Source organism: Eretmochelys imbricata, chromosome 7 (genome assembly GCF_965152235.1).
Source record: "Eretmochelys imbricata isolate rEreImb1 chromosome 7, rEreImb1.hap1, whole genome shotgun sequence".
Classification (NCBI taxonomy): Eukaryota; Metazoa; Chordata; order Testudines; family Cheloniidae; genus Eretmochelys; species Eretmochelys imbricata.
The window spans coordinates 35,431,578-35,719,935 of record NC_135578.1 but is presented as its reverse complement, the minus strand read 5'-3'; the positions used below and the strand labels follow the sequence as shown (position 1 = coordinate 35,719,935).

Sequence of the window (288,358 nt, the reverse complement as noted above, 5' to 3'; positions counted from 1 at the left end):
GGTAGGGAATCTCTAGTTCTAAATCACAGTCATGTGGTATCAGACACTGAAGAAAAGCAATCCCACAATTATCTATTGGGTAGTTTTAAAACTAAGGCTTTTTTTAGGCATGCCCTATTAGTATGCCTGACAAGAACTTTTGAGTGATTTATCAATATACATGTGGATTTTTTTTTTGAGCTTGGAATACTTTAAATACAGAAGAAGTTGGCATTTGCTATTAAGATCTTCCTAACTGTTCTTGGAATTTTTCTTTGGATGAAGATTTTGGCACAGACAATAATTTATTTGAAATTATCCTGTATCTGGAGCTCACTCATCAAGGACATTCAAGAAAAATATTCATTTAATCTTTTGGAGGTTGTGATGCATTTTTTAATAAAATTAAACCTATAAGGAATATGCACATTATATAACCTTAAATAAAACATACAAAAATCTTATAATATCAGATTTACATGCCTTTTTTACTGAAAAGTGTTAATTTGAATGTATTAAAGACACTGTAGCATGTACCTCTGCTTACATTTGATTGGGTTTAAACAAGACAGTCACTGAATAAAGTCAAAGTTTTTGGTTTCCTTGGCTCAGTGGTTCTCAACCAGGGGTATATGTACCCCTGGGGGTATGCAGAGGTCTTCCAGGGGGTACAGCTCATCTAGATATTTGCCTAGCTTTACAACAGGCTACATAAAAAGCACTAGCAAAATCAGTGCAAACTAAAATTCCATACAGACATTGGCTTATTTATACTGCTCTATATACTATACACTGAAATGTAAGTACAATATTTATATTCCAATGGATTTATTTTATAATTATATGGTAAAATGTGAAAATAAGCAATTTTTCAGCAATAGTGTGTTGTAACACCTTTTGTATTTTTATATCTGATTTTGTAAGCAAGTTGTTTTCAAGTGAAGTGAAATTTGGGGGTAGGCAAGACAAATCAGACTCCTGAAAGGGGTACAGTAGTCCGGAAAGGTTGAAAGCCACTGGCTTGGATTATTTCTCCCCATCTTCAAAGTTCATGAATAGCAGGCAATGTCTTTTCAGGATACAGTAGTCAGATTTTTGTCATCTTGCATGTGTTTTCCCCACAGTGTTTGACATTTATTATTTGTATTATAGTAGCTCCAAGGAGCCTTAGTCAGGGACCGTGGCCCCACTGCGTTAGGCACTGTACAAATGCCTATCAAAAAGCCAATCCCTGCTCCAAAAATCTTACACTCAACTTGAAAAGGCACTAGAATAAGAATATACGCTGTAAGGAATAATCCTGCACTGGCAGGGAATAGATAAAGAGAAAATATCTAGTAGATCAATCTCTAATGTCTATGACTCCCAGTCCTGCAAAGACTTAGGCACAGACCTAACTTTATGAACTGCGACTTGTCTCCTTTGGCTACAATGCAGCAATTTACAGTGTGTAAAGTTAATCAGTTGCATACATCTATGCAGAACTGGGGCCTGTGACTAACTGGATACAAGCTTATATATTAGAGCTACTAGTTTTTCTCTAGGTTGATGCTGTGGTAGATAGTTGATGTTATGGTGGATGGTAAGTGGTTGGATAGTTAGCTCACACCCTTTTATTTTAAATACACTACCTCATATTGAAAAATCCCGGCAATGTTATCATGGAGCCCTGAGTGTTTTTTGGATTTATGTATGCTTTTGCCTCAGGCCTGACCTGGAGGTAAACATGTCACGATAAGAGGAGGGCTAAGCCTCCTCGCCATACATACTAAGTCCTTGGCTTCTGCTGAGAATTCCAACAAGAGAGCCAGAAGTGATGATCTATCTTTTGAGAGACTATGTTAAGTTATGTTTATTAATGACAGATCATAACAGTTGAGCCAAATCGTTATCAGCTCTTCTGCCAGACTCCAGACAAAAAGTTGACCATACTTCTGGCCTCTAGTAAAAGTTTTATGTGAAATGTGAATTTAATTTTGCAGTGAAATGCGTATTTAAACTAGGTTGAGCTGCAGAAAACTGGCAGCACTCCGTTGATAAAGTCAATGGAGCAACATTGATTTATATCAGCTCAGGACATGGCATTGTTTTCTTAAGGAGCATTAGTGGCAAGAGCTTTACCCCCCACTCTGGTCCTTTTACATGACATAAAAGGACCTACCCTTTGTTCTGACTGGGACAGGATTCTCCCCAGCCGGGAACTATGGAAGGAAGCCATAAGGCTGCCTTCTGAGGTTCCCTTCCCAAGCCCTGCCATAGGGAGACTGCCAGGGGTGAGGCTGGAGGGACACATGGGGTGGAGTCACAGCCAGAGGTGAATGTAAGCCGGTACGTCCCGGTACAGCGTACCGGCAAGAGCCCATGTGCCATACCGGGGTGGATCAGCTTCCCCAGGTGGCAATTTAAAGGGCCTGGGGCTCCCAGCAGTGCCCTGGGCCCTTTACATTGCTGCCAGAGCCCTGGGGAAGCAGCGGGGGGCTCAGACGGCGATTTAAAGGGCCCGGGTCTCCTGCCGCAGCTACCGACCCAGGCCCTTTAAATAGCCGCCGGAGCGGCAGCAGGGCTCCTGGGATGATTTAAAGAGTCCGGGGCTCCGGTAGCCGCTACCGCCCCGGGTCCTTCGCATTGTCCCCGGAGCCTGCCAGAGGCCAGGGGTAGCAGCGGCGGGGCTCTGGCGGCTATTTAAAGGGCCCGGGGCGGTAACCATGGCCTGAGCCCCGGGTCCTTTAAATCGCTGCTGGAGCCCCACCGCCGCCTCCGCAGGGCTCTGGCAGCAGGGCTCTGGGGATGATTTAAAGGGCCCGGGGCTCCGGCCACCGTTACCGCCCTAGGCCCTTTAAATAGCCACCAGAGCCCCTCCACCACTACCCCAGGGCTCCAGCAGGCTCCGGGGATGATTTAAAGGACCCGGGGTGGTAGCGGCAACCGGAGCCCCGTACCCTTTAAATCGCCGCCTGAGCCCTGCTGCTGGAGCCCCGGGGGTAGCGGCGGCAATTTAAAGGGCCCAGGGCTCCAGCCCCGGGGGTAGTGGCGGCTGGGAGCCCCGGGCCCTTTAAATCACTGCTGGAGCCCCCAGCTGCCACTGCTACCCCGGGGCTCCGGCAGCGGGGCTCGGGTGGCGATTTAAAGGGCCCGGGGCTCCCACTGCTGCTCCCCTCTGCAGCCCTTTAAATCACCACGCGAGCCCTGCTGCTGGAGCCCTGGGGTAGCGGCAGAGGGGCTCCGGTGGCGATTTAAAGGGCCAGGGGCTCCTGGCTGCTGCTACTGCAGCGGAGCCCCAGGCCCTTTAAAGCTCCACCAGAGCCCGGGGCCCCGGGGTAGCAGTGGCAGCCAGGAGCCCCTGGGGCTCCGATGGTGATTTAAAGGGCCTGGGGCTCAGCTGCCGTAGTGGCAGTTGGAGGCCCGGGCCCTTTAAATAACCCCCGAGCCCTGGGGCTCCCAGCCGCCTCTGCAGCTGGTAGCTCCGGGGTGATTTAAAGGGCCCAGGGCTCCCAGCTGCTGCTACCACAGTCCCAGCCCGGGGCCCTTTAAATCTTGATTTAAAGGGCCCGGGGCTGTAAAGGTCCCGCCTCTTCCAGTAGAGGCCACGCCTCTTCCGGTTGAGGCCCCTCCCCCTCCCAAGGACTCTGGAGTACTCCTAAATCCTTTAAGTTACTTTCACCCCTGGTCACAGCACAGTGCTGTAGGACATTCCAGGCAATGCTGTGCCTGACAGGGCTCCCCAGGAGACTGCCTGAGCAGTACCTATCTCCAGAAGGGCTCAAGATAGAGAGGGTGGACAGGTACCTTAAAGCTGCCTTTCCTCACCACCACCCTGGGCTGCAAGTTTCACCCTTTCTGTTTATCTTTCTAAAGACAAGATTCACATCACAGCTGACTTTTAATTTCCTCTCAAGAAGGCCATGCTTTATATTGTTAGGGGCCCGAAAAGGAATTCCCTAAGATTTTGAAAAGTCTAACCCTTCCTGACGTGCACACGATACAAAAGAGGTAAGTTTATACGTATGTTGCACAGGCCTTCACTCCTAGGGGCCTTGCGCTTAACTTAACCCAAAGTGCCGACACAGGTAGCATGAAGTGTTTGTAACTGATACGATGGCAACTCAGACAAAGTTATGGAGTGTGGCATGCATGCTATTTTGCTATCTTTAAAAAAAGTCTTTGGAAATACACTTTGCCATCTGCTCTTCATTACACAACAATATAGCTGTCTTTTTAGCAAGGGAGACGTTTTTCATGACTCATTTCAAAGTTACGTTTATTTTAAATGCCCACAGAAACTGTAGTGGATTAATTTTCAAGTAATTGTGGCCATGCCAACTACAATAGAAACCTAACAATGTTCCATTTCTCCTTTTAGCTCTATCAGAAGTGAAACTGGCCTTTTATCAGCGTGTTTTTGTTTTTGTTTTTTTGGGGGTATATCATAATATTTATTATATTTCTCTCTTTGAGTCCAGAAACTAAACCCCAGCCTGGGTCAGAAAGCACTTCACTGTGGCGGGGGGAAATTATGGTTTTCATCACAACAAGGTTGCAGTAACTGCTGCCGGATCCCCAAACTCCTGTGCTGAGCAATTATCACTTCAACCCCTTCATTTTTGTGTCTGTTACGACCCCCATATTTACACCACCTTCTTGGTTTTATCTCACTCATGTCTATGCTATGACTTGTGTGGGAATGCAAACAAAGTACCTGGGAGTCAGAGACGCAACCCTGAGAAAAGAGAATAGGTTTTGGGCCTGCTGCAAAGCACAATGAAGCCAACAGGAGTTTTTTCCATTGACTCCAATGAGTTTTGCATCAGGCCCTCTATCCCTAAGGGTCTGACTACACTGCAGTTAAAAGTCCACAGCAGGCCTGCAGCTGACTTTGGCTGTTTAATTGCAGTGTAGACATTTGGGTGTGGGCTGGCTGCTCAGCTCTAGGACCCTGAGGTGGGAGGGTCCCAGCGCTAAGACTGCAGCCAAAGCCCAAATGTCTACACTGCAACTAAAATGCACCTTAGCCAGAGCCCCATGAACCCAAGTCAGCTGGCCTGTGCCAGCCACGGGTGTCTAATTACAATGTAGACTTACAGTAAGAGAAGTGGTTTCTTACGGCGAACAGTCATACACAGTATACAATGGTGTGGGAGTGAGAGGGAGAGGGAAAGAGAGCCTGAAAGTACTTTCCTCACATACCTCAATGGTTAACCTCGTATTTTTAAATTTTCTTTTCCTTTCTTCATCTTTCCTTTCCAACTGAAAAAGAAAATTTCTTCAGCTTTTGGAAGTTTGGAGAAGATTTTAACTTATTTTAAGGGATGAGGCTCCCTTTTGCTGATTTTTACAGGTACATTTTTCAAAATATCATAAACTGAACTTTCAGTGGGCCTCAAAACAGCTGCCTAAGAGACATACTCATCCCAATTTGGATAAACAGCGACTTGAACTGTGCATTCCAGATGAGTGCACCCACAATTTGGAAGGTTCCAGTGCTTTTATATGCATCATTATAAGGGCAAGATTGTAGGTTTCTGCTGAAGATTTGAGCCCTTATGACTTTACAGATATTTAAACTTAACTGTGTATAATATAAATGGAATGCAGAGCCTGAATAGGTATGTTCAAGCATCTAATTACAACATTCATTAAATTGTAGCATATGAAGCAGCCTCTGCCCGTCACTTTTTCCAACCCTTACTACTCCATTGTTTTGGAAAGAAAGAAATCAAAGGAACAAGAAAGAGGAGTAAGAAAGCGGAGGGTTCACTGCAAGAATACACAGACAATGTTACTGAGAATACAAAAAAAAAAAAAAACCAACCAAAGAAAACAATCCAGCACCTCAGGCAAAAATATCACTCTTAGATTTGCAGTGTAGATCTCTATTCCACTATTCTGTTGGATATTCATCTAGAAAGTTCACACCTAATTCTGCATTCTGGATCCCAAAGCAGAGTGGTATACTTTATAATGTATCCATAATGCATCCATTCTGTTTCTCAGCTTTAATAGCATCCAAAAGTATAGCAGCCAGAGCAGTGGGTAAAGGTACCTTACCCACCACAGAAGTGGTGAAACTTGAGAACAGAAAATAAGCAGTGTCTTAAAGGTTAGAGCATTTGTTCTACCAACAGACACAATAACTTACACATAGTTCACTTCCCCCCAAATCTTTTTATTATATAGTTAAGAGCCTTTCAAGCAGGAGCATTTCAGTTAGTGTATCCAGCCTTCAAGGTAGAAGGTACTCCCAGAGGTAGAACAGGCTGCATCATAAAGGGTCTCAGTCTCCTCCCCTTCCCAGCATGCTTTGCTTAAAGGAGTTTGAGAGGCAGGCCTTCCTTGACGCCATGACCCAAACTGCTTTATAGGCAGTGCTTTGGGTTTATAATTCAGGTAAGGAGAAATGTTTGGAGACCAGCTTCCTCGTTTGTTTTTGTTTTGCTGGAATTGGACTACTGTACTCTGGTAAAACTGACTCACTTCTCAGGTTCCAGTTGCTTGGCCCCAACAAATATGAGTAGAATACACACAGCTTGTTATGAAATGTAATTTTTTTTCTATCCTTCCTTTGTCACATTTAATAAAAAGACAAGTTCTCTGGCCCAAAGAGTTTTAAGTGTGACTAGATGAGCAGGAGTAGTACAGTAGGGAGAGGATGGGAGAAGGCAGGACCTTGGCTTTAGCAATAAGAGATTACATGGTAGCTCAAGTTGGCCTGTTCTAAATGATTGAATTACAAGTTTGTTTGTTTATTAATTATAATTGACTCTCTGCTACAGATTTCAATATCTCTGTCAGCTCTTGGAGCAAACTGAATCTCTGTATTCATTAAAAAACAGAGCAGCTTCCAAATGTGGGGGACTCAGAAGAGATCCAGCCAGTCATTCTGGGTGGACCCTCTGATTTGAACTCTGCCCTAATACACTTGTGTGGAGGGAGGGACCTCCTAATTCAGCTTGAATGTGGACTCCTGGGATCTCTGTTGCCTTGTTTCCATCTTCATAATAATATAATCTTATTCCTGGCTAGAGTCCAAACCCAGTTCCATCTGTCAATTACCTGCAGTAATCTCTATGCTATGTTCTTCTCCTTCCCTGAAACAGTTGACTCTATCAGGTCTCCTGTGTTCTGACACTAGCATGCTCCGAATGTGGGTCAGATGAATGTATATGTTTAGCACTGGACAACATTATTAAAAATGAAATTATTTTGGCATGGCTTTAAGTTGATATTAGAATTATTTCCTCGGGGCTTAACAGTGTATATGAATCTAAAAGGTTTCTGGCAACGAGGTAGATAGTGGTTCCAAAGTGGGGTCCACAAAGGGTTATGCAAGGGTCATCCCTTGAACCAGGGCCAAAATGTGCCGGAATAGCATTCTGGTACTTTTGCTGCATGAAGGATGCCACGTTGTGTGAGAGGCAATGCTAGCGGGGGTGTTCTGGTAGTACCAGAAATGAAAAAGGGACAGATGCCAAAAGAGTCCTTGTGGGGGAAAAAGCTTGGGAATCACTGAGCTACTGTATGTCACTGCATAAAGTACACTGTATTCTGTACTTGAAACCCATTAGAGATATTTTATGAACTTTACAACAGGGGTCTTCTCAGTATAATATTTCATTTTCTTTTGCGTATTGGTGGCTGATTAAATTCTGCTTGCAATCCAAGCTAGAATACCATGAGAGAGGTTTTTTTTTTTAATAGTTCCAACTATACAATAACTCATAGGTTGAGATGAGTGTAAAAAAGCGTGCAGGTATCATGTTTGTCAGGTAACTCATTTTAGTGATTAGAGCACATGGTCAGTTGCTCTTTTCTTCAAGTAGAAGCGTATAGTTTTCTTCCTGAGGAAGGAAAATATGACAAGTCTGCTTTTCTTAAGTTATGGAGAGGAAGGCGGGAATAAGAGATTTGCCATTGACTAATTTAAGGAATACGCGAATTGGCTCCAATATTTAAACACACCTCTTTATATATATATATATATATATGGCCATTTTTCAGTAGAAATGCAATGCACTGAATGGTTTTCCACGCTTTATGCTGGCTGGACTGCTGTTGAAGTCAATGGGAGTTTGGCCTCTGTGAGGATCAGAGCATCAGTATTTTTGCCAGGTGAAATACATAATTCAACAAAAGCTACTTAAACTCGTATTTGGTGAATCCCACAAGATAATATAATCAAGGACACAAAACTGCTCAAAGCCTGCTGAGCTGTTTGTACAAGAGTAATGCCTTTTACAGCAGGAGCATAAATTCCACTGAAAAGAGAGTGGCTAGAACAATGTGGATGCTATACTATCCTTTAAAAAGCACTCAGAGGCCTGTCTATATAGACATCAGAAATAAGAATTATAGGACTATGACAATCCTGAAACAAAACAGAGAGACAGTGAGTTGAAAAAATTCCCCTCTGAGATTTTAGAGAAGCAGCAGGATGAGTTTACATAAAAGCAAAGTCATATTCACAACCTGAGCCTTACCAAGTGAAATGTTGACAGGGTAACCCCAGAAACAGCCCTGAGAATGTCAAACATTCATGATAAAGTAGAAATTAATGATGAACTATCCTTAGAACTTGGGCATTTGACTTGCTGATGGGATAGTGATGTGCTGGCTAGGACTCTTCATAAAGTTATGCCACCACCAACCTGACAAGCAGGTTGGAATGCTTTCTGATGGATTTAAAACCTCTTTCTGGATACTCATAAATCACCCTGTTGGAGATGACTTATCCCTGCTTCTCGAGCAGTTAAAAAACCCTGGGGCAGGGACCATCTGTTTTTTCTGTGCTTGTACAGCATTTAGCGCAATGGAATCCTAGTCCATGACTAGAGCGCCTAGGAGCTCTGGTAACACAAAGAATAAATGATAAGTTACTCGTGCTCTGGTATCTTCGTCCACCTCCAAATCCTAAGGAGTATACTGGTAGAGAAATATGATTCCTGTGAAAAAGCAGGTTGTAAAAAGTGGGAATTGTTAGCACAGTGCTGGCTGATTTCAGGACCAATACCTGCTTGATGCACTCCAAGTATCTCCTAATGTAAATGGAGGTGTTTCCTCTTTCTTTCTTACTCATCCTTACTGATATTTAGCCAGAGATCTATGTTTAGCCTACACATTGTCTGGGGACCAAAACAGTTCTCGTGATGAAAAACACCAAGTGACTTGCCAGCTAGGGAGTGCAGATTCCATACTTGTTCTAAGACTTAGCGAATGAAGAGACTGTCTCACACACTGTCACCTTTTCACTGTTTTAGCATTTCGGATGGACGCTATGGATTGCTTTTGCTGTTTCTTTTTGAGTGGATATTACTTTATGAAGGACCATTTGCCTTTTCTGCAGCCTCTCTCACCCCACTTCCTTGCTAATGCTGCAAAGGCCTTTAGGAGAGGACCTGGCTAGGAGAGAGAAAATTTGTGTCGCCTACTTCCTACCCTTCTCCAACCCTGTATTCTCCTCTTGCAAATGTTTCTCTCCAGATATTACATAGTTATTTGCAAATGGCTTCTTAGAGCAGATGTTACCATCAGTTTACTCTTCCTTCTCTGTACTGACATGTTTTTAAACATAAACAACACATTGCAATCCTGCTGGCCTTCTAATGGAAAGAAAATATCCAGCTCCAATCCTATTTGCTTTCTTTTAATGGTACTTGGCAGCAGTGGTGCGTGAGGGCTTGCAACTCGCTCCTGCTCCTGCTGGCAGATGCTTTCTCTGGCCATTATTCTGCAGTCTTTATTTCTCCATGTGCCTGCCTTGTTTCTCTTTCTTCACTATTACTTACTAATGCAAAGATGAGAAATGCAGCCTCCCTAAGGGATGAGGTGCACATATAGCAGTCAGAAGGATACGGCAGCAGCTATAATCTATCTGCTTACTGCTATATCTGCCTTGTGCTTTCCTGTTTCCTTTCCAGTGGTGATTTTAGGGAATTGTGACCCTAGGAACCCCTGTATTCACACCCTGCACACTACTGCAGCAATAGTTGTGTACAATATGTCTTGTAAAGTATCATCTGAAAGCTAATAACACACTGGTTATTAATACAATTGTAAAATGTATGTTAACCTTATATGTGAAGTTATGAATTTCCTGTGTACATTACTAGAACATGTATAAGACCAGCCACCCTAACCTAGATAAAGGTGATGAACAGGCCTGTCCTAGACAAAGGAATCTGGGTTTACCTCACTCTACATATTAGCCATAAACAAAGCTATCAAGCTAAATCAGCAGGGTTTATCCTGAGCCTGAATTTGAGAGACAGAATTAACTTGGCTCCTGTACCCCAGAGAGACACAGGAGACTGAATCCTCAGGAGGTCTTCTTGATCCTGACTTGGAAGACAGACATCCCTTTGGTCACATAAGGAGCATAGACATCTTATAGGTATCTTAGATGTCTGTATACTAATGAGAGAAGAATGGGGAATAAGCAGGAAGAACTCGAAATGCTAGTAAATAAACACAACCATGACATAGTTGGCATCACAGAGACTTGGTGGGATAATACGCATGACTGGAATATTGGTATAAAAAGGTACAGCTTGCTCAAGAAGGACAGGCAGGGAAAAAAGGAAGGGGGTATTGCCGTATACACTTGGACTGAGGTTGAGATGGAAATAGGAGACAGACTTCTTGAAAGTCTCTGGGTCAGAATAAAAGGAGTAAAATACAAGGGTGATGTCATGGAAGGGGTCTACTACAGATCGCCTAACCAGGAAGAAGAGGTGGATGAGGCTTTTTTGAAACAACTAATAAAATCATCCAAAGCACAGGACTTGGTGGTGATGGGAGACTTCAACTACCCAGACATCTGTTGGGAAAACAACACAGCAAGGCACAGATTATTCAACAAGTTCTTGAAATGTATTGTAGACATTTTTTTTATTTCAGAAGGTGGAGAAAGCTACTAGGGGAGAGGCTGTTCTAGATTTGATTTTGACAAATAGGGAGGAACTGGTTGAGAATTTCAAAGTGGAAGCAGCATGGGTGAAAGTGACCATAAAATGGTAGAATTCATTATTCTAAGGAATGGTAGGAGGGGGAACAGCAAAATAAAGACAACGGATTTCAAGGAGGCAGACTTTAGCAAACTCAGGGAGTTGGTAGTTAAGATCCCATGGGAAGTAAGTCTAAGGGGAAAAACAATTGAAGATAGTTGGCAGTTTTTCAAATAGACATTATTAAGGGCACAAGAGTAAACTATCCCACTGCGTAGGAAAGATAAGAAGTATGGCAGGAGACCACCCATGCTTAACTAGGAGATCTTCAATGTCTAAAAATCAAAAGAGTCCTACAAAAAGTGGAAACTAGGTCAAATTACAAAGGATGAATATAAACAAATAACACAAGTACGTAGGGAGAAAATTAGAAAGGCCAAGGCACAAAACAAGATCAAACTAGCTAGAGACGTAAAGGGTAACAAGAAAGCATTCTACAGATACATTAGAAGCAAGAGGAAGGCCAAGGACAGAGTAGGCCCGTTACTCAATGAGGGAGGGAAAATAATAACAGAAAATGTGGAAATGGCAGAGGTGCTTAATGACTTCTGTGTTTCGGTTTTCACCAAGAAGGTTGGTGGCTATTGGATGTCTAACATAGTGAATGTCAGGGAAAATGAGTTGGGATCAGAGGCTAAAATAGGAAAAGAACAAGTTAAAAATTACTTAGACAAGTTTGATGTCTTCAAGTCACCAGGGCCTGCTGAAATGCATCCTAAAATCCTCAAGGAGCTGATTGAGGAGATATCTGAGCCATTATCTTCGAAAGGTCATAGAAGACGGGAGACATACCAGAAGACTGGAAAAGGGCAAATATAGTGCCCATCTATAAAAAGGGAAATACGGACAATCCAGGAAATTACAGGTAACTTCTGTACCCGGAAAGATAATGGAGCAAATTATTAAGCAATCAATTTGCAAACATCCAGAAGATAATAAGGTGGTAAGTAACAGTCAGCCTGGATTTGTCAAGAACAAATAATGTCATACTAAACTGATAGCTTTCTTCGACAGGGTAACAAGCCTTGTGGATGCGGGGAAGTGGTAGACCTGGTAGATCTTTAGTAAAGCTTTTGATACTGTTTCGCATGACCTTCTCATAAACAAACTAGGGAAATGCAACCTAGATGGAGCTTCTATAAGGTGGGTGCAAAACTGGTTGGAATACTGTTCCCAAAGAGTAGTTATCAGTGGTTTACAGTCATACTGGAAGGGCATAACGAGTGGGGTCCCACAGGGATCAGTTCTGGGTCTGGTTCTGTTCAATATCTTCATCAATGATTTAGATAATGGTATAGAGAGTACACTTATAAAGTTTGCGGGCAATACCAAGCTGGGAAGGGTTGCAAGTGCTTTGGAGGATAGGATTATAATACAAAATGATCTGGACAAACTGGAGAAATGGTCTGAAGTAAATAGGATGAAATTCACTAAGGACAAATGCAAAGTACTCCATTTAGGAAGGAACAATCAGTTGCACACATACAAAATGGGAAATGACTGCCTTGGAAGGAGTACTGCAGAAAGGGATCCGGGGGTCATCGTGGATCACAAGCTAAATATGAGTTAACAGTGTGACACTGTTGCAAAAAATAGTGAACATCATTCTGGGATGTATTAGCAGGAGTGTTGTAAACAACACATGAGAAGTAATTCTTCCACTCTACTCCCACGCTAATTAGGCCTCAACTGGAGTACTGTGTCCAGTTGTAGGCACCACATTTGAAGAAAGATGTGGACAAATTGAAGAAAGTCCAGAGAATAGTAACAAAAATGATTAAAGGATTAGAAAACATGACCTATGAGGGAAGATTGAAAAAATTGGGTTTGTTTAGTCTGGAGAAGAGAAGACAGAGACAGGACATGATAACAGCTTTTTCAAGTACATAAAAGGTTGTTACAAGGAGGAGAGAGAAGAATTATTCTCCTTAACCTCTGAGGATAGGACAAGAAGCAATGGGCTTAAATTGCAGCAAGGGAGGTTTTGGTTGCAACAATGGAGGTTCCTAACTGTCAGAGTGGTTAAGCACAGGAATAAATTGCCTAGGGAGGTTGTGGAATCTCCATCATTGGAGATTTTTAAGAGCAGGTTAGACAAACACTTGTCAGGGATGGTCTAGATAATATAGTCCTGCCATGAGTGCAGGGGACTGGACAAGATGACTTCTTGAGGTCCCTTCCAGTCCTATGATTTTAGAGAGACTCCATCTTTATCCTTTACCTCAGGAGACAAAGAAACCAAGCAATTTGATCTCTGTGATGGATCCTGGCCCAGCTGGTCAGTAAAAAGCTGGAAAGGAGACTGTGGGTGAGAGACACCATCTTGAACAAAGACGTTATCTTGCCAGATTATATTTTAGACTTTTATGTACATTTTCACTGTTATGTGCTTGTAACCATCACTACCTTTAGTTCTCTTCCTTAGTATCACTTAATCCATGCTCTTTTGTTTAATATATTTGTTTTACTTTTACTATAAAGCAATTCAGTGCTGTGTTTGAAGGGGAGGGTTAAATTAATAAACTGTGGTGTACTGACGCTTTAACAGAGTGACAGACTTAATTCCCACTGTGAATGCACAGTGGTGGGGGCTGTGCATTGAGGAGAAACATCTCTGAGGAGCTCAGGGGTTGGAGTTCACTGATTGTTCTGTGCTAGGCGAGGTCTGAGTTGGGGGAGTCTTGAGGAGTTTGCTGGTACAGAATACAGTCTGGTATGGCAGGGAGCTGACATATAGTCCAATTACTAGCAAAACTCACTTTTGCTGAGGCAGAAAGATAATACAGTGGCTCACAGCAGTCTGGGTATTCCCAGCAATGTGTTATGGGAAGCAATTTTTCATTCCTCTCCTCCTTGCAGATGTCTCTCAAGATGAGAGTAGAGTGCCTGGAACATGTTAAAACAACTTGCATATCATGGCTTCAGAAATTCGTAATGGACCTGAAGAGAGAACATGAACCCTGGGGTGGGGAGATGCTGCTGCATTAGTTACATTGATTGGTGGATGTTATCACACTCCCTGAGGCACTATGTTGATCTGAATATTTTTGTGTCATGCTGCACAGTTTAGTAGGTTAGGAATCCCACAGCAAGCTCATGTCCAGGGCTGACACCCAGGAAGCTGGAATTTAGATAGAAATATTCTCCTTTAAGGGTGCCTGAAACTGGGAGAGGGGTGGGCTAATCTTTTTAGCAAACGCTCTTCAATTTTGTGTGATAAAAATAAAACACAGAATTCCATAGCGGCCATAATGATGCGTAAGTGACAGAATATTGGTGCTTGATCATGGGCTAGTGAAATGTTAATGTGGCTGTGGAGATTTTGTTTAGCAGTATGTGAGTTTTTTGGGTTTCCTTGTGAGGAACATCAGAATGTTTGGCTAATTGTGTCATGGTCCTGGCTGAATTCCCCCTGGTGGATGCTCACCAAGCACCTTTATTGGGATCTATGCACTGGATCCATGTGCTTTTAAGTTCCCCTGGGTCTGGATAGGCTCTAGCCACAAGTCCTGGCTTTGGGCTCTTGGGCATACTTCCCAGGCACAGACTGTCCGTGCCATGTCTAGGGAATGGGACCCTGCACTTTTGTAGCATTTGTAAAACTGTTTTACATGACAGTTATACCCTGTTTGCACTGGCATTTGAAAAGATGGAAGTGCCTTTATAGCAAGCTTATGCAGGGTTCTCTAGAAAGGTCAATTGATCTAATTTAGATAGATACTGGCATTTATATAGTGCTTACCACTGTAGGTGCTTTTGAAAAATTCCACCCGAAGTGGCACAGGGGCACAAGTCCCATTGACTCACTGAGGTGCTTTGGAAAAATTCCGCCTGTATTGTCAAAGAGGGCATCACCCTGCACCAGTTAAGTCAATGGGATTTTTGCCACTGACTTCAGTGGGAGAAGGTGACAGTCCTAAGGCTTCCACTGCTAACACAGGTTCAAATCTGAGCATAAACACAGAGCTGAACATGGACACGAGAGCAAAAAAAAAAAAAAAAAAGGAGCCTTGAAGTAAACAAATAGAGCCCAGGAGCAGCATCTGGGCTTTTGGGGGGCCTGGAGCACGTCTTTGTGTTTGTACCAATGCCATGTAAATTTACATCTCCAGATAAATGTATTGTAATATTAATATTTCATCTAGCTCCCAGTGCTGTTCTATTTCTCCTACAAGAAGTCAACTGATATATATTCTTAGGGGGAAAAGCACACTTTTAAACTTGATTAATAATCCATGAAAAAACAATGTTTTCCTAAGGTTTTAAAATGTTTCATGCTCCATCTAGAAGTAGCTTGAAAAGTCTATATCCCACTCTCCGTATTCATGAATAAGTTGTGGAAATTTATGGTTTACATTATGTTTCATATAGAATTATTGCCAGATTCTTTGCTATCCCATTGCTGAATAAGGAAACCATACTCTTTTTTACAGATAATAATGCATGCAGATTAAAAAATGACTCTTTAAGTCTTAATTAGATCAATACCTTTCTCAATTCCAGCTATCACAAATCTTGTTATGAATTTGCTCCCCTTTCTTCCTGCAGGCTTCACTACTTAGAGCGTGTGTGCCTGATTCTTTATTAAAACATAGAGATGTGAAAAACTGGCTTCACTTTTGTGACTTCAAAGTCTCTATGTCTTACTGCCCTTTTCCTGAGCAGAAGCAGATTTCAGGGCTTTGCAGTGGGTTAGTTCCCTGATGGGAGAACAACTGGTGACATAGATTCAGGATATTTTCTAATGTAATTTATTAATCAAACATCTACAGTCCTTACTACTTTGGAAAGATGTGGTCAAGCAGCAACAGAATGGCGCACACGCAGTTCCACTAGCTGAAACCCCAGCTAATATCTAAATAGGACAACATCTGTATGCAAGAATCAGTTCCCTTTTTCTGTCTCTGCTTTCCTGGGTCCTGCCTGTGCCCTTTGTTTACCTGGGAAACCTTCAGCCCAAAGTCACTAGCCCTTTGCTTCATAGAGTTGTTTTCTTCATATATTCTCCATAAGCATGAATGAGCTGAGTGGCCTGGACATTGACCTTTCTTTTGGCCAACTGCTCTGACAGAGGGGGATTTTTCTCAGATATGTTTGGCTAAGCCCAATGCACACTGTAGCTTTTGGCCTGCTAATTTCCTTCTAGGCAAATGCCATTAGCAGGGTTTGAACTGGGGACCCAAAAGACCAAAGCACAAATATCTCTCTCTTGAGTAAAAGGAGTGATTCTATTCACCAGCACCAGTAGCAGGCTGTTGTCCACTGTGGACTAGCTAGTGGAGAGGGATGCAACACATTCAGTACAAACATGTTACAAGTGCTTAAACTACATATCCCCCACAATGACCGTTTTGGTAACGGTGAGTGTAGACAGTCCTCAGGGGGTCTCTTGAGCAAGACACTCTGCATTCAGCCTTATAGAGTTTCATATCAAATATTATATTGTGATCGCTTTTCCATAGCATCATGATTGTGTGAGTGAATGTGCTTTCTGTCTGAGTCAGCACAGTCTGTCTGATAGAGGTTCCACTGATGGTGTTAATTCATCAATATACATTTTTTTCAATGCTCATTAAAGGGGCACCAGCCTGGGGAGCTGGCTGGCCTGGCAGGGGGCGCATGCTGCACCTTCTTTAGTAGGTGCACCAATGACTGCCTTTGTCTGTATACCTGTGGCGCTGTGGCTTCCTGAGCTCCCAGTGCACAACTGCCTTGCCCTAAATGCAGGCCAACACCGTAGACCAGGGGTTCTCAACCTTTTTCTTTCTGAGCCCCCCCCCCATACGCTATAAAAACTCCACGGCCCACTTGTGCCACAGTAACTGATTTTCTGCATATAAAAGCCAGGGCTGATGTTAGGGGGTAGCAAACAGGGCAGTTGCCTGGGGTCTCATGCCACAGGTGCTCCCATGAAGGTACATTGATCAGGCTTCAGCTTCAGTCCTGGGTGGCGGGGCTCAGGGCCCTGGGTTTCAGCTCCATGCGATGGGGCTTCAGCTTTCTATCCTTTGCCCCAGTGAGTCTACCGCTGGCCCTGCTTGGCGGCCCCCCTGAGGTCTGCTCGCAGCCCCCCAGGGTGCCCTGGGCCCCTGGTTGGGAACCGCTGCCGTAGAGTATGTCTACACTGCAATCTGAGAGGTGATTACATCACGCGTATATGTGAATTCTAGAAATGGTGGGCTGGAAGAGACCTTGAGAGATCATCTAGTCCATCCCACTGTGCTAAGACAGGAAGACGTATACTTAGACTATCCCTGAGAAGTTATTGACTAACCTGTTCTTAAAAACCTTCAATTACAGGGTTTCAAAACCCTATTCCAGAGCTTCTCTACCCTTATAGTTAGAAATATTGTCCTAATATCTTCTTTAAATCTCCCTGGCTGCCAATTAAACTGATTATGTCTTGTCCTACCTTCAGTGGACATGAAGAACAGTTGATCATGGTCCTCTTTATAACAGCCCTTATTGTATTTAAAGCCTGCTATCAGGTCCCCTTTCAGTCTTCTTTTCTCAGGATTAATTATGCTCAGTTTTTTTAATCTTTCCACATAGATGAGGTTTTCAAAACTTTTTTTTATTTTTGTTGCTCTCCTCTGGACCCTCTCCAAAGTATCCATCTCTTTCTTAAAGTATGTTGCCCAAAGCTGGACCCGGTTCCAGCTGAGGACTCCGCAGTGCTGAGTAGAGAATGACAGTTACCTCTCAGGTCTTACATATGATACACCTGCTAACGCACCCCAGAATACTAGCCTTTTTTTGCAGCAGCATTATACTGTTGGCTTATATACAGTTTGTGATCTACTATAACCCCCAGATCCTTTTCAGCAATACTACAGAGGCCAGTTATTCCCCATTTTGTAGTTGTGCATTTGATTTTTCCTTCCTCAGTGCAGTACTTTGCCTTTGTCTTTATTGACCTTCCTATTGTAGATTTCAGACCAGTTCTCCAATTTGTCAGGGTCTTTTTGAATTCCTATCCTTGTCCTCCAAAGTGCTTGCAATCCCTCCCAGCTTGGTGCCATCTGCACATTTTATAAGCAACTCCATTATTTAACTCATGAATAAAAATATTGAATACTACTGGACGCTGGACAGACCCCTTGCGGGAACCCACCAGATATATCCCCCCAATTTGACAGTGAACCATTGATAAATACATTTTGATGATGGTCTTTCAACCAGTTGTGCACCCACCTCGTAGTAATTTCATTTAGACCACATTTCCTTAGATTGCTTATAAGAATGTCATTTGCAATTGTGTCTCAAAATATATCACTTCTGTTGCATCCCCCCACCCCATCCACTAGGCTAGTAATCCTGTCAAAGAAAGAAATTAGGCTGGCTTGACATGATTTCTTCTTGATAAATCCATGTTTGCTATTACTTACCACGAAGGTCATGATTTTGGTGTGGAGGTCACAGTGTTCACGATAACCTTGAATTTAATAAAATCTGTGACCCCCCAAAGCAGTGACTCCTTTTCCCTCTTGGTATTGCAATCTGGTCCATGTGGTCGCACCACCACTCAGATATGGTGCATCCATTTTTCTGGAGATGGAGGGGCAGGTGTGCCAAACCTGCTTTGAGCAATGACCCCATGCATTGGTCACAACCCCAATCACATTTGGCCCTCTGCCCCCGTCTATGGAAGGGCTTGCCAAACCTGAGTGGCATTGCAAACATGTGGGCAAAGTTGCAATGCCTAGACTGGGGAGCCCAGCCCCACAGGACAGGACCTGCCATTGTGACATGATTGCAAGGTGGGCTAGCTGTCCAAGTCCCACCACTGGGCCCCTTTCCCCAATTTCCATGACATATCTTTGTTTTCCCACATCTCTGCTGTGAAATTTATTGAGATTTTCCATGAAAAAATCATATTCTTACTTATCACTCTATTATCCTTAGGTGCTTATAAACTGATTGTTTAATAATTTGTTCCAGTGTCTTTCCAGGTATCAAAGTTAGGCTGACAAGTATATAATTCCCTGGGTCCTCTTTGTTCCCCTTTTTAAAGATAGGTACTATGTTTGCCTTTCTCTGGACCTCAGGGACCTCACCATGAGTTCTCAAAGATATTTGCTGATGTTTCTGAGATTGCTCCAGCTAGTTCCTTAAGTATGCGAGGGTGAATTTTGTCAGCCACTGCTGACTGGAAATACAGCTAACTTATCTAAATATTCTTTAACCTGTTCTTTCCTTATTCATACTTCTGCTCCTTCCCCCTTGTTGTTAATATAGATAATAAATAACAAAATAAATACTGTTCAAAATTTGTCAATGTTCCAGTGTATGAGATAAAATGGTGATTTCCTAGAGTCCACCTACCTGTTATTAGTGTTCTCTAAGCTGCTGAAGGGTGCGTGGCCTGTTTAGCTTGAGGGGTGTAGAGAGAGGTAATAAACAACAGAGGTGCAAAGGCAGAAGGAGAATGAGACACTTCAGAGATGAGGCAATTGTGGTGAGTAATAGTGCAAGTCATGAAGTAATTGATGCCTAAGCCTCATGTCTTCTTGTTGACAAAATGATTCATTGCAGAGGGTTTTAAACCAGATTTTCACAGACTTTAACTGTGTAGTTTGGTATTTATAAGATGTGGAAGATTAAATAAAAAACAGAGTCAGGATTTAAAAAGTATATCCTTTCCATAGCATATGTATTTGAAAAAAAGTATGTGAATATTTTATAAACACAAAGGTTTCCTGCTCCACTCCAGGGCAGCGTCAACTCAATGTACCAAAATGGATCTGGTTGGGACACTGCTGATGTTCTCATGCTGCCATTCATCAGCAGACATGGGCTAACCTAATGCCTTAGTGTTTGCATTTGATTTTTGTTTGGAGGTAGTAGGAGAAAGCATGTGCTGATTGTGAACATTTGGTTCACACAGGTCTGCGTACTTAAGCTGTGACAGTAGCAAAATGAATTCACAGCAACTTTCCCAGATTAAAACAGGTACTTGCATCTACAGAACTTAAACGTGGAACCCATGCCCTTTTTAGAGAGATGCATAGTGTTGCACTGCAGAACTTTTCTTTTGGACTTTTATGGCTACAGTAAAAGGGCACCCATGATGTTGATGCTGGTCACCTCAATTTCGAGGACGATGTTGACAATCATAGTTTGTACTAGTGGGTCTTCGCATTACTCCATAGACCAATTTGAGAAAAATATTTACCGCACTGGCCACAGAGCCATACACTTAGTTGTGTCGATTTCAGCTGTGTGTTGTTTTTGTGCCCAGTGCTGAGCTTCCAGCTGCTTTACGTGATTTTTCTCAAAGTCACGGACACCCTCCCTTATGGTACAGTGCCATGCAATGCGATCAATCACCAGTTGGTCAAAGGTCGAGTCACAGGTTTGTGTTTGCAGATTTTGTTTCGGAGTGTCTTTTTGAAGCATTTTATCTGCCCACCATGCTTACAATTGCCAGACTGAATCCCCAGGAAGCCTTCCTGATCCTGATTTGGAAGACAAAGGGAACAGAGAGAGAGAGTCCATCATTAGCCTTCACTTCAGTAGGATCTCTGTGATGGGTCCTGGCCAGGCTGGCCAGTAAAAGCTGGAAAGGAGACTGTGGATGAGAAACCATCTTGAACAAAGACCGTAGCTTGCTAGATTAAGTTTTAGACTTTAAGACTTCACTTTTATTTCCTTGTAACCATGTGATGTTACTGACATAACCTGTGACTGTATAAAGCATGGTTGCAACCACTGTTATATATTTGCAGCAAATATTGTACAAAGGTTGTCATGTAAGGTGTCTATGGAAAGATTATGATTTGCTGATTATGATTATGCTGTCTGTATGTGTTTTTGTAGCTTTTGTAGTTAAAGGTATGAATATTGGCTATGTACTTGTATATCAATGTGTTTTGATTCTAAGAAGCCTTAGTAAAGCATTTGGTCAGCTTCTTGAGAAAGGAATTTGCAAGTTAAGTGCCCAATCAAGAAACACGTAATGGACAATGGACCTTGGGAGACTCCAATCCACATAAGAAGTCTTCCTGGGAATGTTCAAGATAGCATGTGAGCAATGGCTGCCGCCTGTAAAGAACTGAGTCATGCGTGGACATGTGACTTGCCCATGTGACTCCAAACTCCATTTTGCTGTAATTTTCCCCAGTAAGAACAAAGAGGTGTCCTTACACCTGGAAAAGACTATAAAAGGCAGCTGCCTCATCTCCATCTGGTCTTCATTCCTGCTTCTTGCCTCTGGAGGAACTTTGCTACAAACTGAAGTTTTGAACAAAGGACTGAACGACCCATTCCAGCAGTGGATGTACTCCAAAGACTTGATTTGAACCTGCAGTTCATTCTATCACTGCTTCAAGCCTGAATCGAGAACTTTGCCATTACTGTATGTAATTGATTCCATTAAACCAATTCTAGCTCTCATCTATATCTTTTTTCCTTTTATGAATAAACCTTTAGATTTTAGATTCTAAAGGATTGGCAACAGTGTGATTTGTGGTAAGATCTGATTTGTTTATTGGCCTGGGTCTGGGGCTTGCACCTTTAGGATCGGGAGCACCTTTTTTCTTTTACTGGGGTATTGGTTTTCATAACCTTTCATTCCCATAACGAGTGGCACTGGTGGTGTTACTGGGAAACTGGAGTGTCTAAGGGAATTGCTTGTGTGACTTATGGTTAGCCAGTGGGATAAAACCACAGTTTTGTCCATTTGGTTGGTTTGGTTTGCCTTGGTGTGCAAAAGAACCCCAGCCTTGGGCTGTAAGTGCCCTGCTTTAAGTAATTTGTCCTGAATTGGCATGCTCATTTGGGTCCCACCAAAGCTAGCATCGTTACAAATCATCACTACCTTTATCTGTTTTCATTGGCATCAACTTAATCCATGCTCTTTTGTAATAAACTTGTTTTATTTTTCCTATAAACTAACTCATTGCTGTGTTTGAAGAGAAGGGCGTATTTACCCCAGTTAAATTAATAAACTGTGATAAACCGACTCTTTAAAATAGCAGTGAACTTAATCCCTCCTGTGACTGCACAGTGGGAGGGGCTATGCATTGTAGGGAGACATCTCTTAGGAGCTTGGGGGCTGGAGTTCACTGAGTGTTATCTGCTAGGCAAGGTCGGGGCCAGGAGAGCCTTGAGGAGTTTGGTGGTGAGGATAGACTGGTGTGGCAGGGAGCTGAAACAAAATCTAATTGCCAGCAAAACTTGGTCTCTCTAAGACAAAGAGGTAACACGCTGGCTCACAGCTCTGGGTCTCCCCGGCAGCGTATTACACAAGTTGTGCATTGTAGCTTTGGATCTGGTAGTCACCCCTGTTTACATTTTCTCCCTTTAAGCAAAGTGCTCACCTGGCTACATATACCAACACTAATAATTAGGCACAACTGACTGTCCTTCGAGGGATTTGGGGTATAGGCATTTTTGACCTTTCTCACTGCTGTGCAGGGTGCACCAGACAGGACAATTGGGTCCAAGATGTAGCAAATCGGGGATGTCAAGCATTTTTAAAATTATTATTAAGAAATGAGACGACATCATCCCTGATTTGTCTACAGTGCCTAGCACAATGGGGCATCAATCTCTGACTGTGGCCTCCAGGTGCTACTGCAATTTAAAAGGAGTTCTCACATGTGCTGGGAAAGACTTTTTGACCTTTCTAGCAGTGCAAATTGAATATGTCCCTTTATTTTTTTTGCATCATAACTTGAGGAGTCCTCCCACTCAGAAGGTCCCACCGGTCCCACTGCTACTGCTGGAGCATGAGGGATACAGTGTTACACAGCTGATTGCTGTGACAGTACACTCATATTGACAGGTTTCAGAGTAGCAGCCGTGTTAGTCTGTATCCGCAATAAGAACAGGAGGACTTGTGGCACCTTAGGGACTAACCAATTTATTTGAGCATAAGCTTTTAAATTTGTTAGTCTCTAAGGTGCCACAAGTTCTCCTGTTCTTTTTACATTCATATTGGCTCCTAAGCATTGAAAATGGAGAGATCTATTTCAAAGAGCTGAACAGCTTTGCTGAAACTACAGCACTGAGCTGCCAAATTTGTGGTGTTCTACCACAGAAATGCATGATTTCCCCACAACAAAGAATTTTCTTCACATCAGTAGTGCAACTCCAGGGGTGCGTGTGGTTATTGTGAGTTCATGTCTTTTGAGACTGTGAAATGTCAGGCTATGCTTGGTGTCTCTGCAGATGTGTGACGATTATCTCATGATTGATAATCACACAAGTCCCTCTTGTAATGTCATTCTTAATAATTTATTCTTCAGGATAATTTTAGGTAGGGATCACATTGTTTTAAGAGGACCTTGGAGACGGTTGAGGCTGTAAGTGAGATTATTAGTTGCCAAGATTCTAGTGCTGTATATACCATTAAAGGAAGTAGTTGTGATCAGTTCCTGAACTCAGACGAAGTGTGTAACCAGAGACTCAAATAATTTCCAGTTTCATCCTTGGCTGTTAATGTGTAAACCACTAATTTCATTAAGTAGGGTCCTGAGAGATTGAGTAAGAATACCCCTATTATCAACCATATCTCGAAATAAATAAACAAAAAGGAATGATATGAATATAGTTATCTGTAAATATTCCTCCCTTAAATACGTGCAACTGGAGGCAGGAAAGGTTGCAGCTGCAGCAGGAGTGGAAGTGTATGGGGAAATGACTCACCTCCCATGGGCTAGCACTGGATTTTCAACCAACCGAGCCACAGGAAGTACGACATTAGTGACGGCATTGTGTTATTTTGGGGATGCATAGCACAAAAACAAAATGTCATGTCAAAGGGTTGCAGCAGGTTGGGTCTAATTTATTAATAATTTTGCAGACTGTGAAGTAGGTGTTAATAAGGAGACACACTTACTGTGTCATTATAAAAGGTCAAGTGTACTAAACATCTGAAAATGCATATCTAATGTGTACTGCAGCTAAAATTAATGTAGGCTCTCTATTCCTTTCAGGTAGGTAGACAGATCTAACTGCAATGAAGAGCTGAGTGAAATACAAAAGAAACTACCAGGATCGCCATTTCCATTATACTTATTAGAGTGGATAGGACCTTGAAGTGTCTATGTTGAAACCATGCCACCCACTACCATGGTGACACATGTTTGCTGCTAGCATGGTTTCATGGGCTAATGTGGACCAGGATCTTATTTTTCTATAGTAGCCTCTGCATTGCAGCAAGCCCTTTTTTATGGTAAAGATCTGTTTAAACAGTTATTAGTATTGTTGAAACCATAATGTGGACAAAGCCCCCTCTTACATAAGACTGTCAGACTGAACGTGAAAGACATTGATCGTCCTACTGAGAAAGCACACACACCACAAGGTAAGCAAGAAAAAAAAAATCAGCTAAAACCTCCCTATTTCCTCCCGTTTCCTCAGCTCCTACAGCTGGGAGTTAAGAAGCTGGGGGCTGGGAGTAACATGGAAGATTCCATGCAGGTCATTATTCTCCAGTAGGTCCCCACCCCCGCTCATGACCCTTCAATAACTCTGTGGCTTCTGCTCTACTTTCATAACAGCAGACCAAAAAATCCCAGATACTCGCACATAATTCACAAAATAATGCAAGAGTTCTGACCAGTTCTCACCATTCCTGAAATCACTCTGTGTTTGCCCCAAGTTTCAGCCCAAAGTGAATTTTTACACCTGACTTATAGGCAGCTGAAATGGGGTTTTATTACGGAAGCGTGACATAACTTTTATAGCAATGCAAATACACCACTAGAGTACAACTGCTTTAAAGCTTTTTTTATGAGGTGTGTGTGCGTGTGTGTGTATATATATATGATGTGACATCTACATGCAAGCGGAACCTAAGGTAAATCACTTGTACATTTCCAGTGGGACAGCCAGCTCACCACAAACTGCGCCGAATGGCAGAAGAATTGCATTGAGCTTATTCTTAAATAATAGACTTGTGATGTGCTGTCCTAGAAGGGAAATGAAGTGTACTGAAATAGATTAATAGAATCAGTGATCAAATTCTGCGTGTGGTGTGAAGGGGGAGCTCCTAGGGAATTCAATGGTATGCACGTGCATCTGAGAACAGAATTTGACCCAAAAAGTCAATTTTTCCCTCTTCAGCACTGAAATTTAAAAATGGCAGAACCATTCCATAGATGCCTCTGTTGCCTGGAACTCAACCTCTAAAAAAGCTCAAAAGCTACAGAACTTGTTCTAAAAAGAAAAGGAGTACTTGTGGCACCTTAGAGACTAACCAATTTATCTGAGCATAAGCTTTCGTGAGCTACAGCTCACTTCATCGGATGCATACTGTGGAAAATACAGAAGATGTTTGTTTTTATACACACAAATCATGAAAAAATGGGTGTTTATCACTACAAACTTTTTCTAATTTCTTTTAGAAGAAAAACAGCCTACTGCATAAAATGGATGAGCCTCTTATTTCTCAGACAGCTGAATTTTAAATCACACAGTTTGGCAAAGAAGGGGCATGAAAGAAAAATCTGACCTGTTTGCCAGCCTGGAATTTCAGCTTTGTATAAAGTCCAAAGAAATACTAGAATTCCTATGACCATCAGTCATTTTACAAAATGTTCCTGAGCTGGTTCATTCATGTTCAGCGAAACCTATTTAAATAATCAGATAGCTGTGGGATGTCTCCTGTGATCCTTGGGCTATGCTGAGAAAGTGAAAATGGTACATTTGTTGTTAATTCTGGGTCATTGCTACTAAGAGAGAAAAATCTTTGTGTCACATGCCCCGAGAGATAGCTAAAGTGAGATTGGAGGCGAGGAAGCGGTTCATTGTAGGCTAATACTGTGGTTGCAATGAGTCATAAGTCGTCTGGTATAGAGCTGTTTAGTTGGCATATCAGAAAACATAAAAATAAAGTGGCCATATTTTCAAAATGAAAAAATGGAATATCTTGTGGTAACACTTTTTTTTGTCATGCATTGTCATAAAGACATGCTTTCTTTAAAAACAAGCATGTGCTATTGTCATTAGTGCCAGCTTCTGACACTATGGTGACATGAGCCTGTTTCTCAGAGTGAGAGGTTTTTTTCTAGTTACTCGGTGTTCTTGAGGAATTTATCCTGAAACACTTAAGAGTCATTCACTTTGAGTAAAAATAGTTTCAATAGCATCTATGGTCATTTAACTTTTCTCTTCACTCCAAATACAGGTCATCACATTGAACACTCATTCCACTGGATTGTTTGTTCCTAGTGAACATGCAGAGAATGCTACTCAATATAGCAGGACATCTGGAATGAACATTTTCTAAATTATATATATATAAAAAGAATGAGACTGATGAAATGGAAAGAAAAAACACAAAAAGCAAAAAAACAAAACAAAACAAAACAAAAAAACCAGGTGTCCCAAAACAAATTCCTGAGCAGATGAGCTATCTTGTGGGGAAAAAAAACAACAACACTGTCCTGGGAAAACCAGAATACATGGTCACTTTAGACAGACACATAATACAGCATGTATGGAAAAAATAGAGAAGAGGGTCCAGTTTCCAAACTTGTGTCCAACTCAGCATTTGGGTGCTAAAATGAGAATTTAAGTACTTAAAATGGATATTCTGTCTTGTCTACATTAGCTATTCTAATGGTCTTACTTTATTCTGATGGTAAAGACTGATAACAAAACCTACAGACTTTGTATTATAGTTACGTTTTTCCTGGACAGGCATGGCACACTGTACTAATACAATTTGTTGGGGTTTTTTAGTATGCATTTTTAATTAGAGTGGCAAGGTGTAAAAATTCCTGACTAAATTCATGAATGATTTATTGCTTTCTTTTAACGTCAATAAACTTATTTTCATGAGGAAAGGTTGCCAAGGGAATACAAAGCTGCTAATTATACAAAGGTGCCTGCAACAGCAAACATTCTGATTGGTCTTTTAAAAAGATACACCTGTTTTCATGCTTAATAGTTCCTTTATGTGTGGAACTGAATTTTGAATAGGGATCATGATGGGGGCACTTGTTAGCCAAGGATGATCAATCAAGAATGATTAATCCGAGTACTCCTACGAGTTTTTTTTCTTATTAGTATTCACAGTACAGTCCTGGCAAGTTGGTAGAACTTGTGCATAGAGTAGGTGAGCAGAACTTTATCCTACACTGTAAAATCATTTTAGATTCACTGGTATGCTCTGGCTGCTATGTTTTGCTTTGGCAATGCAGGGTAGCTGTGAACTTGCTGAACCAGTCATTTAGTTAGTGGTTAAGTCTGGCTGTCTTGTATTGCAAAAACAGCAAAAAGAGTCAGATCTGTACATATTATCTAAAAGACAGAGAAAATTTGTGGCAAGTAATTTAACCTAAGAAAGGAGAATGTTTTTCTTTTGAAGACCATCCAAATAAAATAAATATAAACATTGGTTAAGGAGCAAGAAAACATTTTAGACAAATGGTGTGAAAAATCTTTTGGGAAGAATTCATGCTTATCTCACAACTCCTAAGGCTTGCAATCAGAATTCAGAGGCCAGTGGTACAGCTGTGAGGGATTAAAAGTGAAAACAGCCCTCTTGTAGAGTTCTCGTATTCTATAACAGAGCCATAGAAAGGTTGAAAGGAAACATGGTTAGCAACCCCATATGTCTCTTTTAAATGCTTTACAGTCTCTCAACGTGACTAGAAGAACATTGCTAAACACAGCTTTAATTTTTTAGGGGTACAGATAGTGATGAGCTGCCAAAATCTTAACAATGGGTTCCCTCCTCACCCCACAAGGGAGTCGTTCCCCACCCCCACCCCCACCCTCCAGGACTCCTGCCCCAACCAACCCCCCTGCGTTCCTTGATGCCCCCTCCCCTGTCCCCGACTGCCCCCAGAACCGGGCAGGAGGGTCTCGTGGGCCACCGTAGTGGGTACCCACCCCTAAGAGCCAAAGGCACCTTCTAGGGGGCAAGGTAGGAAGTCCCAGAGGTGCTTACCTGGGGCAGCTCCCAGGAAGCATCCGGCGGGTCCCTCTGGCTCCTAGGGGTGGGGGAGCGTAGCTGGGGGGGAAGCAGGGGGAGTGGCCGCTCCCCCACTGATCACATCAAAAGTGGCGCCTTAGGTGCCAACTCCCTGGGTGCTCCGGGGCTGGAACACCCACGGGGAAAATTTGGTGGGTGCAGAGCTCCCACTGGCAGCTCCCCGCCCCGTGCCCGGCCCCAGCTCACCTCTGCTCCGCCTCCTCTGCTGAACGCGCTGCTTCTCCGCCCCCTCCCCCGGCTTCCTGCGAATCAGCTGTTCGGCGGGAAGCTGGGGAGGGCTGAGAAGCAGGTGGCAGCTTCCCACTCAGGCGGAGGGTGGCAGAGGTGAGCTGGGGCAGGGAGCGGTTCCCCTGTGCCCCCGGGTTACCTGCTGTGGCGCGGGTGGCCCTCCTTGCGCCCCCCCGGCCCCAGCTCACCTCCGCCTCCCTGGGCCTGAGCGGGAAGCCGAGGCCTGCTTCTCAGCCTGCCCCAGCTTCCCACGCGAACAGCTGATTCGCGGGAAGCCTGGGGGGCCGGAGAAGCAGAGCGGTGCGTTCAGGGGAGGAGGCGGAGCGGAGGTGAGCTGGGGCCGGGGGTAGGCCAGGGAGCTGCCGATGGGTGCTCTGCACCCACCAAATTTTCCCCTTGGGTGCTCCAGGGGTGGAGCACCAATGGAGTCGGTGCCACTTTTGGCCAGTTAAATTTAGAAGCCCTTTTAGAACCGGTTTCCCTCGCGGAACAACCGGTTCTAAATTTAACAACCAGTTCTAGCGAAGCGGTGAGAACCGGCTCCAGCTCACCACTGGGTACAGACCATTCTTTGGAAGAAGTTGTTTAAAGTGAACATGTGTTTCTGTATTCCATAGGGACAATAGAACTGCTAGCAGGTTGTGTCACAAATAAAAATCTGGCAGTTTGGATCTTTTGGGAGGAGTTTGTAGCTCTGCACTCAAACATATGTATCCACTGCTAAATCAAGGGCTTCTGTTTGCTTGGAAAATCCAAGTTCCCAATAAACAATCCAAAAGATACTTTTTGTGATGGATTTCTCCTGACAATGACTCCAGCTCCTATTTTCGTGCTGTATCTCCACTGTCATGAATGAGAACACAGACTTTGATTTGGGAAAAGCTCTTTGGCTAGTGAGCTTTCAATAAAGCCTTTGAAGAAAATGAATGTTTTTACAGCATCTGGTTGCATGACATAATTCAATTAAAGTGACTAGAGGAGATCAGCTTTCTAAAAAGTTTAAGAAAAATCTCATGTCACTAGTGAAAATGGCCCTTTTTAAACAAAAGTTTTATTTATCCTTTTAATACAAGAAATAAGAAAAACACTTACCATAACGTTTAACACAGAAATGTGAAATTGTGAAGCGAAGACCGAATGATATTTTCAACTGAGGTCCATGGGCCAGGGTATAAAGTTCAGGGAAGATCCCTGGGCAATCTAACCAGATGTTGCTCTGCAATCCCTTTCCTTATAGGAAGCGCTTGTGTTTCATGCATAGAAGTCATTTCAAATAGTCGTTTTCCCACTGCATCGAGTTCTTTTCATCCAGAAATGACTAAAAAGTAAAAAATACTGAGGCATCCTGGGCAAAATCTTGGCCCCACTGAAGAAAATAGGAGCTTTGCCAGTGACTCCAGTAGGGCCAGGATTTCACCCAGGGTGTTAGTTTTGCTTGGCAGACAGTATCAGGTGACAGGCACTTTTTTGCTGCAGCCTTTTTTATGATGGCAATGTGCCTGACTAAAAGGTAGTCGTAAATGAACACAGAGAGCAGATCCCTACATCATTAGGGCTACATCAAGCCCACAGGATTCACATCTGACTCCCTTTGGCTAGTAGAATAAGACCAATGACTAATTATTCATGTACAAAAAAATGTCTGACTGAATATCACAGAGAAGGTCCGTTACCTTGTGACAAATCCCTTGGTGCTACTCCAAGTAAAACAGAGAGATTGTTGCTCCTGAGATTAACTGATCAATAATAGACAATAATAGTTTGTACTTATTTAGGGCCTTTCATTGGAGGAGCTACAGCACTTTTTAAAGGTGGGTAAGTAATATTATCCCCATTTTATAATGGAGATGCTGCGGCACAGAGATGAAGTGTCTTGCCAAGGTCATATCTACAGAATCAGGCAGAGTGGGGAATAGCACCTAAGGGTCCTGTCTATTGCACTAATTCATTGATAGCACTGCTTCCCTTTACAATAGCCCTCACCTCTTCTGTAATATTACTATAAATTTGAATGCCCATGAATTACTGAGTTCTGAGATTTAAGCAGACTTTAAAATAGTGTGTTCAGAGGATTCAAAAATTATATGCAGCCCTGATGTGAACTGGATAAAATATGCAAGGATTGCTTCTCAAACAAAGACTCATAAATCAGGTGCGCTGTACAGCCAGGAATAATATGTAGTAGAAAGCTACTGTCTAAAATTTGGAAGAAATCAAATGTATGCCCTGTATATGGTTTTTCACCTAGAATTGTGTGTTTTTTAGTAAAGATACAGAGTTTTCTAAGATATTTGCTTTGCTATAGAAAATCTATAAGCCATGTAAATTGCTATAACTTGGTTTGAACCATGTTTTCACACATGTATTGGCGCAAAGCACTGTAATTAAAAGCTCTTATATTTGAAACAAGCTTTGCCCCTTTTACTTCAGATCCTAGGATTTTGTTTACTTAAATCTCACCATACGGGTAAAGCAAAATACTGTACATATCCGCTGGGGTGTTACAAATAATTGTATTTCTCTCAGGAGTCTGTCTCACTATGGTGTTAAAGGCTCAAACATTTTCATTGAAATGATGTTCAGACACTCTTCTAATACGTTTTTTTATTTAAAAAAAAAAAAAGAAGACCAGAATGTCTGAAGAAGGTGCAGTATATGAATCTGGTAGCTTTAGTTCTGGTATTTCTTGGATTCATTTCTGTCAGAAAAAATGAATTTGATATTATGGAAGCAGAGGAAAGGTAGGAGGAGAACAGAAGTGAGAATGAGCATTGTTGTGTGTCTGATAATCCATAAATACTTACAAATTGTAATATGCTTGTATAAATATTTATATTACAATGATGCCATAAGTCCTCCTAAACCTAAACTCACTTCAGCAGAATATTTTTTCCAGGTCAGATACAGATGCAGAAGGTGACAAGCACCATTGCCTCACTACTTTCCTTTGCTGTGTCTTTCTATGGTGTAGGCTGATAGAGTGGTCCCCGAACACCAGGCAATAATCTAAGGTATCCCTAGCATTTAAGTGCCGTGAAAACTTGAATAACATTCTCCACACGCTATAAAACAATCACACCAGAGACGGGCTGCTAACAGGGAGCTGGTTAAAGCTCCCTGATTTTCTGCCCCAGCCTGGTCCCAGGACAGACTATCTATAACCAAATCCTGTTGATTTTTCATATCATCTCTATGTTCCATCCTTTCCTCTCTGTCCCCATGGTTAAATTACCTATCTATAATCCTTCCCCTCCTTGACTCTTGCAATCTCCTCTTCTTTGGTCTCTTGACATTCATCTTGCCCCTATCTGGTCTGTCCAAAATGACACTGAGGCCAGTTTCACCAAACATGATGACTCATGCTACCATCTCTTAGATTCCACTCACAATTCCAACCTGGTCTTTTAAGTTCCTTCCTCCACTCCCTTCATCTTCTTCTCAAGGTTTGTCTACACGTCAGTCAGAGGTGTGATCGCAGCATGGGTAGACACATGGGAGCTTGCTTTGATCTTGCCAGCTGGAATAGCATAGCAGTGAAACTGCAGCAGCCGAGGCTGCATCAGGGACACTGGATATGTACCTGAGTAGCTAGCCCATGCTGCCAGGACTTCACTGCTATTGTTATTCGAGCTGCCTACATCAAAGCAAGTTAGGAGTATGTCTACACATACTGCAGACACACCTCTGACTGCAGAGTAGACATACCTCAGCTCTGTACCACTTTCTATGCCACTCTGTAGGTCTGAAATATTCTTCCAGAGCCTATCAACTCAACCACCACTCTCACCTCCTTCAAATCCAGGCTAGACTCACCTCTTCCACAAAGCTTCCCAGCAGTGAGCTATCTGCAAAATAAAACTTGAACTTTAAAATAGAGAGGGAGAAACAAAACTTCACTAAAGGCTGCACAAGAGCCAACTGGGTCTCCACATCATCATACTAATGTATCCTTGACCTTCCTATAGCTTGTGCTCCCCCCACACGTTAGATAGACCCCTCATCCTGCAGAACCTATTGCATGTGAGTAACTTTATGCATGTGATTTAGGCTCATTCAACACTATGGTATTACTCATGTACATGCATCTTTATGGGTTTTCAACTCCAGATTATAAAGTCTTCAGGGCAGGGAACTTAGCATCGATATACTTAGCAGTTTTTTGGCAATGGTATAAAAATAGTATAATAGAGAATGTTCTACAGATGCCAGGTTCTGACTGGTTATTTACATTAGGGCTAAAAGTTAGATAAATCAAAATATTCAGGAATTATTTTGTTTCCAAAATAGGGAATACTTTTCTCATTAGATATGATTCCTTTATAAAAATCTAGCTCAATTAATTATACTTACATAGCAAATCTTTCCCCAGAAGGTTATTTAACTAGATAACTATGCAAACCAACAATTATAACATAATTTCTTCTGTTTTTCATAATAAGTTTGACTGTGTTCTAAAGCTTTGCCTAATCATGTTTTATGCAACAACTAAACTCACAAGACAGAAAAAGTGTTTAACAAAATAATGATGCAGTAACTCACCCTGGATGAAATCCTGGCCCCATTTGAAGTCAATAGGCATTTTGCCACTGATTTCAGTAGGGCCAAGATTTCACCCCCAAAAGTGGGTTCTAATATTTCCATTATTTGCCCCTCCCACTCTTTTTGCCAATGGATTAATGACATTCAAAGGATCCACCATCCGGCTTGTGTACTGTTTTAGACTCTCTCAGACTCATATCAATAATAAATTAGTAAACAATCTTCTTAAAGTAAAAATTAACATGAAACTAGTCTCCAGTGTTTTTCTAGCCTTTCATTTTCCCTGACAATAAGCTGTGGGTGGCCTGATTATTTGAGATGTGAACAGAAAGACTTACACTGTTAGTAATTTCTTATCTAACTAACTAAATGTCAAGTGATCTTTTTCTGACTTTAAGGCACAAAGAACAATACTTCTCTTACTTGTTCACATACTGCTCTAAGGTCACATATTCCAGCATCTTAATTCATAAGCTGTAACACACTGTAACAAGGAGAATGCAGCCTCCTTGCATTAATTTGACTGAATAGAATGTAATTGTTTTGCACAGGCCCTTACTCCAATTTCATCCCGATAGTTGGAGCAGGCACTGTAATTGTTTCCAGTGCTGCTACCTGAGTGGACGCCAGGCTCGGTGTGTGTAGGGAAGCTGTAACAGTTCATTACGCTGAATCTTAATGGCAAATGTATTGGAGCCTACAACAGGAATGAAGTTTTCATAAACTTTCAGGGCAATTGGCTAGTCTGTCATCTTGTTCTCCATTTCTGTCTTTTACTGGCTCAACATCTGTAATAGCTTTATCCCATAAAACACGGTGTGTATCCACTCCAAGTCTTATATCCAAGTTACTGATTGGACTTGCACACCTAGGCTGTGACCATATAAATTTGTAGTCCTCCTTTAATCCATTTCATGGTGGATTTATATTATATTTTTCTTCAGTGCTTCCTCTGTTGCATTTTACGCCCCTATAGTTAACTACTTCAAGGTAGAAGATCTATTTTCATTGTACACAACTCAAGAAATCAATCTGTGTTTCTGTGTCTTAACACCAATGCTGACTTTACCCCGCATCCATCCCTAATACAGTCACAAACTAGAGAAAGTTTGCTATGTATTTGGATAATGCTAGGTCATGCTAATGTTATAGGGGTTGATCTTTTGATGTATTAAGTACCCTCTCAAAAGTGACTACCCAGAACCCTGGTGGATTGCCCCATTAACTGATCACAGCTGAACACAACAACAAAGCAAAAATAAGATCCCTACTTCCAGTGTTTTAATCTTGACCCTTATACAACTAAATGGCAAATTACCCAATATAAACATCCTTCCTTTAAGTCTTTAAGGGCAAACCAGAAGTGTGAAAACAGGATAATCTTCATTCATCTGTCCTCATATCTTATTTTTACAGGTGTTTGGAATGCAAGGGTAAATCATGAATTATTTTTATGGGAATGCTGGCAACTCTTGCATAGTGTTGTTTCTGTTTCATGATAAAGCCTGATTTCAATTAAGAGGTACTGTTTACTGTGAAAATGATCACAGCAAAGGATTCTGCAGTCCCAAGGACCATAAGCCCCAGTCCTGCAAACACTCATGCACATGCCTAACTTTCAGTCACTGAACTCAGTGTGAGCACTTGCTTGCTAAAAATTAACCTTGTGCGTAAGAGTTGGCAGGATTAAGAACTCAAACTGTAAATTCCTCCTGGCAAAGGCCAGTCCTCTCTTTGTGACTTGTACAAGAACTAAGAACTGTCCAAACTTAACAAATAAAGTCAGTAATAAACTATTAATTAATATAGCAGCCAGATACAACTGAATCGAATTAATTGGGGATACCAAAACACAAACTTTTAAAAAAAGACTTAGCTAGCAGTGCATGTGATATACCTGATCAACCTCCAAACCACTTGAGCTGAGCTTTGAGTTTTGTGTTTTACATATTTGAGAACCAAACACCTACAAAGAGCCATTCCTTTCTAACTGCACAAGCTCAGTGATATCTAAGGGGACAGGGGTGCCTCCTCTGGTATTCCAGATGGTCATGCTCAAAACTCCAAGTGAACCTGCCTGCAGAGGTTGCTTTGCTTATAACCCTGTGAACCAAACCCTAGGATTTGCATAGCACTAGACGTAACTGCCTCAACTCTGGTCATCCAAAGGGTGAATTGTAAGACTCTTTGAATATAATCAGGACAGAACACTGATGGCTCCCTTCGTGTATCTGCAACAGCAGACACCACTATCAATAGCATCCAATGCTTGGTGAAATATAGATTGTCTACCCAAGTCTAAATAATGTTATGTTGATTTCTTTTCCCTAGAGGGAATTTTGAAGTTTATTTCTCCAAAATGTTGTGTACACCTGTTCTTAGCTTTGACAGGATCCTGATGAGTACTGTACAGCCAGAATGGAGCACCATCAAAATATACCTAAAAAACCCCTAGTTAATGTTGCTGACAGTTCTGAGCTAGTCATTCAAGCTGCTTGGTGTTTTCTGAGTAGCTCCTTTGAAATTTAGTGTTAAATAGTTAAGGGAGGTCCGTGGAACTGCCATTTTTGGTGAGGTTTCAAAAGGCCTATTTTCGTGCTAAGACAGATTTTAATAATTGCTGTAAGTATGCTATTAGTCAAAATGAAGCCAAAAGAAACCCAATTATTGCAATAGACTGCTGTGATTGGAATCTATAGCTGATATATTAAAGCTCCACTGTCATGCTTAATAAGTGACTTAGCCCACAGGCAATTTTGGAAAGGAAAATGAACATTAATAATGAGTTAAACTGATCATTATTTCTTTTCTTTGTGCTATTAGAACAATATCCTGTAGTGTACCAATTAATCACTACAAGAATTGTATTACATATGCCATCTGTTTTTTCCCATGCTCCCCCACCTCCCTGGCACCCTTCTTATGTAATTAAGGGCAGATGCTTTTACCAAAGTCCCCATTTGCTGGGCTGGCAGGTGTGAGTGTGGAAGACCCAGGGAACTGTCAAGGTATGTTACTGTCGCTTGAGATATTTGAGTTTTCAAATGAACCAAAATGAAATACTCCAGGTTCAGATGGTCAAGTGCCCACAGGAAAATACAGTCCTGCCCTGATTTCTGATTGCTCTAATCCTTCTGATTGCTTGACCTGATAATGGCAGAATAGAAAGAATCTGAAGAAAGTGACCAGTGGGTTACAAAATACTTCAGTGAGAAGACCCTTTCTTATTATAACTCCCTCCTACCAGAAATAGGCTCATATCCCTCAGTAAAATCTCATTCTCCCCTGTTTTTGTAGGTGGGATGGCTATTGATAGGTTTAGTTCTTCTCCCAGTAGGCACCAGAGGAGCATGTGGGTGGCCAGCTGGCTTCCCACTGCAGGAAAGCATCAGTCCTGAAAAAGTGCCTTGGACAGGTTAGTTGAATCCCCACATTCTTCTCCGGTTCCTGTCCCTGACCCTATATATTTTAAGGGGGAATCTTTCTCTCTTACAGGAAGGAGAGATGGACTTGTGGTTAAGGTACAGGATTGGGAGTGGTTACCTGAAATTGGGCCAGCTAGTAAGCTTAGGGAGGATTAATGACCCACCAGAGTTTGGCAGAGAGCAGCACGTTTATTACACTGATATCTAAGCTCCAAAGAAGAAAAGGTGGGGGGGACGGGCGGGTCAGGTCACACGCACATCTGCATACTCACACTCCCAGGACAGGCACGGCACTGGAGATGTCAGGATCCTTCAGGGTAAGTGTCCCACAGCGCAGCAATGGATGGTGTGATGGAGGTAAGTCTTCCCGAGGCACGATGGAATGCAACTCAGCGAACCCCTGGCCAGGTGGTCTGGGCAAAGGGCCTTTTTTGGGTGGTACAAGCTTGTGAGTTCACTCTTGAGCACATGGCCCCTTCCCCTTTTAAGGACTGCTCCTCATGGCCTGTGACTAGAGATGACTTGGCCGCATCTGGTTGGTCACACTCCACCTCAAGCAGTGTCCATGCATTGGGTGCATGATCGCTGCCTAATTAGAGTCCCAGACACCTTGTCTACCTTGAAGCTCTTCTGAAGCAGCCCGTTCATCCCACAAGCATTCCAGGAGGGAGGAGGAGAGGGAAAGCCACTTCACAGGTATTCAAAGAGGGAGAGGAGGCAAAAGGGGGGAGTGTAACAGACCTTTTGAGCATAGAGGTTATACATAGCATAGTCATACAGATCACTGCTGCTCCTACAACAGGAGCCAAGAGATCTGGATTATACTTCCAGCTTCGTTACCGACTTCCTGTGTGACCTTGAGCAAGTCACTTAACTTGCATCTCAAGGTATGTCTACGCTGCACACTCCTTATGGCAGCATGTTGAGTACCTACGCTACACCCAGCACAGGTAGAAAAGGCAGTGTAGACAGTGAGTCACTGCTTAGGCGAGTATAATAAGGACACTGCCTGAAGCCTGTGGGTACCCATCCCTATTCACCCAAGCAGTGCTGCCTACACTGCTGGTTTGAGCATTATAGAGTCCCACTGCCCTTTCTCTGCTGCAGGGAGCTGCTGGGGTCTTCCCCCATTGCAGGGAAGGGCTCCAGCAGCAGGGAAAGACTCGGACAGGATGGAGGAGACAGGTGACAACTCCAGCAGCTCCCTGATTTTCCCTGACGTGTAGCTACATGCCGCAGTGTGGACACACCCTGCTTTTCCCTGCAGCATGTAGCTACTGTTGTGATTATCCGGCCTAAAAAATTACAGAATTTTACGATCAACTGTAAAAAGTATGTGAAAGTTCATAAGATGTCACAATGACCTATAACATTTCGCCTGCTTGCAGGGGTGAAAGTAAAATTGAAAACTTACCAGTAACCGGTACGGGGGCTGGCTCTGCCCCCCGGGAAAGGGCAGGGCCTCGGGCAGAAGGGGCGGGGCTGGGGGGGGCGGGTCAGTGTCCCCCAGACAGCCCTTCCACACTGCCTGGCCTGCACCACCTGGGGATTCAGTTGGAGCCCCGGGCCCTTTTAAATCACTGGCCCTGGAGCAGCTGCTCCTTTTGCCCCGCCCTGTTGGGGGGGCAGTGATGATAAAGGGACCGGCAGGGCTGCTGACGGGGGGCGCAAAAGCAGCTGCGATGTTAAAGTGCTGCCACAGCAGTGCTTTAAAGTAAGGCGGTCGGGGCTGGTACCGGTGGCCACTTTTTATTGGTATGCTGTACTGGCCTGTACCGCTATACTTGCACCCCTGCCTGCTTGGGAATTAAGCATGGAGAATAGGTCAGGTTGTTATTAATAATGAACAAGTGCAAGAAAATCAGAGGGGCTGAATTAATCCAAAAGACCTTCCCAAGAGGGAGGCCATCAGGTCTCGCTCCTGTTGAAAGAACTTTGGTTTTTTTACCTGTGAGTCCTGAAAGTCATCATTATGACACCCATTCCTCGGCCCTTTGTGGGGATGCCAGCACTGCAGAGGCATGTAAAATCGTGTTCTGTCTCCCTTCTTTTTTATGTTCCTTTCTGCCCCGCTAGTTCTTTCCTCCTATCCTCTCTCTCACTCTCTCAGCTCTTCATCAAATCCTGAAATCAGTTTCACTGCATCAGCACAGCGAGATGAGATGGCCACAACCCTGCCCTGTCTAAGGAGAAAGGACCCAACCAGATGATGTTCTGGACCGAATGTGAACCAGAGTCCAAGCATCCAGTCTTGTGGTCGACCTGCCAGCCAAAGTATTCATTCATAACCGACCAACCATCTAGTGCTCCAGAAACATCAACAAAAGCTGTATTTCCCCCACCTTTTCTATCCTCTCTCTCCTCCAGCTTGTGTCTGCCCATTTGTGACAAACAGGTGAAGTGAATACCCTACACACATCATCACTGAAAGTAAAATTAACCCTTTCCTCTTCATCAAAGAAAGGTTATTAATGAAAATAAGAGAGACTGATATTTTGCCTCCAAAAGGAGAGACATTCATAGATTCTGATTGCTTTGCATAATCATTCAATTTCAGTTTCAAAATACATGCTTGTTTTAGTTTCTTTTTCCTTCTTGTGTTTGATCAATAAACTTTCAACTTTAGAATGAATGCTTTTGAGCGTTTGCCAACAAATTGAGTAAACCAGGGCCTCTGTGAGAAAATAACCCAAACCCGTGTATCACTATGTTAATGTTTGGGCAGTGAAAGAGTTTATAATACCTTTAATTCTTTTGACCCTTGAGATCAACACAACATGACATACACGCTGCATATCGCCACCAGGGGTGTGCAGTGTAGACATAGCCTCCATTTCCTCATCTTATGTACATGACCCTGTCTCCCAGCACTATTGTATGCCTACACTGCTATCCCGGGGTGTGATTGCAGCTCAAGTAGATCTATCTGAGCTAGCTTTAATCTAGCTAGCTTGGGTACTGGAGCAGTGAAGCTGCAGCAGCACGCACGTCAGCATAGGCTGTACAAGCCCATCCTGAACCCTGGGTACTTACTTGTAGGGGTTGCCTATAATGAAGCATGTACTACCACAGCTTCACTACTCTGGTATCCAAGCTAACTAAATTAAACCTAGTTCAGGAATGCCTATGGAAGCTGCCGTTCCACCCCAGGATTGCAGTATAAATGTACCCTATGTTCATTAGTGTTTGTAAGGCACTTTGAGATGCACAATGGAACGCATCGTACAAGTGCAATGCATCATCTCAAACTGACTATCACTAAAGGAGCTAGTTCACCAGAATCCAAAGTCTGCATGCATCTATGGCAGATCCTGAACACAAATGTAAAAATTTGCTGAGCCAACTCCCCCAGATCTTTTGGGTGCCCCAAAATCTTTGGATAATCTAGATTCTTTGGTGCATTTCCCATTCGGTTGTTTTTGAAAGGAAAACAGTGTTAATCCAAATAGAGACGACTGATCTTTGTATTGTACAAATATCCATGTTCACATGCAAGCAAGGGTATTTGAACAAGAACATTAATTATTCGTTATTCACTATTTGCTATTACGATAATATTATTTAGCTCATCTGTAGCACGTTTCATCTATACATCTCAAAGCACTTTACAAAGGGGGTAAGAATCATTTATCCTCAAATTACTTGGTGGGGAAACTGAGGCACAGAGGTGCAGTGACTTGCCCAAGGTCACACGCCAGGTATGCCGACTCCTAGTCTGGTGTCCCCTCCACTTGACTGCTCTGCTTCCATTAATAGCTTCACTTAATATGTTACAATAATTCACAACTAAAAATGTAAGGAATTGTTATGGCAACTGTGATATGGACAAAGCTGCAACACGTCAAAGGGTTCTGGTGCTATCCAAATACACTGAGAGTGGCGTCTGCATGACTTGTAATGTATCAGAACCCTTAGATAGTGTAACCCTTGGTCTCAGTTTCATGTTTTTTCTTAGTACAATGCCCAGCAGTGCTCCCCTCTCGCCTCTCTTCCTGTTGTTTAAACGTTTTCCACTCCGCCCTTTCTCTGTGAGTCTGTTTATGTTCTGTTTACCCCCTCCCTGGCACAGTGACAGGCTTTAGCAGTACTGACCTGTGCTCCCTTTTACTTCTTAATTACAAAACAAAATCAAAACTGGAACTTCATAGCACTCCAATTAAGCTGTGGCAGGTGTGCTTCGCCCTGGATATAAGCAAGTGGGAGTGACCTTCTAGGTAAGAGGAATTAGGGTTTGACAACAGGAAGAGCCAAATCTTAGGTTGATATTTTTACTGTTTAAATTGTTAATACAGCCAAACCTCAGGAAAGGGGCATGAGTGGACTGCAGGTGGAGGGGTTCCTCTTTTTCCAAGCCAGGTGACAAATCCACCTGCTTACAGGCAAGTACTGTAAGTCTGTAATGCAGCTGGATGTTTTACAAAAAGCTAGTGTCGTAGGCCAGATCTCACTGCAAAATTTTGCCAATCTTGCTCTGTCAATCGGAGTGTGGAAAGGTATGATCTGTGACAGATATACCTAGTGCCAGTAAAAGCCCCAAGTATAACTACGATACCTGCAAAATGACTTCACTCAGGAGGGCTAGAGTAAACTCTGCCAGCAAAAGCGCAGCTTTGTGGCACAAGGTGTGTCCACACTAGGAGCATTTTGCTGGTACGGTATACTGGTATTGCTACACTGACATAGGCCTCCTAATGCACACCCAGCCTTATTCTCAGTAGAAAACCCAACAGCATGAGGAAGCAGTGGTAACCACCTCAGTTCTGAGGCAGAGTAGTGTGTGAGACAGAACAGGGATAATCCTTCAGTGGGAGAAGGGGAAGGGAGCCCAGAAAGATATAAAAGCATATATGAAATAAGAGCATATAGTATTTAGACCCTGATCTTGGAAAGACTTTTGCATGTGCTTAACTTTATGTGAGTGATAGCAGAGTGGGACTATTTGTAGAGTCAGATCCTCAATGGGTGAATTAACCTGGCTCCACTGAAGTCAATGGAGCGATGTTAATTTACACCAGCTGAGGATCTGTTCCACAGTACCATCAAATTAAGCATGCTTATGAATTAAGTCTTTGCAGGACTATGGCCTTGCTATTTCCTTATGTTGGAGTGAAAGGGAGTTTGCATGTGTGACTGTCGCAGGAGCAGTCTCTAATGGAGGATTTCATGACAAGCTAGCTGTCAGTAGAGACAGACTGGATCAGAAGGGCCTTATCTGAATGCTTTTTAATCTAAAATGTTTAGCAAAGAACAACTCTGAAATATACTGAAAAATACATGGTAAACACCCCCATTTATAATGTGAAAGAAATGCTGGGAGGGGTCTGGTAATCTATTTTTTGGTTTTGTTTTTTCTTGGCACTGAAAAACTTAGGACCTTAATTATAGGTCTAAATTGCCACTTGAGTGTACTGAGTCTGCTTAAGCTACTTGAATCATTGTATTGCTGTAAGTCCTCAGTGGGTTGGGCCCTGATCTTGCAAACACCTATGCCTGTGAGTAAAAACTAATTCCTGTGAGCTGTCCCATTGTGACAGTGCTTACATGAGTAAAATTATACACATGCATAAATATTTTCAGGATCAAGGCCCATATTACGAACTGCCCATGTGTTTTCTTGTGCCTTGTCTACACGACTGAATGTTTGCTATTTGCTATTAATGCTATTTGCTAATTCCTGCTGCAAGAGTTTCTTGGTTAGTCTCAGTAATTTGGACTATGCCCCATTGTCGTATGTGGATAGTGACATATACTATAGAGGCTGCCTTGATTGGGCCTATTGTTTTTAACAGTTTCCTTAATACAGCTTCCCTTATTGTGGCTTTAAAAACTACAAAGGTTGTTAAGATTCTTACCATATGTCCTATCCTGTGTAATAACTTATAGGAATTGCAATGGATCATATAAAACTTCTCTTAAATCCTTTACAGTTCATAGTCATTTTTGTACCTCTTTCTGTGGAAAGTCATTTGAAAATGATTTTGATTATTTAAGAAGGTCTCTTTGATTTGTATGGTGTATTTAAACCAGAATTCTTCTGTACCGTGGATTTAAGTATGTCTAATTCAAGCAGGTCTATAGTACAGTGTGTAAGAGTACAATCTACTTTGCAGCATATAGACCTTAGTTCTAGTGTGCAGCTAATCAGGGCATCTGCAGAGACCTGTGTGGGGAATAACTTCATATTTACAATAGGTAATAATTATCTTTAAGATGAAGCTCAAAATTCTTCCTTGATCAGATCTACAGACTTAACAACTTTTCATTTGCTACAAACTAAGATGGTAGTTTAAGGAGGATCTTTCACTCTGAAGCTTTTGTAAGAGTCAAAGTACTGAAAAGGTCAGAATTTATCAGAGCCCGACTAAAACTAACAGGGTTTTAGAAGAGTTAAGGAGACCTTCAGGGTCAGCTGAAGAGAAGTCAAATCTAACTATTGGTCCAGCCTGGTGGTGGAGCTCAGTGTTATGCGATCAGAAAAAGGGATCTGTTTGAAATGAACATTCCTGAAAACTGTAATGTCTAATATTATTGTATTTTAGTTTAATGGCTATTTACTGTATGCTTTGATTTTTCTAAAATGGAAAGTGCTTTGTTTATAGCTCATGAACACCCCAACCCACATACACACACCCCTCTTGTGAATATGTACATAGGTGGAGTATGCAATTACCCAAAGTTGGGTATCTGGAAGACTCCTGGTCATGTTTTCTCCTCTATGCTCTTTCCATTAAAATTTATGTTTGGCATTGTCTTCTTTCCATTTACAGTGAAGGTTTTTGTGTCTCAGCCATGTTTTTAATAATAGCTTCATACTATTTTAGCACATGCAATAATTGTTTAGAAAAATATTTATATGGACAAAACCTCACAAATACGCTAACTACACTTGTTTGGAAACCGAGTAATGTTTTGACATTGGCTGTTAATCAGAACTCCCTATTGAAATTCCAGTGCTTAACAAACGATGGCCCCAAGTGCCTCACTTGACATCAGTTAGGTAAACAAATAACAAAGCAATTTATCAATAACAAAATTATGCAAAGGAGCAGCATGATTAGGGGGCTGCATCAGAGCTACATGATTCTTATGCCCATAAATGTATGAAGGGAGTACACTGAAGATACTGGTGAAATTTTTCAAGGAAAAAGAACTTGACCAAATACATCACTGACTGACCATCTAACCTACCACTGCAAAGTAGCGTGGTTCCACTCTGAAAAGATGGTAAGTATCTACTCCCTGGGTGCAGACCTGTTGACTTTTCTGAAAGGACTTAGGCCCAGATCCTCAAAGGCATCTGGAGTTAGGCACCCAAATACCTCTGATTTGGGTCTTACTTTGGCTTTGCAGCTAGAGTAAAAACAAATGGAACCAAGAGCCAGTGAGCTGGATTCAGTTCCTCCTTGTATCTCCTTAATGGAGTTATGTATTAACACAGGTGTGAGTGATCAGAAAGTCATGCAAGAAATAGAACTGTACAGGTGTCACTGAGAGCATAATTTGGCCTAAAGAAGCTTTTTACTTGTGATGCTCCATATATAAGGGGACTGTTGCCCCCTTACTAACATTCAGTGGGGGTGTTTTGGTTGGCTAGCTCCCAGTACTAAAAGGGGAAAGGTCTATGGGAAATCAGGACCTTGAGACTGATAGTCCCCAGGAACAATAGGGAGAGGCCACTGCTCCAGGGCGGGCAGGCTAATCAGGGAGTCAGGAAGCCAGGGAGGTCCCGTCTTCCATGTGAGCTGGAATTGCCTGGGTCAGACAGAGTGGGACCGAGCTAAGGAGAAAGCAGGGGCCCAAGCTGAGCTGGGGAGCAGAGCTATGCCAGATCCAGAGGGTCCAGAAAAGCAGCCCAGAGAGAGCAGACTTGTCCTGGAAGGAGAGCTGTAGCAACCAGAGCCAGAGGGGCCAGAGAAGCAGCCTAGGGAGCTGAAGGCAGAGCAGCAGCCGTGCTGAGGCAGAGTGGAGCTGGAGCTCAGACAGAGTGGGGCTGGGGCTGGAGCAGTCTGGAGCCGGGTGTCGTGAGCAGCTGGGGAGAGCGAGGGGGGACCCTGGGCAGTGGGCCCAGCACAGGGAGACGCCTCAGCCATGAGGCTCTGCAGGCCAGACTCGAAGGGGGATTGGTAACCCCGAAAGGGCGGGGCAACGCTGGGAAGAAGGGCCCTGCCACCTAGAGCCTGTGGCCACCACCAGAGCGAGTGTCCAACCCACAGCATCCCTGTAGCACAGCCAGGGCCTGAGAAGAAGGAACAGCCTGTGAACTGCCCTGACATTCCAGAGACGCTGTGACGTTCCCTGACACAGAGCTGGTGTGATGTGTTTCCTTTAACCTTTCCCATTTCCCCTTATTCTTTTTAAAATTAATTGTTGATTAACTAACTTGCATTTGCTTCAAATTATATGTAATGGTCAGTGGGTCAGAGAAGTGCCCAGTGCAGAGAGAGTACCCGGAGTGGGGACACCCTAGCCCCTGTCCTAGGTGACCACAGTAGGGTTGGGGGTCGAGCCCCCCAAGAATCCTGGGCCCAGTCTTGTTGGGGTTACGAGGACTCTGCCAGACAGGAGAGTGGAAGGGGAGTCCTCAAGGGCAAGGAGGCCACTGGGTAAAGGAAGTGGGAGCGAGGACTCGGATCCTTTCGCTAGCCCACTTCACCGGGGTAGTTCAGAAGCCAGGAAAGTTCCCCACAGTAGCGGGACTATTCCCCCTCTTACACATATACGATAAGGAAAGAAATATGAGAAGGAAAGAAACCCAATGGGTGTCTCAGAGCTTAGGCTAATTCTGCAAAGTGAGCTGGCCATTTGACATAGTAAGCAGTGACTCACAATAAGCATGGAATTCTATCAGTTACTTTTCTGAAAGGAGTTATGCTTTTAGGGGTTTTACGTTATCAAGCCTCTCACAGAAACTAAATCTCCTCCCCTGAGACTGTCCTACAGTGTAGTCAACGTTAAACAGAAGTCCCACTGAAAACAAATGTCCAGAATGAGCATTCTACTCCGAAGGTGTAAAGCAAGAGATAAAATATAAGAAAAGTGCATAGGGAAGAAATCCATGTGACTACTTGAGGGGAAAAATGCCAGTGTTAAAAGATGGGCTTGAAATGTAATGTATTTCTATTACCATAGCACCTAGGAGCCCTACTCATGGATTGGGATCCCAGCGTATTAGGCACAAACACAGAACAAAGAGCTTACAATCTAAGTATAATTAACTGGTTTTACAAGCCATTTGGGGATAGTATTTTTATATGGGGGATGCTGTGAAACATTTATTAAAATGAATGTTACAATTGTTTAAAGCTTTTTTCCTAGCTATACTAGATGTTTGTTTTTTCCTGAGTGTTTAAAGCATGCAATGACTCATTGCTTTTGAGGATGTTTACTCTCTAAATGTCTCTAGCTAAATCCCCTGCTGTTTTATGTTTACCTGACTTTTTTTCATATTCATTGGCAACCAGTGAGAGCAGGTGTGTATCACAGGAAGTACCGCCAATTAGATTATTCATTTAATTCTAGATAATGAAAATATGCTTAGACAATCTAAAATCTCTGGTGGGAGTCAATGCATTAATTTCTTATTAGATTCCCACTGGCATTCTATGTAAATAGTATTCATAATTAATAAACCAAAATAATAACTAGAAAAGGGTAGAAGCCCCAAAGGGGACAATGCATTCCTTAGTTAATACGGGTTTTAATTGACTGACGCATCCATTGCCTTTGCAATCTGCTAAGAGTCCCAGTTTGAGTACTCGACGAATTAGTTCACTGTGCACTTTGTATAAAAGCTACAGCTAAAGGAAGATCTAGCTTTCTATTACATGAGGTGGAATAGTAAGTTCATATAATGTGTCCGATGAACTTTTTCCCCATCAAAGTTGAATAACTTAATTTTGAGTAAATGTCTTCATTAGTAGACAGCTTCATGGATTATAAATAGATGGTTTGGGATTTTTTTTCCTCGGTTTTTGTTTTTTGTTTTTTATTATTATTGAGCCAGCTCTATTCTGCCTGGATAAAGTGAAATATACAGCAGTCCAAGAAAAAAAATCTGTAACTCCTTTAAAATCCATGAGGGCTACTTCTTTCATAGCCAGTCATTTACAAATTTAGTCCCCTAACCTGTAAATCCTTTTGCATGTGTCTAATTTATTGAAGTCAATGGAGTTACTCACATGAGTGACAGGTTTCAGAGTAGCAGCCGTGTTAGTCTGTATCCGCAAAAAGAAAAGGCGTACTGTAGCTGTAGCTCACGAAAGCTTATGCTCAAATACATTTGTTAGTCTCTAAGGTGTCACAAGTCCTCCTGTTCTTTTCACATGAGTGAATTTGTCTGTTTGTCTGGATCCCAGTCCTGCAAGGTGCTTGAAGCACATGCCTGACTTTAAGGCTTTGAGTAGCCCTTTTGACATCAATGGGGCTACTAGTGCCTATAATTAGCCATGTGCTTGAGTGCCTTGGTGAACTGGGGCCATACTTGTGTTGGCTGGAACAGTGAAAGAGAGCCTGAGCCTGTATTCCTTCGACACCCAAGCTCCTAGGAGGTCAGAGGGAATTTCGGGTGCCCAAAGGATGGGGGTAGGGCCCATCTTCTAAGGAAGAATCTTGCACTGGCCACTTTGAGGTAAAATATTCAGTGACCTTGAATATTTTTAGCTATAATTTTTTGGCTCCAGTACAATGATCTCTGCTTTTTAGAAGCCAGGAGCAAAGGATGAACTGTATAAAATTAAGATTGCTGTTAAGTGTACAAGTGAATAACTTTTCTTCAGTAATGATTGAAACAATGCTAAATAGTTTCTCAAATCGGTGTCTGGGTAGAGATTGGTCTCGTCTAATAAATTGGCTAAATCTCATCAGAATGGCTTTTCGGAGGAGTGTTTGGTTGTGTCCAAATAGGCCCATTCTAATTTTGAATTTAACCCACAGCTATGGAATCAGCTTCAGATCTTGCAATTCAAATCTCTCTCCTATGTCTCCTGAAATTTTAAGGGAGTTTGTCCCATTGCTACTTTTGAACAGTTGGCCTCTGAGAGCCATTAGATTTTTAATTGTTGTTAATCCCATTTTTCTCTTAAGGATCATCCCCCTAATTGCTCCGTACTCCTAAATGTGCATCAGTTTCACACTAACAAGTCACTCAATGTAAGAAAAAAATCAAATGTTGATGGGTAGGATTAATGGAAACACACTGTAAATCAATGGCTTCCTGCCTGTTGCCTGCCTTTCTGATCCATCTGCTAGAAGGCAGTTCTTAAATGCAGTGTGTCAGGAGATGAGAATTTCTTTGTTCTGCATGCAGTCTGAGTGCCACGTGTACTTCAAAGCCGTATTTGGGGTAAACATGGATAGTATGCACAATTCATCTCCTACACCTCAGAATACCATTACAGTTGGCTAATCTAGAAGAGGAGATAGGCCATGCTGCAATAAGAAATTCCAGAGTGATTTCAACAGCTAAGTGAGAAGGAAAAGAGCCAAAGATTATAAAAAAGAAGTGAAACTCAAATGCCTCAAAGATATCTAAAGCTGTTTTGATTGTGTAACTTGATCAAAGACAGCAAATGAGGTAATACAACTGTGTGTTCAAAAGATTATGATCAGAGCAGTGTGCAAGGAAACTTTGAGGTAAAATACAAAATTTGAAAACTATTTTACAAAGATGCAAATCATTCTTAGAGTTCCCCTCTCGCTGGCCCCAATATCAGAATGAATGGTCCCAAGTTGAAATTGTATGGCTAATTCTGGTCTAAATTGTGCTTTCAATTACACAGGCATAAATTCAAAGAAACTAACTATTGAATTCAGTTGAGTAATTCCAAATACACACAGGTGTCACTGAGAATGGGACAGGGCCTTAGTTATGTGATGTTCAACTGAAGAATAACGCCTTGTGAATTTTGAACATGGGGTCGACCCTTTAGTGACAATAGGTAAGAAGAGCCAAACCTCACACCTAAAAATATATCCAATCTTCTCTCTGTACATGTAGCTTACATTTCCCTATTCATTGACTTTCTTCCACTGATGCCTGCAATGGAGTATTCTGTAATAAATAGGCCTTGATCACTCAGTCATTCTCCATGTAGGCACCAGGCTCTGCCTGTATGGAACCAATTGTGGGACTGGAGCCGCTGCTGGTTAATACAACAACCTGGCCATTTGGCGTAGCCAATGCTTCATTGTTTCACCTCCAGAAAATCTGTAACATATTTTTCCCACCTCATCTCCCAAATGTATAATTCACATCTTGCAGCTGCCTTTGGCATCTGACAGTCCGTGAAATCTTCATAGAGATTTTCATTTGATTCCTAACAGTAAGTCAAGTAGAACACTATGAGATATGCCTCGGAGGTCATGTAGTTACAAAGTATCTCTGTATTTGCATTATGGCAAATTTAAAATCATTTTATGATTTTTTTTTAAAAAAAGTGACCTGAGTGCTCATTTGGGTCTAACATATGTTCCTCTACTACTTGTATGCTGAATCTTTTAAAAAAAATATTGTCTGGGAACTGAACTTTTCAGACTCTCGAATGCCATTTCAAATGTGCCACGCTTGGTACCTGGAGGCCCAGGCCTGGATTTAGGGAATGTTGAGAAATACTTTCAACGAGTAACTGCATGATAAGACTTTTTCTTCCGATTGCTTTGCTTGAAGTACAAATGCTGTCCGCAGCATTCCATCAAAGAAACGGGGCTCTTATCAGCTGAATGGCATCCTGATTCACTGAGGGTCAGGTTTGCAGCTAGCTTTTTTTCTTTGCTTTTTAAATGACTGATAAAAAGAAACCCCCTAGTATCTTGAACCTGGGTAGCATACCAACATTTACACATCTTGAAAGAGAGTATTTTAGAATCATAGAATCATAGAAGCTTAGGGTTGGAAGGGACCTTTTGATTCTGTATCTGCCTCTAGAGTGCATACCTATGGGCATGAAACAGTTTCATGTCTTTGCTAGAGGTGGTGCTCCTGGGAATGCTGCAAGTGTGATGGGTAGCCTCCTTCCTGTTTGTAGATTAAAAACATGATTCATCTAATGTTTCATGTTCTTACAGAGCAGAGGTGCCTTCCTATTAGTAGGTAGCAACTCATTGGGCAGTGTTCCTAGTGGCCTTGTGAAGGAATTTATTTATAAAGCTAACTCCATGAACTTGATTTTTTTTTTTTTAAGAAAAGTCTGTAGTGCTCACTATTCTTTCCCATGGTCCCCTATATGTAAAGGTGGCTTGTGGATGAGACACTGTACAGATAATTGGGAGATGTGGATTCAGTCCCTGGCACTGCCCCAGACTTACCCGACATGCCCTTCCCAAGGTCCCACAGTATGTCTACATAGCAATTACATGTCTGCGGCTGGCTCCAGCCCAAGTCCAAATGTCTACACCCCAATTTTACAGCCCCACAGCCTGAGCCCTGTGAGCCTGGCTCAGCTGTTGGTGTTATAATTGCTGTGTAGACATACCCTTCGTCTTTGTGCCTCATCTGTCCAATGGGGATGATAATACTACTGTGATGGGGTACACAAACACCATAGTAGGCCCAAAAGGTTTAAAAGGCAATACTGGGTCCAGGTAGCTCTGCCCCTCTGGGCAGGTGCAGCATGTTCCGACTGGAGGAGCAGGTCAGAGGTTGCTCAGAAGCCCAGGCAAAGGGTGAGGGACAGGCTGCAGGACAGAGGAATCCTTCTCAAGCCAGAAGAGTGAGCCTGAAATGGGACCACAGAGTGGATAAATGCCTCAGGCAGAGCCTCCTCTAATCACCTCTCCATTTGAAAATTTGCAAGTCCAGCGGGGCCCTACTCTTTTGGTTGTAAAGTGATGGACGGTTTAGGCCATATGGGCCATGCCCCAAACTGCATGGATCTATAGGTCGGAAGTAGCTCAGGGAAGCAACTTAGACTCATTGCAGGAAGGACCCTGCCAGTGTTGCTTCCCACAGGGCCATAGGCTGGGACCACGTGGAAAGAGATGGCCCAGGTCCCTCTATCACACCCCCTTAAGGGCCTAGACCCAGATTTTGTGGAGGAGGGGCTGCTGAAGATCCTCAGCTTAAAGTCAGGAACAGGTACCTCCACTGCTGTCAGAGGCAAGGGGCTGGAAGTCGGGTGCTCTAACCACTAAGTCATCTGGCCCTCTGAGCCCCCTATCACAACAACTTTTTGCCCAATTTTTTCCTCTCTGGTCTATTGAGCTTGAAAGCTCTTCAGGGCAGGGACTGTCTCTTACTATGTGTGTGTGTTTTTCTGGTGGGGTGTGTGTGTGTGTGGTTTTTTTTTTGTGGGGGGGAATACTGTGCCTATCCCAATGGGTCCCAGATCCCATGGGTCCCTTTAAGCAGCTGTATACCAATGTATTGCTGGTGCGCATGCAAACTTGGCTGCTTGCGCAGTCACTGCATACTCACCAGGAGTGCTTGGGTCAGTGCAAAGGGCAGTGTACCAGTGTGGTATCCTTGTGTACCACATGCTGCAGTCTGGCTCGGTGCCGTCTTGGAAGTTTTTTGCAATGTGCTCTGGGAAAGAAATAGCTTGCCCGGGTATCTCTGGGAGCGAGGGGTCAAGTTCCCAGCATGCAACTTTCTACATCCCATAATACCATCCAGACCCCATTTTAAAAAAAATCATGGAATTTAAGATCCCATAGACCTGCGTGGCACTGTTGGCCCTCTCTGACAGAAGCATGGAGTCTACAAAGTTCTGTGCTGTTCTCATGAATGTTGTGAATGCAGAATATATGATTCTCTGGTACTGTCAGGGCTGGGGAAGAACTGCAACAATGGGGGTCATGATGATTTCTTTGAGGACAGTTTGTGAAGGACATAGCAGAAAACAAATCAAGGTGATTGGTGATCATGGAGCAGCTGCAGATGGTGAAGCACTGTTTGTGGGCCGGAGAAATGAGCACTGACTGGTGAGATTGCACCATAATGCAGGTTTGGGATGATGAGCAGTAGCTGCAGAACTTTCGGATGTGAAAGGCCACGTTCCTGAATCTGTGTGCTGAGCTCATGCCAGCCCTTCAGGGCATGCAGAGCAGAATGAGAGCTGCATGGATAGTGGAGAAGTGAGTGGCAATTACACCCTGGGAGCTTGTAACCCTGGATTGGTATGGGTCAGTGGGAAACTATATTTTGGAGTTGGAAAATCTACAGTGGGGGCCATCGTCATGCAAGTGTGTAGGGCCATTAATCCTGCCCTACTATGCAGGACTGTGACTCTCAGCAATGTACAGGATAGATTTGTAGCAATGGGATTCCTGAGTTGTAGTGGGATGATAGACATATCCCTATTTTGGCACCAGCCCACTTTGCCACAGAGTACATCAACTGAAAGGGCTACTTCTCTGTGATTATGCCAACTTTGGTGCATCATTAATCTGCGTGTGGGCTGGTCAGGGAAGGTTCTGAACAGGACTGTTCCGAAAGCTGCAAGCAGGGATCTACTTTCCTGACAGGCAGATTACAATTGGCAATGTTGAAATGTCAAAAGAGATCCTGGGAGACCCAGCCAATCCCTGGCTCACAAAGCTGTATGCTGGCCACCTGGACAGCATCAAGGAAAGGTTCAACTACCAGCTCAGCAGGTGCAGAATGACAGTTGAATGTGCTTTTGGTAGATTGAAGGGATGCTGGCATTGTTTACTACAAAAATTTGATCTCAGGGAGAACATATATCCCAATGGTTATAGCTGCCTGTTGTGTGCTGCATAATAAATGTGAAACAAAGGGGAAAAGTTATTGTGGGGCTGGAGGGCAGAGGTGAAGCAGCTGTTTGAGTTTGAAAAGCCAGACACAGAGGCCATTACAAGAGCCCAGCATGGAGCTATGTGGTTGCGGGAGGCTTTGAAAGAGCATTTTAATGGTCATCCACATTAATGTGCTGGGCTTGGCTTGCTCTGGCCCTGAAGGTTTGTAGTATACATTTATGCATTTAACACTCTTGTGCATGTAACACTCTTATAATGAACCTATGAATTATTGTGTTGCTATACACTTATAACTATTCCACTGTTTTTCATTGACACTATGCAGTACACTTAAACAAATGACTGGGTGTTATTCTTGAATCTTCGAGTTCTGTGGTGCTGTACACTTACAAATACTTTCAGTACAGCTATCCATTCTGCAGTATGTGTGGTGAACTAATACAGAAATTGAGAGGAACAAACATATAAGGAAGAAATGCCTGCAAGCTCCATGGAAACTTTTTTTAAAGGTACCATAATAAAGGCTCAAATTAAATGTATACCCCCCAATAAAATAAAAAAGTAATACCACCAAAAAATGCTGCCATGGCTAAACAGAGTAAAAAGTGGGTAGAGGCAAAAAAGCATCCTTTAAAAATTGGAATTCAAATCCTACTGATGAAATAGAATGAACCATAAACTCTGGCAAGTCAAGCGTAAAAGTATAACTAGGCAGTCCAAAAAATAATTTGAAGTGCAACTAGCAAAAAACTCAGAACAGACTTATCAGACACATACCCAATTTGTTGGGGAAAAGTCAACAAAGCTTTTGCAAAAGGAAATCATGCCTCACCACTCTATTAGAATTCTTTGAGCAGGTCAACAAACATGTAAACAAAGGTGATCTGATGGATATAGTGTATTTGTCAAAGGCTTTCTGAAAGTCTAATGTCCCTCACCAGAGGCTCTTAAGCAAACTAAGCAGTCATGGGTTCAGAGGGAAGATCCTCCTATGGATCAGTAATCAGTTTAAAGACCAAAAAGGAAGGGTAGGAATAAACAGGGGGAAACAAAAGGTAGGAATAAATGGGCAAGTATTAGAATGGAGAGAGATAATGTAGCCTGATCTTTAGACTATGTATTAATTTTATTGATTACGTAAAAATTCCCAGTTATCACTTTGAGGGTTGATAGTTCTTGTCTCAAGATCAGGCCCAGTATTATTAAAATTACTATATAATTGTGTACCCTGATGTGCACAGTTGCAACACTCTCACACTCTAGGAACTCTTCTATATTTATATATAGTTTATTAATATAGCTAGCAAAGTCAAACACTCTAACTCAGTAAGGTAGATAGAGATAATACAGACTGTACATCTGAACATCTATATACTCACACCATCCCTTGCAGGACAAACTGAAATGTTAGCCATCATCTTCCTCATCTCCATCTCCTTCATCATCACCAGTGGCCATCATTCTGGCTCCTCCCAAGGGCTACATCTCTGTCCTACTGCTCACAGGTTGGGATGTAACTTTTATATGTTATGCTGATGCCATTATATCTAATGCAGATTCAGTAGGGGTATTTCCTCTCTTCCTTATTTGTATTGCCTCAATTCACTAATGTTGAGGTGTCCTTCCTGTATATGTTAGTATATTAATACATGTAACTACCATTTCAGCTCATGATCATACCTGTCACCCCTTGCTCAAGTGGATTTGAATTTATGACTTCCATGTTCCTTGCGGTAGCGCATACAGGAACATTCTAACTCATACTAGTGTGCAAGCTCTTCTTAGTTCCCAAAATCTAAAGGTAACTGTTAATCTGTGCCAAGGGTTATGATCTACTTAACCACACTTTTATATTAGCTGAAGTGTAAGTTAGCATCTTACGGGATATAGGCCTGTAGATTTCTTTTGTTATGGCTGAATATAATGAAAGCAGCTAAATATAATGTATTCATCGGCTTGCCTTCAATAGGAAAGCTTGCCCTATGGGCTACAGTAAATAGCAGTGTTCCCCAGGGATCTGTACGGGGACCAGTGCTGTTCAACATATTCATAAAAGATCTGGAAAAAGGGGTAAACGGTGAGGTGGCAAAGTTTGCAGATGATACAAAATTACTCAAGCTAGTTAAATCCAAAGCTGACTGTGAAGAGTTACAAAGGGATCTCACAAAACTGGGTGACCAAGCAATAAAATGGCAGATGAAATTCAATGTTGATAAATTCAAAATAATGCATATTGGGAAAACCTCTCTACTATACATACAAAATGATGGGGTCTAAATTAGCTACTACCACTCAAGAAAGAGATCTTGGAGTCGTTGTGGAGAGTTCTCTGAAAACATCTGCTCAATGTGCAGTGGCAGTCAAAAAAAAAACAAACATGTCAGAAAGGTTCGGGAACCATTAGAAAAAGGATAGATAATAAGACAGTAAAAATCCTTACACCACTGTATAAATCCACACCTTGAATACAATGGGCAGTTCTTATCGTGCCATCTCAAACAAGGTATATTGGAATTGGAAAAGGTGCAGAAAAGGGCAACGAAAATGATGAGGGGGATGGAACAGCTTCCCTACGAGGAGAGATTAAAAAGACTGGGACTGTTCATCTTGGAAAAGAGACTTCTAAGGGGGGATAGGAGAGAGGTCTATGAAATCGTGAATGAGATTGAGAAAGCGAGTAAGGAAGTGTTATTTACCCCTTCCCATAACACACAAACCAGGGCTCACCCAATGAAATGCATAGGTAGCAGGTTTAAAACTAACAAAAGCAAGTACTTCTTTATACAACTCAGTCAACCTGTGGGAGTCATTACCAGAGAATGCTGAGAAGGCAAAAGCTATAACTAGATTAAAAAAAGAATTAGATAAATTCATGGAGCATAGGGCCATCTATGGTTATCAGCCAAGATGGTCAGGCATATAATCCCATGCTGTGGGTGTCCGTAAGCCTCTGAGTGCCAGAGGCTGGGAGTGGACAACAGGGAATAGATCACTTGATAACTGCCCTGTTCTGTTCATTCTTGTTGAAGCATCTGGCATTGGCCACTGTCAGAAGACAGGATACTGGCCTAGATGGACCACTGGTCTGAGCCAGTATGACCGTCTTATGTTCTAAGAGCTGACAAGATCTCACCCCTAATGCAATGGCTACAGATGACCCATGAACTACTCTTTATTTCGGTAGATTCAGGGTCAAGCTGGACAGCTGCTTATCTTTTTACTCCAGTTACCTGTAAGTTTGGTTGGGTACTAGGGAATTCTTGTGCTGTACTATAGTGTATATAATAATACAGACGGAGTTAAACTGGGGATATTGGACACAATCACTATCTAACTCCTTGAAATGTAATTCAATCCCATTTGGATTCTTTATATCACTATTTGAACATACGAATGAGATTCTCTTTATTGTAGTCTTGATAGGATTTATAGCCTTTACATTAATGAAGTGTTAGGATCTGTAAATAAGATTTAAAAAAAATCCTATCACTGTACAAAAATTATTAGTGGCAAAATCAGTGGAATTATAGTAAAAAGAAGGCTACAGTGTCAGCCTCCACAAATATCTCAGGAATATCAAATAACATTTTATTAAACGGAGAGCAGCCCCGATAACAAGTTTACCTTGGGTTGCTGCACTCCTAAGGAAAGTGTCAACAAACAAAAGTGAAGACCATGCTGCTACTCAGAAACAGCGGATCACTATCTCCTTTACTGCCCCAAAACTATTCTAGAGGGTATATTTTAATTGGCGATTGACGAAGGGCTGCTAGTATTAGATTATCAATTAGGATAGTTTATTATTAGTCAAGACTTAGCAAATTAAGATTGGCAAGTGTTTGTGTTGACTCTGATTTGCCAAATTAGTTGAGGCAAAATTTTAAAATCCGATTTTCTTGGGAGAAAGGAGACCCTGTTCTGAGTTATAGATGACCTTTGAGGGCATTAGCTACTGGGGTACAAGAAGAGAGTTTCTGAATGCTTGGGAAATGAGAGTTGAAAAAAACAACTAATAGTTGTGTGAAAATATATAGAAGATATTAAGAAAAACACCTGATTACAAGAGAATGAAAAATCACTTGAACTCTACTGGGTACAGGGACACTGAACAACCCTAAAATGGTAGAAAGTCTCTGAGAAGAGAGGGGGTCAGAACCCCTGCTGCATTGCCTTTTAGACTGGCTTAGCAGGTCACTTGAGGGTTCCACACCACACAGAGGAACTTGTGGGTGGTATAGAAACACCACAACCACTTCCTCATCCCTTGAAGCAGGGGCAGGGCCAAAGGAAAGGAAATATGGTCAGGGTTTGCTATGGCCCTTGGGCAGCCACTGAAAGACATAAAAGGCTACTCTAAATTGTGTTGTGGGACTGATCCAGCACTGCGTCAGCAGCTGTGCACCTCCTTCCCTTCTGAGTGCTCTTTGGACACAACTCAAAATGTGGACTCAAGCTTTCATATCTGATGTAAGAAAATATAACCTGTGGGCCTGCTCCATCAACGTCCGTTCATGCACGTAGTTCTTTCTCAGTGCGGCCACTTATGTGAATTAATGTTTTAGGAGCAGGCTATCCCTTCCCCCATGTAGGTTCTCGGCTACGCTCTTATTAGAGAAGGAAATTCACCCCTTTAGGAGTGGGATGAGCAGTTCTAGAAACTCTTCAAAGCATCATTTCTTCCTTTCTTCTCTGTGTAGCTTGAAAGCTTGTACCTTCCAACTGGTCCAATAAAAGAGATTATCTACCTTGTTGTTTCTATCCAGTGAGAGAGAGAGAGTCACTTGTCTCAGTTAGTCAGTAGAACCTATTTAACTCTTCTCAGACAATCAACATCTGCTAGCATGGTGGTGTGTTCTAGGCAAACACTGTTAGTCTGTTAAAATCCTCAACTAGTCTCAAGTAATGTCTAAAACTGGCCCTTGCTGACATGTTAATCTAGTGATCCCTCCTAGATGAGTTTCTCAGGCCACCAGTAATGCTGATTTTCCCACTCACCAAAAGTAACAAGATACTTCACTGAAACAGAAGTGGAACACACATTGCAGGTGTGCAAATACCAGAGAGAGAGCCTAACAGTGTAAAAAGGGGATGTAACGTGAAGCTAAGGAAGGGAAAATTTACATTTTTGTATCAAGAAAAAATGTCCCCATGGTGCTGTTGATTGGCCTGTGACAAGGGAAGTGGTGGAAACCCCATTGCTGGGTACACTTAAAACTGGGACTGGACAAATTAGTATCAATGTACAGTCAGGAACAACTGTGCATGGACAGGGAGATGGATGAGCTGGCATGCTGTGCCTTTTCCATCTCTAGAGCTATGATATCTAATCCAAGCTACCCAACTGAGATAATTTAGATCAGTGAAATGAGATATATATTGACTAAAGACCAGGTTAGGTTAATGATTTAATATGGAAGTGTTGCAACCAACGTATAAATCACAAGTCTATGCAGTTGCCTATGGTGCAACTATGAAAAGTTAGGGGGCACACAGGTAGTTCCGCTTTCACATAGTTAAACAGCAAGCCTTCCCCCACTATTCCTTAGGGAGAATCTTCTCCTGTTCTGCACAGACACTCAGTGCAGAGTGCTTAACTAACTTCCACCTCACTTCCCCTCTCCCCCCTGTTCTTTCAGTGTCACTAGGAAGCACTGAATGTAAGTAGACATTAAGTAAGTGGCTCTGTCAGAGAATAACTTTCACCAAGGCGAAGCACAGCCAATTTTCTTGTTCCTGGTGTAGTAAACACCCCTCCCTGGTATCTGTAGTCCTTCCATAAGAGAAATAATCTTTCACTGGTGCAGAGGAACAATAGATTTGATTGGACAATTATACCGCATACCTGAGTTGAAATGGTGAATTATTTGCCTGTCTGAGACATGGTTTTTGATTCGCTAAATTGTCTGTTAGATGATATTTTTAAAAAACAATGAATCTCATATCCTCTGTAGATTATACAGTGGATTAATCTTTGTATAGATGCCAACACTAGAAAACTATTAATAGGGACACTTGGAAGGGAAATTAGGGACAGAGTGTTAGCCCCTATTAAAACCTGCTGGAGAGAATGGATTCTTCATTCTCTCCCCCCTTCTTCCCCCCCCAAGATAAGTGGGCAGGGAAAATATCTTAAAAAGAGGATTCAGAGTAACAGCCGTGTTAGTCTGTATTCGCAAAAAGAAAAGGAGTACTTGTGGCACCTTAGAGACTAACCAATTTATTTGAGCATGAGCTTTCGTGAGCTACAGCTCACTTCATCAGAGGAAGAGCTGGTAATTCTGTGTCTTGCTCTTTGCAGAACTTAGATGCTGAGATGGACCAAACTATTTTTGGTGGGTTCATGAGGATCAGAGGGCTCATAGCACAAAATACAGGTCTGACCTCCAAGCTTTTGACTTGAGAGCTATGGAGCTACTGGGGAATTGTTTGATCTCTGAATGTGTTTGTGGATTGGCAGTTTCAGTGTCAAATATTCCTATTGTTAGTGCAGAAAGCACATATGATGGAGAACAATTTCAAGAGATTACCTCATGCTAAGTCTTGCAATTACCCCTCTACCCTGATATAATGCAACTGGATATAACATGAATTCGGCTATAACGCAGCAAAGCAGCGCTCTGGAGGGCGGGGCTGTGTGCTCCGGCGGATCAGCGCGTCAGCGTGTCTGACTCAGAAAGGGCAGTAATTGGGCCCCACTGCTGGGGTCACAAATGGATAAACTTGTAAGCAATTTATCCACTGATATCTTAAGGAAAATTGCCCGGTACTTATAGTAATGGCCAAACCACTGTAGCTGTTATAGCCTGTGGGTCCCAGGATATGAGAGAGAAAAGGTAGATGTGGTAACTTCTTTTATTGGGTCAACTTCTGTTGGTGCAAAATACAAGCTTTCGAACCACACAGAGCTCTCCTTCAGTCTGGGAAGGAACCCGAGTACATTACCAAGTAGTGGATTGTGCCTTTAAGACATAGGCCATGGCACGGGCTGTGCAGAGTTGCATTACTGCAGTGAGAGACAGGCAGAGAGCCTCCTGGGAAGTTTTGCTGCTTGCCACCCTTGGGCCGGGTGTAATGCCATGTATGGAGAGTTGATGTAAAGAGCAGTCAGAGGAAGCCATTTGCAGTGTGTAACCCACTTTGTCAGCCCTACAACCCCAGGGACTATACTACAGGTTCTTTGACCACCCTCTTGCAATGACAGGCTCTGTTTTCCCTGTATAAGGCTTCCTTGCCCCTCCTCTTTGGCTTTGGACAAGCTACCATCACTGTCAACACTGACCTGGAGCAGTCCTTGGACTCAGAAGAAATGCCATCTTTCCTTGCTCCATGCATAGCCACGAAGGCCTGTACCTATTGGTACGGCCGAATGCCATAGTATTTGTAACAGAGGCAATTATGAAGTCCAACAGGAAAAATATGTTTTTAAATCCATTTCCAAGTTTACACTTGGCTAGAAGCTCTTTCTGTGTTTCAGAGCCATGCACTGAACAAAAAGTGGGGCGGTTTCCCTTTTAACTACACAGGAATGGGCTGACACATGAATTTTTGACACTACATGAGGATTGGAAGGATATGTTGACATTGTCATTCAGTTCTTTTGTGATTAACAGCAGCCTCAACACCTTTCAGAAAAATCTCTTTAAAAGTCCATTTTAGGCTTCCTTTACAGGTTTGTCATCTTAGTTGATGTATTAGGAAGTTGATTTTATTTTCCACTTTTTTTAAGCATTCACATCTCTTCAAAGTTCATGGTTTTGAATATGTATGAAGATCTGCCTTGAAGAGATGGCCTGTCAGTGTAACCCTCATCCTATGGAAATGATGCGTCCAAGAGATCTATTGGTTTAATAGTTCTATGGTTTTCCTGGTTACTTTTTTCCTTAATAAGGTCAACAAACCGACTGAGAAGACTTTCCTAGCCACTTTATGTCGCATCACAGAAAAAAATTCATTCCTTCAGACATCAATTTGCAAAACACTGTCCCTATTGCAACCAATTCTGCCAAATAAAATGTTTGTCTATTTACTGATCTAGCAGTCTGGCAGTTGGAACAGACTCAATGGTTTCAGACCCACAGAGTTTATCTTTGGAAATACTAGGGATTTGAAAGAGCATTATAGATATTAAAAATGCTTCACAATCAGGCAGAGACAGATTGAATAGTTGCAAAGGGAGAGCAGGGGCTCAGGATGATAAATGGCTGAGAGATTTATTTGATGGAACTTGATTAGAAGTAAAGTGGATGCGGAAAGAGAGAGCAAAGAAAGAAAATCCAGAAAAGTGAGTGAAAAAAGGCATTTTGGGAGGCCAGAGTATAGGCTGGAAAATGAGGTATTTGGGAGGGAAACATGGTGGAAGATAGAGGAGAGGCAGGTGAAGCTTCTGGTTCTACCATGGGAAGTCTTTGTGCATTTTGCATTGCAAATTCATCTAATTTCAGAGAATTTGATAGCAATATACAAAATTTAGCAAAATCTTCTGATCTTGTGATCAGACATGGATTTTTCATTGCTGAAAGCTTCTTGTTTGTTTTTCTTTATTTATAGTGCTGCTTATTTTTCTATTGGTACATATACAGTGGGATTTCAAATTATGGTAAAATCCCAATCTTCACTTACTGCATTGTTTTTAAACTAAGTCAATACAGCTCTATTTCTAGAAAAAGCCAAACCTTGCTAGAAAATTGTTGAGGGTCTTCAAAACAACTCCAGTCTTCATAGATATAGTGTGTGTGTGTGTGTGTGTTTGCGTGTGCGTGTGTAAAATGCCTGCAAGGTCACATGGACATTTCAAATTCTCTCATCACTGATTTTTAGCTGCTGCCAATAATGGAAGTGTATGGAAACAGTACTGTGAGACAGGAAGAGTTTTGTTGCTGGAGACTGAGAACGTCTCTTCTGTTCTGTTACTTTTTTTTTTTTTACCCAGGAAAACTCAGTTTGGATGAAAAATCTGAGTTGTTTTTCAAAGAGGTTCTTTCCTTTACCCACTTTAACAATAAGATCGAGTAAGAATGCTCAAGAGTCAAATCCTACTCCCATTACCTTCAATGGGAGCTTTGACATTGATTTCACTAGGATCCGGATTTTGCCCTAGAGAAGTAGAAAGATTTGCCACGGATCAGAGAGTAGCACCATGAATCAATGGCTCCATTAGCTTGAGATCCATTCTTCTCCTCACTCCTATTCTTTCGCTGTAACTACTAGACCACATAAGCCTCCTTACTATGTTGTAACATTTTTTGCATGTGATTGAAGTCAGCAGGTGATTTCTATAAAATCTTTTAGCATGAGACAGACTGTGGTGTTACCACACAGGGCAGGTGGCTGGGGCAGTAAGTTATGTGTGAGGATCCACGGGTCTTGCACCCGGGTCCCTGGGTCTCCAGGTAACTCTTGTAGCCCAGCCACGAACCAGTAGCTGCTTGTGGTGGGTGGGCTGGGTGGCTAATGGAACCTTAGCCCCACCAGAGGCACTGCCTACGGGAGTCCTGACTGGAGGAGTATCCGCCCCCACCAAGTGGTCTGGCTGCACCAGTAAGCCAGAAAGAGGCACAGGTAGTTGTTTATGCAGCTAGGTAAGTTCCTGGCTAGCTGCTACGCTGGGCCCAATCTTCTCACCTGGCTCCTGAGCCCTGCTTCCCTGCCTTGTCCCTGGGTCCTGTCTTCCTGCCATGTTCCTAATTCATGCCATTGTTCTCTGACTCTGGTTTCAGCTCTAACCCTAGGCCCTAGCATTTGGCTTCTGAATCTGGTTCTGACTCTCAGCTCCATTTCCCAATGCCTGACTCCTGCTCTGACCACTAGACATGACTGCCCATGTCCCCATCCCTAACAGTGTGACTGTGTGGCATGGATAGAACCTTGCCCAAAAGAGTATGGAAAGAAACAGTTATTTACCACTGACGTAATGGAGACAGGATGTGAGATTTTTAAAATTCAGATTAAAGCACTTTGTTCCCATTCTGCAGGTAAGAAACATTATTGTAGAATCTGTATACTGTCTGATAAAATTAAATGTTGTGAAGTGGCTTTGCAGGAGTATATGAACAGGTATTGAGACAACAAATAATGGATGAGGAGAATAAGTCAAGTTAGTGAAGTGGTACAAAAAAAAAAAAGACAAAACATGCCACTCATTAAATGACTGTACACTGTCCCTTGAATTTTGAAAATGTTTTAAGCTAATAGAAAATAGAACCTGATGGGCAACATTTCATAGTTAAATACAGGAAGATATTGTTCATGGGGATGTAACTTCTTCAGCAAACACAGAGAAGGGAAAGTAGAAGACAAGGTTACAGGAGATAATTCAGAAATGCTGCCAACATGCTGATATGTTAGTTTAGATGATAGTGAATGACAGCTCTGGGCAAGTTACTTTATAACCTTCTATGCTGTGTTAAGCATGTGAAGTGTGTGTGTATGTGAGATACTTTAATACATTTTAGAATTATCTAAGTTTCAAAAGACGTAAGGCTGTGAATGATGGATGATGTCCAGACAAAATGAATTCACTCAATATTAGCTGGTGGGCCAAATTCATCCCTGGTGTAACTCCACTGATTTAGCAGTGATGAATTTTGATCAAGATCTAAGGCATGAAGGGTAAGTCTGATCATGTACTCAGCATTACTTCAGATGGCTAATATTCACTTCCAATATTCTGTGGATAGTTAGTGAAATTTAGATGTTTGGAAAAAATTAATTTGAAAGTATACTGGAACATTTCTTGGACCAGCCTACTCTATTACTCATGCATCACAAATCCCTTAAAGTATTAAGGGAACATTTCTTAACATGGGGCCCTATTCCTTAAAGAGACATTAAGCAAATTGGGTTGTTTTCCTCTTGTTTAAACCATGATTTAGCATGTGCATTTCAGGAATGTTTAGTAAAATGTTACTAATCTGCATATTAGTCAGCAGATTACCATGGCGCATTGGCGCAGAAAAGATTTATTTGGAATTGCAATAAAGTCTGAGCATTGGATTCTCTTTCATTTAGACTATATACAGTGTAGTGTATAACTCCATGATGTATTGGTCCCATAATTACATCTCCTAGTAAATACTAATACGTTTTAACACTTATATAGGGCTTTTCATCTTCACAGCACTCTATAAAGTTCAGGTTCCGTGCTGCATCCCTTGTGCACCTAAATCTCCCATTAACTTCAGTTGGACTATTGGGTATGCAAGGAAAGCAGAATCATGCTCATAAAGTAAGAGCTTGTCTACATGGTGCAGCAGTGTGCTCAATGGAGATGTGATTTCTTAAGTGTGCTAACCTATTGTGTAATTGGCCCATGCAAAATGCACTAGGAAACTTTTACTATGCACCAGCAGGGTCTACATGGGCCAGTTAGTGTGCAGCATGTTAGCATGCTTTAGAAATCACTCGCCCGTAGAGCATATTGCCGCACCTTGTAGACAAGCCCTACATGTACTGGGACCATAGCTACCTTATTGAACTTGTCTTAGTTTCTGATGGGTATATGTGTGTGTATATGTATGTGTGTATGTAGGGGTGTGTGTATATATATATATATATATATATATATATATATAATAAAATTTTGCAGTATTGATTTGCTTGTTTTGCAGGCCTGTCACTGTCTTGTCACTTTCATCATGTTCATTATTGTGAAGCAAGAAATGGGGAATTAAAACCAAACCCTGTTTTTCCACTTGATGTATACTGAAACGCACTTATTAGGGTTTATCTTGCCCTCTGCTTTAGATCCAATTGCAGCTCCTGTGAAACTGACTACTGTGTATAAGACACACTAGTTGGAATAAAGTTTGGAATGAAATAGACTTACTCTCAGGTGTTACACCAGCTGCTGATCAGCAACAAACTCCTTTAGTGAGTTATTTTTCTAGAGAGACAAATTTAAGGTGGATGCTGTCATCCCATACAGGAAGGTAACCTGTTAAAATAGAATGCTTAATTTATGGAAACCACACCGAATACTTAAACATAGAAACTGGGCATTTTTGTTTGTCTCAACATAAAGGCAAATAGCTGAAGTAGATGGAGACTGAATTTCTTTGGGCAAATGGTAACTATCCCTCTATGGCAAAGTTGATCCACATTGCTGCTGCCTGTGATAAACCTATCTAAAAATAAACAAAGGACTTCAGCCTCCCCGCTGTCAATGTGGATGTTGTCATGTACACTAAATGTACCTAATTCTTTGAAAACTATCAGTAGCCGATATTCCTTCTTATGTACTTAGTGACACATGTAATGTATTGCGAGGACAAGACTGGATCCCAGATCCTGAAAGGTATCTAGGCACCTAACTTCCATTGATTTCAGTGGGATAGAGACACCAAAATACCTTTGTACATCTAGGCCTGAGTCCTTAAGGTGCCGCATTTGGGAATCCGAAAAACTCAAAAGTAGCTGATCATTTCAGTCTCAGTCCTCTTGCATCAGTATCCTCATTATTATTCAAGTCAATCAACCCCACAGAATGGGCAATTTTACAACAAATGTAACCACATCAGTTAGCTCTTTCCCTCAGGCATCCCGTCCTTTGGAGATCACCCAGCTTATATAGGAAATAACTCTCTCCTTCCTTGTTTACATCTTGGGGCAAATCCTCAAGGTATCTTGGTGTAAATTGGCATAGCTCCATTGATGTCACAGAACTATGCTGATTAACACCAGCTGAAGATCTGTTCCCCTTTATGTACACTCTCTCTGTTTTACTAAGTATTTCTGACTTTGCCAATACCAATTTATATTTTTGGCATGTACTTTCTTCCCCTCCCCTATGTTGGGTCTCTATTTGCCAAGCCTTAATCATAAAAAAGGGCTTTATCCTGTATCACAAAAGTCAATGAGAGTTTTGATACTGATTTCAATTGCACAGGATCAACCTCAACAGCTGGTGTAAATCAGCATAGGTCTATTGAATTCACTAAGCAAAGAATCTGGCTTTAAATGGTCTGTTGTTCATTACATGGTCTAACATACAAGGATTATCTATACAAATCTTTTCGGCAATAATATTACTATTTTTATTAGATATTAACGAGAAAGATTACAATGTCAAATCCATTTTAGGTCTGATCTATCTAATGTGTAGGGCCCTACCAAATTCACGGTCCATTTTGGTCAATTTCACTATCAGGATTTTTAAAATTGTAAATGTCACGGTTTCAGATATTTACATCTGAAATTTCACGGGGTTGTAATCGTGGGGGTCCCAACCCAAAATGGGTCATGAGATGGGGGGGTCGCAAGGCTATTGTGGGAGGGCTGCAATATTGCCACCCTTACTTCTGTGCTGCTGCCTTCAGAGCTGGGTGGTTGGAGAGGGGCAGCTGCTGGCCAGGCACCCAGCTCCGAAGGCAGCGCCACCTGCCCCAGCAGGACAGAAATAAGGGTGGCAATACCATACCATGTCATGCCACACTCACTTCTGCGCTGCTGCTGATGGCAGCACTGCCTTCAGAGCCGGACTCCCAGCCAGCAGCTGTGGAGCTTCCTGCAGCCCAGGGAGGTTCCCAGAGATGGGTCTGAGCCAGCCTTGGGAGTGGCCCATGCAGAGGAAGAGGAAGTCCTGTCCCTCCCTAACCCCTCCAAGACTAGCAGCTGGAGCTCAGTGCTTGGGAGTTAAAGGGCTCTGTGTGTGTGTGTATGGGGGGGAAGCGGGACCACGGTGCCCCAGGCAGTCACCCACTCACCCACCCGTAAAGCCAGCCCTGCCCCCTCCCCAAAAATGACTACCCCCCCGCCCAATACCATGCCACCTCACTTCTGCGCTGCTCCTGGCAGTGCTGCTGCCTTCAGAGCTGGGCTCCCAACCAGCAGCTGCCACTCTCCGGCCACCCAACTCTGTGAAATCTGGTCCTCCCTACGATAGCCAGATTTCACAGGGGAGATCCGATTTCATGGTTTGTGGTGCGTTTTTCACAGCCGTGAATTTGGTAGGGCCCTACTAATGTGGAAAGACATTTGCTGTACTGTACTCTCCGCAGAAATCTAATGGCTATGGAAAACCCTTTTGAATATATATTCTTTTCTTTGTGCGTGCGTGCGCTATGGTAGAAATAAATAAACAACGCTAGTCTGAGAACCACATAGGAAAATTTCAGTAATGTACTTTCTACTCTTCCATAGCACTTGCATCTTGAATGGAGCATTCTCCTCTTTGAAGGTCATTTTAAGATGAAACTGACAATCTGTAGTGAAAAGCCAAAGGTCCTTTTAAAGAACACAGGCCAGATTTTGTCTCATTAGTTACCACTCAGCTTGGGCTACTCTGCAAGTAACCCATTGAGGAAACATAACTACTCAGAAGCTGGTCCTTTGTGTATCATTCTCTGCAAATACACTTAGCCGTGTGCACTCTGGGTGAAATCCTGACTCCATTGAAGTCAATGGGGCCAAGTTTTCGCCTTCTGTATTTAACATGCATGGGTAATTGAAGATGGCAATTGCTGCTTTGGACAAACCATGTAACTTCATGCTGTTCAAGAGTGAAATTCACCTCTCTAGAGGGCTAGAAGTGCCCTATTAATAGGATTTAAGCAGTAAATTTCATCCCAAGAGTTCAGTTGCTTCACTTACATTTGCCCAGAGAATTGAGAGGCTGACAGTGATTTAGAACAGCTGGAAACTCGTATTTTCCTCTGTCTTAGTGGAAAATGTTTAGATGTTTTCATTGGTTATACAGCTTCCTTTTTTTTTTTCTTTTGCAACTGGAAATATCTGCAATATATAACTGTTTGGTGGTTTATCATTCTCTTGTTCATGGTACTAAATGACTGATCATTTGTGGTCTACATAACGGGTTTCCCTCTTGTGCCTTTGCATAAATATGTCTCTTACAGAAATTGGGTGAGACTTTTTTCTATAGTAATAAAAAAGGATTTTTAAAGAGTGCACGGATAATACATAATATACAGTAGATAAATCTTCAGTGGAATTTGATGTGACTTCTAGAGACCTATTGATTTGAGCGGTGTATGTGTTCGGGGATGGGGGGGGAAATCAAACTGCTAATTAATGTTCGCAGGAAGCTTCTAGTCTATGATATGCCATGTGGGTATTAATTCCTTCAAGTTGTGACAACCCGATGGAGTCACTACTAAGGGAAGAAAATTATACGCAACATATTAACCACAGCAGGTACTTCTCAGCTGTGAGGGACCGCAGGTAGCAGTTGGTACAAGGATCTCTGTCATAAGGAAGCCTGGAATCTTGCAGCAGTCTATCACCACCAGTGGTGGCACAAAGGAAAGGGAGAAACACAAATAGACTAGGAGGCAATAAAGAAAGCACTTGACATCAGAGAGGTCAATACTGCATTATTTTTATCAACTGAATTAGGAGTGAAAACTCAGATATGCTTTGACTATATTTGCAGAAATACAGCAAGTCTGTAGCTGTGTAGTGCTAGTCTCCATGCAACTCGGATGGTTGATATATGGTAAGTATGCCCTGGCCTGAGCTTAGATCTTCAAATCACTTTCACAGAACCTGTTTAGTAAAGAAGGTAACTTCGATTTTTCTGCAACGTGGTTTTCAATTGGCATTCTCTTACTTTGACTCTCTATAGCCCTTTCTGTGTGAGGATCTCAAACGTTAATGAATTCAGTTTCACAACACTCTGTGAGGTAGATTAGTAATAGAATTTCTCTTTTAGAGAGGAGGAAACTGACAAAGAGAACCTCATTTAAATTGATGGCAAAGCTACTGTTGACTTCAGTAGAGCCAGAATTTCACTCAGAAATATTAGGGGAATGGCCCAAAGTCTCACTGTGTGAAGTGCTTATGATTGGCTTAAATGGGTGATGCAGAGTATTATGTGATGTAGCCATTCTCCACCCCTCCCTTACTTCCTGTTTTAGTTGGTGGCAGTCCCCCCCTCCCATGCTCTGTTTTGAAGTATTTAAATAAAGCAGCAAGTTTCCAGTCTGCAGCCCTATGAGCTTACTTTTCTTGCACGAGTGGTCCTTTATAAAATTGGCAATAAGGAAAAAACATAACATGGGAGAATTGAAGAGTTTAATACAGAAAATAAGAAGTGCAAGCAATATATTGAAAGATTGGGCCACTATTTTCTTGCAAATGGCAGAGCCTAGAATAGAGCCTGAGTCTTCCACCCCACAGGCCAATGTATGAACCATAAGGCCATCCTTTCTCTCTCTGCTGCCAAATGTGGAGGCTGTGAAATACTGCCTTGCCCTCTTCCCAAATAAGGCTTATTACATCAATGGGTGTCACTGTTCTGTTACTCTGTCACCTATAGAGCAGTGACCAGCTCATAGATTGTACACAAGGTCTGTCTCTCACCGCGGTACGTGCCAGGTTAGGGCAAGGTGGGGTTAGCTAGAAGGCCTGTTTCTCCACTGCCTGGCCTTTTGTCTAGTCACTTACACCTGTGCAGAGCCAATATAATCCATTAGATTGGAACAAGTGTTTTATACCTACTTTGCACTTGACCTCATGGTGCAGGATAGCTTCTGGGGTGCTGCTGGCTTGACTGCTATGGTTATTGAAACCACTTTCAGGAAACAATTCCGTCTACCGCACCCTAGATTCACATTCAACTTTTTTCCTAAATAAGGGTTTTTATTACTTCTTGCTTAAATCAAGAGTAAAACATATGGGTCAGATCATCAATTGACATATTCTTGATTATTTAAGCAGCATCAGTTACTCACAAAATCAGTAATTCTGGGTATGGACAATTTTGTATATGATTGCAATATATCTAGGCCCTTACTGCAATTAAAAGTTAGAAATCATTCTGCTAGCAATTTGATGAAGAATAAATAAGCACATCATTAAGCTAATGAGACCATATGCTCATATGGTAAAATAAAAGTGAGCTACATGCAATGAAAGCGCAAGAAGCAGATGAATGAGCCACTGCATACATCCTGAAATAATGCTTAAAAATGCAAATATTGATATTTGTCACACTTTTTTCTCATGTAAATCATTGCTAAATAAGGCATCTGGTGGAAGAAAACGTATTTCTGCCTTTAAGCTCACTCTCAAATTAATGAAACAAAACCAACTTGAGAGAGTACCTACAGGCTGCGACAATTACTCAAAATTGCTGGCAATTGGCTAGTTACAAACTAGTTTGTCATCATGACGGAAATTGAGCTGAAAAGCAATTTATACAAAAATCTGCACAAACTCATCTGTTAAACTTTCTCTTAAAGCCTAAGCAGCTGAATGTGGAATCACAAATCTAGATTTGGGAAGCTACAGAGCCCTCCTTTCACAAAAACATTTTGAAAAATAGTTGCAATCTGACAGAATTTTAATGCCACGGAAATGATATATTCCCCCCCCCTCTCTTTTTCTTCCCCCATTTCACTTTAAAAAAAACATACACGTATCTTGTTGCTTGTTTGGAGGGTTTGCATATGGGAAGAGATTTCCCTAGCTTTCGCCAAAGAGCTGGGTCACTTCTTGATGTCTTGAATTAGCTTTTCTGGTGCTGACAGTGACTGACTGTAGTCTGTCCATTACTAGACTAAGTGATTAGCACATCTTTCTTTACCAAAGATGTCATTTGGAAATGACTTGCAAATTTTTGTTTGCTGAGGACTAGCAGTATCAGGCTTTGCTCCAGGAACAGAAACACCAGCGGTACTCACATTCCCTCAGAAGGTGCCAGTTTGAGCTGTTCGCTCTACCTGCTTGGGTCAGGTTGACTGGGCTCCCTAACCCTTGCCCCAAATACATCCTCTTCTGGAAAGAATCTTCATAGACTACTGGCTCACGGCTACCTTGGATGAGGCACAGGTGTAGAAGAGGCGACTCTCTTGCTGACTGTAGTGGTTGTGCCCATAATAGCATAGGGCTGCTCATGAGCACTGAAGCATATGATTAAGGGCTGGATGGTTGGGTTACTGGGTTGGGTAACTGATTTGAGGCCTGTTCCAAAGGCAGCAAATATTTTCTGGTCTCTGTAGCTAGGGAAGGGAGATACAAGGAATTATTAGAGCTTCCTGTGAAGCTCAAATGCATCTCAGTCCAGAGCTGCATCTCCCCTACCCCCTCTGCCCTAGATCTCTTGAACCTAGCTTGGTTTTTAAATGATCTCTTTTGGTAACTGGGAAAACGCTGAATATTCATCATGCTTAGTTTAATTAATGTTGGCCTCCCGAATGGAAAATATAAATAGCTAGCAGATGGAAAAACTAATGTGTGTCTTTCCTTCAGGAATTTTCACTTTACAAATTAAAGCTCCCCGCTCCCCCAAATCAGTGAACAGCAGCATAAGATGTGTTTGGTTTGGAATCTCTGCTAATGGTTTTTAACAAATTGTAGACTGCCTCTGCATGCAGCCTCAAACTTGCCGCATAAAGCTTACAGGCATTTTCCCTTCCCCCCGGAGTGGAGAAAGTAAGTTTAAAAACTATTTTCCACCATATTTAGGATCCTAGAGATGCAGGTAAGTGCCAAATAGGATTTTTCAAAGGTCCCCAGGCACCTAACACCCATTGATTTCAGTGGGAATTAGGGACCTAGGTCCTCTTGAAAATCCCACTCTCTTGAAGAGACTAAAACCCTTGTATAAAGCTGACCCTACGATATTAAGAGAGTAAGGGCCACAGCTGGTGAAAATCAGTGTATCTCCACACACTTTAATGGAACTGGGCCAACTTACAACAGCTGAGGATCTGACCTTTAACTTCTAAACGTTACCTGATTACACACGTTTTACAACTCCAAATCAAAATTATCTTTGTCATACCAGCTGCAGTATGACAGCTTCATTTGAAAAGTTTGTAACCCTGTCAGTCAGCAGCTGACAAACTCTTCCTTTTGGAATGATTTTGTGTTCACTAGAAACACTAATGTACATCAATGGTATGCAAACCTCATACAGGACTAACAGCCAGCATGCTAGTTGAGAGACCATGCTAACCCTAGTGTAAACAAACAGCCAGTTATGTGAGAATTGCTTCTATCACAGTGAAGTGTGGAGCTGGGGGGGGTTGGGGGGAAGAGGGGTCGCTGTCTCAAGTGATAAACGGACCTATATGCATTTTACCACCGATTAAAAACAAGAATACGATTTGACTGAACTCAGATGAAAATCCCTAGTTCCCATTCCTAAATCATCATGACTTAAAGTGTACATTCACTTCATATTATTTGACCTTATAAAAATCTATATTGGTGTATTTCTCCCTAGACACCCTATGAAGCTTAAGTGCTTGGAAATCCTATTAAATGTTCTAATTATGTGAAACATGTTGGTTAATCTTTTTTAAAATTAGTGTAACCTTTCCAGTCTCAGCTGGCAAATAAAGGTGAAATGAAGGGTTAATTTGCAATGTGCATTGTTTTACAATTAATGCAAATCTCTCCTTCAGGTTCCACACGGTCTTTTTATCTCTTTCTGCTGGTTTATCTGAAGTGCAAAGGAGAATCATGAAAGAACATAACTATCTGAAGACAACAGCTCAGTTCAGATAATAAGCTTTTAAAACTATTATTATAGCAGGGTGTCTCTTATCCAATGCCATGTAAATACCACACAACTCCAGAGCATCCCTTTTATCTTTAAGCTTCTACACCAACTAAGGAAGATGCAAGCTATTTTGGGCAATTCTGATTCAGGTCCCCACATGTTATGAAGGTCCCAGTAGTAGAACTAAAACAAGAATTTGCATCTCAAATAGGCTTACAGCAAATAGCAAGGAACTCAAATACAACACTCTCCTGTCCCCAAACACGCACACACAAGTTGTACAAAATGCTTTGAACACAGCTAAATCTCTTGAGAAACCAGCTGGTAAATAATAGCTTGCAAGCCCAAATTTAACATCAATTCCAGCATCTAAGAATTGCATTGAAAGATTGAAGTTCTGAAAGATAACTCTAAAGGTGAAGAAGTTCACATTTATGCGAATTAAATTATTAGTTTGCACGTACACAGGGCCTTTCATTGTAGCATCCCAAAGCACGATATAAACACTAATTAAACATTACAGATCCCCCGAGAGATAAATAAGGGGTCACCCGCTTTTGAAATACAGCCACCCCTAAGGTGAAATTCAACAGTAGTCTGCATAGAAACATGACATAGCAATTTAGGACAGGATATTAACACTAATAGTGCATCAAGCAGAGACGGAAAGGAGACTTTAGGAAGCCAGAATGGAGTTATTTAAACTGGAATTAGATTAGGACACTGCTGGAAATGGCCCACCTTGATTAGCACTACAAAAGGTCCCCCCCCACCCCCCCACCCCCCGGCTCTCCTGCTGGTAATAGCTCATCTTAAGTGATCACTCTCCTTACAGTGTGTATGATAACACCCATTTTTTCATGATCTGTGTGTATATAAATCTCCCCACTGTATTTTCCACTGAATGCATCCGATGAAGTGAGCTGTAGCTCACGAAAGCTTATACTCAAATAAATTGGTTAGTCTCTGAGGTGCCACAAGTACTCCTTTTCTTTTTACAGTGAATATCTGGCACCAAGTGCCCTAGGTCCTTTATTTCTACACAGCAAGCAGGATCCCACAGCAGCAAGTCTCAGAGCACAGCTCTGCAACGGGAACTATAGGTTGTCTTAAGGAAGCTTTCAGTATTGCACTCTGTCAGGCTATTGGAGGACATTAAGTGAAAGTCTGAACTATGAATTCCCTTACTTCTCTCTTTAATGTGTGTGTCAGTACAACAGACTCAGCCTGGCTTTAGCAAAGGAAGAACCTTGGCTTAGAATTCCTAGACGAGCCCCACAGAATGAGCTCAATTGCAGGGCAAGTCATAGAACTGCCCCTCCCGCCGCAGGTTTGGGCTTTTCCACTGGCAAACCCCTGGTGATCAAACTGCCGGAGAAGCAAAGAAAGGGGTGGGTTCACACATGACTCATAAGAAACTAACGCCATGGAGCTGTTTCAGAAGTATTTTAAATGTGGAAAAGACTGATCTTGTTACTCAGTCCATCCCCTCCCCTTCCCCCATCACCCAGGGTCAGTGCAGAATTGCGCCCTGCTCTGCTTCCTATTGTTTTGTACAGCCTGGTTTGAAGTGTCTCTCACGTCTCTTGGGAGACTTGCCCAGCCTATACTTTCTCCTGGATAGAAAATGTAACCTTTACTCCCATTCTCAGCCCCTAGTACTGCCCTAGATTATTTCTCTCTTCCCTGCAGATATCTGTGTTCTGTAATTCTGCCCCCTTAACTTTTCCTTAACTAAACTAAATATTTTCAGCTCTTTTAATCTTCCACCATAAGGCAACCCCTCTAGCCTCCTATTTATTTTTGTTGCTCTTCTCTAAACCCCTTCCAAGTTATCAGTGTATTTAATGGGCACCTCATTATCAGACTGAACACAAATGTTCCCGGTGTTGTCCTATTAGAGGCCCATTCAGCGGGATTATTACCTCCCTCTCCATGATGTGCAGTCTCTCTATGTGTAGCCCAAAACATCCGAGCGAATACATGTCTCACTTGTTTTTCACTACCGCTCCAAGGCTCCTTTCAGCGTTACTGCTTTCCAGGTTCTCTGCTTCAGTTTAAGCCTATTTGCTTTCCAAGAAGTATTTGTGTTCCAGAGGATTTTTCTCCAGGGGTATTTTCTTGCATTTATTCCAAGTTTCATCTTTCTATCATTTTTTTCCCACATTTCTACTCTCTCTAGGTCCCTTTGTATTGTTGTTCTGTCTTCGTTGCTAGTGCTTGCTGTACCTCCCAGGTTTTATCATTGCAGGTTGCAGTGCAACTGCACAGACAAGGCAGCAGACTAAGTTGTTAGAACGCATCTAATGGCTAAAGAGGCTAAATTTTGGCATATAGCCACAGACCTATGTTAAAGATGTTGTGGAAGGGCACCCCCCAGCAGGAGTTCCTGGAGAAGGCTCTGTGCCTGAGATGAAACGCCTTCTGAGAAGTACATGCTCTTTACCACTGATATGGGTAAAGTCTTTACCACTGTTACGGGTAAAGTACTCCTCTCCATGGCTGGCTAACATGAGGGGGAAGGAGGTGTGGGGGAGACAGCGGGCAGTGCATCCTCCTTGCTCTCTTTCCAGAATCTAGAACAGATACAGATCCAAGAGGAAAAGGCTTATTCTCTCCCTCCCTTGTTCACCGATGTAGGGGCTGAGTACAATCTGGACTTAAAAATTCAGGGAAAAGCCAGAGGTTTAGTAGGCAGCATATGGTAAATGTAGCCTGTCTGCTGAGGCATTATGTCAGCACTGTAGTAATCCAGGGATTGATTTTTTTACAGATCACGTAAGAATGGCTATACTGGATCAGATCAATGGTCCACCCAGCCCAATATCCTGTCTGCTGACAGTGGTGGATGCCAGATGCTTCAATAGGAGTGAACAGAATAGGGTAACGTCTCAAGTGATCCATCCCTGTTGTCCCGTCCCAGGTTCTAGCAAAAGAAATATCTCAAAAGAAAGATCCCTTTGTGGCGCATCTCCTTTCCCAAATTCCCAATTTCCCCTCCCCCCCGAGCCCCCGGTATATTGTTTCTGCTCTAGACCACCAGAGAAAGCTACATGGATAATTGGTGATCCATAGGCCACAGTCTGAAAACTCCTGCTTTACATAAACACTTTTCCCAGAAACTGAAGTGCTGAGGGAAAAGGACCACATTGCTGCAGTTTAGCTCTTCATGGTAGGTTTTTTGTTTTTTAAATGACAGCTATAAAACTAAGGGCCACATTTCCCTTCTCTCTGGTGTTATTAAGAAATAAGAATAAAACCAAACAGTTCACATCCGTGTTCTGGATCTTAGGGAAAATATCCAGCCAGCTTTCAGAAAAAAATTGCCGACAGCTGGTAAGGGGGTGCGGCTCAAAGTCTATTTTGCAAGAGTCATCCACTCCCTTTGCTAGAAAAGTGAGAACTGCATCCAAGGCAATAGTATTTCGGCACAGTTGGCCTTTGAGTAGGAACGAGCCAAGGAACCATAATAGCTATAATCTTGTTACTTCCTTATACACTCAGGGTTTGTGAATGTCAGCAAAAGAGAATACATTGGAACAGGGATGCCAATTAAGCAGATTCATATCCAAAACTGTAATCTCAGCCAGGTTGGGGGGAAAAAGATGAAGGAAGCTGTTCACACTGTCTGTGCTGTGTAATAGCTAAAAACAGAATCACCTAGTTTGAACTCTCAAACTGTATTGTTCTGGCAGTGACAGATATCTCCAAGTACCCTGGGTGGAGTTTAAGAGAATGGATTTCTTGCTAGTGACTTGGCTAGCTGCAAATATGGGGCTCCCCAACAGGGATATTTCATCTCCATAGATGATGTAGTTGCTGTCAAAGTAGTTGCTGCCAAGCAGCACCCAGTGCCAACCCCCTCAATGCAATCTAGCAGCACCCCAGCTTCCCTGCAGGATTTGCCCTTCGGGTGCCCATGTTCACTTTGGCTATTCCTAACCCTATGCCTTATCAGCTGGGAAAGGACCCTGGCAGCAGCTCCTGTCTGGATCAGGGACTGTAAATCCTCCAGCATTACTCAGTACCCATCACCTATCTCTCCACAGCAGTGGCCCGTATTTTGTTTAAGAGATCTAGGCTGTTACATGCTGCTGTGAATCAGAATGTATTTTAAAGGAATTGGAAAGCAAATAGAAGGAGCTTAAGAATCCTCAGCAGGGCAGTTTCTAGTCAAAGACTGATCTAAAAACAAACAAACACACAAAAACTCAGTCTATTTTTCTTTTAAAAGCTGCCCTCCATCTGAAAAGTCCATTGCTGCTTTTTCTGCCAAAGAATATTTTTTGAAAAAGGTTGAGGGTCAGCACTCCCTTGGTGCCCTGGGCTGCTGGAAATAGTTTGGCCCTGGTGTAAACTAGAGCAGCATCAGGGCTGTTCTAATTTATGATGGCTTGTAATAGCCCAGTAGGTCTATCATGCCCCTGATGCTGAAAGGGGTGGCATGGAGCCAGCTAAACCAGCTTTATGTCACTGGAAGATTTCCCTCATGCTGGGACAATATCCAGCTGTCTATTTAGGGAATTTTTTATTTTAATATTATTTGTATTGTGGTGGGGCCTAGGACCCTCATTGTAGATCAGGACCCCATTGTGTGAGGGACTGTAGAAACACAGAACAAAGAGGCACTCCCTGCCCCAAAGAGCTTAGAAGCTTTATATCCCCTTTGTGTTGTTATGGTGATGCAAAGACCAAACCGTGTGGGACAGAGTCTGGCCCTTCCCACTTGTTTTACCTATTTATACTCAATGTAAAACAGTGCACAGGCCTACTTTTAGCTTTAGGGTTTTCTAATTCTTTAGTTATTTTTTACTGCTATTATAAACGCCATCTGATGTTTGTAATCTCCATGGTTACTGCTACATAATTTAAAGGCCCAGAAGTGCTGCCTGTAGACTTTTTAAAGCTCCCTGCTAGTTGCCACAGAGATGAAAATACCCAAAGTCACTGTCTGTGTCTGGTTGAGAGTCTTAGTTCCAGTGTGACTGCTACAGAGCCCAGAAGCCCCAGAGAGATGACTGTGGATTTCCTAAACTCTGGATGGACCACTATGACGTCTCTAAGTAATTTATCAGTCATTGTGTAACTTCTGTGATCTGTAAGGGTAACTCCAGGCCTTCTTTGCTCTGCAGTGGCTACTAGGGAACCATATGTTAATATTTCACAGTTGGGTTTTTTAAAATTAATACTGTCCATTTTAAAAATCTAAGGGCATTCACAGATGCCTTCCTTAGATAATTCAGCGTATAAATAACTATACATTATTCTCAAGCACATTATTAGAATGATTCAGTTATACACACAAGGTAAGGAGATATCTGTTAAGGTTTCTCTGCAAGCCTTAACTCTGACCCAGTCCTTTCTATCCTTTCTGTCCTTTGGGACAATGGCAATCTGTGGTATATATCAAAGGAAAACTTCATGTCCTGACTTTTGTAACAATGCTCCTGAATGGGCCATCTGTGGGGCCTGGAACTGGGACCTCAAGATCTAAAACAGGAGCATCTACATCCTGAAATGAAGGACTGAATCTATTAGCTTGGCCGCAGTAGCAGACTCCAGCCACTAGAAAGGCACGAAGACTCACACTGGGTTAATGAGGGTTCTCCCTTGCCATGGAAGCTCATCCTAAGCACCACAAAACTACAGCAGTTCCAATACCCTGGTCTGCAGGGATAGAATGTGGAGTATTGGGATCTAAAAGCATGGACTTTCACTGCTTCTGTTAGAAGATCAGGCGTCTTAGCATAAGCTGTGATCCAACCATATTATGACCACAGTGCCTGCATTTGTAACAGAGCTGTTTCTGCCTGCCTCCCAGGTTCCTTTAGCTTGAGCCTGTGTACTTGTTTTCCACTAGGGGCTATTGTGTGTGTGTGTGTGTGTGTGGTGGGGGCGAGAGGGCGGGGATCCTTTCCCGGGGCAGTTCAGCTGCGCAGACTATTTGGAGGCATTTCTCTAGAATTAGATCTGGTTCTCGCAATCTCTCGTTTGAGCTGGAACTGCATGTCTCACAAATGATCCCATCTCTATATAGTGAATCTTTTGTGTCTGCAGAGTTACACGTGGAAGCCAGAATTCTCAGTTCTGCAATGTAAGCATCTATGCCTTCTTCTGTTTTGTGGTTTTGGTTTTGGGTTGTTTTTTTTAAAAACCCAACATATCTTTCTATAGTCTCATTCTGTCTGCGCTCATCAAACACCTATCAGATGCTCCAGTGTTTTGTGTGTTGTTCTTGATAACAGTGCCTCTCTCATTTCTTGTCCTTTCCCCCCGGTGAGAAAGTGTTACCTTCATTTTTTCATCTTTATCTCCCTTTATCCAGGTACAGACTCAGTTCTTCTGTCCATACTTGTGCAAGGTTTTTTGTCTGGAAATCCAGCATTCCCAGTGGTCTGAGGCCCTCCATGCTGCTTGTTTGCGCTATCTCTAGGTGCTGCTTTGTTTGCCTGTTCATCACACTCTTCCTTGCCGTGTGTCTTACTAGCCTGACCGCTGCCACCCTGTTTCATGTACTAAGTTCTGGGTAGTAACATGAAAGAACTCAGTATTCGTACAACTAAACTGGCTCTTTAGAATCATAGAATATCAGGGTTGAAGGGACCTCAGGAGGTCATCTAGTCCAACCCCCTGCTCAAAGCAGGACCAATCCCCAACTAAATCATCCCAGCCAGGGCTTTATCAAGCCTGACCTTAAAAACCTCTAAGGAAGGAGATTCCACCACCTCCCTAGGTAATCCATTCCAGTGCTTCACCACCCTCCTAGTGAAAAAGTTTTTCCTAGTATCCAACCTAAACCTCCCCCACTGCAACTTGAGACCATTACTCCTTGTTCTATAATCTGGTACCACTGAGAACAGTCAAGATCCATCCTCTTTGGAACCCCCTTTCAGGTAGTAGAAAACAGCTATCAAATCCCCCCTCATTCTTCTCTTCTGCAGACTAAATAATCCCAGTTCCCTCAGCCTCTCCTCATAAGTCATGTGCTCCAGCCCCCTAATCATTTTTGTTGTCCTCTGCTGGACTCCTTCCAATTTTTCCACATCCTTCTTGTAGTGTGGGGCCCAAAACTGGACACAGTACTCCAGATGAGGCCTCACCAATGCCGAATAGAGGGGAATGATCATGTCCCTCGATCTGCTGGGAATGTTCCTACTTATACAGCCCAAAATGCTGTTAGCCTTTTTGGCAACAAGAGCACACTGTTGACTCATATCCAGCTTCTCGTCCACCGTAACCCCTAGGTCCTTTTCTGCAGAACTGCTGCCGAGCCACTTGGTCCCTAGTCTGCACCGGTGCATGGGATTCTTCCTTCCTAAGTGCAGGACTCTGCATTTGTCTTTGTTGGACCTCATCAGATTTCTTTTGCCCAATCCTCTAATTTGTCTAGGGCCCTCTGTATCCTATCCCTACCCTCCAGCGTATCTACCTCTCCTCCCAGTTTAGTGTCGTCTGCAAACTTGCTGAGGATGCAATCCACACCATCCTCCAGATCATTACCGAGAACTATTTACAGAGGTGACAGAACTGCGGCTAGCATTCAACCCATGTGCACACAGACAGGCTTCCTGTAGTGTCCTGCAACCTGTGCTGCTCCCTCTAAGTTCCATGTAGTTCATAGGTGCTGGAACTAGGGGCGCCAGGGTTGCTGCTTGAAGTGGTTTCCATTATATACAGGGTTTACAGTTCGGTTCAATGGCTCTCAGCACTCCTACTATAAAAATTGTTCCAGCTCCCCTGATGCAGTTTACTATGACTACTTACTATTTATTGATGCCCATGTCCCTTTTACTTAGGCCTAGATCCTGCAAGTTGCTCTGTGTTGGCTGACTCCCGTGCCCATAGAAAGCCCCACTGATTTCAGGGAGTGCAGAAGCACACTTGTTCAGAGCAACTTGCAGGATCAGGCCCTGAGCTGGTACTCCTTGGTATTTTTTTAATGATACAGCTGACATTTCAGTCATTTTTATTCATTTTAAATGAAAAGCATATTTGAGAATCTTAATGCAACTATTACTCAGAGCATAACTCAGTGCACTGAAGCATATCAATGGTCACTTTTATCTTGTGTGGATATATATGTATGTACTTTTGTTACAACCTGCATATAATTTGCTGCAGGAAACCTCAAGTGGAATTTAACAAGCTGTGTTACTCAACTCACTTCCAAAAGAGAGAGAGCTTTGTATGTTCTCTGCAAACTTGCAAGGTCAAGACTGGAACATTTGAAAAAAAATATATAGCTTAGATTGCCTTCATCCTTCTCCTCGCTCACGGCCATAATTCACAGATACAGGAGTTTCTGTGAGAGAAATTGTGATGATAAAGAGGCAAGAGGAAATTTCAATAGTGGATGGCTGGGAAAATGCAATGTCTGCAGGCTGAATGCTTGCCCTGATGTCAGATTTAAACCACTGTTCCATAATGACAGGTCCATTCTAGCTAAGGCGCATTTGACATGTTCCCCCATGCAGGCAAACTACTTCCTCGAAACTTGCTTCACAGATGCTAAATGTTAGGCAGCTGATCTGCAGGAGGGTCATGTAATATCAGCGGATGAGACTGGGGAAGTGAAAGGCAGATTGCAGACCATGTTAGAAGCATTACCTCAGAGGGATCGGCTGGCTGAAAGTTCACCGGATAATTAACTTTTCCTAACATCAAAAAGGTAATTTGACAGATGGAATTCTGCATTTTCTTGCTGTTGAATCATCGCTGAGATATTCCCTCTCCCACTCACAAAAAAAAAAAAGGGCACATTGGCTGCCCGAGTATCCTCACCATGCCAAAGTTCATCAGCCTTGTATTGCAGATTTACTTATTTTGAAAAAAACTCCAAAACAAAGAGCAGTCTCCAGTTAGTCTAATATCAGTATTATTTTCCTGCAATTTGTACACTAAAGCCTCTTGTTCTTGGTTTGATATTTTTGCCAGTCTTTCAGAAGTTCAAGGAACATAGATCACTATATATTGTTGTTTATAATTGGCCTTCCTTTGGCAATACATTAAATTAACAGGAGCTGCAAAATTGCTGTAGGGTGCACTCATTAGCTATACAATAGACTAACCTCTGCTCTGTTCATCTATGCAACCTCATTTCCTTTCAATGGATTGCAAGGGTGTAACAGACAAATTTGGCCCAGTACCTGTGGAAAAAGTGGCTTGCTGACAAAGGAAGGGCGGTGCTGTTTTCCTCTAAAATGTCCAAGTACATAATTCTCATATTGTACTCACTCAGCACAGTGGGAATCCTCTCTTGTAAGCTGTTTCTTTAACTCTCTGCTGTCAGAGTTCAACCATTTAGGTCACAGCAAATCTTAGCACGCACTGAGCTATCAGAAATTGGGAAACACCCACTTCCTAGCAGAACCTCCTTCTGCCGGGGTGCTTGGAATAGAGTTTTAAAATTGATTAGCGTGGGTGGGGGCGTTCATCTTTAGATCTTGTCATTTTCCTCCCATTTAAAATGTTAGAATAAAGACTGGCATTTCAAAGCAGGTGGTGTTGCTAGCATAACTTGGAACACCATCTAGAGGTCCCCCCCCCCATTTGTAATTCTGCAGCAACAAAATGCAGAATTCCATCTGTCAGATGATCTTTCTGAATATTTGTCCAAACAGACGTTTTGTTTGCTTTGCTTTGTGACTTCTCCCAAAGGCCTAAAGCTGCAGTCAGATGCAAAAATGTGAGACTAGATTTCATTCTGGGTCCACCCACATGTGACAAATGTTCAGCACTGCTCAGTGGTGAGTCAACAAAAGGAATGCTAGGAGAGCCTGGGAGTGAGCTATGTGGATCACACGCAATAGATGTGGCAGCACACCCAGCTTTACCAAGAATGTAGAGCTCAGAGACACAAAACAGCAGCAATGGGCACTTGATGGTAGAGCTACACATCATCCCTGTTTTGCAACTAGTGAATCCTTGATTATGAATTGTCTTGCTGCTTCTTGTACAAGGGCAGAGACTTTGCTAAATCGCTCTCTCCTCCTAGAAATTTTGTTTGGAAAACCTCCAGCTGCTTAGTAGCATAGGCCAGATCATACTTTCGAGGGTGATGCATGGAGAGCCCTCTTCTCCATGCAGATCTACTCCGGACCATGTGGAAGGGGAGGTCAAAGAATCTGTAGCCCTCTCTATGGGATCTGGGGATCTATAGCCCTGGAGGGCAGGGCAGGGGTCTGGAACTAGGGAGAGTCTGGGAATGCACATTCTTTTAATCTCCAAGCCCTGTGGGGAAGTTTAAAGTGCCGGATAACACAGCTTTTACTGTAATGAGGTGTTGGTAATGAGGGAGCAGGACTTCAGGGGGCTCAGGGGTTGCACAGAGCCCATGACTCAGAGTCCCAATAGAACATACTTGTTGACATATTTATCCTCTAGGAAATAGTCAAATATCCAAAGAATTGGCCTTTTGGGCCTCCAAAACCAGCTTCTTAACAGAGTAGGTAGTGATCCACACAAGAGACTAGTGCAGTTGCATATTCTGTGCAGAATCACATGATCTGTCTTGCCACTCAGTCCCAAATGGGCAATTTTTTTCTGTTTGTTTTGTTTCCCTTTTCAAGAATGACGGATATTTCCTTCTTTTTTGACTTTATAAAAGCCTAGTGCTGTACAATGCATTTTGGAATGAAAGCAAAATATTACAGCATGCACTTATACAATGTAGTCGACTGGAGACCTCTAGATGTACTCAAGTCCATTGGACCTTGAGATTTTTATTTTGGGGCCCCTTGTATCTTGTGCGCGCTCTCTTTCTCCCTCCCTCTCTCCTGTTGGATCAACTATTGCTGAGCCTGATTCTTATTCAGGCAAAAGTCCCACTAAGTGAGTGGAAGTACTGCAGGTCTGGATCCTCCATTTTTGAGAGTAGGCTTCCCATGGTTTGTCTGGCTCAATAGCATAGTCCTCTCCTAGGACATAGACAAGACAGTCCTTCATTAACAAATACTGTGTTGTGGTGCTATTCTGAAGACTTCATGTGCTTTACGAAAAGGCCTTGCTGAGGGAGCTATGTACTACTATGCATTTCATAGATGGGGAAACTGAGGCACCGAAAACTAAAGTGATGCCCACCCCCCCAAGGTCTTACAGGAAACTATTGGCAGAGCAGGGGACAGAACCAGGTTATCTGTATCTCTGCACTGTGCTTTAATGACAAGAACAGAAAAGTGGTTTAGAGAGGGGCAATATCCTGTTTGGTATGGGCCACTGGATGCAGACTGAGACTGTGAGACTTGGCTTACTATCTTCCAGAAGGGTTGTGTGCATTAATTTTTTTCCTCCCAGGACACAGGGCTACTGTCAAGGCTGAATCCCCATTCTGTCACTCCGAGTGCACAAGTGAGGGCCCGCAAGGATTTTAAAAATTAATACTTGCCACTCCAGGCTTGTATGACACTCCCAAGGTTACAGATTTTCTCTGACCTTGGCTTGGTAAACGCTGCCACCACCCAAATGCAAAAAAACCCAACCCTTTAAACCCAGGAAGGAACACTTGGGAATTCCTCCCTGTGGGGTACCCTTAATCCCTTTCACCCCCCACTCCCGGGAAAGAGCTGAGAAAGAAAACAAAGGAAATTAGCTGTGGCTACCAGCTAATCAAACAACATGCACAAACCTCTTAGGACTCCAAAAATCCAATCCTGTTCTTAAAAAAAGAAAAATTTATTGAAAACAAAAAGGAAAAAATTACATCTGGATCTTAGGCTTTTGCTAGATTTTAAAAGAGCAATTCCAAAAATCAAGCACCCAAAATAGCTTTCTTGCGGGATCAGCTTAAAGGTTACAAGCAAACAAAAGCATCTGGGGTTAGGACAGAGGAGATCCACAAGCCAAAATAAAAAATAAATCTGATTGTGTCTAGCTCAACATTCCCTATCCAAATAATGTCTTCTAGGTATGGAAGATGAATTTTCATACCTGGTTCAAGCCGTACACAGCATTGCTGCTCCATCCCTGCAGCCCAGCCTACAACAGACAAAGGGAAAGTTTCTTTCCCAAGTTCTACCTTCCCATTGGCTCTTTTGGTCAGGTGCCCACTCCTTTTCGTTTACCTGTGGGCTTGTTAGCCCTTTTCAGGTAAAGCAAGCAGAGAACAGACCAAGAGGGATTTTACCACTAACTGGTTGGCTGGGTGTCCATCAAAGGGAGCTACTGCCACCCCGCTTCATGTATCACAGCTCCCATCACTTCAGCTCTACCTTTAGTAGCCACAGTGGGCATGCTACTGTGCAAAAGGTGCAAGATACATTTTAACCACCTGCTTTAGAGCAGATCTAGATGGCATGAGAGTTAAAATTCTGGCAGCCGCTGGTATCTTGTCTACTGCACTAAAGTTCAAACCAGGGCTACCACTTGTGGAGGCAACTATAGAAAACTGTGCGGGGGGAGGTCGGGGGGGGGCAGGGGGAAGAGGGGAGAACCTATTGTAGGGAAAGCCTAATGTAGTCCAATATGCAACTGCTATCCTAGCTTAAGAGTACCATGGACCAGTTCTTTCTCAGCTGTGCTGCTAACCTATTGGGTGACCCTAGGAAAGGCATTTCAAGGCCTCTGTTTTTGCTCCTGTTTTTTGTCTCTTTATACTCAAAGGGCTTGTCTACACAGGGACACCCAGGAAAATTTAATCTGAATTAACTAAAGGTGTGAATTTAAAATGGATTTGATAAAGTGCACTAAACTCCTGTGTGGATTCTCTCATTTAGAATTAAAGTGGCCTTAATTCAGTTTAGCTTATGAGTTAAAATTCCCTGTTTATACAAGCCCTAAATTCTTCAGAGCAGGGACTGTTGCCTTCTATGTTGTTGTCGATTACCCAGCATGCAGGGCCCATGGTTTTGGCTGCGGTCTCCAGGTGCTACCATAATACAAACCAATAACAGAATGAGTTACACTCAAGCAACGGTCTCTGATCTCTGGAAATCATGGTCCAAGCTCTGCTTAGATCATAAGGAAAATTATTTTGGTGATTAGGTGAGACGACTCTCCCTGCTCCCCGGTGGGTGGGTCATTTATACATAATTAAATACAAACAAATCATTTTCCTGACAAGCTTGGCTCAGGACTGGAACAAAGAGGGTGCTGTGATCCAGCACTGAGGGATGGTGCATGGGATCTGTCTGTCTTCTCTAAGAGCAACAAATACACCAAAATATTACAAACCAGATAAGCAAATTTTGCCTAGAAAGCACTATTCTTAGTTTAAGTAAACTAAAGTGTGCGTAGTGTAGGTTAACACCTGAATATCAACATCAAAACAAGCATCAGTAACTTACATCCAGAGAATACTTCTACGCTATTAGCAGCAGCATGTGACTGAAGCATATGAGAATTACTATACTTTGAAACATATATTTATCAGATTTCAGAGTGGCAGCTGTGTTAGTCAGTATCCGCAAAAAGAACAGGAGGACTTGTGGCACCTTAGAGACGAACACAATTATGTGAGCATAAGCTTTCGTGAGCTACAGCTCACTTCATCGGATGCATGTATTTATCAGTTATTGTGCCTGCTGCTATTGAATTACAGCAGCGGGCCTGAGCCTGAGGTCTTCGGAACAAGACATCTGTTCCTGCTCAGGAACTAATTGGTCAATGGGAGTCTGGCCACTGATTTTAAAGGGAGCAGGATCAAGCAGGAGCCAGCCTTAGCACTGGCTCAAATCAACTTTCCATTGCACTAAATCCTGAACTACTTATTCAGACGTGACCTAGTCCAGGCAAATCTCCCAAAGAAGTAAATAAGACTTTGGGCTGAACAAGGACTTCAGAATTGGGCCCCCTATTAGCAAGATGCTATCACTATGATAAAATCTCCAGGTACATCTTGTGCTTTCTTGGACTTTGCATTTAATTTTGTTCCGATCTCTTTCTGCTAGGATTATACCATTGCCTCTCTTTTGTGTGCCCAAGAAGTTAGGTTTGTAATTGGTTGACAGCACTTGACATTTAGTGATGTATGTAAACCAGGGATTGGCGATAACATAAATGCTGTGCTCACTCCTGAAGTGCTTGAGGCACATCACTTTGTAGCTAGAAAGCAATCTGAGTCCTGAGGCCAACAATTCCCCTGCTCTTTTCTAAGTTCTGTCCTTTTCACCTAAGAAATGATCATTTGGGAAGGGTGCTTGATTGTTTCCTCACCTCAACAGGAATTTTTTGGGTTAAAGTTACACAATCATTTCATGTAATTACTCAAACCTCAAGGGTATAAAGTGATTACCAAGCAGGGTCAGAAAGCATCCAGGAGGGCGGGGCGGGAGGGGGGCAGTGTAATATTGCACAATAAGGCAGTTAAATGCCTTCCTCTCCCATTGGCCTGTCAGAGACAGGCATTATTCAGAGATGGAAACTCTTAGTCTTTTATAGTTGTGTACACATTTCCCATTCAGTTACGGTCAGATTGTTCAAAAGAGCTCAGCTCCCAGTTAGACACCAGGTTAAGTGGGCAGTTTTTGAAGAGCCCAGCATACTGCATGCTGTAAGTGTCAGCGTGGGAGTTGCAGGGCGCAGAATACATTGAAAATCTGGCACTTAGGTAGGTGCCTGCATGAGAACAGACCATTTTGAAAAGCGCATCCCATGTGGGGGGGGGGGCTGAGCACCTGAAAACTTGATTAGAAGGAATTTGTCTGGCCTGTAGTTTGTACTATCCGGGCAGTAGGAGCATAGCCTAACTGCCTGGTGGTCTGATCGGACGCTTGGGTCAGATCATCACACTGGAGACCGGGCTCATTCTATGTCTTTGTTCTGCCCATCACCTCCATAGTGGCGAATACCAGCAGGACCTTTATGGTCTGAAAGAGCCCAGCCACGCTGGTGTGCAGGTTTTTCTAGGGTGCTTATCATCAGAGCACCTCACAGGTATTAACACCCCTGTGAGGTAAGCCCAGAGGCCCAGAGCCACACAGGGATTTAAGCATTGCAGCACTCAGCCTTGCAGCACCTAGAGAATCACAGGAACAACACTGAGAGCCACAAAGGCTGAGTGAGGCACCTAGGCTCCCTATACAATGAATGGGGAGACACGGGTGACTTCGAATGGGATCCACAAAAGCCAGCACCTTAGGCAGGGAGTTGCCTCAGCTAGCCAGTGGGAGATGCTGTTGAGAGGAGGTTGTGCTAACCCCCTCAGAGACAGGCGCCCATCTCCGCACAGTGAGCCACAACTGGGGAACCAACTCCTGGAGTCGGACAGCTTAGGCACCTAAGCGGTTTCCTGCAGGAATGAATCGGGCACTTGCCTCACTCCCCACAAAAGGGCTGGAGAAGGAGGTGGCGGTGACACTATTTCATTTGCCAAGAGTGAAGCAGCATGCAAGTTAAGTTGAACAAGTGGAACTTTATTAAAGCCTGTGCACTGTTGTTCTGTCTACCTGGCTGAATTGCTTCCAGCTTAACTCCCCGTGTTCCCTGCTCCCCTGTCAAGAACAGCTCCCACAGGGCACAGGGGCCCTTTGACTCCATTTCCCCTGATCCTGACACATTCACCTTAAAACTTTAAATCCAGCCCTTAGATCACGCACCGGGGATGTGGTGGACCCAGCTGCAATCCCCCCTCTACCTGAGACAGAGAAAGTATTTGAAGAGGGGCCTCCCAGAGCTCAGGCAAGGGCGCTAACCCCCAAGCTCTGGGATATTCTGATGTAGGGCTCCCTCCGTCTCTCCTGTTGAAACAGTTCCACTGTGACTGAATAATGAAAGAACGATTAGAGCAGGAGGGACCGGCACAAGAGTCTCCCAGCTTCCATGTGGATGCCCGAACCACCAGGCTACACAAAAGTGAGACTGACTCTGTAATCCAATGGTTAGGGCCACCCACCTGGGAGGCAGGAGATCTAGGGCCCAGTCCCCTTCTCCAATCACTCTTCCATTGTTTAGAGGGGCAGGCAGTGGGGAGCTGCTGGAGTCTTTTCCTGCGGTGGGGAAAAGCTCTGGCAGCCTGGAAACAGTGGGACATTATGCTGCTAAAAATAGCAGTGTAGATGCAAGGAGCCCTGTTTGGGTGTGTAGGGTACATACCCTGGTGTTCTGGCATGTCTGCACTCTGCTTACCTAAGCAGTGCCTCACCGTCCAAACCGTTATTTATATTTGAGCTGGGGGCGTGCCATGTATGCACTCTACACCTCACCGTAAGGAGTGTGCAGTGTAGCTGTCCCCTTAGAGCGAGGGAACAGAGCACATGCTCAGAGGCAGAAGCTTAGTCGCAGAGGGAACTTTTACCCTGAAACCTTAAGCACCAAGTGAATTTAGGGACCTACTGGGTTTGGTGAGAGTTTTGTGGATCACAGTGGAGCCTAAAATGGGGATCAGGACCACAGAGATTACATTGATTTGGTCAAGGGGAGACAGGAAATGGCTATCAATTGAGTAGGGGAGCCAACAGCCAGCCTTCCCTGGATGCCTCTGGAAAGCTGGTTTTAGCTTGCAGGGAGAGAGGGGTGGCTGAGTTATCCTGCTTTTAAGGCTATCAGAGACATTTTCTTGATGGGACACAGCACTATAAGGATTTTGTTCTTTGCCTAAACCTTGTCTTTATAGCAGCATGCATTTCTCCAAACAGTCTGTATTTTCACATCAATATGCCAAGTGGAAGATCTGATGTTAAGGTCAAAATCATCCAATGCTGCAGTCATGAGTTACTGCAAGGAAAGCAAACAGCAGCCTGGATCTCTGCAGTCAGCAGTGGAAAATTAACAAATAAACATAATAAAATCAATCCTTAGCAGAACTTTTAAGCAGGCTTTGATGTAACTGACTAAGCTTCTAACCTCTGAAAACCAATACAGCCAGGCAGTTTTGCATGGCATGGCGACCAAGGTGGGGGACGGGGACATTGACGTTGCTTAACTTTCTTCTTTTTCCACCAGGAAATATGATGCAGATTTTCTCCTTCTCCAGGAGAATGTTATAAAACAGGCTGTTTCATTGTTTCAATATGTGCAGCTTTCCCCTGACTTTTTGAGTGGAGGGCGCTACAGGCAGAGGGTCCCGGGAGGCTGCTGGGGACCCACCTCGTTCCTATTAGAGAGTAAATATTTCCAGGTTTTCCCCTCCCCTCCTCCCCCCACTGGTATAAGAGAGGGGGAAATGCCCTGCTGTAGAAAATGGCCTAGTTGGTTCAATCTCCGGTTAGGTCTCAGTGGCTCTGCAAAGCACCTGTGGGGTCTACAAGCCCTTTCCCCACTAAAGACGTTTAACTGGCGAGGTGGAACTGAAGCTCGGCTTTATCCCCAGATAGTTCAACAGCAGGGCAGCCCGGCCCTCTCCTGCAGGGGGAAAGGGGGGGGGGTCTCAAGGGCCTGGTAATTAACAATGATTGATGGGCCATCGCCCCTGGGTTTCAGGTTAGACAAACACTTCGCGCAGTTGGTCAGTTTCACAGACACTTTTGGTCCCTCCCCTCGGGTGCTCCGGGATCCCCCCGGTATGAAACGGCTACAGCAGCAGCAGCGGCGCCCGCCGGCCCGGCAGAGGAGGGTAAGTGTGTCCGCCGGTGGGAGCGAGGGAGGGAGCCAGGCGAGCAGCAGCCCTCCGCAATTGACGGGAGTGTCAGTCAGTGCTGCGGGCCGGGGGATCGCCCCCCCCCCGTGGGAGTTCCGCCTCTGCAGGGAACTGCAAAACGTAGCTCTGGGCCAGGTCCCCGGGCCACTCGCCCCGCCGCTGCCTCCTGCTCACCTGGGAGTCCCCCCTCTCCCCAGCCACCGAGCTCCTGAGCGCAGCAGCAGCGCTCCCAGGCACGCCGCAGGCGGGGTCACCGGCCTGTGCACGGTCCCGCGGCTTCGCAAAAGCCCCGGCGCCCCTGGACCCTCCCCGTTTGCGCGGATGGTAGAGCCACCGCCTTGCGTGGACACTTCTGGCTCCCCTAATAAGTCAAAACAACCAGCAGGCATCGCGCTACGGCGTTCAGGAATCCTGTTTTCGGTCCGCTCCCCCGGGAACGCGCACGGAACAAACCCTAGCCCCCTTACAGAGGCTCAAGCGGCTGCAACGTTGAAGTAATTACACAGCGTGCGGTCCTCCTAAGCGTGCGCTGGAGGTGTAATGGAATAGAGAACTCTGCAGTCCGTCAGAATAAGCGATATGATCCAAAACCTGTTTCCTGCCCACCCGGACAAATATGCAAATATTTGCTTACCTGGTGGTGGTGGTTTGTTGTTCTGAAAGTGGCAAATTGCCCCCCCCCCCCAAAAAAAAATAATACTTGAAATGTTTCGAAACTATTGCTTTACTGAAAACAACTCTCGGGGTGGAGAGGAAGAACTGAGAACAGTGTGTGGAGTGGTGGGGGTTTGCAAATCAAATTACATGTAGAACACGGGGGGAATTGGCAGATAAACTCACTTTTTCATGAAATTGTTCTTCAAGTTGTGCAGACTTGCTAGCCCAGTGTGAGCTTAATGAGACCCAAGGAGGAGTTTAAAAGGAAGACTATGTGTATATATAAGACAGCTAGGGGAATACTATGGGTTTCTTAATTTTGCTGTGGACTTTCTTGGTAGAAATCTACTGTCTAAACAGTTTTCAGAGAAGCAGCTGTGTTAGTCTGTATCTGCAAAAAGAAAGGGAGTACTTGTGGCACCTTAGAGACGAACATATTTATTTGAGCATAAGCTTTCGTGAGCTACAGCTCAGCTCATGAAAGCTTATGCTCAAATAAATGTGTTCGTCTCTAAGGTGCCACAAGTACTCCCTTTCTTTTTGTCTAAACAGTGCTATCTGACATGCTCAGCAGATACACTGCAGTAGTGAAAAACATCCAGATTCTTGAGGAGGGAGATGTGTGACAGATATTTGTGGGGAGAGGAAGGGAAGAGGAATGGGGCAGTGGAGGGAGAGATTCAGTCCACTGACAGGAATAATATAAGACTCCTCCATGACATGCTCAGTACTTGAATCAGCCAATCGCTCCTTTTCTCCTGCCCACACCCCCTCCTCTCCTTCCCTCTTATCTCTTCCTCTTTACAACTCAGATACTTTGCTGGACTCCCCCTCTAGCCATGTCCAGAGTTGAGGAATCTGACAGGTGAGTGGAGGGTGTAATTAGACATGCACATTTGTACCACCTGCTGCAAGTTCTTTTGTTCTTTTTGGCTCTGTGATAGCAATTGGCCTTTCTCGAATTCTTCAGCGCAGAAGGAAAAGATGTTATTCAGTCACTCAGCAGCTAGTGAGATGGTATTTGAGAGTATATTTGTCAGTGTGGCTTCTGATAGATCAGCAGCATCTAACTTTTCTATGTTGTGAAATCTGCACTCTCCCTTTGGAGGGCTCAGTTAGATATTCTATATTCCCAAATGTCTTTCTGGGCTCCAGAGAAGGAGACAGATTCCAGGTATGATCGATTCTGGATCAGTATTATATCCAGTGTGTGATTTTGTTTTAACTGAAATAGTTATTCCAGTACAACCCATAATGTGGACACATTACTACAGGTATAAAGGTGCATTATACTAGTACAGCTTATTTCCTTTCTTGTATAAGACTAGTTGTAAGGCTAGAAAGCATACTTGGGCCACTGTATCTGCATCCTCGCTAAGGGCTAGTCTACACCAGAAACATTTTGTATTGCTTAATTATACTGTTATAGTTATACCATCAAACCCTCCTAGTGTAGGTGCAGTTGACACCTGCAAAAAAGTGCTGGACAAAATGAGCTAGACAGGCAAAAGCACTTTCATGTCATTATAAATGTTTCTACACTAGGGCTTTTGTTTGGTTAAAAAAAAAAACAAAAACACCTTACCACAAAACAACCCCCAAAATCCATATTGCACCCTGAACTGACATTGGTAGAATAGCAAACGTTTCTAGTGCAGACTTGGCTTCAGGTGGTTGCACAGTTTAATTATAGCAGTATATTTAAGCAGTCCAACTTTTGTATGTAAACAAGCCCTAGAATGTCTCTAGGGTTGCCGCAACAAGTACTACTGCAAACTTACCTGGCTGAAGTAGAGCAGAAATGGACACTGCAGTCTGGGAGCATGTCTAGATGATGGAGGAATGTGTTTGTGAGGTTTTTCTCTTTCAGGTTAGCGGAACCCTCCACTGCCTTAACACCCCTTTAGAAACAGGTTAACAGTTAAGACTCCCACCGAAGGAAGCTCAGACAGAGCTAAATGGATTGAAAAAAGCATTCGTTACCTAGACAGGGCATTTGTGTTCGTTCCATGGTGGCATTTGTCTTGGGTTGCTAACTTTGGCATATTGCAGCATGTTCACTGCTTTTAAGGGGTCACTAAAGTGATGTGAGTTCTAGACTTATCATAGTACATTCCTGGGTACATGCAGCCTAATTCAATTCTGTTTCGTGTGCACAGCCCTATTTTCCATCCATTATATGAGAAAATGTATGTGCCAGATGTATGTGGAGGGGAAGCTGAATTTTAACCTTGCTGCATATATGTCAGAGTAGAATTTGGCCTGTCACATTTAATGAATGTGTTGAGAAAGTTCTGCAAATGCACACATGAGTAGATGCACTGGACTAGTCATAAGCTTCTAGACATCTGATGTTGGCTTTTGACATTGCTAGGTAAAATCAGGGAGGAAGGAAGGAGACTCATTGATTCCAAGGCCAGAAGAGACCATTGTGATCATCTAGCACAGTGGTCCCCAAACTTTCACGTCATGCCCCCCTTTATTCCTGTCTATGCCCCCCCCAGGAGTTGGGGCTGTGGCTCTGAGGAGGGGGAGCGAGGACAGCAGTAAGGGGGCCAAGGCTGGGGCTGCAACTGGGGGCAGGTCTGGGGCCGGGAGCAGAGCTGTGGCTGGGGGCCAAGATTGGGGGTGGGGCTGGGAGCCGGGGCCGCTGCTGGGGGAAGGGCTGGGAGCAGAGCGGGGCTGGGTGGCCCACACTCCCTCTCTGCCCCCATGGAGGCTGATCTGGGCCCTGCCGTGCCCCCCTGAACATTCCTCCAGGGGACAATGGGGGGCGGTGTGCCACAGTTTGGGGACCACTGATCTAGCCTGACCTCCTGGATAACATAGGCCATTTAACTTCTCCAAAATAATTCCTAGAGCAGATCTTTTAGAAATACACCCTATCTTGATTTAAAAATGGTCAGTGATGGAGAATCCACCATCACCCTTGGTAAATGGTTCCAGTGGTTAATTACCTTCACTGTTAAAAATTTACACATTTATTTCCAGTTAGAATTTGTCTAGCTTCAACTTCCAGCCATTGGGTCATGTTAGACCTTTCTCTGCTAGATTGAACGGGCCATTATTAAATATTTGTTCCTCATGTAGATACTGATAGACTGTAACCAAGTCACTTGTTAACCTTCTCTTTGTTAAGCTAAATTGATTGAACTCATTGAGTCTATCACTGTAAGACAGATTTTCTAATCCTTTAATCATTCTCGTGACTCTTCTCTGAACCCTCTCCAATTTATCAGCATGCTTCTTGGATTGAGGGTGCTACAGCTGGACCCAAAATTCCAACAGCAGTTCCAACAGCAGTTCCAAATACAGAGGTAAAACAACCTCTCTGCTCCTATTCGAGATTCCCCTATTCATGCATCTTAGCATCATATTAGCTCTTTTCACCACAGTATTACACTGGGGGCTCATATTCAGCCACCACAATGCCCAAATCTTTTTCAGAGTCACCACTTCCCAGGATAGAGTCCCCAACTGTGTAAGTATAGTCTACATTTCTTTGTTCTCAGATGTATACATTTACATTTAGGTGTATTAAAACACACATGTTTGCGTGCACCCAGTTTACCAAGTGATCTAGATTGTTCTGCATCAGTGACCTGTGCTCTTCATTATTTACGTCTCCCACAATTTTTGTATCCTCTGCAAACTTTATCAATGATGATTTTATGTTTTCTTCCAAGTCATGGATAAGAATTTAAGTAGCCTAGGGCCAAGAATCTATCCCTATGCGATCCCATCGGAAACCCATCTACTTGATGATGATTCCCTGTTTACTGTTATATTTTGAGACCTATCAATTAGCCAGTTTTTCATCCATTTAACGTGTGCCATGTTAATTTTATTTTGTTCTAGTTTTTCAATCAAAATGTTGTACAGTACCAAGTCAAAAGCCATACAGAAGTTTAATATGGTCTGTCACTTGTTGTAGACTAGTTGTCATTCAGCACTGGAAGTATGCTTTTTTCAGAGTTCATTTTTGTTTTGCTGGACAGTTCCTTGGCAAGCGGAAGGGGGGGGCTTCCATCAGGTCTGGGGGATTGTGCTGTGGAACCAGCTTTTCCAGGCAGGATCCATGGATTTCAGCTCCCCTCTGTTTACACAGGAGGAAAAGAGCATTCAGTTCCTAGCTTGTGGGTATAAGCCACTTTGTCTCTCAAATCACTGACTCCTTTCCAGATTTACAGTTAAATGCATTTTGCATTTATTTTTCTGTTTGTTGAGGTGTTTATACAGTTCTCATCACGAGAGTATCTTCTCCCAGATTTTTAAAAGAAGTATCTAAGAAACGTATATGTGCATAGGAAGAATACACTTTTCCGCTCACTGTCTTTGTCTTGTGGATAATGAGTATTTAGCTTGGCTATACTGCTTTAATCAAAGCACTGACTGCCTGGTTAAGGGCCTTTCTGCTTCTTTGAAAATAATTAAATAAATAAACAAGTAAGCAATTGGGCGCTATCTTGTAGTTCTGAGTCGGGGCCTGATCTTGTAGTTCCTACACGGGGAATGCTCCGACGGAAGTCAAATGTATACCCAACTGTCCTTGATGTTTTATTTTAAGACCTTCTAACTGGACTAGTTTGGGACCAAAGGGCTGGTTCAGGGCCCCCTCTACATATCTCTAGTTTTCATGTCCAAAAAAAAAAAAACTGTAGCAGGGTGGCCTGCCTTTAAAGGCCAAGAGGCCTGGGGCTAGCCAGCCCTGTTCAATCAGCCTCACCTGTGCCGTAATTAGCTGCCTCCCAGCCTAAGGGGGCAGGGCTGTTTGGGGTCAGGGGACAGCCTGAGTATCACCTCGGCCTTATCCAAACAGTGGAGAGAACTCGGGTAGCAGGAGGAGAAGAGAATTGAGTCACAGGGAGTCTTGTGGAAGGCACTGAAGTAGGGTGTGGAAGAAGCTGGGGACTCCAGGGAAGCAGGCTGGGAGTCCCTGTCCTATCCCAGTATAGGGAAGGCTGAAAGGTAGTCTATAGGGGCTGAGGCTATGTGTGGGACTCTGGGGAAGCAGCCTGGAAGTCAGTGCTCTATCCAAGAATAGAGAGATTCAAAGGTAGCTTGGAAGAGGCGCCCGAGCGGGGTGGGAAAGCTGTGTGTGTGTATTTTAGTGTTGCCCTGGAAAGGGTTACGTTTTAGTGACTGACTTGGCTGGAGGACAAAGCTATGGCAACAGCTCCAGCCTGGGTGGGGAAGGCTGTAGGGACCCGCCCTTGGAGGAGGAAATGGAGGCAGGGAGCACCTGCAGTCTTTTTATTCCCCCAGCTGTTACAATTCTAGCAACTAGCCTCAGCTGATGAGACCAGGAATTTCCCTGTTAACTTTTTAGTGGCTGGAGTAGCCTGGGGTTTATACACCCCGGGACAATACTCTGCTAAAACTTGTCCTGGTGTGGCTGTTTTCTTTTTCTTTGTCTCTCTCTGGGGCTGTTTTGGGGATTGTGAGATAAAAATGCCTTTTGAACTTTCTCTGTGTCAAATCCTCTCTTGGGGATTTTCCTGTGCAGGGGAAAGAAGAGTTTCAGCTTGTGGAATGTCCATCTCCTTGGGGTGGGGGTGTGACTGGGGTTGAACTCTTCCCCAGGGAATAAGCAGGGTTTCACTCCCTTCAGTCAGTGGCTATCCCGAGCTTGTGGTGAATGTTGAGACCCATTGGGCCTGTGCTTCCAGGCTGTACTTCCAACCAAGGCCTTCTGGCAGCTTGGGTCCTGAAGGAGCCAAACTCCCATAGTTGATGCAGCGTAGTCATAAAGGTGGATTCATAGGTTTTGATGGTGAGTGTCCCAATGTCACATCTGCAGGGGCAGCAAGAGAGCATCCTAGGGAAAGGGCCAAGTCGCCCCTCTCTTGTTCTGGATGTCTTTTCCAATCAAGTACGGAGGCTTACCCACAGAGCTCAAGGGGAGACGTGTCTGTGAGATTCGCAAGAGCAAGGGTGGCTAACCTGTGACTCCGGAGCCACATGCAGCTCTTCAGAAGTCAATATGCGGCTCCTTGTATAGGGCTGTAACTACAGGTGCCAACTTTCCAATGTGCCAGGGGGATGCTCACTGCTCAACCCCTGGCTCTGCCACAGGCCCTGCCCCTACTCCAACCCTTCCTGCCCCCTCCCCTGACCCTGCCATGCCCTCGCTCCTCCCCCTCCCTCCCAGAACCTCCTGCACGCCACGAAATAGCTAATTGGGAGGTGTGGGGAGAGAGGGGGGAGCTGCTGATCGGCGGGGCTGCCGGTAGGGTGGGGGTGGAGCTGATGGGGGCTGCTGATGTATTACTGTGGCTCTTTGGCAATGTACATTGGTAAATTCTGGCTCCATCTCAGGCTCAGATTGGCCACCCCTGCCCAAGAGGCAGGCAGCGTGCTACATAGCTGACACTTTCCTCAATTCTTAGTTTACTTTGATACCTAAACTTCCTCATACCCCTCCCCTTCCACAGAGTGTATTCAACCCTCTGGGTGGGAATGTACTTCAGTAAGTTATGTGCATACAAGAAGAAGAGAAAAGAACCCTGAGTCTTATTTAGTCCAACTCTTATCTCATCTTGCACACACCAACAATCCATGTGTTTAGACCAAGGCCTTGATATAGTGATATGGTCTCCCCTGTTTGCTTTTGTGTCGTTCTTCCCCTAGTTCTCTTGCCCTTGCGGAAGTTTGGATTTCCTGCTAGCTCTGGGGCACAATGTTAAACTCATTTTTGGGCTCAAACCAGCCAAAAAAAAAAATAGTCAGGGGCTGGTCTGCCAGGGATTGAATTGTTTGCGCCTGATTACACCATTGTGTTCTCCATATAAGAAAGTGAACTGTTGAAACAAACAAATATAATGATGTCCTGCTAAGAATATGGTGTGATGATTTTTTGGGATGTATGTGGGGGAGGGCTGGGTCTGCATCTTCTCCCACCGCAGTCAATGAGCCATTAAGTTCTAATATCTTTTGAACTTGTGTGTTACAAACCTATCCTATTTATTATTCATCAGAATAAAGCTGTCCTAATTTAACTTCATCTTCCATTCTGCTTTAAGAGTTTTATACATTCCTATCTGACTGACTTGCTAATGAACTCTCTACATGGATTGCTTCCAAAATCAGACAGAAGTTTAAATATTGCCCTTGATCCATGTACACAACTCCCATTGACTTCAGAGTCCAGATGTGACCTTCGGGCTTTCCAAGTAGAGGCAATTTATGGAAGTATGTTTTTGACTGAGATATGACATTATTTCTGGGTGCACAAGAAGCTGTGGCTTTCAGCAGTGTGGTCACATTTTATGAATGGGTATAGGCAATGACAGCTGAGCTGTCCAAATCTGTGCCAAGAATACAGCATGCAAGGGATACGGGCTGAAATGTAAGCTTGAGAAACATTTCCATTATGGACAATAGAACAGTTGAATAGCAGACTACTATAACTCCCTGTGTGCCCGCTTACTCTGCTGTTCATACTTAAACAGATCTCAAAGGGTAAAGGGGTAGTAGGACGGTAAGGCTTTGTCTATGCTGGCAACTGAATGACAAAACTTTTGTTGTTCAGAGATGTTAAAACAGCATACACACCGAAAGACAAACGTTTTGCTGAGGAAAAGCGCCAGTGTGAACAGCGCTTTGTCAGCAGGAGCATTTTCCTGCCGACAAAGCTACCACCGATCATTGGGGGTGGAAGTTTCTTGTTGGCAGGAGAGCTCTCTCCTGCTGACAAACAGCGGCTACGCTGCCTGCCTTTTAGTGGCATGGCTGTAGCGGTACAGCCTGTCAAAGTTCCTTCCCCACTCTGAACTCTAGGGTACAGATGTGGGACCTGCATGAAAACCCCCCGAAGCTTATTTTTACCAGCTTAGGTTAAAACTTCCCCAAGGTACAAACTATTTTACATTTTGCTGTTGGACTTCATTGCTGCCACCACCAAACGTCTAACAGATATATATCTGGGAAAGAGCCTGCTTGGAAACACCTTTCCCCTCAGAATCCTCCCAAACCCTACACCCCCTTTCCTGGGCAAGGCTTGGTAAATATCCTCACCCATTTGCATAGGTGAACACAGACCCAAACCCCTGGATCTTAAGAACAATGAAAAAGCAATCGGGTCTCTTAAAGAAGAATTTTAATTGAAGAAAAAGTAAAAGAATCACCTCTGTAAAATCAGGATGGTAAATACCTTGCAGGGTAATCAGATTCAAAACCTAGAGAATCCCTCTAGGCAAAACCTTAAGTTACAAAAAGACACAAAAACTGGAATATACATTCCGTTCAGCACAACTGATTTTATCAGCCATTTAAACAAAACAGAATCTAACGCATATCTAACTAGATTGCTTATTAGCCCTTTACAGGAGTTCTGACCTGCATTCCTGCTCTAGTCCCAGCAAAAGCAACACCCAGACCAAGAGAACCTTTGTTTCTCCCCCCGTCCAGCTTTGAAAGTATCTTGTTTCCTCATTGGTCATTTTGGTCAGGTGCCAGCGAGGTTATCCTAGCTTCTTAACTCTTTACAGGTGAAAGGGTTTTTCCTTTGGCCAGGAGGGATTTAAAGGTGTTTACCCTTCCCTTTATGTTTGACATAGCCGTATTGCTAAAAGCTGCCTAGGGTAGTAGACATAGCCTAAATATTCCGAAAGTCATAAGCTGAAAATCTTTTGAGGTGTACTTCTTCTCTGCAAAGTGGCTAGGTAAAAATGTGTACCTTCTGACTTGAGACCTGTTCCCCGTGTGTACTCAGAGTCCTCTTTAGGTCATTAAAGTGAAACTTTTATTTCTTTTTTACACCTGTTAGCCCTTTGGAGCAACATAACTCAGATGGAACAAGCTGGATTCAATCCCTGTTTGTGCATCAACAGAAATATTTAGTAGGGCCTAACTGGTTACACTCAAGGAGACAGGGCTGCACTGGTGTCAGCCAGGGCCTAATTTGACAAATACCTGTATACCAGGGTGTGAGAAGGAAAAGAATGCTGCTTGACTCTTAGGTTTTGTCTACACTGGAGAACTGAAGCCTTAGTTATAGAACTGTTTGTCCTGTACCAATATCAGCTCAATTGTTTCAGTGCATCCATGTTCACTGAGCTGGATTGGTTTAAGATACACCTTGCATCCACATTGGTGCTGTGCTAAAGCATTTCAACCAGATACCTATCCCAGTATCCAAGCTGAGTTCTTGGCTCAGCTTTCATTCACCGTGCATTCTGGGAGATTTCAAAAGATCATTGGTATACTGTGGGCTGGGGGGTGGGACCAGTGAGTGCAATGCCCAGTAGCAATAAACCAATGCAGACTGAACTAGTTAGTGTTTAACTAGTTATGAAACCTGCTGAAAGGCAGTCCTGGCAGTTAGAAAAAACATCTTTTTGTTTTTTTGTCTGAGTACCTTTAATATGGAAATCGGCGAGATCCGATGAGTACAGAACCTTCACTGCTGTTATTACCCAGTACCTTTTTCGAGAAGAACCACACACTAAATATATGTCAGGGCCTGGAAAAAATGCATTCCTGTTACGCATACTGATTTAGGAAATTAAAAATAACCATATAATTCATTTGGCTTTGTTTAGAAAAGAATTGAATATTTTAAAAGTTTAAGAAGCTTGTCTGCTTACAGTGATATTACAAATGATTGCATTTTGTTTATTTAGTTTGTTTTAAGGTTTGCTTTTTACTGTATCATTAATTGTAATGGACTCGTTCCAGCTGACTTGCATGCATGCATAACGCCACTGAATTTTGCATGCAAAAGGAATACTAGATCTTAGTTTAGATACAAAAGCTTCCATTTATTTTCTTATTTATTTTTAAAGTTATTCTTTCAAAATTTCCTTTACAACATACACTATTGGCTTTGTTGGAGATGGGAGGCGACTAGTTCTAGTTATATTGTGTAGAGTCACATTCTGCCCTGGTTTTTATACCCTGTGCAATGCCATTGATTTGGGGGTTGCACAGGGTGTATGCGAGCACAGATAACTGCCCTTCTAGTGAAGTCACTAATCCAAGGCCCAAATCACACTTTCTGTATTGAGGAGAATTGCCACAATAACTGAGTTGGATTCAGCGGCTATAAAGAAGGCAAAGAGATTTGGCCTTAGGTGGCTCCCTCCTAAAAAACCCTTTGTAATCAACATGATCTACCAGCCCAAAAACTTTACAGAAATAGAAAACTAGGGGTAATGTGAGTCATATTTTAAACAATGCTGGAAACTTGAAAGGGAAATCACTTGAAACAGCAGTGGATTTTCCTATGCAGATAGCTTTGGGGATTACCTCTGGATCCTGCATTGATAAGTAAGTGTCAATGGATTCATTCTCTAATATGAATTGTAGTACGTTATAATATGCTGCAATTTGCCTTTAAACTTGGGAGGCAATGCTGTAAATACATTTTGCTTTCTGGCATGCTCTTGGGTTACTGGCATGACATTCTGCTTTGATGCTGGAAGAATTTGCCCTGAGGAAAAAGCATGTTTAATCTTTTGTTTTTTTTTGTAAAATGTCGAGATTAATATCTTGAGCACATCACGAGAGAGGGATACGTCCTTTTGGGATTCTACATTCATTTCATATTGTTTAGGATCACTTTGATTTCTTCCTCATAGTACAGCGCGACAGAGGATGAGCTGAGTGTTCGAAATCTCTATTCTGTTCAACAGGGAACTTTTAAGAGTCTCAAATATATAAGATGTGTTAAGGTACATGAGCAATTATATTTACAGCTTCTTTTCTTGGCTCTGGGCTGTCAGTTGCTTGTTTTGAAATTTAGGACTAAAACAGCACTGTCAAGTTAAACACAACTATATACCAATACGTTTCCTTAGCTATTTTACTGATAACAGCTTGAATTGTTGCAATGTGTTCTTTTAAAATATCTACTTTACTTTTCACTCTGTTTCCTACAGATCTTTCAACTTAGACCAGCCCCCCACCCAAAACAACAACAAAAGCCCAAGTCAGTTTCGCTTTTGTTTATAATTTCTGGTTACTTTGTTTCTTACTTAGATAACAAGTTCCCAGGGGCTGGGACTGTCATGTGTTTTGTGTAATGCCTAGCACACTGGGGTCTTGGACTATGATTGGGGTCCTTAGCTACTACTACAATCATCATCAACTTTGGCAGGTTCTTATGCACTAAAGTAATATTTCGGTGATTCGGTTGCAAACATTGCTGGGGAATATTTTTTCATTAAAAAGAAAATAGCGTCTACTGAAATTTTAAAATAAAATATTTCCATGGGTTTTAATTTGTCTTTTTAGTTCTGTCAAAACATGTTGATCTGAATCAAATATGCTGGTATCCATAACATCCTCATGATAGGAAACTGCTGGACTCCAGTCCTACAATTGATACAATGTAAGTGGACTGCCGTGCTTCAGTGGGGATGCCATTTTGGTCAATGAAATTCTGGTGAGTGCAGCAGTTTGCCCATGTTTTATCATTTGCAGGGCTGGAGCGTGGTGTATTAGGTTGTTCTTTTGTTTCTGTTGTCCCCTCTCGTTCCCCACCCAGGTCTCTATGCTCTGCTTCCTGATCACTAAATTCTTGACGCTTCCATTAAAGGGAACTGAGTTCTAGAAAAATGACTTCTCTAGGTGGACTCCTGTTTTATTCTCCTTTTTTATTATCTAGAATTTTAATTTGCAGGAGTGATTGTAATCAGCATAAAGCTACTTTTCCCCTTCCTATTGACATGGATATTAGAGCTGTGAGAACAGTCTCACTGCTGGCCACACAAGACTGGAAAATCAAAAGTTGGATGTTTTTTCTTGAACATTTTGTGGTTTCTCCTCAAATTCTGTTTTCTCCCTAAAACAAAGGTTATTCTTTGTTTTTCTTTAGCCCATTGTGAAATTCTGCCATGTCATCACAGATTGTTGCTTTTGTGCTGAAAAATGGCCCTTTTACCCGAGGCAAAGGAAGAACATTGCAAATTGTTCCACAGTGGAGTTGTGCCTACTTTGGCAATGAAATATCGTCTGCTGGCAGAACTGTGCACTCACAGGCAAAATGTCAGTTATTTTGAAATTTGTGAAAACTGATGATTTCCCACAGCTCTAGTTTGGAAGATGTCAAGGGTCTGACTTTTCATTCTTCAGCAAAGCTCCTGCTGAAGCAATGTTTGGGAAAGCAATATTATGCTTTCCTTTTTAAAATGCCATTGCATGGTGTTAAATACTGTCCTAAGGTTATCTATATATTTTATTTTACTGTGGTATATTTGGGGTCAGATGTAAAATGGATTTTTAATTGTTCCATTCAAGCTCCAATGGGTCTTTCCTTAAAGATTTATTTATTTGCATTGCAGTAGTGCCTGGAGGCCCCAGCCCAATTGTACCAGGCACTGAACAAACATCGAACACAAAAAGATGGTCCCTGTCCCAAAGATCTTATAAAGTGAGACAATGAGGGGATACAGCAAACAGAGTGGGGAGAACAAGATAAGAATGAGGCAATTAAGGTCAGTGTGATAAGCAGCGGTCACAGCACACTAGACACCAGACTGTTGTCAAGTCGTTGGGTCTAATGTAGGGATCAGATCAGAGGTGGGATTTGAAGGAGGACTATATAGTGGCTTTGTGGATTTTTATTGAGAACTCCTCTCAGGCATGAGGAATGGCATGAGATGGAGCCTTGAAGGTGTGTATTTGGGGAAATTTGACAAATAGGCAATGAAGACTGCCATCATTGGCAGGATGGAGGATGATAGTCAGTGTCCCCATTGGGTAATGGAAAATGGGTAGGTCCATGAAGGGCCTCACAAGTCGCTTGTTTGATGGTGTGTTAACTCCAATATGATGGCTAAGTTCCAAGTATGGGTCATAGTGTGTTGGCATGATATGGGCCAAGGCAATTACTTTCCAACTACATTTTTCTGGCACTTTCAGCTCATTGTGTTTTTGTTTTTTACTTCTGTGAAATTAGTTAAATAGCTGCTGATTTTCACCCAAGAACTGACTTCATTTTGGTGAATCCCTAAGTATCTTAGTTACTCACAGAGTTAATGTGAAAATTCATTAGTTGTTCATATACTGCTTTGAGGTTGTTAGATGAGAGGTACTACAGAAATACAAGGTATGAATCATAATTTCACCAAATTCTAGTTTGGCTCAAATGGCTAATAAAATTAAGCATTTTTGAATTCTTAAGTGTGAGTTTTCTAGATAGTCTGATCACCATCCTATCTCATGCTCAACAGCTTATTGATTTAAACTCTGTCCTGGAACTACAGCAAAAATGTAACCTAAGGTTAGCAGGGAACAAGCTGTAAGGTCTTCACCGTGTCTGAACTTGGCTCTTAATGCTGTAGGCCAGCAAAAGTCCCCAGGGAGTTGTACTCACAAATACCAAGTCTGAAATTGGCTCTAAGAATCTATTTAGACTTTCAGCCATTCAGAGCAGGGATTGCGTCTATTTCAGTTTGTCGAGTGCTTAGAATGGTGGGTCCTGATCCTGACTGGGGCCTTCAGGCAATATCAAGATGTATATAAATAATCATGATAAACGTATTTAATCCCCTCTGCTGCCAGAAGAGAAGTGTGCTCCAGCAACAGTATAATAGAGAACCGCTATGTAAATGAATGGTAAAGGAAGATGTACCTGGTATGTGCAACAGTGAAGGGGAGTATTGTGCCATTAACATTGTCTAGCACAGAAGAAATTAAATTCTTTCTGTGTCAGAGAGGATGTGGCTCTCCAAGTAAACCATGAACTCCTTGACACTGGGGCACTCCACAGTTTAGGTTATTGGTTACAAAATCTGGATCCTTCTAGAGCACTGGTTGAGACGCAGAGCAATCCAGTGGCTAAAAGTGATTATTGTGTGATGGCTGCTTGGCAATTTGAGACATATACTGGTGGCTTCAGTTAAGTTCTTAAACAAGCATTTACATCACAGAAACCATTGATTTCCTTGCGCCTTGCTGGTCTCTTCTAAGCAAGACTGAGGCATGTTGGTAGAGTAGCAAGTTGCTTTTCCTGAAATGTAGATTAAAAATGGACTTTTGTTTTTAGAGATGTCTATTTGTAATTATTCCTAAGCACTGAAATCCCTCTGTCTGCTCCTTTTTTTTGTTGTTGTTGTCGCTTTGTAGCGTATAATTATTATGACTGAGCAAGATAAGAATTCTTGAATGGTAATATAACTTTTAAATCCATTATGAAGGGTTTCTACAATTGAGGTTTTATTAAAAAAAAAAAAATGTTCCAGTTAAGCTCACACAACTGTTTCTGAACAGCACAAATAAGCTGGTTAATTAATCAACTGGAGGATCTCCAGTCACACAGAACTAGTGCCTTCACTTTAGAACAAATTGGTTTCTCCCAGTAGGCTATAGTACGTGGATCTGGGCAGAAGGGAAGTGAGTTCATATGTTACTTATATGGAGCTTCAAAATATCTTATAAAAAGCAGGTGTTACCACCAAGGTCCATTAAAAAATTAATGACAAAAAAATTAAAAGTAAGCAAATCCCTTGTCATAAATTGCTTTGCTTTGCACTTTTCTGACCAAGAGTTATTGTTCTCAGAGTGTTTGTATTTCCTGTTTGTTCTGTTGCCTTGATGTCTCAGATTCTCCTTCCTCCATGATTCCTAACTGTTGCTCTCCTTTAATCTTCTGTTGCAGCTGTTCCTTGGTGAGCATTTCAAAGATGATATAGCTTTCCCTCCATGTCTCATGATCTTAGCCTGGCTGGGAAGCAAATGGAAGCCTCCACCCCTTTGCTCATGAATTATTGCCAGATAGGGTTGTATCCTCTTTGCTTTGCTTGTGTAATTTACTTGAAAATGTATGAGCAATTGGGGAGTGGCAGGGTCCAAGTGATATTGACAGTGGATTACTTTACATGCTGTTTTCTTGCAAAAGTCTGTCTGGAGCAACGAGATCATCTGTTTCTAGTTCTTACTCTTTTCAGGAAATCTAGATTATGTATCTAAATGCACAGCGGCATCAAATGAGCATTTTTCTTAAAATTATATGGGCTTTAGGTGTGTGCTGATTATGACCATCGTTGTTGGTGGGATTAGATGGCAAGGAGGAGTTATCCTGGAGTACCAGTTTCACTGATCTGCTGTTCCTGCTTTGTGCCCCACGGGCAATGTGAAGCAGCCATCAATCCAGTTCATCTGACCAGTTAAATTGGGTTTAGGACTCCTTTTACATTGCTGGAGTGGAACAAAACTACTGGAACATAGCAGTGAATGTGGTCCCAGATTTTTAATGTAAAGAGACAAAAGGATGTCTTACGACTGTATCCTCCCACTCAGTGACAAAGTGGTAAGCAAATGCATCAACATGGAGTTTTCTAGAGACACTGAAGAGGGGTAAAGCTACTGCACAGCATGCTCCCACTTTCCCTCCTGCGTACTTGGTGGTGGTACCAGGGGATAAACAATGTGTGATTTGCAACATCTGTCATTTGTGGCTGGGATAGTCCCAGGCACCTTCTTCTTTGTGTAGATGGGGCTGATGAAGCAGGTTTTTTTCCTTGAGCCATTTCTCATGTAGTTCTTCCCTCCTCATCGTTGCCTATATACTGAGGTATGCTATCTTCCCAACGTATATAGGTGTACCTATATACCGAGGTACGGCCTCACCCTTAAAGAGGTACATGGTCAGAAAGAGCTACTTCCACCTCTCCGTAATGCTGCTCTACTGGCACTGAATCATTTATACTTGATTTTTGACTATTTTAATACAAAGAGAATCAAATACAAAAAAGAAATGTAATAGAAAAATGTCAACAGCCAGCAGAAGGTGACCCGATTTCTCAGCTAGAATGTTGCCAGCGTTTGAGGAGTCCATTGGCAGTATGGCTCCATTTTGCTTTTAATTCCAAAATGCACAGGCTTTTGGTCAACTGATGCAAAAGGAATTACAGTGTCACCGAAGGGCTAAGGGTGCTGTTGGAGTCAAAAGGCCAAAGATCACTATTGAGGGTGAAATTATCACTGTCTTTACGTTGGCAACCCGGCGGCTTGCACTCCAGGCATTCAGATAGTTCAAAAGCCTAAGATAGAACACTGGGTGGGGAGGCGGGAGGGGAGATGTGCTGTGCTTCCTCCCCTGCACACACCACTAAAGAGTGCTTTTGGGTGCACACTGCACTGGGCAGCACTGGGAAGAGCGCTGCTGCCTTGCTCAGCATGCTCCATCCAGCGTCCACAGGCATCACGCTTCCAGCACTGGGGCACTCCTGCTCTGGTGTAACCAACTTGTCAGTGTGTGTTGAATGTCTTCCTATCTGTCCCATACGCAATGGACGTGAGTCTGTTTAAGCTCCCTCCTATAGAGCCTAGATTTTTATCTCAAGCTGTAAAGGCTTGTGCTGGTAACTTAGGGTTCCCAGTTCAGTCCTTGGTGTTGGCCAAGTTGATAATTGTCACATTTACTCTCCCCTGGAGCAATAAGTTAGCTGCTAATAAGGGTTAGTTTCTTCCAGACTGATCCTGCAAGTCCCTGTATGTGGACCTCCTAGAGAAGTCAGTGGGAGTTTTGCATATGGCAGGATTGAAGAATCAGGCCCTGGGGAAGTTTTATATTCAAATGATTGTAGTTAGTCGTAATATCGGTTTCTGACTTCGAGATGCCAAATGAAAGTCTAAACTGCCAGATACAAAAGTCCTGCCTTTCATTATACCTGGATTGACAGGACAGAGAACAGTCCTTTGAAACTCTAAGCTGTTTCCTTACACATCACAGGGGGTAAGAAGTGAATTAACCATATCATAGGCACATGGTACTTCCCTGCTCAGATTACACCACAAAATCTGGGCAGTTCCTAGGACAGAGCTGGGAAAGGGAACTTGTGAGTGTAAGAAACACTTGGAAACAGAGCACTAGTAACATGACTGCAGACAAAAGGTTATAGGAAAATTTAACTGCATCTACAGTCCTGCACATCTACAGGTTAGCAGAAATCATGGTTAACTAGATGCTTGTAGTGAATTTATTGTGACTGGTATGAAATAACTTGGCTTTAAGCTTTAGTTTTGCTTTCTAATCTGTTTTGCTTGTAGTAGAGATTATACCTTTCTGTGTTATCCCTTAACTTTGTACTGACTTTGTTCTCCAAATTTACTTTCTAAATGTTAATCACAGTTTTAAAGCTCTTGTTAAATGTCCTCTGTTTGTTTGATACAGTAAAGACTTCAGCAGACTTAGAAGTGTTTACTATGTGTTCTTTTAGCAGTGTATTAACTACAAGCTATGGCTGCACTGCACATGAACAAAGCTCTTTGCAGTAGAGTTTTCTGCAAAATACTTCATAAACAAAATGTGTGTGGTTTGTATTTTAGTCAGAACTCAAGTGAGCTATTTTTTTCCGTTCCTCACAAGTGAATGTCTCAGAAAAACAATTATTTCTAACACTGCTTCTGGCCTTTTTGACTGTGAATTCTGAGAGGATTTTATCTCACATACTGAAGTGAAAATTAAGTTTGTTTTTGTTTAATGCAAGTCAAGAAGTAGTCATGATTCAGTGTGACAGGCTGAATGTAAGCCATATGAGCTGAGCTATATAAGCATAAAGGATGATTGTACTGCAGAATACCTCCAAGTAATTTTAGATTTTTGACACATTTACCACTTCACAAGTTGTGTTTTTCTCTCCTCCACGCTCCCCCCCACCCGCCCCCAGAACCAAGTATCTGATGTGATGAAAAATGTCTGTATTTTTTGTGGGAATAGTAAGTGTTTGGTTAAATTTTCTCTGCTACAATGAATTTCTCATAGGAACATGGAATTTTCTCTGAAATATAATGGGAATGGAGTAATCCAATAGTATATGTACTTAAAAATGACTTTATAGAAACCTTGAAGTGAATCAACCTCTGATACTAATAGTTATCACTAGATCAGGCTATTAGCTGGTGATCTGTCAGTAGTTTCCTTGACTAGCTTTTTTACATGCAGTGATATAATACATGGCAGTCTTTGGTTGTTGAGGATTACATTTTCACTGTGGCATGTGGAACGTAGCTCACTCCACTCTCATTAATGCCCCTAACTGGAGTTTGCACGTTCATCGAGATCACTGTTTGTCCCTAGGAATCCTGCAACATGAGTCAGATTTCCATAACTAAACTTACTTTTTGGTGGATGTGTTTTTTTGTTTTTGTTTTTGTTTTTTTTTAAAGGGTCATCTATTTTTTTCTTCTTTTGATATTTCTTCTGTATTTGTATAATGTATCACTGTTGTATAGATGGCAAATGAAAGGCAGTTTTAATTCTAACTCGAAATATTTGGGTTAGTAACAGAATTGCTGATTTAATCCTATTACTGGTAAATCTCTGTATCTCCTAACATTTGTGAAGGTAGCTGATCATTTTGCAACCTAAACAGTTCAGCAATGGATACAAGTTAAGGTCCATTTCTGAATTACAGGCTAGTGCTTTCTTTCAGATGTTGTGAATGGTGTGTTCTGATATTTAGTGTGTGTGTGTGTGTGTGTGTATAAAACGGGGTGTGTGAAATTAATATAACAAGTAGCGTACATTAGAATGTAGTAAAAAAAAAAAAATTGATCAGCTTAATCTACAGGGCCAAATTCTGCTCTGTTACAATAGGGTGACTTTGTCAGAGGAGTTACTCTAGATAAACACCAAGGTATATATGAGAGCTGAACTTGGCCCAATAAATCTATGCCAGTGGAGTGGGATAGTGTAAATCCCACTGGAGTTAGTGGAAAGCCTTTCCATTGACTTTGATGGCAACAGGGTCAAGCCCATTATGACGGAAGATGGTCCAGATCATGGTGTATTTTTGCTGCTTAACGTTGTGTGTTAATACATATTGGATACTATTTGTTTTTTAAGGAAAATGCCAGTAAAATGTCTATTGTTAGGCTCCAAATTATTCTTACTCCACTTTCACAATAAACTAGCCAATATATACTCTGAATATATGGAATGTTAAATAATTTCTGGCATTAGTGTGCCCTTGCAGGAAGAACAGATGGTACATTAAACAAGTTTTGCTATGGGATAAAATGTTCCAGGTCTCTGACAGATCGTATCCATCTGTAAGGAAGAAACAGGATTTGTGTAAAGTAAACAGGGTAGATTCAAACGATTTGAAATTCGCCTCAGAAGGCAAAACAGGTTTTGTGCACTGCTGTGGTGGAAGCACATTGCTGTATTTGACCAGGTGACACGTATTATTTGTGCTACCATAGCATCTAGGAGCCCTAACTATGGGCAAGGATCTCACTGTGCTAGGTCCTGTACAAACACAGAACAAAAAGATAGTCCCTGGTCCCAGGTGCTATTTATGTTCTTCAGAATGGGGTGTCGTCATTTTAAACGTAAGTGCATTTTTGTCAGGTGGATCCCAAATGGGTGTGTTTTTAAAGAAATGGAAGACTAGGACATGGAAGATGGTGCTCAGCCTGTAACAACATAGTTCCTAGAAAATAAGAACAGCTGTATTTATTATCAAATAGGTATTAAGGGGCCGTGGTCCTCTTTGGCTATAAAAGCATGTGGGAGAGGGAAGTATCAGTCCTCGCAGCCATGCAGCTATTTTTGACCAGAAGGTGGAACTAACATCAGAAGAGAGGGCTTGGGCAGTAGGTTGAGCGGAAGGAGGAGAGTTGCATAAATGAGGGCAGTTTCTGATGGTCTCAGTCTGTCCATGCTCCTACCGCTTGCCCCTGGGATAGTGCCCCTGGTCCTTCCTCCCCTGCAGTACGAGTATAGCTTTTTGTCACTGCCCCACCAACTACCTTCCACAGACCCCTCCACAGTTTGGGAAAAGCTTAGGATGGGGAACTAACATCGAGAGGCTGTTCTTCTATAACCCTTTTTGGTACCGTAACTTAAACGGCCTTCGGAGGGGCATGTACTTTGTAGGATGCCCTAGATTTCCCACCCTTCCCTCAACTTATGCCTCTCTGGCTGAACAGAACAGGTCATCTACATTGGAGCCACCGAAGGGCTAGATGGGGGCATAGTTGTAGGGCTGCTGTGTGGCTGCTTTTCCTCTCCTTGTACCCCAATTACATTCCATGTACATTGGTCTCCCTCTTACCTACTGAGCTGTGGGGAGCATAAGTCCCAGAAAAGAATACGGTGGTTCCTGATCTTATGGTTTCCATGACTGAAGTATCCTTATAATAACCCTGTGAAGTAGGGAAGTACTGCTGTCCCCATGTTGCATATGGGGACTGAGGTGCAGAAAGACCGAGTTGCTCAAGGTTACACAGAAAGTCTCTGGTGGCACAGGGAATTGAATCTTGGATCTCCTGAATCTTGAGCTATTGCCCTTCACTACTGGACCATCCTTCTTCCCTTTCTGATATCTCTACCCAATTCAGGACTGACCTGGATTTTCAGACGCACCTATGGGTATGTCTACACTGCAGCTGGGAGCATGCTTCCCAGCCCGGGTAGTACAAGATGCTCTATCTCTGCTTACGCTAGTGCACAAAAAGTAGCAGTGTGATGGTTGCAGGACAGGTAATGGAATGGGCTAGCCACCCAAGCGTGGACCCATGGGGTCTGGGCAGGCTGGTGCTGCGACATCCACACTGCTATTTTTAGCACACTAGCGTGAGCAAGCTCATGTAAGTCTTTCTACCTGGGCTGGGAGGCATGCTCCCAGCTGCAGGTTCAACAATCCACTTCACTGAGTGCTGATCTAGTAGACAGCCAACACTTCTTGGGTGGTTGAGGGCACTTGGTTTGGGGTTTATTCCTCAAATGGCGGGTAGGTACAATGGCACAACTTTGTCACCACAATTTTTCCCTTAAACCTGCTGTGTTTCCAGAGCCAGAGTGTGTTCTAGAATCACAGGACTGGAAGGGACCTGGAGAGGTCATCTAGTCCAGTCCCCTGCACTCATGGCAGGACTAAAGGTTATCTAGACCATCCCTGACAGGTGTTTGTCTAACCCCGCTCTTAAAAATCTCCAGTGATGGAGATTCCACAACTTCCCTGAGCATGTCTGTGTCCACAATTTGGTCCAGTGTATCATCCTCTCTGTACTTGGATTATTTAAGGTCACAATGTCTAAACTCTTGTCTCAGTTAGTTGTTTTTTAGATATGATTGTGGAAAGAATGTATGTTTCATGTTCATTTAAAATTTTGTAAACCTCCTTTCTCCCCTCCTCCCCCCTTGAACATTGTGCCCACTGGATCTGAACCTGTGGCTGCACTACATAAGTGTGAAAAATCTTGTGGGGTAGGGGAGGGAACCAGAGGGTGTGGCTCAGTAGCAGAAGGGTTGTGCACAGGGGTGTCCCTTCCTACTGGCAGATTTTAGGAGATCTTCCAGTTTAGCTGGCTGGAGGGCAAATCTTGCCTCTTCAGTGGGGAAAATTCCAGGGAAATTGCAAGCTGAAAAGGCAGGGGACACACAGAATTTAACTATAATGTCCTGAGGTGGCATTTCTGTGACATAATGAAAGATGCATTTTAGCCATAATCACTCAGGTTTATTTCTATCGAGATCTGACTCTGTTTCCCATCCAACTGCATTTTTCTTTTTTAATAGATAGGGCAATTTCTCTCTCCAGGGACTCCAGCACATAATTTATTTCTGTCATATTCGTTTTATTTCCTCTATAGTCTGGTTCAGCATCACTATGTGGAATTAGTGTGGATGCACTGTATATTAGTTCTTTCTCGTTTTCTTGTATTAATGGTTTATTTTCTCTTGCTTAATTCCTCTTATGTTTATAATTTTCTTTTACTGGAAAATAGAAGGAAAGCTACCTCTGATCAAAGGGAAAAAACACTGTCAAAAAGTTTGAACATTTTATATGGAGACTATCAAATTCAAACAATTTGCCTTCACTAGTCCATAGCACGCTTGGAGTATTGTTAATTTTAATGAAAATCAGCCTTAATTTACTATATGGCTTATTCGTTCAACAAAAACAAGATGTGGACAAAGAGAAAGGAGCATTCTCATTATTTAGCTACATATATTCCTCCATAAAGTAAAATATTTATTGAAATGATCTTTTTCATTTGAGGTTAGTGGGAGTCAGTCTTTATATATATTTACAGAAGGAGTAAAGCTTTGAAGTATCTAATTATCATGGCAAGATCTAAGATTCTGGCTCTGCACCAGCATCTGTATTTGGCCTAGTATAAAAAGAGAAGGTTTTTATTACACTTTTTCCAAAAAATTCCATAAAACCCAACTATTTTTATTTAGTTTATTTTAGGTCCGTTCCTTCACTCACCTTTCTTCTTCGAGTGATTGCTCATGCGTATTCCACAATCCCAGAGCACTGCACCGGTCTCCTCGCCCTGCCCGGAGGAAGTGTTTGCGGCCCCGACCTCTCTGCACCGGAGGACTTCAGGGCCCACCAAGAGCTCTTAAAGAGAGTGGCACCAAGCCTCCATCTCCAAGCAGAGGAGATGGAGGAGCCCTCAGACTCCCTGTTTAATGTGTTGTCCCCGTCAGCACTGGGCAGGGTGGCCTTGCCTCTCCATGAAGGGCTGGCTAACATTTGAAATGCCCTGTGGCAAACACCCGCCTTTATAGAGAAGGGGGCCAATGAGGCCGAACGCAAGTACTTTGTACCCACTGAAGAGTAGCTGTATACCCACCTGGTGCCCAACTCCCTGGTGGTCGAGTCGGTCAACCACAGGAAATGGCAGGGTCAGCCAGCCCTGACCCCAAAGAACAAAGACTTTCGGAGACTGGACTCTTTCGGAAGAAAAATTTATTCGTCTTCGATCTTCCAGTTGCAAGTGGCAAACCATCAGGCTCTCCTGGGCCGGTATGAATTCAATCTGTGGGGCTCCCTGCCCAAGTTTGAGGCCTCCCTCCAGGAGCATGATAGGAAGGAGTTCAGGGCACTAGTGAAGGAAGGGGCAGCGGCCGCTAGGGCATCCCTGCAGGCAGCATCGGATGCTGCAGACACAGCCGCATGATCAATGGCCTCCATGGTGTCCATGAGATGGGCGTCATGGCTCCTGCTCTCTGGGCTGTCCAGTGAGGTGCAGTCTTCCATGCAGGATCTCCCGTTTGGGAAGGCTCTGTTTGCGGAGGAAACAGATTCAAGGCTGCATGGCATGAAAGACTCCTGCACGACCCTCCAGACTCTGGGCCTCTATGTCCCTGCTCTGGCAAAACCTAAGTTCAAACCGCAGCAGACTCCCATTCAGGCCACCCTCCCGAAGTATGAGGTCGCCCGTAAGAAGCAGCTGGACTATAAGAGACGCCCTCAGAGGCAGTCTCAGCCTGCCCTCCAGTCTGGGTCCTCCAAGGGCAATCAGGCAGGGAAAAGGCATTTTTGACGGGATGCTTGGGGGCACCCTGCCAATCCTCACCAGGGATCCACCCCCAATAAAGCTACCCTTCTCCAACCGGTTGTGTGCTTTCCTCCTGGAATGGTCGCGGCTAACCTCGGACCGATGGGTCCTCAACACCATCTCCCGCGGTTACCCCACCCAGTTTACTTCCTCCCCACCTAACCATCCCCTACCCCCATCCTTCTTGGGGGACCTCTCACACAAAGCTCTGCTCGAGCAGGAGGTGGGGCGGCTCCCAGGACTAGGAGCGATAGAGGCGGTGCCCAAGGAGTTCATGGGCAAAAGGTATTACTCCCGTTATTTTCTTAGCCTGAAGGCCAAAGGGGGGCTCAGGCCCATCCTGGACCTGCAAGGTCTGAACCAGTACATGGTGAAACTCAAGTTCTGCATGGTCTCCCTGGCCTCCATCATCCCCTCCCTGGATCCTGGGGACTGGTACGCTGCCCTCGATCTACAGAACATCCACATATTTGAGGGGCACAGGCGCTTCCTCTGTTTTGTGGTGGGACAGAATCATTACCAATTCACGGTACTCCTGTTTGGTCTGTCCACTGCCCCCAGGGTGTTTACAAAATGCATGTAAGTGATAGCGGCCTACCTCAGATGGTGCAGGGTCCAGATATTTCCCTATCTGGATGATTGGCTTCTCAAGGGCACCTCCCAGTCGCAGGTGAGGGATCTCGTGGCGCTCCTCCTGTCCATGTGCACCATCTTGAGCCTGTTGGTAAACAACACCAAGTCCACGTTAGTCCGGGTCCAATGCATAGAATTTATTTGGGTGCTCCTGGATGCAGTGTTATCAGACAGATTCAAGATCCTGAAAGGTCTCATCGACTCGGTCACATGGTTCCTGGTGACAACAGCCAAGGTTTGCCTGCAACTCTTGGGTCACATGTCAGCGTGCACGTATGTGGTCCATCATGCCAGATCCAGGATGAGGCCCCTCAGTGGTTGGCCCTGAAGTTCTCCCAGGCCCTGGACAGGATGGACAAGGTCCTCACCATGCTGGACTCTGTGATCACCTCCCTACAGTGGTGGTCCGCCCAAACAACATGCTCCAAGGGGTCCCATTCAGGGACAGGGCCCCGTCATTGGACCTGGTGTCCGATGCATTGGACGTGCGTTGGGGGGCCCATGTGGGGAACTTTCAGACCCAAGGCCTGTGGTTGGCTCAAGATTTGACCCTACATATAAACGTCAAGGAGCTCAGGGCGGTGCAGTTGGCGTGCATGGCCTTCCGCTCGCACCTGGAGGGCAAGGTAGTCAGGGTCCTCATGGACAACACAGCCTCAATGTTCTATATCAACAGGCAAGGTGGGGCCCGATCCTCTACCATTTGCCACGAAGCCCTCAGGCTGTGGAATTTCTGTATCGCCCACAACATCCACCTGAAGGCCTTCCACCTGGAATGAGAGGGCAGATCACCCGAGCAGGGACTTTTCCTCGCAACATGAGTGGTTCCCTTAACTCGGAAGTGGCCCACCAGCTCTTCCGAAGGTGGGGAACTCCCCAGGTGGACCTATTCGCGACTCAGCAAAACCGGTGATACCCCCAGTTCTGCTCCAGGGGGGACCTGGGGAGGGGCGGTATCTCCGATGCCTTTCTCCTGTCCTGGTCAGGCTGGCTTTTCTACACCTTTCCCCATTATCTCTAATCAGCAGGGTCCTGGAGAAGATAAAGACGGACAAGGCCCGGGTCTTCCTGATTGCTCCGGCGTGGCCCAGGCAGCATTGGTATGGGACCCTCACAGGCCTGGCAGTAGCTCGGCTGTTGCCTCTCCGCCCAGACCTGTTCTCTCAGGACCAGGGCCGCCTCCTCCATCCCAACCTAGCAGCCTTTCACCTCACAGCGTGGCTGCTCAGTGGTTAGGCGGAGAGGAAAGGACGTGCTCAGAACAGGTTCAGCGCGTCCTCCTCAAAAGTAGACGGCCCTCCACTCGCCACGCTTATTTGGCGAAGTGGTCCCGGTTCTCTAGATGGGTGGTGGACCAGGATGTCTCCCTGGTGGCCACCCTGATCCAGCTTATCCTTGATTACCTCCTCCACCTGAGGGTTCAGGCGCCCTTATCAGTCAAGGTGCACCTGGCAGCCATATCAGCCTTCAATCCGCCGGTGCAAAGACACATGGTATTTTCCCATGCTATGACTGGCCGGTTCCTTAAAGGTTTGGACCGTCTTTCCATATTCTAGACCCCTGGTCCCACAGTGGGACCTAAGCCGCCTTTCATAAGGACAAGGTCCAGCTTCGCTCACACCCAGCGTTCCTCCCGAAGGTGGTCTCCGCCTACCACATGGGTCAGGACATTTTTCTACCGGTCCTCTGCCCCAAGCCTCACGTGTCCAGTGAGGAGTGCTGTCTCCACATGCTCAATGTGCGGCGGGCTCTGGCTCTCTACCTCAAGCGGACCAAGCCGTTCAGAAAGTCCTCGCAACTGTTCGCCGCCTTGGCTGAACACGCGAGGGACCAGCCGATTTCCACTCAGAGGCTTTCCAATCGGATCACTTTGTGCATCCGCTTCTGCCATGAGCTGGCGGGTGTCCCCCCGTCACCCATTGTGAGGGCACACTTGACTCGGGTGTAGGCCTCGTCGGCTGCCTTCGTGTCCCACATCCCCATCCAGGACATTTGTAGGGCTGCTACGTGGTCTTTGGTTCACACATTCACCTCGCACTATGCGATCGTCCCCTAAACCAGAGATGACGCCGGGTTCGGCATGGCTGTCCTCTGTCCTGGGAACTTGTGAACTCCTGCCCACCTCCAACAGATATAGCTTGGAATCACCTGTTGTGGAATACTCATGAGTAATCACTCGAAGAAGAAAAGACAGTTACCTTTCCGTAACTGGTGTTCTTCAAGATGTGTTGCTCGTGTCCATTCCACATCCTGCCCTCCTTCCCCTCTGTCGGAGTTGTCTGGCAAGAAGGCACTGAGGGTGGGGGGAGCACGCAGCATCCCTTATACTGTGCCAGGCAGGTGCCACTCCAGGGGTCGCAGGGGCGCTCCCCCCCTACGGGTACTGCTAGGGGAAAAACTTCGGGCACTGGTGCATGCGGCGAGCACGCACACCTATTGTGGAATAGACATGAGCAACACATCTCGAAGAACACCAGTTATGGGAAAGGTAACTGTCTTGTTCATACTGTGCTGGGAAACTCAGGCAGAATAGCATTATGCTAGTGTATAAGAACCAGAAAGTGAAAGTCAACAGTAAAAATAAGGTGGGGGGGAAAGGGTGGGAGAGAATCAAGTTTACTTGTGAAAGGCAAAAAGTAAATAGACCCTTCCTTTACTGTTCTCTAATTCTGACTTTTGATGATCTTGGTGTTATGTGAGCAATTTAAGAAAAAAGATAAAATAAATGGCTATCTTAACACTGCCTTTTGATTATGAATTTTAAGTTTGTTACAAACTTGGGGTCAGATCTGAGGACACTTACTACTTGGCATAAGATTCTGATTCAGGAAAATATCCCCATTCAGGACAGCCCTTATCCACATGTTTAAGGCCCACTGAAGTCAACGGGACTTAAGCATGTGCTTAAAGTTAAACATGTGCTGTGTGGTGTTCTGACTAGGGAAGGACATAAGCACGTGATAGATCTTGATTTTAGTAAGACTTTAGCACTGCCCCATGACATTCTCATAAGCAAAGTAACGAAATGTGGTCTAGAGGAAATTGCTGTAAGGTGGGTGTGACAGAATACAACCCTGTGTTCACACCCTAGACACTATTGTAATAATTTTTGTACAAGGCATGTCTTGTATGGTATAATTTGAAAACTCATAATTTGCTAGTCAGTATTATCCTGATAAAATATGTATGGCAACGTTGTATGTACAGTTATAAGAGTTCCCTGTATGATGTTATTAACACATGTTCCAAACTCCACAGCCCTGCCCAAATAGAAGCTAGGTCTGTCCTAAACAAAGGTATGCCTGCTCTGCTTAATTTGTATTTAAGCAGTAAACAGAGTCTTCAAGCAGGAAGGGAAGACAAAGGAAGTTCAAACAGGTGAAAAATCCAGCAGAAAATATCCTTCCACATAGACTCTTTGACACCTAGTGCCCAGCTGGAAATGGTTTTCAGGAGTGGGACTGAAACTATAAAAAGGAGGGAAAAACCCCACAAGGCACCCCCTCCCTCTCCCAGCCTGCTGCATTCACTGCCCTTGAAGAGAAAAAGGAAATAATCCTTGGGACTTTGAAGGAGGGGCCCTGACTGAGGGAGTTTGGTCAGTAGGACTGCTAAAAGCAGGTGGTGAAAAACTTGGCTTGAATCTGATATAGGTTGTTAAATTAGGCATTAGTAAATGTTTTTTATCTTCATTTTTCTTGTAACCATTTCTGAGTTTTATGCCTCCTTATTTGTACTCACTTAAAATCTATCTCTTGGTAGTTAAAACTTGTTTTACTATTTTATCTAATCCAGTGTGTTTAAATTGAAGTATCTGAATAACTATTTGAGATTATTCCCTTTAAGGGCTAATAGACTTAAAATATTTTGTATTGTTCAGGAGGGGGCTGGGCCATACAGGACATACATTTCTGGAGGAAAATCTCAGTGTGGGGGTGTGTTGGGTTACACTCTGGCTCTCACCAGCCTTGGTTATACTTGGTGACCCCAAGCGTGGCTGGCAGTCTGCAGTCACACACAGACATTCAGGGTGTGGCTGGCTTACATGCTGGAAGGCTGTTTGTTTGTGAGCAGCCCAGTTGGGAGTTACTTCAGCAAAGCATTGTAAGGCACCCAAAATTGTAGGGTGGGGTGACACAACTGCTCATTAGACTGGATTGTACCCTGGTATGTTACAGTGGGTGCACAACTGGTTGACAGGCCATACTCTAAGTGTAGTTATCAATGGCTCACTGTCAGACTGGAGGGATATATCTTTAGGGTTCCCACTGGTGTCTGTCCTAGGTCTGGTACTAGTGCATATTTTCATTAATAACTTGGATGGTGGAGTAGAGAGTATGCTTATAACACTTGCAGGTGACACCAAGCTGGGAGGGGTTGCAAGCACTTTGGAAGACAGGATTAGAATTCAAAATAATCTTGTTGATTTCAGATCAGTTCTCCAGTTTGTCACGATGAAATTCAATAAAGACAGGTACAAAGTGCTACACTTGTGCATTTGATTTTTCCTTCCTAACTATAAAATGGGGAAGAGCTGGCTAGGCAGTAGTACTGCTGAAGAAGATCTGGGGGTATAGTGGATTGCAAATTGAATATGAGCTAACAATTTCTATGCAGTTGCAAAAAATATAAACAGGAGTGTCATATGTAAGACACAGATCCTAATTGTCCTTGCTCTACTCAGCACTGTTGAGACCTCTGCTGGAGAGCTGTGTTCAGTTTGGGCACGATACTTTTAAGAAAGATGTGGACAAATTAGAGAATCCAGAGGAGAGCAACAAAAGTAATAAGACTTAGAAACCTGAGCTATGAGGAAAGGTTAAATAATGTGGGCATGTTTAGTCTTGAGAAAAGACTAACTATAAGGGTAGTTTAATCTCTGGAGCAGGCTTCCAAGGGAGGTTGTGCTGTACCCATCACGGGAGGTTTTTAAGAACAGGTTGGACAAACACCTGTCAGGGATGGTCTAGGTATGCTTGGTCCTATCTCAGAATGGGGGGATGGTCTAGATGATCTCTTGAGTCCCTTCTAGCCCTACATTTCTATCATTGTATATGCTTGCTTGCTGCCCTGGCCCTAATTCACCAAGGTGCTTAACAACATGACTAACTTTAAGCATTTGAACAGTCCCACTGAAGTCCAATGAGTTCACCTATGCTTGGTAATAGCTGTTAATGAGATCAGACTCTTAGCTTTGTTAGTGTGGTTCACTTGTACTTATTAATAAACAAACTTCAAAGCAAAATTCCATGCATGATTATAAATCGCATATTATTTATGAAAAAGACCACAACAGCTTCATGTGGTAATGAAAAAAATGTAATGTATAACCTGAAAAGGAAACGAGCCTAGATCTTCTAACACCATTCTGGTTTGTAGGGTAAACATGGTACGAAACCGCAAACTCATTATAAAACTTGGAGCCGCATGCATCCAAGGGCAGAATTTGTCCATAAATATTGAAGACGAGAACAAACCCTATATTTGTAATTACTGTGTGTTAGTAGCTGATGCTGAATAACAGACAGGAAAAGACACTGTCCTTGTCCAGAGGAATTAATCATCCAAATTGAGGATACATCTCAGACATTTTGGGCCTTGTCCAAAACCCACTGAGGTCAGTGGAAAGAGTCCAGGAGCCAGGCTTCCGTGCGTGTGAGAAGATGAAGGGGTCACAGATGGTAGTGGTCTTTTCATACATGGAGCAAACATTCCAGAGAGAGTAGAAGAAATGGAGGAGGGACAGGGGGGATAGATATGCGTCAGAGAGTCCAGTGGAACAAAGGTGGTGACAAGGAAGAGTGTGGGAGGTGGAAAGGGTGGGATAAAGGGAGAGCTGGAACTGGGGCAGATGTCACTGGAGATGAGAAGCAGGGAGAGTAGTGTGCATGTGGGTTATGGATTTGTGAGTGTGGGAGACTGAGAAGGGAAGGGGGAGAGGAAAAGACAGACGTGGTGGGAACAGAAGGGGAAGGTTCAAGGGAACAAGAGATGGTGCAAGAGGTTGAAGGAACAGACTATATGATGCAGAGAAGGGATGTGGTGAGAGCCATGGGTGATTAATGGCTGCCCATGATTAATAATGGTGATTCATTGGGGAACTCAGTGAGTTGGGCAGTGCAGTAGATTTGACTGAGATCAATTGGAATGGAACAAGCAGCTAGATTTATACAACTAAGAAGGTGAATGGTCGATAATACAAATCTACAATACATAGAGTAACCTAGACGTAAGGCATACAGCAGGATATTGAGTTCTGAGGGGGTGGGGTGGGAAATGGCTGTTTATCTCCAAATATTAGGGTCTGAGCTAAAGATAATTAGGATATAAATAACATGAAATATTTTCCCATATGAAGTATTTCCCATATGAAATATTTTCACCTAAAGATGTCAAAGCACTTCACAAAGATCAATGGCCAAGATTTTCAAAATGGACATGTAACTGTGGATGCCACAATTGTGGGTAACTAACTTGAGACATTTTAAAGGGGCCTGGTTTTCAGAGAACAGGTGCTCAGTGTTCTCTGAAAATCAGGACCTCTTAAAGCATTTCAAATCAAACAACTTGAAAATTGTTGCCACTAAAGATTCGTTCCTCCAGCTCTAAAATGGGGTTATTGAGACACAGAGAGGTTAGGGCCCAGATCCTCCAAGGCATTTAGGGAACTAACTGCCATTGATTGATTAAAATGGGAGTTAGGCACCTAAATGCCTTTTGAAGATTTGGGCCTAGATAACTTGCCCATCTTTACCCAACTGATCTATAGCACAGCAGGAAACAGAGAGAGAACTTGTCTCTTGGCCCCATGCTCAATCCATTAGCCCAAGAACAAATTAATTTCCAGCACAGCGAGCCATGTAGCAACTCTTTAACTTCTCTTTGACAGCTTTTGACAATCACTGCAGTTCACTGAAAAATAAATACCAGATAGAAGATGGGGAGGAACTGTGAGAGTAACTTCTAGTAGCTACATCTGGTAATATTGTTTGTGAATGATAGAAATTTAGACGAAATAGCAAGGCATGCATCTTCTCACATTTCTGTATCCAGCAAACAAAATTAATTCTATTGTCTTTTATGGAAAGCTTGTGTAGGAGCCGTTTTGATTGGTGGATTACATCTGCAGTTGGAGACTGAGTAAGGGGATGATAGATTCAGGCTTCAGTTACAGGGATTTCACTTTTCATTCATGAAGAAAACTGAAGATTTCTTTCCAGCATGTTTTATTTTGGCATTAGAACTTTTCAAAGCACTCCACAAATGGTGGGCTTTGATTTCCACTTGTTTAAAGTCAGTGGTAATTAACATTTCTTTGAGAACATTCTAACCAAATGTTCTAGTTTTGTCCTCCATTAAAATAATAATTTTTGCTCTTAGCTAAAAGATGTTAATTAGTGTTTATAATAATCCCATTGTGGAAGCATTATTGTCAGCAGTCTGAGAGGGGGAACAGGTTGTTTGGGTGCAATTGGAGACTCACGAAAGACATGGAAAACTTATAATTAACATAATACATCCTGATAGATCTGTTTCATCTGCTGTGGATAATGCTTTGTCTTCAGTCCTTGTGTACTTGTAGTTTGTTTTCTTGGATGGGGGGAGGGTTGTGCCTGGGAATAATGAAATAATTTCCTTCCCTCCCTGCCCAGTCTAGTAAACATATTTGGGAGAAGAGACGACAAACTGACTCCTAGATTAAGGAGGTTGTGGATGTTAGGTGGCAAGGCTGGGTCATCTTACCCTTTCCATGAGGAAGGGGTGGGTGTCAGGACTCTAGCCCATCTTGCCCTTCCTGGTCTGATGTGGATGGCCATGGAGATTTGAGGAGAGAGCTGGAGATGCAAGAGGGTGGAGCAAGGGAGGAGACTATCCAACTTCATCATCTGTGTTGTGCTCAGCTTTCCATGTGGAGAGCCAGAGATTACACAGCTAGGGAGCTCTATAACCTTTCTTTAGAGCCCATCCAGGGTTGCTCTGTGCGATCATAAGGAACAGTCCAGTCGAAGGGAAGGCAGCTCCTACAGAGTCTACACTATCAGTGGGGTCAATAGGCCTCTGATTCTTTGCTGAAGGGAGTCCCCTTTCCACACACAGAAACAGAGATGAGTGAGGTTGGAGAAGGCTCAGTCTGCAAATCTACATCCCCCCCCTGCTTTCTCTCACTAGGGGGAAGACCATGCAGAAAATTCTCCCAGAATGCTCCTCTTCTCCTCTTCTCTGATACCACTTCTGTGAGCTTTTCTACTGGAAGGCAATCTGGCCATGAGGCTGTTTCTTCCATAATGCCAGCTACTCTTCCCCCTTCCCTTGTAAGAAAAGCCTGTATTGAAATTAGATCACAAAAATCAACCCAGATTACTTCCAGGATCAAGAGAGTACCCGAATCCTAAGAAAATTGCAGTGACTGGCTCTTTTTTTTGAAACCAGTGGAAAAACCTGCCCCATGACGAGCGTGCATCCAGTATGTTGTGTGGAGCCAAGAATATCCAGAAAATGAAAACTGCTTAAAAATGCCCTGTAAATAAAGGAAAGACAGCAATCATAATGATTGAGAAGAGGGTGCTAGCCCAAACCAGGGAGATGAGGTGAAGAAGTTTGCAAGGCTGGATGGAGAAGTTTGCAAGGCTTTGGAAAACTGAACAATTTTGTATGCTATTGCAAATTTGCTCCTGTTAAATGTGCAGAGCTAAAAGTTTAAAATACCATTTATATTGGCACCTAACTTGTTCAGGCAATCGAATAGAGCCCTGCAGCAATCTCTGAAATCTGCATCTGAAAGCTTGGAAACATGCCTTACACCAAATGGAAAGACAGAATAAAGCAACAAGTAAGAGAGCAAGCCAATGTAAAGCACCTCTGGAAGACCCTGGAAAAAGCCAAACAGACAATCAGCTGCCATGTGCAATAGCCAGAAGAATTGGAAGGTGAATTACAACAGACTGTTGATTAGTGGGAAGATATAACAATGAGTGAGAGAGTGGTGAGCTATTAGCTGGTACACAAGTTTGGAATATGCTTCATTTGTCTACATTTATTAAGTCAATGGGAGCCTTGCCTGATAGGGACTGTAGGATTTGGCCTGATCTGTATTACCGGTGGTGGTGGTGGTTGTCATCCTCTTGCAAATTTGTACAGCATTAGATTCACTTTCGTGTGTGTGTGTGTGCTGCACTAGAGCAATTGTCTAAATTTGTTCATCGTATTTAGTTGTTTTTTCTACAGCCATGGTGCATAATTCTTTTTTTATTAATTAGACTGGGTAGAGGAGGTGGTATTTACAGCCTCCTGGCTCCCTTCCTTGTACATCCATGTGAAGGGGAAAAGATGTGCCAAATTCTGTTGGAGCAAGTAATGAACAATTGCACCATAGTCTACTCTTGACAGAACATATAGCATTTGGTTCCAAGTGGAGCAAGTAGCAGAGGAAGAAAGAGACAAGGGAAATGAAATAAGGCAGAAAAACCTATGGAAATCCTGTGTCCAGTCCATTCTCTGAGGGCCTGATGAACACGATGGGTCTTCAAAACATGTCTTTTAGAGGACTATCTTCATGGCTACCTTCACTGATGTGGCATGATCAGTTCACATGCTACCCTGTGCTTTTTACAGTTTCTGTTGTGTTCCTGTCACGTGCACTAGAAGTTACCAGTGCTATAAGAAGAATTAATGTGCGATAGTATTTATCCCATGTTGTTCAGATTGTTCCTAGGACATCCTCTGATGCCAGGCTCACGGTTGCTGATTCTCTTCTTCCACCTTGCTTCTGCCCCATATCACATCACCATGCAGTACTCATGTCATGTACTTTTGTCTCACTGTAGCAAATCTCCTGATCAGATCAAGCTGACTTTGACTCTGGTCCGGATTCTGATACCATGCTGAATGGTAACTCACTCAATGAATGGTCCCATGGAAGTCAATGAGAGCACTTGTAGAGTAAGGTGCCACTCAGCATGTGTAAGGATATCAGAATCTGGCCCCAAGCTTTATACCTAACACCCTCGCACACTGGGTGTGAGGCCTCTCTTCTTGTAGAGGCGATGGTGGTGGCTCACTATATACTGATGCTATGTCTGTGCCATGCAGGTGATTGGAGAATATGACTTTGGGGCAATAATAAGCAAATGATGGAACAAGAATTGCAGTAGATACTCAGGCAAACTTTCATTGACTTCAGTGGAAGTTTTCTTGAATGAGGACCCAGTCATCCTTTCTTGGGTATTACTCCTTGCAGAGATTCCCTTGAATTCTCCCAGCAGGGACAGAATCCATGCAGCCCCTTGAGAGCATGGCTCTCACAAAAGACTTCATACTAGGGTCTTGCTTGATTGCAGCTCCCTACCTGTCATAACCAACCTCTAAAGGGGGAAGGGTTCCACACTATGGAAAGGAAAGCAGCACAAATTACTGTGAACTCTGTTGCAGTAACTTACACTGTCTTGTCTCAGAAGCCAGCAAAGACCTGCCGGGCCACCTACTCCCAACCCCACAGTGGAAGGGAGATTAGGCTGTGAAGCTGGCTTTCCCCTCTTTCATTGTTCTCCCAGCCAATCCGCAGGCGTAGACTCCCCTCTACTTATGGAACTAAGAAGCTCATGATCCGGTCTGATATTTGTAAGTATGACATATTGCCATGCCCATGTTTTGGCTTTACGCATACAGAAGTTTGCTCCTGGGCATGGCATTCTTAACTCTTAGCCAAGCACGTTCTGGCAGCTGAGAGAGTAGAAAGTTGTCTTTCTTCAGCTGCACTCTCCTACATGTAGCAGAGAAAATATATCAGTTTGCTGCTACAGTTGATTCTTGAAAGCAGCATTTATTCTCTGGAGAACTAGGTTAGAATCCTGTTGAGAAACAGAGTTTTATCTTAGATTCTAGTGGGTGTTTGCTACATTACAAAACCACCATATAATATAGGAGAAAAACTTTTGTGATTGGCAGTGTATTCCCAGGAGAACCCAAGATTGCAGTCTGCAGGCACACATGTTGCAGATGGACATAGAGGTACATTCACAGAGTTCTGTGTACCTAGCTCTGTTTACTGGAATCTGTCTCTCTCGAAGTATGGAAAGTCATGGAGAAAACCCAAACAAGAAAGAGATTGATGTAGATAAAATAAAACTTACCATGCAGTTAACATGTTACAATGTATTGCAATGGAAATTCAACATTCATCATGAAAATGACAATGTCTAGACAAGTTTGACTGATTTATTTACCTCAATAAACATTAGACTATAGCGGCAAGATTTATTTTGACACAAATGACTCCTCACTCTTTAGGAGTCCATTGTCAGAATGAAACCAAATTGTGCTGGTTACTTTGGGGACCTAATGCTAATAGAATATACAAGACTCTGGATTCTAACTTGAAGATGAGATGAGCCAAGAGAGAGACCCACTACTGTAACTGACTTTGAAGCATTTTTGCTTGGGGAGCGGGGCATAAATCTGGGATAGAATACATAGCTGTTCTGCTTCCGTTTTTACCCAGTTGTTAATGATGTTGAAACACTTCCTATATAATCCATGAGGCAGGGGACCCCAGAACTCCGCTGAACAGTCACTTACTGTATTTTCCCCATTCACTTAGCTTATTTTCCCTCAATAAAGTAAAAACTGTTCCAGCAGGACTGCCCAATATAGCTAGAAAGTAACTAGACAGGTTTCCATCTGATGCTTATATTCAGTTTTAAAACATGTTCCCTAGTGAATGGAGGTGGTCTCCTGCATCATAGCTCCCCCCATGCTTAGGGTGGTTAGGTTCAAAGCGCCTTAGGAGTACTGTACTGTTGCCATTTTAAATGCTTTCATCTAAGTATTTTTCAAAGAGTAAGTTTTAATTAGCACTGTAGTAATTTAATTGCTACGGGGGAAATTCTGAAAACTTGCATGCCACAGTCCATGAGATCACTGCTGCTTTTTCTCTCAAATTTCTGATGGAGAGAGTGAATAGAAACTCTTTGTATGCCAGCTGAAGGAAGAGAGAGGGAAGGAGACAAAGACTTGAATGTATCAGAGGAAGTTTGGAGATTGAGAGGGGAGCAAAGGATGAGCACCACAAAGGACTTTAGAAGTGCAAAATCCCAAACCACTTCCTACATGAACAGGGGTACAAGCAGCTGTGTCCTGGCCAAATTGAATAATTTAATTTTGCCTACCAAAATTTTTTCCTATATTGTCCAATTCTTCTGCCATTCTTACTTAGGCAAAACTCTGGAAAATGTGGCTCATAGTTTCCTGAGCGTTCTAACCTGTTTTACTTAATCTATATGCATTTTTATACTACACTCATCACAGTGCTATGTGAGTATCATCTTGGTTGCATACACCCCTACGTGCATGGTGTTGAACTAATTTTGCATGCTTGTTATAGCATCTGTATAATAAGTGTTGCCAAATTTGCAGTGCCTACATATAGTAGAATATTCTGCACATGTGTTGTGCAGTCGGAGTCTGTGTGGTCAGGAGCTTCTCTTGCATTTCATGTGCACTGTGAAAGCACAGTAGTTATGTTTGCTTGTGGAAACTGTACTGGGACGTTGTGAGCACAGAGAAGTTTTTGTTGGCTGCATCTTGTCACACTGGTTTTTATTTCTTCCAGATTTTTGACTGTTGTGGAATTAGAGGGGTTTTTAGGTGCAAATAGGGTGGTCTTTAACTTTCTGGAGTGGATAATTTCTTTCTTATAAATTAAACCAATTTATTTTAATTTCAAAGATGAATAATGAAGCAGATTTCCTACATAACAGAGCTGACTAAGTACCTGGCCAGTTATGCAGTTATGTTCCAGGATATAATACAGTGGTCCCCAAACTTTTTACCTTGCACCCCTTCTTACCCCTGTCTCCCTCAGCTGTGGTTGGGGGCTGGGCTGGGAGTGGGGCGGGGGCTGGGCTGGGAGCCATTGGCTGAGGACGGCACTACAGCTGGGGGTGGGTCTGTGGCCCGGAGAGGGGTTGGGAGCAGAGCCACAGCCCGGCTGTGTTTGGGGCCTGAGGCTGGGGCACGGCTGGAGCTGGGGCCGAGGCTGGGGCTTCACCTGGTGGCAGGGCCAGAAGTGGAGCCATGGCTGGGAGCCAGGCCTGGGACCAGGACTGGAAGTGGAGCCATGGCAGGGAACTGTGGCTGGAGCAGAGCTGATGGCAGACCAGGACTGCGTGGTGCTTCCTCCCTTCCCCCAAATGTTTCTCCACACCCCACAGTTTGGGGACCACTGATATGACGTATACGGTGGGTTGTATTTGGGATGCATTTGTGGGAATTTGAATCTTGATCATCTTGTTAGGCACCTTGTGTTTCATTGGTTTTGTAAAGCACAATAGCCCCATTTCAGAAGGGCATGTGTTTTAGTGCTATCCGGAACAGGGAGGTTTTCCTGAGTCAAGGCTCATGTGCCTTTATGTGACTGAAGAAAATCCAGCCCCTCCTTTTCCCCCCAGTTGTTTTGTTGGAGAGGTCCCCATGGCATTGGAATTAGTGTGGTTCCGCAGCACCCATTAGCCCAACAACAACCCCTTCGCTGCCCCACAAATCCCCCTGATGTGCTGGGTGTCAGGGAGTTGAGGCAGAGTCCAGCTGCACTGGGGGTGGGGTGAACATTTGTCCCCCCATCCCCATCACACATGTACACACTCATATGCAGGTCTCTTTTTTTTTTTTTTTTTTTGCAGCTGCTCATCATCCCGTTGAGTCCCTTTTTGGATTTGCTGTGCTGGGGATTTTCCACAACCCTGTAGTGACAGGTGAATTTCTCCATATGTGAGGCAAATACAAGTTACGTTAATTTGGGTTGAACTGCAGAGAGGGGAGAGTACTGAATGAAACATTACACTTAAACTGTGGCTCACAACCCTGCCGCCTCCCCCACCCCACCCTCTCCTATGGTATATTTGGGGCTGGGCTGCTTTTTACTACGTGACTGCAAACACTGCTTCCAAAGCTGCACTTCCCGGAGAAGCATAACTGTATAGTTCAGCAATTGGTTGATTAGTTGTAATAGTTAGCTACAGGTTTCCAAAAACTTGGTTTGAGGGACCCACCTTCCTCTGAAATAATTTGGCCCACATTTGGTTGACAGGCAGATAGTAATGCTGACCTTACCACAAATTCCTCTGAGCATATCAAAGGACTTTAAAAACATTAATTAAGCACCATAACATCGGTACAAAGTGGGTAAATAATTACAGTAGATGGTGTGTTGTCTGATTGGTTCTCTTTCTTTGAATCTGCTATCATTTCTGCCTTGCATGTCTTGTGCCTTAGCTTTCCTCCCGCTTTTAATGTCTCCAGTGACCTAAGTTATGTCTACGCTTCAATCAGGAGGTGAGACTTCAGCATGTGTAGTTATATCCAAGCTAGCCTCAATCTGCCTGACTCAAGTACTAATAGCAGTGAAGTCATGGCAACACAGGCCCCGTCTTCCCAGGACCCTGGGTGCATACTGCTGTAACTTCACTGCTATTGTTACTCAGGCTAGCTTGGGTATATCTACACATGCCGCAGTCATACCTCCCAATTGCAGTATAAACATATCCTTATTCGAAGCTCCATAAGGCTCTCAAATGTTCTTTCTGTGTGGGTTAACTGCAGTACAATTTCAAGCTTTTCTCTGCAACCACCAGGGCTAGAAACATCTGTCTTTTTTTAAAAGAAATCTGAGCTTCTCACCTAATCACAGGTTCCCAGGAGATGGGGCTTTGAGAATAATGCCAAATATCACAAGACTTTTGTGATACACTGTCACCAATTCATGAGTTTAATTGTTAAGTACAAGACGTGTTATTTTTAATAAGAGACAGGACAAAGCTACAACAATTGGATTCAGGTTTTTGTTGGGGTTCATCAGGTCCATCTCAAGTTTCAGTAGTTCCAGAAGGAAAGGGCTAGTGTTTTTGTAGACTGTATTATATAAGAGAACTGCAACAAACATTTCTGCTGTCGTTCTTTCATGTTCTGAGTAGCCCTTCAGTTACACCTAGTGTGAGATGGGGTGGAGTAAGCCATGAATTCTCTCTTGCAGCTTTTGGTGAGATCACAAGTTTCTGGCGGGTGAGGGTGTGAAAGGAAGAACTAATCTATTAGCTGGCACCATCTACTCAGGAGCAACTGGGTTCAGGGTTGTTCTCCCCCAGCAAAAAAAAAAAAAAAAAAAAGAATAGAAAAGATTCCCCCCCCCCAAATTATTTTTTCATCCTCTCTTGCATTTAAGGGGTAGTGTTCTTAGACTGATCTTTCCTTCCTCATTTTCTCCTGCCGTTTGTGATTCTGACAGCTACCAATTTGACTGCCAGCAGTTGAAGTAAGAGGTATAAAAGTATATAGCATATAAAAACACATTTAAACTTCTTGTATAGTGTGTGCTTTCCAGATTACTGCACCTTTTTGAATGCTCTTCAAAAAATGTAATATCCTGGTTGGATGCTCTGTTTATTCACAGACCATGGGCCATGGCAGTACAAGTTTTTTTATATGCTGCCCAGTCAACAGAGCACATGAGGGAAGGACAATTATTTCTAAACCTGCTATAGATAATAGATAATTTTGTACGTTCCTTTAGGATGAAAAGGGCTGTCTGCCAATTAAACACCTCTTAAACCCTGAAAGTAGGGCTCAAGTGGGAATTAAGGGATGCATAAGCTTTGTGCTGGCCCAGGTGAATTTCACCTTTAGTGCATGTATATCATACAATTTTTTTATACTGTATCTATATGCTGGCTACACTTCTTTCCAATAAAAACATTTAAAAGCAAGCCCTTGATCCTGCAACACCATCTACACCCGAGTAATCCTTTTGTGTGTCGCCATATTGCAGTCCATGGGACTACAAGCATAAGTAAAATTTACTCGTATAAGGAAGCCTTGTAAGGAATGGGCCTCCTGTCATTTGTGGGCACCTGAAATAAACTGACGGGCTCAGGGTGACAACTGGAGCTGATCTACAAATTTTTGACAAGACATTTTCAACTTGTTTATATTATTGTCAGAATGAAACACTTTTGCCTTGTTGAAATGAAATATGTTTAGAATATTTAATGGAATGAAAAAGTTTGAGATTTTGACTTTTTGTCGTGATTCAGGAGGAAACATTTTGAACTCTCTGATCTCCCCACATGATGGAAATTCTGTGTTTTGACCAACTCTAGTTATAGTTTCTACTGCATACTGACAATAGCCTTGAATGTCCTATCTTGGAAATCTGTCCATCTCGTTTGCTAACTCAAAAGGCTCTTCTGTCCTTCTCTCCGTTGTCTAATGCCCATATATCCCACATGTGCACTTGCCTCCTTCCCACCCACCCCCATCCCAGTGTTCCATAGAATGTCATCTTTCTTCCTTTGTTATGAATTTGGGGAGAAAAAAATGTTACCAACATGAATAACATTCTCCTGCCAAAAAAAATATTTTCCTTAAGGTTGATTTTAAAATAATGGAAATGAATCTAAGTTATTCTTTTAGTGCTTAAATTGGTAATATACTTGAATGTCATTTTAAAATCAGAGACCTCATGAATAGTCCTTTGTTTTAGTTGGGATGGTGGGGGATTAGTCTCCGAGAGAGATTATATCCCTGCTGCTCGCATGAGCTCATTCTTTTTGCAAAAGTGGCCACCTTTGGAATGTTGGCTTATTGTGGGCATTATTATGAGGCTAGGCTGCTTTTGATGGGCAACTCAACACCTTGAGGTTTCATTCTGTCTCATAGTGGAGTTACTCCAGATTCTCACCAATGTAAGAGGAGAATCAGGCCTTTGGTGCCCGTATTAACTGGGACCTTCTTTATGTGGTACACTGTGCACATTAGCATGGCAACAGAGGTTCTGTTCTGCCTTTTGCCCAGTGCAATCCCATTGAAGCCAATGGGACTACATGGAATAAAAATCAGTGCAGAATTTGGATCTGTAAATTTAATAAATTTCACAAAAGATGTATTTAAACAAACAAACAACACCCAAACTTTCTGGGTAATGAAGTGGTGTACAAGCCTGTGGGTGAGATTTGGGTGGTTTTGCTGCAGAGTTGTGTGAAGCTCAGGTACAGTTGTTGGAGGGATTTTCGTTCATATGTGTGGGGTTCTATTTGTTGTGACATCCCATCCAAACTCTGAGCAGCAAATGTCAATGAAGTTAATAAGACGCAGTGAAAGATATAAATGGGCCTGATTCTCTCTCACTTACACTAAGGCCCCTCTCTAGTGCACTGGCTGCAAAAAGGGGCATTTAAGTGAATGTAAATACAATCACAGTTGTGGAGAATAAATTATTGAAATCATAAAGTAGTTGTAAAAATTCCAAAAGCCTCACACCCACTGAGATGATGCAACTTCTCCAGTCAGTCATGACACCCTTCTTCTACAATTAGAGTGACCAGATAGTAAGTGTGAAAAATCGGGGCGGGGTGCGGGGGAGAAGAGGCACCTATATAAGACAACCCTGCATATCGGGACTGTCCCTATAAAATCGGGACATCTGGTCACCTTATCTATAATAACATGAGTTGTATTTAAACTAGTTGGTGTCTCCACAACACAGTTTGTCTCCAGAAAGGGCTGAGTTCCCAAAGCAGTTATACACAAACTCCTTAGGACTATACAGGATATGCACCCATTCTTTGGAACAAGTGTAAGACACATTTTCCCCAGCTGAACAAAATAGACATGACTCTGTGTTTCATTCAATGCTTGGGTTTCACCATCCCCCCAACCCGGTGCAGAAGGAAGCTTAATTGGGGTGGGGGGAAACTGGTAGTCAACAAAGGGAAAATATAAAGAAGATTTAGCAGTTTAAAAGAGTGAAATGAGATATTTCATTTGAAAGCATTTTCTCCAGAAAGACACAGGCATCAAAGAGAGATTGGGCATGGGTGACTGAGAAGATAATGTGGTTACTAACAAAGGATTTCAAAGGGGTAGATAAATTTGGCTTTAACCAGCTTGATATGAGTGTGTTTGATGAGAAATCAGTTAGAGATGTGAAAGTGACTAGAGGGGGAGGAGTCAGAGTGATCATGGACAAAATGCTGTGATTGGATAAGAGATAAGAGGTTGGACTCGAGATAAGGTGTAAATGGAGAAGAGAACTAGGGACAGAACTCTGAGGGACCCACAGAGGGGGAAGAGGAATCGTTAATGGGAAGGGAAACTGAACTATCTTCTGAAGTGGCTGGAGAGTGAGGAAGAGAACCAAGAAAGCACTAAAGCCAGGAAAGACCAAGGCAAAGAGAGAACAGCTGTGTCACAGCAGATAGCAAAAGAGACAGAAGATCATCTTAGGCTAAAATAGGACCAGGTAGGATCAAAGGAGATTAAGGGGAAAGTAGACAGTAAAGGGAGGTTGGAGATGGAGACAAGTGGAGTTAAGAGGTTTTCTTTTCAGGGAAACTGGAGTGATTTTGAAAGCTATAGAAAGGAGCCAGGTAAGTAAAGATGACCATGCAGGAAGAGATAGAGAAGCTGCAGTTTCTAGATCCACTAATAGTTAATGCACCACTAAAGGATTTATTAGGCATGCTAGATATAAACTACAGCTAATTTTGTGGTGTTCACTTCAAAAAACAAACTTTGTGGCCTTTCGTTGAAACGTCAAGTTTTGCCTGAGAAGTGAGCCTGCTCATATGCTACATTTGAGAGGCAAGAAACAATGGACAGCATATGACGAACGTTATACTGCACTGACAAGTATCACTGTGTGATATTCACTGAACTATCCCGCTCCATTTGTCATGTTTAATATGTTGGTGCAACAACTATAAATATGTGGTTGCTACACAAGTATCATTAGTCATTTTAATATAAGACTGAAAATATGTAAGCACAATACATCTTTTAATGAGGGGTCCTTTATTGTGGAAGCTGGGGTGAATTTTAGTGCTGTGAAGGGTCAGACTGACAGCCTTAGTGAATAAACTGTTTTAGATACTCTGAAGGACAGATGATTGCAGGGTGTCTCTCTTGACACTGCTCTCACCAATCTGCTTCAACCCTGACTTGGAGAGACCAGCTTTAGGATTTAGTGCTTGATTGCTTTACTGAGATTATCAACAGAAGTGCTCGTTAGTGCTTATTGTTTTTATTGAGTTTGGAGGAAATAAGGAATGTAGGACACTCCCCCCGAAGGGAACTGGAAGGGGAAACCGTTCCAGTGGGAAGTGGAAATTCCAATTTCACGTAGGTCAGCGTAGATGGTAACAACTCTCGGTCACCACACAGCTGCACTGATTTTCAAACTGATAACCTAGAGGTGAGAGGCTCTCTATTCCCTTATTAACCTCCCGACTAACTGGCCTTACTGTAGCATGGTAGGACATCTCATGCTCACGTTGGTATCAATATGGGTACTATGGGGAGAAGGATAGCTCAGTGGTTTGAGCATTGGCCTACTAAACCCAGGGTTGTGAGTTCAATCCTTGAGGGGGCCATTTAGGGATCTGGGGCAAAAATTGGGGATTGGTCCCACTTTGAACAGGGGGTTGGACTAGATGACCTCCTGAGGTCCCTTCCAACCTGGCATTGCATGATTTGCCTTCTCTGGACCAAGAAACATTTGAACATAGTCACCCTGGTTTCAGTAGACTGGTTTAAGTTGAGAAGTTATGACTTGACTCCCAGCTGCTCCAAAGTTCAGCAGTGTGCTTGAGACCATCTGTAAAGTTAACCTTATGTTAGGGAGGGGAAAATGGACCATAGTGGAGTGAGTGTACTGGCCACAAGCAAAAAATTTGGCCTGATGATTTAAATGTGCTGAGGTGTTATAACCTGGATATTCCACTGTAAGAATCTGATAAAGTCCTGTCCTTAAAGCCTCTCAGTAGTGGCTTATCTTTAATTCTCCTTCCAAGTATTACTCCAGTCTAATCCAGATAATCAATTACAAATTCATATTACCTGAAAGCTGCTGAAAGAGCAGAGCAGGCTTTGTATATAAACAATGAAATGGTTAAATCTTATGAACCCATATTGAATTCATTCAGGAACTGCATAGTGAATACTCTACCCCTTATTCCTATGTGTCCAAAGTTGAATGTGGTTCTCAGTAAATGGATCTCTTATGACACAATGGTAAACTTCCTTTGTATTTTTATTTTTCATTGAATCATAGTAACATCCTTAGTACCATTACTGAATTCATATCATAGTACTGGAGTTTTCACTAATTTGACTCAGAATTATCATATTAATGAGTAATGTTGTCTAGCAATTCAAATTGTAACAGAATGACAGAAAACTCTAAATATAATAAAAGGTTCATATCTTATCAGGACAGGCCGTCTTTTCCCACATTTTGGCCAATTTCCAGTAGTACCTCTGAGCTGACTTGTTGGAAACCCAGTATAAGGGGAAGAAGTAATCTTTGGAATGGGTTTTTTGGCAAAATTCCTGTTTTCTGCTTAGTTTATTGTTCCTGGTGATGCTGTCAGTGAAAACTTTTCCCCTATCAGACAACTTTTAGAATTAGTGGTTCAAAATGTTTTTTTATTTTATTAAACTAAAGTCAGATTTATTCTGCATGTACATTTCCATGTTAACCATAAATAATTTGTGTGTTTTGTGACTTGACAGCAGTTGATTTGCTTTGACTTCGATATTAATCATTCCACAGTACACAGTGTCAAAATTATTAAAAATTTCCAATGCACAAATGTTTATTTTACTAATCATTAATAGGTATTAATGTCTTAGATTCAAATGCTTCACATGCGATTACTCTAGAATGTTTGGTTTTAAAGTCACAAGAGTCCAGATCCTCAAAAGTATTTCAGTAACTAACTCCCATTGATTTCAAACCATTGAGGAGCTGAGCCAAAGCCAGGTGGGCACTGTCACAAATAAATTACATTGCTACACATTGTAGCAGATCCTCAGCTTGTGTAAATTGCCATAGCTTCACTGAATTCAGTGGTGGATGGGTATTTACACCAGCTGAGGATTTGCGGTTGAGTCTTAGGCTTTCAGTGGAGCTATACCAATTTATACCAGCTGAGGATCTGGCCCCAATGTGGTAGTAGAACAGGGCTTCCTATATGCACAATTGATAATGTGATGTTTACGCATAACTGCAGTGACATGTAATGCAAGTTTTATGTCTTGAGTTTACAAGCATTACAGAGTCAAAAATATCGTTGTCAGCAAAATGTCATTGTATTTAGTTAATGGAAAAACCCTCCTCACATTAAGTGTTTACATATACAGGGACAAATCCAGAAGTCCCTAATCAGGCAAAGTTTTGCCTGAGTTACATCTCCAGGATTTGATCCTTTGTAATTAAAACATAACGAGTCAATATCTGAAACTGACATCTGCAAAGGAAGAGCTGTGTATTTGCTTATTATCTGCCAAAAGTATCTTGTCTTTGTTTAGCCAGAAGAAATTACTTGACTTAAAGCCCACTGAAGTATAAAGGGCTAATTTTTAATGTTACTCTGTTTTTTATGAATAGATACAAAAAAAAAAAAGCAATCTTGGATTTTTCTTAAATAAAAGAGAGAGAGAGAAAGAAAAACATGCAACTTGAAGCCTAGTGCCTGCAATGCTTGGAAGACATTATGATTAATTTTATACTTGGGTTTCCAGATGTTGGATTGTATCCCAACTTTTAAGGATTTCTAATGTTTAACAGGATATGTGCTGAGTATAGCATTTAACAGAGTTTTCTTTCATAAACCTAGGATCTAGGAGAAAAGGAGAATTCAGGAAAATATTGCAGACTGGGATACAGTTCTTCCAGAAAAAATAGGATGAGCAAAACTGGATTGGTGCCATATTTGTTTAGGAAGACTATGGATAGGCACAAAGTCCCTCATTTGAGCTGTTTGTGCACTGTCCTTTTGGTGCTCGTCTGGACTGGCATCTCACACGCCCAGAAGGATTGTACAGGAGTGGAGTGCCAGCAACTGGAGAACTGTATTGAAGAGGTGCTTGAGCCTGGTGAATGCTGTGCCTCTTGTTTGCAACATGGTTGTACTTGTGAAGGCTACCAGTACTATGACTGTGTCAATGTGGGATTTATGAATGGCAAAGTACCCGAAGGGCAATCTTATTTTGTGGACTTTGGAAGCACAGAATGCTCGTGTCCCAAGGGAGGAGGCAAGATCAGCTGCCAGTTTATGCTTTGCCCTGAGTTGCCCCCAAACTGTATTGATGCTGTGCTACCAGCTGATGGCTGCCCTCAGTGTGGAAGAATAGGCTGCCTCCATGAAGGTCAGAAGTATGTAGCAGGCCACACGTTCCATATTCCTCCGTGCAAGGTTTGCCATTGCCCAAATTCTGGAGGTGAACTGATGTGCTACCAGCTCCCAGACTGTGGGGCATCCACATTAAATCCTCAGAGCCCAATGGATACTGAAGAGAATGAACCAGAGAGGCACTACGACGATCCGTACAGCTATGACCAAGAGGCACCCGAAGGAGACTCCTCTCAGGTGGAACCTCCTAAAAAACACAGGACCTCTGCAGCCCATACAGAAGAAGACAGCATTGGCCAAGAACAAAGTGAGGATTATGAGTACCGTGGAATAAGCGTTACTTCCCCATCCTTGACTCAACCTGTTACACACACTAAAGAAGCTGCTGTAGCAGTCAGTGTGCACACTCCTACTTCCCACCCTGAGCTTAACAGTGCAATGGAACAAGAAGAGGAAAACCGAGACCTAAGCACCACAATGGCACCCACAGTGCAGGTTCTGAGTGAAAAAATAACTGTGACTAGCAGTGCTCCTGAGGAGCAAACAACAGTTATGACGGAGATGCCCACACAAGTGGTAGAACTGGAGAGAAAATCAAAGGGGAAACAAGGGGAGAGAGGGAGACATGAACAAGAAGGATATGCTCGCCCTAAACCAAGAAAACACATGAGAAAAGATTATAAAGAGCAGGGGAGCAGTATGTCTCCAGGTCTGAAAGAGATAAATGTAACAGTGTCACATGGTCACAGACCTTCCCATGAAAAGCATGGAGGAAATACTTTCCCCAAGGTCAAATTTAGTCCCACAACATCCCCTCCCATTGCTCTGAAAGAAGACCGTAGTCAGGCATCCCAAAAGCAGTCACAGACGCTTTATCATTACCAACCTGAAGAAGACAGAGACCCCAATTCTATTCATGCTGCTTCCAGGTTACCAGAAGGTAAGGCCTCTTTTTATTTACAGTATAGATGTTTTGTTGATATTGAATTATTATATAAAAATGGCCCAGAAACATTGTTCTGTCCTTCTCACTGATACACACGTGCATGAAATCAAATAAACCTCCAATCTTCTTTTGTCTTTCTAAAAGAAGCAAGGATTGTTACCTTTTTAATTTGGCGGAATAGGTAGACTTCTACTGTTGTTTGCCTTACTTTAATTTCAGAGACTGTGGACAATGTTTTCTGGTATTTCAACTGCATTTCAGATTAGGCATTGTTCATATACTAACCCTTTCCCTTACCCCACTCATTACTGATGTTGAAATGACTTACTATGCAGAGAAGGAATCAGACATAGCTGGCTATTTGCCTGATTTGATTATCCACCTAAACAAAATCTTAGCTTTGACCATATTGACAAAAATCAATTGTTCTAGTGTTCCTAAAAGACAAAGTAGGTATTAATACAAAGAAGTATTTACAGTAGTTGCTGTATGTGATGCTAAATTTTTAAATGTTGTCTAAACCTATTAATGCAAGAACTTGATAAATACTCTAGAATATATTGCCACGGAAGGAAGTAGTTAGAAGCAAAAGAAATACTGCATCTTTCTTGTCGTTTTTGGGCTAGAAGTTTTATATTTTTGATCAGGGCTGGCAAGAGCACGTATTTCCTCTTTGCCTCTGGGTTCCTTTTGACATCTGTAATAAACATTGATTATAAGCTTTATGCAGTGCTCATTACAGTAATGAATGCAGACTCCACTGCTGCAGATCAGTATGAGTGCATCTCACACTTCTGATTAATTTTTCATCAAATCAAACGTAACATCATTTTTTTTCATGGTGTGGCACCAAATATTCTCATGATGGTTTTTAATGTTTTTCTTTTAAAATATCTGCAGTTCATATAGAGAATGCTCATTAATGTGGGCCCTGGTTTTCTTCACATGTCATCCAGGTAACATGCTGAACCACCTGGTCCCACTCAGATAAGAGGGGAACTGAGTTCAGATCTAGATCCTGGTTGAAATAGACATTATGGCACCTGTCCAAAATAAACTATATACACGATACATGAATGGGCATGGTAGCCTCTCCCTTTCCTGCCAATCTGAGAACCCAAGTACTTGCATTTTTCCTTTGTTTTTATTGCAAATGCTGATTTAGTTGGCTTAATCAGAGTGGGACCTTGTGTTTTCAAACTTAGAATAATATCCTGAACAACAGCAGTAGGCCAAAGGTCTTGTTCTGTATAAAAATCTATACATTGACACCATGGATAAACACTTCAAATGGCTAAGTAAACATAACACCTACAGAAGTGAATGCTTAGTACATAGCAGCAGGGTAATATGCAAATTTTTAAAGGCACATCATTAACTTCTGACTTTAAAAAATGATTTTGAAAGTCACTTCAGGTACTGATCCTGTGCCTACCTCCCAGTGCTTTGGATTTACAATCTCATTGTCTTTTTTTCTTTTCTTTTAAACATTTTTCTGAAAGATCAGAACGCACATGGGAAACTAGATGTGACCCTCTGGGGGAAGCGAGAAACTGCCTGTACAAGAAGTACTGGCCACTTTGCAAATTAAAGATTGGGGAAGTGGAGCGCAAAGTGGAGAAAGAAAAAAACATTAATTATTTGTTAGTTTGGGATGAACTGTATAAGTCACTCCCAGCCAATGTAGCCATCCAAAAATTCATGCCAATAAAACTGACGCACCACCCCACACTATCATGTATTCTTTTGATAATGTTCATCAGTATAATACATTTTTTCCCCTCTTCCTCTCCGTCGTCTTGCCAACACATCCCAGATATTATGGGTCTGAATCTCCAATGTTCTTAGACCTGGCTACACAAGGTAGATCTTTGTAAAGTGGAGTAACACACTATCTGATCTCAATGGTAGCCTCTTTGAACAGATGAAAATGATCATACAAGGTGCAAGGCCATTAGAAATCAGACCCTACTGTTCAGAGATTTCTGATAATAAACAGGGGACATAATCCCAACTCCCGCTCAAGTTTCTTTGACAATTTAGTGTCATACTTTTGTACACAGCTACAGGATCTAGGTTTAAAACTGAGCCACTGCGTTTCTTCCATCTCACTCAAAGGAGTTGTAATGGATTGATGACTTTAGTATCAGGGTTATGCTTTATCCTTGGATCTGAATACAGATGCCCCATTTTTATGGTTCTGAATGAACATTGGAGCCATTTGATATTTTGTCCCTGGTACAAATCCTTTCTGAAGAAAACCTGAATGTGAATCCTAGTAATAAAACTTCATCTATTATCAAAGTTACTTGTAGCATAAGGCAGGCTCAAACTAAAACTTCAGCAGCAAGCCTTGCTCCACCACAAAGTGATGTTTTGCCAACCCCAAGCCCTGCCTTGAATCTTTCAAAGTCCCCGGAGAGCCAAGAGCCTTACAAATTTAGGTTTGAACCTCTCCACAACATTCCATAAAGAGTCTTGTGTCCACTCCCACCAGAACATCATTCTCCTTTCGTCCTTGTTGCTGTCTTGAGAGAAGTCTCAATGCACACACACACACACGTACGTACATATGTATGTATCTGATACCATAGCTGTATGGTTGTCAGCTGCCTGTGGAGGGGTTGTGGACCATAACTGTGGACCATAACTGCCTATGGACCATAACTCTCAGGAAGCCAGTGTGGCTAACTACTTCCTCAGGTGATTTTATTTAAACACGTTTCAATAGAATTGGCTGAATTTGAAGCCTGGATGTGGCTGATGGGGGAAATAGTTAATTTGCATGACATGGACAATATGGATATGTCAGCAGAGAATTTTCTAACCAAAGTAAGGAACATCCTAGTAGGCCTTGAATATTATGTTCAATGGGGAGGTGGATGGATACCTTGGCCCTTAAATAAATTAGTATTCCTGTCAAGATTTTGCAGTAGAAATATGAAAACCAGTAGTCTTTGTTAACAGCCCTTTTTGTTCAGATATAAATGATGCACCTTCATTGTGGTCAGCAGTACTGAATTTGGCTCATGGAGTTGAAGAAGTTGCACAGAGCCCATGTTTGCGTCAATAACCGAAGACATTTCCTAAGACCAGTGTTGGGCAAGGCACAGAAGGCCAGCTGTTTCATGTTTTCCCATGATACTAGGTGACAGTAACATATTTCTAAAGACCTATTATAAAGCTGACACTGTCCACAACTGGGAATGTCATTCGTCATGGTTAGGACCAATGTTATTGCCTGGGAACTGGGTTTTTTGTGTGTGTTTCTTTTGTTTCTGTTTTTTGTTTTAATTTGGATGGGTTGTGACTCATGAATATAGCAATGTGTTTTGAGTAATAAAATACATTAGTCCTATATTTCTGGTGATTCTTGAGCTAGACTGGTAAAGAACTTAGCCAGAGCTTGAAAGAAAATTGAATTTTGCATGTGGGTATAGAATGGAAACTTGAATTTGTTAGGTAGACTTCTAAATTGTAAATTTAGTATAATCTGCCAGAACTGTCAGCTAATCTTTGCCTTTTCCCAGAAATCAAAATATATTATGCTGACTGCACCAATCAGATAATCTTGTTTTGAAGGGTCAATTTAAAAACTAGGGAGACAGATTAGCTGATTCCAAATTAGCTGCCACTGAAATCCATGAATAAAGCAGTGCAACAAATACACTCACTTCTGGAGAGATTCTGATTCCCACGTGGATTTTTATGGAACCTGAGCCCTATATGGATTTCTCTGAAATTTCTAAGCCTCCCATAGATAGGGCCAGATTCTCAGCTGGTGTAAATTGGCCTAGTTCCACTGAGGTGAGGATGTGGCCCATAGACTCTTGAGGAGTTTAGAAATCACTGGATTTATTGATAGCAGAGTCCTTCCATATCTCTTTCAGCACATATGCAAACGTTTCACCAACACCACATCACAACTCTCTTCAGATATAATCCCTCCCCAAACCACACCACCTACAGAAAGCTATACTTCCTCCTGGGCATTTCTACACCCCACAGGGACTCTTCTGAAACATCTAACGCCCCAGTGGGAACTCCTTTTGAAATCCTTAGAATCACCTTAGTTAAAGAACTTTTTAAGGAGGCTTTGTCTTTGTAGACCTACTGGTAATAGGTCTGCTATTGGTTCAGAATAGGTCTGAATCTGCTGGGCTGAAAGATTTTAAGATGGCTGTCTGCTTTATCAAACACTGAAGAAATTGTGGTGTCCTATGAGAAGGAGATTGAGATATGCTGATTAACACAGCTGAGTTTACCCACTTTTCATTTGGGGAATTAGGTTAATTTATCCACTTCTTTTAATCACTACACCACTGGTGGAGAGTAAATGGTTCCATCTGGCAGGAATGCCAGTACTTTCCCTTGACATCACCTCAGAAACTAAGGAAATTCCTAGATGAGAAACTTGAGGGTCAAGTTAAAGTTTTTAAAATTTGTGTTAACCACTTAAAGAGAATTTTTTAAAAGAAGCAATAGACCTAGAAAACTCAGAAAGTTTATAGAATTTTTAACGAAAAAATAGAAAAATATGGAAATATTATTAAGGAAACACCAGATAAATTTAATCTTTAGTCTGCCACCTACAAAAGATAGAGTTATGTCTAGAACAAGTATTACACTAGTTGGCATCTTAAATACAACATATCTTAGTGGCTGGGAACATCTCAATTCTCTATATGGTTTGCCTATGTATTTAAAGACATTGTGAACATTGTTGCCAAAGTCCCAATCATTTTACGTAGCAAGTTACTCACAGTTCAAGATCTCCACCCGTCACAGGGAGCCCTGATGAACCAAATAACAAAATACTGCACTGACATATAAATACCCATTGTCTATCATGGGAGGAAAGAAAATCCTAAATTAGGAACGTGGGATGGAGACTGGATAGCAGAGGCCTGAATCACCAATACCCTATACTCGGGATATTTATTTACTCTGGAACAAAGTTAGTGTAAAATCCTATTATTCTGATTTTGTAATATTATATATCCACCTTGCACTGTGTAAACGCTTACCCAAAGTGAAGGTTAACGATGAATTGTGTCTTGTATTAAGACAGTGGGATAGAAGTTGGTCAGACTTGGGTGTATATATGAATGTGTAGTATGTATTTTTTTTTCAAGTTTGTTCTTAACTAAAAATATCCCATCTTCACAATCTACATGTTTGTTTGTTCAAAGGTGTAACCTTAATGTCAACTGATTTACCGTTTTTTCTGGGAATAATATTTATTTACTTACATCCCTGAGCCACCGAAGGATACATGAAAAAAAATTCTCATGCTTACAAGCAAGTCCTGATACAAATATATTCTTGGGGCTTTTTCCAAGAGCCCAGAAATTTAAAGGAGGCTTCACAGATACAAATGTTTCTATCAGTTGCAGGACAGTGTGTAAAGATGATGGAAATAAGTCTTCACAAGTTGAAAGCATTTGGTGATCTTTCTGTTCTTCCTATTAACAGGCTCCAAATAACAGAATTCAGTGATGGTTGGTTTCCTGATGCCTTTGGTTAAAATTTTGGCTTCACTACTTACATTTTTTAGGTCTCAGTTTGGTTTTATATGTCGTTTACTTTTCATGTCCTGAATCACTGCAGCCTCAAATGTAATCTCAGTAAGTACCATTGGTGGAAATAATGTGGCTTATCTTGTAATTTGCTGGTCAGAAACATTCTGTTTTTGGTTTGATGCGTGTTCTTTTTTCACACTTCAGTTGTTCATCTTTCTTTTAGTCTGAAATTTTGGTTTGAGAACACAGTGTCCCTTCTGCACGATGAATAGTATTTGGCCACAGGGTGGAAGTGCATGGTCCTAGCTCTCTGTAGCTTCATACTTGAGCCATTTTGTATCCTATTTCAAAAGCATTCCTGTCCTAATTTTTTGTGGTAAGACCACAGTGATATCGATTGGCCTAAAGTACTAACTGTAGCATGCAGACAAACCAACTGCAAACGTATATAATAATATAAGATGTAACATTGCATTACATCTGTGATTCGTTAGCCGGCATCTTTTAGGAGATGAGTTACTGCATGTAATTGATGGGATTTTTATCCATGTGGTTGTCCATTTAACTCTGCATGCTAATTTATTGGTATACTGGTTCCATGTTACTGGGAGATTTTGGTTAGTAAACTAAAGATCATTGTAAAGAACAAAGAGGTTTATTGAGTACCATACAGCATTAGTGAGACAAAGTGGGTGAGGTAATATCTTTTATTGGACCAACTTCTGTTGGTGAGAGAGACAAGCTTTCGAGCCTACACAGAGCTTTTCTTCAGTGGAAGGTCAAAAGTTTGTTTCTCTCACCAACAGAGGCTGGTCTAATAAAAGAGGTTATCTCACCCACCTTGTGTCTCTAATATCCTGGGACCAACATGGCTACAACAACACTGCATACATACAGCATTGCCAATTATCCACCAGGAAAGGTATCATAACTCTCAAAATATCCTGACACTGTATAATGCATCTGTGGACTCATTCATAGAGAACCACGTGGTTTTAGTGGAGAACCCAGAACCTTTGGTTCCATAAACACAGGCCTGGAATGCTTGAGCTAAATAAGGTCTTTTAGCTGTTGTAAGTCATAGGGTTTTTAATCCTTTGTAGCTCTTTTTGCTCACTAGAGGGCAGTAGTAGACATACACTTGTGTTTATAGGGGGATATCATGTGTGTGAAACCAAAATCCTAGACAGGAGATAATTCCAGGATATTATACTAGCCTCAACCAATGGAGAAGAAATGTGCTTTAGGAGTCTGGTAGTCAGGGGCCCTATTTCTAGCTCAGTCATTAACTTACTACGTGATCTTAGGCAATTCTCTGTACCTCAGTTTTCCCATTTGCAAAGCAATCATAATGACACCACGTTTGGAGTGGTGCAAATACTTCGATAGCCTGAGGTGAAAAACTTTCTGAAAGTGCAAAATATTATTACTGCTTGCCCACCTTCAAAGAGTCTGTTACTGTTTTGCTTTCTATCGTGTTGTTTCTTTAAATTCTTGTCTATGCTGCTGCCGCTTCTCTCCTGGATTTTTTTTTTACTCATCTCTGCGTACGTTGTGTCTCCTTAGTCTATATTCATAATCCATTCTTTCTTCAGCAGTCTGTTAGACCTTCTGAAGTTCCCACATCAAATGCTAATTAGTGCATTCCGGAAGGCTTTCTTGGGAACATTGAGACTAAAATACAAGTAACTACTCAGCTCAGAAACTATAAATTAATTACTCAATCACTTTTACAAATAGCGGGGAGGAGGAAAACAGATTTTCTTTAGCCTGTATCCTGCACAAAACATTTAACACTGATCTAGTGCTGTAAGTTACCGTGATAGTAACCCCCGCGCGCCCCCCCCCCAAAAGTGTTAACTGTCTCCTCTTCTTGCCACATTTCCTGTTTCCTCTTCCTTCAAAAGTTATGTATGTGGAAAAGAGGGATAAACCATCTTAAAAGCTATTGCTGTCAAGTTTTATTACTATTTTCCCAGTCATGTCCTTTTGCCTGCTTTCTGCCATTAGAGTGCTGGTTTTTGAATAAATGTAGCTCAGGTAGCAAACACCGTTGTTGTGAATGTTTTACAATAGTCTTTTTTGTTTTGACAGTCTGCATAGCAACTTTGCATCCAGCTGGAACCAGGATCTTTCAGACCATGTGCATGTCTGCATTTTAACCTCTCCCCACCTAATTATGGATGAATTTATTGTCATTCCTAAAAATGTAACGATCGAACATAAGAACGACCGTTCTAGGTCAGACCAATGTTCCATCTAGCCCAGTATCCTGTCTTCCAACAGTGGCCAATGCAGCGTGCTTCAGATGGAATGAACAGAATAGGTACTCATCAAGTGACCCATCATCTCCTGTCGCCCATTCCCAGCTTCTGGCAAACAGAGGCTAGGAACAAAAATAGTTGATGTCCATCTGTAGAAAACTGCACAAGGTAAATATTTGTAAGGCAAGATCTTGGGATGAAAACAGCATGCATTGTACACAAATTTTGGCCAGTTATGAAATACTAGCAAGTGCCTTCAGGATAATGCTGGGATAGAAAAGGTGGAAGAGAGGGGCTGGTGGAGAAGATGTTAAAAATCAAGAAGAAAGATGGATTAGGCCTTCATAGCTAGAGCCCTGCAAATCTGTGGCTAACCCGTGGATCATTTCTGCGGATCGGGGATTGAATGCAGATACAAATTTTGTATCTGTGCAGGGTTCTATTCATAGCTAAAGAGGGTGTGGTTGGGGGAGGAGAAGTAGATGATATAAAATAAAGTCTGCAACAAAACCTTCATGAAAGTTTTTTATAAATATAGAAACCTAACATTCATAGTGCTAATGCATAGAACTAGCAGTTAATAAGATTGAGCAGAAGTGAGTGAATACTACAGAAAAGGTTCTGCAAATATGAAATCTAATATTGTAACCAATTTGCTTCACTGAATACCAGATCATACTTAGGGAATGAAACTTTAGCATTTACATTAACTACTTTGGGCCTAACTCTACAATCTTTGATCACTCAAAATTCTCAGTGATTAGGAGGACTTCAAGGTTGAGCTCTTAATTATGAAAACTAAGGAACACAACTTCTTATAAAAAGAATCAAAATCTGCAGGCTAGATCTTCAACTGGTATAAATCAATATAACTCCATGGGGCTGTGATTTCAAACAGTTATTTCTCAGACTAGTTAGGATTTTGAGATGAGTTGCCAAGTAAGGTCATTGAAGAAAATATCATCAATGCGTTTAAGAGACAGGTCGACATATTTATAGAGAGGAAATTAGATTGAGATACTATAAAATTAGAGGAGGACTAAAAGGAGGGCAGACACGCTGGTCTAAGTGGTGGTCAAAAATGTATGCTGATGATTTAAGAGAGAACTGGATGCAGTTAGCAGGGGAAAAGGAAACACATTTTCCAATGCAAAAATGCCATATACTGTAACTATTAGCTGTTCCTATGGTTTCAGTTAGTGCATAGTTCTATTTTTCCTGCACCTCTCCTTAGAATCTTGCCTTAGTTCTTCTACTACAGATACCCCAATATAGAGGAGTGCCCAGGGAGTATAAAGTATAGCGAACTTCTACACAAACCCTCTCCACAGCACAGGAGTTGAGGTGGAGCAGATGATTTTAATTTCTTTTTGTTAGATGCTCTTTTGCCTTGTGACCCATGAGATGAACCAGTCTTTCCACCTCAATCTCTCTAATGCCACGTTTCCTGCTCTGTTATAGTCTGTTTCAATGACAGAGGGCTCTTTCTCAATGGTTTTTTAAATGTCATCTGTTGTCCTCCTCTTTTCCCTCTTCCACCAGGTAGTATCTAATCAAGAACTTGTCTAGGAATACAGTTTTTTGGCATCCATACAATGTGTCCAAACCAGTCTACTCTCTTGTCTCTACTGTCTGCTGGCCAGTCCTTTGTAACACAGCAGGGTCGGTTACCAATGGATACCAAGTGTTCTTTGCAAGCATCTCTGATGGAATGTATTTAGTTTCCTGTTGTGGGTTTATAGCATTTGCCAAGTTTCAGAAGCATATAACAATGTGGGTATCACAATAGCATTGTATAATCATAGAATCATAGGACTGGAAGGGACCTTGAGAGGTCATCTAGTTCAGTCCCCTGCACTCATGGCAGGACTAAGTATTATCTAGACCATTCCTGCCAGGTGTTTGTCTAACCTGCTCTTAAAAATCTCCAATGAAGAAGATTCCACAACCTTCCTAGGAAATTTATTCCAGCGCTTAACCACTCTGACAATTAGGAAGTTTTTTCCTAATGTCCAACTAAAACCTCCCTTGCTGCAATTTAAGCTCATTGCTTCTTGTCATATCCTCAGAGGTTTAGAAAGAACCATTTTCTCCCTCCCTGTAACAACCTTTTACATACTTGAAAACTATTATCATGTCCCCCCTCAGTCCTCTCTTTTCCAGACTAAACAAACCCATGTTTTTCAGTCTTCCCTCATAGGTCATGTTTTCTAGACCTTTAATCATTTTTGTTGTTCTTCTCCAATTTGTCCACATCCTTCCTGAAATGTGGCGCCCAGACCTGGACATAATACTCCAGTTGAGGCCTAATAAGTGCAGAGTAGAGCAGAAGAATTACTTCTCATGTCTTGCTTACAACACTCCTGCTAATACATCCCAGAATGATGTTTGCTTTTTTTGCAATAGTGTTATGCTCTTAACTCATATTTAGCTTGTGGTCCACGATGACCCCCCATATCCCTTTCCGCAGCACTCCATCCTCGGCAGTCATTTCTGATTTTGTATGTGTGCAACTATTGTTCCTTCCTAAATGGAGTACTTTGCATTTGTCTTTATTGAATTTCATACTATTTACTGCAGACCATTTCTCCAGTTTGTCCAAATCATTTAGAATTTTAATCCTATCCTCCAAAGCACTTGCAACCCCTCCAAGCTTGGTATCATCACTGGGGGAGGGATAGCTCAGTGGTTTGAGCATTGGCTTGCTAAACCCAGGGTTCTTCAATCCTTGAGAGGGCCATTTATGGATTGGGGCAAAAATTGGGGATTGGCCCTGATTTGAGCAGGGGGGTTGGACTAGATGACCTCTTGAGGTCCCTTCCAACCCTGATATTCTATGATCTGCTAACTTTATAGGTGTACTCTAAGCCATTATCTAAATCATTGATGAAGATATTGAACAGAGCTGGACCCAGAACTAATCCCTGTGGGACCCCACTCATTATGTCCTTCCAGCATGACTGTGAACCACTGATAATTACTCTTTAGGAATGGTTTTCTGACCAGTTTTGTACCCACCTTATAGTAGCTCCATCTAGGTTGCATTTCCCTAGTTTGTTTATGAGAAGGTCATGCAAGACCATATCAAAAGGTTTACTAAAGTCAAGATATACCAAGTCTATTGCTTCCCCTCCTTCGTCCCCATCCGTAAGACTTGTTACCCTGTCAAAGAAAGCTATCAGGATGGTTTGACATGATTTGTTCTTGACAGATCCAGGCTGACTGTTACTTATCACCTTATTATCTTCTGGATGTTTGCAAATTGATTGCTTAATTATTTGCTCCATTATCTTTCCGGGTTCAGAAGTTAAGCTGACTGGTCTGTAATTTTCTGGGTTGTCCTTATTTCCCTTTTTTATAGATGAGCACTATATTTGCCCTTTTCCAGTCTTCTGGAATCTCTCCTGTCTTCCATGACTTTTCAAAGATAATTGCTAATGGTTCAGATATCTCCTCAGACAGCTCCTTGAGTATTCTAGGATGCATTTGTAACTTTATCTTGGTTCTTGTGCAAATTTATTTTTCCAGCTATTCGCCAGTATAGTAAAAGCTCTACTTCCCTTCTCAATTCTTGCTTCCACCGCCTTATGGAGTTTGCCATTGGCACTAATTGTGCTTTCAGACTATACAAACTTATTACCCAGGCTGTATTTTTCACTTTTGGTCACATAAGCACCATCATTGCTGACTCCTCTTTGGACAGTCATGACTTTCATGAGGAGGAGGAGAAGCCAGAGCTCATTGTGCTCTGGCTACGTTCAATTGGCTGATGGTCATTTAGGGACTACTGCCAGGTGGCAAAATTAGAGCAATTCCCAGGCTGCTGTAGACTGTGCTAGGGCAGAGAATCAAGAAGCAGAGTACAACAGAGAATCTGACCCTGCTTCTTTGTAGTTTTGGAGGCCGTAAGACCTGGAATGCAAGTGTCACGATCACTTCTCCTCTTTCCCCTCACTTGCCTTCCCTGCCATATCTGAAAACCTTCGAAGAATGTGAGCAGGGGATGATGGTTGATAACTCTGCCAGTGGCAGGAGAGTAAAAGAAACGGCCTACCCTGGAATGAAACAACCCTCTGCATAGTGGCACACATTAATAAGCCAAGTATTTTAAAGTGTCTGTGCACATGAAAAGATGGCGTAGAATGAAAGCAAAGCAAAATATATCTAAAATGAAATGTGTAGTATTGAATTCATATATATATATATATATAGGAACTAAAACCTCCATTTCTTAAAGTGAATGTCCTCATTGGGAGAGGCACTGTGACAGCACAAAGAAGGATAAAGTTTCTCTACAGTCAATGGGCTAGATCTGCCACATACCACACCTGATTCTGGAGGGTGCTAGGAGCTGGGTAAACCCCTAGTGCAAGTGAGAAAAGCTTTAGGGCTGCTTTCAGTTGCAATGGCTTCGAACAGGTCACAAAGGCCCATTGTGCTGGCAGAACTCCAGTGCAGTGTGCGCCAGCCATGCTTTTGTCTGGGAAGCAGGGTGACCGAGCAAGCTTTATCCCACCTGTTGGTTCTGACACGGCAATCTCCAGCTGTACTTTTAGGGGTGGTGCAAAGCAGGCTTGGCCTATGCCAGGATCAGGCACGCTCTCTGAATAGCGATTGTGGAAGCTAAAACAGGCAGCACCAAAAGGCATGAAAGATGCTAAGGGTGGGATTTTTCAAAAGAGCTCACCATTGGCCTAACACTGCTCCCACTGAAGCGAATGGCTAAACTCCCACTGCTTTCAGTGGCTGTGGCTAGGCGCCTTTGACAACCCTGCTGTAGAACTTTAACCACCCAGTTCAGAGCAGGCAAAGTCTAATTTAAATGTGGGTGGAAACCTTTCCAGAGTACGTAGCCAGCCGCTGCAGACACTGCCATCCATTTAATGTAAGTATGCAGTGTTGTCAGCATCTTAAAAGACTCAATTCCTGCCAAAAAAAAGTGTTGCCCTTATCTTTGGCTGTCTGGATATCTCACTATGTCATTTGCTGCTAGGCTGGCTGTATTTTGGGTGACTGTAGCAGGCCAGGTGATTATCCAGCAGACTGTTTGCTTTCCAGCTGGCCTTGGTCAGACTTTCCCCTCAGTTACCTTCAACATGTATTTTAAAACAATAACATTCAATATATTTTGACACCTTCCTCCATCTTTGAATTCAATTTTTATGAATGTTCTCATCTGTTACTGGCTCTGTTCCATTCATCCCATGCTGCCCTTTTTCTGTTTTCTGAACCAGCGTCCCTGGCTCTGTATATAATATTTGAAATGACTAGGATGTATCATTCGCAGCTTTACCAAAATGCGCTTCGCCTACTGTGATGTGTATTACCCTCACCAGGGGTTGCTTACATTATCAGACACCCTCTGGTCTCCAGAGCAGTAACCTGTATGGAGAACATGCTGGAGGATTTCCTCCTGGAGATAAGGGTGGTCTAGTGGCTAGGGCCCTAGCCTGGGCGTCAGGAGACCGAGGTTCAACTTCCTGCTTTGCCACAGACTACTGGGTAATGTTGGGTGAATCACCTAGGGCGTATTTGCAAAGGTAGGTACCTAAAGATGCAGATAAGTGTCTAGTGGGATTTTCAAAAGCATTGCATTTCAGTAGGAGTTAGGCGCATCCCCTGCTTACGTGCTTTTGAAAATGCCATTAGGTACCTATCTGCATCTTTATGCACCTAAAAATCTGTGAAAATCTGGCCCTCAGTCTGTCAGTGTCCTCTGTAAAACAGGGATCATAGAACTTCCCTGCCTCACAGGGGCATTGAGGATAAAAACATTACAGACTGAGGCATTCAGATACCATGGCAATAGGATCCTACAAGTAACTAATTTGTAAATTAGAAGGTGGAACACACATGCTTGCTTTGTACCTTTTCAGATTCTTTGTAGCCTTACCTTGGTTAAATTTAGTCTCAAGAGCAACTTTTCTCTTAGCTGTCAAGAAAATATGATGTAGTCTGACTTGTCATCCATTGGTAGATGTGTACACATTTGTATAGAGTGTATTTTCCTCACTGCGGTTCAGGGAGTGAATATTATTCATTTGGCTAGAGTTTTCTTATAAGGAAACCCACTTTGTGGTATGTGTTTGGTATCCTAGGTAATAGCAGGGAATGTCTAAAGAAAAAGTGGATGAGACACAGAATGGAATATTCAGAAGGAACTGGGAAACTTTACTTCTGTGATACCAAAAACCTTCATTCTTCAGTGCAGACTGTCGATGTCATCTAAAAACGCTGCTGCTGATTGGAATTCACCCCTGTGCAAAGCACCCATCACATTTAGGTTCCTGAGAATGCACACAGGTAGCTAGTCGGATTTTCAGAAGTGCCTAAGCAATTCAGAGGCCTAACTTCCATCTCTTTAGGCACTTTGTAAATCTCATTAGGACCCTAAATAGCTCTTGAAATCTGGTCCCATGCCCCTATTTTGAGGGCTTAACTAGGCCTTCTGCATAGGAGCAGATTTCGTCCATAATGAATACACAGTCTGCAACAGGTGCATTCAGGTTCTAAAGAAAGAAGCATAATTTGAGCTGAAGGTAAAATGTGGATAGAAGTAAACTATGAAAATAATGAGAAAATGAAATTTTGTTGGAAGAGCAAAGTGGCCAATTAAAAAGAAAGTATTGGGCTTATCATGTTTCTAGTTTCCTTTTATTCTGCCTTTTTAATATCCATCTATAGTGTGTGTCTTGGAGAGACTTACCTTGATACATATATTTAATAGTATTTAAATATGATTTTCTGCAGTACAGTAGTATTAGGTGTGGTGTATTAAAATCAATCTCTGAGAGATTAAAAATGACCCTGAGAAGAATTCCTTACAAGAGAGACATTAATGTAACTGGTATTTTGTGATGTGAATTTTGTGAGACAATAACTCTTTTTGAACAGTTTCAGATATGTAGGCCAAATAAACCTAATATGTTTAATCATGAAAGGCGCTGTAATTCCATTACCCTGGGCCTGTCAGAGAGCAATATATCATACCTCTTAGGGATTCTTAAGTAACAAGCCAGCAGTAATTGGAATTTTACGAGGGTCCTCAAGTGTGTGCGGGTTTCATGTTTTATTGACTCTCCCCAATGTGTCTGTGTTCTCCCAGAGATGACCAGTTGCTTTCCAGAGCCACCTCGAGAAACCATTGGTGTCGTTCATGGCACTAAGCCAGAGCCCCTAGGGGAAAGAAAAAGTAATTGTTATCATTAGGAACAGCAAACCTCCACTGCACAGTATCCCCTTTCCTGCCTTTGTCTAGTGGTACTCGGAGCCATTGTTATAGGGCATTAATTCTCTCGGTGTGGAATACAGAGCAGTAGATGTTGGTGTTTGATTTACAGTATGTATTAAATGGCAGTGATTCAAAAAAGTTAAAAAAAATTGGCTGCATATTTTGCATGAGAGCAAATGAACTTGAAAATAGCGATGCCATAGAATCTCTGGGATTGGGGGTTATTCCCCCTAAACTTTAAATAAAATTCACTGGATGTTACTTTAGAATGTATAAGTGGGACACATTTTGTTCATTTCTTTAGTCCTACAGGAATAATTTCTTTCTTGAATGGCATCTTAAAAATCTTTACCCCTTGAGCAGTGCTTAATTTGTAATGAAAGGGGTGCCAGGGCTCAAGCAATTGGGTGCCGGGGCTCAAACAATTGTTTTTTACTTTCATAACTGATGCGGCAAGCCCAGAGGTGCTGGGGCTATGAACTGCCAAGCTTAGAGGTGCCGTGGCAAGCCCTGGCACAAATTAAGTACTGCCCTTGGGAAAAGAACCTTTCTGTAGTAAGGAAAATATATAAATGACAGTAGTCTTCCCCCTGCATTGTTATGTGAAGTGGTTGCTTCTTTTGACTATGTGTTGCAGACCAAAGTGATGCTGACTGTAAATCTAGGGATTCAGATTTTTTTTATCAACATGGTTTTGAATTACTGAGTGCTAAAAATAAATGTTTAGGGCTCCAATAACAATGGACTTAAAACATATAAACAGTTTCATAGGAGGGAAGGTTTTCCATCAATGCTTTTTTTTATAGAGATGTCATGAAAGTTGGTGGTGTTGCAAACACTGGGCCTGCAGGGTACCAAGCAGATTGAACTTCATTACTTGTGTCTACTTGAGCCACGGTGGGTGGGTAGTTTTAGCAAAGAAATGTGTATGTCTTTCTATTAAAATGATTTGAACTGGGGATATCAGTGTGCCCCAAAGATAACAGGTAAGTTAAAGATGCCCATAGCCAGCTTAATTTTGTAGGTAGCTTTTTTAAAAAAAAAGTTTTCAAGGAGATGAATGTGTGTAGCTTATTCATTTCAGATTGTGTTATATGGTTCCCCCCCACCGCCCCCCAGCCCCTATTTGCAGTTCCCTTTCCTCCACTGCTTATCTTATGTTTCAAGAGCATCAGGGGTTGGAGGAACGATTTTCTAAGGTTTTGAGTAGCGCTGGAATGAGCATTCCCTAAAGGTTAAAAAAAAACAAAACCAAAAAAACAGTGTAGCCTACACATTTCTCAGAATTCACTCTGAAGATGCAAGCTAACTATTCTCTCAATGTCAGGTAGCTCGCTTTCCACCTTCTGTTGCAGTTTCTATGACTGGTCCAGTGCACCATCTGCATGACCCCTGAACCTTAGATTTGATGTCAGTGACTGTCGGTAGCAAAAAAAAGAAAGAAAGAAAATGCCACTAGTAAGAAGACGACGGGGGTATATCAAAAGAGACAGTAAATGGTAATGTGCTGGTAAATGATAAGGCCATGATACAGAAATATACTTCTTTGTACAAGTCAGTGAGCACAAAGAGAAAGGAGGAAACTGATGCAGAGAGAAGTTTTAATATGTGATGGTAGGGAGTCCAAGAAAAAAGAATTGATTGGTACCAGATGGAAAGAATTGGCATCTTCTAGGAACCTCATGTACATTCTGAAATGTCTGACCTCTTTACCCAGTGTGTCATGACTTAATGCCTCACAAAGACACTTTTGATGTACTATCTGGGTTAGCAAACTGACAAGCACTGTCTGCCAAATGAAAGCCAGTCTGACACCCTTCCTGAGGCTAAGTAACACCTTACTCCACAAAAAGTCCCATTATTTGCCTTATTTGTGCATTAATAAGGTGCTACTTGCGATGAGTAAGGGTATTGGAATCTTGCCCTAGATGATTCACTGACGTGTGAATGTACACCACAGAAAGGAAAACGAATGAGTGCTCATTGTCATGGACTGGGTAGGAGCAGCTGGGCCTACTTGTTGGAGCAGGGGCAGTTAGGCCTAGTGGTTGGAGCCGGAGTCAGGCCCCAAGCAGGGCTAGGAACAAGGCCAGGAGCTGGTCTGAACAAGGCAGGCACAGGAGAGATCACAGCTGTAGGCATGAGTGTTCAGCAGCCTGCTGCTGCTGAACTTAAATGCAGATCTGTAGGCTCCTTGCAGCCAATTGGTCCAGCCACCCAATCAGGTGATTCTGTTGCAGCCCAGCTGGGCTCATTAACTGGCCTGAGGGCTGAGCCAGCTAGATGCAGGTTCAGCTGAGGGAACCCAGGCCCATAGTTCCTGACACTTGCAACTTTAACGTCTGGACATACCTCAGTTCCCTTTTCATCTCTCCTCTCACTAGTTCCATGTTAAATGGTTTCCTGCTTATAATATTAAAAATGTATATGCTCATTTGCTTGAACATCTCAAAAGCTGCTCCTTACTGCAGTTGCTTGCTGAGCACAAGTAAAGGTGGTGAATACTGTATATGGAGCCTCTTTTGTGTATTTACAGTATTTGTACTGGATTTGCGCAGTCTCACCGAGATGTAGACGATAATTCCAGCCTTGAGATCAGAATATATCCTCATCAGTATCAAACTCTTAAATGAAGAGTTGGGATTATCTATTTATACTGAACCCATTGTGCAGATAGTGCATGTGCACGTGAATTCCAGAAAACAATGAAAGCCAGGCCCCACACTTCACAAGACTTAACAGTGAGAAGCAAATACTGAAATGAAAAAGACTAATGGTATCCAGATCCCATCAGAAACAAATTTTTTTCCTGCAATTTTTTTTTACGTAAATGAGTTATGTTTGGCCTAAAATGTTTTAAAAACTTTTTTCAGCTTTACATAAAAAATTATAAATATTTGGGTTTAGAGGATCAAAAACCTGGAAATGTGGTTTGTTTTTTTTTTCATTTTGTGAAAAAAATCGGTTTTTATTGGAAAAATTAATTGAAAATCCATATTCCATTGGGAAAAAATATTTGGTGGAAAATTTTCATCCTGCTCTATTGTCATCTATGGAATCTCCTTATGACCTTGAGCAGCCTTTGGAAACAGTTTTTTCGGAGACCACTGTTAACTCAATCCATTATTTGATTGGTAACATTTCATGCAAGGCTTTCTATCTCTTCCAAACACTTTCAGTAGCTGGTAAACTGGGCTATCTATTTACAGAAGGTATTTCAACCTGTCTCTAATTTCCAGCTCGGCCTATTGCGGTGCTTCATTGTTAAGATGACACAGTGCATTGCAAATATTACTATTAATAGCCTACCTTAAGGCTAAAGATGCCACAGTTCTTCCTCCTTTCCCAGAGTTCTCCCTTGCAATATACATCCATTTTCAACCTCTTGGAATCATGTCTTGCACAACAAAACTATTAGGACTTTTCATTTTCTGATTCAGAACTGTAATACTGTGGATTAATGATTTTGTAAGATGTTTGTTATGAGTTATATAAGGAACTGTTTTCCACTGGAAATAATTTAAACTCTAGGTAACGCCTGATCTGTTGATAATAGTGTTGTGCTTTTATTGGTTCTGAATCAAAGCACGTAAACATTGGCTTAGTGCAATTCATGGCAGTTTAAATAAAAAGAGAAGCATGGCAGATGTGGGCTACTGCCAGGTTTTGAACTCATGAGTTACATAAAGGAGTACGTGCACAGTTATCAGCGTGGATTGACTAAAATCACTGGCAGATCTGAGAAATAATTTCACAATCTTATTGTCTCATTTAAGGACAACATTATTCAAGTTCATAATCAAGTCGTTTATCTTGGGAAATTTTCAGGGTGAAGGAGGTAGAAATCCCAGCATATGGCCAATAAATTGTGCCTAACAAACTTTATCACATTTTAAATAGCAATCTCAACAGGTTTCTTAATGTTACTTCAGTGTTTTATAATACAGAGTTTCCTCTTATCCATTGCAAAACATTGGTTGTGTTACCAACACTTTTTTGTTTTTCTTCGTATGCACATTTTAAATATCAAACTATTTTATTAATCATTTTCTGGATTAACTTTCTATTTCAGAAGATTTCTTTTAAGCATCCGTATTATCTAGTAGTCTTGGTGTCTGTGTGTAGAGCCAAATGGAACTCTGATACCTAAGAACAGAACTAATTTTTATCCCATTCTCTCTCACGAAAGCTTATGCTCAAATAAATTTTAGTCTCTAAGGTGCCACAAGTACTCCTTTTTCTTTTTGCGAATACAGACTAACACGGCTGCTACTCTGAAACCTGTCATTATATATGAGAGATTCCTCATGCTTTATAAGTAGTTGCTTTGAGGCTTCAAATAAAGAGCTGTAAGAATAAATCACAATGGTGGATGTTCTCTCTAGGATTTCTTCTTTTCTGTTAGACACATGGCTAATTCTTCAGAGGAGCCGTATTGATTGTGTTAAAGTATAGTGTATAAAAAGATACCTCACAAAAATATTGTATGTACAGCAGGGCTGTCATGCAGCAGTGGCCCTTTTAAAACTTGCCAATTGCCTGAAATACTTTGGATAAGGCAGTATTATTTAATTAGTAAATTTGGGGAAGAACAAAGGAGTACTGTAGATATCAAAAGATTTTATCTTTGGTTAAAAGTTACGTTTGTAAGGGACCTCATTATTGTATTTGAATTTTAATATATTTTTCAGACCTAAGAAATGTATACCAGAGATTTTTATTTTTCTTGATTCATTCACAAAGTAAATACTGTGCAGATGATGATGTGTCTCTCTCTCAGATGCCTCCACTGTCCACATTCATCTAAGAAATGCCAACATGAAGAAATGCTTGTTGCATCTGAGGAATTTGCACCTTATCCTCACCATAAACCCACGGTAATGCGCAAATGCTTGAGTCTCACATTGTTTATATATAAAATGAAGTTGGGGAGAGAAATCTAGAACATAAGAGCCTAAAGATCTATGCTATGCCCCTAGAGTTCTAGATCTATCAGCAGAGTGGGCAGTGCAAACAGGAAACAAAGAAAATAGCAAAAGAAGAAGAAGGAAAAAAAAGCTATAATCCAGGAATGAGTGTTAAAGACCGTTTTAGAGAGGGTCTTCCAGTTGTTAGGCTCAATTATACGTCTTTAAGGTAGGGGTGTCGTGTGTGTGTGTGCATGCATGTGTTCGACAGAGATCCTAAATTCTCTAATTAAGTAATTAATAGGGGTTAGTCTAAATTTTAAGCAGCTGATGAGGATGAATTTGAAAGGAAAGAAGTAGTGGCTACCATCAGCATTGAGGCTGGGTACATACACTGGAATTGTGCTGCTCTTTAAAAAGAAGTTACAGTTGTGTCAAGTACAGCTGTCTGTATATGCCAAGATGAAGCTTTGGGGGTTGATTTTGTCATGATGCAGCTGTCTGTGTCTAGTCTCAATGCTATGATATAATGGAGTTTTAATCTTGCCCACAAAACCAGTGCAGTTACTTACTAGGGCCCTCTACAGGCTTACTTCCCTGCCTTGAGCTGGTTCGCCTCATCAAGCTGGTGATGGTGTCTGAGCTACAGCTGTGTCCACGCCCTGCCCATTTGCTTCAGGTAGGGGCAGTAGGTGTGTGGTACCTGTTGTCCTCCCTGCACCTGGACTGGCAATTGGAACAGGTTACATGAGGGAGCGAGAGAGACCTTGTGGTCTCTGATTGCCCTCCCTGTCTGAGGGCTAAGTGGCAATTAAGCCCTAAGAATGTATGTAACAACCCATGTATGCATATCTTGTTTCAATGGATATCATCAACATTTCATAGAATCAGAGACTTTAAGATCAGAAGGGACCATTATGATCGTCTAGTCTGACCTCCTGCACAACGCAGGCCACAGAATCTCACCCACCCACTCCTGTAACAAACCTCTACCTATGTCTGAGCTATTGAAGTCCTCAAATAGTGGTTTGAAGACTTTGAGGTGCAGAAAATTCTCCAGCAAGTGACCCGTGCCCCATGCTGAAGAGGAAGGCGAAAAAACCCCAGGGTCTCTGCCAATCTGCCCTGGAGGAAAATTCCTTCCTGACCCCAAATATGGCGATCAGCTAAACCCTGAGCATGTGGGCAAGACTCACCAGTCGGACACCCAGGAAAGAATTCTCTGTAGTAACTCAGATCCCACCCCATCTAACATCCCATCACAGGCCATTGGGCATATCTACCACTAATAGTTGAAGATCAATTAATTGCCAAAATTAGGCTATCTCATCATATCATCCTTTCCATAAACTTATCAAGCTTAGTCTTGAAGCCAGATATGTCTTTTGCCCCCACTGCTGCCCTTGGAAGGCTGTTCCACAACTTCACTCCTCTGATGGTTAGAAACCTTCATCTAATTTCAAGTCTAAACTTCCTGATGGCCAGTTTATATCCATTTGTTCTTGTGTGCACATTGGTACTGAGCTTAAATAATTCTTCTCCCTCTGTGGTATTTATCTCTGATATATTTATAGAGAACAATCATATCGCCTCTCAGCCTTCTTTTGGTTAGGCTAAACAAGCCAAGTTCTTTGAGTCTCCTTTCATAAGACAGGTTTTCCATTCCTCAGATCATCCTAGTAGCCCTTCTCTGTACCTGTTCCAGTTTGAATTCATCTTTCTTAAACATGGGAGACCAGAACTGCACACACTATTCCAGATGAGGTATAACAGTACTAACACCTCCTTATATCTACTGGAAAGACCTCGCCTGATGCATCCCAAGACCGCATTAGCTTTTTTCACAGCCATATCACAGTGGCGGCTCATAGTCATCCTGCGATCAACCAATACTCCGAGGTCCTTCTCCTCGTCTGTTACTTCCACGTGATGTGTCCCCAGTTAATAACAAAAATTCTTGTTATTAATCCCTAAATGCATGACCTTGCACTTTTCACTATTAAATTTCATCCTATTACTATTATTCCAGTTTACAAATTCATCCAGATCTTCCTGTATGATATCCCGGTCCTTCTCTGTATTGGCAATACCTCCCAGCTTTGTGTCATCCGCAAACTTTATTAGCACATTCCTGCTTTTTGTGCCAAGGTCAGTAATGAAAAGATTAAATAAGATTGGTCCCAAAACTGATCTCCACCAGTAACCTCCTTCCAGCCTGACAGGTCACCTTTCAGTGTGACCCGTTGTAGTCTCCCCTTTAACCAGTTCCTTATCCACCTTTCAATTTTCATATTGATTCCCATCTTTTGTAATTTAGCTAATAATTCCCCATGTGGAACCGTATCAAATGCTTTACTGAAATCGAGGTAAATTAGATGCACTGCTTTTCCTTTGTCTAAAAAATCTGTTACCTTCTCAAAGAACGAGATCAGGTTGGTTTGACACGATCTACCTTTTGTAAAACCATATTGTATTTTTGTCCCAATTACCATTGACCTCAATGTCCTTAACTACTTTCTCCTTCAACATTTTTTCCAAGACTTTGCATACTACAGATGTCAAACTAACAGGCCTGTAGTTACCCAGATCACTTTTTTTTCCTTTCTTAAAAGTAGGAACTAAGTTAGCAATTCTCCAGTCATACAGTACAACCACTGAGTTTACAGATTCATTAAACATTTTTGCTAATTGGCTTGCCATTTCATGTGCCAGTTCCTTTAATATTCTTAGATGAAGATTATCTGGGCCCCCCGATTTAGTCCCATAAAGCTGTTCGAGTTTGGCTTCTACCTCAGATGTGGTAATATCTACCTCCATATCCTCCTTCCCATTTGTCGTCCTACCATCATTCCTAAGCTCCTCATTAGCCTCATTAAAGACTGAGGCAAAGTATTTATTTGTTTAGATATTGGGCCATGCCTAGGTTATCCTTAACCTCCACTCCATCCTCAGTGTTTAGCGGTCCCACTTCTTCTTTTTGTTTTTTCTTATTTATACGGCTATAGAACCTTTTACTATTGGTTTTAATTCCCTTTGCAAGGTCCAACTCTACATGGCTTTTGGCCTTTCTCACTTTATCCCTACATGTTCTGACCTCAATAAGGTAGTTTTCCTTGCTAATTCCTCCCATCTTCCACTCCTTGTAGGCTTTCTGCATTTTCTTAATCACCTCTCTAAGATGCTTGTTCATCCAGCTTGGTCTACAACTCCTGCCTATGGATTTTTTCCCCTTTCTTGGGATGCAGTCTTCTGATAGTTTCTGCAACTTTGACTTGAAGTAATTCCAGGCCTCCTCCACCTTTAGATCCACAAGTTCTTCAGTCCAATCCACTTCCCTAACTAATTTCCTTAATTTTTTAAAGTTAGCTCTTTTTGAAATCAAAAACCCTAGTCACAGATCTATTTTTGTTTATCCTTCCATTTAGTTTGAACTGAATTAGCTCATGATTGCTCGAACCAAGGCTGTCCCCTACAACCATTTCTTCTCTGAGGTCCTCACTACTCAACAAAACCAAATCTAAAATGGCATCCCTTCTTGTTGGTTCAGCAACTACCTGGTGAAGGAATCCATCAGCTATTGCATCCAGGAAAATCTGAGCCCTATTATTATTACTAGTACTTTTCACCAGTCTATATCTGGGAAGTTAAAGCCTCCCATGATCACACAATTCCTGTTAGTATTTACTTCATTAAAAACATTAAAGAGGTCTCTATCCATATCCAGATCGGATTCCAGTGCTCTATAGCATACCCCAACCACTCTCCCAGGGGAGGCTCCAGTAGCTTTCTTCCCCAATATGATTTTTGCCCAGACAGACTCTGGCTTATCCGTTCCATCACTTCTTATTTCTTTATGGTCTACCTCATCATTGATATACAATGCTACTCCACCACGTTTGCCTTTATTTCTGTCTTTCCCAAACAGCACATACTCTTCAATACCTGTAGTCCAGTCATGACTACTATTCCACCATGTTTCTGTTATCCTGAAAATATCTGGTTTCAATTCCTGCACCAGTAGCTCTAGTTCCTCTATTTTGTTACCTAGGCTCCTCGCATTAGTGTAAGAACATCTTAATTTTTGCTGTTTGGCCTCGCTCACATTCTTTACTCGATTAGACACAGATATTCTACCACCAGTGTCACCTATTAGACTGGTATGTATGGTACCCCTCCTCCTTATATTCATTCTTCTACCCATGGCTGTATCCTTTCTTACTTGGTTTTCTTCCCTCTCAATGTTAAAATCTGGCATGGAGATTACCTGGATGTCTCCCAACCATCTCCCCCAGATTCCTAGTTTAAAGCTCTCTTGATCAGTTGTGCCATCCTCCATCCTAGAGTTCTATTTCCCTCCTTACTCAGGTGAAGTCCATCCTGAAAGAACAGTCCTCTATTCATGAATGCTTCCCAGTGGCCATACATCCCAAAGCCTCCTTATAGCACCAGTGCTTGAGCCATTTGTTGAGCATCATAATCTTGTCACACCTTCGTTGCTGTTCTCTAGGAACAGGCAGAATCCCACTGAAGATCACCTGAGCCTCGATTTCCTTAAGCGTCTTCCCCAGCCTGGCATAGTCTCACTTGATACGTTCCAGCAAGAATCTAGCCATATCTTTTGTTCCCACATGAAGGACAATTAGTGGATTCTTTCCCGCTCCCGTTAGGATCCTCTTCAGCCTTAGGTCCACATCCCGTATCTTAGCACCCAACAGATGGGACACCCTTCTGTTCTCTGGATCAGCTCTTGTTACAGGCCTGTCTATCCTTCTCAGTAAGGAGTCCCCAATCACGTAGACCTGCCTTTTCCTGGTGATGGTGCGATTCTCCAGTCTATCCCCTGTTCCCTCTGGCTGCAAGTCCTCTCAATTCCTATTGTCCCTTGAAATCCTCTGCAACCCATCCCGTATCCTCCTGGGGCTCATATTTGGTGTTCTCTCCTGTCATAAATATAAAGGGAAGGGTAACCACCTTTCTGTATACAGTGCTATAAAATCCCTTCTGGCCAGAGGCAAAACCCTTTCACCTGTAAAGGGTTAAGAAGCTAAGATAACCTCACTGGCACCTGACCCAAAATGACCAATGAGGGGACAAGATACTTTCAAATCTGGGCGGGGGGGGGGGAAGACAAAGGGTCTGTCTGTCTGTGTGATGCTTTTGCTGGGAACAGATCAGGAATGCAGCCTTAGAACTCCTGTTAAGTTAGTAAGTAATCTAGCTAGAAATGCATTAGATTTCCTTTTGTTTAATGGCTGGTAAAATAAGCTGTGCTGGATGGAATGTATATTCCTGTTTTTGTGTCTTTTTGTAACTTAAGGTTTTGCCTAGAGGGATTCTCTGTTTTGAATCTGATTACCCTGTAAGGTATTTTCCATCCTGATTTTACAGAGGTGATTCTTTTACCTTTTCTTTAATTAAAATTCTTCTTTTAAGAACTTGATTGATTTTTCATTGTTCTTAAGATCCAAGGGTTTGGGTCTGTGTTCACCTATACAAATTGGTGAGAATTCTTATCAAGCCTTCCCCAGGAAAGGGGGTGTAGGGCTTGGGGGGGATATTTTGGGGGAAGACCTATCCAAGTGGGCTCTTTCCCTGTTGTTTGTTTAAAATGCTTGGTGGTGGCAGCATACAGTTCAAGGACAAGGCAAAGTTTGTACCTTGAGGAAGTTTTTAACCTAAGCTGGTAATAAGCTTAGGGGGGTTTTTATGCAGGTCCCCACATCTGTACCCTAGAGTTCAGAGTGGGGAAGGAACCTTGACATCTCCATTGACCCTTGCCATCTTCCTATAGGACTAGCTGCTCTTCTTCTCTTCTTCCTTGCCCTCTCACCTTCAGTGACCACCTGCAGTGCCCCTTCTTCATTTTCCAACTCCACAAACCTGTTCCTGAGCTCTTTCTCCTTCACTAGCCCATCTATTCCTCTGCCTGGTTCTCTTAGTCACATGCTTCCACTGTCCACTTTGCTCACCCAGCAGTATCCCCTCAGAGTTCTTTGGTCCTGCTTCCATCTGCAAGTCTGAGCTTTTCTCTTCAGCCTCCTCATGTCTTTGCTCCATCATCCGCTCGAACCTCCTTCTAAACTCAACCAGAGTTTCCACCTGCATCTCCAATCCTTGAATCTTCTCTTCCATCCACTCTATCAGGCGGCACTTCATGCAGACAAAACTCTTTTCAGGTACCCCCTCCAGGATCATGTACGTGCCACAGCTTCTACATCCAGTCATCTTCATTGTGTCCTCCACTGCTTGGGTCACTACCACTGCTGCCTCTGTATCTGTCATCGCCTTCTCACCTAAGTCCTGTTAGTCCAGAAAACACCACCACCCACAGCAAAACAAACCCCCAATGAGCACCAAAACACTGCCAGACCACCACACAACTCCCTTCACTTGCCTGTCTGTTCCTTTGCCTGGCTCTCTTAGTCTTCCACTCAAACTCCCCTGTTTACAGCTCTGTTTGCTGGTTCCTGTGCTGCTGCCTGACTGGCTGGCTACCTTTATAGGACCCCTAGTCAGGGAAGCCCCGCCCCCTAATCAGGGCTCAGCTTCTCTCCCAGCACACTGCCCCTACCAACCTCTATAAATACCAATACAAATAATAATACCTAGAAATACCTTCTCCTCCAACAGAACTTCCACTCAAACTCCCCTGTTTGCAGCTCTGTTTGCTGGCTCCTGTGCCGCGGCAGCTGTCTTAGTGACTTAGACCTGGGTGAATATTTACGTCTTGGGCCAATGGATCTTAAAATTCTCTCCAAAAAAAGCTGAAAACTGCTTTGTTACGAGGGTAAAAAGACAACTGCAGAGCAGTCTCTATAAATACACGAAAAGAACAGGAGGACTTGTGGCACCTTAGAGACTAACAAATTTATTTGAGCGTAAGCTTTCGTGAGCTACAGCTCACTTCATTGGATGCAACGGTAATTACAATGAATACACGGTAATTCATGTTAATTCTTTCTTGAAAACTGTGTAATTAGCTTGTGTCCCCACGCTCTGGGTAGTATCAAAAGACTTAGAAGTTAGGTTTTAAAAAATGAGGTGATGACAAGGAAGGTACAAGGGTTAGAATGTCAGTCCATCCTTTACGCTTCCTTGTGTCTCTAACGATTGCAGTGCTTATGGGAGAATCTTACGCTGATTTAAGACCCCGCATTTCTAAATCTTGTGACAGAGGTGGACTTGCAAAGTCTTTTTTTAAAAAAAACAAACACAACATACTGTAGAGCTGTTAACTCCTATGAAGTTAATGCATATTAAAGAATTACTAAAATATGGGTTATTGACTCAGTGGGCTGTTCTGTCCTTTGGAGTGATGATGGCCTGTCTTGTCAGTCCTTCTAAGCCACTGCACTCTGTGCTGTCAATGCAATTATAACCATATGCATTAGGGCCTGATCTATAGCTCATTGAAGGCAGTGGGAAAAACTCTTACTGGCTTCAGTGGACTTTGGGTTAGGCCCTACATGTAGATGGTGAAAAACCTATATGAAACTAAATGAAAGAAGTTACTGTACTTACTTAATGGATCCTTTAGCTGACAGTGTGCTGAGCACTGTACCGTACATATGGGGACACATTCACCACTGCATGTTTTATAGTGCTCCTAGTAATGCAAAGCTGCCATAAACCTGATTTAACCAGCCAGTTACAATGAGTTTAAGCCAATTTGCACTGTTGGAGTGTGCCAGTTAAATTTTCCCAATAATTTAGTTGTTTTGCACTACCCTCCTTTACAAAATTGTGGAAATTTTCATTTTAAATTCAAATATTTATTAGATTTTTAAAAACTCCTGAAACTATTAATTTCAAGAAGGGCTGTTTTTTTTTTTAAAAAAGTTTATTTTATTTGTTTAGCCTCTTCGCCAAAATTTAAAGAAATCTAGGTTGCGACTTTTTCATTCAAGTGTCAATTCAGAGAGCCATTGTCTTCAGTGGTTTGAGCTTTTTGAACTTAGATCACACCAGCATGTTGCAGAACTAACAAACAATGCCAGCACATGCTTAACTTTCAGCATGCGCATAGTCCCATTGACTTTGAGGGACGTTGGGACTTGAATCAATGGCACACCATGTGGTGGGGCACGGCATGGTGACAGGTGTCTGCCTGTGTGCATCTAATTGCAGGATTGGGACCTTACTGTGTAATTTGGGAAGATCACAGCTTGGTTCATTGAAGGAACTTGGTGTAAATTTGCACTTTGGCTCTGATGTTCCAAAGAGCCAGCACTCACCATTGTTCAAGGTTAAATAATGACACATAGCTTTCTTGAAATAAATCATGTAGGCTAAATTCTATCCACGTTTAATGCCCATGTGTCTAGAGCTGTCTGAATATTGGATTTTTCAGTTTGTTGGCCATTCCAAAAAAAACAAAAAATTGTTTTGGGTGAAACAATATTTGTCCAATTCTGAGCATTTAAAACGTTTTATTTGTTTATTAAAATAAAGTTAAAGCACATTTAGAAACAAAATCATTTCATTTAAAAAATGTCAAAAGGAAATGTAAGGGTTTTTAATGGATTTTTAAAAGGTTTTTAACTGAAATAATTTGGCAAAACCAACACAAATGTATGAAATGTTAGTGTCACAGAATCTACATTTTTGCCTGAAAGTTTTTTGTATAAAATTTTTTACTGAGCATCTCATGTAACCCACATGTGTATAATTGAAAAGTAGAATTTACACCTCTGTCTACATTTTTCTCCTATTTTATTATAAAATGCTAACTGGCACCTGCCATAGGCTTGGAATTATAAAAATTAAATACGATCTTTCAAAAGCAAAATATTAATAATCGGCATTTTATATTATTGGATGTAAAGCAATTTGTCTAATTTTTGACAGTATTCTTTTCAGCAATGAGTATCTCATTAGTATCTCTGTTCTCCCAGGCCTTATGTTTAATTTATAATAAATAAATAAAGATATGGAAATTCGGGGTAATTATGCAGAAATATTATTATAGCCATTTGTCTTGTGTTTGCGAATTGCAGATATGAAATGTCTGTTATAGGTAAAGCTAATTTACATGGAGAGGTAGAAGATAATATCGACTAAGTGTACAGTGAATTAATCCCAGGGTCATTTCTAGAGAGAACACATGAGCTGAACTTAATGAGTTGAGCTCCTTTTAGAATGAAAGAACTGAAGCATTTGATCCTTTATGGCTAGGCACAGTTAGCAGTATTTGCTCAGAAAGAAATGTGGTGTTTGTTAAATATACTTCCCTAGGCAAACAGTAGTTGGAAGTTTTGTGTTTCCCCTGCCTTGCATAGAAAAACCCTGATTCATCAAGATGATTATTATTATTATTATTTATTTGGATTATCATAGCATGTAGGAGCCCTACTCGTGGACCAGCACCCCACAGCACAAATAAATACTTAATCTCATGGTCAGTTTTTGCAAACTTAAGCAGTTTTGTCTTTTAAGGCATTAAAATGGCAGAGGGACATATTCTTCTCTATTACACTAGAGTAACTGCATTGATTTATTTCCCATAAAAGTTGCTGTCTCTGAGACCATCTCTGAGTTCAGATACTTTCAGTTCAGAGAGGAGCATGGACTTCTATGGGGCAGCTTATGACTTAAACCAGTGACTTAAACGGCAACCGGGGTCTGGTCTAGGGTTGCCAACTTTCTAATCGCACAAAACTGAATACCCTAGCCCCACCCCTTCCCTGAGGCCATGCCCCCTGCACTGCCCCTTCCCTGAGGCCCTGCCCCCGGCTCACTACATTTCCCCTCCCTCGTTGGCTCGCTTTCCCCCACCCTCACTTACTTTCACTGAGCTGGGGCAGGGGGTTGGGGTTTGGGAGGAGGTGAGGGCTTATCTCTGGTGGCTCCCGGTCAGCAGTGCATCTGGGGGGGCTAAGGTAGGCTTCCTGCCTGTTCTGACTCCACACTGCGCCTCTGAAGTGGCCAGCAGGTCCGACTCCTAGGCGGAGGCATGACAGGTGTCTCTGCGCACTGCTCTCACCCGCAGGCACTGCCCCCGCAGCTCCCATTGGCCATCGTTCCCGGCCAATGGGAGTGCAGAGCTGGTACTTGGGGCAGGAGCAGCGTGTGGAGCCCTGTGGCCTCCCCTGCCTAGGAGCCGGGCCTCCTGGCTGCTTCCGGGGCTCAGCCCGGAGCCAGGACAGGTAAGAACTAGTCTGTCTTAGCTCTGCAGCACTGCTGACTGGACTTTTAACAGCTTAACCTCCAGCATGCGAGTCACTCCCAGCTTACCCCTAACCCTTCTATAGAAATACACAGCATGGGCTCCATCTGCATATGCTCCCAGAAGTGAAGGGAGTAGCGCTGCCAACTCTTAACGATTTTATTGTGAGTCTCACAATATTTGATGTTTTTCAAAAAGCTTCATCTTTTGGAGTCATGTAACTGTGTTTGAATCTCAGCTTCTGTTGTAAAAGATTAAGCTTCTGGCACTTAGGGTTGCAGAGAGCCGTTTGAAAATGTGAACCCTAAAGGCTCAAAAACCAGAAGATGTAAATAAAAACACAATGAGTATTATTTTTGAAGGATCTCATGATGAGTTTTGAGCCTGACACGATTTTTGACTGGTTAGGTTGGCAATCCGGGGATGGGAAGAGGTAGTCGCCAATTAGCTCTGTGATATGTCAGGTTACACTCCAGACTAATAAGCAGCTGTCTCACCACTGCCCTCTAACCTGGGGTGCCCCTTAGCATCAAAATATTGCAGCAGTCTTTAGTCTGGACTGCTCACAAACTGCCTCCAGCATGCAAGTCACTCCCAGCTATGTCTGTCTGTGTGCTGCAGCCAGCCAGCCACACCTTGGCTCTTACCAGCCTTGGGTATACTGCAGGGTGACCCCAACACACTGCCTATCTTAGATCTCACCCCCTCCCCCGCCAGCAATGTGTGTCCTGTTCTTCCCAGCCCTTTCCTGCACCATACAAGTTTACATAAAGTCTGTTATTGCTTTAACAGAAATAATAGGCACACAACTTGCCACCCCAAATGGAGTTTTCCAGACACTTCCATTTAAACACACTGGATTAGATAAAACAAGTTTAACTACAAAGCGAGAGAGATTTTAAGTGAGTGGAAGTAATGAGGCATAAAAGTCAGAAATGTTTCCAAGAAAATAAAGTTAAAACACTCCTGGTGCCTAACTTGACAAACTACATCAGATTCAAGCAGTTTCTCACCAGATGCTTTCAGCAGTCTTACTTACTGAATTTCAGGTCAGGACCTCTTCTCCAGTTGAACAAATGATTCCTTTGTAGCTTCTGGAGCCATGAATGTGATGGGCAGGAAAAAAGAGGCGGTGCATCGGGGTGTTTGTCCCTCCTTGTTATAGTATCAGTCTCCCTTCTGAAAAACATTTCCAGCTGAGATTCAGGAGGCAGAGGCTATATAGAAGGATGTTCCCTACTGCTTTTTCCTCATCTGTTTGAGCAATCTTTGTTTCCTTTCCTGCTTGATAACTCTGTTTACCGTTTAAATGCAAATTAAGCAGAGCACACATTCCTTTGTTTGAGACAGACCTGTCTGCCAACCTCTGTTTGGAACAGGTGTTAATAACACCATACAGTGACATCTTGTAACTTCACGTACAATGTTGCCATACACACTTTATCAGGACAATAATTACCTGTAAATTTATGAGTTTTCAAATGATGCCTGACAAGGCATGCTCTGTTCAAAGATTATTACAACAGTGTGTAGGGTGTAGACACAAGGATACATTGTCACAAGCTCCCAATCCTGCTGGCCAGCCCCCTTTGGGTTATGAAGTACCCCTGAACATACTGTCAGTCCCACTGTCCTCAGCTTCCACTCAGTGGGCAGCAGGAATTCATTGTCTGGACCTGAGGCAGGTGTGTAAGGGATAAAGAGGGCCCCAGCACCTACACAAGGTGAAGCCGCATATAACCCGCTAGGGAAACAACAGGCATCAGCAAATGTGAGCCTTACCTTGTTTGGCTAGGATGCAGAGCTCTGATTCCTTACAAAGCTGGTCTGGTTGCCATCCAGATCTGGAACTGACCAGATTTCCAATGGCATGAGTTGGCATGAAAAATCCTGCCCCCAGGTCTCAGTCTGATCAATGATGGTCAGTCTTTACTTGCAACTTCCTGCCCCTTTCTCCCTCCTCATCTGTAGTGAGGTTCTCTTCCGCCCTCCCTAAGACTGTGCAGGCAGTAGGGGGTGCTTCAGCATGGGTGGGGTGCTGAGGCCTGCTCCCCTCCAAGGCCCAAGCCCAGTCTTTCTGTGCTCCTCTCTCTTTGGAATGCCCTGTTCCTGCTCGAGAGAACACAAAAATGAATCCCACAAATAGGAAGGTCACTGGAGTAAAAAGAGCCCAAAGGGAAATGGACAGGGAGCTCCAGGGAGAACCACTGAGGAAATTCCCTTGTCCCCAAGGGTAGAACTAATGGAGGGAGCGGAGTGGGGGAATCCCTCAGCCTTGTGACAAGAGTGGTTGTGGAAGAGACAAGGAAGCCAAGACCCATGTGGAAATATCCTGCTTCACAATGTATATGGTGAGTTGTAACAGGAGGGCTTTTTTCCCCCTTCTCCACCAATGTCATCATCTCCTAATTTTATGTGAAAGTGTCCCAGAACAGTATGCTTTAAAATATAATCTGGGTTGCCGTGGAAACGTGTCCATTGAAAATCCAAGTCCAAATTGAATCCGCAGTATACCTGCCAAAGCAAAACTTGGACCCGCTGGGTGAAACCTGACCAGGCTTGAAGAGTCCTGCTGAACGAAGCTTGTTTTGCCACAGTCAGTGACTCAGCTTTGCTGTGGTGACTGTGGCTGTATTTAGCTGATGTCACTATGCAGCCACTGCAAGAGTTCACGTTGGCAGAGAGTCTCTGGGAAAGGAAATGTCCTTCACTTTTCAAAAGTTTTCCTGCCTTCTGCCCCAGGGAGGTCTGTTGAGCTTGGAGAAACTCCATGGGGTGCTGCTTTCTTAGGGAATGGGTGAGAGTTTTTATTTTAAAATGGTATCGCTGCAAAAAGGCAGCAGGACATTAAAATTCCTTAAGTGGAGAAAAGCATTTTCTTGGATAATGTCTTCTATTCAGAATATGTGTCTATTATAATAAATATGCCAACTTTGCCTTCATCTTCTTCCAGCATAAAGAATATGAAAAGAAAGCACTGCATGAAAAGCTTTTAGCATGATGAGATGAGGCTACCCTGAAGGATTTGGTTAACGCAAACTTACCCCACTTTTGGGATCTGGAAACATATGGCTGCACCTTGTGTTTTGTAGGTGGGTGGTATTGTCTCATGACAAGTGCAATCAACTCCTGAAATGCTTCACTTTGAGATAACAATGCATGGCTCTGCCTGCAAGGGTTTCTAAGTGGAGTTGTCTTAAGGAGAGCAAATCTGTAAAATGTAGAGGTCTGGGACACAGCTCCTCAGCTGGTATAAATCAGCATGGCTCCTGTGAAGCCAGCAGAGCTACACAGAATTTACATTAGCTGAGCATCTGGCCCATGGAGTGTATAGTCTAGAGTCTTTATTTCCTCTCCAATTTCTTCCTTTGTAGGTGGTACAGAATTGCTGCTTAATTAATTGCAGGCCATGGACAACAACCAACCCCTTAAACTGTTTACATTTCTGGATAAGACTGTAGCTGAACATTCTTTGTGGTTAAATATTTCTCAAATTCCATCGATGACTTTATAGCTCTTGCTAAAGAGACAACAGCAGTTTTTTTAGACCATATTGAGAGAAAAAAAGTTTGTTTCCAAGAGACACATACACATGGGTGGGTTTTCTTGACAGACAGATCTTTCCGAACTGTGCCCTAATAAATTTTTTCTGTAGGATCCAACAGCCTGAGAGGTCAAAGGCCAGATTTTGCTCTCGGTTACACCCTTGCAACCTCATTGTTTTACTGAGCACAGAATTGGATTCAAAGTCTGAATGATAGAGCTGGAGTTTTAGACTTGCATAGATTCAAGAATAGAAAGCTAAATAATACAATTTGAATAAAATAAAATTTCCCTCTCAACAATATTATGTAGATGCGACACAGAAAATTCCTCTTCAAACAGGAACAATTATTTATGTCCTAGGTGATTCATTGGCACAGAGATCCTCTGCTCACTCCCCATCCGGCACATCTTAGCACAAGCCCTGCTTTTTCTCAGGCTGGCCTCATAAACCCCACTTCTCTGTGCCCCCAACATCCCTGCTTACTCCCATAGCTCCCTACAACTCCATATTCAATCAGATTTCCCCCATACCTCTCTCCCCTTTTCCCTCTACTGCAAACATCCAGCACTTGCTGGCTTCAGTTGAGAATTTAGCCCCAGTCCGGGGAAAGTCACATAGTTCTACATTTCTTTTGAATGTCCATTACTTTTGTCCACCTCCTATTGGGAGTGCCCCCCTTGAGAAATCTACACACCTCAAAACTCAGGTATCCAAAATTAATAGGCATTTTCAGACGCATAGGCCTTGCCTGTGCCTTCAGTCTCCCTGTCTGTAATGGAGATACTTCCCTTCTCAATGGCTTCTTATGAGATTATGACCCTCAGAGCCCCTCAGTGCCCACTGACACAGGGCCACTATACTGTAACTCATATCAGACCTGACACACTCACTACCCCTAACACTCTGTTGTCATAATATGTATCTAAAAGGTGTCTTGTCAGGTTTCATGTGTAAATTGGTGACACTCTGATCTGGAAAATCATTGCACAATAAGTGTATGGGTTGTGTACAAAAAGTTATAGATGTGTGCTACAAATATGTTCTTAAAATGTATTTGGGAGGCAGAGCATGAATCCAGCCTGCCCTAGACAAAGGAATGTGGATTCACCAGTCTGCCCAGCTTGATTACAGGCAGAGGACAATGAAAGTACATTTACATATAAGGTAAACAAAGCCATCAAGCTAGCAAATAACAGAGAAAAGAGCTTAGTGAGCTCACTAGGGGTCCCATGATGTCCTCCTGGCTCTTGAGTCAGAGACAATGAACTTTGGAAAATATAAGGGGTTAGCAAAAAAGACATTCTAGTTACCATCACTTATGGGACAAGAGGCCAGAGCTCTTGAAATCTGGGAAAGGTAGATCCTTCAGCCATGTGAACTGAAGTCTCTGGGAACTGACCGCAGATAAGAAATTGCCTGAGATCAAGACTGTAATCTATTAAGCTTTAAACACTAGAAAGAGTGTTTTATTTTGTTCTGTTTTAACCATACTTGTCTCTTTTTCTGTTGTTTAGTATCACTTAAATCTCTGTTAGTTTTGTAATAAAAGAATAAATTTATTAATATTATCTCAGGGCTGTGTCTTATGTGGGTCTGGGTCTTCACCTCACCTAGCACACTGGTGTATGCACTCTTTGGAGGCAGTGAATTTATTAATTTCTGTGAGTGTCCTAGTGAGATGGACTGGCCATTGCAGAGAGACGTCTTTGGGGAACTCCGGAACTGGGGTTCACTGATTGTTACCTCCATGGCCAGGTTTAGACTGACGGAGTCTTGAGGAGTTTGCTGGTGAGGTCGACAGACTGATGTGGCAGGGATCTGACATAGACTAATCTCCAGTAAAGCTCTCTCATGCTGAGGCAGAGGTGTAACACAGTGGCTTACAGATCTGAGCATCCTGAACAGAATGTCACAGAGGCTTACAGTAATTTGCCAGTAGGTGAACTTATTCTCTGAGCAATAAGACAGCATGTGGTCTGTCTATCATATAATTTCAGTTAAACCTTATTTTGTGGGATTAAATGGGATTTAAGTGATTCATAGGCCCCATGCTTGCTCTCTGCACAAGGGTGAATTTCATTCTAGTCTGTGTAACAGCTTAGAGATCCTTTTATCATAGATAATATGTAAGGGCAAAGTGTTGTTAATAATGCGAGTATTTTAGGAAAGGACCTGCCACTTAAAAACAAACAAGCTTTTTACTGCATTTTTTTAACAATTTATTTCTAGATCACAGAGTGGGGAGAGCAGATAAACAGCACGTTTATTCTGAGGAAAAGCTATTGTGTATCCAATGCCTTGCCAATTTTAAAGAAATGGCTTAATTGGCCTGCCTGGTTGTAGTGTGTAGGAAAAGGATATTATCCCTTTAAATACTTGAGCCCTCTGGCGGTGCTCACTGCCTTCTGTGTGTTACAAGCTGTTCCAAACCAACCAGAACAGCAAGGTTATTTGTCGATAGGCCTTGCATGTTTGTGTATCACTAGTAAACGTGGTTATTTGGGACCCAGCTGTGCCCATGTGGTATTTTCATGTTGTTGTTTAAAGAGTAAAAAACCCGAAATAACATTGTACTATAATACATAGGTAGAATGTTTTACCCTGTGTCACTTAACAGATAAATTTTTAAATGCTCACTCTGCATTTTTTGGGATGTAATTTTGGCCACTAGAAAAATAAATAAATTTCAGTATTGCTCATAATAGTTACTTGTCAAACTACTTGAATGTAAGTACAAATCTTTAAGACTTGCACCGGCAATTAATAGGAGGGTACTAATAAAAGTGTTTGGTCCTGCAGCAATGTAATCTAAAGAAGTTTTGACAGGAATTTTCTCTGGGTGGCAATGATGTCCATAAAAACGGGGAGCCAGGTTTCTACCCTACTGCATAATTCCCCAGCCCAATATTATTAGACTTGGGTTACCTGGTCAGGATGTTCATGATTCCAGGTTGATTAATAGCATAGAGTATGTTATTTATTTTGATCACCCTGATGCTCTTTTGATCACACTGGAAACTTGTACTGAATGTACAGATGCATAGCACTGCATATGCTCTGTTTTATTTTACTGACTCCTGATATTCAGGACATGCACCCTCTCAGTTGGTCTTTATAGGCCTTGATCCTGCTCCCATTGAAGTCAAAAGCAAAGCCCCCCTTGACATCAGTGGTGTAATACCAGTCCCATACTGCACGATATGCAATACATAACAGGAGGTCCTAATTTATTTAATCAGTTTTCCTATTGTTAATTATTATTTTATTGGTAGTTAAGCTTTCTAGATCAATTCAGGTTTCAGAGTAGCAGCCGTGTTAGTCTGTATTCGCAAAAAGAAAAAAAAGGAGTACTTGTGGCACTTTAGAGACTGACAAATTTATTTGAGCATAAGCTTTCGTGAGCTACAGCTCACTTCATCGGATGAATCCGATGTTATAAATTTGGTCGTCTATAAGTTGCCACAAGTACTCCTTTTCTTTTTCCGAATAGGAATGCATCTGATGAAGTGAGCTGTAGCTCACGAAAGCTTATGCTCAAATAAATTTTTTAGTCTCTAAGGTGCCACAAGTACTCCTTTTTTTTTTTTTTTTTTTTTTTTTTTTTTTTAGATCAATTCGGTTAGAGGTTTGGTTTCCATACTGAGAACTGAAGTAAAGACAGGTCTTAGAGTTGTTACGCGGAATCTGTTACCAGTGTGTCCTCTAATGAACGATGGTTTGCAGAAAAGTTTTGGGATCCTGCCATTCTTTATGTGGATTGTTCTCCGATAAATCTGTCATTTGAGGTGGTTACCTCAGCTGTCAGTCTCTTGGGAGGTATACAGCTTTTAAATTATCTCTCTTTCATGTGGCCAAAAAGTGATTCAGTCCCTTTAGTTATTGTATTACTTCAAGCTTCTGGTATTTATTAAACAGGCAGTCAAGAAATTAAGAGTCTGAGGTTCTCTAAAGATTTATTTGGGAATATTTAATACCTATCCACTTTGTGGCAACGTGGCTGGACAGAAAGAGAAATGACTGAAGAATTTCATCTGAACCTCCTTTAGTGTGTAGTTAAGTACTTTTCTATGTCACTCTTAAAAATGTTTGATTTGTCATTTCTTGTCAGCATTTTTACAAACATAATAGATCCTTTCTCCCCTTGATATGAGGCAGATTGTTGCAGGTAACTTCCATTAACTAAAATAGGAACTGGGTGTAAATTCACCCCATGAACTGAAAGGAGAATAAAACACCTTTTTGTAGAATGGGTATTGCTTTTGCTGAGTTTTTTAAATTTGCTTTATATTTGGCACTGCACTGTTACATATAGGTTAAAACTGAAAATAATTTCCAACTGTATAAAAGGCTGGATTTTTTTTTTTTGTTATTGATTTTAGGTGTCAGAGAGACCCATGTGGGAAAAATGTTTAACTGTCATTAGCACTTTATTTTCTAACGAGTTACTGCTACGGAGTCACTCCCTGTGTGGCTCTGAGGGGGCGAACAGGGAATGCTGCCTACAGTTTGTGGCCCCACATACCAGTCAGAGGTCAACAAGTTGCGGGGAATTCAGAGGGGAAAAAAACATAAAGGACAAGCGGGATGAGAAGAGTATAAAAGAAATAAATGCATACATTTTAGCTAAGCAAGACCCGCAATGTCAGGGAGAAAGAATTTCTTGGCCTCTCCAAAAACTTAAACCTACAACCATAGAGAAAAGGGCCACTCAAACTTCCCCCAAGACCCAGTACTGGTAGACATAGGGTGACGAAGGCCATCCAGCCTCTCCAGAGGATCCAAGGCCTTTATCTAGAATGGAAGTGTATGTGGTGGGGAGTGGGGGGAGATGACCCCTTGACCTCACACAGAGACCTGCAGTCAGAGGGAACACGCCATAAAACCTGTGTCTGAGAGGGTTAAGAGGGCTACCAAGCCACTTCCTTTATCTAAAGAATTCCTGCTACTACTGGACATGGAGAGTGGTGGTGGTGTGTCTGTGGGTAGAGCCTAACTGAATCTTCAGAAAGTTCTTGCTCAAGGGACTCGCTGGGGAAGGTTTGAGAGGCACCACGCAGGCAGGTGTGTGTTATTTTAATTGAACTAGTTCACCCCAGGCAAAATAATGGAATGGCTTAATAAAGAATTTAAGTAGGGTAGCATAATTAATGCCAATCAACAAGGGTTTATAAAAAAATTCTTGTCAAACTTACTTGAATATCTCTTTTCAATGAGATTACAAGTTTGGTAGATAAAGGTAATAGTGTCAAGTATCAGAGGGGTAGCCGTGTTAGTCTGGATCTGAAAAAGCGGCAAAGAGTCCTGTGCATCTTATAGACTAACAGACTTATTGGAGCATAAGCTTTTGTGGGTGAATGCCCACTTTGTCGGATGCGTGTCACGAAGTGGGCATTCACCCATGAAAGCTTATGCTCCAATACGTCTGTTAGTCTATAAGGTACCACAGGACTCTTTGCCGCTTTTAAAGGTAATAGTGTTGATATAACAGATTTCTATAAGGCTCTTGATTTGGTATTGCACAACCTTTTGATTTAAGAAACTAGAATGGTACAAATTTAACACACACATTAAGGAGGCTAAAAACTAGCTAACTGATAGCTTTCAAAATGTAATTGTAAACTGGGAATCATCATCAAGCAGGTGTTACTAGTCAGGTCCACAGAGATTGTTCTTGGCCCTACACAATTTAACCTTTTCATCAGTTACCTGGAAGAAAACATCATTTCATCACTGGAGAAATTGCAGATGATACAAAGATGGGGGAATGGTAAATAATGAAGTGGACAAGTCACTGATACAGAGCAATCAGGATTGTTTGGAAAACTGGACACAAGAAAACAATATGTTTTAATGCAGCCATAAATAAAATCATACATCTAGGGACAAAGAATGTAAGCCATACTTAGAGGGTGGAGGACTCTATCCTCAGAAGAAATGACTTGCAGGTCATAGTGGATAATCAGCTGAACATGAGCTCCCAATTCAATTCTGAGGCCAAAAGAGATAATGCGAACCTTGGGTGTATAAAGAGGGGAATCTTGAGTAGGAGTAGAGAGGTTGTATATTAACTTTGTATTTGGTATTGTTGAGACTGCTAGTGGTATATGTGCAGTTCTCTTGTCCATAATTCAAGAAAGTTGTTAATAAATTGGAGAGGGTTCAGAGAAGAGCCATGAGAAGGATTAAAGGATTGGAAAACCGATCTTATAGTGATGAATTCCAGGGGCTCAATCTATTTAGCTTTATCAAGGGTAAGGTTAAGGGGTGACTTGATCACAGTCTTTAAATACCTACATGGGTGATAGCAGGGCCATCCTTACCCATCTGCAAACTACGCAGCTGTGTAGGGTGCCAGGAAATTTGGTACCCCAAATTTCCTGGTGCCCTACACAGCTGCGTGCTGCTCCAGCGCCTAGCCCAATCCCCCGGCCTGCTGAGCCAGGTAGGAAAGCTGCTCCTGCTCCTGTCCCATGCCCACTCCATCCCTTCCTCATAACCCCCACCCCTGCTGCACCCACGCCCCACTCTTCTCATCCCAGCCCCGCCCCCACTTCACCCTTTCCCCTGAGTTCCCGGGGGACTGCAGCAGGGGTCGGGCATGCCCTGCACTCACCAGGTGGCAGGAAGTGGAGTCCGCTCCGGTCCCCTGGTGAGGGCTGGGGAGTGGTTCTCCCCTATCCCCCAAGTCTGAAAGCCAAGGGAGCAGAGTGGAGTGGGCTGGGGCTGGATCACTCCACTTCCCGCCACCCCGTGAGTGCGGGGTCGAGCCTGCCCTGCAATCACCAGGCGGCAGAAAGTGGAGCGACCCGGCCCCACCCCACTCTGCTCTGTCGTCTCGAGCTGGAGGGTGGTTCCTCCCTGCCCCCCAAGCTCCAAGCCTGCTCCTGCCCCCTACAGATCTTGGGCCCCCACCCCCGCGGTGGGGCTGCGTAGGGCTCCTCAATGTCTAGGGGCGGCCTGGGTGACAGAAATTTGAAAGAGGGCTCTTCGGTCTATCTCACAAAAGTATAAATAGGTCCAATGCCTGGAAGTTGAAGCTGGACAAGTTTAGATTTGAAATAAGGCAGAAATATTTAACAGTGAGAGCAATTAATCCCTGGAACAACTTACTAACGGTTGTGTTGGATTCTCCATCATTAGGACTTTTAAATCAAGATTGAATATTTTTCTAAAAGCTATGGTCTAGTTCAAACAGAAATTAATTCAGGCAAATCCCATGGCCTGTGTTTATGCAGGAGGTCAGAATAGATTATATCAGTGGCCTGTTCTGGCCTATATTGTATTAACCCATGGCTTGTAAATACAAAGTCCAATATCGACTTCAACTCTGGCAAAAGCACATGCTGCTGTGTAGCTCCAGGAGTCCTTTGTTGCTGGGATCTTTTATTGTCTTCACTGCAACAATATGAAAGGAGTCTGAATGATAAATCTGTTGTGTAAACTGTCATATTTGGAATTGCAATACAAATATCAGACTGTGTAGTATTCTGTATTATTTAGGTTCGACTGCCCATCCATTGCTGTGATAGCTGTGACAGAAACTCACCATGAGACTGATCCAAAGCCCACTGAATTCCAGTGGGAAGGCTGTGACTGACTTCAATAAGCTCTGGACTAGGCCTTATATGCATGACTATCGTACCTCACCTATAGTACGGATTGTGTTATAATTTAGTATTTTTCTTACAGCAGTGGCCAGAGGTTCCATAGTGCTATACACAGTACGTGCATAAAATAAGAGGTAGCCCCTGCCCTGCAGAGTTTATGATTGAGCTAATATGAGATGAAGTAATTGAGTGTAACAAATGAAGTGGGGGGGGGGCATGGGTGGAGGAGAAGAAGGGTAACAAGAACTTCTGGTTACATGGATTAGCGATGCATATTATTAATGCTTACTGGCCCTCCACCTAACCATTATCATTTGTCAGTTTACCCTAGGCATCTACCCAAGGTAGACAGGAAGGGCATTCCACAAGTCAGAGTGGTCTAGAAGAATATGCAATATACCTATGGCTTTATTTGGCATTGCAAAGGAAATTAATTCATAAGAAACTCCAAATACAGTTAAACAGCGAGAGGGTTTTTTTTCTCTGTAGTCTCCTCTTTCTATAAGTTCTGAGTCCATTCTTTGTATCCCCTATGCAGTTTGTGTTGGTCTCCTGGGGCAAAGCTGTCCTGAGACTAGTGGATCCAGACAGAGGATGATTACACCTGGCTTTGGGGAAATGATATCACTTTCCCTTCCTCCTGGCATAGTTGGTGTGGCTAGGAAACAAGGGTCAGCGGCAACTGATGGTTTGGAGGTCATAAACTCTGGGGAGTAGATGGGCAGGAGGAGGAACTATCTTAAAATGGCTTAATGGTACCCAAGAACAGTAGGGAAATAATGGCTAGTAAATCTTTATTTTACGGGTTTTGAAATATATCTTTCTAGTTTCTGCACTGTACTCTCGAACCAGGATGCACACAGAATAGTGAACAAGACTGAATGAAATATACTCCTGAGGGCATTCTGCACCAATAAAATAAAAATTCTGTGCACAATATTTTAAAATTCTGCAAAATGTGGAGGCTCCAGGATCGCACTGGGGAGCACAGGCCACTGGCTGCACAGAGGTGGGAGATTACTGTGCAGTTGCCTGAGGGACAGGGACTCAGTGGTGAGGCTGAACCCAACCTTGACACAGTGCAAGGGCCGGGCCTGCCCCAGAAACACCCCAGGGCCCTTCCCCTCTGTGCTAGGTGCACCAGGTATGGACAGGCAGGCTCAGCAAGGCAAAATCCAAGTGTGGAGGGGCTTAGCGTGTGGGGATCCAGGTGTGGGTTGAGAGGGTTCTGTATGGGGAAATTTGGGTGCTGGTAGCTCACTGGGGGATCTGGGTGTAGGAGGGATCTGGATGCACAGGGTTTTTTGGAGGGGTTCTGGGTGCAACAGTAATAGGACTCTGCAGGGGTGTCCAGGTGAAGGTGGTTGGAGTTTTGGGGGGGGAACTAGGTGTGGGGGGAGGATAGAGATCGGCGGGGGGTCTGGTTGTGGGGGGCTCACTGGCGCGGGGGCTTCAGATGCTGAGGGAGTGGGGCTCAGTGGGGTGGGGATCTAGGTGCAACTGGTTGGGACTGCATAGGGTGGGGACCTGGGTGTGGGAAACTCGTCAAGGGGGTCCGGGGCAGTGGGGCTCTTCGGGGGTGGATGGGTTCTGAGTGTGTGGGGGAGTGAGGCTTGGCAGGAGGGTCTGGGTATGAGGGGCTCTGGATGCATAGGGCTTGGGCGGATGGGGGAACAGTTCCCTGTACAGGGATCCCTCCCCCTGCAGCTGAGGAGCAATGGGTGCAGAAAGCAGGGGGGTGGGAGGCACGAATTTCCAGAGCTTCCTGCAGCTGGGGGAGAAATCTGAGGGTGGATCTGACCTAGTTCCAGATGCTGTGCAGGGCAAGAGGAAGTCCTATCCTCCCCAGCCCAGTGAGGACTAACAGCTGAACCTGGCACAGGGTAGGAGCCACTAACTGGGTCTTCCCCAGTCCTGCTCCCTGCCTCATAGTGATTTACCTCTCTGCCAGCTGCCCTGGGTACCTGAAACATACTCCTGGGGAGTGTCGCATGACCACTCCTGTGGCTTCCCTTTGCTTCCCTGTCAGAAAGTCAGTTTTCTGTGGGGAAGCAAAGAAATCTGCGGGGGACATAAATGTTGCACATGCACAGTGGCGCAGAATTGACCCAGGAGTAGACATTGTGGTTTATTGTATTTTGCATATAGTTTTAAGGAGACCAGGGTGAAGCTTCTTATTTCACAATTAGTCTGTCCTTTTGGTTTATTTCCAAACCATCCCTTTTTTCACATTTCAGTTTTCTCTAATTATAGTTTGAAGTTTACAAGTATATTTCTTGGGAATATTATTCATATGCTACATATTGTATGCAAAGATAGATATATGCCCTTATTTTTTTTGAAGTGAGGTTTATGCTATGGAAAGTGCATATTTTCTATATAATCGGACATATGGACATGTTCCATTGTACATAAAATATACTTTTTTTCCCCTACTGAAGTAAATCATAGCTAATTTAATCTTCATGCTTGTATGTTATGTGACAGGGTCGGGCCAGATGGCTATAGGAGAGTAATTTTTTTTTTTTTGAAGCAAAAAAAGTGTTTTTTTTTATTTGCATAACACACTTACAAAACAAAACAACAGCATATGCAATGTGTAACACAGCAACCAATCACAATTGTTTTCTCATTATGTTCAGGGGAGGGAAGTGTTCAAGCTTGCTTGGGTCGACTCTCGTGGTCTTCCACCCTTTCAAGTTACCTGGTGGTCCAGAGCGAGGGGGCTTCATCGACTCTCAAGGTCTGCCACCCCCTCGACTTACCTGGCGCCATGCCCGAGTGTCACCAACAATTCCCTACTCTGAAAGCACCCAACAAAAGGGGCAGGCTGTGGGGTGGACAACCCTGGGGGGGGGCACATGCACCCATGTGTGAAAGGACCCCTCTAAGGGGGTGGTGTCCGCAGCAGCAATGGCTGGGGCTGGGGCTGGGGTCCCTTATTCTCTCCCCCCAATCAAAGGGTCAAAACAAAGGGAGCCGGACGGGGACACCAAGCAGAGAGCCTCAGACAGCACCCACCGCTCCTCAAAAGCATTACGAGAGTCGGTGGACACCGCCCAGAGGAACTCCACCCGGATATGTGAACGGACCGAGGATCGGAAAATGGCCCCACAGTCACAGGAAACTCCATCGGCCAACCTCCTCTCTCTGGTTTTATAGATAGCCGTTTTAGCCAGGGCCAGGAGGAAGTTAACTAGGAGATCCCGTGACTTTGTGAGGCCACGGAGTGCATAAATAAAAAGGTGAGAGGAAAAATGCAACCAAAAACGTAATAAAAGATTTGTGAGGAGCCGGAACAGGGGCTGCAGCCTGGCGCACTCCAAATATATGTGCGCTAGGGTTTCCCTCACACCGCAAAAGGGACAAGTGTCTGGGATGGGGTTGAACCCCGCCTAGTACATGCCTGTGCTCACAGCTCCGTGAAGGAGCCGCCAACTGCTGTCCCCGACAGGCCTCGGAGCCCAGGTGGAATATAGGCTGGCCCACGGGGGCTGCTCACCCTCCAAAGGTGGCAGAAGGTTTCGCCACTTTGTGTCGGGGTGGGACACTAGGTGAGGGCGTGAAAGGTGTGGCGCACGAGCGTGTATAGATGTTTCCTTGGCGCGGTTTGGAAGCATACCATCTGCAGTTCATGCAGCCGGCTCGCCATAAAGGGGTGAGGGGGTCGATTGGGTCTATGGGGCAGGGGTCCAATTAAAAGGTCCGGCGGGTCTGGGGTAGAGGGTGGGTGGGGTGTGACCTCGAGCAGGACCCGATCGAGGTAAGCTCTAGCAGCGGGCGGCAAAACGGCCTTCTCTTCCTGAAGTACGCGCCAGGGGGTACAAGGTCTGGAGAGCCCTATGCACTGAGTGTTCTGAAGGAGGTGGATGCGGGATCGAACAAAGTCGCCCCGGGCCCGATGGTCCTCGAGGGCCCGGAGCTCCTCCCGCTTCTCCCGGCACACTCCGCAGAGGAGTGGGTCCTCGGGGCTGGTGGCCAGACGCCTCTCCAGCTCTAAGACCTCCTGTTCCAACTGCTCTATAGCCGCATTTCTCCATCGGCTGGTGCCCCGGTTGTAGTCATGGCAGAAAAGCCTGGCGCGCACCTTCCCCAGGTCCCACCATCGCCGCGCTGAGGGAAAGGCATGCCGCTGCCCTCGCCAGGCCAGCCAGAATTCCCGGAAGGACATCACGAAGCCCTCGTCCTCCAACAGGCTGTCATTAAAATGCCAGTAGGCCGGCCCCGGCCTCTCTGCACAGAGGGAGGCTGTCACGGTGGCTAGATGATGGTCAGAAAATGGGGCCAGCCGAATGCTGGAGGAGTGGGCTCGTGAGAGATGGAAGCGTGATAAATAAATGCGGTCCAACCGGGAGTGGCTCAACCGATGGGCTTCCACCCGGACAAAGGTGAAAGTGGAAGTGTCATCTGGGTGGTGGTCGTGCCAGATGTCCACTAGGGAGTGATGTTTGACTATCTCCTGGAGGGTGTCTGCGGCAGCCGGGCGGTGCTCGGTCCTCGAGCGGTCCTGTTCCTCGAGGGTGGTATTAAAGTCCCCTCCCAGGACCAGGCACTCGTGAGAATCTAAGGTGCCGAGGAAGGCAGACGCCCGCTGGTAGAATTGCAGCCGCTCCAGGCCCGATGTCGTGGCATAGACATTAACGAGGTTAACCATGAACCCCTCCATACGGACCCAGAGATGCAGTAGGTGACCCGGCACGGCCTCGGCGACCCCTAGCACCTCGGGCCGTAGGTCGGGGGAGAACAGGGTTGCCACTCCAGCCTGTCGAATTGTGGCATGGCTAAAGTAGACCCTGTCCCCCAACTCCAGCCATGTCGTCAGTGGTTGGGTCCGTATGGGTCTCCTGCAGGAAAACCACAAAGTACCCTCCCTCCCAAAGGAAGGAGAGCACCTGGGACCTGCGGAGAGCCATCCTACAACCCCGGGTGTTCAACGTTGCGATGGTGAGAGGTGTCATGGGGAGGGTCGGGGGGGTCCTCACTGGCAAGGATGCTCACATCTCCCAGCGGGCCGCGCAGCAGTCCATGACCCATCCCGTAGGTGAGTAATTGTTCACGGAAGACGCGGACCCGCCAGTAGGCCGCGGCATCCTGCTTCCACGTCCCTTTACCTTCCCCCATGAGGGTCCTTGTGGCCTGGAGGATTTGAGAAAAGTCCCCCCATCACTGGAGAGCAAGTTTTACCTTGCTGTGGGAACCACGGACATCCTCTAAAAACTTCTGCAGCTCTCCTTGCAGCTCATGGGGGGGTGGGGTTACGGTTTCCCGGTTGTTCCCCAGCGGGGCCCTTGGTGCAGCCCTGTGGTCCACTAAAATGGACAAGCAGGGTGCGGACCCCCGACGGGGTGCCTGATGGGCTGGAGCTTCTAGCCCCGCCTCAAGCTCTGGGGCGATAGGGGGCGGTGGAGGGAAAATAACAGCTCCTAATGGGTTGGGGCAGGAGAACACAAAGGCCGCTCCCTGGGGGTCATCAGTTGGGAAAGGGAAGGAGACAGCCCCAGGGGTGGCAATGACATTGCAGGAGGTAAATTGGATAGGGGTGGGAGCAGGGACAGGGGCGAGGTTCTGGGTTTCGGGAGGCAAGCAGCTGGATGGTGGCGCCTCCTGATCAGGCTCAAGGGTTAAGGGGGTGGAGAGGGAGCTCTCAGTGACACTGGGCGCACGCGCTATGGTGGATTTAGCGGCCACAGCATCAGGAGGTGGATTATCTTCTGTAGGGCCCCCGCCCGGGAAGAAAATCGACTGCTCCGCACCAACGGGGAGTGCCCCTGGCGACTCGTGCCCCGGTCGCATGGCGCCTGCTGTCACCTGAGCAGGCTCGGTGGTCGTCAGCGGGGTGCCATCAGTGGCTGGGTCGGTGGAGGAGTCCAGGGGCTCCTCGGAGGTGGGAGCGGAAGCAGCAGTTAAGGGGAGGGAGCATGGGGAAAAGAGAGGTGGAGTGAGGTCGCCCAGATCAAGATTTGGTGGCAAAAGGTCGTTCTCCCCCTGGGTGACCGGGGTCAGATCTAAGGCCTCGATCTCCTCGAACATGGAGGAGAGGACACTTTTCTCTGCCCCAGGGTTCTCCCTGCTGACACCCACCACGACGGTTGCCTCGGGGTTCACGGGGCTTTGGGTAGCATCAGGACAGCAGGGGCTTCCTCGAGGGTCTCGGAGGGGGGGTCTTCCGTGAAGGGGAGACACTACCCTCCGGTGCTGCCATGTCTTTCCCGGCTGACACCGGTGGATGGGACGCACTCGTGGGCAAAGCGGAAGGTTCGGCATCGGTGCCCCCCTTCCTGGTCTTCCGGGGGGCCTCCGCCTCGGGTAGATGCTTCCGCTTGCCTCGTTTCCCCTGGACTAGGACCCAGCTCTCCATGGCATCATCTGGGGGCTGGTTATCAGGGGTCATGTCAGGGGGTAAAGGTGATGGCTCAGGGACTTGGGTGGGGGGAATGGTGGGGCAGCATAAGGGAGGGAGGATTCTCCCAGGGGCAGGCTCTCTCCCATGCCTGGTGGTATCTCTGCCACACCTTCCTCGATAGGCCCCGCCAGATTGTCAGCAGTGAGGGCGGGGCTCTCCCGCTCGTCTGGGCGTTGTAGGGGAGGTGCCCCTTGGGCTTGAGCGGGAGTAGCGGTGGTCCAAAGAGGGGGCAGGGGCGGGTTCAGATAACGGGCAGCCGGGGGCGTCGGCAATGACGGGGCTGATGTCCTGCCGGGTCTCGGGGATCCCAGATGCCCCTCCTTGCCGGGCTAAGGGGCAGTCCCTCCGGCCATGCCCCGATGCCCGGCAGAGGTAGCACCGGGCCTCCCCTGTGGAAAAGTACACCTGGTAACAGGCCCCCTGGTGGGGAACTAGGAAGGACCCTTCGAGCGCCACTCCGTCACGCGCCACCGACGGCAGTAAAAGTTGCACTTGCCAGTGGAAGGAAAAAATGTGACGGAGGGTGGGGTCCTTGCAACCCAATGGGAGAGGGCTGATAACAGAAACAGGTTTCCCCAGGGTGGAAAGGGCGGGTAGCAGGGCAGCATTGGGGAGAAAAGGAGGGACAGAGGTCAGGACCAGGCGGACGCCCAAGTCCTCTAGCGGCTCTAGGGGGACAAACACCCCCCCCACCAGGCCCCTCTCCACCACTTCCTGGGCGGCAGCCTCCGACGCTAAGAAGAAAGCGACCTTCCCGTACATTTTGGAGGCCACCACAATGGCTGAGGGCCCCACCACCCTCGCCAATGCCTGCACGTAGGTCTCCATGTGGGGCAAGGCGGGCACCTGGAGGCATCGGACACCGTGCTTCCTTGTCATGGTGGGAAAGGGGCCCTGGCCTCTATTGATGGTGGCAGAGGCGGTGGGCGGGAGAGATGACGAGGCGGCAGGCGGGGGGGCTGCCACCGCCCAGGCATACGTCCTGGGGGCTGAGGGAGGGACATCCGCAGAGTTGGTGGAGGGGGCAGCGGGGGAGGATGCCATGGTCGGTGGCAGGGCTGCAGCAGTGGGGGTGGCCCCTGCCATGGAGGGCCCGGTGATTTTAGCGGGGCCCTTCCCCTTCTGCTTGCCCTGGCCTTTCCCGCCGGCTGGGGGGGCTTCCCTAGAGTCTGGGGAGGCGATGGGCATGGCAGCGGCAGAGGTCACCCCAGTGCCCTCCATTGCCTATGCCCCAGTGGGGGTGGTGGCAGGTGATTAATAGGAATTGGAGTCAGGTAGAAAGGGACAAGCTGTGGGGCGGACAATTCGGGGGGGGGGCACATGAACCACCGTACGCTTGTCCAGAGAGTCCCGTTTGGTTGGCTGGTGCTTCTGGCCCACACGGTGGAATCAGGGCGAGCAGCTGAGTCCAGAGGCAGATGTTGGACAGCCAGCAAAGATGGTGGAGTGGGGGGGGTGAAGATGGCAGTGTGGGGGTTGGGAGGACACAGATGGATCGGGGGGCAGCTCCGTGCCACACCCCCTGTGTCCCTACAAATACAGTTAAGACACAGTCAAGGCCTCCCCCCACATGAGAACACAGTTCGAAAGTTACTCAGTCTTAGGCCCCCTCCACGGCGATTTGTAGATTCCCTGGGCGGTGTTCATCCGGTGAACGGCTTTTTCTCTGCCTGTTCCGGGCTTTCTTTTTTGCATTCCAGAAATGCCGGAGCAAGTGATAAGAGTCCTCTCGACCAGAGACAGGTCCGCAGACAAACAGCAAGTGGCTGGGTCTGGGGTCTGGGTCCTTCCACTCCCCCCCCTCTGGGGAAGTGGGCCGGCAGGCCCCCTTCTTTTGTGGGGGGGGGGTTTCAGCTGGAGTGGCAGCAGTGTCCGAGGGCAGGCGGCAGGCAGGTGGGGGTGGGGGGGCACTAACAGCCTGCCGGCAGCCGGCCAGCACTCTAGCAACAGCAGAGAAAGAAAAAAAACAACAACAAAAGGAAAAGAAAGGGGGGAAAGCATCAGGCCCGGTTGCGGGGGAAGCCGAAAGCAGGGGCAAAAAGCAAGGAAAGCCCAGATCAGAGGGCAGCAGCAGAAGAGCAGGCTAAGTAGGTCCCTTTTCCCTGGGTAAGGGAACAGGGAAGGTTTCAGAACAATCAGGAACCTTCTGGAGACAATTAAGACAGGCTAATTAGAACACCTGCAGCCAACCAAGAAGCTGCTAGAATCCATTAAGGCAGGCTAATCAGGACACCTAAAAAGAAACTCACTTCAGTTTGTGGTGTGTGTGTGAGGAGCTGGGAGCAAGAGGCACTAGGAGCTGAGTGAGAATGTGGACTGTTGGAGGACTGAGGAGTACAAGCATTATCAGACGCCAGGAGGAAGGTCCTATGGTGAGGATAAAGAAGGTGTTGGGAGGAGGCCATGGGGAAGTAGCCCAGGGAGTTGTAGCTGTCGCACAGCTGTTCCAGGAGGCACTGTAGACAGCTGCATTCCACAGAGCCCTGGGCTGGAATCCGGAGTAGAGAGTGGGCCCGGGTTCCCCCCAAATCCTCCCAACTCCTGGTCAGACACGGGAGGAGTCGACCTGGACTGTGGGTTCAGAAAAATGGCCAAGCTGAGGGCTGCTGTGAAGCTCCAAGGCGAGCAAATCTGCCAATAAGCACAAGACCCACCAAGATAGAGCAGGAACTTTGTCACAGTTTGGTTTAGTTTAGTCAAAGTCTCTGAGAAGGAAAAAGTTTGAGAGTAATAGTGAGTCAAATAGGCAATGGAACTAGGTACAATCCATAAATTCTTTCTGTTTAGGAAAACCAGTGTTTTAAAAACTCTGCCAGAGAATTTCACAAAAACATGAAAACTTAAATGAACTCTTCACTTCAAAAATAAAAACAAAAACCAGGATTCTAGGAGTGATTTTTTTTTCTTGAGTGATAACATGTGTATGATTAAATATTGGGGCATTAATAATCCACGTCAAGAAAGCATTATCTTCCGATGACGTGGAAATTACTTTTTAACACTTTTAAAAACTCCATTTCTTCTACTGATTTGATGATATTCCTATAAAGCTGTGTGAGGAAGTGTTTCTAAATGCACAAAGCTGTTGTGCATATCTTAACCGTTTCAGTGCTGAATGAATTTTCTAATGTGGATGAAAATGCTTACCACTGTTGCCAAGCAGTAGGTAGAGTTTAGGACTTTGCAATAGCTCAGTTCGTCTTTCAATTCCAGATATTCCTTCGAGCCAGTTTGATTCAGAAGGTGTGAAATTCACTGCTGTCCAGAAGGCCAGTACAAGTCCACAGAAGCCTTACTGTGAAGACTTAGGTGGTGCGTAGACCTTGTTCTGCCCTTCTTCGCAGAGGAGAAATTCACCCAATATATACATGCATCCTGTTTGCCTTGGACAAAAGGCAGCAAATACAACAGCAAGGCTGCCCTCATGTCATTCCATTTGCACAATCTAAGATGACACTGCATTGTCCAGCTTCTTTTTGTGAGAAACTTCTCTCTCTAAATCTAAGCCCATGTATAGCCCTTTTGCTCCAACTTGTGCCTTCAGGACTCTGGCCCCTATATTGTCACATGAAAACCTCTCACCCGCAGCCCTATCTTCCTCACATTGCCTGGCCCCTGTTATTGTCAATACTGAACATAGTTTGGTATAGTCACATTACCTGATCTTTTTTTATGTCTATAAAAATATGTATATAGTGACTATACTTCAGTTCTTTCTTTTTAGAAATACTCCCAGTTCCACTGGTATTTGCCACTTTAAGTATAGGGAATAAATCTCCAAACTGATAGGGTCCTTTGAAATAGAATGAACTTAATCAGTTATACCAGTGTAGAATATATGACTTGTACCTACATTGTCACTGCCACACCCTTTGTATATTTTTGTCACTGGTGGGGTTGGGTAGAAGTGGGACTAACACACATGGCTGTCATCACACAGATAACTTTGCTTCTGTTGTGCATTTGGTTCCCCTTCCCTTTATCTGTTCCGTTTCCTTTTAGCTCATAAACTCTTTGGAGCAAGGTCTGTGGCTTCCTGGGGCCCTAGTTCTGACTGGGGCTTTTGGGTGCTATTTTAATCCAAATAATAAGACAAAACAGTGCTCAGACCCATCCTGAGTACCATTAATAATTGTGTTTGCGGATGAAGCAGCCAGCTCATATCAGACATGATGAGGTCCTTTGGCCAAGGTTCTCTATATTCAGCCCCTTACACAGAATTTCAGAACAATAATTCAGATACATACATTTCATTGTTCACTGCAACAAGAGGCAATAAAATACCTGCTGTTCTAACACCTGATCAGATGTTTCATATAAAACTACTCTGACACAAGCATGTAACATTAACAATTGAAGGTGATAAGCACCCTCTTATTGCTCTATATAAAAGCATGTGTCAATGTGTAGGAAACGTAGAACTACACGGTATTGTGATTGTTTTCTGTCCCATAATTACATCAGGGGTCTGGCAGTCAGTCACAGTAGAAGAAAAATGTATTCTACACAGACACACTAAAAGCAACATTGGATATCTAGGTTGTATTTGGGACATAAATTCAGTAATGGAAAACCTTCCTGGGGTTGGGCAAGGAGGGAAGATAGTAAAAACTGCTTTTGAAGAGGAAGTGAAAAATAAAATTGCTGGAGCTATGGAGCATTACTCAAAACCCTTGACTCCGACATCTTCGTCCAGTACTGTTGAGCTGCAGAATGTGTAGTCTTGCGGGAGACCTGGATTTGATAGCAATCTTGGAAGTCTTTGAGCCAATGTGTTGGGGAGATGATGCACTATGTAGTTTAAGAAGCGTTATGGGTGTTATGGCTTCACCACTAAATGAACTCCCCTTCATATGTGTTGATTGAAAAGGCAGCATCAACAGCAGTTCTGGTGGGAAGAAAGAGTGGTTTCCCCAGTGACTGGTCGTGAAGATCACTGCCAATGAGGGTGGGGGAGGAATCTTACCATAATGGTAGAAAAACTCTCATGCTAATTCTAGTTCCATTTTTAAAATTACCTTTACAAAGTATTGTTGGTAAGTAATGGGAATGTACACTATGCAAAAGACAAACTTCCAGCACTTGCGAGTTAGTGCATTTCCCTCTGGGGTGTCAAAGGAGGAAACGGTCATATGAGTGAGGGGCCTTTACCTATTCCATGGTCTTCTCTGAACAGAATATGATCTCAACAGTGATACATGCTGCTTTGTGTGTGAAACAATATAACTCCTTAGTAACCAGAACAACAGAGATTCTAAGGGCTGGTCAACACCAAAAACGTACGTGGGGATAGCTACATCTCTCCGGGCGAGGGGTGAAAAATCCACATCCTTGCGAGCGAGCGAGTGAGCTGCCATGACCTAATCCCCTGCATAGACCCATGCTAAATTGACTAGCTACTGACTCTCAGGGAAGTGGATTAACTACAGGAACAGGAGCACCCCTCCCATCACTGTACTGAGTGCCTTCAGTGAAGTGCTGCAGCTGTGCCGCGGTAGTGTTTTAAGTGTAGAGATAGCCTAAGCAATGTGATTTGTGGTCTCCAAAAGAAGAAAGTGTTCCAGGTTACATAGACAGAGAGATTATCACGAGTGATATGTTTGGAATGCAGTGCCCAGTGTTTTATGGCCAGATCCTCAGCATGAATTCTCTGCACTGATTTGCATCAGCTGAGGCTCTGGCCTTCAGAGTTATGAAAACCAGTAAGCTAAGAAATTCCTTCTCACAGAAAATAGGTATAATCATGTAGGAGCAAATCCTGAGCAGCATTGAGCAATCACAGACCTGCAACTATAATTGTAATCAATAGTTCTTGCTAGTACTCAGCAGCTCTCTGGATTTTTGCCCTTTGTCACCATCCAGATCATTTGCATGCCTGTGGCAGAATCTGATGTACGGCACAGTAGTTCATAAGTTCAGTGTTAGCCCTGTTTTCCCATGCTGGGTTGGTTTGTGAAAATATTACATCAACAATTACAAATGTTCAGGGTTTTTTTAACATATGTCACTGGAAGTCAAGTAAGCATATCAAATTTAATTGACTCTTTTTTGAAAGCATGAAGTAATTTGGAGCTGTTTCATGGAAATAGCATTAGAACAACTTACCTGTCGGTACTGTTTTTGTTCATGTTGGATCTCTGTTTTGTTGGCAAGACATAGGGCTGCTTTGACTCCAGCTTAGACTGGGTTTGTTTGACGCCAGATGCTGAGGAGCAGGAGTTAATCTGATCTCCCAAATTTAAACTCCAAAGTATTTTCTTCTTTTTGCAGTTGTTTGTTACGTGCCAATCCACTGTACACATGTTTGCAAAATGAATTCTTTATCATTGATGCCAGGAACGATGTAACTGCCGCCAACCTTTGGGAAGTTGGAAAATGCAAAATAGTTTGCCCAAACCCTAGGCTATCCAGAAATTAGGCAAATTAAAGTAGAAAAATATGTGGAGGGAAGAGGTATTTATGGGGAAGGAGGACAAAATAGAAATCAAGTTTTTGTTCTGACTGCAGTTTTTTTTCTTTTCCTGGTTTGTTTTGTTTTTGTGTTTAAGTTTACTTCCCCACCAGATTTCTTTAATGCACAAATAAAATGCATACAGCTGCACTAATTAACAGATGCTGGTGTGGAAGAATAATTAGTTTTGAATAACAAATTGTTATGCTACACAGGGCGGTTTTTTTGCTTTATACTTATATGCTGTAAATGGAAGTTGTCTTAATATCATTATGAATTCATGAAACCATTAACTCAGATTTCTACATTCTCTCAACTTTTTAAAATATTACTCATTCAACTACAGTGCCAATCAGTTCTTGTCCAGACAGTAGAAAATAAAAATCATATAAAAGTCAATTAACTGCTGCACAGAAATAAAATATCTTCCAACCGTATAGATACAGTACAAATATCATGTTACTTCCATTTTATCCCCTTTGTCTGATGGGTAATTTCAAAGCACAGTTGAGTGGTGTACTGAAGATATACTTTGCTGTAGTTGTTGCCAGCAGTGAATTGCATGGCTGTTCAGATTTTCTCTTCTCATATATTCAGAACCTCCTGAATAAAAAATCAATAGAAACTACTACATTATTATGATTTATTATTAATTTTTATTATTTGTATTAAGTTAGTGCTAAGGACCTTGGCTTTTTTCATACCTCTCCCTTCAATGTCCCCTCTCCTTTCCTTTCTCTGTCTTTTCATCTTCTCCCTTCCCAACAATACTAGCCCAATAAATAACAAAGCGCCACCAGCAAAAATTGTGGCACTAACATGACATTTGTTGAGCATCAGTCTGCTTGTAAGTTATATCACTTCCCTCCCAACCTTTGTTCTGTCTATTCAGACCTCTGAGTTTAGTCCTCTTATGGATACCTTGTAACAATAGATTTTATTTTGAAAATCTGCATTTTAAATGTATTTGCAATGCCCCTAGAGCTTGAGATAGGCATAACTGACAAATTTGAATCAATAAATGCAAAGCATACTTAAAAACTATAGCTATACCAATATTTTAAAACTGCCTAACAGGCCATGTATGATGCATCAGGAGCCCTTGTTCTGCAGGATAGTTTGTAAAATAAAAACAGTTGAGTTTGTTACCTTAATGTAGCTGAAAATGAAAGTAGATTGTCACTTACGGGACAGAATAGGACTCTGTATCCTGTAAGTGATACAATCATAGAGTCATTATCTGCTCTTTTATAGTTCTTGTTGCAAAGGAATTTTAAAATTTTGATTGCTGATATAGTCTGTGAAGTATGGTAATATATTAATATTGCCTTTTTCATTCTTCGTGATTGGATCATCTATTTGCAATTGTTAAGTCTGTAATCAGGGAAAGGGCAATATTGTTAGCCTCAAAGGCTTAGTGCCTTAGTCCAGACTTGCTGGGATGTAAAGTTTAATGTGTACCAGCATGTTGCATGCTCATGGCCTTCCCCGCCCCGAACTTTTAGTGTTAATTGTAGGGAACTTTGTGTGTACACCAGCAGAATCCACATAGGCCAGTTAGTGCGCAACATGCTGGTGTGTGTTGGAATTTACGCCCTTCTAGTGCAGAGTAACGCACAATGTAGACAAGCCCCAAAATATTTTTTTTCTTTTAGTGAAAGATAAGTTATGCATTTAAATATTTAAAACTTATTTTTAAATGGTAGAAATTTACTAAACACCAGTGCCCCACCTCGGTGCCTATCTTATGGTACGATAGCCCTTTAAGGGAGTTGGGCTTGGCACCCACCTATGACTACTCAACTGCATAGAATTGTGGGACTGGAAGGGACCTCAAGAGGTCATCTAGACCTGTCCCCTGCACGCATGGCAGGACTAAGTATTAGCTAGATCATCCCTGACAGATATTTGTCTAACCAGCTCTTAAAAATCTCCAGTGGTGGAGATTCCACAACCTCCCTGAGCAATTCATTCCAGTGCTTAACCATCCTGACAAGAAATTTTTCCTAAGATCCAACCTATACCTCCTTTGCTGCAATGTAAGCCCATTGCTTCTTGTCCTATCCTCAGAATGTAAAGAGAATAATTATTCTCCCACCTCCTTGTAACAACCTTTTTTCTACTTGAAAAATGCTATCACGTCCCCTCTGTCTTCTCTTCTCTTCTCCAGACTAAACAAGCCCATTTTTTTCAATCGTCCCTCATAGGGCATGTTTTCTAGACCTTTAATCATTTTTGTTGCTTTTCTCTGGACTTTCTCCAATTTGTCCACACCTTTCCTGAAATGTGGCGCATGCAACTGGACACAATACTCCAGTTCAGGTCTAATCAGCACGGAGTAGGGTGGAAGGATTAATTCTTGTGTCTTGCTTACAACGCTCTGTTGATCTTGTTCATCTATCTTATATAGCACCTATAGCCTTTTTATTTACTTATACAAAAGTCCTTAAAATTTTCCTTTTGAAATGTATTAGTAGAATAGCATGTGAAGCTTCTTTTTCCCAGTTATTTTCTTTTCTTGCCCCCAGCAATACTCCTGCAATGGTCTTTGTGGGAAATACACACAAACGTCACCACATTTCATCAGACTTTGTCTCTGTCTCCTATCACTATTCAAAATACTTTTAAGACATCTGTTTTTAAAGCTGTTACCAAATAAAAGTCTTTTCTTTCTCTCCCTCTCCATTTCTAAAGGAAAATACATACCTGGTCGTGAATTCTTTTAAAATTGGCTGTTTCTTGCTGTTTCCTATTCGAAAGTGCAGCCAGAATCCCTTTCAGGGAAACCAACTGCAGTTGGCAATTTACTTGCAAATGTCTCAGGTGTTAAATATCAGGCATTGTAATCTCCCCCAATACCAGCCAGGTCAGTGATTATTCCCTCACACCATTACTGAGAATCAGGAAGAGAGAAACTCTTTTAACTGCAATTTCAGTGCAAGGATAAACTGGGCCAAGACTATATGTGCCTTTTCTTTTCAAATAGTTGTCTCTGTTTATAACTCTATTGGTATAGGTACAGGAGATGGAGAGGGGAAGGATTTTTTAATGCTTGCCCAATTGACAGAATGGATCAAATACTGAAATCACTGAAGAAAGAAAATAGATCCTGAGAATGCATGTTTACTAATGAAAAATTAATCTAGTCACAATTAACTTTAGGATTGCATGTTTCCTGGGTTGGGTTTGTGTGTGTGTGTGTTTTTGTTTTTTCTGTGCAGTTTACAGAGAAGTTGGTAGATGGTGTCTTGGAGCGACAGTGTATTTTATGGTGCTATAAGCCAAGTATTTTAGCACATACTTAAGTTCATTTACTTCAATGGGAAGTAAGCACTTGTTTAAAGTTAAGCATGTTTTTACATATTCTTCTGAAAGGGGCTAGAGTGTAAGGTTGTCAATGAAGCAGCAGATTTTAGGGCCTGATCCAAAGCCCCTGGAAATCAAAGGGGGGAGTCCTTCTCTTGACTGCCATGGGCATTGGATCAGAACCATGAAATAAGGTATTTTGAATAGGTCAGTTTCTCTGGTTATAGTTTACCAGTGCACAAAAATGGCATTATTTGTAGTATTGTAAGTGTAAAATATTGCTATTTCCTATTGTGCCTGTTACCTTGGCAGCTGGACACCTTAGAATTTGGATTTGCCACATCAGGACACCAAAGTGAAGAAAAATAAATGTGTTTTGCACTGTGCTCGGAAAGTCACTGGACTTGGGTTCTGAGAGTCTTCTAGGGGGAGCGAATGCCAAAGACAGAGTCACACAAAGGCGAAAGCCTTGCAAGAGAAACTCAGCTGGTCTTAACTTCCTCAGTGGGGCTTGAAGTGAGAGGTGACTTCTCAGATAGCTGTTCTTTATGCATTGGTAACATACGTGCATTAGTAACCTCAGCTGCTTCTGTTTCTGGGAATGTAATTCTGGAATAAAACGGCAAATGATTTTTAATTCCTGGTATTCTTTGGTCCTACAGGACCCCTTCTAATGCTGGATGAAATTCACCCAGTACAGAGTGTGGAGAAGTGAGAAACCTCTGATTTATTTTTATGAAAGACTCCCTTTCCCCTCTCCCTTTGTATTGTTACCCACATTTCTGATAGGGAAGTGTGACAGGTGTGAGTCTTTAGAAGGATGAAAAACTTCAGGGACTGTTCTACTGAGATATGCCAGATGCTGTGGACACGAGGACATGATATAGTCAATATTACATGCATCTTTGTGTTCCTGGATCACGGGGTGGGTTTTCTGAGGAATCTAGAATCACTAGGAGGTAATTAACGTAAAGTCCCAGTGCTGGTTATGGAGATACCTTGCCTTTGAAGCTTTGCCCTCTGAGGAAAGGGACATGAATTAGTTTATCTGCTTCAGGAGGCGTGGGCAACAAAGTCTCCAAACTGGATGAAGTATCGGCCTGAACTGACTCAGGGGTTGTCCCTCATTTGATCCAAGAACTGACCATGAGACTTTAATGAAGAGGGCAAAACTCTGCTGGAAGGATTTGAAGGACTTTGAAACCTACTATGTTCTCAATTTGAAAGATGGGTGAAACCTAGTAAGCTTAGCATGCATTAAATTGTTCATTGTTTTATATGTTTTCTCTGTTGTAATACCTTTGTCCTAAATAAATGTATTATGCTTTGTGGAGTCTGGCTGGTCACTTGCAAATGCTGTCAGAGTTCCTGGGAAAAAACAAAACTGTAGGCATTGGATTAAAGTCAGAGCTGCTGGGATAAGCACAGTGAATTGCAAAAGGACTGCAACCCTAAGACTCTGGTCTATAGACAGAAGGTGTGCAGGTTCCTGCTCATAGAGAGGTGACAAGATAGAGGCCTGAGACCCAAAAGGGAGTCCTTGAGGAGACCATGAGGAGAGCAGATGTGCAGTTAACCCCAGAACTTTGCCACAGAGGGCCAGCACAAGGTCTAAGAAACATTTTAGTCCTACATAAGTCTTAAATTGTAGTTGAACTACGCATAAGGATTGTGTTGGCCCTCTGCAAACGATCTGCAGTTGCTAGTGACATGTGGGAAGAAGTTATTGACTGACACTTCCATGTAGAGGCTGAAATGTTACCACTTCTTTATGATGATGGTTACAACTGCCATACCATGGTTCTTTCCATTAACGTGGTAATTCCATTTGTTCTAAATGGAGATGAACATAAAGTTCAGCTATGAATTTGGGGTCTTAACCTTCCTTCCTAAAGGGTTTTTGGATTTGGGGGTTCAAGTTCTTAACCCATTACAGAGACATGAAAGCTGAACCTTGAGGTTTGGATATAGATTTAACTTTGAGTTTTCCAAAGTTGACGGCAGGTTCAGTTCAAACTTTAAACTTGTCAGTGTTTCAGAGGAATTCAGTTAGTCATGTGCATAAGTATTCTGCTGAATTAAGGCCTACATGAAAAAATTGATTCATTTTTAGATCAAATTGAGGAGATTTGTTAGTGCCTCAGAATATACTCTGACTAGGACTGGCTGAAAATTTCCCATCAAAACTGTTTTTTTATAGACAACTGGATTTTCAATTATAGATTTTTTTTTTTTTTTCACAAAAGTGTCTGCTGTCCACAAAAACTTGACTTTTCATTGAAAAACGGAACACCTGAAAACCAAAAAGTTTCAGGTTTTGGCTGAAAACCAAAAATATTTTATCCAGAAATGCCACCATTGTGCCTAATGAGAGCCGAGTTTGGGTGCTTCGTGTACCCATTCTCTCTTTTGGCCAGATTCCCCAGCCTCACAATTGTAATTCACTGCAAAACTAACATTTCTGACTAAGCTTTCTGGTAACTGCTTCAAATTCCCCTGAAGCATTCAGAACATCAGCAGCAAAACGATATTTCCCACTGGGCTTGTGAGAAACAAAAGGAAAAATATGGAAAGCTTATTTATTCATTATTTGTTGACTAAAAACATCCCAGTGAATTATAATAGCAGTAACAACTCCAGACCCAGGCATTTCCTGGAAAATTAAAACCTGCTTGGGGTTAATGGATCGAGGCAAAAACCATGGGCCATCAGCTTGTCCAGCCTATCATTAATCCAGGAAATGCCTTGAGCGGTAATCATTATTGTTGAAATTCTTGCACGAACACTGATTACAGAATTTATTAAAGTAAGTGAGGGAAAAGCCAAAGGAAATGACTGGGTTCACATGGACTTTTCACGTTTGTTCTCTTCAGAACATCATAAAAATAAACAACATAATTTATAATTACAAAACTGACAAGGACCAGTATGATCTGCAGTATGAAATCCAAATAGGGAATGCTGAAGTCCTAGAGTGTCTATTCTATGATACTTAAGCGTCTCTACACACTAATCAGAAACTAAATGGTTTCCTTCCTCTACTATTCAGTTCTGTTAATCAAATATCCTGTCAAAACAAGATCTGAGTGCAAATATTTATCTGGAATGTAGTGTGCTTCCATAGCACATTTTGGGTGGGCGTTGCTAACTGATGCTATCTTGTAGCCCCGTATTTTCTTGCCTTTGCTAGGTGCTGTGCAAGACTGCTGGGTACTGGTTGCTAGAGCCATGCAACTAATTATTCTGTTAGTTGTGAATTCTAAAAAACTGGAGGAGGGGAATAGTTTTGGGGCATAATGAAACATTTTGTTCAAAACAAAACATCTCATTTGGATGTCAAGCATTTTAAAATACTTTTATTGATTAAGATTGAAGAAAATTTCTAAGCAAAAATTTGATTCATTTTGACTTTTTGCGGGTTTTTTTCAACATGAACAATTCAGGAAGATTGACATGAATTCATAAAACATTTCAGTGGTGCTGAATCTGAATTTTTTGCTAAAACGTTTTGTCCAAGATATATTGCCTGGTGACTGCTTCTTTTGTAGTTTGTTGTAATGTATCTGGGTAAAGTAACTTGAAAAATTGTATTGGAAAATATACTATATGGAGCAAGCCAACGCTATCAGGGGTATGGACTGAATGATTCAGTACAGGGGTGGGCAAACTTTTTGGCCTGAGGGCCACATCGGCATTGCGAAACTGTATGGAGGGCTGGGTAGGGAAGGCTGTTTCTATTACAGGTATATCTAATTATTTCTTTTTGCAGTTTGCATGGCAAAGTGATGACAGTAGAATTCCAAAACACACAGAACTTCACCTGGTTTTGGTTGCCATTACTAGCTCAAAAACTTAGACCCTTTTCACTGATGGGTTCTTGACTATTTTGAGCAGAAACATGGCTTTCCAGTGTATTCATTTGAAATTTATGAGCTCAGATGGTTACCTAGCCACATCTACACCAGAAGTTAGGTCATCCTAACTACAGTGCTACAGTCACAAAATTTTAATAAATACACCTGGCACACCTGGCATTATGGCACACCTGGCATTATGGTGTGTATTCAACATTTAATTTTGAAAAGGGTTGGATAGGTATCTCTGGAGATGAAGACCTGATTAGCCACAGAATAGGCATATGTATATCTTTTAAACATTCAGGCTGGATTCTCATCTGCCATGGGTGTAACTTCTCTGGCTTCAGTGGAGTCACTCCAGATCAGAATTAGACCCTCCAAGTCTGAAACAATTTTTACAGTGTCATCAATATAAATATAATCTGTGAAGTAGGACGGGAAGGAAAGCCAAGTAGATAAATATGACTGAGAATGTGCTGAAGGACACTAAACATTATTCCTAGATGAGTTCTCATTGTAACTAATAGAAGTGTGATTGTGCAGGAACTGTTTCACTATATACTCGCTTGACAAAAGGATAGATTGACATGGGACAAATCTGTAGAAGTCAAGAAAAACTGCTTAGTTTTTAGTCAGTGATAAAGGTGAAATTCTTTATTGACTTAATTACTTTTGTTATTTTTTTCCATTCTAACCTGGAGCTAATAAATGGTGCTGTCATGAAAACAGAAAAGACCAAAGTTAGGCTAAATTAGTTGACCTCCGGCACAGGTAATGCAGGTTTTTACTTAAAATGATTATCCAGCACAAAGACCAGAGGGGATATTAGTTTGTTGTTCATTCACACTTAGAGCAAAATCTGCCAGACAATCCAGGCTTGGGGGCATGTTGATGTATGTCTGTATTGTACATGACAAAATGAGAACATCGTTTGTTTTATCCAGTGTTTCAGTGTGCCTTTGGGGAGGCATAAATGTTTTGTTTTTAATTTTTGCTAGGGAAACCAGCCTAAGGAATTTATGAAACAAAGAATAATCTGTGAAACAAACACAGCATTATCAGGTAGAAATAGGAAGCAGATGCCTAGCAAAGAGCATGGGGCAATATTGTAAGAACTCATACTTTTAAAAAATTAATTCATTTATCTATAGAGCATCAAATGCATTATAGGGAGCAGAAGAAAACAAAAGTTATTTGAAATATACATCCCCTTCTTCAGTGCTGTCAATGCCTTGCTTCTTTGTTGTTGGGTATGATGACAAAGAATATGTCACACCAATTACATGAGTGTTGTTGGTCCAGAAAGAATGGAAGAGAGGATATGTGGAGGAATTATGGCTTTGTGACTAAGGCACTGGACTGGAAATGTGGGTTCAGTCCCTAGCTCAGTTACAGACTTCTTGTGTGATCTGGGGCAAGACACTTAACCTACTTCATCCTCAGTTCCCCATCACTAAAATGAGGGAGGGGGAGAAACTTCCTCACCTGACAGGGAAATACTTAAAATAATAGAATCATAGAATGTGGGACTGGAAGGGACCTTGATAGGTCATCTAGTCCATTCCCATGTACTGAGGAAGACTAAATTTATCTAGACCATCCTGACAGTTTGTCTAACCTGCTCTTAAAAACCCAGATTTCACAACCTCCATAGGTAATTTTGTTCCAGTGCTTAACTACCCTTACGGTTAGGAAACTCCCGCTAGTACATCCTAGAATGATGTTCGCTTTTTTTGCAACGGTATGAATATATGAGAAGTAAACCATGGTCAGTCCACAAACAATGTGCTAACTAAAGCATTGATTCAGGAAGTGCTTAAGGACAATCTTAACTTCAGTTGGGTTTAAAGTTAAGCACATGAGACACTTCCAGAATTATGCAGTAGTCTCCACTATGATTTCCTTGCCCACACACACACACTGTACAAAATAAATATTTTGCTGTGTATCCATTTATGCTTATTCCTTGGGATGGCACCTCACGAAAAAATGTCAGAAGAGTTGCTCGTATGTAGGTGTAAATTCAATTTTAAGGTGAAGGTATCTAGTTTCTGTGTCAGATCATCACTTTCACCTCCCTTTCCTTTATCTATGCCAATTAAACTATGTTCCTTGCCTTTTGAGATAAAGTAAAGAACATGTTATTCCACATGTCCAAGTAGTGCTATGCCATGAGTGAATTTAATGAAATCTCACCAACTACTGATAAGAAATGACAAATAGTTTACTATGGGGAAGAGCTACAATATTCAAAGTATCCTGTTTATTTACACTTTAAATGGGGACGGGAATAGAGCAGATCAACAAACCTTATTGAAAATAGGCCTTTTCAATACCTTAAGGACTCCACCAAGGTAAATGTCATCATTTTGTTCAATATTTTTTTTATTGTTATTACTAATAAACCCTACAGAGCATGAAACCATACAATTTATTTCCTTATCAAATATATTTTTTCTCTGTAGTGTGCAAACTGTTCTTATTGTTTGGGGTGGGAGAGCACCTGACTTCTGAGCTGCACCCATGGCTGAATGTGCTTGTTTTAAAACAACTAGCCAGATAAAGAGTTTTTCTGCAAAACAGAACACATATAAAACTGTAAAATTTGCCAATAGATAAAAAAGGGGTAAAGAAAAAAAGAGCCCTCACTCTGCAGCCCTGCACCTGGCACACTTGGTGTAAATGTCTACCGTTCTTTGTGCTGGTCTAAATGGCTACACGAGGTGCAGGGCAATCTGGTTTCTAGGTCAGATATTTGTACTCAATTCTATCGAGTAACATCTTAAAAGTTATGAAAGGGAACTGGCCTAAGGCTGGTCCCTGTGGCTCAGAAGCCATGTTTTCTGTTATGCTACTTGGGAAACCCACTGTCTGTCCTGTCTTTGTCATTTGGGAGCTTCACTAAAACCCTTGAAGCTTGCTTTATTAGTCCTACCTAACCTATATTTTTACCTACATCTTGAGCAAGGGTAAAGTAATGTAGCTCCATTGAAGTGAATGAAGGTGATAATTTATGCTAACTGAGGATCTGGCTCCAGGTATAAAATTTCATTTCAGAAACTACTGATTGCACCTAATCAACTCTGGATTGACCTCTCTACCAATTTTTGGGTATGGCTAATGCCTACATTGACATAACTCAGAACAAAATAGGGTCTGACACAGAGTGCTAATTTTCTTAAAGGACCCAGATCAAAAGTAATTTTAACTCATAAACAGATTTACTTGCAAACTCTTAAATAATTGATTTAGTACTCAGAGTAAATGCTGTAATTTTGGGGAAAATAGAGTGTTCTTTACGTTAAGTATAAAGCTCAGCTCAGCCTTACCTACAGAACTGTGAACAGTGACTCCAAAATATGAATGAGTAAGTGAAGCATCAACATTTTACAGCATCATTAGAACGCTAAGATGCAGTTTCAGCCTTGCGGCTGGGATTTGACCATACATTGATTTATGTGAAATGTAAAGGCATCCTATGAAATCTGTCATTTATCTGTAGTAAAAAATTATTCCATATTATCTGTTCTCCTAAAGTTATTCACTTTTAAAAATAATGTTCTGTTGCCTTGTCATGGGGTTTCCACCCCACATAGGATTGGAAGGGGTTAAGATGGCCAGGCAGACCAATTAACCCCACAGGCTATACCTGGAGGAGGATCCAGGGAGCAGGGAACTAACTAAAAGCTAGCTTAGCTGTGCAGGAACAGGCCAGGCCTGTATAAAGGTAGCTGGCAACATGCAGGGGCTGCTGGGGAAGGCTGCAAGAAAACAGGAAGCAATCACTCCCTGGGAAGAGGGTTTGGGGGCTGGTACACCCACAGAGAGAGAAGGGAAACCAGGTATGATAGGAAACAGTCCAGGGAAAGAGCAGTGAGGGCTGAGAGAGGAAAGCCCAGGGTCCAAGGACTGGAACTCAGAATAGAGGATGGGCCTGGGTTCCAGTACCAGCCTCTGAGGGAGTGGCATTGAGTCAGTGAGAGGGAAGACTACTTAGGACTGCTAGGGAGAAGGGGGGAACGCTGAGTGACCTGGCTGAAGGGCTAAGACACAGAGAGGACACTGTGGTTCCTGGGAGGTGAGAGGAGCTGCAGACCAGAGGGAGAGACAGAGCGAGCAGGAGGAGGTGCCAGACCAGCGGTGAGTGGTGCACCCCATGACATGTACTTCCCAATTTTAAATTTGTGGGGTAAAAAAAATGGTTTCAAGTGTAATTATTAAGTGCCTGCTCCAATGTAGGTTGGTTTCACAAGTATAATGACCTGTAAAACTCTATCCAATGCATTTGGCCCAATTATAAAAAGCCCCTTTACAGTACTTGGGTCCTGTTCTGTGGATATAATTGGCCAGTATATATTTAAATTAATATTGACTCTTGTGGTAGAATTGGGGTTGCTCCAATGCATTATGAATGTGAATTTCCAAAAGGACTGGGCATAACGTAACACTTTATTGTATTGTTGTGCTAGGTGCTTTCCATTTAGAAGAACACACAGTCCCTGCTCCAAAGACTATACAATTGTAGAAGGCAAACACAGACAGTGGGAGTTGGGAAAGGGATACAATACATAAGCAAAGCAATTAAGGACATAGTCCTGTCAAGTGCTCAACACACTCTGTCAAGTATCTTTAATGGGCCTTGACAACACTAATCACCTCACAAGAGGCACTTATGTAATGCTGACAGACTTCAGTTATGGGCAGGTGGCATCGAACCTGGGACCTCTGAAGTGTAGTGTATGAGCTAAAAGGCACATATTACTTAGTGAACGCGGTAGCAGACTTATCAGTCTCTAGGTGGTCTGCGTGCCACTAGACAGGAAAAGAGTGCCACACCCAAGCAGGTATGAGTTACCCTTACGCTAAGCCTTAACTATGTGCTAAGGCAACGGCATGCAAAATGGCTAACTACAGGACTTTCAAACTGGCAGCTTCTTCACTAGCTTTCATAGTAAGTAGATACACCAAATTATTCTTTGGGCATAATGTTATTTGTGATTTAGCCTGTTTTCTGATCATATTGTCACTATGTATGGGGCTGATTCTCATGTATATCAAGGCCCCTTTATACCACTCTGGCAGTGCACGGGGGCCTTTAAAGTGGGTATAAATTACATTCACACCTACTTCTAGACCTCTCTGTGTTGCCAGAATGGTGTAAAGGGACCTTAGTATATACAAAAATCAGGCCGTATATTAACTGGGTTTAAGTCCTGGCTGCATTGAAGTCAAAGGCCAGGATTTAATCCATTAGTCATAACTGATTGCTAGGACGGAACTTGAACAAACAAGTTTCAGCCTATGGGTTGTTCAGAGCTGTTCTGTTTCACTACTTGCTATTCATTATTCATGTTGTGTGATTAGTCATCAAAGTCACATGTTGTTTTCATAATTTAGGTGGCTGAAACATCTTAAACGAAAGAATTAACAAATAAAATATGGTTCATAGCAATGTGAGTACATGTATTTATGCAAATAACAGCCATTCAGTAAATACAGGTGTAAATTAAAAACCAACTTCATGAATATTTGCAGATTGCAAACAAAGACTAAATAAACTGATTGACTCAAACAGCATTTCAGTATTCAAATGAATGTTTGCAAGCACCGTTTTGCAGTATTTGACCAGGTGAAATAAATAATGTATGCACTTTACTGTAAAATCAAGGATATTAACCAGAACTCGTCAAAACTTTCTGAACATTGAGTTTGAAAAAAATTTTCATCAAAAATTTAATTTCTGACAAAATATTTTGTCAATTTTTTAGGCTTTTGACCAACTCTAGAGCTTTCAACGACCAAAATATTTTTTTTTTAAAAAATACACTTAAATTTTTTTGAAAAATTCCCTGAAAAATTTTGGCTGGTTTCATGACCAGGGTCTAGTTTTTATTTGAACAAATCAGAATATTCAACAATGCAAAAAATTGATTAAGACTTTACCTTAGTTTTTTTGTTTTGTTTTGTTTTTTGTTTGTAATATTTGAGTTGTAACTTAACTGTTCTAAAAGATGTACAACTTACAAAAAGATAAGAGTTCATGTCAGAAAGACCAATCTTATTTGGTGGTAGTAAATAAATAATGTTTGAGAAAAAGGACTTGGGATCTGATCCAAAGCCTGTTCAAATTAATGCAAGGATTCCTGTAGAATTCAATGCATTTGGCTCAGACTGTTAGCTGTAACAACTTTTGAGATGGGAGTCACATTCGAGTACTTGTCAAAATTCTCAGGAAGGAAACAAGTGTTTCTCTAGACATTTTAATCAGGTTCTAAGTGCATCTAAATTACAATACATGAAATTTTGAGAGCTGGCCAAAATATAGGCCAGTTCCTGACTTCAGGTTGATGTAGATTGATAATTGCAAGACATAAATTACTAAATTGAAAACAAGTTAGGAGACATGTTAACATTTCATAGTATAGGCTGAGCGAACGACTCAGCTGTTACTGTATGTCAGAGTGCTCCATGAAAGATGAGGTGCGCAAAGGATAATAAATACGATACATGCATGTTAGCATTCATATTGCATAGCAATAAATACTTACATAACTGTTTTTTAATCAGCCATTTAATGTTATGAAAGACAAAAGGAGGCAAGGCCTGCTGGAAATTAGAAGAATTTCAGATGTCTTCTATCACATGCCACACACTCTTTCCATCCATCCAGTTTATAGTTCAGCTTTGCTATCTTCATTTATTAATCTCGGGTTGGGGTGGTGTGTGTGTGAGTGAGTGAGAGAGAGAGAGATAAAAATGTATGTCAGCATCTCACAAGTTTGCACAAATGACTGGGGGAGCTATTGTGAATTATTCAGTTCTGCAAATTTCTGATTAAGAGATCAAACGCAACATTAAAAAACAAGGATAATGCACTGGAAAATGTTCATTTATTCTGATACCTGAAATTTACTTTTAATTATTCATGTCATAATTAAGTCTAATGTATTTTGTAAATATGACAGCTTAATAACACAGCACCTCAGTACAGCACATTTGATATTGAGTGTTTGCTGAGCTATGGGTGTGGACTACTAATTTTTGTGTTTATAATTACACATTTTGTAGATTGAAGTATAGGTTAGTGAGTTCTACTGTATTCTTATATATTGAAACTAGAAATACCATGCTAACCAACAATGTGTTTCCATGGTTGGTAATAGAAACTCCATATATATATATAATATATATATCAGGGAGTAAAGAAAAAGTAGACTTAAAAATGTGTATTACGTCAATGTCAAATAATCATCTGGTGCTAACTTTAATCTGCTGTGTCCTTTAACTGCTGTGCATACAATCCTTCTCATGTCTTATAATAACTCATATACATAATAAAGCTATCAAAACTCAAGTATATTTTAACATAGTTAACATAATGCATACATTGCAGATATAATGTAGACTATGCAATTTGGTGTAGTTTTTCAGGATCCGATGCTCTTTTGTGTCTACAGAAATATGGGAGCCTGGGCCCATGCAAGTTGGGAAGTTCTACCTCAATATCTTCTCTTCACCCTGACCCCATGTCAGCCCCACATGCGGGTCAGGATGGGGTCAGGCAGGGCAGGAAGCCAGCTAGTGTCCTCTGGAGTCTCACCCTCCCAAGCCTTGCAAGGGAACAAACCATAATTAAATACAGTTTGAGGAATTTCCCTCCCACTTTCTTTTTCTGCATAGTAGTGATAGGGGTTACAATAGAACTGAACATTATATACTGTACCAGGGTCTTCTGCAATCATTACTGTGGTGAAAATTGCTAAGGAAATCGTATAGTAAGGGCCAAATTCATTCCTTATGTAAATACATTTAAATCACATCAGTGTGAGATTCCATTGAAGCTGATGAGGTTACACCCAGGAGGAATTTGGCCCTTAGAGCCTGATTCCCCTTTTATTTACATCAGTATAAAATTGGTATGACTTCACTGGAGTTACTCACAGGCGCAGTAAGTGGAAGATCTGGCCCTGTCTAACTGATCCACAGGATAGTTTAGACATTCATGCTATTAAAACAGGTTATCAGCTGAAACAAAAAGTTCTGGCAGATTTCAGTTGCCTGTTGAATGGTTGTAGGAAGCTCTCTGCCCCAGCCCACAAGATTAGTCTTATTCTTGGCACACACCGCTGTAGTAAGAAAGTCATATCACATGTCACTCTAAAGAATTCCTCTTCTTCCTTGGCATTTATTGGAGCTTTCTGGAAAATGGGGTATTTTTCTACAAAACATTTCAACTTTTGGGTGAAAAGTCAAACGCCAAAAAAATTTGGGCTGAAAACCAAAATAATTCAATTTGGAATTGTCATTGTGTTGCCTTGTGAGAGTCCCTAAAACTCCCATTCTTCTCTGTAGGCTGGTTTAGTGCATGGTTGAACTAAATCTCCCAGGATATACCACCCCTTTTGCTCATGGTGCAGCATGTGAGATGAAGTCTGCCTGGGAAGCCTGGCCCATAGTGGAGAATTGGAACTTCATGCAACCAGACTACAACTCTCATAAAGCACTGTAGCAGTATAACAGTTAGAAAGAACTTCGAGCTAAATCAGAATGAACCACTCATACTAAAGTATGAGTGCCCTCTTTGCCTTCTGCACCAGTTTTACTGTCTCAATTTAAGACCAAATTTTAACAAGTGCAACTTTCTTGGAGCTGAAGCAGGTTTCTAGGAATTGTTTCATGCGCTGCTGTGCTTTGGACTTTCACATGAACACAAGCCTTCTTCTCAATTTACCATCTCATGAATTATACATATTGCTTGATTATTATGAAATCATGTTTCAGCTGGCAACCTGACTTGCAAACATTGCTCAGCCAAATCAAACTTATGTCTGTTAACCAGGATCCTCTATTAGATCCCACTAAAAAGTACATAGCTGGTCACTTTCTTACCTAGGTAGGTCCCATAGCCAGTGCAAGAACGGAAGTGGTACTTGTTGCTGCAGGCTTGTTGGGGATCATTGAGTTGAGTAGGGAGGTGGGTACCTGCTTGCACCCATTGTTGTTGTTTTTAAGGTGGTATCCCACTAGCCAATGCAAGGACCTTCCTAATAGACGTGGGACGCCAGTTGCCAGCAGGTGCCTGGGGGTGGGGCCAGTCCTCAAGTTCCAAGCCCTGCAATCTAGTACCACTTTGATGGCCAGTATTAATATTGTTGTTTGTTATTTGCATTACAGTAACACAGCAAGACCCCAGACATGGGCTTGGTGCTGTACAGAGATAATGAAATACTGTGCCTGTCCTAAAGAGAGTCCTCCCTCTGTGTTTTATAAAATCATATGTTTGTTTGATATGTTGAAAATTTGCTAGCGTAAATGATGTTTCACTTATTCCTGAGCGTTTACTGTTTAAATGTTAATCCAGTAGGGAGAATGTATGAAATAGTACAATGTTCCACACTTCCATGTTTTTTACGACATCTTACACCTGGGTTTTGCATCAGCTAATCAGCTGATTCAGCGCTGTGTCTCTCAGGGCCTTTTTATTGTGGCTTAAACCAACTAAAGCATCAAATTCAGCCCTCGGATTATATTCCAGGCAAACGTCGTATGAACAAAACTTTAATCCACTTTATGGAAACAATTTCTTAGCACTTCATCTGTCAAAATCTACAGACCAAAACCCTTGCTAAATCCTGTTAGTTTCCAGGGACCATGACAAAGAACATTTGTTCACAGTTTGTTGTCCCTATGTCATTTTTACTGCTTGTATGTTAAATTTAGCAACACTGAGACATGCATGTGCAATAGATGGAGGAAATGCTCATGCATATCTGTTATGCAGTGTTTATGCACAAGTTGTAATGGATCTCCTCTCCCACACATTAGACAGCCCAACTACTGAAGGGGAAGTCCCCATTACATGCAAACAGTTTGGTAACAAACTAAACCCATTTGAGAACTGAATCAAATGTGATTTTTATTGTGGTCTTTGGATGTCTCAAAGATGGATTTATCTTCCAACAAATTATGGCTTTCCTCCCATTTAAATCTTCTAGTTGTCTCCATAAAAGAAAATTTAGCGTGCTCCAATATGTCCGACCATCCTGGATGATGGAATGTTTACCCCTTTCTTTGTCTCATCAGACCAGGAATAGAGGCTGTTACTACATAATTCTGCCTGTATTCCTGTTAGTATAATACAAAGAAAGGTATATTGAATTGGTATGGAGTAAATGATCTATTTATGGGTTACAAATCTCTGTCCTCCCAAAATGTCCATCACATAGTGTTTGTACATGCAGTGCACACAACCAGCTAGGAAACATAGTATACCAGTGGAGATGCATCTTTATATACATTTCAAATGGTTGAGGGCAAGTTTTGGTTTGAACTTTGTTTTGTGTACTGCTAAATATCTTTGGAATGATCACTCTGTAAAGATATTCATTTTCCAAAGATAGGTTTAAGTATAACCGTTGATTAAACTTTGGATGCTTTGCAGGCATTCATTGCAGATCTATGGAAACCATTTAAAGACAGACATAGGACCAACTGCTGCTCCCATTTAACTCAATAAACAAAGTCCCATTGACTTCAGTGGGAGAAGGATTGAGTCCAGAGAGATAAATTTGTAGTGTTTTTTTCAGAATGAAGATTGCGGTTTCTGTGTTGTCTTCCAAATGCTGAAAACCCAAATGCCAGCCTGCCCCCATCTCCCTGGGGAGGAAGATTGGTCAGAGTAGCAGCAGGATAGACAAGCCAGAAAGAAGAGGGAGAGTGCATGCTTGGGAATGTAGGGCTGGGCCCCTTCTCCAATCGTTCACCATCTCCTATTAGCCATGCAGAGGGGTGCTTGAGTACTGATTGGGCCCCCTTGCTCTCCCCCATTAATTTAAATTTATGGGGGGGGCTTTTGTCCCCTTCAGCTGCCCACCCTCCCTCCTTTCTTATAGTAGTAGTATGTACACTGTGTTCGGGATGCTGTGAGTCTGACTAATCGCTTACATTGGGATCAGGAAGGAATTTTTCCCATTGGGCCAAATTAGAGAGGGGGGGTGTGTGTGTCTCAGAGAGAGACAGACAGACAGACCATCATCACAGAATCATGGATGCATAGTTCACAGACCCTTTTGGTATCCTTTTACTCCCCTCATAGGAAAGAGGGTGAAAGAATTCAGAAGTTAGTTGAGTCCTAAGTCAGGGAGGGTCTACCTGCAGTATGGGTTATATGGTGGGAGCCGTTTAACCACACATTAGACCAATTTATATGCCTGGTACATGAGAGAGGGTGAAAGTTTGGGCATATAGCACCACTCCTGAGTGTTAAGTTGTTAAAATTTTAGCCTGCCACTTAAGTCCATCCCTATGTCTATCTTCATTCATCTGCGTGTCCCGATCAATGAATTTTCAAGCTGTGCATTTAGCCAACAGAAGTTTCAAATAAGAGGACTTTTAAAATCTTATTTTCAATTAAAAACAAAAACTCTCCTCACAAAACCATCCCATGTCTCTCTCTCTTTCAGTTTCCACAAAGGACTTAATTGAAACTTGCTGTGCAGCTGGACAACAGTGGGCTATAGACAATGGAGAATGCACAGAAATCCCAGTCAGTGGGACTGATGGTGATATTTGCAGGTATGTAAACCAAAAACAAAGCTATCCAGAGTCATTCAGTGAATACTGCTTTAGAGGAACCCTAATGATTGCATGAACGGGCTAATCTCCAGGGAGTTAGAACCAAGTCCATCCTCCAGATTATACTGCTGGCTGCCTGGCAATATGTCAGGGCGGAATGAGAAGAGTTTTCCCCAAGATCTAGAACCTAATGTAAACAGAAACTTTTAAAGTTTTTTGTTTCTGCTGCTCAAAAACAAAATCCAGTGTGTAGCTTCCCTGTTGTACCCAGATGGGTGGAGTTTTTAGATTTTTAGGACAATGCAACCAAATGTTCTTTACACTTTTGTTGATAAATATTAAATTAAATTATTTTCCTTACTTTTTATTAAATGGTAAATTTGACAACTAATCTGGTAGGTGGGAGAATATGTTCCAAAGGCTAGGTTCTGATGCTCTTGCTCACCTGTAATAGCACACCACTCATTGCATAATCCCACTGGAATCAAGGGAAGTGCTTGCCACATAAGGTACTGCTCTAGGTGAGTGAGGCTATCTGATCTCATCCCAATGTGGAGAAGAAAAGGATAGCAGTTGAGAAAAGAGCAGGGTAACATGGATAACATGTTAACTTAACTCCATTTCATACCCTCTCTCTTTCTAGTCTGAAAAAGAGACAGAAGCAGAAACAAAATAATTTGGTTGTCAAATATGAAAACCATGTGGATTCTTTAAAGTGATTTCAGCATTTTAAGGTGCTGATCTTATTTCTGAACTCATGCTGGTGGAAAGCAACAGTGTATCTGCTGAAGTCAGAGACGCTACACTGTTGAAAACCAATGTAAGTGAGATTAAAATCCGGTCCATTGGGTTGTAATATAACAGTATTTACACACAACAAATATATGAATTGGAAAACATAAGCTCTGCTTCTACACTTGCAAAATTACAACAGTTGCACTCGTACATGTGTTTTAAAGATTCAAAAACTTCACATAACAAATGCTAGAATTGATATCCTATAAGTCAGTCAAATGCCATGATGATAGGCACAGTATGAAAACCTGGACAGAAAACCCATTGTGCCACCTGCACCATATAGATACACACAGGTGTTCTATCTGTATGTCAAAATGCCGGTAAGTACCTATGGGCAACCATGTACCTGCAAAGAAGCAGCTAACTCAGTTCTGTTGGTATCCAGAAAAATACAGGACAACATAGACTCTACACGTTAACTACTATTGTGTCCAGGATAGCAAATTATTAACAACTAGACTTTTTTGCAAATGATCAAAAGTGCACCTGATCTTGGGTCACAGCTGAAAGATGAAAGGGCCAGATCTTCAACTGGGGCGAAAGAGCACAGCCCCATGGGGCTTGTAGCTATGTCAGTTTACACCAGTTGAGGAGAGGCTAGAGTGTCCCAACATGAGTGGCCCGTAGCACTATGCTGGTGCATTAGATCAGTACAGATTCAAAGCCTGTGGTGCTACTAGCTAAATCACCCACACCGGCTCTTGCAGCACCTGGGTTTTCCTTGGATGTTTTCTATTCATCTACCCACCAGGCCTAACTTTTGCTTGTTCCATGATGGAACAATTCCTCTAGGTGGGGAATGGAAAAAATATGCATTGAAATTATTTTTATTGATGTGAAGTTAAGGTTAGTATAAAGTATGCACAACTTTTGGGGGTTCATGCCACTCATTGGGAATGATGTGTGAAATAACATGCCCTGCCCTCTGTATAGATAATACAGGCATGGTATTTAGCTCGGCCTAGGTAATAAATGGACACTAATCAGACGTCAAGAATTATAACATTCAAAAACCAGTCAGAGAACACTTCAATCTCTTTGGTCACTCGATTACAGACCTAAAAGTGGCAATTCTTCAACAAAAAAACGTCAAAAACAGACCCCAATGAGAGGCTGCTGAATTGGAATTAATTTGCAAACTGGATACAATTAACTTAGGCTTGAATAAAGACTGGGAGTGGATGGGTCATTACACAAAGTAAAACTATTTCCCCATGTTTATTCCGCCCATATCTCTCTCCCGCACACCCCCCGCTCTCCTGCTGGTAATAGCTCACCTTAAGTGATCATTCTCGTTACAGTGTGTATGGTAAAACCCATTGTTTCATGTTCTCTGTGTATATAAATCTCCCCACTGTATTTTCCACTGCATGCATCCGATGAAGTGAGCTGTAGCTCACAAAAGCTTATGCTCAAATAAATTGGTTTGTCTCTATGGTGCCACAAGTACTCCTTTTTTTTTTTTTTTTTGCGGCTACAGACTAACAATGCTGCTACTCTGAAACCTGATTTTATAGGGACAGTCCCGATTTTGGGGTCTTTTTCTTATATAGGCTCTTATTACTCCCCACCCTCTCTCCTGATTTTTCACATTTGCTGTCTGGTCACCCTAGCTTGGCCAGACAGTGAGATTTTTCTTACTATGTCCAGGAGTCACAAGTTTGAAAACAACCCAAAACTATAATGGTGTACATTTTTTCTTCCTTTCCCCCTCCCCCCAGTCCTCCTCATTTTAAGCAATAAATCAACCCTTGTTTAAAATATGTAAGATATTTTTAGCTAGTTTTGACTTTTCTCATTGACATTATGGATATAGTGTTGAATATATCCCAATAATACGTGGGTCAAACTGGCTGCCAAGAAATGACAGCAATAAATTAACAAGGAGTGACTGCTAGAGCACAGAAAAGTTCTGCTGAAAACCTGTCAACATTAAGGAAATTTGCACTGGGATAACTACATCAATGCAGTCAAACCAATACAAACTCCTAATATAGACACGCTGCACTAGAATAAAGCTGCACTAGAATAAAGCTGCACTAGAATAAAGCAGGGCTTACACCCATCCCGTTTATATTGATAAGAACATAAAGAATGGCCATATTGAGTCAGAAAATGGTCCATCTAGCTCAGTAGCCAGTTTTCTAACAGTGGCTGGTGCCAGATACATCAGAGGAAATGAACAGATCAGGGCAATTGTTGAGTGTATCCATCCCCTGTCATCCAGTCCCAGCTTCTATTTGACAGAGGTTTAGGAACACCTAGTGCATGGGGTTGCATCCCTGACCATCTTGGCTAATAGCCATTGATGCACCTATCCTCCATGAACTTACCTAATTCTGTTTTGAACCCAGTTAGACTTTTGGTCTTCCCAGCATCTCCAGGTTGACTCTGCTTTGTGTGAAGAAGTTCTTCCTTATGTTTGCTTTAAACCTGATGTCCATTAATTTCATTGGGTGACCCCTGGTTCTTGTATTATTTGAAGGGGAAAATAACATTTCTTTATTCTCCCCATTCATAATTTTATAGACCTCTATCATATCCCCCCAGTCATCTCTTTTTTAAGCTGAACAGTCCCTTTTAAATCTCTCCTCATATGGAAGTTCTATACTCTTAATCATATTTGTTGCCCTTCGTGGAACTTTTTCCAATTCTAATGTATCATTTTTGAGATGGGACAACCAGAACTGCACTAAATATTCCAGGTGTGGGCATACCATAGACTTATATAGTGGTATTTATATTTTCTGTCTTAATATCTATCCCTTTGCTAATGGTTTCTAACATTCTGATAGGTTTCAGAGTAACAGCCGTGTTAGTCTGTATTCGCAAAAAGAAAAGGAGTACTTGTGGCACCTTAGAGACTAACCAATTTATTTGAGCATGAGCTTTCGTGAGCTACAGCTCACTTCATCAGATACATACCGTGGAAACTGCAGCAGACTTTATATATACACAGAGAATATGAAACAATACCTCCTCCCACCCCACTGTCCTGCTGGTAATAGCTTATCTAAAGTAATCGTCAGGTTAGGCCATTTCCAGCACAAATCCAGGTTTTCTCACCCTCCACCCCCCCACACAAATTCACTCTCCTGCTGGTGATAGCCCATCCAAGGTGACAACTCTTTACACAATGTGCATGATAATGAAGTTAGGCCATTTCCTGCACAAATCCAGGTTCTCTCACTCCCTCACCCCCCTCCAAAAACCCACCCCCATACACACACAGACTCACTCTCCTGCTGGTAATAGCTCGTCCAAACTGACCACTCTCCAAGTTTAAATCCAAGTTAAACATTGGTCAAACTGGACAGTCTCTACGTAAAAGAATAAATGGACACAAATCAGATGTCAAGAATTATAACATTCATAAACCAGTCGGAGAACACTTCAATCTCTCTGGTCACGCAATCACAGACATGAAGGTTGCTATCTTAAAACAAAAAAACTTCAAATCCAGACTCCAGCGAGAAACTGCTGAATTGGAATTCATTTGCAAATTGGATACTATTAATTTAGGCTTAAATAGAGACTGGGAGTGGCTAAGTCATTATGCAAGGTAGCCTATTTCCTCTTGTTTTTTCCTCCCCCCCCCCCAGATGTTCTGGTTTAACTTGGATTTAAACTTGGAGAGTGGTCAGTTTGGACGAGCTATTACCAGCAGGAGAGTGAGTCTGTGTGTGTATGGGGGTGGGTTTTTGGAGGGGGGTGAGGGAGTGAGAGAACCTGGATTTGTGCAGGAAATGGCCTAACTTCATTATCATGCACATTGTGTAAAGAGTTGTCACCTTAGATGGGCTATCACCAGCAGGAGAGTGAATTTGTGTGGGGGGGTGGAGGGTGAGAAAACCTGGATTTGTGCTGGAAATGGCCTAACCTGACGATTACTTTAGATAAGCTATTACCAGCAGGACAGTGGGGTGGGAGGAGGTATTGTTTCATATTCTCTGTGTATATATAAAGTCTGCTGCAGTTTCCACGGTATGTATCTGATGAAGTGAGCTGTAGCTCACGAAAGCTCATGCTCAAATAAATTGGTTAGTCTCTAAGGTGCCACAAGTACTCCTTTTCTTTTTGCGAACATTCTGATAGCTTTTTGACTGCTGCTGCACACTGAGCAGATGTTTTCAGAGAACTATCCATGATCACTCCAAGATCTTTCTTGAGTTTTAACGGCTAATTTAGTACCCATCATTTTGTATGCATAGTTGGGAGTATGTTTATCAATGTGCATTGCTTCGTACTTATCAGCATTGAATTTAATCTTTTTTGTTGCCCAGTCACCCAGTTGTGTGAGATCCCTTTGTAACTCTTCGCAATCAACTTTGGATTTAACTGTTTTGAGTAATTTTGTATCATCTGCAAACTTTGCAGCCATTTTGACCTAGGTATTATTGGGGTATATGCAATACTATATCCATAATGTCAATGAGAAAAGTCAAATCTAGCTAAAATGTCTTAAATACTTTAAACAAGGGTTAATTTACTGTATTAAAATTTTTTCCAGATCACTTATGAATATGTTGAACAGCACTGGTCCCAGAACAGGTCCTTGGAGGACCTTGCTATTTACCTCTCTCCACTGTGAAAACTGTCCATTTATTCCTACCCTTTGTTTCCTATCTTTTAGCCAGTTACAGATCGTCGAGGACCTTCTTTCTTACCCCATGACATATGTTACCGTGTTGAACTGCACTGGCACAAGCCTTGCTTTGTGTCAGTGGAGCATGTTTATATTGGAGGCTTGCATCAATTTAATACATTGATGTAGTTATACCAGCATGAATTTTTGAGAAGGGCTCCCAGAGTCCAGCAATCCACCTAAGCCATCTAAGAATGGGTTTGTGAATAGGAAATAAATATGAGTACATAAGGTAAAGCTTTTATCTGCTCAGCTAATGGTTCAGTGGTACAGTACCCAAAATTAAACCATCGTGAAATGTCTAAGGGCTTGTCTTCACTACTGGGGTAAGTCAACCTAAGGTATGCTACTCCAGCTACATGAATCATAGGAATGGAAGGGATCTTGAGAGATCATATAGTCCAGTCCCCTGCCTCATGGCAGGACTAAGTATTATCTAGACCATTCCTGACAGGTGTTTGTCTAACCTGCTCTTAAAAATCTCTAATGATGGAGATTCCACAACCTCCCTAGGCAATTTATTCCAGTTCTTAATCACCCTAACAGTTAGGAAGTTTTTTCTAATGTCCAATTTAAACCTCCCTTGCTGCAATTTAAGCCCATTGCTGCTTTCCTATCCTTAGAGGTTAAGAAAAAACATTTTTCTCCGTCCTCCTTGTAACAACCTTTTACATACTTGAAAACTGTTATCATGTCCCCTCTCAGTCTTCTCTTTTCCAGACTAAACAAACCAAATATTTTCAATCTTCCCTCATAGGTCATGTTTTCTAGACCTTTAATAATTTTTGTTGCTCTTTGTCCAATTTGTCCACATCCTTCCTGAAGTGTGGCCCCCAGAACTGGGTACAATACTCCAGTTGAGGGCTAATCAGCTGGAGTCGACATAGCTTAGGTCTGTTTACCCCAGTATCTTCACTGTGCTGCATTGGCAGGAGATGCTCTCTCATCGACTTACCGTAATCTTGTTGGGGAGCTGGAGTACCGCGGTCAACTGGAGAGCGCTCTGTGGTCAATTTAGCCGGTCTTCAGTAGACCCACTATATCGACCTCTGGTGTGTCGATTGCTGCAGCATCAATCTCCCCATAGTGAAGACCAGCCCTAAAGAAGTTACAAGTATAAAAATGACCAATTGCACTTCCTATAGCATTGGATCACCATTTTACTCTTTTTGTATTTGAAAGGAACTTTTCAAGGCAAAATGTTATATTTCTGAGGACCGTTAATCCATGCAGACTTCGGCCTTTTAACAGCAGCTAATGATTTTTGGATTGTAGGTGCTTTACATCCAAAAAACTAATTCATTCAGTGTTGGTCTTTTGGATGCTTTCAAAGAGCCATAATAGCCATCAATAAAATTTCAGATGTCCTGTGATGGCAGTAAAAAATTAGATTCAGTGCTCAAATATGTTTGGACATTAGCCACTAAAATTTCAAACAAAGCACTATGTTTTTTCTGGTTGGCAATTCACATGGGAACAAGAAGCAAACATTACTGGAAAAACAAGACACAAAGGGAAAAAAAGATCATCTTCCTTTATTCAACCAAAGGCCATTGATTAACTGATAACACTATTCATACATTGTCCAGCATGTAAATATTAACTTAAACCTGGTGCAGTTGGCCACTGACATTTTAAGTGTGAATGGCCAATGGCCAAGTTGCAGTCACAGGCTAGTTTGCACAGGAATATGAGACATCTCCTTCCAATTTTTTTTCCAAGCATCAGGGAAAAAAATTAATTGGAAATATTTTTTCTCAGGGGGGAAAAAAAGGAGGGGGGAGTTTGCTTCCAGAGAGACTTGTTTCTTTGTTGTAATAATCATACATATCTTATTGACAACCATTTTTGGCTTGGAACTTGCTGTCAGTAAAGGATAGCTAACTGGCTATTATCCATTGACTGTTAAAAAACAACATCCCTTACAACCAGTGCATGTTTGTGAGACTGTGGTTGGAGACGATTGAGTTTACGCCAGGGGTGGGCAAACTTTTTGGCCCGAGGGCCACATCAGGGTTGTGAAACTTTAGGGAAGGCCGGGTAGGGAAGGCTGTGCCTCCCCAAATAGCTTGGACCCCACCCCCTATCCACCCCCTTCCACTTCCTGCCCCTGAGAACCCCCAACCCATCCAATCCTCCCCCCCCCACTCCTTGTCCCCTGACCGCCCCCTCTTGGGATCCCTGCCTCTAACTGCCCCCTCGGACCCCGCCCCCTATCCAACCTCCCTGTCCCCTGACTGCCCCGACCCTTATCCACACCCCCGCCTCTAACTGCCCCCTGGGACCCCACCCCTATCCAACCCCCCTGCTCCCCATCCCTTGACTGCCCCCGCCCCGAACCTCCACCTCATTCAATCGCTCCCTGTCCCCTGACGGCCCCCCTGACTCCCTGCCCCTTACCCAACCCCTCCCCGCCCCCTTACCACACTGCTCAGAGTGGCTGGAGCTCGCAGCCATGCCGCTGCACTGCCAGGCAGGAGCAGCGGGCCAGAGCACCAGTGGAGCAGGGACAGCAGGGGAAGGGGCCAGGGGCTAGCCTCCCAGGCTGGGATCTCAGGGGCCGGGCAGGATGGGAACGCGGGTCGGATGTGGCCCATGGACCGTAGTTTGCCCACCTCTTGTTTACGCCCTTTGGGTGCACTTGGTAGCCAGAGATTACAAGGACGCCCCCTATTGGACAATTCTTGTACTTTGTGTTAGGCACTGGAACTGGCCGTCATAAGCAATAAAGGGTTCTGCCTGGAGAAAGTAAATCCTTTCCCTTCTTCCCCTGTATCACCTGAAAATGGGTCCACCACAAAAACATAAGGTTAAGAACATGAGTATAATACTAGATGTCAGTGGTGGGCAACCTATGGCATGTGTGGGGTAATCCACTGGTGGGCCGCAAGACAGTTTGTTTACATTGACCGCCCGCAGGCACAGCTGCCCACAGCTCCCAGTGGCCACGGTTTGCCGGTCCTGATCAATGGGAGCTGTGGGAAATGGCGGGGGCTCACTGCCACTTCCCACAGCTCCCATTGGCTGGGAATGGCGAACCACGGCCACTGGGAGCTGCAGGCGGCCGTGCTTTCGGACGGTCAATGTAAACAAACTGTCTCACGGCCGGCCAGCAGATTACCCTGAAAGTCCGCGTGCGACCTGCGAGCCTCAGGTTGCCCACCACTGCTATATGTTGAATGAGGTTTAATCCATTGGTCTGTAGTATTTATATAGTGCCCGGCATTATGTTATCTGAATGCTGATTGATAGATTATGAAGTCAGAAGAGACCACTGTGATCATCTAGTCTGACCTCCTGTGTAACACAGGCCACAGGACTTTCCTGAATTAATTCCTGTTTGAACTAGAGAGAGAGAGAGAGAGAGTAAGAGTGTGTGTGTGTGTGTGTGTATACAATCTTGATTTAAAAACGCCTAGTGATGGAGAACTCACCACAATATGGGAGTAGTCATTCTGATGATTATTTACCCTCAAGGTTAAATATTTGCACTTTATTTCGAGCCTGAATTTGTCTAGCTTCAACTTCCAGCCATTGGCTCTTGTTTATATCTTTGCAGGCTAGATTGAAGAACTTTCTACTATCAAATTTCTATTCTCCATGTCGGTACTTATAGACTGGGATCAAACCTTCTCTTTGTTAAGATAAACAGATTGAGCTCCTTAAGTCTTTCATTATAAGTCACGTTTTCCAATCTAAGACAGAATTTAACAGGTGAAATCCTGGCTCCAGTGAAGTCAGTGGCAAAACTCCCATTGACTTCAATGGCAACAAGATGTCGCCCATAATATACGTTTAAAAAAAAGGTGATGACATATTAGGAATGAATATATTTCTATGTCCAGTGATACAAATTCTTACTGTATAGTCTTGCAACCTGATGGCACTTCCTTTTGAATGCCAGTTAACACTTAACCCTGTTCCGTCTTTGCAGAATTGCTCAGAAGCAGTGTTGTGTCTCATACTTAAAAGAAAACAGCTGTGTTGCTGGCATGATCGCAGCCAAGGAAGGAGATTCGTGCGGACCTGATGAAAGCAATATCTGTGAAGGATCTTTTTACAAGGCAAGACCCGTTGGTACTTTTGCAAGTCCTATTCTGATGCAGATGTATTGAGTTTTGTGCAATTTTTTTAAAGGTGTTTTATATTTGTGTCATGGAGTTTAGTTATTTATAAAGTTGCATGGATAAGGCATGGAAATCATACTTAGCTAAATATTTTGGTAGTTTGCATTCAGGCTTAATTGTGCCTGAGATTTGTAAAACTTTGTAATGAGGTAATGTTTCTCTCTCATTGTTAAGATTAAACTTGCTGGGTTTTTTTAAAATTATTATTGCTTTCTCCATTTGGAAGAGGGTGGGAGAAGTTTACTTCAGTTTTTTTTTATCTGCGGTAATGGATTTTAGAAAATGATAGGGAAAAGCCTAATCAAAGATATAATTGGAAAGCCCCATTACTGAACAATTTATCAGCTTAGACACTTTATTGAATAGCAGTTTAATTTACCAGCTAAACAAAAAAATTGACAAGAAACAAATATTTAGATTACTATAGAGGCTTTTTCTCATAAATAAAAAAGGGCTATTAACTGGTGATTCGAGTAATGAACCATGTGCCAGAACCTCAGCCAATCTAAATCAGCCTAGCTCTACTGAAGTTAAAGGAGCTAAGCCAGTTTACACCCGCTAAGGATCTGGCCTCTTATTTATTATGCACGTTTCTCCAGTTTGGGCCTGAAGTGAAGGTTTCAGAATTCCTTAAACACTGATCAGAATTTATGTAGGTGTTTGTATGCCCAGATGTAATATTCCATTGTATCAGCAGGAAACTTATTAGCTCTGTCTGTTCTAATGCATCCGAGAGTCTTGCGAATAACTTGATTTGTTGGTAAGGAAAATATAAGGTCATCCACTGTGTAGTAAAGGGTTTAATTAGGTATGCAGGCTTATCATTTCTAGGGGATGATTAAGTCTTCAAAATAATATTTGTTTAGAGCCAAAATTCTGCCCTCAGAAACATGCAGAGAAATCAATGAAACTTTCACAACTCTATTTGTTGGTAGATTTTGGCCTTTAGTTATTTCAGAAATAAGGCAAATATGCTACTCTTAGATCTGTGGGGGTGTCATATATGCAGTGCAGAGCACTATTGCTGTACTGTGGTTGCTTCACACACAAGGAACTCTCAGTGAGTAAGGCCAGGTTGATGTTGACTTCTGCCAACATGGCTATGTCAGTCAGGTGTGATCCCTGACCAGCGTAGTCGTGTCAGCAGAAGCCCCTTGTGTTGACCCAATTACATGGCAAAGCTGTGCTTTTCCTGGTATTGCTTGTTTTGTTTGTGGTGGGGTGGTTTCACCACTTTGCCAGAATAGTATTCCCATGCCAGTGGAGCACTCCTAGTGTAGATGTAAGTGAAGAGGAGAATTTTGCCGATCGTTTGTATCTTAGCCCTGGTCTACACTACGAGTTTAGGTTGAATTTAGCAGCGTTAGATCGATTTAACCCTGCACTTGTCCACAAAGCAAGCCATTTTTGTCACCTTAAAGGGCTCTTAAAATTGATTTCTGTACTCCTCCCCGACAAGGGGATTAGCACTGAAATCGACATCACCAGGTCGAATTTGGGTTAGTTTGGACGCAATTCGACAGTATTGGCCTCCAGGAGCTATCCCACAGTGCTCCATTGTGACCGCTCTGGACAGCACTTTCAACTCAGATGCACTGGCCAGGTACACAGGAAAAGCACCAGGAACTTTTTAATTTCATTTCCTGTTTGGCCAGCGTGGCACGCTCATCAGCACAGGTGACCGTGCAGTCCCAGAATCGCAAAAGAGCTCCAGCATGGACCGAATGGGAGGTACGGGATCTGATCGCTGTGTGGGGAGACAAATCCGTGCTATCAGAACTACGTTCCAAAAGATGAAATGCCAAAATATTTGAAAAAATCTCCAACGGCATGATGGACAGAGGCTACAACAGGGATCTGCAGCAGTGCCGCATGAAAATTAAGGAGCTCAGGCAAGCCTACCAAAAAAGGCAAACTGCTGCTCCGGGTCAGAGCCCCAGACATGCTGCTTCTATGATGAGCTGCATGCAATTCTAGGGGGTGCCCCTACTACTACCCCGACCCCTGTCTGTGGACACCTGCAAGGCGGGAGTCTCACACAACAGGGATGAGGATTTTGGGGACGAAGAAGGTGAGGAGGAGGAGGAGGATAGCACACAACAGGCAAGGGGAGAAACTGTTCTCCCCGACAGCCAGGAACTGTTTATCACCCTGGAGCCAGTACCCTCCCAAGGTGGGCTCCCGGACCATGAAGCTGGAGAAGGCACCTCTGGTGAGTGTACCTTTGTAAATATAATGCATGGCTTTAAAGCAAGCTTCTTTAATGATTAATTTGCCCTGAAGACATGGAATGCATTCGCGGCCAGTACAGCTACTAGAAAAGTCTGTTAACGTGCCTGGGGATGAAGCTGAAATCCTCCAGGGACATTCAGAGGTGGCCATTCCTGCTGGGCTGTTTACCTGTGGCTGAAAAGAAATCATCCTCGCTTTTAGCCACACGGGAGCGGGAGGGGGCGGCATTCACGCTGAGCTGTTCACGTTTGGCTGGCAGGAATCTTTCCTGATACTAATCACGTGGTGGGAGGAGGGGTGAAGCGATCATCCCAGAGAATTGTGGGGAGAGGGAGTAGTTAACCCGAAAACCGCAGCGCCTCATTTTAAATGGCCAACCCAATGGGTGCTTGGTATGGGAAAAGAGGGCACTGCTGTTTGAAACCATTCCCACATGTTATGAAGGTTGAGGAAGCCGAAAGACTGTGGCTTAACATGGCTTCCTGCAAGCCGAATTCTGTTGCCTGGCCCTGCATGTGTGATCTCTCACCAAACCTGCAAGCCCTCAATATAAGAGGCAAAATGCGACCTTGTACCGAAAGCACATGTGCTATGGAATGTTAACAGCTTGGTTCACCGTGAAAGAGTCTACCCATTGTTCTCTAGAATGTGTCTTTTTAAATACTACTCTCCCTTTTTTTCCTCCCGCAGCTGCAAATGTTTCAACATTCCCCCATCGTCTCCATCCCAGAGGCTAGCGCGCTGAAAGAGCTCCGTAGAATGGGTGGAGGCAAACAATGGCAGAGTCCAGGAAAGCAGAAAATGAATGCGAGGATAGGAGGGACGAACAAGATGAGAGGTTGCGGGAGCAAGAGGAGAGGTGGCAAAAGCATGATGAAAGGAGGCAGGATGCAATATTGAGGCTACTGGGGGATCAAACCGATATGCTCTGGTATCTGGTGGAGCTGCAGGAAAGGCAGCAGGAGCACAGACTACCCCTGCAGCCCCTGTGTAACCACCCGCCCTCCTCCCCAAGTTCCATAGCCTCCTCACCCAGATGCCCAAGAACGCAGGGGGGGGGCCTCCAGGCACCCAACCACTCCACCCCAGAGGACTGTCCAAGCAACAGAAGGCTGGCATTCAATAGTTTAGAAGTGTAGTATGGCCTTGTCCTTCCCTCCTCCCCTCATCCACCATCCCACCGGGTGCTTCCCTCTTCCCCCACCCCTCCCGGGCTACCTTGGCAGTTATCCCCCTATGTGTGTGATGAATTAATAAAGAATGCATGATTTTGAAACAACAATGACTTTATTGCTTCTGCAAGCAGTGATCGAAGGGGGAGGGCGGTTGGCTTACAGGGAAGTAGAGTGAACAAAGGGGGCGGGTTTTCATCAAGGAGAAACAAACAAGACTGTCACACTGTAGCCTGGCCAGTCATGAAACTGGTTTTCAAAGCTTCTCTGATGCGCAGGTTGCCCTGCTGTGCTCTTCTAATTGCCCTGGTGTCTGGCTGCGTGTAAATCAGTGGCCAGGATATTTGCCTCAACCTCCCACCCCGCCATAAACATCTCCCCCTTACTCTCACAGATATTGTGGAGCGCACAGCAAGCAGCGATAACAACGGGAATACTGGTTTCGCTGAGGTCTAACCGAGTCAGTAAACTGCGCCAGTGCCCTTTTAAATGTTCAAATGCACATTCTGCCACCATTCTGCACTTGCTCAGCCTATAGTTGAACAGCTCCTGACTACTGTCCAGGGTGCCTGTGTATGGCTTCGTGAGCCATGGCATTAAAGGGTAGGCTGGGTCCCCAAGGATAACTGTAGGCATTTCAACATCCCCAACTGTTATTTTCTGGTCTGGGAAGTAAATCCCTTGCTGCAGCCATTCCCACAGACCAGAGTTCCTAAAGATGCGAGCGCCCTGTACCTTTCCCAGCCATCCCACGTTGATGTTGGTGAAACGTCTCTTGTGATCCACCAGTGCTTGCAGCACTATTGAAAAGTACCCCTTGCGGTTTACATACTGGATGCCAAGGTGGTCCAGTCCCAAGATAGGGATATGCATTCCGCCTGTCGCCCCACCACAGTTAAGAAATCCCATTGCAACATAGCCATCCACTGTGACCTGCGCATTTCCCAGCGTCACTACCCTTGATAGCAGCAGCTCAGTGATTGCGTTGGCTACTTGGATCACAGCAGCCCCCACAGTAGATTTGCCCACTCCAAATTGATTCCCAGCTGACAGGTAGCTGTCTGGCATTGCAAGCTTCCAGAGGGCTATTGCCACTTCTTGTGAACTGTGAGGGCTGCTCTCATCTTGGTATTCTTGCGCTTCAGGACAGGGGAAAGTAAGTCACAAAGTTCAATGAAAGTGCCCTTACGCATGCAAAAGTTTCTCAGCCATTAGGAATCATCCCAGACCCGCAACACTATGCGGTCCCACCAGTCTGTGCTTATTTCCCAGGCCAGAATAAGCATTCCACGGCACGAGCCTGCCCCATTGCCATCAGGATGTGCAAACTGCCAGGGCCCGTACTTTGAGAGAAGTACGTCTGTGTCCATGTCCTCATCACTTTCGTCACTGCATTTCCGTCGCCTCCTCACCTGCTTTTGCAGGTTCTGGTTCTGCACATACTGCAGGATAATGCACGAGGTGTTTACAATGCTCATAACTGCTGCGGTGATCTGAGTGGGCTCCATGCTTGCCGTGGTATGGCGTCTGCAGGAGAGCAGAGTTGCAGCGGAAGTGGTGGCTTACGATGGATGCCACAAGAATAGATATTTATAGAGAACGACGAGAGGACCTGTGAGGTGGATTCATGAGAGCAGGAGAGCAGAGTTGCAGCAGAAGCGATGGAGGACGATGGTTAGCACCGCACACACTTCCCAAGGAAGAACACACATACCCGGGAGCCCATGACAGACAACATGGAGAAACTCGCTATTGAGACAATAGCAGCAGAGCAGAGTTGCAGTGGATGATGACAGTTAGCAGTCCTACTGCACCATCTGCTGAAAGCAGTATGGCATCTATACAGAAAAAAGACACAAAACTACTGTCTGCCGTTGCTTTCATGGTGGGAGGGGCGACTGATGACATGTACCCAAAACCACCCGCGACAATGTTTTTGCTCCATCAGGCACTGGGAGCTTAACCCAGAATTCCAATGGGCAGCGGAGACTGTGGGAACTGTGGGATAGCTTCCCACAGTGCACCGCTCCGTATGTCGATGCTAGCCACGGTAGTGAGGACGCACTCTGCAGACTTAATGCGCTTAGTGTGGACATATGCAATCAACTGTATAAAATTGATTTGTAAATATCGACTTCTATAATATCGACCTAATTTCATAGTGTAGACATACCCTTAGTTGTAGTAAAACTTGCAAACCTCAGCACTGTGATTCCATGCTATGCAGATGTTAATGTAATGCTTTCATTCAAATGAAGTGATTTTAAACTCTACTCTCTTCAAGGCAGGGAATTTGCCTTTCTATTCTGTCTGCGAAGCTCCTAGGATATAGTGGCTGCTACGAGAAAGAAAAATCAATAATAATGATACTGAATCACATCTCTTGAAAATTAAGAAAGATGTTTCAACAGTATTATAATCAAACACTTCTCCTTTCATTGGCGGTGTCATAGAAAATGCTAATGGGAAAACTATATACAGTAACTCCTCTATCCTTGTAACAAAGCCCGTTGCCAACTGTGTCCACATATCTATTCAGGGGACACCATCACAGGGCCTAATCACATCAGCCATGCTGTCAGAGGCTCGTTCACCTGCACATGCACCAATGTGATATATGCCATCATGTGCCAGCAATGCCCCCCTGCCATGTACATTGGCCAAGCTGGACAGTCTCTACGTAAAAGAATAAATGGACACAAATCAGACATCAAGAATTATAACATTCAAAAACCAGTTGGAGAACACTTCAATCTCTCTGGTCACCCAATTACAGACCTAAAAGTGGCAATTCTTTAACAAAAAAACTTCAAAAACAGACCCCAACGAGAGACTGCTGAATTGGAATTAATTTGCAAACTGGATACAATTAACTTAGGTTTGAAAAAGACTGGGAGTGGATGGGGTCATTACACAAAGTAAAACTATTTCCCCATGTTTATTTCTCCCCCTCCACCCCCCACTGTTCCTCAGACATTCTTGTCAACTGCTGGAAATGGCCCACCTTGATTATCACTACAAAAGGTTTTTTCACCCCTGCTCTCCTGCTGGTAATAGCTCACCTTAAGTGATCACTCTTGTTACAGTGTGTATGGTAACACCCATTGTTTCATGTTCTCTATGTATATAAATCTCCCCACTGTATTTTCCACTGAATGCATCCGATGAAGTGAGCTGTAGCTCACGAAAGCTTATGCTCAAATAAATTGGTTCGTCTCTAAGGGGCCACAAATACTCCTTTTCTTTTTGCAGATACAGACTAACACGGCTGCTACTCTGAAACCTCTCTTAACATTGTAGTTATGTTTCTGAAAAATGCGACTTTAAGCAAAATGATGTTAAGCTAATCCAATTTCCCCATAAGAATTAATGTAAATGGGGGGGTTAGGTTCCAAGGAAATTTTTCACACACACACACACAGTATAAGTTTTAAACAAACAGTTTAATATTGTACACAGTAATGATGATTGTGAAGCTTGGTTGAGGTGGTGAAGTCATAGGGTGGGATATTTCCCAGGAGATGTCTTACTGCTAAATGATGCACTAGCATTCGTCTGAGCCCTCAAGGGTTAACACATTGTTATTAATATAGCCTCACACTCTACAAGGCAGCACGAATGGAGGGAGGGGAGACAGACACACACACCCTGTGTGTGCGGGAGAGAGAGAGAGAGAGATGCACATTGCCCCTTTAAGTATGCTGACCCCACTCTAAGTACACTGCCTTTTTAAGTATATCAGCATGTTGAGACAGCAGCTAGGGCCAGCAAACTCTCTCCATCCTGAGCCCTGTTGTATCCCCACCCTGCCCTATATGGAGAAGGGATAAGCAGGAGGCAGGAGCAGGGGGGAGGGGGACACATTGACGTTAGCCTCCTTCTCCCCCACAGCAAGCAGGAGGCTCCAGGGAGCCACTCCAAGGCAGAGGGCAGGAGCAGCACATGTCAGTGGGGGGAGGGACAGCTGAACTGCCGGCAATTGGTAGCTGGCAATTGGTAGCTGGCTGGGCGGCTGCCGCACTGGGAACTTAGGAGAACGGGGAGCTGATGCGGGGCTGCCTGTCCACCCTGGTTCCAAGCCCCCACCAGCTAGCTCCAATGGGCTGCTCTTCCTGCAAGCAGTGGACAAAGCAGGCAGCTGCCAAACAACATTATAATGGAGCATTGCGCAACTTTAAACGAGCGTGTTCCCTAATTGATCATCAGCGTAACAACGAAACAACGTTAACCGGGACGACTTTAAGTGAGGAGTTACTGTAGTTATATCTCCCCCCTCCCCCCCCCCATTATGACCATTGCTTTTTTAGTGTTCTAAGTGTAAAGACTTTACAGGGAATATAAAAAAGAGCTTTGAAAGATCTTACAATCTAACCCAATTAACCAACATTTCAAGACACTATATTTCTGGAGAGGAGCAGAGTGTGAAGTGATGAATAGAGCTGGGTGACTTTTTTTCAGCAAATAGTTATTTGCCAACAAATGCAGTTTCTGTTAAGCCAAAACTACACCTCTACCCTGATGTACTGCGGTGCGATATAATGCGGTAAAGCAGCACTCCGGGGAGTGGGGCTGCTTTACCTCATTATATCTGAATTCGTGTTACCACAAGCGGTTCCTCTGCCCGCCCCCCGCCCCCTTACTTGCTGCGGCCCCCCCACCCCAGCTCACCTCCGCTCCGCCTCCTCCCACGAGCACACCACAATCAGCTGATTGGCACTGTAAGCCTGGGAGGGAGAGAAGCGGAGCTGTGGTGTGGTCCACCTCCTCCCCTGAGCACAGTGCTCTGCTTCTCCCCCCGCCTCCCTCCCTTCCTTTCAGGCTTCCTGCGCCAACGGCTGGTTGGTGCGGCATCCTGGAAGGAAGGAAGGGGGGAGAAGCGGAGCAGTGGCAGCACGCTCAGGGGAGGAGGCGGAGGCAGAGCGGAGGTGAGCTGGGGCGGGGAGTGGTTCCTCTCCCTACCCCAATATACCACGGTCTCACCTATAAGACGGTAAGATTTTTTGGCTTCCGAGGACCGCATTATATCGGGGTAGAGGTGTATTTGCAAATTCATACCAAGTTTGCCAAATAGTTTCAGCCAAACAAAAAATCAAAATGCTTTGTTTCAGCCTGACTCAAAATTTTTCGTGTTGATTTTGGCAGCTATGAAAAAAGCAAATGAGGACTAGATTTACTGAATGGTCCTGGGGAGAGGCTGCAACTTCAGTGGTTAGGGAATTCACCTCTGATGTGGAAGGTCCCGCCTGATGTAGAGAAGGGATTTGAACTTCGGTCTCCCACGTTGCCACTGGGCTATTCTGGTATGGGACTGTCTCAGTCACTACTGTTGAAGCGGTTCTACTGTTTGTAAATAATCAGTCATAGGAGCAGAGTTTTGGACTTGGGTCTCCCATGTCCTAGGTGCATGGCCTACCTACCTGGCAGTAGAGTCATTTCCACTCCCTCTCCCTGGCCCCATAACTATTCATCGTCATTCACAGTGGCCATTCAAAGTCATTAATAATGGTTTTGTTTGTTTTAAACAAAATGTAGAACATGGCTAACAAAATGAAAAGCCATTTTAGTTGAAAAGCCATTTTTGTTGGGAAGCCATTTTTGTTGGGAAGCAATGTTTTGACAAAACCTTCAAGCCGCTGTAGTACCAAAGGCTAGTTTGTCAATGGCAGGAGTAGGGCCTGCAATTATAGATTGGTGCCCACCCAAAAAAACCCAGTGTGAACAGACTTTGCTTTAGAAAAGGTGGCCCAATCTGTCTTTTTGGATTTTTCTCTGTGGCTGTTAAATGTGCAGCTGTGTACAGTGTTTGATCGTCTATTAAATTTCTGAAGCTCTTACAAATAGTAGTATAAGCCACATTAGGACATGTGGTGTGCTAGAGCAAAGGCTGAGAAGTCGAGGGAGTAAAGTGAGCAAGGAGGGGGAATAGTTTTGTGGCCTGAACGTCAGGTATGAAATATGTAGGCTCCCTGAAACTGCAGCTTTGAATCTTCACAGAGGCGACTCAGCCCTTCATTCTTCAGATGCAGAAAAACTGAGTTCCATGCACTGCCTTTTGTGGGTCTTTTGGAGGAAGCCCTTAAAGCCCAGATTCTCTGTTACAGCCCTGTCCATAGTGGGAGCAGTGCTGGTGAAAAATCCAAGTTTGACAGGGATGGTGTGTGAACGGGCACAGCATGACGCTGGGAGGAAACCAGCCTTTGATAGGAGACTGGTTTGGTACCACCAGCTCTGGAAGAGAGAGCTTAGTTCAGTTTTCACCTCATTTAGTTTTTGGGATTTCTGCTGACATTGTCAGCTGGTGCCAGTTTAAATGTGGCTTCTGTTTCATGCCACTGATTGCTGTCTGCAGCTGAACTACACTGAATTCCCTGGTCTTAGTTCATATGGGCAGTCTCAGTGGGGTTGCAGAGGTATGAATGAGAACTGGACACATTGACTCTCATCACTTATCTAGAGGAAGGGAGATTCTGAGTGCTGTCAAGCATTTTATAACCATTCACTGTGAATGTGGGCATCTAAATGTACTTATTAAGGTGTCAGGTCAGCTATTTAATATTCACATCATGGTGGGCATCTTCATTTACCTGTGATCTCCCTATGGTCTGTGTAGCAGGGAGAGTTAGCTTCTCCACTTCCTTGCTTGATTAGCTGCTAATTATGCTGAAACATGAGAAATGCTCAGAAAGGACTCTTAAACATGTAGAGGATTCTGTGTTTGTCTCATGCACTTTTATGGCCTGATTGTGGAAATTGCATATAGCCCTGAGTAAAGGTCAGTACAATCACCCCACCGCAAGGGAAACTCCAGGAGGGATGTGCCCCAGGACAGAACGAATCCTCCCTCATCTCCCCAGTGTGCAGGGAAAGCCCACAATCTGTGTTATGCCTTCTAAATGACCCATGGAAGGGGAGGACGGGTGCAATTCTTAGCAATGCATTCTGGTCTGTTTCCTAACCCCGTCTCTGCAGCTGTCAGCTATGTGGGCTCATGTTCAGGGGAGTCCGGGAATACAAAAGCCAGAGTCCATTTGCTGGACAATAGGTGTCTGGAGGGAGCAGTCTCTGTTCATCTGAGTATTCCTGGTGCTTATGCAGAGTGCTAAAGGAGGACAGCGTCCTATACCGTCTTCCCTTACTATAAACCGATGTAAGGGCCAGGGACAATCTAGCCCTCAGTTGTCTCCTACATTTGTGGACTTGGTAAATATAGTGCTCAGTGTGTCACAGTGAAGTTTAGGGTTTTGCAAAGGGATCATAAGTTGAATGCCATGGGGTAACTACCATCACCTCCTACGATAAATTAACAATCTTATTGTGAAAGAAAAAGTTGATTATATTAGCAGTGCTGTTCTAACCTCATCTCAAACTGGCTATTTGAGCCCTTATTAAGAGCTGGCTAACTTCTTGTGTAGGCTAGTGTGTAGGATTCATTGCAAAAGACTGGGTAGTATGTTGACAGAAATATTAATTATGTGATAATGGTAAATTCACTTAATTTGGGTGTTTGTGAAATGGTATTATATTTAGCGATCGAAGGCTAAACGTGCAGATTCCAATATGCATTCAGTCATTTTCCCTCCTATGTATTTAATTAGCCCAAGCTGTCAAAGGAGCACTATTTCATTTACTGTTGCTACTGCAGTTTTGTCAAAAATCCAACATAAAGACAAATCTAATGTGAGACCAATGAAACGGTAACTTGCTCTATGAAGCATGGTACTTATAAAAAGATATCTGACAATTTACTAGACAGTAACTGATTGCTGGCTAAGGTTCTGTATGTTCATTTGAGATTGTCTTAAAGAACCTACACATTTTCCACATCTAGTTTGTGGTGTATTAACATATATCCAAAACAATGACTAATGTATGCAACTGTTGTGAGCAGATGTTCCTACAGCATTTGCCTTCTGCTTCCATGTGAACAGTAACTGAAGTCCACATTGCAGCTAGATTTCAATATCCATCCAACTTCAGTTGCCCTCTTTGTACTAGACAGGCCAAATAAGCAGGGAGTGAGGATCCCATTTCTGTAATTGGCTAAATCCTAACCATTGATTCAGACATCCTTGCTCCTGGGGGAAGTTCAGATCGACTCAATTCTGGGGCTTGGGCCCACCTCTATTTATATATAACACAGGCACCAAAAAACTAGGCTGCTAATTGTCTCCTTTCTTTACAGCAATGTTGTGATTGCTGCACTCTGGGACTGAGGGTAAAAAGTGAGGGGCAAACCTGTGAGTCCAACCCAAATCTCGGCTATCCCTGCAACCACGTGATGCTGTCCTGCTGTGAAGGAGAAGATCATCTTATTCCTCCAGAAATAAAAAGGCATCCCGAACCTCTGCCAACAGTGACACCGGAGAGAAGTAGGTTCCCTGGTTTTAATTACAGGCAGTTGTACAGATGAGCAGTTTCTTCATTCAAGACCAAAAAAACCCCCAAACTGATACTGTGGAAGTACAATTGGTTTCACTTTCAGTCAAAAATAAAGCGCTTCCTTTGGACCAGAGATGGACTGAATTGGGTCAGAAATTTTAGATGCCTCTGAACTTGGGGTGCCCACCTATCTGCTGGTATTTCATTAGCTGCCAGGTTGGATGATGCAACCTACTAGATTGTCCAGAATGGTTACCCCCAACACTTTCACTGAGCCAAATAGGACTGACTGTTCCTTTCTGTGCAAAGGAAATATTTACTAATGCTTAGGGCTTGTCTACACGTGAAAGTTAATCTGGAATGAGGTAGGGTATGAATTTAAAGCAGATTAACTCCACTGTATTAGGCAAATCTGGAGTAAGGCACTCTTATTCTGTAATAAGAGCATCTACACAGAGTTCGTCAAGAGTTACTCTCCATGCCCACAAAGCCTTAACCAAGGTCTCAGTCCTCTTGTTTCCTTGTTGCTTGTCACAACACTGATGTAAAGCCAAGTAGTTTCTACAGGGTGTGCTGAATAGTTTCACTGAAAAAGCATTTGCCTCTTCAATGCAGACTTAGGGCATCACTAGTGACATTTTCTCCCCATCCTCTCCCTTGAGTCCACCTTCAGTGGAAGCAAGTAGCTCCCTACCAAATGGTGTTGAAGAGGCTGGGGGTTCCTGTCTGTCCGGCTCAGTAAACGTAATGGTAGCAGCAGGGCAATCTGTTTCCTGCCTTTTTGCTATAGGCAGATGGGCAGCTCTGAGCCCTCAAAAGATCCTTTTAAAATTGGCGGGTAGCAGCCATACCAAAATACCAAAGGAGATTGGTGGAGCTGCCTCTCAGTGCTCCCCAGAGTCACTGGTGCTGGAATAGGCTGGCTGAAAGGCAGTGGGTCATTCCCATGGAAGACTGCAAAGGTAAAGGTGGGAGTGGGTGCCTTTTTATAGGGGTAGCAACTCATAGGCCACGTTCTGATTGGCCTTTTGGACTCTGCTACCACATGCTGCAAGCTCCGTAGTGCAGTTTGACTGCAGTAGGTCAAAGCACACTACAGGACATTTAGTGCACAGTAGCAAGGTCCACACAGTGACTTAGCGTGCAGCAGGTTTGTGCACTGTAGCTATACCCTAGAGTCTCCTTGTGGCCAAGCCCTGAGTTTGCTCCAAACAATCTGGCCACTGGTTTATGGTGCAAACAAAACCTCTTGAATAAGGTTTGCAAACTGCAGATGAACCAAAATGGACACATATTGGCCTATCCTTGTTTTGCATTAAATACCACAACACTTGTCAGTCAGGGACTCAAGGTTTTTTACAAACATTAATGCAGCTCCTTAGTGTCCTTGCAAGCTGTGCAAATAGTGTTATATCCATTTTGAAAACGAATATACTGACACCAAGCAGTTAAGTGAATTTACCTAAGGTCACACAGTGAGAGAGTTGTGGAACCAGGGAACAGAATGGTAGAGTCAAGACTCGCGTCGTCCCTTTCTCTAACCACTAGATTATACTTTCTCCAGCATGAAGTACCAAACACCTGTTACACGTAACTAACAAGTAATTGTCCCTCTGGATAGCCATCTAGCATGCTGGATTCAAATCCTTGCCCATTCTCTTCTCCCAATTTGTACGTGGAATGATTCTGTTTTAAACCAGTGTAGGGACTGGTTAGTGCAGCTAGTGCTGTGTTACACACACATTTCTGACATTCGAAAGCTTTGGAACTTCAATAAGAAACAGAAATCTAGAACACACAGGCTTTTATGTGTTTTCTTTTTAAAGAGTGGAAAGCTTTTAAAGACATGATGTTTTAAAGATTTCTGGGGGAAATGACAACATTTGTGTACATTTTCACCGGGGGCAAAGGACAGGGGGTTATTTCTCCACTTGTTTTTTTCCAGAGTATTAGCATATAGTATGTAAAAAAAATACACTGCGCTTCTTTTTTTTTGTTTGTTTTTTAAAGGAAGGCGAAAGATGTACGTGGAAATTTAAAAAGTAAGACGGTATAAAATGTGACCCTGATGTTCTCAGTGCTTTCATGTGAAAGTTTTCAAAGCTCCTGGAAATTCCGACCCAAAAAATCTCCGAAAGTCTCTCCTAAAGAACCTTGTTTGCTGAACAGCATATCAGAAGTAGAGTGAAAAAGGAACTCTGCGTACCAATGTCTTTAATAATAATTTCATATTTTGTTAAGAATGCCCAGAACAGTCACACTGATGCAACAATAGTTTGATTCTTCAGATAGGTACAGCATGTGAAAAGTTGCAGAAATCCATTGCATATTTTTAAAGAATTTGGGTTTTGGCCAGATCCTCTTTTAGGATCAATGGAGCTACACTGATTTATAGCAGCTGAAGATCTTGGTCCTTACCTGTGCCATGCTGTCTAATCAGATCAGCTGTTTTCCCTTGAGGTGGTAGTAAGGTATCTCTAGCTAATAGAGATGTGCAATAGAGATGTGCAAAATATTTGTACTAGTTTTCTAAGTTTGTGCTTTGGTTTTCTTTGCATTTCACTTGGTACTCAAACTGAGCTGTTTTGAGGAGGAAAAGTCATTCTGGTGAACTCATCTTTTGGAGTGAAATTTGGCTGGGTATGGGTATATTTGAACAAGAAGGGGTCCCTTCCAAGTGAAGAGAGCTTCAAATCTTAAACCGCAAAGAAAATTAGTTTTTTTATATGGCAATAGCCATCCCCTACAGCAGGACTGGGCAAAACAAATATAACAAACCTTTGTGCACAAATAAGTTCCCCCAAATGAACACTTTTGAATTTTGCACACATCTAATTACCAGCCCATTTCTTTTAAAAGCTGTGGCTCTTGCAAGCAATAGACGGTTGGTAGAAGGATGAAGCTTTGGTTTGTTCTGTATCTGAAGCTCTTTACCTGACACAAAGTCCCCTGTTACTTGTAAACCCCTTAGCTTCACTTTGAGTTCTCAGGATTGTGTGATGTAGGGTGACCATATTTCCCTATGCTGAATACGGGACACCTGGTAAAATTATTCGTATTCAAGCAAGTTCAATGGTAATCAATCAGAACTATGTAGTACAAACGTTCAAATTAACATCAGGTTGACTGAGCCCCTGTTGAAAAGAAATATTGCAGAGTTGGATTCTTTTTATTTACCTTCTTATCTTCAAAGCTTTAGGGTTCACACAGGGAGTGGTGACACACACACACACACTCCCGTTCATCTCTCTCACATGGGAAGGTGACCAACCGACCCGACCCTCCCTGCCTGGTGCTCTGAGCCCTCCATGCCTGGCTGGGCCTCCGGGACAGACCCGCCTCTCCTGGTACCTGGTGCCAGGTCTTTCTGAGGCAACACATGGAGGGAGGGGCATGCATATTCACATTCACATTCACAACCCTCCCCAGATTTCTGCCAGGGTTCATACCAGAATGTGGCCAGCAGCAGCCTTTTGGCACTGTGTGGGAGGGACAGGTCAGGAGCTGCTTCCAGCCACAGAGGGGGAGGGGAAGGGGTGACCTGGCCTGTGTCTTTCTCCCCACCCACCGTGGCTTGAAGCAGCTCCCTTCCCTTCCTGCCTACAGCGTGAGAAGGCAGCTAACACCTCCTCCAGGCTGCTGCTGGCCACCGACATAACCCAGCCACCTCCTGTCCCCGCTCCACTCTGCTACAGTGCAGGCAGGAAGGGGTTAAGCCCAGGGAACCTGACTGCAGGAGCTTCAGCAAGCCCGGCCAGAGAGGTGGCTCAGCAGCAGAGGGTGCCTAGGGGACGGAGCAGCCCCATGCTCCCTGCGGGGTAGGACCTGGGTAGAGAGGGGAGTGAGTGAAGAGGGAGCTAAGCCCCTGCCCAGGGGGGCTGTTGTGGAGCCACTGGGTTGGGGCACGAACAGGCTGGAAATTGCTTCTCCCCCTGCCACTCCAGACAGGGCCGGCTCCAGGCACCAGCAAAACAAGCAGGTGCCTGGGGCGGTGGCACATTTCTAGGGGCAGCGTTCTGGCGCCGGCCATGCTGCCCCTAGAAATGTGCCGCCCCCCTCGAAATGTGTCCCCGCCGCCCCAGATTGCCTACACTCCGCCTCCGCCTGCTCCCGTGAGCACGCCGCTGCCACTCCACTTCTCCCCCTCCCTCCCAGGCTTCCCACACGCAAAACAGCTGTTTCGCACTGCAAGCCTGGGAGGGAGCGGGGAGAAGCGGAGCGGCAACACGCTCAGGGGAGGCGGCGGAGGTGAGCTGGGGTGAGGAGCAGTTCCTCTACCGGGGGGGGCATTACTTCCTGCGCTCCCCCCCACCCTCGCTGACCTCTGCTCCACCTGCTCCCCTGAACGCGCTGCCTCTCCCTCACCTGAGAGGGAGGGGGGACAAGCGGAGTGACGGTGTGTTCAGGGGAGCAGGCGGAGCGGAGGTAAGCTAGGGCGGGAGGTTGCGGGGGAGGAGCCGCGGGAAGCAATGTGGGGGGGAAATGCAGCATGCCCAGGGGAGGAGGCAGGGCCAGGGATTTGGGGAAGGAATTGGGAAGGGGGCGGAGTTGGGGCAGAGCCAGCGTCAGGGGGGCATGAAAAAAAAAGCGGGGGCAGCCCAAAATTTTTTTGCTTTGGGCAGCAAAAATCCTAGAACCGGCCCTGACTCCAGAGCTTAGCTGAGGGGTGGAGAGGCTTCTCTGTGCCAATGCTGTACGGGGCTTTGGCACATGCAGGTTTTGGCTCCTCCTTGCCAGCACTTGGGGCCAGAGGATTTTGGGCTTTCCTGGGGTGCTAGCCCAGCCAGAGGCAGTGTGGGAAGGAAGGAGCCTGCCGGCCAGGCTGTTGGCAAGCTGAGCATTCTGACCAGGTGCTGGTTCTCTGCACAGTGCTGGGAGTGAGACGCGCCCCGCTGGTGGGAGGGAGGGGGGGTAGTTATGGATGAGCACCAGGGCTGGGGCGTGAAGGGGCAAAGCAGTGAGAGGACAGCGAGAGGGAGAGCACATATAAGGCCAATGGGTGGGCAGCAGAGGTGACGCATAACCGGCCACTGCCCGGCACCCACACTCGCCAGCCACCACAGAGCGCAGTCAGTGCCGGCCAGAAACAGGACAAGGGGCGAGACCCGGCTGGCTGAGAGCTGACATGCAGTGGGGACTGCACTGACAGACCAGCAGAGGGAGTGGCCGGCCCACCACGCTGCAGCCTTGCCCCGCCACCAGGCTTGCACACCCACTCTCATTGTCAGTTACTGGACCCCCACGCTCACCAATGGTGGGTGGCTGGCTGGCGAGCAGGGATCTGGCCAGCAGCAGGACCCACCAGTACTGGTGGGGGGGAACAGAAAATATGGGACAATTTGTCCATTTTTTAAGAAAAATCGGGACACCTGCAGGAGGGCTTAAATACGGGACTGTCCCTTTAAAAATGGGACATCTGGTCACCCTAGTGTGATGCCAACTTCTGTCAACCCTTGTGTAGAGTAGAATTGACAAGACTTGGCATCTCTAGCTATGAGGGGGGAAAACTCTACTCCTTTGAGGCCTCTCTGCTGTAACTAGTCCAGTTTTAAATAGTTACATGTTGTTTGGCTTGTTACAATAAACTTCATGGGGGGGGGGGTGGAAATCACTTTTACTTTAGTGTAATTCACAGTTGCCCCAGCAGAGGTCACTGTATGGCTGAGGGGCGGGAGCAAGGAGCTTTCGCTTCCCAGCTTTGTCCCTAAGCATATGGATGTGGATTTGGCAAAGGCTTGCTATTGGCAGAGCAAAATACCCAGAGCCAGATGTTTGGAGGCATGACTATTGTCCCTGTCCAGCCTCTGCCAGGCACTGGACAGCATCTGTGCCCCAGTTCAGCACAGCACTTAAGCACATACTTAAATGTAAGTCCTGTTGATGTTAATGGGATTTAAGAATGGTGAAAGTTAAGGACCCGCTGAAGTGCTATGCTAAATAGGGATGGTTTGTTGAATCGGGGTCCTGGAAAGCTGCATTGGGATAACAGGTTACATCTTTTCAGAGGGGGTAGATGGGGTACTAGTGAGCATGCTGCCCCATCACTCCTAGACCCATTATGTCTGCACGTGTACTTGGTAGGCATAATGCTTCCACCCTCAGTCTGCTCAAGCTCTGTCTCTTCTTCCTCTCCTCTAAGGTCTTAATTTGGGCCTGACAAGTCCAACTGAAGAATTACTGTATTTTACTTTAATCCTTCCTAAATTACTCTTTTAAAATGCATAAAATAATTAACGTGGCATTCAATTTTTCTGACATTTAATTAACTTTTACATAATGGGAAGCATAGTAATGTATTTTAGTGGAACTGGCTTAAACAAATACTTGGTAAAGAAACAGACCTATTGAAAGGAAACTATTTTTCTAAGTACCAAACCAAAACTCATACAGAAATACAACAAAACCCCTTTAAATCCTTAGTAACGTTATACCCTACACCTATTAGAAAGAGAGGCACTTTCAGTCAACAAGTGGAAGTGGCCTGGTGAAAGAAAACATCGGCTAGGTAAATATTTTGTCTGTGTAATAAATTAAAATATCTTCCACAAGCAGAACGCTCATAAACAGTTCCCCTTTAAAGGGACACACCTGTTAAAATAGTAGTTTTGATGCATTAGGGTTATCTGTTCAAACTATCTGCAGGATTTCAGAAAATTCTCTTCTGCTCGTGCTTCTTAGCAGGGCCCTTTTTTAAAACTCTGGCTCTGCACATATACCGTTATATAAGGCACTGGTGAGACCTCACCTGGAGTACTGTGTGCAGTTCTGGTCTCCCATGTTTAAGAAGGATGAATTCAAACTGGAACAGGTACAGAGAAGGGCTACTAGGATGATCCGAGGAATGGAAAACTTGTCTTATGAAAGGAGACTCAGGGAGCTTGGCTTGTTTAGCCTAACTAAAAGAAGGCTGAGGGGAGATATGATTGCCCTCTATAAATATATCAGAGGGATAAATACCAGAGAGGGAGAGGAATTATTTAAACTCAGTACCAATGTGGACACAAGAACAAATGGATATAAACTGGCCACTAGGAAATTTAGATTAGAAATTAGACGAAGGTTTCTAACCATCAGAGGAGTGAAGTTTTGGAATAGCCTTCCGAGGGAAGTAGTGGGGGCAAAAGATCTATCTTGCTTTAAGATTAAACTCGATAAGTTTATGGAGGAGATGGTATGATGGGATAACATGGTTTTGGTAATTAAATATTCACGGTAAATAGGCCCAATGGCCTGTGATGGGTTTTAGATGGGGTAAGATGCAAGTTACCTGGGAAAGAATTTTCTGGGCAAGAATTTTCTGTAGTATCTGGCTGATGAATCTTGCCCATATGCTCAGGGTTTAGCTGATCGCCATATTTGGGGTCGGGAAGGAATTTTCCTCCAGGGCAGATTGGAAGAGGCCCTGGAGGTTTTTCGCCTTCCTCTGTAGCATGGGGCACGGGTCACTTGCTGGAGGATTCTCTGCTCCTTGAGGTCTTTAAACTACAATTTGAGGACTTCAATAGCACAGATATAGGTGTGAGGTTTTTTTGTAGGAGTGGTGGGTGAAATTCTGTGGCCTGCGTTGTGCAGGAGGTCAGACTAGATGATCATAATGGTCCCTTCTGACCTAAATATCTATGAATCTATGAATCTATGAATAGATGCGTGACCCTTTGCTCTTGCTGTTCACTCTCAGGCACTTGATCCAGCCAAAGCAGTTTGTAAGCGACAAAGAGGAAAGAATAGGAAAAAGGATAAGAGAGCATTGATTGTTCACCTACTGTAGGTACACTAGGCATATCTGAAGCAAGCACATTTTCCCCCCTTTCTGATTGGCTTGAAGCATCCCTGCTTTAGTGAAATATGGGAATTGTCTTATTGTTAAACTTTGTGGGCTGAGGATTTTTTATGAAAAAAAAAACTATGAATGGTGTTGCCATTAGGCATCATTCTTACATTTCTTTTACGTTGCTAAGGATTCAGTATAATCACTAATGCTTCTTCTTACAATATCCCACAGATGACAGCTTTTATTTAAAAACAAACAAACAAACAAAACCCCAAGAGTTTTCAAAGAGTTGGAATTAAGTGATTTTGAAACATAAGGTGCTAGGAACATAACAAGGTGTTTGTTTCATAGTCAATAGTGTTTCTTACTACTGAAATGATATGGAACGCAACATTGAATATCTGAGCACACACAAACATGCATTAGAATCTCTAGGTTTTCTGAATTTTATTTTTGTGAAACAACAGAATAAGTTACTGAAACTTATGTGATCCAAAAGGGAACACCACTGTAGGTTTGCTAAGGCTTAGACTATGATCTCTCCAGGAGTAGCAAACAGGAGCTTTCCAGCCTTATAGAGAGAGATCTCTGGACAAATCAAGCAATATAATCAAGGCACAGGACATTTCTGGAGGATTTGATACGTGGCTGGGGGGAGGAGATGACCCTAAATGTGGCTGAAGGCCCTTGATCACAGATGCATATTAATCCCAAAGAAATACTCTGACCCATGCTCAGCATACTACTATAACATGATTTTTTAAAATTGTGTGGGTCATTTTCAGTTGGTACTATACATACAGAGCATGCCTACAGAAGTAATGCCTTGAATAGGAACTGCTCTGATTACTCTTTTCAGAGTAACAGCCATGTTAGTCTGTATTTGCAAAAAGAAAAGGAGTACTTGTGGCACCTTAGAGACTAACCAATTTATTTGAGCCTAAGCTTTCGTGAGCTACAGCTCACTTCATCAGATGCTGTAGCTCACGAAAGCTTATGTTCAAATAAGTTGGTTAGTCTCTAAGGTGCCACAAGTACTCCTTTTCTTTCTGATTACTCTGATCATCTCTCAATGTTTATTTCTTCTTAAAATTATTAGTAGATATATGGATAGATGACTGTGAAGAATAGGAAATTATTGATAGTATTCTTATGAATACTGTGTGCATATTTGTGGGTTTAGAGGTTATCTTGTGGCCAGTTTAGAATTAAGTCCAGCTCTTCCCAACTACCTAGGTTTTTAATTCAATTGCCTGGGCTCAGAGGAACAATACTTGATGGGTGGCTACCGCTAATGCCCTATGGAGAAACATATAGACCAGTTTGAATCAGGTGCAGGGTCCCAAATCAGACAAAGGAAAGAAAATAATGGATAAAAAGCCAGTGAACTAATGGGAGATACACTGACTGGGGAAATCAGACTGAGAGGTAGAAGCTTCCTGGACAGTCTGCCTCACCTACCTAGAACTGGCAAGGAAAGGCCAATGCAGGATAATGCATTTAGGCTTTTGTCATTTTAACCCTGGTTACTGTACTTGTTATGTTCCTATGGATAAATAAATCGTATGTGTTTTGAAAAAGCTGTCATAAGTCACTATGTTCATCAGCTGATCGCAGCTCCTGGAGAGAAATGTATAGCAAAGCAAAATGTGGGCCTGCTGGGATAACAGGTCGGTGAAACTGGGTACTGTAACCTGGTGATACAGTCGAAAAGTGGCATATGCCACAGAGTGCCAGCCTAAGAGAAGTACAGCTAAGGGCCTGGGGCTTAGAAAGAGTGCCCACAAGAGAGACGGAGAGTGGGGTCAAGGTATAGAACCTGCCCTAGAAGCGTATCAGTAACTTTATCCAAGATGAAATTATAATGGGTAGGGATAGTCAGCATGGAGCACTGGACTGAGACTCAAGAGACCTGGATTCTATTTCTGTTTTTCCCACTGACCTTCTGTTTTTGCTTGAGCAACACTGTGTTCCTCTGAGCTTCTGATTCCCTTCCCATCTTTTGTCTGGCTTGTCTCTTTAGATTGTAAGCTTTTAGGACAGGGGCTGGCTCTTACTGTACTTCTGTGTACTGTACCTAGGACAGTCAGTCCCCAGTCTCAGCTGGAGCCTCTAGGCACTACTGCCATACAAATAATAATATAGTGGACCTTACAAACAGAGTGAAGGTGCATGAAGGACCGTCCTTTAGTCGGTGGCCACTTTAAAGAACTGCATCCTCAAAGCTTACACAACAATTATGATTGCCATTTAGTTAAAGAACCACCTATTTAGGGCAAATATTTTTTTTTATCCCTTGAATCGCTGCTTAAGGTGCATTTCACTGTGTCTGCTGGTGTTTTTTTCCTCATGACAGTACATGCCGTATTCTCTAGGTTCTTGTCTCGCTTAATGATGCTATAATGCTGGTAGTTTCAGAAATTGAGGATCACAATGAAGCCTTGTCCATCAGTAACGAAGCTGAACTGTCTAACAACTTACCTGGAGATGACCTGGATGAGTGCCTTGTCTATCCTGGAGAGCTCTGTCAGCACCTGTGCATCAATACAGTGGGATCTTACAAGTGTTCATGTTTCCCAAGATTTACTCTGCAAGATGATGGGCTCAGCTGTAATCCAGGTGAGAAACATGGACAGGAAACAAATTAAGAAAAGTCATCCCATACATGACTAGTAGTGTCCCCACCTTGCCATCTTTACTGACCTGTCCAGTTTTAATCTGACTTTTTATTTAATCTCGTACTATCTGAAACAGAGAGTGTGAATTAAATGTTGGAGAGAGAGAGAGGTTTTACGAAGAAAATAGGAAATCATAGCAACTAGATCAGCAGGATTATTCCCTCAGCTATGTTGTCTAGTCTTTATCATTTTTTTTTAAATGACCCAAGCAATGGAGGTTCCACCATTTTTCTTGAGTCTGATAGTTCTCAGTCAGGGATCTTTTCCTGATATGGGTTGAGAAGCGTTTCAAAGTTATCTATGGGGTTTAGACATGTATCTTCCACTAAGAATTGAAGGATCCATTAAGAATGGAAGATACTTTCTTGTACTGGATTTCCACTCTGAACAATTCTTTGGAGTTCCAAGGGAGGAGTTGTTGGGAGTAAAACGCTACTTATATTGCATTGGGGAAACTAATAATCTGAACCAAACCTGATCGTTCTAAAAAGGTCCAGCCCGATGTTCAAATTGAGGATGTGACTAATTTCTTCATTTCCAAACTCACGTGTCCTTTAGTAGTTATATTTCAAATGATCTTTTTATCATGAATATGATTTTGTAAATTTAGCATTATGACTTCACATCAGAATACAGGAGCAGAAAAGGTTGGAATGTGAGCAAGAAGAGGAACCTCTTAAAATATGTTCCTGCAACTTTTGAAATTTGCATACATTACAGAAAAAATGTGACAAATGTAAACGTAAATGCAGTTGGGATGACATTTTCAATAGATCCTAAAGGAGGAAGAAGGCACCTTTAGGGTCCTTTGAAAAAAGTAAAGGATTTGTAATGATTTGCATTTGCAGTGTGTCATGTGTCACATGAGGTATTTTGTATGTCATGGCTAGTTTTCCAAATGAAAATAATTTTTATTCAGGTCAAACACATGGTAGTGCTTCCTGAACTTGAATTTCTTTTGCAATCATTGATTTCTGTCCAGTGATATAAAATATAATGTTCCTGAATACAGTGGAAGGCTTGCAAAGAAAGCCTATTGTGTTGTAATTGTTTGGATGTCTAAAGTTCTCCAATGGCAAGATTTCAAGTCAGCTAATCTGAAAAGTTAAAACTTTAGGTTAATTACATGTGCTTTTAATTTAGACATTCTTTGCTTATTTAATGAGCAAAAGAAATGCTGCCATCCAATTTTTGCCAAACCTTAGACTCCAAGTACTGTCAGCTAAATCCAAATAATAAGTTCTTATTATATCATTCTTCTCACCATGATTTTGAGAAAGTTACATCAGTGAGGTATTTTTTGACTACGCTTTTGCTACAGTTGTCAGTTGTCTGCTCTTTTGTTTATATTAAATTCTGTATAAGGAACCTGATACAGAGGTGGTGTACTTCAGCCTTGCAAAATTTAGTTCACCCTCTCACTTACATCAAATTTATTTGTTTGTTTGTTTGATCATGCCACCAACATCATCAGAAGCCTGGTTGTGGAGTAGTAGATTTTGTGTCTGGTAGCAAATTTTCATGGCAGTTTTGCAAGACGGCTGTACATAAAGCCACATCAGATAAGTGCTGCTGTGTGCAGAATTAGTGCTGGGTTCTACTTTTGGGTTTAATTTTTATTCTTTTTTTAAAACATCTGTAACATGTAGCATCTGGGTCTGTAAACTTAGATTAGAAAACTTTTGGGAATGAACTTTCCAGAAATGATGCGTACACTTCATGAGGGCATTTATGCTGAAGCTGACCACCTGTGACTATGTGGTCAGTTGTCCCGGTAGCTGAACTGATCAAGAGTTTCTCTGCCACTGAAGTGTGAAAATGACCAATGAAACCTTGTGAAAGGGCCATTCTGGTCATCCAGATAGACCATCTCAAGGACCGAGCTAGAGATTGATCCAGGTGGTGCTCGATCTGCAAGGAGGCTGTCTCCCTTTGAGATTTGATTTGATGATGGGTTCTTATAAGATTTTTGGTGATCACTACTTCTGGTCAGTCTGCCAGTAGAGAGAACATCTCATTGGTGCTTTCAATCCTGGCTGAAGACCATCGGTATATTAGGAAATATGAGAGGTGCTGAGCACCCTCTATTTTGAGTGAAATTCTTCAGATCACAACTTAGTGAATATAAATGAGACTCAATGGTGAAAATAGGTTTCAGAGTAACAGCCGTGTTAGTCTGTATTCGCAAAAAGAAAAGGAGTCCTTGTGGCACCTTAGAGACTAACCAATTTATTTGAGCATGAGCTTTCGTGAGCTACAGCTCACTTCATCAGATGCATCTGATGAAGTGAGCTGTAGCTCACGAAAGCTCATGCTCAAATAAATTGGTTAGTCTCTAAGGTGCCACAAGGACTCCTTTTCTTAATGGTGAAAATAGTTGAATGAACCTTTGCTAATGTACTCTAAATAGGTTTGTTTGGAGCTTTCAATGAAAGTTGGTGGATGGTTCTATATATTATACAGTAAATAGTTTGCCCATATCTATTCAAGAACAGTAACTCATTTAATATGCAAACCACTTCCTTGCCAAAACTTTTTTTCTGGAACTTCTGTTTTAAAGTGGACTCTTCTTTTTTAAAATACATGTGATCAAAGTCACTGTCTATTTAACTTTTAGTTTTCATCTTAACAAATAAAAATGCCCTATGAGAAGTGGGAGGTGGTATATTGGTATACCGTTTTCCAGACATCATTATTTCCTCATCAGTAACTTCCTAGATGATTAGAAGGAAGGCCTGAAATAAATTAAGATATGTAAAATCTACAAAGCACTGTAATCATTCAGGTTTACGTTTTCAAAAGTGCCAATGCGATGTAGGAGCCCAAATCCCATTTTCAAAAGTGACTTAGGCAAATAGGACCAGATTCATGAAGGTATTTAGGTGCCTAAAGATATAGACGGTTGTCCAGGCACTTTTGAAAACTCCACTAGGCACCAACCTGCATTTTTAGGTTCCTAAATACCTTTGAAAATCTGACCCTTAAGGTCCTAATTCTCATTGAATGGCAATGGAACTTAGGCTCCTAAGGTCTTAAATCACTTCTGAAAATGAGACTAAAGTTCCTAAGTCACTTAGGTGCTTTTGAAAATTTTACCCTCAGTCCAGGATGAAGTAATCTTCAAATTCCTAAGGGAAGGCTGGGTCTGCATTCGGCATGCAGTAACAATAGTTCCATATGCTGGTCCATGCAGAAAGAGCCCAAGCTGTGGGACACAGAGATGGTGGAGCTGGAACAGGGCTTCTGCACCAATATTCCATTCACACTGCTGCACTATAAGCAAGATTACATAGCTCATCTCCACGTTTTGCATGAGTTTAGGAAGAATGCTTCGTGGCCCTTCCAGGTTGCAATGCACCACCAGTTGGCTATCTAGTAGCCATGGCATCTTCCCATTTTCTCTTTCTGGCCATAGGACCTGGTGAATATCTCCTCATGAGCACTACATATGTCTTGTTTTCATGCTGGGCAAGGGAGAGGTGTAGTACATGAGGAGAGGGCCTTTGATTACACCCGGCTATGCAGCAAGAAGAGACATGCATGTAGTTGGATGTCTGACTAATCTCCATTCTTTCCTGCTGTAGCTCTCAGTGCTCCTACTGGACTTCTTATTCCTCCTGTTTAATATTTCCCCCTGACGAGGTGTGTAACAAACCCATCGTGTTTTATATGTCTGTCTCCTCTGTCCCCCAATGCACTCTCAGGTATGGATAACCCCACTTAACTTTCTGCAGAACCCTGATTATTTTTTCTTTTAATTTACATTTTCCTGTTAATATTTTGAAAAAAGAAAATCTCTGTTTTTACAGAGAATTAATCAGTAATGTCTTAATTCATACAAAATGTGCCTTTTATTTTTGTTAGCTGGGTTGGCTTACCCTCATGGCAGGAAATCTAGCTGGATCAAACACATCTGTATCTCTTGCCTTATTTTCTGACACTGGGAAATCTAACTGGGACATACCACATGAAGTTTTACTGCCCTTGCCTCATGCCTCTGCGCCTCTCATACCTGTTATTTTCATGGAAAATCTCCATGCAGTAATCCTGGTCAGTCATCTCTCATTGTCATACACCCTGTGGGTCATATTGTGTGCTCAGATGTGTGTGTACCACTTCTGCTGAAGCCAGCAGGAGTTGTACATCCCAGGGCAGAACTGGGCCTTGTTCATCTTAGACACAAAAAGATGACACACACAAGCTGGATTGCTACTGTTGATATAACAGAGCAGAGCACTAGTTTAGACCTGCTGTCTTACCTTTAAAGGTTTTTTTTTAGACACTTAAGGGAAATGATAGATGTTAGTCACGAAAAGTCCTACTTGTCTGTTTGGATGTTATTCTCTTTCATACTGTGCCTACAACAGTGGACATATTATTTTCAATTACATTTTAGTAGAATATACAGCATATGTTTGAAGACCACATATATTTTTATATATTGGCCATGCAATTCATCCAAGGAATTAAGACAAGGAGATTGGCTTCATGGCAGGGCAACAGTCTAAGGCTTAAATCATAAACTGTTATGTGATGAATTAGATTTTGATACCTACAAGAAAAATTTAACTTGGTGGAGGAATTGTACAGCAGGCTACCCTGCCTGCTAATTCTGGAGCATATCTATTTATGCATACAACCCTCTGCATGTGCTTATGCTATTTGGACAATTGCCTGGACACAATATGTTTTAAGATCACAAATATCAACTCAGCGCCTTCATCAGTTTTGCAGGAGAAGTTATGGAGTCATCTGAAAATCTATTTGTATAGATTACAGAAAGTAGCATAACTGAATGACAGGTCTGACTTGGAATCTTTGCTTCTGGCACTTGAGGGATGTGATGTAATATTCATCTCTACATTCTTTGTTTTTGTACATGTTCACAGATATTGATGATGGACAAAACATTGATGATGGACAAAACATAGGAGTGGAAGCAACCACTGCTCCAGAAGCCTCTAATATTCAGCCTACCACTATTAAGACTTTACAAGTAGAGCAAAATAAGTGTAAAGGTATGTATGACAGACAAGCTGGAGACAGATGGTTTAGGAATGTTTACAAGGCTGGAATGAAATTCCAAAGCTCCCTTGGCTGATTTCATTTCCGTGCACATACATACATAAGTTACCTCTTGTATTAGCCTGAGGAGTTTAGAGGATTGTCAGGAGGAATGTGCTGAGGTAATCTGAGGTTAGACTCTAATTTCAAGGTTATTACACACTTGCTATTTAGGTTATTTTAAACAGAAGAGCGGTGCAGGATAACTTAAGTAACACATGTAGGAATATTCGAGTATAATAGAAGGATGGTAAGTACCAAGAGATTGTTCGTTTACACATTTTATACCTGGGATTATACCTGGGTGAACAAAGCTCTTTAGAGGACTTCTGTGTTGAATTTTAAAATGTTTGAAACTTTGCTTTGTCTAGATAATGGCCCCTGCAAGCACATCTGTAATATTGTAGAAGGAACTGCTGTGTGCTCTTGTTTAAGTGGATATGCTCTCATGGCTGATGGCGTTTCCTGTGAAGGTGAGTAGGTGTTTCCACTGAGATAATAGACTAAAGACACATTATATGGTTCCCATTAATCTTGGGAGCCTCATGGACATTTCTCTAAGGGCCTATTATTTTTGATATTGCTAACTGCAGGTGATAGTAGAGACTTAACTTTACTGTACTTAAAACTAGATTGCACTAGGGATGCTAAAAGTGTTTGAGCACCTCAGACATATCACTTACAACATCCATCTGGTCATTTGAAGAATTGCCTGGTTAGCCATTTCCACTGTGGTGATTAAAGATGCGTTCCCTGACTGTGTGCATGGCAAAGTAGTTAAGACTGGTCAGACCATACCTCTTGTTAAAACATAAGACCTTATTACTATCCCTTTTTCACTAAATGTAAAATGTAAAATTCACCTTTTGCTTTACCTAAGTCTTGTATTGGAGTTGTTCAGGTTGGAGGAATGGGGCCTGTACACGCCTTGCATGACATTGGAGGGGGGCCTCCAATCAAAAGCAGTTGGGGTCTGGGCCATGGGATCTACAACAGCACAAATCCAGTGGCCCTGATATTCTGCAGTGAAGTTGTGAAGTGGCAGAGGCTACCGTTCCAGCCTATGAGCTAGCATGGAAACCAAGAGAGGCTCTGCTGCAAATCTGTGTTCTCTCTACAGGTGGAGGAGTGAACTCCATCCTTCAAGCCAAGTTTGTATAGAAGGGTTATATTCACTGTGGGAAGTTATATAGTAGAAGAGGCATTTGTAAATGACTGAAATGGGTTTTAGAGAGACAAGATGGGCGAGGTAATATCTTTCATTGGACCAGCCTCTGTTGGTGAGAGAGACAAACGTTTGCAGTAGAGTGGCCCATTAATACCTCTGCAGTCATAGGAGAAAAAGAGGGGGATAATGCGTTACAGGTTGTTGTAATAAGCCATAAATCCAGTGTCTATGTCCAGTCCATGATTTTTAGACTTTGTCTACAGTAGCCCTTTGGTCAATAAAACTTTTGTTGGTCATGGGTATGAAAAAACACACCCTTGACCGACATAAGCTTCACCAGGGGTCTGTCCGGGGTCCTCTTTTGCAAGTGTTGCACAGGTTTCTTTTGAGGGTGACGACTGATAGGTCAGAATATAGTGAGCGCTTTGTGAAAAGTGTTCATCCATAGGTGATAGGGTGTTTTTGTCTTTTGTCATTTTCCTCTATGAGTTCAATACTGTGTTATTGGGGCATTTAGTGCATTGGATGAGGGGTGTGCAGATGGGGTTTTATTTCTGGATTGAAACAGGTTCTCTCGGGGTATCTGGGTGGCCCTTCCATGATGTCATCTACTTCTCTGGTGAAGTGTCCTTATTTGGTGAAGGTGGTTTTAAGTGTGTTAAGGTGTATACTCATAGTTCTCACCTACCACCCCACACTGGAACCCATAGTGGGTATCAACAAACAACTACAACAATCTGTAACCCACTACTGCCGTCTTTTTGTCCTCTCACTGCAGAGGTGTTAATGGGTCATTCTACCTTGATTGGTCCCTTACAGTATGTACTAACTACTTATGCTAAACAACCTGTTCCACCTTGAGTTTTGCTGTGATGCCAGGAGTTCCTTTCCCAGACCTGAAGAAGAGCTCTGTGTGGCTCAAAAGCTTGTCTCTCTCACCAACAGAGGTTGGTGCAATAAAAGATATTACCTCACCCACCTTGTCTCGCTGATATCCTGGGACCAATATGGCTACAACTACAATGCATATGTGAAATGGGTTTTGTCATGGTTGGTGCTGGGCAAATAGTGTGTTTGTGGGGGTGGAAGAGACAGGCAATCTGTGAATATTCACCTGAATCTTTAAATAAATTTTCACTGGCCTTTTTGTGTTTGCTGTACTGGAACACTTGAATGATCTAAGTTTCGCTGGCATAAATGGCCCAGATCTTCAGCTGACATAAATCAGCACAGCTCCCTGGGCTTTAACACCATCTGAATGTGTGTCCTAGGTATTTATAAACAGTGAGTTTCAAAAGTCACATCATGATTATTCACAGAATCTGAATTTTAAATTTACACATCTGAATATTCACATAGAAAGTGCTTGCACAGTCCTCCAGTCATGGAACTGACACAATGTCCTGTGTCGTACCTTGTCCTTATCAATCAATAATAAATATCTGATCAATCATAACTAACCAACTAAGGTTGGATAGCATCTCCTGAACTCTCACAGAGAACTGTTCCCAATCAATCCAGAGGGTTAATATTTTTTAAAACATAGATTCTCGAATGCTATTGAATATCAGTTGAATCAGCCTAATTCAAGGAAACCCTAGAAATTCCATGAACAAAAACAAGAGGTTAAAATCCTGGGATAAATTATTCCCTATGAATCCTTACTTAAATCTTGTCATGATGGAGATCAGCTTGTTTCAACAATATCAGTGTTGAGATGATTGTCTCTAGGCAACCACGGTAACATTTGGAATCTTAATTGTATCCTTTGCACTGAACATAATGCTCTGCTTAAATTGTAATATGATACTAACATGGTAGCTCCAACACACTGTATTTAAATAGCTCCAATGTGAAAGAAATATTGTATCATTTCAGGAACAAAGCTAACAGAATTCTATTTTTCCCTTTTGGTTGCAACATGTTGATATAGACCTGGATGAGTGCCTTACAGGTGCTCACAATTGTTCCAGAAGCCAGTTATGTATGAACACATTGGGATCATTCTACTGTGTCAACCACAGGGTGATCTGTGCAGAGGGCTTTACACTCAACATGCATAGAAAATGTGTTGGTAAAATGATAGGTGTAAGCCATTCACTGAAGCATCATAATTCTTCATGCTGCGCAATGCATTTAAACCATTTGTGCTAAAAGGCTCTCTGGCCATCTTTGCATATGACATTTCAATGTGAGTTAGTAAAAACACATGTGCATCACTCACTCCATGATTTTTACCATTGTGTGTTCTTCTGCTATTTGGCTTTTCCCCTAGCAATACGTTCTCAGGATGCATATTATTCAGCTGGAAAGCCATAAAAGTTCATGCAGTTATGAAAAGCAGAAATTCAGTTGACAGTTAAATTGGACTAATGTAGCATAGAATGGTCTTGACCTTTCTGGACAGGGTGAATTCTGCTGCTTTACGTTTGGGGCTTTGGCACAGGAGCTTGATAAATGTATCTGATGAAAGGTGCGCAAATTCAGGTAACAAAGCTTCTGTAGAAAATGCATTCCGAAACAATGGAATTTTTGATTCTTGGATTAACCCACAGGTCTCCCACTGATATTATAAGAATAAAGGTCAGGTACATCAACATCTTGTTACAACATCCCTGGTTTATAACCTTCAGTGGGACAATAATAATTTTTTATCACTATTCTGTCATTTAATAGTGTCTTTAAATGTCATTGCTTACGATAGGCTATGGCCTACATTTTAAAAAATTACTTGATTTTCACATACCAAACTAGAGACATCTCAGAGGCCTAATTTTCAGAAATGTTGTGCACTCACCCTCTGCAAATTAGACCCTCTTAAGGTGTCTAGAGTTAGGCATCCAAAAATTGAAGCCCTGGAAATCACTAATGACACTTGAAAATCACTACCACCTGTGACGATAATATCACTTGTAGACATGTCATTATTTTCCTTCTCCCTTCCCTTCCTTGACTGTCCTATAATTTTGTTTATAGCATCATGTACTGAATCATGTTCAACCCTGCAGCATCACAGCTTTGCTCTTTTCCTTTCCTCTAGTGCTCTGTGATCTCATTTTATTACTGAGCATCATGCGGCATGAAGCAGGAGGGAGCAGGCAGGAAAATGTCCCAATAAATAACCATGTCAAAGTTCAGAAACAGGAATGCAAACAAATCTACTTCCATTCTGGCTTTTCAAATGTTCCAATATGGATTTTTTTCTAGCTTATTTTTTTTTAAATACTGATTTTTTATTTATCTAAATATAATAGTTTAGATTAAACAATGAAATGATTAGCACAAGATCACTGGGAGGGAAGGATATTTTAGGGTTAAAACACAGAACTGGGAAGCAGATGTTATTCTGTGCTTCACCATGTTCTTCCTGTGTGCCCAGGGCCACTTTTTTCAGAGTTTTTTCATGCTTTTTGTGTATATAAAAAGATCTTCTACACTTTCCACAGTATGCATCCGATGAAGTGAGCTGTAGCTCACGAAAGCTTATGCTCAAATAAATTGGTTAGTCTCTAAGGTGCCACAAGTACTCCTTTTCTTTTTGCGAATACAGACTAACACGGCTGTTACTCTGAAACCTTTTTTCAGAGTGCTGAGCACTCAGCAGCTCCCAGAGCCTTAATGGAGGCTGCAGAGTACACAACACTTCTGAAAATCAGGTATGTTATTTAAGGAGCCTAAAAGAAATTTTGGAGCCTCATTTTAGGTTCCTACACATGAAATCTTGGTTATGTCACTTTGCTTCAATAACCTCATCTGTAAAGTAATGGACAACAGTATTTTCCTACCTCACACAGGAGTGGTTCGAAGCTAAATTAATGAATGTTTTCCATTGACTTGTATAACCCTTTGCAAGGGTATCCCAGGTACTATAATCATTTTCACTTTTCAACATCCTATGACTTCCCCCCCAGCTGACATAAGTAAAAGATACAATAGCAGTTTTGAAACACACTTAAAGTGTTTTTTATTAAAGTGATGCACACGTGTAAGGAAAAACTCTTTTGTGAAGCAAAAAAACTTCCCTTGTTCCCTGGCTAAATAATGAAGTCATGTATTTCTCTGCTACAGTTCAGATAGCTGTGCCACAAGTACTCCTTTTCTTTTTGCGGATACAGACTAATACGGCTGCTACTCTGAAACTTGGAATAGGTACACACTGAATATCTGCTTCCTGTACTTGCACATGTCTTTACTATACGTGCTTGGAGAACATTTGCCATATTTAACATTTTTCTAACTTTTCTAGTCAAACAGAAAAGCCACAAATATATTGTGGTTTCTAATTTGTTGAGCTGCCATTTCAGCCTCTCACTACAGCCATGTTTCCCTAAAGAATCCTTTGCAAGCTAACTGCTTTTGTGCTCCATCTTGAACAATTTGGGACCAATAAACTGTGTATTTAATACTGTGTCTGCAAATTGTTTTAATTTTTTTAATATCAATATGTATGTATATCAGGGAGGGGAGGGACTATCTGTACACTACAATAGAACAGCCAATGTATTGTCTCTTGAATTTCCTTGAGTCAAATTGTAGCAGATTAAAATTCCAGGTGCATTCAAGAGCAGATTTCCAGAATTCCTGAAAGTCAGTCAGGCACACAGAAGAGCCAACAGCTGTTTAAATGGCATGCAAACAACTCCTCTGCTAAGCTTGTTTGAATGCATATTATAATTTCTTTGCTCTTGAAAGCTCCATGTTTACCAAAGATAAGAATCAGGTGATGAGGTGTGTTTTTAATGGGGTTGTTTCTATTGGCAGTTTAAAGTCTGATTCATCTCTCTCTCTCTCACACACACCCAAACACACATACCCATTGGCTCCTTTCCATGTGATTCACTCCTATTTACATGTGCAGAGCACAGTATGCCATTATCTTTGCTATTTCCCATCCAAACTTTTTCCCCCTCCCTGAGTACACAGTAAGTGGTCACTTTATTTATGCACCACAGGGACTGCACACAACCAGAACTACGAAGAGGTGGGATGGGTAGTTGCAAAAGGAACAACCACTCTAAATAAAACAGATGTGTTCTATAAAACAAATTTGAGCTGATGTAATTTAAAGAGAGAACAGAATTCTTGAGCAACTATAGAACACTAAAAAACCTGCACTGACCATTTACAAGATTGTGTAAAAATGCTAATTTACTGTACAATTATATAAAACAAAGCAAAAAAACAACCCCAACTAAACTGAACAAACAAACCCAAGAAAATCAGCAATCAGGTCTTTGCCAATATCCCTTTGCAGCTAAGGCAGCTTCTGAGACACAGGAAACTAACACTGATGTCATGTGAAGTTTCCTATTTTAAACAGTAGTTCCAGGGGAAAAAATAAGTGTTGTCCTATGATCACACACACAACTTAGCATACAGCTTCAATCTACTCATCGAGGGTGTTTTGACTGATGACAAGAATACTGAATTGTTACTGGTAGCAACGCAAACCACTTTTCTGTTCCTAGCCCACAAACACATTTCAGCAATGCTTTGGATCTCTGAAAGAACAAATAAATAACTCTATCATTCTAATCTGTGATATCTTTCCAAAGTATTTTTCTTGCTTTCTTTGCAACTCTCTCTTTCTCCCTTACTCTTGTGGCTGTGAGGTTTTTTCCTTCCTCCTGTTTTTCTGACAGCTTCTGACTGAAGCTGAGACAATATTTGGTCCAACAGCAGGAATTAATTTTATCTGATTAGTGAAAACCTGGCTCAGATTTTCCAGTGCTAGGTCAAGCACCTTACAGATGTGATGAGTGGTTCTCAGAGTACTGAGGAGAGCAGGGTTATCAACCACCCCTAATTTTATAGATAATCCGTAAAGGAAGAGAGATTGGCCTGGTCTAAAAAATATATTGGGCAAGATCCTTGTGACCACTCCATCTGCTTTGCATCATTCTGGTAGCAGCAACCAGTGTTAAAGCTGGCTTAATCGTCCCCTGGAGGATTCCCCCAGGGTAAGTGAATCTTTGGGTGGTACAGAACCACCATAGCAGCTCTCTTGCTAGCCCTGGTGCCAGAGGGCATGTCTGCAGGAATAGCAGGGTAGGTGCATGGTCAGGGCATACCTATGCCAACAATCCCAAAATGCCAGAACGGCCATGGGAATTCTGGGGAGTTCTGAGGCTTCTCTAGTTAGTGCCAGCATTCTGGACCTGTGCAAATTGGTCTCCAGATCCAGAAGCAACAAACATACTAACCATCACTACCCCTTCCCCGCTCTGCATTTGCATGGAGCGTAGCTAAGCCATTTTTCTGTAACTCCTGTTCGTATGTGGGGCCTGATCCCTCTCCGTTCCCACGCAAGGGAGATGAACAGATAGGACCATGTTTGTTGAGCAGGCTGGAGGTTGACAATTCTCGTTTTGGGCCCTTATCATGGTTTTGATTTTTTTTTATTCTACATCAAAACAAAACCCAACTTTTTAAACATCTTTGCAAAAACAGAATTTTCTGAATGTTGTGGGTACTCTAGAACCTGGTGGTTAGGACTCTGCCTTGGCATGGGGGAAATCCAGTTCAAGACCCTGCTTCGCCAGCTTCAGAGCAGAGTGTTTCATGCCAGATCATGCTGATTCAGGCAGAGCGGGGATTTGACCTTGGGTTTCCTACATCCCAGGCTAGGGCCCGAACCACCAGACTACAGAGCAGGGGTGGGCAAACTTTTTGGCCCTAGGGCCACATTGGGTACAGAAATTGTATGGAGGGCTAGGTAGGGAAGGCTGGGAGATGTTATGCCTCCCCAAACAGTGAGGCGTAGCCTGGCCCCCTATCCAGCCCCCCCCCCCGAACCCCTATCCCCATCCAACCTGCCCCCCCTGCTGCCCACCCCTGACTGCCCCCCGGGACTTCTGCATCCTATCCAAACACCCCTGCTCTCTGCCCCCTGACCATCCCTCGGGGATACCCATCCCCTATCTAATCCCTCCTGCTCTCCAGCTCCTGACCACCCCCAGGACTCCCACCCCATCGAATCTCCCCTGCTCCCCACCCCCTGACTGCCCCCCTGGGGCCCCCCCACCCCCTATCCAATCCTCCCTGCTCTTCCTGCCCCATGTAACCGGGGGGGATGGGGACGTGGGGAGGGGGGTAAGAGGGCTCAGTCCTGTCCCTGTGTGTTTCCCCTGCTCATTTGGCTGCTCTCCCTGGCAGTCGGGCAGGGCTCGCTCCCTATCTGGGCTTGGCTGCTAGGGACGGGGGCCAAGCATGCTGTGGGGGCCCTGGCTTGCTTTTCCCCTGTCCCCAGCAGCAGGGCCCAGGCCCCATGACCGCTGCCCTGCAAACACCCTCCGGAGCTCCTCCTGACCCCGACCCCCTGACTGCGCCTCCTTGGAGCACCAGGTCTGGCAGCTCTATAGCCGTGCCATCTGGCCGGAGCTGCAGCCATGCTGCCCAGGTGCTGGGGGAACTGTGACTGTGAGGGAGGCAGGGTGGGAGAGGAGCAGAAGGGGAGCGGCCAGGGGCTAGCCTCCGCCATGCTCACTCCACTGCCGGGGAGTTGGGCTGGCTCCTCCGCAAGCCTGTCCTGACCCCGCTCCCTGGCTGGAGCTCGGGGGCCAGAGGGAAGGGTCCTGCGGGCTGGACTTGATGTGCCATAGTTTGCCCCCCTCTGCTGTAGAGCATAAGTAGCTCTCTTAAAACAAACAAAACAACTTTTGATGAAGACTTGATCAAAACCAAAATGTCTCTGCAAAAGGTTTTGGCTTCAGCAAAATTTCATTTAATTGACAATATTCCAGCGAGCTCCACTTGTTTGTCCAGGGTCGAGGAATTTTTGAAAAAAAAAATGTAATTTGGACAAAAATGGGGGAGGGGGAAATAATATTTTCAGAACACTTTTTTGGCAGAACCCACCTAACCCTTTCCTTAGAGGAGTGACACCCGCTAACAGTGTGGAGTGTTTCAAACATTGTCCACCTGCCATGCTGTGATATTTTGTCCTTTAACAATGTGTACAGAAGTAGCTAAGTTCACATGATACACTATGATATCATCTAATGTGTTTATATGAGAACATTTTCTTTGTCTCAGAGAAACTGTAGCAAGCTAAGAGTCCAGATCCAGAGCCCATTGAATGGAAAGACTCTGACTGGATTTGGCCCTAGAAATTACATGCCATAAATGGCTATTTGTGGGAATAGTCATTTAAAATTTAAAAATCACATCAAATCCATTCAAGCAGTTTTGGTTTTTTAAATCAAGTTTTATGAAAATTTTGAAGCCTGTCAATGAAGTGCACACAGGAAATAACTGTGTAAACCATGCACACTTCATGAGCCTAATGCTGCAAACCCATTGTATGCGGGAAGTTGCATTGAGCTCAGAGAAAATTCTGCATGCATAGGGCTTGCAGGATTGTCAAAAGGGTGCCCAGTTGATGGTACTTAACTGCAGATGCATTGTTAGGGACTGATCTCCTCGCTTTGGAAAGTCAGCATGAAGCACGTGAAGAATAACAAATAAAAATATAAGAAATAAACCGAGAAAGTCCAGTGAAACTAAGGCCCTGTTCCTGCACAAACTTACACAGGTGGCTAACCTAATGCACATGAACAGTTCCACTGGGGCTGTTCACAGGTGTAAAGTTACGAACAAGTGCGTGCAAGATTGGTGTCTAAAATTTTTGTCTGTGGCCCTCTTCCACTGCGACCAGAAAAATCAGCTTTATAAATTTTGTAATATCTGCTCGGGTTTTGGGGCTTTGCAAGGTGATGGTGTGACCCAGGCTGTACGTATCTGGGAACCAGGCTCTTTCACCTGAATTTTTGAGGCTTCATTAACACAGTGCTAGTTCTGATGCATGCTGAGAAAATAGCTTTGGGCAGGAAAGCGTGGTGACTGACTGTAGTTGATGTGTTCATATTCCTGTTTCGTGCAGCTTTTAATTGACTTCATAGTTTTAACTAGAACTGTGTGAAAGTTTAGCATCTCAGGGAGAGTTCTGCATGAAGATTTTCTTCCTTTGTCTTTCCATTCCATTTTGTTACTTAGGATTTTTTTTTTCTTCATGAAATTTCCAATTTTCACTTTTAACATATTCAGAAATCAAACTGCCTGTTTTTTAGTCTGAATGGATTTCCATAAAAAAATATGTCAAAATTTATCTGTTCAGAGATTGCATTTTCCTTTCTAAAATAGGTACCTTTTTCACTTGAAATGATCCAACGTTTAAGTGAAAGCATTAAATTTTCCTGTTTTGTACCTCCTCCTCATGAAGACTGATCACTTGAATTGAATTTTAAAAGCTTTATTTCAGCCTTTTGGATTCTCCTCTTCCCTGCCCCATATTTTCACAAGATTATTGTTTTAAAAAGTGTTCAACTTCAATAGGGGGTATCCCCTATTGAATGTAAGTCCATTAGCAATGTGAATAACCTCAAAACACAGTCCCTGCTATAGTTCATGCATGCAGCTGTGGTATATTTGGCATAAAGCAGTAGGATTGATAACCTGAGCTTTGAAAAGCCTTTAATGAGCAGGAAGTCTGAATTCTCTTTTTGTTCTGTTAGAAGCCATTAAATGCAAAGTTCATTATCTAACCTCTACTGGCTTTGGTATCTAATCAGTTCTGTCCATCCCATGTCCTTGATGAACACATCACTCACTGTGAATTCAAAAGGGAAATAAAAAAGCTACCTTTAATTCTCTTCAGCTGCTCTACAGCAACAGAAACCCTAACATAAAATGTCCTCAGTCAAAATACTGAAGCACAGTGCTACGTAAACTTGCTTTTGGAAGAAAAGTTTTAAAATGAGCCTTTGACTCTTTCCTAAAGAGAGCAGGAAGAGGCAGCTTTCTTGGTGTATGTGAGCCTCTGAATTATCTAACTGCTTCTTCTTGTAGATATTAATGAATGCGTAACAGAAGCGCACACCTGTAAGCGAGGAGAACACTGTATTAACACAGTTGGATCATTTACATGTCTCCAAGAACTCAGCTGTGAGCCAGGCTATGAACTTAAGGATGGTGAATGTGTTGGTAAGGCAAGCACTTTTCAGTCTTTCATTATGTTTGCTGCTAAACTCTTCTCATGTAAGACCAGGGCTTCATGTCCTGACCAAGGTTATCAGAATCTGGCTTGTAGATATTTATTTTTTGGCAAGCTGCTAACATCTAATTAGTTGTAATTATTCGAAGGGAAGAGAAAGCGGGGGTATGAATAATTTTTTATGGTTGCTGCTTAATATTAAATAGATGAGAGAAAAGCAGAGGTCACCACAAAAAGAATTGTTTATGCCAAAGAGGCAGGTAAAGCCAATTTCCCACAACACTTTGGGTTTTTTTTTAAACTGTTGTTCCTAAAACAGGTTCATCCCATGGTTTGTAATAGAAATATTGCTGCATTGCCCCATAGCCTGGGGTCCTTGTTTTATCCTCCCACAGGAAAACCTCTGGGAGGGGGAGGGGAAGGAAAACACAGTAAGCGGAATGTTTCCAGGGGTGTGGGTGGGAAGGGGCAGGGTTAATTACACCCCCAAAGACGTAGATGGTCAGACCACACCTTACAGATCCCCTGAGATGCATAGTGTGCCCGTGCACTAACTGCTAGTCCCTTGTAGCTCTCCAGTGGAGCCAGATGATTAGGGACTTCTCAGCTGAAGGCTGCCCCTGGCTGGCATCTCCCAAGAAGGGCAGTCCCCAACACTCAGGGGGCTCCAGAAGAAACTTAATATCGTAACTGAGGAGTTGATAAAACTGTGAAAGGGATTTAAAAACCTCATAGTTCAAGGCTTAAGCCAGCCTCCGTCAGGGATCAGGATGAGTCTTCCATGGGGAAAGATTATCCCAATTCTGCCTACTGTGGGGTTCCAGCACCTTCCTCTGATATATCTGGTGCTGGTCATGGTCAGAGACAGGATACTGGACTAGATCGACCATGAGCATGATCCAATATGGCAATTCCTATGTTAATGCAGCCTCTGGCTGTATTCAGTTTTTTGGAGCATTTTCCGTGGGGGTGAGAATGATTCGGGTTCTTCTCATCCTTCCTGCTCCTTGTCCAACCCTATATACGGCAGCCCAGACCAATGGAGAGTCTGCTACAGGCCCAGGTCCGTGGAGACCATGCAGCACAGGTGGCTGGTGTGTGTGTGTGAGAGAGAGAGAGAGAGAGAGAGATGGGGGATCCCTCTCTCCTCAATGTATGAAGGTAGGAGTTATGTCCCCACCAGTGTTCCCTCTAATTTTTCCCACACATGTGCGGAATGAATTTTGTTATGTGCACCAATATGGAGGTGATGTGTGACACGGCCGAGGGGTTCTGAGTGTGGGAGGGCGCTCAGAGCTGGGGCAGGGGTGTGAGGGCTCCGGCTGGGGGTGCGGGCTCTGGGGTGGGGCGGGGATGAGGGGCAGAGGGTTGGGGTGGGGGGTAAGGGCCCTGGCTGGGGGTGCAGGCTCTGGGGTGGGGATGAGGGATTTGGGGTGCAGGCTGCCCTGGGGCTATGGCGGGGAGAGAGGACTCCCCGCAGCAGCACCTGGGCTTGGGGGGAGAGGCACCTCTCCCCGCCGTGGCAGCTGTGTGATTGGGGCCGCGGGATAGGTGCCCTTCCCACAAATGCAGCAGGTCCAGGGCTGGGTTTGGGCGAGGGGAGGGGCGCCCCTCTTCCGGCAGTGGCACAATGGGGGCGGGGCTAGGTTGCGGCTGGGAGAGGGGCACCTCTCCCTTGGCCATGGCATGTCCTAGCCAAGTGGGTTCCCTGAGTGCTTGCACCGCACTTAATAGTCTGGCTTAAAGGGAACTTTGGTCGCCACTCCATTTTTACTCCTGCAATTTCCCAAGGACTTGAATAGCAGTTGGCCTTAGTGTAGCCCTGAGGATTTGGCATACAGCAAACATTTTAAGTGATTAGTAACTGAATTCCTACACTGTAAGTGAACCAGATATTTAACTGTAGGTAGCATATGTTTGAAAAGACTTAATAAGGGCTAGATTGTGGAGTCCTTGCTCACCTCGAGGGAACCTTAGCTCCACAGTTTGGTCCTAGCATTTATTAGCCTTATAAATTAGTTACTATTTATTTATAATCCTTCTTAATGGTTTATAAAATGTATAAAGCAGGTTTTTAAGTGGCCCTTTAAGTGTGACTCCAAGGGCTAAAATTCCAGCATCTCTGTAAGAATTAATGTCTAGATATCGCTACAACTACTTTGCTTTGGCAGTTAGTTTTATGCTATGAGATACTGAGTCTCCATTGTTTTTTGATACCTCATCTTCTTTCCGTAGTAGAAAGATTTGACAACATAGTACCTTCTGGAAGATGGACAACCTTAACATATGAGAGAGACAAGGTGGTATGGTAATGCTTTTTATTGAACCAACTTCTGTTGGTGGAAGGTACAGAATTTCTAGCTACACGGAGCCCTTCTTCAGGTCTGGGGAAGGACCTGAAGAATAGCTCTGTGTAGTTTGAAAGCTTGTACCTTCCACCAAAAGAAGTTGGTCCAGTAAAAGATATTACCTCACCTCATATCCTGGGATAAACACAGCTACAACAACACTGCAAACAACTTTAACATATGTCTCTTGCTGATACTTACCGCTATGGGAATGACTCCAAAGGTTCTGCAAGCTTTCTCCTACCTAAACCATGGATTTTGAGTTTGTGCCTCCTTTTTTTTTATTTGCTTTCCTGGCAATATTCTAGCAAACGAGGTCACCAACAGGAATGTTCACAGAAACAGCAAATTATAAGCTAATATTAGAAAATACTCACAGAAAACGAGTTTTGAGCTTGTGAATGTGAATATTTACACCAGAAACCTCATTATACTCACCCACTCAGGGAAATGAAACTATTCCATGCGATCTCTATCCAGTCAAAACTGACCAGCACAGCTTGAATTTTGAAGATTGAAATCTCACAATAAACTGCTAATAAACAGACCAAAAGTTAAATGTGGAAGCTATTTGGCAAATAATGTCATGTAAGGAATAAATTGGAAAAAATTGTTAGCTGCTTATAGACCGCAACAGTCATCAATAAATTATTGGCTATTTCTTATTTGTTCATTGTTCTCTCTCTCTCTCTCTCTTACACACACACACACACAAACAGAGAGAGAGATTTTAGCTACAGTTTTTATTCTGTAAGAAGCAAAATGTCCATCTTGCTTTAGAAATGGAGCTACTAGTCCACACAAAACATACACTACATCAGTGTTTCTGTGGGTTTCTTAGACCCCGATCCTGCAATAGGATCTACACTGGTGACTTCAGTGGGACTCTGGAGATCGTGGGGCCTACATGCATGGGTCCCATTGCAGAAATGGTGCCTAAAAAAATGCAACTGCAAGATTCTGAAGCCTGTCCATGGGCAGGAACAAACAACTGTACTCACTGATTTTACAAGCATGTTTTCGGAGGCGTTTTGAAAATCTGATACTTCATAACCGCATTTTGGGGCGGGGGGGAGGAGGAAGGAAGGAAGAGGGTTACAAATTATTTAACAGGATTAGAAAAAAATATGGCAGAATTGATCACATATTGTTTCTTTATCTTTATTAATAGACATTGATGAATGTGTGAGAGGAACTCATACTTGTCAAGTAAACTTTGTATGTCAGAATACCAAAGGATCATTTTATTGTGAATCAAAGCAGCGATGCATGGAAGGATTTTTACAAGACCCGGAGGGTAATTGTGTCGGTAAGTGTGATTACAGCAATACATTTCTAATGTGTGCAGTAGCACTGAGCAGACTCCTGATACTGTTACACTGTTCAGTGGCTGTACATTGATCGTGTTTGATGTTCCTTAAATTTTCACTGAATTTTGTCCAAATGTTGCTGCTCTTTTAAAAATGTTATATATTGGAATTGCATACTGTGAAGTTTTAAAATGCAGGCATAACTGATTCTCATCAGCCCCTACATAGATTACATAATAAATCAAAATCAAAATGAAGGAAAAAAAGTGACAGCTGGAACAGAAAGAAGCAGATTTAATATGAATAGCTAATACTAACCCACTTTCTCTTCCACAGATATTAATGAATGCACTTCACTTCCTGAGCCGTGTAAGCCTGGATTCAACTGTATCAATACGGTTGGATCGTACACTTGTCAGAGAAACCTGTTAATGTGCAGCAGAGGCTATCATTCGAGTGAGGATGGATCTCGATGTATCGGTAAGGATCAGACTCCTGTCTGCAATTGGGTGCTCTGTTAAAGGAAAAAGCTTATCTCAGTTCCAAAATAGTTTTAGAAAACTTTCAATTGTTATTACTGCATTCCAGGGGTAGGAGAGTTTAAAGATTGGCTTGATGATGATGTCTAAACAGCCTGTTGGTCAGTACTGACTATGTTATGTTATTATTAATGCCTGAATACTGTAGTTAGTTCCTTTTGGTGACCTTGAGTGAGCTTGGTTTTGCTTGCATCTTGTACCTACTAGCTTTCATTCTAGATTCTGTCTGACTCAGTGGTTAGTCCCAGCCTGACCATCAAAAGCTTCACACTCTGTTATTTCATAGTATCTCACTGTGGACGGATATGGTGTGGGGTAATAACATACTGCATAAAAGAGATACTGTGAGTGCATTCATCAAAAGAGATAAATGGGCAGATCATCTTTACAGCAGTGCAAATGAAATTCCTAGTTATTTTTCTGTTGTCCAAATTCTCAGAATAAGTCCGAGTCCTGACTTCTTTGTTTAAAGAAGAAGTGCACATATACCCAGGGCCAGATTCTCTGTTGCGCTGCACCTTGTGCAGTCTCTTCCACCTGTACAAAGTGGGCGTACAGTGGTATCCAATCAGATTTGTAGGATTTTACACTTCTTTTTGCATTCAGTTACTGGTGTAAATGACTACATGAGATGCAAGAGAGCAAAGACTGGCCTACAGCGTTCAAACAAGAGTGAAGTTGTGTCTTTATGAATTAAATATGTTTTGTAAATGTAGAAAATAGGAAACTATATTTGGAAAGAAATGAACCAATAAATCCGAATGCTGTTTAGGACCAATACTACAAATATCCATTAATTATCCTTGCAGTGAACAGAGAATGTGAAAAGAACAAAATCAGCCTTTCCGTGAATTTAGGGGAGGGATGGAAAGAGTAAAGTCCCATTCGTTTATTTTCTGACTTTGCTCATAGCAAGGTTTAATAAACTGTGAAAGATAGAGGCTAAGAAAGAAAAAGGCCCCAGCAGAGTGCAGTAGTGTGGGTCCAGGACATATGTCAGATGAGCTTCCCACCTTCAGCATTACACGTTGCCCTACATTACCACCACGTATCTGACTTCTGCACTACTATCCCCAGAGTGTCACAGTCCTATCTCAGGGCCTCTCCTTCTGCCCCTCCACCCCCACGAACATGATACAGTTCTGTGGTGACCTAGAATCCTATTTTCAACGTCTCCGGCTCAAGGAATATTTCCAACACACCTCTGAACAAAAGAGATCTTCCTACCAAGACTACAAAAAGAAGGATTCTGGGTGGACTTCTCCTGAAGGTCGAAACAACAGACTGGACTTCTACATAGAGTGCTTCCGCCGACATGCGCAGGCTGAAATTGTGGAAAAGCAGCATCACTTGCCCCATAACCTCAGCCGTGCAGAACACAATGCCATCCACACCCTCAGAAACAACTCTGACATCATAATCCAAAAGGCTGACAAAGGAGGTGCTGTCGTCATCATGAATAGGTCGGAATATGAACAAAAGGCCACTAGGCAGCTCTCCAACACTACTTTCCACAAGCCATTACCATCTGGTCCCACTGAGGGTTATCAAAAGAAACTACACCATTTGCTCAAGAAATTCCCTGAAAAAGCACAAGAACAAATCCGCACAGACACACCCCTGAAACCCCGACCTGGGGTATTCTATCTGCTACCCAAGATCCATAAATCTGGAAATCCTGGACACCCCATCATCTCAGGCATTGGCATCCTGACAGCAGGCTTGTCTGGCTATGTAGACTCCCTCCTCAGGCCCTACGCTACCAGCTCTCCCAGCTATCTTCGAGACACCACTGACTTCCTGAGGAAACTACAATCCATTGATGATCATCCTGAAAACACCATTCTGGCCACTATGGATGTAGAAGCCCTCTACACCAACATTCCACACAAAGATGACTACAAGCCGTCAGGAACAGTATCCCCGATAATGTCATGGCAAACCTGGTGGCTTGTCCTCACCCATAACTATTTCACATTTGGGGACAATGTATACCTTCAAATCAGCAGCACTGCTATGGGTACCCACATGGCCCCACAATATGCCAACATTTTTATGGCTGACTTAGAACAACGCTTCCTCAGCTCTTGTCCCCTAATGCCCCTACTCTATTTGCTCTACATTGATGACATCATCATCATCCTCTGGACCCATGGAAAAGAAGCCCTTGAGGAATTCCCCCATGATTTCAACAATTTCCATCCCACCATCAACCTCAGCCTGGACCAGTCCACACAAGAGAGCCACTTCCTGGACACTACAGTGCTAATAAGCGATGGTCACATAAACACCACCCTATACTGGAAACCTACTGACCGCTATTCCTACCTATATGCCTCCAGCTTTCATCCAGACCACATCACATGATCCATTGTCTACAGCCAAGCTCTATGATACAACCACATTTGCTCCAACTTCTCAGACAGAGACAAACACCTACAAGATCTCTATCAAGCATTCCTACAACTACAATACCCACCTGCTGAAGTGAAGAAACAGATTGACAGAGCCAGAAGACTACCCAGAAGTCACTGACTACAGGACAGGCCCAACAAAGAAAATAACAGAACGCCACTAGCCATCACCTTCAGCCCCCAACTAAAACCTCTCCAACGCTACAAAGCCCGTTGCCAACTCTGTCCCCATATCTATTCAGGGGACACCATCACAGGGCCTAATAACATCAGCCACATTATCAGAGGCTTGTTCACCTGCACATCTACCAATGTGATATATGCCATCATGTGCCAGCAATGCCCCTCTGCCATGTACATTGATCAAACTGGACAGTCTCTATATAAAAGAATAAATGGACACAAATCAGATATTAAGAATTATAACATTCAAAAACCAGTTGGAGAACACTTCAATCTCTCTGGTCACTCGATTACAGACCTAAAAGTTGCGATTCTTCAACAAAAAACTTAAAAAACAGACTCCAACGAGAGACTGCTGAATTGGAATTAATTTGCAAACTGGATACAATTAACTTAGGCTTGAATAGAGACTGGGAGTGGATGGGTCATTACAAAAAATAAAGCTATTTCCCCATGTTTATTTCCCCCCGTCCACCCACCACTGTTCCTCAGACGTTCTTGTCAACTGCTGGAAATGGCCCACCTTGATCATCACTACAAAAGGTTTTTTCACCCCCGCTCTCCTGCTGGTAATAGCTCACCTTAAGTGATCATTCTCGTTACAGTGTGTATGGTAACACCCATTGTTTCATGTTCTCTATGTATATAAATCTAACCACTGTATTTTCCACTGAATGCATCCGATGAAGTGAGCTGTAGCTCACAAAACCTTATGCTCAAATAAATGTGTTAGTCTCTAAGGTGCCACAAGTACTGCTTTTCTTTTTACATCTCTCTGACTCCTCCAAGTGGGGAGATGGTCAAGTTTTGGGCTCAGCCTATGGACTGGGACTATTAAAAATAACTAGATGATGGTTTAGGGTAAGAATGGTTGCTGGTACAATTATAAAGGCAGATGAGTTGGCTGATTTTGATCAAGAGATGCACTCATCTTTCCTCCATTATCATTTAGCAAGCAGGGAGATACCCCAATAGACACGAAGAGAAAAGGAAATGCTCCTGACCCTCACAATGGAAAGCATCTACACTCTAGGATGGATCCCCAGCTGGTGTAAATCAGTGTTACTTCACTGAGGTCAACAAAGCTGTTTCAACTTATACCAGCTGAGGCTCTGGCCTGGCAATAGTTTTTGAGATTGTGAAGCTAGTATCGAAAGAGGACAAAGGCTTTTCAACCCTGGATTAGAACCACATGTCACTTTTCTACAAGGTGACAGCCTTTGGTAGGCAGCTGCGAAGTCCCAGCATTAGTTTAAAAGGCCTTTGTTTTCAGACCAGTATCAAAGTTGACTTGTGATGGCTAGTGCTTCACTATCGTTTGAGTTTCCAAACTGGTGGCCTGAGAAAAATGGGCCATTTTCTTTTCTTTTCTTTTCTTTTCTTTAGGAGAAAAAAAAAACATTACTCATACATGGCTGGGTTGTGTGGTTATAGGGATGAGGTAAGGTAATATACTGCAATTACAGATGTTACTCCACATTTTTAATTTAAATAATTGGTGCAGTTTTTAGGTCCAGGTATAAGAAAATTCATATGGTAGCTTGCCACCTCTAGAGAGTGTCGGAATCTGCTTTTCTGTTTGGTTTGGGGAAAGAAATGTTTCATATTAATATGACCTATGCCACATGCAAGCTCTCTGCCTCCGGCTCAGTGAGCTGTGCCTCTGTTTTCAGTCTAAATGTTTTAGTATGGTTGCTTTAAATAAGGAAAGAGTATGTAGAAGAAAAAAGAAAACCATGTGGTTCCAATTTCCCCTTTCTATGATAAAATCCATTTCTTTAGGGCATTGTGATGGTTAATTGGACTTCAGATTAACTCATAGTAATAGAAATAGATCATCTGGACATCTCTGCAGCAGAACTGAGTCTGTGTGGTCATCTTCCTCTGTTTAGAGACTTTATCTGAACGTGTTCTTTCTTTCTAATTCACCAGATCAGTTAGTAGCAACCACCCCCTTACATTTAATAGAAAAGTATTGTAACTATATTGAAATACGCACCTCAGACTGAATAAAGTCCTAGACCAAATTAAGGGCAGGGACTTATACATTGGAATATACAATTTCTAACAAACAAATGAAATAATGGCACAAATGAATTCACTGCAAATAAAATTGCTAATTTGCTGATTTAAATCTGTGTTAAAGACTCCCTTTTCCTAATGCTTGCTCTGATCTGAAAGAAAGCGGAGAGGCAGCATTTCAGCAGAAATCTTTCCCCCTTCCAGGAATTCTTTCCTGGATAGGTTTTTCTGCAAATCTAATGCCTGTAGTCGTTAGAAATATGTGAATCTGTGCCAAATAAGAACTGAACCAAACATGAAGCCACATCTCTCACCACATCCAAATCAATTTGAGGTCTGTATAAGTAATCCTTGTGGGTCCCTGGCTCCCAAGAGACCTACCACAGCAAGCATCCATGTAGAGGCTCAGAAAATGTCCATTTTTTTTCCTGAGCAGACTTGCTATCTCCAAATTTCATAGAGCAAGGTGGAGTGGGACCATCCATTCTTGGGTCCCTCTGGAGTAGTCCCAGAATCTATGAATTTGCATAGAGTAGCCAACTAGAGCACAGCAAGGAGAGTTTCAGGTCTTAGACTGCCCTCCCAGATGACGTTAAGCAAAGCCAACCCTATTGGCAGTTGGGGAGAGGGAGTTAGGATGCCAGAGGAATTGAAGAGGTGGATATGGAGGAGGGGGAAGGATCTGATGGGATGGGAAGAGGCAGAATTCAAAAGGTTCAGATGATCAATAAGCTCTTAAAATGCTGGAGTGTTATCCAAACCAAATTGCTGAACCTTGTCCATCATAGAGGAGAACAAACAGATGTTTGTTTGATAGGGCTTCATCTTTACTTGCATTGTGGATCCTACCAGCCTGTATTAAATAGACTTTTATTCTCATCTTGGAACAGAATGGGAGCAGGGGAGAGACCGAGATTAGTGACCTGTAAATTGGAAAGGGGTGGGCAGGTGTGTCAGGATTGGATTTTGGATCAGATGGGGATAGAAAATGGGGTAGTGTCAAGGATTGGTTTGGGTCATAGCAGAGAAGAGGATCAGGTTGGGGAAAGAGAAGAATGTAGAAAATGGAACTTGAGTTAACAATGCAAGTAGAGGTAGGAAATTTATTTGAACCAGAAATTAGGTCCAGCTTGGCTCAGGAGATGAGCAGAAGTTTGAGATGGTTCTTATTTTGCTCTATCTCATTTGCTATAACATGCTGACTCGTAATATCAATATGTATTGATCTAACAACATCGGAGAATGTCACTATAAAATGCTGTTGATAAGCAGGTTTAAATGGCATGGTTTGAGCTCAGTAACCAGAAATTTTGCTGTGAGCTAACTGTGGGGTAACAAGGGAGGTATTCATGGTGTATGAAAGCATTGTTTTCTTTTCCAAACAATGTACTATTTTGCAAAAGTTTGATTTAGAGGAGCCCGGCCATACATGAAGCCATCTCTGAGAATAACAGAGCAGAAAAAAATGATTATTTTTCCTGACACAGGAAAGATAAAGTTAAGTGTTTCTGTTCCTTTTTATTCTTTTACTTGAAACTTCTCTCAGCGGTGTGGCATTTCTTAAACTGTGTCATTTAGTGAATGCCCACCACTTTCACCCCCCCACACACACATTTTAAAGTAATTGATGTTTTTTCCTGCTATAGACGTTGATGAATGTCAGACAGGCATACACCGCTGCGGAGAGGGACAGATTTGTCATAATCTACCTGGAGCTTATCGCTGTGACTGCAAGATGGGCTATCAGTATGATGCATTCAACAGAGCCTGCATTGGTATGTAAGGCACAGAGCAAGCAGAAACTACTGATTGATGATCCATCGCAGTGTTTAGCGCTGTTGTTTAGTGTGTAGTTATTAGTTCTGCTCTACAGTAGCTCAGAAGAGGTAATAGGATTGCTTCCCCAACTACCTTCCTTCATTGTGACCGTCCTCCACCATTCTTCTGTATCATTATGGAGCAGATGTCCTCAGTGTAGCTCAATGGTAGGTTATTGATTGAGGTCATCTGCACAGTATTTTTCTCTGGGTTAAATATCTTCTGCTGCAGAAATGTATCTTTCTGAAAATCTTCAGTGTTCTGGGGAATGCACGGGGATAAAGCTTTTTATATGCTATGATCACTGTATGCCACTTAGAGTACAAAGCCAGACAATGTAGAAAACCAAGGTTGCAGCATTTCACGCTGTAGAGATCGATCTCTGACATCTTTAAAATATCCTCCCATGTCTCTCTCGAATCCTGTGTTTTCCCATTGTTTGCTTGTTTTGCTGACAGATATAAATGAGTGCTGGAATTACCCAGGACGACTGTGTCAGCACACCTGTGAGAACACTCCTGGGTCTTACCATTGCTCTTGTTCATCTGGTTTCCGCTTGGCCTATGATGGGAAGCACTGTGAAGGTACTGGACTGCTTTCCTTTCCTTTTAAGACAAAGTTTGCACTGGAAGAAGAAGGACTTTAGGGGAGGAGGTTTGGGTGGCATTTGATACAAGAACCCATGATTCACGCATGCTCTGAGGCTATGCAAACACTAAAATTTCACATTCCGAGCATCCTTAGAATGGCTCTCAAACTGCAATGTGGTTAAGGTATTTATTAAAGTTGCAATATGTATGTAAAGCTTCTCCGGCATCATTACATCCCCTACTTTCTATCACCAGGGGTGGTAGGTAAGGCAGGTCATTTCTACTAAACAAGAATGAAATGCTGAAAAGCCATTATAAGGTGACAACACAGGGTGCCTCTTTCTTGTGCCTTTGGACTTTTTCTCTCTTGTCTTTCCCCCTCCCTGTCAACTTCTTTCATAGTTTTGTCCTCACCTTTGTGGTTACAATATTTGCAGGTAAAGAAGTAAGCTGACTTGCAGTTGTGAATCTGTCTTTGTTGTTTAGCAGCTGTGCTTCCTCTCCGCCCAGTAGCAGGTTTTCCTACTGTTTCAGGTAGTTTCAGTAACTTTCAGATTATGATCTGGGAACACGTAGCAGCACAAGAGACCAAGAACATCAGGGTTCTGATGCATTCTGAGGAGCTCTTCTAGACTGAGTGAGCCTCTCCAGTAGTTATGCATGAGCTTGACACATTCTGTTTCTAGAGCTAATCTTTTCGGTTAGAGTTGTGCAAATAACTGATTTTTTTTTTCCCAGTTCAGTGACTGAACTGCAAAAAATGTTGCAGGTCAATGCAAAAGAAAATTTTTCTATCAAACTGAAAAAGTAAAAACAAAACCAAATTATCTTCAGGTCAAACTAAATATTTTGTTCGACTTGTAGTGTCTAACTGATGGATCGATGTGTTGATTATTGATTCATTTTGTAGGCACAGTGGCTGATAAAAGTTCAGCCCCCTGAGTGGCTACAGCCTCAGGAAGATTATTATCAATGTTATTGGAATGGGGGACCCAGGGAGCACACAAGAAACTGCTATTTATCACAAATCCACTTAGCAGATAACTAATCCCACAGCCACTGAAATACAGCTGTAGATAGAGAGTACAAAGTGTTTAGCCCTGTGACTGGCATCACTCACATCTCCTGCTGGGGAACCCCGGAGTGTCAGTAATCATCTTCCTCCTGCTCATCATCACCCTCTTCACCAGTGGGTGTCATCCAGACGACTTGCAAGGCATGCAGGCTGGGACACAACTTTTATAATGTGTTATACTGACACCCACTGGCGTTTATACGTATTTTAACCCTGTTTTCCTTATCTGTACTTCCACTCCCCACTAAATCTTGGGTGCCCCATTTTTCGTAGGCTAACTTTCCCTTTATACTCATTAATATTTATGTCCCTCAACCACCATAACAACTTGTGAATAGCACATTGCTGTCACCCCATGTCTGCAAAAATCCCCAAAATGTTACAACCAGCTTTAACTGGCATGTTACACTGTTAGCGGATACATTACAATACACTTTTCCCCAAATATCAGCACTTAGCACAATTCCCCATACAAGGTTATTCATCAGTCAACTAGTTGATGTGAGGCCCTGTTTGGGCTAAGCAAAATATCTTACAGGCCTAAGTCTTGTAAGCCCCATATTACAACATTAATTAATACTTATATTTCACCTCTATATCCTAAGTATACCTGATATATTTTATCCTTTGCTACAGAGACAAAATTAAATGTTTCGTTTTCTTTTCAGGGTTTTTAACTTTTAAAAAATAACATAGAAGGAGAATTCAAAATGAAAAGCCATTTCAAATAGAAAAATTGAAATGCTTCATTCTGAAAACATCAGAATGAAATGTTTTGATTTTTTTCACAACTTTTGTGATTTCTCGGTTTCAGATTAAACAATTCAGTGAATTTGACCCAAATTTGCTAAATGTTTTGGTTGACCCAAATCTGCTTTGGTTTAAAAAAAAAAAATTCACCTGAAAAATTTCTCCCCACTCCACTTGGCATATTGCTGTTCATTTTCTCTTTCTGAGTTATTCAAGTGGATGTGAACAGCCAGTTATAGGAGATAGAATCGACATTTGAACTAGTTGAAATTCTTCAATGAAAAGGTTTTTCTTCAATGTAAAATGGCTTTTCAAAAAAATTAAAATTTTCTTCCAACATTTTTTGGATCATTTGAAACTTTCCAAATTTTCATCAAAACAAAAAATTTCAAATTGAATCAAAATAGAAAGGATTTAGTTTCCATTTTCTGATCTCCTCCCTCTCCCCATTTCTTTTCCTATATGCCTCTTTTCCAGAGGAGAAAGGGGGGAATAAAAGGAGAAGGAAAAAACCAAAAGAAATGAAAACTTAACTCTTTTTGTTTAGATTTTAATCAAAATCAAAATGGATTAAAACAAAGAATTATGCAATGACAAATCATTGAAAATTGTTTCATTTCTTTGAAATATTTTTATTCATTTATTTTGCAGAAACGAATTGGCATTTTTCACCAACTCTAATATATTAATTATATTTATTATTATGGAAGGGCTATTGTTCCTCGTGCATCAGGCCATAAGCCAATCACTAGCAAAGAGGGCTAGACAAAAATTTCTCCTGTGAGCAGATTATTCCATAATTGTGTATGTTCTCCTGAAGAATCTGGTTCTAGCTCCTGTCAGAGGCAGGAAACTGTAGTAGATACTGTTCTTCTCCAGTGTAGCAATACCTTTGTTTATTTTTGGATACAGATGTGAATGAATGTGACAGCACTCCGTGCAGTCAGGAGTGTGCCAATGTCTATGGTTCCTACCAGTGTTACTGCAGGCAAGGGTACCAGCTAGCAGAAGATGGCCATTCTTGTAAAGGTATGGATGCTGTTCATGTCGTTTGTACTTTTTGCACGTTGCAGGGAGTGTCTAAGGCTCTGAAATTTATGCCCTGCTGCAGTGGCCACAAAGGGTTGTTCCAGCCGCTGGCAATTACTGGAGTGTAGCAGTGCACTGGGCATGTGCACTGGGGGGCTGTGAAAAGGGGATGGCATAAGGCCAGAAACAATGTATGTATGCTATTGGAGAATTCCTGTGCAAAGGGAAATCTCAGCTGCCCACTTAGATCAGATTTAAGTCTGCTTTGCTCCACCAGAGCAATACAAATCAGACTTCACAGGGGCCAGGATGTATAGCCTAGCTTTGCTGGAGGAACCTATGCGTGACTGAAGAACTAGTGAGATTATTGCCTCACAGTGGCAAGAGACTGAAGTCTGAGCAAGTAAGACAAGTAGGAAAGTTTTAATCAGACTGTTTTTCTGAAACTCTGTAAACAGTGGTTCTCCACCTTTCCAGACTACTGTACCTCTTTCAGGAGTCTGATTTGTCTTGCGTACCCCCAAGTTTCACTTCACTTAAAAACTACTTGCTTTGAAAATCAGACATAAAAATACAGAAGTGTCACAGCACACTATTACCGAAAAATTGATTGTGTTCTCATTTTTACCATATAATTATAAAATAAGTGGATTAGAATATAAATATTGTATACTTACATTTCAGCGTGAGATCTGAGCCTGTTTTTCACTTGCAAGTCTTGTCTGAAGCCCGAGCCTCAGCAGCGGGACTGAGGCATGTAACTTAGCTTCGTGGGGCCCCTTGTGGCATGAAACTCGGTTGCCCTGCTTGCCATCCCCTAATGCCGTCCCTGCACTTATAACTAAGGCTGTGATTCTTTCACGGAGGTTGCAGATGTGACTCCGTGATTCCGTGACTTTCCACGACCTCCATGACTTCCACAGCGGCTGGCATGGCTGACTTCAGGGCCATCTTAGCAGTTGTTCCTGTGGACCGCTTGAGCAGTGGTCCTGGGGACAGCCCCAGGGAGCGCCCAAGCAACAGTCCTGGGAGCCGCCCCGGAGCCAGCTGCACGGGCCACTGCTCGGGCAGCCCAGGACAGCTAGCTCTGGGGACCGCCAGAACAGTGGCTGGCTCTGGGGAGTGCCCAAGCAGCGGTCCTGGGGATGCCCTGGGGTCCTCCTGAACAGCAGCGGCCCGGGGCACCCAGAGGCTGTTCACAGAGCAGTCTCTGGGAGCTGCAGCCGGCGGGCAGTCAACCCCCACACTGGAGCAGGGGCCCCAGAAGTAGAGATTTAGTCAGGGGTATTTTTGGTAAAAGTCATGGACAGATCACGGGCCCCCTAAACCTGTCCTGTGACACCTCCCTTAGGAGCTGAAACTCCAAGTTCAGAAACACTGATCTAGATGAGTTGAGTACCCCCTGGAAGACCTCTGAGTACCCCCAGGGGTACATGTACCCCTGGTTGAGAACCACTGACCTAAAACTTCTGCAGTACCATAGCTGAGCTTAAAGTCTGCTCTGACTTCCACTGGCTGTATTGGTCCCCTTGGAGCTGTTATGCTATTGTGTCTCACCAGAGTGCATCATATTTTGGTCATTCCCCCAGCTTGCTCTGACACCAAACTGCACCAGAAGTCAAGAGCAGGTGATGTCTGGGCAGTTTCCAGCTGCAGCCTATAGGACAGCTTTCTGGCTGGCTTTCTGCTGTCTGAAGGGATGAAGGATCTGAGCCTTTGGGTTTTGTTTGCTTTTTCGCACCTGTTTAACAGACACCTGACAAATACTTGGGAGAGAATCTCTGTTTGTTTATGAAGGAGTCAAACACCTGATTCCTTCCGTTAATATCTGAGAAAGCTCCCCTAAAAGTTCTAGAGGAATTCTGAATTTGGAAAGCTACAGGAGAGTATAAACCCAGACATATGCTTGGTTTATTGCCGCTCTGCATTACTTTTAAGTTGTCAGATAGTAATATTCAAACATGTAAGAGGAGAGCAAGGGGGGAGCTTTGAACTGAACACTTCATAAAACACCATGAACGGCCCTACAGCAAAGTCAGACTTTCAGAGTTGGGCTCTTGTTAAGTAAAACCTATTATAAATTAGATGAGTGTTTGCATCTGACATCACCTGTGTCAGAGCCATCGGAATTTCCTTGTGTTCCATTTTCTCTTCATTTGTATCTGTCTCTTCTCTAATGCTTTTGTAATAATTTAATTCCAGATATTGATGAGTGCACACAAAGTGCGGGTATTCTTTGCACTTTCCGCTGTGTGAATGTTCCTGGTAGTTACCAATGTGCTTGTCCTGAGCAGGGATATACTATGGCAGCAAATGGAAGAACATGTCGAGGTGAGAATAAGATTAAGGGACTGGAAAGATTGTATCTTGATGTCAGTTCTGGACACAATCTAGAACTCTAGGGTTATCCATTCAAACCTCTATTTTATACAACGATCACCGTAAAAACGTCAACACGTGGCAATAGTCGCCACATATCCCTATCAGAGGTGTCAGTTTTTGCGCTATATTTGGAGTAAGAAATAACTATGTAATGGAAACCACTGTATCATACAAATTAAGGTAAACTTTCACTTGGGTACCTAAAGTTATACGTGTGGGATAAACCCATATTTCATCACCTAAGTACATGGGCTGATTTTCAGAGGTTATGAACCCTCAAATCTCTAATTTCAGTGGAAGTTGTGGGAGCTCAACACTCCTGAAAATTAGGAGACCAAATTCAGGAGACTAAATATGGATTTAAGTGCCTAACTTCAAGGCATACAAGTTTGAAAATGTTGGCCTAAGTAAACAGTAAGGAATAAACCACACTGGACTAACTACTCCCATAAAATCACAGAAATGTGTTTAAGATGGCTAATGTTTTCATCTGCTGTACAGCTGTACATGTTTGAAGTTAAAATCCTCCATTTTGAAAAGATGCACTTGTCATGTAATGATGTTTGAAGAGCTGATAACCTATCACCCTATATGCATTAGTGTGGTCAGTTACACTAGATATCAAGCATTTACTCTGCTCCTAGTTTTTCTGGGCATCTTCAGACTTTTTAGGTTTCAGAATAGCAGCCGTGTTAGTCTGTATTCGCAAAAAGAAAAGGAGTACTAGTGGCACCTTAGAGACTAACAAATGTATTTGAGCATAAGCTTTCGTGAGCTACAGCTCACTTCATCGGAATGCTCACGAAAGCTTATGCTCAAATAAATTCATTAGTCTCTAAGGTGCCAAAAGTACTCCTTTTCTTTTTTCAGACTTTTTAGTTGCACAACTCAACTCTTGGGCTCTGATTCTTCTTAACAGTAAAACTCAGGAGTAATTCCTCTGACTTCAGTGGAGTTAGCATGTGTAAAAACATGAATGACCTCAGAATCAGGCTCTCAGTGTTCTGCCTCTTGCATGGAAGTCAGAGGAAACATTTATTTTGCCCACCTACAGTAGCTTTAACGATCCTCTCTCCATTTCTGTTATGTGCTGACATCATGACCTGATGTTGCTTGTATGACAGCTGCTATCTTTGTGAAGGCTGGAATTTGAAGCAGGTTACTTCAGACTTAATAGTTTGAGTCACTACTGCTGAGCTGACTAGCCAGGCTCTCTGTAGCTCAGAGCTCTCTAAGAGACCCATATCCTCTGTGGCTCAGGCATAGAGGGGGATGCCTAGCACACACTGACCAGGGAGATACACTTGCAGTTTTCACCCTCTTTTCAAGTGCATTGCTTGCCATCTTAAACCTCACAGAGGGAGCCCAGCATTGTGTGGATTTACCCCACTGAGTGAACTGTATAGTGATACTTGTGAGGCAAATTTTTAAAGGTTCTGCAAAAAATGTACTCTCTTTATTTGCAGCTGTACAACTGCATATCTGCATTGATAATTGCAAAAAATACATGTGTAGAGGCAACCATGTATTTTGTGTGTGTAAACTGGCACTTAACCATGCAACAGAAGTAACTGGGTGACTAGGTGCTTGTTTTCTTGCACAGATGCACACATGATGTTTGCATGAACAAATGCAGATTTCTGAGCAATGCCAAGTGGGTACACACAGAATTTTCCAGGCTCATATATAGAGGCCTCTTTGAAAAGATGGTCTTATGCATTTCTTTCTAGAACAGTCTAAATTCAGGGCCAAGTCTTCTGTTGGTGTAAATCAGCCTGAATCCAATTAAGTTAGGTCAGTTTACACCAGCTGAGGATCTGGGCCTGAGTGTTCCTCATCTGCTCTATCCTTATACTGAAAGCCACTAAAGTATCTCATTTCTTTGCTGACATTTTCGTTGCACCGTGAATTCAAACAGAGTAGTTGTAGGTGGCCCCTCAAGTTATAGAATGTTTTTAAAAAGCTCTGCAGATTTCATGCTAGAGCCAAACTGGTGAAGTGAGCCTTTCATGACATTGGCTACAATATAGAAAAATTTTCCCTTTTCACCTGGGGCCAGTTCTGAGAATTTATGAGGGACCTAATTTACTTTAATTCACTTTTATTTCATATGATATATATTTTTGCTGGGCTTTTAGACCAGTCAGTGCTGCCTGCAAGATCAAGTCTCATTTCTAGGGGGGATGGCTGTGGTTTTCCTTTAAGAGTCTCCTCTATGACAGTTGGCAGAATCGCAGAACACTACACTGTCCGCGTGGTTTGTCTGTTAACATTTATTTCATTTTAAAAGCTCCTTGTGTTGTCTAGACATTTGAGAAAACACAATGTGACTGCAAGATGTCTGCCAATCTTTTCTGCTCACCTTGGATCCCTGTGATTGCATCTGGTTTTCAGCATTTTTAGGACCATGGTTTAGTACTATGCACTTTTATTATTCAAGTAGCTGTGTTTCTGCCCAATGACTTGAATCATCTTTCCTTCGAATTCTGTGTTGCTTTCTGCAATTTTTGTCGTTAGTAGAGGACATTTTTTGAGATTAAATACTTAGAATCAAATCGTATTGTTTTAAACTGTTGTTCATGAAGTTGCCATATTCAAAATAACCATGTAGGGAGCTCTTCAAAGAGTTGTACGTTAACATATAATCTACCTTTCTGACTCTGTAAAAAATCAATGAGAAGGGCCTGCTTGTTGTAAATACCAGCTGGTTATGTCCTATGAGATTATTGCTAGTGACAGCGAGGAAGCAGACTAAAATAATTCTGATTCACTGTATTGTTCATATCATGGATCTGCTGGCACCTCGTGAACAACAGAGATGACCAAGCAACTCAGAAGTAGTTCTGCCGAAATCATTGTCTTTCAATTTTGACCTTTGAATGTTTCGTTTGATTACGAAGAGCAGTGATATGATAGTAGGATCTTTGGTTTCAAGAGTTCATTTCTTTCCGCTGCTTATTACCCACTGGAAGTTAAAACAATCCTGGGCTCCATTAGATTTGCTTGCTGTGGAGTAAAAGCAGCAGAATTTAGCATCTCAAAAGATGTGAAAATATTTGCAAAATGTTCAGCAGTGGCAGGCGCATCTTGGCAGGATGGTTGGAGTCTGCCAAGTCACCTCAGTGGGAGACGTGGCAGTCAAATGATAACAAGGGAAAGATTTCAAGCTCCTTAGATCAGGAACTCTTGTCTTCCCTGTTTCTTGTACAGTGCCTAGCATGCTGTCAGCTTTTAACTAATAATAAATGATCATACCAAGAAGGAGGTAAACCAGTTTTTTTCACAACCTGTTTTAATATGCACTGGAATTTTAACATAACCTAAATGAACATACTTTATTCTACCATTCCAAGACCCTGAGAGCTACATATCTGGATATATGTACTAGAGATGAACTTGACCTACAAAATTTGGATCTGGATTTCAAGTCCTGCATGTTGACATTGTGTTTGTAACAATCCAGGCCTGCAGGCAATAGTCACTATTGGTAGGCAAACTCCCAGCCACAGAGAGTCAGGATGCGAGCCTTTTCCCTTCAGATCCAAAAGCAGAGGCCTGCCTCTCTTTTTGTATATATCACACACGTACATCTGTTTAGGTTCATATCTCATGATTGCACATAGCAATTTGTAGATGTACTGCATATTTTCCCCATTTTTCCATTGTCAGATATTGATGAATGCGCAATAGGAACCCACAATTGCTCAGCTGCAGAGTCTTGCTACAACATCCAGGGCAGCTACCGATGCCTGTTGTTTGAGTGCCCTCAGAACTACAGAAAAGTATCTGACATGTAAGTCCTCACTGATTATCGTAACAAACTCCCTTTGGCTGCTCATTATTTTCAGACTGTTTTAATCTTATGGTATTTGTAAAGTGCTCCTTGCTACCCTGCTGTGGTTTCTGGGCTGTCCAGTGAACTCCTGCTGCTGCTGTTTTAGAGCTCTGTGCTTCAATATTCACATTAGGGCTGGTTGGAGATTGTCGAACAGGACCTTTTTCTGTTGGAAAATGCTGCTTTCTCCCACAGAATTGGCATGAGCAGCCTAGCAGAGGGCTTCCAGGGTCCCCGGCTTGGAGTCAGGAGTCCCAGTTCATCAACAGTCTGGAAGTTATGAGACCCCTGGGTCCCCAAGCTGCCCAGCACTTCACCTGGTGGGCTGTCAGGGCCTTAGGCAACTCAAGGAGCCTTGGGAACATTTCAAAATTGGGTTTTGCTCCACTTCAGAACCTTCTTTTATATATTTATATATATACATATGTATTTTGGAGTTTACTGTGGAACGGGAATTTCAGTTTCCGCTCTCATGCATATGGTCACTGGGGCACTGGAGCAACTGCCCCCCAAGGATCGATCACATGGAGGAACTATCCCATGAGAGTGGAAGCTGTGAGTCACACGCAGAACTGGAATGAAGGAACACCTGTTTTGTTCTGATTGTGCTGTCTCATTCCCCTTAGTGGGGCAGTGCCCTAGCAGTCCCTGCATTCGTTTGCACTACATGCGGAATGGTGCCTCTGTGCCCAGAAAGCAGCCACGTCCAACCCTTCACAATCAAAGAGGATGGCTGTGTTGGGTGGCCTTGGAGAATAGCTGGGAAGGAAATACAAGAGCTATGGAGGAATCACAGAGGATGCTCTTCTCCTTTCCAAAATGAAAATCCCTATCACTTATGCCTTAAACATAGTTTATTGTTTTCTTTAAAAGCTAGGATTGGGCAGTTTGGCTAGTACAGGCACTTGGTAAGAGTTAGAGTACAATTGTAAGTGCGACTGTTTTGGATTTCATAAAACACAATCCCAGTCTTGCACTTTGATGATTCACAGATTCCTCTTCCAAGCATTAGGCTGCACACAGCAAGACTTTTGTCTAGCTTTCTCTGTATGCCATTGTGGAGCTTCCAAAGAGGACTCTCTGGGTGGAAGATGTTTCTGATATGCTGTTGTACTCTGACAATTACATCATTTACAAATGTTTTATGGGGGCTGTAAAAGCAGAACAAGCAGCTGTTAATTACACAGTTGAAGCTTTGGGTTCTGCTGCATTTCTGTCTAACACATGCCAAAGGCTTCTTGTGACTTTACAAATGCCTGAAATGTACATCTTTTAACTCACGGTTACTGTAATACTAACCATTTCTTGTTTTTACTCTCTCAGGAGGTGTGAACGCAACAATTGCTTTAATTATGTGGATTGTCAAAACACCCCTGTGCGAATTACTTACTATCAGCTCAACTTCCAAACCAACATCGTAGTCCCAGCTCACATTTTCCGTATTGGACCTTCACCGGCCTATGCTGGAGACAACATAATACTTACCATCAACAAAGGAAATGAAGAAAACTACTTCAGCACTAGAAAGCTTAACTCCTATACGGGCATTGTCTATCTTCAGCGACAAGTGAAGGAGCCTAAAGACTTTTTGTTAGATGTTGAAATGAAATTATGGCGTCAAGGAACATATACAACTTTTCTTGCCAAAATTTACATATTCATCACAGCTCATGCTTACTGAGGCATGTATTGACATTGGAATTTATTGGTGCTATGCTCTTTTAGTATTCTACCAAAGCTTATTATGGTGGAACTGGTATTTACTGTGTCTAGCCTTTATAATACTTTTCTATCATTGCTTCCAACTATTTTATTGGTTGTGTAAATTAACTTAATTTTTACTGACTCGTCTTTTGTGTAATTCTTTAGATGTTAATTGGACTGTACGTAAGTGAAGGAAAGATTTTAAAGGCAGTACATGTGTTGGGTACTGGAACTTTTTTTTACAATTGCTCCAGTGAATTCCTTTGGTTTAGTCACATCTATAAGACACTGCACTAGAAAGAAAAACAGTTCACTTGGGGGCTTTGGTTTGTGCCACTGATTAGGGGGAAAAATAACAGCAATTTCTCTTTAGCACACATTGCACAAACCTAAAGTTTTGCTTAGCCAAAAATTTCACTGAGGTGTCTCTGCACCTAGATGCTATGGTGATGAAGGCCATATAAGTACAGACAGTGCACCTCATGTAAAAGGTTTATTTTTCCCCAAACTTTCATAGTATATTGTCTATAACAATAAATACAGAAAATATACAAACAAACCCGCCCCAACAACAAACAAACATAAACTGTAATCAAAGGCTTGATTTTAAAGGGACTACTCACGTACTTAAATTTAAGTACGTGTCCAAGCATTTATAGGACTGGGGCCTTAGTGTAATGTCTTGCACTGCCAATTACAAACTCCCACTGCAGTTAGTAGCATTTGTCTTGTACCATTTGAACTCAACTCTGTACAAATCCATTCTATTCAAGTAGCTCTGCTTATAGATTAGATGTGTTATAATTCTTAAAAGAAATGCCAAAGAGGAAACATGTAATCAGTTTCCACACCGCATTCAAAAGCCTGGATGTGCAATTAGATTAATATACTGAAAGTTTAAATAAACCAAACAAAAGGGGAGTGACTTTTATTTTTCAAGAAAATTATCTCAGTTATGCTACCTTCAAGATGCAGAGGAAACTGCTAGTTAAATTGGCAGGTTTTGTATTACGCCATTTGTCATTCTGTCATGCACAACTTCAGTTTCAAAGTGGATTTCCTCTTGTCTCATAGGAAACTGGATGAGGTCCCAAAGCTGAGGGCCAGGTGTGGTATGTGTAGTGTAATCCAAGTATTTGTTAGAATTTAGAGGTGAATGTCAGAATTCTTTTTGTAGATGATCTTTTTAAAAAGCTCCAGTGCTGTAATCTTCTGAGCATTCGTTGATCTAGTTATAATTATTCTGCAAAATGTTCTTAATGAAAATCATAACTACAATATATAAATATTTACTGCACTGTAGCTTAATAATCCATTCTATCCTACAGTAGATCATATATTGACCAGTGTGCATTGTATATAAAATAAGAGAGAAACCAAGTCTTATGTTTTTTTATACAGTAATAATCAACCATTTGATTATCCTCTTTTTGTAAAATATTAACTTGTTTGTACTGTGGATTAAGAATATGTAAACACTATCTATGGGTAAAGGGGGAGATGTACTGTATTCATTATATCCCATGGCCAATTCTACCATTTCAAATAAGTCATTTTTTAAATTTGGACTTTTTCCAGATAATAAAATATAAACCTTTTTGTACCTAACCTTGACTGTAGAAAATTAATTTTTATTCTTTAGTTGTAAATTCTTGGAATATCTATAGGTTGCATACATCAAACTTATTCTTGTTCTTCTGTCAGAATCCTTTCTGTAAAAGTGATCTTTTCTCCACACGAGTTCTGTTTTCTATAGTTAATGGTCTTAAGAACTTACCAGTAAAGTACCAATCAGAAACAATGTGTTTTCGCAATTTATCATTTCAAGTAAATGCATATCTGCAGTGCTAGGATTGGCAAGATGAAGAGGCAGTGCTGCAATGAGTACCAAAGTCTTTCAGATTCATTATGCAGCTTGCACATTAAGAGGTGATAGAGTTCTCCGTGCCCCAGTAGGGCACATCAAGAATCACTGAAACCCAACGTTCTCCATCAGCATTAGTATTTGATTGAGTGTAAATGCCATTCAAGCTCCAGCAGTCTGTCCTGTCAGAGAATTAATGGACAAGCGATTTGTTACTTCTGCTGACTAAAAGCAACAACAGTCAATCATTATGTTAAGCCTCTGGCAGTTTGAAACACTGGCTTTTCATTTTCTAGGACAGGTAATTGATGAACAAAGTTCTGGAAAAGACTTTCCATGCTCTTATATAAAAAAAAATGTTATAGTGTTTAACACTGTCTTCATCAGCACTGCAACCTGTGGGCACCCAGATAAAAGAGAATGGCTATTATACTCTACCTATCAGAGAAAAGGACAGGCCTCTGCTGGATAACTTCACATTTTAATTTTTCTCAAGCAACCTAAACAGCCACTTACCTGGACTTGGGGGAAGAGGGGGGGATATGGTCCCTGTTAGTTCTCAGCAATAGGCACAGTGTTGTTAGGGTTAGTACTACACACATTGTGAGTCACTTGCTCCTTTTGCATTCAGTCCCCAATGCTGTAATTGACTCCGCACAAATGGATGTCTGTACCTATACACAGCCCCATTCATTTCATTTTCAGTTGTAGGCTCATGATCTCAGGGTTTGGCCTAAAGCACGTTGAGGTCAATGGATATATTCCCACTGAGTTTAATGGGTTTTGGATTGGGTCCTTATTCTCTTGTTTGTTAACATAGTGGACACAGGGTCTGATTCTTATTTATGCTAAGTGTAAAGGGGCCTTAGGGTAAATGAGATTCAGGCCCACAGGGCCAGATCCTCAAAGGTATTTCAGCACTTAAATCCCATTGATTTCATTGGAAGTTAGGTACCTAAATACCTTTGAGGAGCTGGGCCATAGTGATTACAACTGTGCATTATTCAACCATTGGGTGGGCTAGGCCTTAAATAGTTTTGTGGACTTAAAACAAGATGTCAATACTTTCCTTCTTGTGTCAGCTATTTCTGAACAAATCAAGCCACTGCTGAAATACTGAGCTTTCTATTTTAATTTTTTTTAACGAGTGCAGGTAATTGAGGTGTGTTCATTTTTCCTGGCTATGGCATATTGAAAATTTGTAACAAAACTTTATTTAAATTGATTAAATTAGGAGAAGATGACAGCAGTTACAATCCTAATGATCAAACTGGCTTAGTGGACTTGGGACAAATGTGTAAGTAAATATTTAAACCACTCAGCTAACTAATATCCTTAGGCCTCCATAGAAAGGAGAGGGGCTGCATGTGACATGTCTCTGAACATCCTATATTCCAGGCAACCTTTCTCTTTCTGAGGCTCTCCCAACATGCTATAAAAAAATGCCATGGCCCCGCTGTGCCACTGACCAGGTGTCTGGTTTTCAGGCAGAACATTCGGTCGAAAAGGGACCCTGGCGGCTCCAGTCAGCACTGCCGACCGGGCCATTAAAAGTCTGGTTGGCAGTGCTTTGGAGCCAAGTCAGGCTAATTCCTACCTGTCCTGGGGCAGGAGGCTCCACGGCGTGAGCTGCCCCTGCCCCGAGCACTGGCTCCGCACTCCCATTGGCCAGGAACGGCTAAGGGAGCTGGGGGGGGGCGGTGCCTGCAGACAAGCAGCGTGCACTGCGTAGCCTCCTGGCCCCGCTCCGCCTAGGAGCTGGACATGCTGGCCGCTTCTGGGGCACAGCACAATACCTGAGGACAGGCAGGAATCCTGCCTTTACATCACCACTGCATCACTGACTGGGAGCTGCCCAAGGTAAGCCCATGCCCCAATCCCCTGCCCCAGCCCTGAGCCCCTTCCTGCACCCTCATCCCTGGTCCCACCCCAGAGCCTGTGCCTCCAGCCCAGAGCCCATACCCACTCCTGCACCCCAGCCTGGAGCATCCCCAAACTTGGAGCCCCCTCCTGCACTTCAGAGCCCACACCCCCAGCCCAGAGCCATCACCCTCCTGCCCCAGCCCAGAGCCCTCTCCCATACCCTGAACCCCTTGTGCCCTGACCCCTCCTGCACCCCAACCCCCTGCCTCAACCCACAGTCCCCTCCTGCATTCTGAATCCCTTGGCCCCACCCCCCAGCCTGGAGCCTCCTCCTGCATCCCCAGCCCCACCCCAGAGCCAGCACCCCCAGCCCAGGGCCCTCATCCCTCCCAGACCCTAACTTCCTGCCTCAACCTGCAGCCCCCTCCCACATTCTGAATCCGTCAGCCCCAGCCTGGAGCCCCCTCCTGCACCCCAAATCTCTCATCCTGAGCCCAGAGTTCCCTTCTGCACCCTGAGCCCCTCATTTCTAGCCCCACCCCATAGACCACACCCCAATTTAGAGCCACCCCCAACCCCCACCCCCTCCCAGTGAAAGTGAGTGAGGGTGGGGGAGAGCGAGTCATGGAGGGAGGGCGAATGTAGTGGGTGGGGGGCAGGGTCTTTGGGAATGGGCAGGGCAGGGGGTGGGGTCTTGGGGAAGGGGCAGGGCTAGGGTGTTCGGTTTTGTGCCAATAGAAAGTTGGCAACCCTAGCCACAACTGTTTTTCTGAATATAAAAGCCAGAGCCGGTGTTAAGGGGTAGCAAGCAGGGCAATTGCACAGGGGGCACCACAAAGCAAAGCTGCTCAGGCTTTGGCTTCAGCCCCCAGTGGTGGGCTGCAGTCCTGCATTGTGGGGCTTTGGCTTTCTGCCTTGGGCCCCAGTGAGTCTAATGCTGGCCGTGCTTGGTGGACCCCCTGAAACCTGCTCATGGTCCCACCCTTAGGAGGCCCTGGACTCCTGGTTGAGAACCACTGCTATACCCTACACAATCTTGCAAGTCATATACTGCATGTTGTTCATTTAAAAATTGGTGTGAAACACTTCTCCCTACATATATGAAATTGGACCATCACTTTCTAGCTGTATTATATTTATCTAATATGTAGTTGAGAGAGAAAATAAGCCCCAAGAATGAGGAAAATAAAGGTCTGGAACTGGCAGGAATGTGTGTAGAACACTGACTTGTAAATGAAAATTTTAATGTTTTCTGGAAACTCAAGTATGTTAGATAGAAGGCAACTCTTTGGTCTTTTGTCTGATTGGAATTTACATGACAAAGCATCCAACCTCTCAACCATCCAACATTACAATAGATTGTAATAGATTTACTAGGCTTAACTAGTGGATGAAATTATTTAATGTATTAGATAGAAATAGGTTTCCCCCCGTCCCCTCGCAAACCTAACTTATTGTTAGTATTTTTGCATCCCTCCTTGTTCCTGGTCCTTAGAGGAAGTGAGTTCCAGTCCCCAGCTAAATCCTGTGTCTTTAGCTCAAGTTGTAGAGATTCAGGGTGAAATCCTGGCCTCATTGAAGTCAATGAGAGTTTTGCTATTGACTTAACTGTAACAAAATGTGCCCCTTCTCCTTTTAACTCTAGATTTCTCAGGCTCAAGACCCAGGGTTATACCACAGGGTTATATATGACTCTCCTATAGGGGTTTTGTTTGGTTTTTGCCCTGTATCTATACCAAGGTGGAAAAGGCTCAATGATTTTTTTAGTTGATTTTTTTATTTAAATAGTTTTATTTAAAAAAAAACATTTAAAATTGAAATTGACAACCTATATTAAGGCCTAAACTTATATTAAAATCATTTAAATTAAATACAAAAAATAGTAAGCAGTATATGTTTGGTGGCAAGTTTTAAAGAAAGTCAAACAACTGAACTGGTAGAAATTACAAGCTAAGCAACAAGAACAAGAGTTTGCTGAAGTACAAAACCAGCTTTTGACAGCAATAGGCTCTTCTGCAGGTGCAGAGAGAGTATTTTATTCATTTCAGTTTATTCAACTAGTTGAGTTCAATGAATAATTCATTCAATGTTAAGAAACCATCTGGGAGTTTTAAAAGCATGAGAGATTGTTTTCCTCTGTGAATGTATGAGTGAAAAGGTGGCATGAGAGGATGAGATCTATTAGTTCTAAAATCTTGAAAGACATAGAGACCAGAAACAATCAATTCAATTCACTAACTATAACTAATACTTCCGTTGTTGAATAAGTTAGTTTTAAATGCAAAACATGTTTTTCTAGACTGCTTGATCCATTTTTCCTTGTTTCTATCACATTGAAAGTATTTATTTACTAAATTTTAAAAATGCTGCTTTTGTGCATTTTCAATTACATTTGAATTTCCATCCAAATAGAGCTTGATACAAATCATAAATAAAAAAATTAATTGTCTGGTAAATATGAAATGTATAATTCACCATTTTCTAAAATAGTAATAGATTAAAATTAAGAATCAGAATAAATGTAAATTAATCTATACACTTCCTTAAATAAATGCATATATATATAGTTTATCCTTCTTATTAGCAGAAAGAACTACTGAATGTAGTGTAAAGAATATATTTAGTTGCAAATCAATATGTTTTAATAGTTACCAACCAATGAGACTCAATCTTTTTTGAGGAAAATAACTAAAAAGAACAAATGCAAACCACAACTAAAATTAAATTGCTAATTTAAATCATCATTAAAAATCTGAGATTTAAATTGCTTTGACATAAAACAATGCTCCCTGCTATATACAGTCCCAGTACCACAGGACAAAAGCTGATATGAAACCCATGGATCTTTTTGTTTGTTTGTTTTGGATCATCCTTCATGACTAATATATGAAGTGATGTATTACATTGATAGCTTTACCACTTCAGATGTAACAATCCCCTGTGATCACAAACTTACCAATACATACAGTAGCACTGATAGCCTTAAATGCAAAGGGAGTAGTGAAGCAGGAAAAGCAAACCTTTGTTATTTTAGCTTGTGTACAGGTGCTGCAGCCATTTCAGAGTCATAACCTGAACTCAACTTCCAAGTGCCTAGGCTCCAGTTTTCCAGTCCCTGGTTCTGCTTTCCTTGTGGTTCATCCTATCATTCCCCTCCTCTTGTCCGTGCTCCAGGCCCAATGGCTTTTAAGTGGTTGATCCTGCAAACATGCCTGTGCTTATCTTTGTGCATGGAGTAATATCTCCTGTCAAGAGGCCAGCTAGAGTTGTCACCTGTCCAGGTTTTCCCAGTCTTGTCCTCCTTTTTTGTGGTAGCTGCCCTGGGAAATCTGCAAGGGTACTCAGCACACACTGCCAGCTGTCCAGTTTTATGGGATTAGGGTCAGCCTAGATGTTCCAGTTTTGTGCACCTCAGAGGTGGATGACTCACAAGCATACGTAAGCAGGTGTGTTAGTGCTTCCTGAATCAGGGCCTTTGTATTTTTATTAAATGCAGTATACTACTTTAGCCTTCTCAAGGCCAGCAGGAAGGCAAAATTAGGTTCCACTGAAGAGCAGTAGAGAAAGCAGAAGAAAAGAGCAAGAAAAACAAACCATTTTGTAATTTGCCATTTATTGCAATGGGAGGCTACAGTGCTGAGTTTAAGCCACATCAGGGATGTCTACACAGCAATATAAGCCCAGGCTTGAACCCAGGCTCAAGTCAAACCTTCCTTGCGTCCATAAACCAATTGTTGTAACCTAGGGCTCGGACCCAGGACCCTGCAGGGCTGGAGGGTCCAAGCACCTGTTCAGCTGGGACCTAGGATCTGAGCCTTCTTGCTTTGCTGTGTGCACACAGTCCCAGTTTGACTCGGGTCCCAGATGTGCTCCAGATGTATCCTAGAGTTCCCAATAGCAGAGGAGCAGCGCCGCAAGCAGCCAGTGCAGCAGTAGGAAGTGTCATTATTGCATCGCTGAGCACGCTCCCGCTTCTTGCTTCGGCTCCTCCTCACTGCTGCACAGAGCTTGCCTGGAGCAGGGAGCAAAGGTGGGAAGTGCTAGGGTGTTGGGGATCATCCCTTCCCCAGCCATGCTGAGCCAGGGGCTCTGCTGCTTCCCATCCCTGCAGGGTGACACTAAGTCCCTGCTCTGCTCTCTGCCCCTTTTCCTCCCTGGGGCTGAATGTACTGTGCAAGTGGTGAGTGGGAGCCAGCCCCAAAACCTCCCCGTAGCTTCCCAGGGTGTGGTGGGGGCAGGGATAAGGGATTCCTCCTGTGTTCTGGAGTACACTGTACCCCAAGCCCTGGGGATGCACTTCACTGCTCCGCAGCCAGCAGTACCTGTGTGTGTGTGTGTGTGTGTTTTGTCATTCATGTCAAACTTCAAAACAAAATGCACAAAAATAAACGAAAAAACAACCAAACAAAAACACTTTCACAGACCATCCCATTTTGAAAATTAAGAATTGCAAAGTTTTGTTTTAATAGTTTGACAGCCCTGGAGACACATGTCCTAGTTATCCTCAGAACAGGTGCCCATGGGCATTTTCCTGCCACTGTGATTCAGCGGAGAGCTGGAGAGCCCCATTCTCAGATTAGATGGTAGTTCAGTATACAGCCTTCTCCAACTGCAGCCATTCTACAGAGACAGCCACCAAAGCAGCTAATTAGGCAGCTTATGTACTCATGGGCTCCTTGTGGACACCTGAGTCCCATCAATAGCACCACCATGGTTAGGAATCATAGAATCATAGAATCATAGAATATCAGGGTTGGAAGGGACCCCAGAAGGTCATCTAGTCCAACCCCCTGCTCGAAGCAGGACCAATTCCCAGTTAAATCAGGTTAGGAAACAGAGTAGGCAGTAGAGTTTTCCCACAGTGCACTATGTACCTAGGTCTAGAGTGTCAACACTGGGAGGCAGGTGCTAGGCACTTTAGGATACCCTTACTTAGTCTCAGGTATATGCACTGCAGTGTGAATGCCAGAGCCTTTGGTTTGAGCATGGGTCAGGAAGTTCTTAACTTTAGGGTTAAAACGCAATGTAGATGCTCAAACCTATGGTTCCCTGACATGGCTCAGCTGACTCAAGTTCCACTAACCCTAGTCTTAGATTGTTGTTTAGACATAGCCTAAGGGGCTGCTTTAGGGCCCCCAGGCTCAACCATGTGATTCAAAATGGAAACTCCTAACAGCAAGCAGTTTCTGACAGCTTCTTCTAGAACCAGAAAGTACCCTGGACATTGGAGGTGATTCTTTTTTGAACAGAGTGCCCCTGTAAGGTAAGAGAATGTCCTGGCTACTGGATCTATGTTGTGATGTCCCGG

The 288,358-nt window shown here is 42.9% G+C and overlaps 1 protein-coding gene across 1 annotated transcript; it reads left to right on the top strand.

Moving 5' to 3' along the window:
- The first annotated feature begins 88,612 nt into the window (after nt 1-88,612).
- Nucleotides 88,613-279,300, top strand: FBLN2 (fibulin 2). Its single transcript, XM_077821960.1, has 18 exons — nt 88,613-88,777; nt 135,004-136,459; nt 209,188-209,299; nt 218,677-218,806; nt 230,456-230,642; nt 240,836-241,042; nt 245,991-246,119; nt 246,537-246,638; nt 249,267-249,407; nt 257,180-257,314; nt 260,844-260,981; nt 261,319-261,462; nt 267,787-267,915; nt 268,417-268,542; nt 271,286-271,402; nt 273,605-273,733; nt 277,454-277,577; nt 278,943-279,300. The coding sequence occupies exons 1-18, from the start codon at nt 88,613-88,615 to the stop codon at nt 279,298-279,300; spliced, it is 4,029 nt and encodes a 1,342-aa protein (XP_077678086.1).
- The last annotated feature ends 9,058 nt before the right edge of the window (nt 279,301-288,358 follow it).

Coding starts and splice junctions, on each gene's coding strand:
- FBLN2 (XM_077821960.1), top strand. CDS start 88,613: ATGATTGATGGGCCATCGCCCCTGGGTTTCAGGTTAGACAAACACTTC. Junction 136,460..209,187: donor TGCTTCCAGGTTACCAGAAG/GTAAGGCCTCTT, acceptor TCTCTCTTTCAG/TTTCCACAAAGGACTTAATT. Junction 209,300..218,676: donor ACTGATGGTGATATTTGCAG/GTATGTAAACCA, acceptor CCGTCTTTGCAG/AATTGCTCAGAAGCAGTGTT.